At 43.8% G+C, this 288358-nt stretch overlaps 2 protein-coding genes across 5 annotated transcripts; one reads left to right on the top strand and one right to left on the bottom strand.

Annotated features, from left to right (window-relative positions):
- Positions 1-67450: 67450 nt before the first annotated feature.
- fam219aa (family with sequence similarity 219 member Aa) lies at positions 67451-135861 on the bottom strand. 4 transcript variants are annotated; one of them, XM_055632282.1, is made up of 6 exons: positions 135213-135861; positions 107033-107135; positions 93001-93103; positions 80831-80911; positions 78188-78242; positions 67451-72118 (listed from the first exon to the last, which is right to left on the bottom strand). In XM_055632282.1, exons 1-6 carry the CDS (start codon positions 135270-135272, stop codon positions 71963-71965), a joined length of 558 nt encoding a protein of 185 aa, XP_055488257.1. In that variant the 5' UTR covers positions 135273-135861; the 3' UTR covers positions 67451-71962. The 4 variants fall into 4 exon arrangements, with proteins under 4 accessions (XP_055488257.1, XP_055488274.1, XP_055488266.1 ...); XM_055632299.1 differs by having other exon boundaries at positions 67451-72115; XM_055632291.1 differs by having other exon boundaries at positions 107033-107132.
- A 108-nt stretch (positions 135862-135969) lies between these two features.
- On the top strand, positions 135970-275489 carry dnai1.2 (dynein, axonemal, intermediate chain 1, paralog 2). Its single transcript, XM_055632318.1, has 21 exons — positions 135970-136107; positions 149380-149433; positions 153835-153933; positions 155342-155422; positions 164715-164845; positions 167746-167775; positions 175703-175758; positions 176057-176190; positions 185494-185553; positions 191174-191299; positions 192229-192313; positions 195362-195479; positions 198251-198294; positions 219365-219612; positions 230331-230420; positions 241525-241612; positions 244610-244689; positions 247961-248109; positions 250297-250396; positions 261363-261548; positions 275005-275489. Exons 1-21 carry the CDS (start codon positions 136081-136083, stop codon positions 275104-275106), a joined length of 2088 nt encoding a protein of 695 aa, XP_055488293.1. The 5' UTR covers positions 135970-136080; the 3' UTR covers positions 275107-275489.
- The last annotated feature ends 12869 nt before the right edge of the window (positions 275490-288358 follow it).

The following is a 288358-nucleotide window of genomic DNA, read 5'->3' as shown; positions in this document are numbered from 1 at the left end:
CTGGTGGTTGGCTGTCTTCACCAGAATGAACAAACAAACAAATGAACTCAGGCTTATCCCCTGGGCAGAGGATTCTAAACTAGTGCCCCCTCTCCCCCACACCGGGTCCCCCTTTGTTCTCACACCGTCCCTCACGGTAGTCCCCCCAAGCCGGTCCCCATTGTTCTTCATGGCAGTTCCCCCTTACGCTCATCGACCGCTGATGGTGAGGCCCCACCACCACTGATGCTTCCGTTGCTGCCGAGGCCCCCGTTGCCGGCGAGGCCCCACCGACCCGAGGCCCCAACTCCCAAGATGCTCCCGCTGCCGCCAAGGCTTCTACTGCCGCCAAGGCTCCACCATCGCGTACGTTGAGGCTCACGCTCCCGCCGAGTCTCCCGCTGCCTCCGCCGAGACTCCCGCTACTGCCTCTGAGTCTCTCATCGCCGCCGCCACTGATGCTCCTTCAGCCCAAGCAGGCCTTGCCACCCGGCTTCTCCGCAGTCCCCTGGGAGACCTGTGTGGCAAGTGTGGCCTAGCGGTCAGCGGTGTGGTTGTTCTGCAGTTGTTCATTTTTTAATCTAAACTGATTAAAAAGCAGGACCCTGCGGGCAGTAATCTCCAGATTACTCCCCGTGCCATGTGCTAATGAGGGTAGGAATAGGAAGTCAGTACAGATGAATGAGTGGCTCTGGAGTTGGTGTAGGGGCAGGGGCAGGGATTCAGAATTTTAGACCATTGGGATCCTTTCTGGGGCAATGTGACCTGTACAAGAGGGATGTGCTGCAACTCAACTGGAGTTTGACCAATATCGTGGCAAGAAGGTTCACTAATGCTACGCGAGAGTGTTTAAACTAGAGAGTTAGGGAGTGGGAACCAGAGACACAGGTCAGAAATTGGAAAGTGAATGGCGGGTAGAGATTAGGACCAGTAAGTCTCAATGGAAAGACAGGCAAAATGAGGTGAAGGAATATGGTGGCACTCAGAGAGGAGGACATACTGGAGGGTTGATCCACTGAGGTGTTATGGGTAAGGTGTAAAATTTAACAAAGGTGCAAGCTATCTAAAGGGATTGTACTATAGGTTCTCCTAATAGCAAATGGGAGATAGAGAAACAGATATGTAGACAGGTTACCGAAAGATGTCAAAGCAACAGGGTAGCCTTAGTGGGTGACTTTAACTGGAGGTTGCAGGAAGACCTGATGGAAGTATATAAAATTAAGTGAGGCATAGACAGGGCAGACAGTCAGAAACATCTTCACAAGATGGAAAAAATCAAATAGTACTAAGATTACCCTGTTGCTTTGACATCTTTCGATAACCTGTCTACATATATGTGCCTGTCCTGCTGAGAAACTCCAGCACTTCGTGTCTACCTTTGATTTAAACCAGCATCTGCAGTCCTTTCCCCCACCTCCTACATATCTGCTTCTCTATCTCTCACTTGCTGTTGGGTGGGGGGGGCATATAATACAATACTAAAAGAGTGCTTGCATCTTTTTTAAATGTTACACCCTCCCCATTTCATTTCAATGGATCAGACTTCCTTTATATCCTCCTCTCTGAGTGCCGCAATATTCCTTCACCCCATTTTGCCTGTCTTTCCATTGAGACTTGCTGGTCCTAATCTCTACCCACCCTTCACTTTTTCCAATTTCTGACCTATGTCTCTGGTTCCCACTCCCTACCTCTCTAGTTTAAACACTCTCACGTAGCATTAGTGAACCTTCTAGGATATCTATAATCCAAATAATCCATATCTGTTTCTGTACCTCCTGTTGCTATTGGGGGTCCTATTGTACAATCTCATGAGCGTGCTTGCATCTTTTTAACATTTTGAATGTCCCTCTAGGTGATAGTTTAAGGTGGGAGGAGAAAAGTTTAAAGAGATGTACGGGGCATTTTTATTTTACACACAGTCTGATGAGTGCCTGGATCGCACTGCCAGGGTGGTGGTGGTGAAGGCAGATATGATGATAAAATTAAAAGACTTGGATAGGCACATTGATATGCAGGAGTTGGAGGGATATAGGTTATGTGCAGGCAGATACGATTTAGTCTTTGCACTCTTAGGAACATGCATACTATGAGCTCTCACTATCACAATTTTAAAAGCATCCCACTTTCTGGACATCCCTTTGCTTGCAAACAACCTCCTCAATCAATTTCCGTAGGTTCCTATCTAATCCATCAAAGTTGGCCTTGCCCCAAATAGAACTTTCTTAAGCTAGACACAAAAAGCTGGAGTAACTCAGCGGGACAGGCAGCATCTCTAGAGAGGAATGGATAATGTTTCGGGTCGAGACGCTTCTTCAGAGTGGTTCGGAATAAGGGAAATAAGAGATATCGATGGGAGTCCAGAACCAGGGGCCACTGTTTAAGAATAAGGGGTAAGCCATTTAGAATGGAGATGAGGAAACACTTTTTCACACAGAGAGTTGTGAGTCTGTGTAATTCTCTGCCTCAGAGGGCAGTGTAGGCCGGTTGTCTGGATACTTTCAAGAGAGAGCTACTAGATAGGGCTCTTAAAGATAGCAGAGTCAGGGGATATGAGGAGAAGGCAGGAACGGGGTACTGATTGGGGATGATCAGCCATGATCACATTGAATGGTGGTGCTGGCTCGAAGGGCTTAATGGCCTACTCCTGCACTTATTGTCTATTGTCTATGATGTAGAGAGATAAAGAACAATGAATGAAAGATATGCAAAAAAGTAATGATGATTTTTATCTGTTTGTTAGGTGAAATTGAGAAGCTAGTGGGGGAGGGATAGAGAGAGAGGGAGCTACCTGAAGTTAGAGAAATCAAAAGTTCATACAACTGGGCTGAAAACTGCCCAAGCGAAATATAAGATGCTGTTCCTCCAATTTGCATTTAGACAATGCACTCAGGACTCGGAGACCTAGGACACAAAGGTCTGTGCGGAAATGAGAAGGAGAATTAAAGTGTTTAGCCACCGGGAGATCAAGCGGAATGAGCGAAGGTGTTTAACTTGTGGACCAGCTCTGCCCTTATCCATAACGATTTTAAAGCTGATAGAACTGTGTTTGTTGGTCTCAAAAAGCTTGCCCACTGACGCTTTAGTCACTTGACCTGCCCAATTCTTTAAGAGGAGGTGAAACCTTGTCCTTTCCCCTTGCAAGGACATCTATATAATGCCTGTGGAAATTTTCCGCACACTTTATGTATTCCATCCGATTTGGCACTATGACAGTCTGAGTATTGATAAAAATACATCTATTGATGCTCCTGAATTATTCAATCAATCAATCAAGATTTATTCATCACGTACACAATAACAATAAAGTGCAGTGAAATGAACTTGTCAGCAGTGATATAATAAAAAAGAACACACAATACACAATAGAAATTTAACACAAACATCACCCACAGCATTCTTCACTGTGGTGGAAGGCACAAAGAGTATGGTCAGTCCTCCTCCATTTTACCCCGTTGTCATAGAAACATAGAAACATAGAAATTAGGTGCAGGAGTAGGCCATTCGGCCCTTCGAGCCTGCACCGCCATTCAATATGATCATGGCTGATCATCCAACTCAGTATCCCGTACCTGCCTTCTCTCCATACCCTCTGATCCCCTTAGCCACAAGGGCCACATCTAACCCCCTCTTAAATATAGCCAATGAACTGGCCTCAACTACCCTCTGTGGCAGAGAGTTCCAGAGATTCACCACTCTCTGTGTGAAAATCACCATTTTATTATTATGGTCGGGGCCATAATCTCTGCAGTCGCCGCAGCGGGCGGCCAGATAACAGACCCTCCCATCTGGAAGGATTGATGCTTCCCTACCGGAGACCGTGGCTTCAGGATGACTGAGGCCGCAGGCCTATGTCATCCTGAACACATCATCAGTGATGTAACTTGGGGTCATTGGATGTTTTCAGGACTTTCAACATCAGACACCCTCACTCAGGCGACCCAGCCATGGATGATCAGACCACGACTTGTGTTCAGGTGACATTTGCTCCTCCCCATGGACCTCCTCTCCTGATCCAGACCCAACTCCAGGCTTTCTCCGCTGCCTCTGCGGTGTTCCTGATGGCTCTTCTCTCCATTCCATTGGTGCCCAGTGCACTCAAGGCTTTGTAGAGTGATTGCCCTGCATAACCTCTGCAGCCAACCTCGATGGGCATACACCTTGCATTCCAGCCCTGCTTGCGGCAGTCTATGACCAGCTCTTCGTACTTGGTCATCTTCCTCTCGTGGGCCTCCTCCAGACGGTCCTCCCACGGCACTGTCAGTTCCAACAAGACAATGTTTTTGGTCGCCTCTGAGACCAGGAGGATGTCTGGCCTCAGGGTGGTCGTGGCAATGTGCTGTGCGAACTTCAGCTGTTTCATCAGGTCTACAGAAAAATGGCAGACAATGCACAGTTACCAGTATTCCTGATGGATTCCTGGCTGCTGCGGTTCTTGGCAGCTGCACTCCGGCCTTCACGAAGTTGGTCATCTAGGTGGTGGGGCGTTCTCGTCTGCAGCTGCTGATTCCCATGCTGATGGCTTTGCAATGGGTTTAAGAACCTGGTCGTGACGCCATGTGTACCGGCCCTGCCCAAGAGCCTTTGGGCAACAGCTCAGGATGTGGTCCAACGTCCCCTTGCCTGAACATTGCGGGCAATCCAGAGATTCCACTTTGCCCCAGATGAAGAGTTTCGATGGGGTGGGCAAGACATCGTACACTACCTGGACCAGGAACTTGATACGTTGTGGTTCAGGATGACAGAGCTCAGTCCATGTGACTTTTCGGTGTATGAAGAAAATTAAAATCCCTTTCAATGACAACCCTATTGGGTGAGCAGCGGTTTACAATCTCCTGGCATATTTGTTTCTTTAATGCCCATTGACAATTTTTTAATTGTTCACAGATTAAATCAATAGATTATGTACCATTTGCTCTGTAAATCGAATAGTGAAAGGCTTGGGTCGAGTGGATGTGGAGAGGATGTTTCCACTAGTGGGAGAGTGTAGGACCAAAGGCCATAGCCTCGAAATAAAAGGGCGTACCTTTAGAAAGGAGATGAGGAGGAACTTCCTTCGTCAGAGGGTAGTTAATCTGTGGGACACAGAGAGCTGTGGAAGCCTGAAGTCAATGAATATTTTTAAGGTGGAGATCGGTAGATTCTTGAATAGTACCAGTGTCAGGGGTTATGGGGAGAAGGCAGGAGAACGGGGTTGAGAGGGAAAGATAGATCAGCCATGATTGAATGACTTGATGGGCCGAATGGCCTAATTATGCTCTGAATTAGTTCATGAACTTTTGAAATGCTTACATTTCCTTTGCCGTGTTCATTAGCTAATACAATCAACACTTTTTTTATGAGCAAATAGAACAAGAGACAGCACGGTGGCAAACTAGTAGACCTGCTTCCTCACAAATTGAACAACCCAGGTTCAATCCTGACCTCTGGTGTTGCTTGTGGGGATGTTGTAATTCTGCCTGTGACTGGGAGGGTTCCTTCGGATTTTCCTGTTACCTACCACATTGCAAAGATGTGCAGGTCGGTAAGCTATTTGGGCACTGTAAACATTGACTGATGTGTGGTAGAATCCAATGGAGAGTTGGTAGGCATGTGGGGAGAATATAATGATCAAGTGTAGAATTAGTATAAAAATGGATGCTTGATGGTCATTGCAAACTTGACGCACCAAAGGTCTTGTTTCAATGCTCTACCTCTCTCTGTCTTTGCAACTAAAATTCTCCTTCATACATTCTTGGAACACATGCAGATATCTTAAAAGCATTAGGATCTTCAGTGTATTTCTGAATCACATTATACAATTATCGTTCAGTCTTTCCAATATAATAGCTGTCCAAGAAGAAGCAATCAATTCTACCTAACGTCATATTATCCTCTAACCTCTTAACCTTCAGAAGTCATATCAACTTTCTTGTACAATAGCTGAAGAATACATAATTTTTAAGTTTCAGTTTATTTTGTCTGTCTTCAGCAAGCGTCTCTCAGTTAATTATTTATTAATTAATGAATATTCTTCAGTACAGGAAATATCTATTTTATTATATATGCGAGGCGTGGGACTAGTGCACGTCTCAGAGGCTTGCTGCAGATATGTTTTCATCAATCTGCGGAAAAATGTCAGTTGATTGCTCGTTCATGTTAACAACATAAGTCACGAGGGGATTGGAATATAACACAGGTCTGCATCTGCCTTCAAAGCCACCACCTAAATAACAATGGTTAATCTCCCTACCATGCATAAACAATGATGCACTCAGGTGAAATTCGACAAAGAATAATCTTATGAATTTGCTTTCTCATCCAAACCTGTCCCAAATTCACCAGTATAGTATGCTTCCCATGGATTTATCTCAATTAAATAATTAACCACACGCATGTATGCTAGGAATGTAAACTGAAAAATACAGTCTGAAGACAGGTTCTGACCCAAAACGTCACCCACTTCTCTCGAGTGATGCTGCCTGACCCGGTGAGTTACTCCAGCACTTTGTGTCTATCTGCTGGAAATACTCAGCAGATTAGAGATCATCTGTGGAGAGAGGGAGACAGCATTACTGTTACAGGCCAATGATCTTTCATTGGAACTGAAACTAAAAAACAAGGTTTCAGGATCCCAGCCCGAAACAATAGACAATAGACAGGAGTGCAGGAGTAGGCCGTTCGACCCTTCGAGCCAGCACCGCCATTCAATATGATCAGGACTGTAGATCCACAAACGTCACCTATTCTCCAGAGATGCTGCCTGATCCGCTGAGATACTCCAGCATTTTGTGTCTCTCTTCAGTGAAGGGAGATCCATTTAGTACCTCATCTACATCCGCAGTCTCCAAACCCTCTCAAATTCCCTCTTTTATCCTTGAGTGATCCTGTCTTCACACTGGATGCTCAATAGTCTCTAATGTAGGTATAAAAAACAGTGATTTTCCTTAACACGACTCACCATCTGTATATATGTATATATGTATGTAGCGCCGCAGAATTTGTGCACCTATTCCCCCCCCCATCTCCCTTCTGTTTTTTGTTTTTTCTGTTTCTTGTTTTTTGTGCTAAATTGTATGTATGCACTGAGTACGAGCAGCTTTCAGTTTCACTGTACATGTATAGTGACAATAAATGGCATATCTATATCTATATCTACCAGAGCCATTTTGTGTCCCTTTTTGGCCTTCCTAATCGCTCTCTTATTCTCTTTCATCCTCTTTATATTCTTCGAATGCTCTGCCTGATTCCATCCTCTTAAACATTGCGTGCGTTTCCATTTTCTTCTTGACCAAATTTACAACCTTTTTGGTCATCCAAGTCCTCATTTCCCAACACAATATTCCATATATTCCCTTCCTTTTCCACAGTTCAATTTCAGTTTAGTTTATTGTCATGTACAGCAAGGTACAGTGAAAAGCTTTTGTTGCGTTCTATCCAGTCAGAAGAAAGACAATACATGATTACATGATCTCGAGTTGGATTATCCACATACTGTTCCAAGAAACCCTCTAGCAAACAATTCACAAATCCTGCCCTATCAAAGTCTTTGGCACTGAACAAGCCCCAGTCAATATTGGGGAAGTTAAAGTCACTCACTTAGACTACCCTGTTGCATTGGTATCTTTAGATAATCTGTCTGCATATCTGTTCCTCTATCTCCCCCGCTTGTTATTCGGGGAGGCCCAGTGGCAGAAATCCAGGCGGGCAAAGGGGAACACGTCCCCCCTCTGTTTTGAGAGGTGGGGGGCAATCCCCCCCCAATTTTTGTAATCCGGATTTTAAAACCCGTTGAAATCTCCACTTTTCGCGAGAGTGGGGGTGGGACTGCTGATCGAGGGCACCGATTGGACAAGAGAGACGTCAGCCAGCAGGTAATGGGGGCGGGACATGATGATTCAGCGCGATGATTGGAGGAGGGAGGTGTCGGTCAGAGGCAGGGGGGTGGGACTGAGGATAGAGTGCGGTGATTTGAGGAGGGAGACGTGCCCAGGTCATAGGGTCACTACGCCAGCCCTGGACATAGAGCTGTGCCTCATCCGCAGCCAGGATTGATCCCGGCCGGTTCGTCGGCGCTGCAATTGCTGCCGAACTGCCACTGGACCATCCCCGTACCCGATTGCCCCCCCCACACCCCAGGGTGGTCAGAGACATCGGGAGTCAGACGGGCGCCCCTAGGCCCACAGCCAGCACAGAGAAGCAACGCTAAATCCAGCTCAACTCTGCCTCTCCCGTCGGGTTAACCTACAGCCCTGCCTGGACGTAAGGAAAATATGGTCCAGGCTTACAGCCAGTGCGGAGAAGCAGCACTAGCTCCACGGCTCTGGACTGGTATTCCATCAATCCAGGCAGGGTTGTAGGTTAACACGGCGACGCAGGCAGAGTTGAGCTGCATTAAGCACTGGATTGAGCTGTAATTATAGCAACGTTACAAAATTTTGAGATTTAAAAAATCAAGTCTGTAATTTATCCCATCAGATAAAGCATAAAAATAAGTTTAATTTGACACCTAATTCACTTTCATATCTCAAGTATTTAAAACGTTATGGCCATTTTCATACTCGGAAATTAGCATCTTGTTCCCTATTGATTTTCTATGGACATAACAAAAAAGCTGTGATCGTGTGCTGTCAAAAGGCCATAACCTTCTTAAAAATTAAGAGAACTGAATGAAATTTTCAGTTATCGTAGATTGAACCATTCTGAAACAAACATAAAATAATCTAACTTGGATGACCTGAAATTAAAGCATATAATTAGTTAGTTACCCAAGTGTAGCTAATTTCAAACTTCAATTACTAGATCTAAACATCTATCCATTTCTTAATAAATGATTAATGTTTTTAAATAGCCCAAGTGTCCAAATAATATTCATAAATAATTCACAATAAAACATGATTTTAAAATCTCATTTACATTAATTTATAGGCCAAATGGAAGGAATTTAGTGTTCAATTGCAGTAAATTAAAGTCCATTTTAAATCAGCTTTCTAGTGGGTTCCTGTGAACGCGTTGGTTTAGAACGTTCACATTGCGCTGGATTTGTGCCTCAAATGCCCAGTAAAATACTGCGGGGTATAAAGAGCCCAAAATGAACTATTCGCTATAGAAAACTTTGTATACAGGGTTCTTAAGAAGCCCCTTTTAATGTAAAAATAAGGTACATACCTTTAATTGTTTGCTTTATAAAACCCTCGCGGGTTTAGAGAGTGATTTTTAAACTACTATAACTATTATACAAGGCCATAAAAACTAATAATACCTTTTGCAACGGGGTCTTTCAGCGATTTTTCGTTAATGATTTACTAGGCTGAACATTTTCGATTGCAACAGCCTAGTAAAAATCGCGTTTTAAACCCTCTAAACAGTGCCAAAATCGCGCACAAGGGCTGGGGCAGATTCTCAATGACGATTCAGGTAGGTTTTGCAACATACCTAGTAATTACCGTTCACAGGCCCCACGGCAGAAGCCTTCGAACACACTTGTGAGTGTGTGTGAGTGAGTGTGCGCACGCGCACGCAACCGCCAATACATTGTGTTCCACCCTCTCCCCCGGTCCCTCCATATTTTGATAGCGATTTCCGTCACTGGGGGGCCTAGAGTAAAATCCCGTAAAAATACTTGCACCTTTCTTATTTCTAAACTCTACCCATATTGCCAGAAGCTAACAAAACCTCCAGTATATCCCGAAGTTAGACACAAAATGCTGAAGTAACTCAGCGAGACAGGCAGCATCTCTGGAGAGAAGGAATGGGTGACCGTTTGGGTTGAGATCCTTCTTCAGACAGGTATATTCAGAAGGGTCGACCTGAAATGTCATCCATTCCTTCTATCCAGAGATGCTGCCTGTCCCGCTGAGTTACACCAGCATTTTGAGTCTATCTTTGGTTTAAACCAGCGTCTGCAGTTCCTTCCTACACACCTCCAGTAGATCCTCTCTGAGTGCCCCCGTGACTCCCTGGTTAGAAATGGTTCAAAGGCCGCTGGATTTTGTCACTATTTTAAAGTGCACTGTCATTAGAGGATGACCAAAGCTGAACACAATACTCTGAATTTGGCCTCACTAAATCTTGTACATTGTAACATAACATGCCTGTTTCTTTACTCAATACCCTGACTGATGAAGGTCAATGTACCAAAAGCCTTTTTAACCATCCTCTCTACCTGTCACACCACTTTCTGGGGACCATGTCCATGCAGTTCTGGATACCTCTGCTTCCCGTGAACCTGCCATTCATATTACAGTTTTATTTTATTACAATACATCTTCCATGGTCTCATCTATCTATCTATATTACTAAAAGTTTGATCTCGACCACTTCCTGTTGTTCTGTATATTGATTTTAGTAAAAATGCTGCCACTTACGGCTGTGATTTTTGGCCATCTTACTCAGTCCCTCCCCCCCCCCCCCCCCCCCCCCCCAGCTAAGCAGGACAAGAGGATTTTTCCCATCTATTTAAAAATAAAAGGGTTATTTGTGTTTAAAAAATGTTGAGATTCTCTCTCTCCTGAAGGCCACACCCCTTCTTGAGGGACTATAAAACTCGGAAGTGTTGAGAGCCTCAGTCAGTCTCTGCAAGATGGGGGAGCGAGAGGGTCATGTCTCTCAGTCTGAGCTGTGACTAACACTGAACACATGTCTACTAAACTGTGAGTGGTTTTACTGACCTGTCAGTGCCCTTATTGTGGTTTGAAAATATAGTTTGGAAATGCTAAAGCTGTGTTGCCTTTGGTTTGGAAATTCTAAAGCTGTGTTGCCTAATTAAAGTTGCCTTGCCTAATTAAAGTTGCCTTGCCCAATTAAAGTTGCCTTGCCCAATTAAAGTTTCCCTGCCTCCTATATAATTAAAGGTCTAATCTTGACCACTTCCTGTTTGCACTTTATATTGATTTTAGAAAACAAACGCTACCACGTATGGCTGTGATTTTTGTCCATCTTACTCAGAATCCCCCTCCGCTCATCAGGTGCTGAGGATTTTCCGATCGATGAAAAATAAAAGAGTTATTAGTGTTTTAAAAATGTTGAGATTCTCTCTACTGTCAATCATGCCATGAAGGCCACGCCCCTTCTGATGGGAGGGGGGGAGGGACTATAAAACCCAGAAGTGTCTCTGCAAGATGGATGAGGGAGAGGTCACGACGCACTGTCTTTAGTGGCCTTGCACCCTGCTTGAAGTGGTAAGAAACTGCACTTGAATTTAGTGGCCTTGCACCCTGCTTGAAATGGAATTTCAAGGAATAGCCGTAAGTCAACTGCCAACCCATCAGCCGTGAGTGAGTGATCTGCCAGCACAACAGACTTGAGTGACTGAGCCGCCAACCGAATAATCCATTTGGCCCACATTATCCATACTAGCCCTCTGGAAACCAGTGCCTTCAGCCCACAACACCCATACTAGCACTCCTGAAACCCCACTCACCGCCCACTGGCCACTAATATTGGAATTGGTGGAGGTGGAATATTGCGTTGTGGGACCAGCCCTCCTGTGTGATGCTGGGACCCAACGGGTCCCACTTAGTCTAGTATATTACTAAAACTCTCATCTTATTTGTTTGTGAGTCTGCCTGTCTGTTTGTGGCTCATGCCCTGATGCCCTGAATTACACCAAAACGGTACATGATAGCACTATATTTTGTCCACCTTAATCACCCTGTGGTGTGATGTAGCAAGTTTTATTCAGATTGGTGGTATATTTTACAAGTTATTAATATTTTTATCATTGCAAAATCCATTTTGAGAAAAAAATCACTTGCAGTTGCAGTTACAACCGTGACGTCACAATGGATCTCATTTACATAAATTGCCCATCAGCAGTGCTCCACTGTTACAATGCTAACAAAGACAGGACTGTCAGTGCAATGAGATATTTATTACTTTGTTGTAAGGAGAGGGAGCGAGTGGGGGAGGGGACAAGAACAGGATTGTTGTTTAATATAATTTAAACAGATAGAGGGAGAGGAGGAGGGTACGGAGGGGAGATGGGTTATGGAGGGAGGTAGGGGGTGACTGAGGGTAGGGGAAAGGAGAGGGAGGGAGAGGTGAGGGAGGCAGTGGAGGAGGGGATGAGAGGAGGAGAGGAAAACGAAGAAGGAGGGTGAAGAGGAGCGGGAGGGAGTGCTGCGGATGAGGAGAAATGAGTCGCGCCTGCGCAGTTGGGGGTAATGGGTGAGTGGTGGAATATTGCTTTGGGGGAACAGGGCCCAATGGGTACCATTTGGTCTAGTCTCTCTTAAATCCTTGCATGATTATAATAAGACATCTCTGCTTTTGTAACTTAGCGGGTCAGGCAGCATTGCTGGAGAATATGGATAGGTGACGGTTCAGATCAGGACCCTTCTTCAGTCTGAGCCCCACCTGGATTTGCACCCATTTCTCCACTTATCCCACCTCCCACCCCCTTCAACATATATCCCCTCCTTTGGCTTGATGGTTCATGGCTCTTCTATCCTTATTTCACACATTTTGCTTTTTTTTCATCTTTGTCAAGCTTTGTCTGAAGGGTCTTGACCTGAAACGTCACCCATTCCTCCTCTCCGGAAATGCTGCCTGTCCCACTGAGTTACTCCGACTTTTTGTGTCTATCTTTCACCTGCCCCCATGTCTTTTTCAGCCTCCTCCCCCACCATAATCAGTCAGAAGAAGGGTCCTGACCCAATATGTTACCGCTCCATGTTCTGCGGGTATTTTCCAGCATTCTTGTGTCTTTTTATTAAGCGAGCATCTGGAGATTCTTGTGTCTCCCTTCTTTTTATTCCATCTTCCATGTCGATTTCCTCAAGCTGAATAGCCTTTGGACAGCTAAGTTTTAGGTGAATTGTTACACCAGAACAGACAGGAATTCAGGGTTTTTGAACGGTCCCTTAATTTAAACAAAAAGAGAACGTCACGATGTCAGCGTCCACAGGCTAAATCAGAAACCTTGGCACTTTTGATAAGAATAGAAAGCCGTTCAGCTCCTATATTTGTGAGAGCAAACATGTTTTTCAGGGCAAACAATATATTGGAGATTAGTGGTGAAGGACAGATAGTGGCTGAAACAAATAAGGCCGTTTGCGAACGCAAGAAAGCGATTTTGCTCACGGAGTTCGGTCCTAAAGTGTACGGCACACTCGTGAATCTCCTTGCACCCTTAAAGGCAAAATATGTGCCATTCAATGACATTATAAAGAAGTTATAAAGAGTAGCATTCAACCCAAAGCCTCTGGAAATTGCCGAAAGCTATAGATTTGGCACTAGAAACCAAAGCAGAATGAGACAATCAATGAGTACATTGTTGCCTTGAAAAATTTAAGTTTACACTGTAACTTTGGAACCTTTCTTGGACGAGCACTATGTCAGTTCAAAACGGCCAAGTGCTATAACTGCCAGAAGAAAGGCCATATCGCCTCAGCATGTTGGGCCAAGCATAAAACAGGAAACCAACAATCTGCGGGCATCAAGAAACAACACCGGAGAGGAGATCACAACTTGGTGGTGAACCCAGATGTAAATGAACGGGTTGTACACCATTAATGCAACCAACATCGATAAGCCTACAACCAGCCAAGGCAAGGACTTTCAAACTAAACTATTGATTAATGAACAGTTAATCGATATGTGTATTGACACGGCAGCAGATTGTTCGGCCATGAGCAAAGACCTGTATGAAACAAAGTTCCCACAGATACCATTGTTTGAGAGTAAGGTCAAGATGAGAACCTACACGGGTGAAGTTTTGGAAACTTGTGGACAAATGAACTGTAAAATTCAGCATAATGGTCAGTCAGTGACACTGCCCATCATAGTAGCCAGCTACAGAAATAAACCAACCCTCCTTGGAAAGGATTGGCTGAGTAGGATAGAATTAGACTGAAAGAACATTTTCAGCGTCAATTTGTCCAAATCACGTCTTGAAAACGTCATGAGCAAACATGCAAACATTTTTGCTGACAGTTATTGTGGGAAATTTCAATTTTCCACACATAGACTGGGAAACACATTCTGTAAACGGGCTGGATGGGTTGGAGTTTGTAAAATGTGTGCAGGGTAGTTTTTTGCAGCAATATATAGAAGTACCTACTAGAGAAGGGGCAGTGCTGGACCTCCTGTTAGGAAATGAGATGGGTCAGGTGGCAGAGGTATGCGTTGGGGAACAGTTCGGGACCAGTGATCGCAATACCATTAGTTTCAATATAATTATGGAGAGGGTCAGAACTGGACCTAGGGTTGAGATTTTTGATTGGAGAAAGGCTAACTTTGATGTGATGCGAAAGGATTTAAAAGGAGTAAATTGGGACAGTTTGTTTTATGGGAAAGATGTGGAAGAGAAATGGAGGACATTTAAAATGAAATTGTAAGAGTACAGAATCTTTATGTCCCTGTTCGGTTGAAAGGAAATAGTAAAAATTGGAAAGAGCCATGGTTTTCAAGGGAAATTGGACACGGTTCGGAAAAAGAGAGAGATCTACAATAATTATAGGCAGCATGGAGTAAATGAGGTGCTTGAGGAGTATAAAGAATGTAAAAAGAATCTCAAGAAAGAAATAAGAAAAGCTAAAAAAGATATGAGGTTGCTTTGGCAAGTAAGGTGAAAGTAAATCCAAAGGGTTTCTACAGCTATATTAATAGCAAAAGGATAACGAGGGATAAAGTTGGTCCATTAGAGAGTCAGAGTGGACAGCTATCTGCAGAGCCAAAAGAGATGGGCGAGATATTGAACAATTTCTTTTCTTCGGTATTCACCAAGGAGAAGGATATTGAATTATGTGAGGTAAGGGAAACAAGTAGAGTAGCTATGGAAACTATGAGGATCAAAGAAGAGGAAGCACTGACACTTTTGAGAAATATAAAGGTGGATAAGTTTCCAGGTCCGGACAGGATATTCCCTAGGACATTGTGGGAAGTTAGTGTAGAAATAGCAGGGGCTATGACAGAAAAATGTCAAATGTCATTAGAAACGGGAATAGTGCCGGAGGATTGGCGTACTGCGCATGTTGTTCCATTGTTTAAAAACGGGTCTAAGAGTAAACCTAGCAATTATAGACCTGTTAGTTTGACATCAGTGATGGGCAAATTAATGGAAAGGATACTTAGAGATAATATATATAAGCATCTGGATAAACAGGGTCTGATTAGGAACAGTCAACATGGATTTGTGCCTGGAAGGTCATGTTTGACTAATCTTCATGAATTTTTTGAAGAGGTTACTCGGGAAATTGATGAGGGTAAAGCAGTGGATGTTGTATGTATGGACTTCAGTAAGGCCTTTGACAAGGTTCCTCATGGAAGGTTGGTTAAGAAGGTTCAATGGTTGGGGATTAATGGAGGAGTAGCAAGATGGATTCAACAATGGCTGAATGGGAGATGCCAGAGAGTAATGGTGCATGGTTGTTTGTCCGGTTGGAGGCCAGTGACTAGTGGGGTGCCACAGGGATCTGTGTTGGGTCCACGGTTGTTTGTCATGTACATCAATGATCTGGATGATGGTGTGGTAAATTGGATTAGTAAGTATGCAGATGATACTAAGATAGGTGGGGTTGTGGATAATGAAGTAGATTTTCAAAGTCTACAGATAGATTTATGCCAGTTGGAAGAGTGGGCTGAAAGATGGCAGATGGAGTTTAATGCTGATAAGTGTGAGGTGCTACATCTTGGCAGGACAAATCAAAATAGGACGTACATGGTAAATGGTAGGGAATTGAAGAATGCAGGTGAACAGAGGGATCTGGGAATAACTGTGCACAGTTCCCTGAAAGTGGAATCTCATGCAGATAGGGTGGTAAAGAAAGCTTTTGGTGTGCTGGCCTTTATAAATCAGAGCATTGAGTATAGAAGTTGGGATGTAATGTTAAAATTGTACAATGCATTGGTGAGGCCAATTTTGGAGTATGGTGTACAATTTTGGTCGCCTAGTTATAGGAAGGATGTCAACAAAATAGAGAGAGTACAGAGGAGATTTACTAGAATGTTGCCTGGGTTTCAGCAACTAAGTTACAGAGAAAGGTTGAACAAGTTAGTGCTTTATTCCTTGGAGCGCAGAAGGTTAAGGGGGGACTTGATAGAGGTCTTTAAAATGATGAGAGGGATAAACAGAGTTGACGTGGAAAAGCTTTTCCCACTGAGAGTAGGGAAGATTAAAAAAAGGGGACATGACTTGAGAATTAAGGGACAGAAGTTTAGGGGTAACATGAGGGGGAACTTCTTTACTCAGAGAGTGGTGGCTGTGTGGAATGAGCTTCCAGTGAAAGTGGTGGAGGCAGGTTCGTTTTTATCATTTAAAAATAAATTGGATAGTTATATGGACGGGAAGGGAATGGAGGGTTATGGTCTGAACGCAGGTGTATGGGACTAGGGGAGAATACGTGTTCGGCACGGACTAGAAGGGTCGATATGGCCTGATTCCGTGCTGTAATTGTTATATGGTTATATGGTTATATAGTTACACGGGAATTACAGGGTACTCTGCACACATTCGACTTAAGCAAGATGTGTGATCTGTGTATTGTCGACCGAGACCTGTACCATATGCACTAAAGCAACAAGTGAAGGTAGAACTCGACAGATTAGAACGGAATGCAGTACTCGTGAAGATAGACCTGAGTAACTGGGCAACGCCAACTGTGGCCATACCCAAGGCTGACAAAACTGTTCGACTATGTGGTGATTACAAAGTCACAATCAACCAAGCCGTTGATGACGAACAATATCCATTACCATTCTCACAAGGTCTGTACGCAGAACTTAGCGGAGCAAGAGTCTTCACTAAACTGTATTTGTCTCACGCTTATGCCCAACTCAATGTCAATAAGGAAAGTCAGCAGTACTTGACTATCAACACACATAAGGGCTTGTATTCATATACAAAACTGCCCTATGGTGTGAAATCATCCCCGTAAATTTTCCAGTCTGTCGTAGACGAAATATTACAAGGCATTCCGCACTGTGTGTGCAACCAGGATGACCTACTGATATTCACAGAGGGCATGGTAGAACATCTGGAAATCCTAGAGCAAGTTCTCACACTGAACTGCCACAATGTCAAACTGCGTCAAAGTAAATGTGCATTTGCGCAGTCAGAGGTGATCTACCTTGGACTAAAAGTAGACGCCTAAGGACTTCGCTTTGTGAAGGTTAAGGTTGAAGCAATAGTGAATGCTCCAAAACCCAACAGTGTGTCAGAGCTGCAATCATTCCTTGGGATGGTGCCGTTCCATACATGATTCCTTCCAGATTTAGCAACTGTGCTAAAGCTACTTCATCATCTGCTACAAAAAGATGTGAAATGGACGTGGGGAAAGGAACAGCAACATGCATTTGACATCTGCAAGGAAAACTTGACAAGTGACAAACTTCTTGTTCACTATGATACAACACGCGAGATGAAACTTCCTTGTGTTGCTTCAAGTTATGGTGTAGGTGCAGTTATCTCCCACGTAATGACTGACGGACAGGAAAAGCCTATTGCTTTTGCATCCCGCACCCTGTCATCGAATGAACGCAACTATGCGCAGATAGAAAAGGAAGCACTCAGCATTGCGTTCGGAATCAAGAAATTCCATCAGTTTCTTCTCGGCAGACCATTCACCCTAGTGACTGATCACAAGCCACTACTAGTGGTACTTGGTCCCAAGTCAGCTAAACCTTCCATGGCGGCATCGAGGATGCAGCGCTGGGCAATTTTGCTCTCCCAGTATGACTACAAGGTGGAGTATAGAAGCTCCAAGTGCAACGCAGTTGCAGATACGTTGTCCCGGTTGCCCCATGAGAACTCTGACGTGGGAAGTGAGAACTCAATCTACACACTGCAAGTTGTAGATGAAGACTTTCCAGTGACTGCTGCAGAAATTGCAGCAGAAACAAAGAAAAACAATGTGCTGAAGTGGGTTTATGAACAGACATTGAACGGATGGACTGAAATCGATAGCAGATTGAACTCAGTTCTGAACTCAGAGCTGAAGCCTTTCCATAATCGATGCCATGAATTATCATGTGAGCAGGGATGCATTAAGTGGGGTTATAGAGTGGTTGTACCAGAGTCTTTAAGAAACAAAATTATGAACAAACTTCATGCTTAACACCCTGGCATAGTAAGCATGAAGTCAATTGCCAGATGTTTTGTGCAGAATTTGTAATCAGCTGTAAGGGCAGTAATGCTAGCTAGGGCATTGCCCCGGGAGACTTCGTTGTGGCCACTTGTATGGGCATTGTACCTAATAATAGCCAGTTTGACTGGGAGGGCTAAGGCGTACAGTAGCAAGTGGTGTTTTTAAGTTGCGAAAGTCATCTTCTTGTTGGAGTAAGAGAGAATTGCTGCGGTGTCTTGGCAGGGACACCAGGAACAGTAGTTTAATGTATCCACTGCCAGTAGAAATTAACCAAACCCAGAAAAGCCTTCATCTGTATAGGGGTGGTTGGGCTGGTATGGTTCACGATGGGATTGGTCCGATTCCCTGTTATTTAGGGTCTTGTCATACCACACACTTGCCTGGTTACTCACAGACTTTCCCCTCTCTCTCCTTCAGGGAAACATGCTCTGTATTTGCAAACAGGTCAGAGTCTGTTGTTTCAAGTTTGTTTTAAACTGTACTTACTGTTGGCTGCAAAATGTTAAAGTTCTTAGGGCGGTGAGCAGCCTCCATTCCTGCGGGGTAGTTAAGGTACAGTGCCTCGAAAGCCACCAGCTCAACATCCAGCTTTTTCCCTTTTCAGTATTAGAAACATAGAAACATAGAAATTAGGTGCAGGAGTAGGCCATTCGGCCCTTCGAGCCTGCACCGCCATTCAATATGATCATGGCTGATCATCCAACTCAGTATCCCGTACCTGCCTTCTCTCTCCATACCCTCTGATCCCCTTAGCCACAAGGGCCACATCTAACTCCCTCTTAAATATAGCCAATGGACTGGCCTCGACTACCCTCTGCAAAAGAGAGTTCCAGAGATTCACCACTCTGTGAAAAAAGTTCTTCTCATCTCGGTTTTAAAGGATTTCCGCCTTGTCCTTAAGCTGTGACCCCTCGTCCTGGACTTCCCCAACATCGGGAGCAATCTTCCTGCATCTAGCCTGTCCAACCCCTTAAGAATTTTGTAAGTTTCTATAAGATCCCCTCTCAATCTCCTAAATTCTAGAGAGTATAAACCAAGTCTATCCAGTCTTTCTTCATAAGACATTCCTGACATCCCAGGAATCAGTCTGGTGAACCTTCTCTGCACTCCCTCTATGGCAATAATGTCCTTCCTCAGATTTGGAGACCAAAACTCAGATTCAGATTCAGATTCAGATTCAGATTCAATTTTAATTGTCATTGTCAGTGTACAGTATAGAGACAACAAAATGCATTTAGCATCTCCCTTGAAGAGCGACATAGCAAATGATTTGAATAAATAATAATAAGTGTCCGGGGCGGTGGTGATTGGCAGTCACCGAGGTATGTTGTTGAGTAGAGTGACAGCCGCCGGAAAGAAGCTGTTCCTCGACCTGCTGGTTCGGCAACGGAGAGACCTGTAGCGCCTCCCGGATGGTAGGAGGGTAAACAGTCCATGGTTGGGGTGAGAGCAGTCCTTGGCGATGCTGAGCGCCCTCCGCAGACGGCGCTTGCTTTGGACAGACTCAATGGAGGGGAGCGAGGAACCAGTGATGCGTTGGGCAATTTTCACCACCCTCTGCAATGCCTTCCGGTCGGAGACAGAGCAGTTGCCATACCATACTGTGATGCAGTTGGTAAGGATGCTCTCGATGGTGCAGCGGTAGAAGTTCACCAGGATCTGAGGAGACAGATGGACCTTCTTCAGTCTCCTCAGGAAGAAGAGACGCTGATGGGCCTTCTTGATCAGAGTAGAGGTATTGTGGGTCCAAGAGAGGTCATCGGAGATGTTGACTCCCAGGAACCTGAAGCTAGAAACACGTTCCACCTCCGTCCCGTTAATGTGGATGGGGGTGTGCGTGCCGCCTTTGGACTTCCTGAAGTCTACAATGAGCTCCTTGGTCTTCTTGGAGTTAAGGGCCAGGTTGTTGTCAGCGCACCATGCTGCTAAGTGCTGGACCTCCTCCCTGTAGGCCAGCTCATCGTTGTTGCTGATGAGGCCAATCACCGTTGTATCATCTGCATACTTGATGATGGTGTTAGTACCATGTACAGGTGTGCAGTCATAGGTGAAGAGGGAGTAGAGGAGGGGGCTCAGCACACAGCCCTGTGGAACGCCGGTGTTCAGGGTGAGGGTTGAAGAGGTGTGCTTGTCTAACCTCACAGACTGGGGTCTGTTGGTTAGAAAGTCCAGTATCCAGTTGCAGAGGGAGGGGTCGATGCCCAGGTTACCGAGTTTGGTGATCAGTTTTGATGGTATAATGGTGTTGAATGCTGAGCTGTAATCGATGAACAGCATTCTTACGTAGGTGTCTCTGTTGTCGAGGTTGGAGAGGGCGGAGTGAAGTGCCGTTGAGATGGCATCCTCCGTACTCCTGTTCTTGCGGTAGGCAAACTGATAGGGATCCAGTGTGGGGGGTAGGCAGCTTTTGAGGTGTGCCAGGACCAGCCTCTCGAAGCACTTGGTGATGATGGGGGTAAGTGCAACTGGGCAGAAGTCGTTGAGGCTTGCCGCAGTGGAGTGTTTGTACGCAATACTCCAGGTGTGGTCTCACCAAGACCCTGTACAACTGCAGTAGAACCTCCCTGCTCCTATACTCAAATCCTTTTGCTATGAAAGCTATGAAAGCAGGTGCAGCAGGCAGCGCTTTCTTCACTGCCTGCTGCACCTGCATGCCTACCTTCAATGACTGGTGTACCATGACACCCAGGTCTCGCTGCATCTCCCCTTTTCCTAGTCGGCCACCACCTGCTGTTTCTCTTTCTCTGGTGCTCTGTATTGTTTAACTGTCTCACTACTGAATTCATCACTGCTCTTCCTCTTTGGCCATAAACCCTCTCCCTTCTTCTTCCTCATCTTCCTTATCAGTTTTTCATTGTTCTGGGGTTGCCCTTCCGTGTAGGAGCACCGGAGTCCTTTCCTCTTCGCAGGATCTCAGTCGGGTAGCTCCTGCTGTTAGTGACTGGTGGACAGGGCATGGGGGAGGTGATCTACACTATTTCCAATTTAGTTTTTCTTCCCGAATTTGTTCTTTGTCCCCCCTTTCTATTTAAACAGGGTCGCCATGCCAGACAAGGGGTCACCGGGGAAATTTTCCTTAGGTTTCCATTTTTGCATACCAATGGTTTATTATTATGTGGATCAACCATATTCTCTTTTCTAAATCTATTCATTATGTAATCTTTACATTTTCCTGGATCCAAATAACACGTATGCTGTACCGGAGCTCCCACATTACTCTTATCCAGATCCTGTCCCATCATTCGATTCTATAAACGATGATTATCCCACCCATTAATTTCAACAGACCACATGTAGTCTGAACTGATCAATTGAAAATACGGGTCCCGGACCCTCTAATATCTTATCTGCTATCTCGACCCACATGGCATTCCCGGAGCACTAGTTCCCAAGTCTGAGCTGCTTAATCAACAAAAATGTCTTACCTTACCTTACCTGTCAAAGATCTTGGCAGGGAACCAGGTCAACTTCGGATGAATGACCACAGTGTTCTCGGGCACTCTCAGGAGTTCAGACTCAAGGAGTCCAATAGTGCACTTTCTACTCCCTTCGAGATCCCGGCCAAAATGTACCCTCTTACTCTGTTTTCAGAGATTGTTTCGAGCAATATCCTGCCAACTACGCCAATGTTAAGGTCATTTTTACTTCAAACAGATAACACAAAAGTTATCACAGTAAAATCTTTATTTCACCCAGGCGGGTGTGGCAGTCAACTCCCACAGTATGTAAAATACAGACTATAGAGTCACCCTATCCCCACACACAGAGGTAATGTTCAATCAGATATATTTATACCCTAATAATCAGCAATTCAGCTATTCTTTATTTTACAGAGCATTGTACAGCCTCTTGCCTGTTAGGATTGACAGGTTCTTCCAATAGAGGAAAAGGTAGCCAATATATGGTTATGCTGATGAAGCAGTTTCAAGCACTTGTTTTTTGACCGTCTTGATGTACATTGCAATATGTAGAGCAGAAGGAAAGAACCGTTGTCTGAACATTTTTCTGATTGTTTATATCATAGAGCAAAACATTCATGTTATAATGCTGTAATTTTGCTAGTGTTATAGAAGAAGAGTGAAATATTTCTGTTATTGTGCTGTAACCTTGATAGTGTAATAGAAGAAAGGTGAAAACATTTCTGTTATTGTGCTGTACTCTTTTTAGTGTTAATAGGAGAAAGGTTAAGCATCTATTTTATTGTTTCTAAATCTACAGCTGAATCCATTTTGTAACTTTAACATCTTTAAACTTTCTCATTGGCAGCTCAATTCATATACCCAACAGCTTCTAAGTGAAAAGATTGCCCCTCAGAATCCTATTAAATCATTCCCCTCTCACCTTAAACCTACAGTATGCAATCTGGCTCTTGATTGCTTTACTCGGGGACATGATGGCGCAGCAGTAGAGTTGCTACCTTACAGCACTTGCACTGCCGGAGATCCGGGTTTGATCCCGACTATGGGTGCGGTCTGTACGGAGTTTGTACGTTGGGTTTTCGCATGGGTTTTCTCTGAGATCTTCGTTTTCCTCCCACACTCCAAAGATGTAGAGGTATGTAAATTAATTGGCTTGGTGTATGTGTAAAATTATCCCTGGTGTGTGTGTAGGATGGTGTCAATGTGGGGGTCGCTAGATGGCACGGTGGGCTGCATTTCCACACCGTATCTCTAAACTAAATTAAACTACTCTGGGTAAAAGACTATGTGCATCCACTCTTTCATTTACCCTCATGATTTCAGACATTGATGGACATAGTTAGAGAGGAAATTTAAGATGCAATATTTAGTTAAATAAGGAACAATCGACTAAAAAAGGTGCCCTTCTGAACATCAGTAGAAGGAAAGGAAGTTAACCAGGAGATTGATCAGTGAAGTTGTCACAGTATAATTCCAACCCTGTAGTTTTCATGATCTTTTTAATGACAACTGCAGCCTTTATTTCAAGTCAAGAATGGTTAATTGTCATGTGTACCGACAACAGAGCAATGACATTCTTACTTGCAGCAGCATAACACGTCTTTATTTTCCAAGTCAGCACATTCTTGATAGGCAGCAGTAATTTTGCCCATTGGAAGCTTGCCACCTGGAAATCCTGGAGCTGCAGACTGATATAAAGTGTTACATCCTGTAGCATTTAAAGGGTATATCATGCTTCGAACTGTTCATGCAATTGAAAAGTTTTGCAATAAAGAATGTTGTCAAAGACATTAGATAGGAAGTGACAGGAGGTGATCACTAGAACTTGTGATATTTTGACCATAAGGCCATAAGGCACAGGAGCAGAATTAGGCCATTTGGCCCATCGAGTCTGCTCTACCATTTTATCACAGCTTACCAATTTTCCCACTCAAGCCCATTCTCCTGCTTTTTCCCTGTAACCTTTGACACCCTTACTAATCAAGAAGCTATCAATCTCCACTTCAGTCTGAAGAAGTCTCGACCCAAAACGTCTTTTAGTAATTTTAGTAACTAAAGTTTTAGTTACTAAACTTTAGTTTTAGTAAGTATGCAGATGATACTAAGATAGGTGGTGTTGTGGATAATGAAGTAGATTTCCAAAGTCTACAGAGAGATTTAGGCCATTTGGAAGAATGGGCTGAAAGATGGCAGATGGAGTTTAATGCTGATAAGTGTGAGGTGCTACATCTTGGCAGGACAAATCAAAATAGGACGTACATGGTAAATGGTAGCGAATTGAGGAATGCAGTTGAACAGAGGGATCTCGGAATAACTGTGCATAGTTCCCTGAAGGTGGAATCTCATGTAGATAGGATGGTAAAGAAAGCTTTTGGTGTGCTGGCCTTTATAAATCAGAGCATTGAGTATAGAAGTTGGGATGTAATGTTAAAATTGTACAAGGCATTGATGGGGCCAATTCTGGAGTATGGTGTACAATTTTGGTCGCCCAATTATAGGAAGGATGTCAACAAAATAGAGAGAGTACAGAGGAGATTTACTAAAATGTTGCCTGCGTTTCAGCAACTAAGTTATAGAGAAAGGTTGAATAAGTTAGGTCTTTATTCTTTGGAGTGCAGAAGGTTAAGGGGGGACTTGATAGAGGTCTTTAAAATGATGAGAGGGATAGACAGAGTTGTCGTGGACGTAAATTGGATAGGTATATGGATGGGAAAGGAATGGAGGGTTATGGTCTGAGTGCAGGTAGATGGGACTAGGGGAAAATAAGTGTTCGGCACGGACTTGTAGGGCCGAGATGGCCTGTTTCAGTGCTGTAATTGTTATATGGTTATATGGTTATGTGGTCACCCATTCCTCCTTTCCAGAGATGCTGCCTGTCCTGCTGAGTTATTCCAGCATTTTGTGTCTAACCTCAAATTAAACCAGCATCTGTTCTTTCCTACACAATCTACACTTTAAAATACCCAATAACTTCCACAGCCGTCTTTTGCAATGAATTTGACAGATTTACCACCCTCTGGCTAAATATAATTCTCCTACTTTCTCCCCATACCCCTTAATACATGTACTCATCACAAATCTATCTATCTCTGCCTTAAAAATATCCACTGACTTGGCCTCCACAGTTTTCTGTGACAAATAATTCCTCAGATTCACCACTCTCTGATGAACAAAATTCCTCCTCGTCTCTTTCCTAAAGGATCTTAATTCTGAGGCTATGTCCATAGTCCTAGATGCTCCCACAGTGGAAACATCCTCTTCACATTCAATCTATCCAGGCCTTTCACTACAGGGTATGTTTCAATGAGGTCCCCCTTATCCTTCTAAACACGAGCAAGTACAGGCCCAGTGCCATCAAATGCTCATCATAAGAAGGGTCTGAAGAAGGGTTTCGGACTGAAACATTGCCTATGTCCTTCGCTCCATAGATGCTGCCGCACCCGCTGAGTTTCTTCAGTATATTTGTCTACCCTCATCATGAGTTAACCCACTCATTCCTGACATTGTATACCTCCTCTGGACCCTCTCCAGAGCCAGCACATCCTTCCTCAGATATGGTGCCCAAAATAGCTCACAATATTCCAAAATGCAGCCTTCCAGCCCTTCAGCATTACATACCTGTTTTGTATTCTAGCCCTCTTTAAAACAATACTAGCATTGAATTTGCCATTATTTTTCTTGTGTGAGGGGGGGGAATCCTGCAACAGCACTCCCAAGTCCCTTTGAACCTCTGATTTCTGGATTCTCTCCCCATTTAGAAAATAGCCTATGCCTTTATTCCTATTACCAAAATGCATGACTCCATTCTTTTCTACACTATATTCCATCTTCCACTTCTCTACCCACTCTCCCAACCTGTTCAAGTGCTTCTGCAGAGTCCCTGCTTTCTCTACACTACCCACCCCTCCACCTATTTTTGTAACATTTGCAAACTTGGTCACAAAGCCTTCAATCCCATCATCCAAATCATTAATATACAGCGTGAAGAGTAGCGGCCCCAGCACCAACCCCTGCGGAACTCCACTAGTCACAATATATATATATATATATATATATAGTTTATTTTATTAGAAGTTAATACAGTACAAAACAATACAGTGGAACCTAATTTTAGGTGCCAACTATGTCGTACCGTAATCCATTCTATGCACAACCTCTAGTTTTATGTTTTGAAAAGGAAGTAAGCAAGACAAGAAAAAGAAAACAATGGAAAGGGGAAAAAGAGGAAAAATAGATGGTAGAGAATAGAAAAACGTGAAGTGTGTATATAAAAAAAAAAGAAATAGCGGAAAGTAGAAATAGGAGAGAAGGCCCCTTAAAAGAGAAATTTTCAAATCTTTATTCGGAGATGTAGATCTATCCACGGCATGAACTGAAATCAGCAATCTTTACGGTACCGCTGCATCACATGATTCCAAAAAGTCGATGAAAGGAGATCAACTCCTTAAGAATTGGTCATATTTATCTAGTAATCGGAGTCCTAGTCACAATATTAACAATTGACAGCTTACATTATATGCATGCCTAACTAGATATCTAAAACAATATAAGGGGCTGATTTAACCATCTTATGGACAGATAATAGATCCATCTCCTGGAGTTTACCAGACACACTGTTCATTATCTCTGAACCAAAACAATTACCCTGGTATTTAGTAACCTTGTGTATCAAGCCCAAACTGTTTCAGTGCTGAGAAGGGAGGCCTAACTAATCAGTTCTGTCCATGGGATGACCCATTGGCCTCACAATACCGAGTCAGTATTCTATTTTGTAACATGACGCTTGACTGTTCTCTGTTTTGTAACATGTTCACTTGCTATTTGTTATGACTGTTGTGGTTCTGTTTTTACCTTGGTAATTTCTGAAAGGGTCCAACTTATAGTTCCCTGAAAGTAGCAACAAATGGTGAAAAATACATATACTTGCCTGCAAAGGTTGGGGAATTGAAATAGGCAATTGGCTCTCATATTATAATTTCACAAATTATTGAAAGACACAGAATGCTGGAGTAATTCAATGGGCCAGGCAGCATATTTGGAGAACATGGATAGGTGAAGTTTTGGGTTGGGACCCTTCTTCAGACATAGTGGTGGGGGGTGGGGGGTGAAGCTGGTAGAGAGGAGGGGCAGGACAAAGCCTGGAAAGCAGCAGATTGGTACAGGTGAGGGAGGTTTCAATAGGTTGATTGTTAGACAATGGTCAAAGATGAAAAGACAGAAGGTGAGACAAAAGGTTGGAACAGTTGCGATTTTCAGTCAGAGGAAGGATTGTAATGGAAGGGGTTGGGGAGGGGAGAAATAATGTGAGTCCAGGTGAGGCACACAGGGGAGTGAGCGGGGCACAGAAAGATGGGTTGGGGGATTTGGGGGGGGGGGAAGCAACTCATCCTTGTCGACTAAGCTCATTTGCCTGTATTTGGCCCACATCCCCCAAACCTTTCCAGTCCATATACCTGCCCAAGTTTAATTTAAATGCTGTTATAATACATTGCTCAACTACCTCACCTGACAGCTCACTCCATTTACCCACCATCATCTGAGTGAAAAGTTAACATTCAGGTTTGTATTCAATCTTTCCCCTATCACCTACAGTACAGAGACAACTAAATGCATTGTATATGTCCTCTAGATTTGTATCCCCTATCCTGTGTGAAAACCTTTGTGCATTCACCCTATCTATTCCCCTCATGATTTTCTACACCTCCATAAGATCATCTATCGGCTTCCTTCAATCCAAGGAATAAAATCTTAGCTTGCCCAACATCTCCTCATAGCTCAGCTCCTCGAGTCCTGGAAACATCCTCAAATCTTCTCTGCACTCTTTCCAGCTTAATGACTTCCTTCCTATAGCAGAATAACCAAAACTGAATCCAATACTCCAAATGTGGCCTAATCAACGTCCTGTACAACTGGAACAGAACCTCCCATCATCAGTTAATACCTTGACTGAGGAAGGCAAATTTACCAAAAATCTTCTCTACCAACCTATCTACCTGTGATAAACACAAAATGCTGGAGTAACTCAGGCAGCATCTCCGGAATAAAGGTATGGGTGACGTTTCAGGCCGAGTCTTCTTCAGACTGAAAGATAGCGAAGGCCAGAACAAAAGAGGGCCTGAACCAGATAACCTCAGGAATGGTGAATTCATAGTGGCCCTTTGTTGGCTAGGGAAGATGTGCTAATTGTATTGTATATTGTATTGTATATCTTTATTGTCATTTCCTGAGTATTCGCATACCCAGAGGAAACAAAAAAACGTTGCTCAACCAGTGTCCATTCAGTGTGCATGAAAAAAATAAATAGAAATGAAAATAAAAAATACATGTCATGAACAAATTTAACACTCTACTAAACATTCAACAGCCGTTCCGACCGGCAGCGGCACAACAGTGGCTCTGCTGCAGTGTGGGGGTTTGTGCGCGATACTTGGCAGGGGGCAAAGTCCATTTAACAGTCTTATAGCCTGTGGGAAGAAGCTGAGGAGCATCCTGCTGGTTTTGCAGCTAATGCTCCTGTACCTCTTCCCAGATGGGATACAAGCATGTCAACGGTGGTGGAACTGATAGGACAACTGGAGAAGGATGACTAACTCTGAAACCACTTTCAGGGAACTATGTACAAAGGACAAAGCTTGGGAGAACCAAGGAGAACTAAGGGGGACCACAAAGGGAATGTGTTAAAAGTGGTTTGTTTAAAATGAAACACTTTGTAACTTTGTCAGCACCCTTTATGTGGTGACGCTTTGCATACTTTGGGCATGCAAAATGAAGAATATCACAGTGACTTGTCACATAACAATAAAGTATCATTCATTCATTCATCATTCATTTATGTATCGTATTTTATTTGTCTGGATAGCACACAAACAACAATTTTTAGACTGCATGTAGTACCTAGTATAACAGATTTTGAACAGGCTTTGGTATAAACCAGCATATGCAGTTCCTTTCTACACAACCTTCTGGACTCATTGTCAAGTCCTCCAACATTAGGTATCTCTTCCTTCCTGTCTTTATCAGAATGTCATTTCCGTCAGACATCCATCTGTGATATTGATGCTTGGCTCTGGCTTGTGGGTGGGGAAGGAGTGATCAGGGATGCACTGATTTGCTTGTAGAGCAATATGCAATTAGTCTTGATTGTTCTTCCTCTTTTTACTCTTGTTTGTTCCAGCGACAGATTAAATGTGAGGCTGAGGCATAAAATTTGTAGTTATTTTACGAATTAATTTGTAGTTTTCACCATGTATTCACATGGAACAGCTGGATGCACATGAACAAAAACAAAATAACTTCACAAAGCAGCAACTGAATGAGGAAGTAGTTTATAGGATTCAGCAATTCTGTTATGACTTTTTTTTTGCTGTGCATGCCCAGCAAAAATAATGTTGAACATAATGGGGCTGTCCCACTGCGGTGACCTAATCTGCGAGTTTAGAAGAGTTTGCCTTTGACTCAAACTCACAGCATGGTTGATACATGGTCCTAGGAGGTCCTATGTGGTCACTGGAACTCTCTTTCATGCTCGAGGGAAGTTCCCAAATACTCGCGGCCTCAGCTAGGTCCAGGCGAGTTCCCTCGAGCTTGAAGGTCGAAGATGCTCTTCTTAACTCGCGGATTAGATCGCCGCAGTGGGACAGCCCCTTAAGGAGATTCCACCATTTGCACACTTTTGTCTTCTCTTATCACCTTTAGTCTTGGTTACCATCTGCCTTCTCTTCCCCACCTGACAACTGCCTCCCCACATTTTGATATTGATGAAGGGTCCTGATCTGAAACGTCACCTATCCAAGTTCTCTAGGTATGATGCCTGACTCCAGTTACTCCAGCATTTGTGTCTTTTTATATTCATTTGTTCTTGCTCCTTGAGTTTAACCTGGCTTGCTGGGCATGTCCCACAACCTGCTATTAGCAACCTATAACATAGACAATAAGTTGAAGTTTTATAATTTTAGAGATACAGAGCAGAAACAGACCCTTTGGCCCATCAAGTCCATGGCGATCAGTGATCTCCTGCACACACCAGGGACAATTTATAATTTTACCAAGCCAATTAACACACAAAACTCCATACAGACAGCATCCATAGTCAGGATCAAACTCAGGTTATCTGGCGCTGTAAGGCAGCAACTTTACCACTGCGCCACCGTATAAGTATAATATATTTCTAAATGGCCACGTTAATTCCTTTTGTCTCACCCTGTCAGAGATATCGACCCATCCCCGTCCCACCTTCTCTGCTATTGAAAACAAACATGTTTTCTCTCATTTCTAATTCATATGAAGGGTCTAGAACCTTAAAGTAAGTTTAAGTTAGTTTAGAGATACAGCATGGAAACAGGCCCTTTGACCTGCTGAGTCCAAGCTGACCAGAGATCACTCCGTACACTAGCTATTATCCTACACACTAGGGACCATTTACAGAAGCCAATTATCCTACAAATCTGCACATCTTTGTAGTGTGGGAGGAAACCGGAGCAGCTGGACAAAACCCACGCGATCATAGGGAGAATGTCCAAACCTTCACCTGTAGTCAGGATCGATCTTGGGTCTCTAGCGCTGTGAGACAGCATCTTTGCTGCTGCACCACTGTGCAGCCCACAAATGTTAAATGTTAACCCTATTTCTCTTGCAATAAATGTTGCAATACTGAATGGTTCCCATATTTTCTGATTTCATATTTTCCCATATTTTCTGTTAATTTATTTCAGTTTTGTGGAAGCTTTTAAAAAAAATGTCATGCATTTCACTGTACCTCGAAACTAAACTAAAATAGATTTTTTAATATATACGAAGGATAGATCAGCTGGTAACAGACTTCTAAAACCTACCCCCTTATCCAATGCTGGCAGCTGGCAGCTGCTGCTTTGTGAAGATATTGTTTTCCTTCATGTGCATCCAGCTGTTCCGTGTGAATACATGGTGAAAACTTCAAATCAATCTGTATGATAAATGTAAGTTTCACATCAGCCTCACTTGCTGATCTGTCCACTGCCAATGAATGAACAAGAGTTAAACGAGGAAGAACAATCAAGACTAATTGCATATTGCCTGCTGGCAGAACACTGCTTGCACGATCCCTCACTCTATCCTTCCCACTGACCAGACCAGAGCTAAGCATCCTTCGGCAATTAGGAAAGAGTGAGTCCAATGACTTTCAAGCAAATGGAATACAGAAAGACGAAGAAACACATTACAGATTAGAGGTCACGAGACCTGCCCCTTGGGTGAAAAACCAAATGGTTTGATTTTTCAAGACTCCTGCAGAACATCAAGATATTTGCCGGCATTGGAAAATGTGCCAGAATGTGTGTTGCTAATGGCACGTGAGCAAAACCAATCGTATGGTTCCTTTTGTCACCATCTCCAGAGACAGCAGTTCACATTTTCTGTTTGGATGCCTAGAATATCAATGTAGATGTCTGTCATGTTAAATCTCTCTTGTTGTGTCACAATCATAGGAAACATTTATGGTTTAATTTAGCTTAGTTTAGAGATACAGTGCGGAAGTAGGTCCTTCGGCCCACCGAGTCCATGCCGCCCCTGCAATTCCCGTACACCAGCACCATCCTTCACACTATGGACAATTTTCACCAAAGCCAATTGACCTGCAATACAAACCTGTTTTGCTTTGGGATGTGGGAGGAAACTGTAGCACCCGGAGAAAACCCACGCAGTCACGGAGAGAACATACAAACTCCGTACAGATGAGACAGCACCCATAATCAGGATTGAACCTGGGTCCCTGGTGCTGTAAGGCAGCAACTCCACCTTTGTGTCACTGTGTCGCCCTAAACTTCTTGAAGGTTTAGAGAGTTAATCATAGAATATAATCTACTCTATAATGTTGTGTTCAGTATAGTTGCTATTTATTTTAATGTTACCTGATGGGTATTGGAGCATAACTTGAGATACATGAAGATTAGGTTTGGGGATTGAGGTATTCTGTTACTAACTGATTTCAACAACATAGAACAGTACGGCACAGGAATCTGTTCACAGACTTCAGGCTTTACTCACAAGCAAGGGTTGTGTCAAAGGTGGAGTTGAAAATCTACCACAATTCTCAAAAAAAGGATTTGACCACAGACATATACGTATATGTAAAGAATGGCTCTGTATTAGTTAAATTCTGAAATAAAATATTGGCATATCTGACAAGTATTTGTAATGACCAAATATTTTCATTGCTCATAACGAAGAGGTGAAGGTCAGAGGAAACTTGAATGGCTACAGTGTTATTTTGTTTTATGCTATGCAGCATCACATGAAGGACATGTGAAGAAATCAAAAGCATAATTATTCAATGACTCAATAATTCAATGATACTTGATAGTCATATGTGCCTAGGTACAGTGAAAAGCTTTGTTTCATATACAACCCGGTAAAATCTTATGGCAAACCTCACTTAGGCAGTACACAAGTGTCGCCACGCTTTGGTGCCTTAAGGACTTTCTATGCTATCATTCTCCGACATTTGCGGCAACTACAACATGATTCCAACATCACTCACACCGTCCGTCCCCATCCCTTTCTGCTTTCCGAAAAAGACCGCTCTCTCCAGCACTCCTTTGTTTGGTCATCCCTCCACATCCGCGCCCACCTCCTTCCCAGGCACCTTTCCCTGCAACTTCAGGAAATGCAACATCTGTCCCTAAACCTCCCACCTCACCTGCATTCAGGGACCCAACAGTTCTTCGATGAGATGTGACGAGACGAGACAATAGTGCTTTATTATCACTATCACATGAGCAAAACACACTCAAATTCTTTTCATGTCCCCAGATTTCAGTGATACCATTTCAGGCGACATTTCCAAAGATGCTAGATCTTATGTAGCAGAACTCATAAGGTGAGCCCTGGATCGTTCAGCGAACTGACATCCCTCTCCTCGTCTGGACAATTTTGTGCCCCCCCTCCCACAACTGACCTTAAGTGTGGAAGGTAAGATCCTGGTTCACGTTCCTACTGGCCTTGCTCCTCTCGACTGTCATCACTGACTCTCCCTCTTCAGTACTCCGGTCTTCAGATGACGAGCAGGGGCTGGGCTCTGTGGCTTCCTCCTTTCAGGCCGCGGGCAGCTGGGCCTTCCTGGCCTGCCAGGTCTTTCCGGGAGGTTCCTCGGTCCATGACAGGCGAGCTGGGCCTGCTGATGAGATTGGCCGCGGCTTGTCAGGATTCTCCTGCCACGCAGCTTCCTCAACCTTGTCTATTACATTGGTTGATAAGGGAGATTCAGGCCGTAGCGGTGTGGCTGAGCTTGTCAGGAGTGGTGGCGGCAGGTTTGTTTCATTTAAAAATAAATTCCTGCCAGGCAGCTTCCTCAACCTTGTCTATTACATTGGTTGCTCTCAATATGACCTCTGCTACATCAGTGAGACCAGGCTCACGCTTGGTGTGGCTTCGCCAAATACATGCTCTGGATGCCAGTTCAAGACAAGTCAAGTCAAGAGAGTTTATTGTCATGTGTCCCAGGTAGGACAATGAAATTCTTGCTTGTGCAGCACAACAGAATATTGTAAGCATAAATACAAAACAGTTCAGTGTGTCTATATAAGCATAGACCATATATATACACATAAATAAACAGATAAAGTGCAATAGGCTGTTATAGCTCAGAGTTTGTTTGATGGTGAGTTTAATAGCCTGATGGTTGTGGGGAAGAAGCTGTTCCTGAACCTGGACGTACCAGATTTCCGGCTCCTGTACCTTCTACCTGACGGCAGCGGAGAGATGAGTGTGTGGTCAGGATGGTGTGGGTCCTTGATGATGTTGGCAGCCTTTTTGAGGCAGCGACTGTGATAGATCCCTTAGATGGTGGGGAGGTCAGAGCCGATGATGGACTGGGCAGTGGTCACAACTTTCTGTAGTCTTTTCCGCTCCTGGACACTCAAGTTGCCGAACCAAGCCACGATGCAACCAGTCAACATGCTCTCTACTGTGCACCTGTAGAAATTCGAGAGAGTCCTCTATGACATACCGGCTCTCCGTAATCTTCTCAGGAAGTAGAGGTGCTGATGTGCTTTCTTTATAATTGCATCAGTGTGCTGGGACCAGGAAAGATCTTCAGAAATATGGACGCTCAGGAATTTGAAGTTCTTGACCCTTTCTACCATGATATAAACAGGATTGTGGGTACCCATCCTATCCCTTCCACAATCCACAATCAGCTCCTTGGTTCTGTTGGTGTTGAGAGCCAGGTTATTGTGCTGGCACCATGTGTCCAATCGGTTGATCTCACTTCTATACTCCGACTCGTCACCATCAGTGATACGTCCCACAACAGTGGTGTCGTCGGCGAACTTGATGATGGAGTTCGCACTATGTCCGGCTACGCAGTCATGAGTATAGAGTGAGTAAAGCAGAGGGCTGAGCACGCAGCCTTGAGGTGCTCCCATGCTGATTGTTATCGAGGATGAAACATTTCCACCAATACGGACAGTCTGTGGACGAGGAAGTCGAGGATCCAATTGCAGACGGATGTGCAGAGACCCAGATCTGAGAGCTTGGTAACCAGCTTGGAGGGGATGATGGTATTAAACACCGAGCTGTAGTCAATGATTAACAGCCTGACATATGAGTTTTTGTTGTCCAAGTGGTCCAGAGCGGAGTGCAGAGCCAGTGAGATCGCATCCACCGTTGATCTGTTGTGGCAGTAAGCGAACTGCAGTGGGTCCAGGTTCTTGTCGAGGTAGTATTGATTTGCACCATGATCAGCCTCTCAAAGCACTTCATTACCACAGACGTTAGTGCAACTGGTCGATAGTTGTTGAGGCACGTCACCTTGCTCTTCTTCGGCACTGGTATTATTGATGCCCTTTTAAAACAAGTGGGGACCTCATAAGTGAGAGGTTGAAAATGTCCGTAAAATCTCCAGCCAATTGTTCTGCACAGGTTTTTAGAACACGCCCGGGTATACCATCAGGTCCAGGCGCTTTCCGAGGGTTTTCCTCCCTGAAGGATCTTCTGACGTCGGCCTCTGTGACTGTGAGTGAAATACCATCACTGCGAATGGGGGCTCGGGAAGGCACATCAGTGTTCTCCCTATCAAAGCGTGCATAAAACGCATTGAGCTCATCATGGAGTGAAGGTGATGGCATTCAAGCCCTGGTGCGCTCTTCAATTGCTGCCTGTAGGCAGGAAGAAGCAGCACCGCACTATTGTCGGATTTGCCGAAGTGAGGGCGAGGGATAGTGCGATAGGCGTCTTTGATGGTCGTGTAGCAGTGGTCAAGGGTGTGATCCTCTGGTGCTTCAGGAGACATGTTGGTGGAACTTAGGGAGCGATTTCTTCAGGTTGGCTTTGTTAAAGTCCCCGGCTATGGTGGTAAATGCCGCCGTGCTTGTTGACCATGGCATGCAGCTCCCCCAGTACCAGATGGACATCAGCCTGGGGTGGGATGTAGACAGTGGTCAGGATAATGGAGGTGAATTCCCTCGGTAGGTAGAAGGGGCAGCACTTCACAGCCAGGTGTTCCAGGTGTGGAGAGCAGGAGTTGGACAGGACTGCCACGTCTGAGCACCACGCAGAGTTAACCATGAGGCAGACACCCCCTCCTCTCCCTTTCCCAGATGCCAGTGCATGGTCCATGCGATGGATGGGGAACCCTTCAGGCTGGACTGGTGAGTCTGGGGAGCTGGGGGCGAGCCATGTCTCTGTGGAACAGAGCACAGAGCATTCCCTCAGCTCCCTTTGGTAAAGCAGCCTTGCCCTCAAGTCCTCCACTTTATTTTCAAGGGACTGTACATTGGCTAGTAGGATAGTAGGGAGAGGGGGCCGAAGTCCCCTGCGCTTCAGTCTGACCTGAAGTCCTGCCCGCCGGCCACGTTTCTGGACACAATGAAGGCCTCCCCTTTGTTTCCAAGTACTGTGCTTACTGTGCCTGCTGTTTCTGCGAACCTGCGTTGGAACGGGGATTCCCTTGCAGACAGCAGCTCCAGCTCCGTTGCGATCAGGGATTCCCTCACAGTCGGCAGCTCCAGCTCCGTTGCTCCTGGGATATCTTGCCCGTCAGCTCTGGAGGTCTTCCGGATGTTTCCAGGTACAGAACCTGTGATCCTCAGTCGGGTTGGGTGTTCGCCAGCGATGGAGGGGTCACTTACAGTCGGGGGCTCCCGCAGCTGCGGGATATAGCGATATCGCTAGTACCTTCAAGTGCACTAGCAGTTTGTCCGTTATGTCACTGATTTCTGCCGTTTCTCTGATCCAGGTGAATTGAGTGAAGCTATAAATAATTCTCTTCTGTTGAGCTGCTGGCAAAATGTCGCCACAGGCAGGCGCCATCTTTATTAGTCTGACCAGACTAGTCCAGCGGAAGCTCCCAGTTGTTCGCTATTTTATGTCCCTGTCCATTTCCATCCTGACTCATCTGTCCTTGGGCACCTCCACCTCCACTGCCAGAGTGAGGCCACATGGGAACTGCTTAGGGAGCCTACAATCCAACGGAATTTCCGATCAACCACCCTCCACCCCCATCCACCCAGTTTTCCTTCACCTCCACTCACGCACACTCTCGCTATCCCAGATACCCTCCGTTTTTCATCCTGCCCCCCCTCCCCACCCACCCCATTTCCCTTCTACTCGCCATCACTCCATGTTCTCCAAAGATGCTGTCTGACCCACTGAGTTACTCCAGCATTTTGTGTCCCTTTTGTTCATCAGATTTAGTTTAGCTTAGAGATACATTACGGAAACGTGCCCTTCAGCCCACCGAGTCCGCACCAACACTACCCTGCACACTCTGGCGACAATTTAGATTTACACCAAGCCAATTAACCTACCAACTCTGTACATCTTTGGATTGTGGGGGGAAACCCAGGATCTCGGAGAAAACCCACGCAGGTCACGGGAGAACGTACAAACTCCGAACAGACAGCACCCGTAGTCGGGACCGAACCCAGGACTTGGGACTCTAGCGCTGCAATGCAGCAATTCTACCGCTGCGCCACTGTGCTGCCCATTGTTCAGGAAATTAGGCACAGTGCAGGTGGAGTGCAACAGTAAGCATGGAGGAGGTGGGAAGTCATCCCATTGAGGAATGTACAGAATGGCTCATATGTCGAGATGATTTTGATATTACTGCTAAACTGCATTTGGCCCCAGAAAAGAAAAACACTTTGAAATTATTAAATCTAAATGTAAATTAAATTTATCCCTTGGAACGTGTCGATTTAACCTGCAAAATGCAGAAGGTATAGTCACATTATAGTCCTAATGATATTATAGGGCCTGATTTCCATGGGTTATCAGTCCCAACTTTCTCTGGTGTGCATCAGGCTGTCTATTATCAAAGTCACCAGCACATGATTAACAGCAGATATGAGAAGAAGCAGTGTGAGTGTTTTCCTACTATTTACATTGCATTATCGCTCTGTGTCTGCTTAATGAGTAAATGGGGAAGATGAAAGTGAACTTTCATTATTTTATTTAGCATACTTTAATCTGTAATTAAGGTAACAAATAAAATATTCCAAATGATTAATGGTTTGACTTTACCAGCTCAAACAGATGTGGCATTGATCATTAGAGAGTTTTGATTTAATTAAAAGCAGCCTGAAGGAAATAAGGGATTGGGGTGCATCAATATATTTCATTGTTGAACCGATGTTCTTTGAAACTCATTACTGTGTTCACTCACTCAGCAATTCAGGATTAAATCCCATCAGAATCAGGAAATGCTTCAAATTTCACAAATAACACACGGCACAGTAGTTGTGGCGATGTGATTCATTTGTACAGCAGATTGCCAAAACATGCAGCCAGAAAGAAGCAGAATATGATAACAAGCATTTAAAAATCTATCCTTTTGCATAAATCCTCATTCTTCTCTATCTTTGTATCCTTCTCTAGCCTTTGGGAATGCCATGTTCCGACAACCTTGCCTTGTTACTTACATTGCCCTCTTCCAAACACCATCAGTGTCATAGCGGTAGAGTTACTGCCTTACAGCGTCAGAGACCCGGGTTCGATCCTAACCATGGGTGCTGTCTGTACAATGTTTGTACTTTCTCCCTGTGATTGCATGGTTTTTCTCCAGGTGCTCCGGTTTCCTCCCACACTCCAAAGATGAACAGGTTAATTTGCTTTGGTAAGTTGTAAAATTGTCCCTAGTGTGTAGGTCAGTGATTGCTGGTTGGCATGGACCCCCCCCCCCCGGTGGGACAATGGGATTGCATCCATGCTGTATCTGTATCTCTAAAGTCTAAAGAGCAGCCACGCATTAAACTAAACTAAAATCTAAATCACTGCACCCAAGCTCTCTATCAGCATCTTCCTTGTCGTTGAATATCTGAGGCTGTGGCTTCCAGTTGATGCTCAGAGGCCACATCTACTCAGTTAATAAATCATCAGGGCTCTGAATTCCCTGTTAATTAAAGTCAGAAATTTGAGGTAATTTGTTAGTAAAACTCAAGGACTTTCCAATCAATAAAACCATGACTGTGGTTTACCAGTTAATGAAAGTCAAGCTCCTTGCCCACTCACTCAATAAAACCCCGCGGCTGCAACTAGTGAGTTACTGAAACTCAGGTGTGACAGTTTACCAGCTAATAAAACCCCAGGGCTGTGATCTCTCTGCTGCAGAACATTTGCAAATTAATAATGCTCAGAGCTGTAGTCACTTGCTTAATGAAACTCTGAAAATGTGGTAATTTGGTTAATGAACTGTGGGGAAGAGCATACAAAACTGAAAGCAGTGGTTGTAGCCACTTAGTGGGGCAATGGCTTCGTAATTATCGTGACATTGTGAGCAGTTTTGGGCGCCATATCGGAGGAAAGGATTGGTCCAAATCAGCCTGGATTTACGATGGGGAAATCCTGCTTGACTAATCCTCTGGAATTTTTTGAGGATGTGACAAGTAAAATGGATGAAGGCGAGCCAGTGGATGGGGTGTATCTGGACTTTCAGAAAGTATTTGATAAGGTCCCACACAGGAGATCAGTCGGCAAAATTAGAGCACATGGTATTGGGGGTAGGGTATTGACGGATAGAGAATTGGTTGGCAGACAAGAAACAAAGAGTAGGAATAAATGGGTGCCTGTCAGTGGTGAGTGGAGTGCCGCAAGGCTCGGTGCTGGGGCCGCAGCTATTTACAATATATAATGATTTAGATGATGGAATTAAAAGTAACACAAGCAAATTCACAGCTGACACAAAGATGCGTGGCAGTGTGAACTGCGAAGAGGATGCTAGGAGGTTGGAGGATAATTTGGACAGGTTGAATGAGTGGGCAGATGAATGGCAGATGCAGTATAATGTTGATAAATGTGAGACTATCCACTTTGGTGGCAAGAACAAGGAGGCAGATTATTATCTCACTGGTGACAGATTAGGAAAAAGGGAAAGTGCAACGAGATCTGGGTGTCCTTGTACACCAGTCACTGAAACTAAACATGCCGATACAGCAGGCAGTGAAGAAAGCTAATGGCATGTTGGCCTTCATAACGAGATGATTTGAGTAAAGAGGTCCTTCTGCAGTTGTACAGGGCCCTGGTGAGATCACATCTGGATTATTGTGGACTCCTACTTTGAGGAAGGACATCCTTGCTATTGAGGGAGTGCAGCATAGGTTCACAAGGTTAATCCCTGGGATGGCGGGACTGTCATATGACGAAAGGAAATATATCAGGAAACGGAAGGGACGTCACGACCGCGGTGCCACAGGTGCTGTCGCCGAGGGGGAGGACGGACGGAGCCGCGGCTCGAGAGACTAACAGAGACTAACAGAGGCAAAGAGGTTTGCCACGCACTGCAAGGGAGCAGTGGACCAGACAGGAAGAGCGGACGGAATTACCACTAGACAGCCACTACCAGTAGGTAATTTACGGCTGGGGTGAGTACTTTCCCATTATAGGAGGTAGGATTATATAAATAAGGGGTGTATCAATACAGTAGGGGATTCTTAAATAGGACCAGTTAATTACTTATATAAGATGGGCGGTCAGGAGATGTGCCAATACTGCGAGATGTGGGAATTTGTCGACACCATTGATGTAGAAGATCCCTACAGCTGCAGTAAGTGTTTGAGGCTAGAGGAACTCCAGCTCCGCATTTATGAGCTGGAGACCCAACTTCATACGCTGCGGTACATCAGGGAGGGGGAGTATTACCTGGATGTTTTGTGCCAGGGGATGGTCACACCGACCAGTTTAACTAATTCAGTAGGCAGTGAGCAAGGAAAGGAAGGTGTGGCCATAAGCGAGGCAGGTAGGGGGAACCAGGAGGAGATGCGGCAGGAGCCACAGCCCTTGTCCCTGACGAGCATGACCGAGGCTCTTACTCAATGGGATGAGCAACCTGGCTGCAGCACCGTGGATCAGGAGGCCATTCAAGAGGGGGGAGTTAGAAGAAATGCCGTAGTGATAGGGGATAGTATTATTCGGGGGGTAGATAAGGTTCTCTGCGGCCAGCAGAACATGTCCCGAAGGCTGTGTTGCCTACCTGGTGCTAGGGTTAAGGATATTTCTGCGATGCTGGAGAGAAATTTGCAGAGGGAGGGGGAGGATCCAGTGGTCGTGGTCCATGTGGGGACCAATGACATAGGAAGGAGGATCTGCTGAAGGAGTTTGAGCAGTTAGGGAATAAATTAAAAAGCAGAACCTCGAGGGTACTGATCTCCGGATTGCTACCTGAGCCACGGGCCAAATCGGCGAGGGTACGTAAAATTAAAAAGCTAAATGCGTGGCTCAAAGACTGGTGTGGGAAAAATGGGTTTGGTTTCTTGGGCCACTGGCACCAGTACTGGGACAGGGGGGATCTGTTCTGTAAGGACGGACTTCACCTGAACGGTGCTGGGACTGGGGTCCTGGCAAATCATATAACTAGGGCAGTAGAGAGGTCTTTAAACTAAGTAGCGGGGGGGAGGTATCAAGGGGGGTAATAACGGCAGGGGTAGAGGAAATAGAGCAGGGTATCAGTGGGGAAGCGGAAAGTCAAAATGTGACAGGAGACAGAATGTGTGAAGATAAAGCTTTAGATGTAAAAGGGGCAAAAACGGAAAGGAAGGGTAGTAAAAATCATCTGAAAGTGCTTTATCTAAATGCACGGAGTATTCGTAATAAGATAAATGAATTAACGGTGCAATTAAGTATATATAGTTATGATATCGTGGCCATTACGGAGACATGGCTGCAAGGGGATCAGGACTGGGAGTTAAATATAGAGGGGTACTCGACAATTAGGAAAGATAGACAGGAAAGAAAGGGAGGAGGGGTGGCCCTTTTAATAAGGGAGGGAATAACGGCAATAGAGAGGAAGGATATTGCGTTGAAGGATCAGGATAGTGAAACAGCTTGGGTACAGATAGAGAATAATAAGGGGAAAAAAACACTAGTGGGTGTAATTTATAGACCTCCAAATAGCTGTGATGCTGTTAGTCAGAACATAAATCTGCAAATAGTTGACGCATGTAAAAAGGGAACTGCTGTAATCATGGGGGACTTCAATTTTCATATTAATTGGGCAAACCAAACTGGGCAGGGTAGACTAGAGGAAGAGTTTATAGAATGTATTAGAGACGGGTTCCTAGAACAGTATGTCACAGAACCGACAAGGGGGGAGGCAATCTTGGATCTGGTCCTGTGTAATGAAGCAGGATTAATTAAAAATGTCATAGTTAGGGACTCGTTGGGAACAAGTGACCACAATATGGTCGAATTCCATATTCAAATAGAAGGGGAGCAGGTTGAAACTCAGGCTAGGGTGCTTAGTCTAAATAAGGGGGATTATGAAGGTATGAGGACTGAGCTGATCAAAGTTGACTGGGATAGCAGACTCAAGAATAAGACGGTACATGAGCAGTGGTGTACGTTTAAGGGTATACTGTATAATCTTCAAGAAAAATTTATTCCTATGAAGAAAAAAAGGGGTAAGGGTAAGAACAGTCAGCCATGGCTCAGTAAAACTATAAAGGATAGTATTCGGCTGAAAGCAAGGGCATATAAGGTAGCCAGAGATAGTGGGAGGGTAGAGGATTGGGAAGCATTTAAAGGTCAGCAAAAAATAACTAAGAGATTAATTAAGACGGGGAAAATAGACTATGAAAGGAATTTAGCGAACAACATAAAAACTAATAGTAAGAGCTTTTATAGCTATATAAAAAGAAAAAGGGTGGCTAAGGTGAACGTTGGTCCATTGGAGGGTGAGACTGGAGAGTTGTTGGTGGGGAACATGGAAATGGCAAAGGCATTAAACGAGTATTTTGTATCAGTCTTCACCATAGAAGACACAAAAAATATTCCAACGCTGGATAAAAACAGGGGGCGGTAGGAATGGAGGAGCTAAATACTATTAAGATCACCAAGGAGGTGGTATTAGGGAAATTAATGAGACTGAAGGAGGATAAATCCCCTGGGCCTGATGGATTACATCCAAGGGTCTTGAGGGAGATAGCGGTGGGGATTGTGGATGCATTGGTGATAATTTTCCAAAACTCCCTGGAGGCAGGAACGGTCCCAGTGGATTGGAAAATGGCCAATGTAACACCTATATTTAAAAAAAGGAAGTAAACAGAAGGCGGGTAACTATAGACCGGTTAGTCTAACATCGGTGGTGGGTAAAATGTTAGAGACAATTATTAAAGAAACACTAACGGGGCACTTGGATAAACATGACTTCATCGGACAGAACCAGCATGGTTTTGTGAAGGGGAAGTCCTGTTTAACGAATCTGCTCGAATTCTTTGAGGAAGTAACAACCCGGGTGGATAAAGGGGAACCGGTGGATGTGGTATACTTGGACTTCCAAAAGGCTTTTGACAAGGTGCCACATAAGAGACTATTGCTAAAAATAAAAAATTATGGGATTGGGGGTAATATATTAGCATGGGTAGAGGATTGGCTAACAAATAGGAAGCAGAGAGTGGGGATAAATGGTTCATACTCGGGATGGCAACCGGTAACTAGCGGGGTTCCGCAAGGGTCGGTGCTGGGACCCCAGTTGTTCACAATTTATATAAATGATTTGGAGGAGGGAACCAAGTGTAATATATCAAAATTTGCGGACGATACAAAAATGGGAGGAAAAGTAGGGGATGAGGAGGATAGGAAAAGTCTGCAAAAGGATATAGGTAAGCTAGGTGAGTGGGCAACAACTTGGCAGATGAAATTTAATACTAATAAATGTGAAGTCATTCACTTTGGGAGAAAAAATGAAAGGGCAAGTTATTTTCTAAATGAGGAGGAGCTGCGTTGTAATGCAACGCAAAGGGATCTAGGGGTATTAGTACATGAATCACTGAAAGTTAGTATGCAGGTGCAGCAAGCAATCAGGAAGGCCAATGGAGTTTTGGCCTTTATTGCTAGGGGGATTGAGTATAAAAACACGGAGGTCTTGCTGCAGCTGTACACAGTATTAGTGAGACCACATTTGGAATACTGTGTACAGTTCTGGGGTCCATACTTAAGAAAGGATGTACTAGCCCTGGAGGCAGTGCAGCGAAGGTTTACAAGATTAATTCCTGCAATGAGGGGATTGACATATGAGGAAAGGTTAAGTAGGCTGGAACTCTACTCTTTGGAGTTTAGAAGAATGAGAGGCGATCTCATTGAAACATATAAGATCGTGAGGGGCCTTGATCGGGTGGATGCACCGAGGATGTTCCCAATGATCGGGGAAACTAGAACTAGGGGACATAGTTGCAGAATAAGGGGGGGCTCTTTTAAAACTGAGATGAGGAAGAACTTCTTCACCCAGAGGGTGGTTAATTTATGGAATTCACTGCCCCAGGGAGCAGTGGAAGCAGAAACTTTAAATATATTTAAGACTAAAATAGATGGTTTTTTAGCTGCCAAGGGGATAAGGGGCTACGGGGAGAGGGCAGGGATATGGACCTAGGTATGGTTAGTATAGTAAGACCTGAGTGATCTCCTGGACAAGTGTCGATCGCCTGGATTGGGGTCGGAGAGGAATTTCCCGGATTTTTTTCCCGAATTGGACCTGGGTTTTTATCCGTTTTTTTGCCTCCCCCAGGAGATCACGAGGTTCTTGGGGTGGAGAGGGGTGATAGCGGTATAAGGGGGAGGGTAGTGTCTTGTGTTCTGTGTCTTGTGTCTACTGTTTGTGGGTAAGTGTGTCTGTTTAGTGTTCAGCCATGAGCGAATGGCGGTGCGGGCTCGACGGACCTGGTGGTCTACTCTCGCACCTACTTTCTATGAAAGATTGGAAAGACTGGGCTTGTATTCACTGGAATTTAGAAAGATGAGAGGGGATCGTATAGAAACTTATAAAAGGACTGGACAAGCTAGATGTGGGGGAAACTGTTTAATCTCTTCCCTGTACGGGGACCCGACATTTTCCCTGTCGGGTCTCCGGTGTCGATGGGCCTAACATCGAGGAGCCGGCGGCGGCCTCCGTCCGGGACTACTAACCTGAGGGCTCCAGTCGCGGAGCCTGCGGACCTGACATCACGGAGCTGGCCGACTTCGGAGCGGGAAGAGCTGTGGTGGCACTCAGCTGCGACCCGACTTTAGAGCTTCGGAAGCTCCAGCTGCAGGCCTGGTGGACAGGAACATCGGGAGCTCGCAGGTCCCTGGTGGGAGACGGCTTTTCGGAGCTCCCGCAACGGCAGCTTCTCCCGCTGGAATCGCGGGGTTGAAAGGACACGGAGCATGGCCTAACCTCGCCCGGTCCGGGTTAGTGGCCACGGGGACTTCCATCATCACCGGGGCTCTAACATCGGAGCCCCAGTTCGCCTAGACGCTGCAGTTGGACTGCTGGACCGCTGGTTGGCCTGCTTGATCCGCGGTGTTTAAAGGACACGGAGTTGGGGCCTAACATCGCCCGGCGTGTAGCTAAATGGCCACGGAGTCACAGTTTGCTTCGATTTGATAAATATTTATGCTCCGAATTTTGATAACCCCCAATTTTTTGATAAAATTATTGATATAATATCAGAGTTTAATTACCAAAATGTGATAATAGGGGGGGACTTTAATTGTGTTTTAGATTCATATCTAGATAAGTCATCAAAACAAAAGAAGAGTAATTTAAAATCTAAAACTAGCGAACTTCTAAATACATATATAAAAAATACTAATATAATAGATGTATGGAGATCTGCTAATCCAGTTGGAAGGGAATACTCGTTTTACTCTCCGGTGCATAAAACTTATTCAAGAATTGATTATTTTTTAGTGGACATGAAATTAATGCCTTATACAAACAACCCAACATACCACATTAGGAGTATCTCAGATCATTCTCCGTTGACATTCTCAGTAAAATTTGAGGGAATGCCGGGTAAAAATTTTTTTTGGAGGTTTAATACACATATTCTAAATGACGTGCAAGGATATCAATATTTAAAACAACAAATGAAACTTTTTTTCGATACAAATGATATACCAGGTACTTCGCCTTCTTTATTATGGGAAACTTTTAAGGCATTTATGAGAGGAATTATAATTTCATACCAAAGTTTTCAAAATAAAAAGAATAAGACAGAACAATTGTTGTTAGAACAAGAAATCAGACAGTTAGAGTTGGATAATGCCAAAGATTCCACGACAGATAAACACAATAAGATAGTATTACTGAAATTTAAACTTAATCGAATTTTATCGGCAAGAGTAATAAGACTATTCCAAATTACAAAACAGGAACATTTTGAGTTTGGTGACAAGCCACATAAACTTTTAGCTCGCCAATTGAAAAAAAACAAGAAAGGGAAAATACTATAACCAAAATTAAATCAGAGAAAGGCGAATTACTAATATTACCTAAAGATATTAATAATAGATTTGCCCAATTTTACCAAAACTTATATACATCTAAAATTAAAATAGAAGATAGTAAAATAAAAACATTTCTAGATAACTGTAATCTTCCAATACTGGACCCTTTGGAACAAGAGGAACTAGGAGCTCAAATTACAATCAAAGAAATAAGTGAAACAATAAAATCGCTGAAAAATGGTAAGACACCGGGACCAGATGGTTTTAATAATGAATTTTATAAAAAATTTCAGGAGATAACGGCCCCTTATTTATTTAATTTATACTCCCATGCTTTTAAAGAAAACAAACTACCTGAAACACTAACAGAATCAACTATTACGCTTATTCCAAAAAAAGATAAAGATTTAGAAGATCCGGGCTCGTACAGAGCTATATCACTTTTAAATACAGATCAGAAAATTTTAGCAAAGATTTTAGCAAGTAGATTAAGCAAATATATTAGTAAACTGATAAACCCTGATCAAACGGGGTTTATACCTAAAAGATACTCATTTAATAATCTGAGACGTCTGTTTAATATAATGTACTCGCATAAAGTAGAGGAAGAAGATATATCAATTATTTCTTTGGATGCAGAGAAAGCATTTGATCAGGTAGAGTGGCAATATTTATATAAAGTACTACAAAAATTTAACATGGGAGAGAATTTTATAACATGGGTAAAATTATTATATGATAAACCGATGGCAAGAATTTTAACTAATAACATGTTATCTCAAAAATTTCAACTATCAAGGGGTAATAGGCAGGGATGTGCACTATCACCCCTGCTATTTGCCCTTATGATAGAACCTCTGGCTGAAAGTATAAGAATTCATCCGAATATTCAGGGCTATAATACCAGGGACTCAAAGAATAAAATCTCATTATATGCAGACGATATACTTTTATATATTACAAAGTCACAAACGAGCATACCAAATTTATTAAACTTAATAGAGGAATTTGGGTCTTTTTCTGGATATAGAATAAACTGGAACAAAAGCGAAATCATGACATTAAAACCTCAAGAACCTACACACTTACTGAAGTTCCCCTTTAAAATCGCAACAGAAAAATTTAAATATTTGGGTATTCAGATTACTAGAAAATATAAAGCATTATTCAATGCTAATTTCATACCTTTATTAAATAAACTTAATACACAGATTAAATTTTGGAAAACACTTCCCTTATCATTATTAGGTAGAATAAATGCAATAAAAATGATCTTCCTACCACAATTACTATACCTATTTCAGTCTATACCGGTATATATACCAAAATATTTAAAAAAAAAATTAGACTCTAACATTACAAATTATATTTGGGACTATAAATCACATAGAATCACAAAAAAACACTTATGTAAACCAAAAGAGGTCGGGGGACTTTCACTTCCGAATTTTATGTATTATTACTGGGCAGTGCATATTAAGAATATGATTTATTGGTTGGATAGTTCTACACAACAGACAGAATGGATAAAAATGGAGAAGGAGGATTGTCATCCTTGTAATATAGGAACGATCCTCTTTTTCCCCCAAAAAACTGAATAACACAATATATAAGAAGAACCCAATTATATATGGTACAATAAGAATTTGGAAACAAATAAAATTATCTTTAAAATTAAGAAATCTATCACTGTTAATGCCAATTGCGAATAACCCTTTATTTAAACCATCTCTTATTGATAAGACATATAACCAATGGGAAAGTCTCGGAATTAGAAGGATCAGGGATATGTACGAAACAGGAAACCTACTATCATTCCAACAACTACAATTAAAATTTAAATTGAAAAACAATCAATATTTTAAATATCTTCAGATTTGCGACTTTGTGAAAAAATATATACAAGGATATCAAAAAGTAACTCCTGACTTATTGGAAGAAGCAATGAATATTGAAGCTGACTCACAAAAATTAATATCCTATTTATATAATAGTATTCTAAATATAGACCTACCATCGACAGAGGTACTTAGAGAAGAGTGGGAACGGGAATTAATGATAAAAATTACGAAGGTTAAATGGGAAAAATACCTGATATATATTCACAAATGTTCAATTAATGTAAGACATAATCTAATACAATTTAAAATTGTACATAGATTATATTATTCAAAAACAAGATTGAACAAATTTTATCCAAATATATCCGCCACTTGTGATAAATGTCTAGCCCAAAAGGCAACTATAACACACTCCTTAGTTTCCTGCATAAAACTTTATAGATTTTGGAATGATATTTTTGAAATACTTACAAAATTATTCAAGACAAGAATGGAACCTAATACTGAAATGATTATATTTGGTGTAATGGAAGATGGGAATAAAATTGAACACATCTCAAAATCTATTCCTTAATTATGGTTTAATAATAGCAAAAAAATTAATACTTAAATTTTGGAAGGGTACATCAATACCAACGCTTAAAATGTGGATTGCAAGTATGTTGGACACTGCTCATCTTGAGGAAATGCGATTCCTCCTAATGGATAAATCAGACCAATTCATAACGAGTTGGTCTCCATTCGTCGTTTTTTTGGAATCATATGGTGTAACACAATTGTAAAAAATAACTGTTTCAGGACTGGACGAGGGTTGGTCAAGACTATAAATAATGATCTCCTTTTCTTTTCACTATTTTCTCTCTCAACTTTCTTCATTTACTCGTTTTCTTTCTTCACACACTATATATTTCACATTTTTCTATCCTTTACTATCTAACCTCTTTTTCTTATTCTCATCTTTTTTCAATGTAACAAAAAAAAAAAAAGAAGTTGTACATAAAATGTATTATGAAAAATATATATTAGGCACTTTGGTGCCATATGACTGTGCTTACTTCTAATAAAATAAAAAAAAAAAAAAAAAAAAAAAAAAAAAAAAAAAAAAAAAAAAAAAAAGAAACTTATAAAAGGACTGGACAAGCTAGATGTGGGGGAAACTGTTTAATCTCTTCCCTGTACGGGGACCCGACATTTTCCCTGTCGGGTCTCCGGTGTCGATGGGCCTAACATCGAGGAGCCGGCGGCGGCCTCCGTCCGGGACTACTAACCTGAGGGCTCCAGTCGCGGAGCCTGCGGACCTGACATCACGGAGCTGGCCGACTTCGGAGCGGGAAGAGCTGTGGTGGCACTCAGCTGCGACCCGACTTTAGAGCTTCGGAAGCTCCAGCTGCAGGCCTGGTGGACAGGAACATCGGGAGCTCGCAGGTCCCTGGTGGGAGACGGCTTTTCGGAGCTCCCGCAACGGCAGCTTCTCCCGCTGGAATCGCGGGGTTGAAAGGACACGGAGCATGGCCTAACCTCGCCCGGTCCGGGTTAGTGGCCACGGGGACTTCCATCATCACCGGGGCTCTAACATCGGAGCCCCAGTTCGCCTAGACGCTGCAGTTGGACTGCTGGACCGCTGGTTGGCCTGCTTGATCCGCGGTGTTTAAAGGACACGGAGTTGGGGCCTAACATCGCCCGGCGTGTAGCTAAATGGCCACGGAGTCACAGTTTGCTTCGATGCTGCAGTTGGACCGCGGGAGAAGAACAAAGGGAAGAGATAAGACTTTGCCTTCCATCACAGTGAGGAGGTGTTGGAGACTCACTGTTATGGATGTTTATGTAAACTGTGTTAAGTGTGGTCTTGGGTTTTTTTGTAATGTAAAAAACTGTAGTAAATGTAATTTCGTTCAAACCTAGGTTTGAATGACAATAAATAGCATCCCAATTCCAATTCCAAATGCAGGAAAAAAAAATCCTTATGCTGGGGGAGTCCAGAACCAGGGGCCACAGTCTAAGAATAAAGGGGAGGCCATTTAAAACTGAGATGAGAAAAAACCTTTTTACCCAGAGAGTTGTGAATTCATGGAATTCTCTGCCACAGAAGGCAGTGGAGGCCAAATCACTGGATGGATTTAAAAGAGAGTTAGATAGAGCTCTTGAGGCTAGGAGAATCAAGTTGGTATGGGGAGAAGGCAGGCACGGGTTACTGATTGTGGGTGATCAGCCATGATCGCAATAAATGGCAGTGCAATGAAGGATCTTATAGAATCATATAAAATTATAAAAGGACTGGACAAGTTAGATGCAGGAAAATTGTTCCCAATGTTATAATAATAATAATAATAATTTTATTTATAGAGCACTTTAAAACAAACATAGCTGCAACCAAGTGCTGTACATCACTAATCATTGACAAAAAAGTTAATACACACCAAAAATAACAATCAAACGAAATAGTAGGAAAAGACATGTAAAATAAAGAAACAACAAAAACACCACAAACAGAAGCAAAGCCTCAGGCATGGTCAAAAGCCAGGGAGTACAAATGCGTTTTAACACTGGATTTGAAGATGGACAGTGAGGGGGCCTGTCTGATGTGCAGCGGCAGGGTGTTCCAGAGTGCCGGAGCAGCAACAGAGAAGGCTCTATCCCCTCTGAGCCTCCGACTAGACCTCGGTACCTCCAGGAGCAGCTGACCAGCTGACCTGAGGGACCGGGCAGGAGTGTATGGGTGGAGCAGCTCAGAGAGGTAAGGCGGGGCGAGCCCATTCAGAGATTTAAAAACAAATAACAGTAACTTAAAATGAACCCGAAAGTGCACCGGGAGCCAGTGTAGGGAGGCCAGAATTGGCGATATGTGCTCCCTCTTTCGAGTCCCTGTTAAAAGGCGAGCAGCAGCATTCTGAACCAACTGGAGACGAGCCAGTGAAGAACGAGCAACACCAAAATAGAGCGCGTTACAGTAATCCAGCCTAGATGTAATAAAGGCATGGATTACTGTCTCAAAATGCTGCCGCTCGAGAATGGGCTTCACCTTCGCCAGCTTCCTTAGGTGAAAGAAGCTGGACTTAACCACCGCGCATATTTGGCGATCTAATTTAAAGTCACTGTCCATCCTAAAACCCAGGTTCACAACTGTTGGCTTCACGTACCTTGACAATGGACCTAAATCAACAAATGGAGGTTCACGGCAGCCATTGGGATCAAATAAAATCACCTCTGTCTTCTTTTCATTAAATCCAAGAAAGTTTAGGGCCAACCAGGACTTAATGTCATCAAAACAAGACAGAAGCGATTTTACAGAAAAGGCATCTTCCCCCCTCAGCGGCAAATAAAGCTGGGTATCATCTGCATAACAGTGGAAGGAGATGCCATGCTTTCTAAGGATGGAACCCAGAGGAAGTATGTACAGCGAGAAAAGCAGGGGCCCCAGAATCGAACCCTGTGGAACCCCATATGACAGGGGAGCGGAAGAGGATTCAAACCCAGCAAGGTTAACACACATGGTTCTGCCCGCCAGATAGGACCTGAACCATCCCAGGGCACTGTCGCAGATGCCCACTAACTGCTGTAGCCGAGATAATAAGATATTATGGTCCACCGTATCAAAGGCGGCAGACAAGTCCAGCAGGACAAGAACCACACAATCCCCAGAATCATTAGCCAGGAGGATATCGTTAAAAACCCTTAGCAATGCTGACTCCGTGCTGTGCATGGTTTTAAATCCAGACTGGAAGATCTCCCGAATATCATGCTCCTCCAGGAATAGTTTTAGCTGAGCATAAACAACTCTCTCCAGTAATTTAGAAATAAAAGGCAATTTCGAGATGGGTCTAAAATTGGCCAGAACAGATTGATCCAGGCCAGGTTTCTTAAGCAGTGGTTGCACTTAAGATGTTGGGCGAGTCCAGAACCAGGGGCCACAGTCTTAGAATAAAGGGGAGGTCATTTAAGACTGAGGTGAGAAAAAACGTTTTCACCCAGGGAGTTGTGAATTTATGTAAATCCCTGCCACAGAGGGCAGTGGAGGCCAAGTCACTTGATGGATTTAAGAGAGAGTTAGATAGAGCTCTAGGGGCTAGTGGAGTCAAGCGATATGGGGTGAAGGCAGGCACGGGTTTTTGATTGGGGACGATCAGCCATGATCACAATGAATGGCGGTGCTGGCTTGACGGGCTGAACGGCCTCCTCCTGTACCTATTTTCTATGTTTCTATGCTGCCTCGAAGGGCCAAATGACCTCCTCCTGCACCTATTTACTAGGTTTCTATATTTTTAAAGTGCTTGTGTTGGAGAAGGTCGAGAGGAGGTTTACGATAATGATCCTGGGGATGAATGCGTTAACATATGCTGATCATTTGACGCACTGGGCATGTACTCACTGGAGTTTAGAAAGATGAGGAACGGGAACCTCATTGAAATGGACTGAATAGTGAAAGGCCGGATAGAGCGAATGTGGAGAGGATGTTTCTACTAGTGGGATAATCTAGGACAAGAGGGCTTAGGCGCAGAATAAAACATCGTACCTTTAGAAAGGAGATGAGGATGATATTCGGTAGTCAGAGAGTGGTGAATCCGTGGAATTCATTGCCACAGACAGTTGGGGACGCCGTCATTGGGTATTTTTAAGGTGGAGATTGTTAGATTCTTGATTAGTAAGTGTTTCAAAGGTTATGAGAAGAAGGCAGGAGAATGGGGTTGAGAGGGAAAGGTAGATAGCCATGATTGGATGGTGGAGTAGACTCAATGGGCCAAATGGCCTAATTTTGTTATTAGAACTTTTTCAAAATTAAACCTATGAACCCTTAATTATTAACACTTAATTAATTAAGCTTTTGGAACTGACCTGGTTAAACTCAGGTGAGTAGCTTCCAGGTGAATGATAATCTGTATGGATCGGAAGCTGGTATCTGGAGTAATGAAGGGAGAGCTGCTGGAGGAAATCAGAGGCGCAGGCAGGAAAATGGATGTTTTAGGTCGAGACCCATAATTTGCAGTGAAATAGAGGGGAGATAGCCAGTATAAAGAGTTGGGGGAGAAGGGTGGTGCAGCAGCTAGCATGCAATAGGTGGATACAAGTGAGGGGCAGTTGTCACTGATGAGAGTCAGGGTGAGGGGAATGATAGCAACAGAGGCTGTGAGATGATAAGTTGGGATAACAAAAGGCTGCAGATGTGGGAATTTTGTAAGCGGGGAAGGTGGAACCAAATAAGGGGGAGGTGATAACCGTGTGGGTGATGGGCAGATGGGGTAGGTGGGAGCAGTAGAAAGATAAAGGTAAAAGAGAGCTGGGATGTGTAGAAAGAAAGAGGCATGCAAGAGATTCAGGGAAGATAGGAGGAGTGAGACACCATTACCTGTCTGTCCTTCCCCATTGCCAGGATAAGGTCAAACACAAACTGGGGGGACATTGACTCGTATTCCGCCTGGATAGTCTACAACCCAATAGCATGATCATTGAGTTCACCATTTTTCAATTTATTTGCAACCCCTCTAACCATTTCCCACTCTTGCTATAACACCCCCGTAATACTCTCAGACTACCATAATTCTTTCCCCCTCCCCCACCTCAATTACCCACCATGTACATACTCCTCCCAATTAATCACTTCCCAAGCCCCCTACCTTCCCGCTAAGATGGCGGCGCCTCGCGGCAGTGGCGTCTGCAGTCCGTCTGTCTTTTTAAAAATTATTTTTGTCCTGCTGAGTGTATAGTTTGGTTGTAGTTTATATATTGTTTTAGCTGTGTATATGTGGGGGGTGGGGTGGGGGGGGGGGGGGGGGGGGGGGGGGGGGGGGGAGGGTGAGGTAAACTTTGAAATCTCTTCCCTGTACGGGGGACCCGACCTTTTCCCTGTCGGGTCTCCTTTGTCGTTGGGGCCTAGGCCGTGGAGCGGCCACCAACCGGAACGACCTGGGGGCTCCAGTCGCAGAGCCTTTGGACTCACCATCATGGAGCTGACCAGCTTCGGAGCGTGGAGAGCTGTGGTGGTGTGCGGCTGTGACCCGACTTAGGAACTTCAGAGGCTCCAGCTGCAGGCCCGGTGGACGATGATATCGGGAGCTCGCGGGTCCCTGGCTCGCCTTACATCGCCCGGCGCGGTTTTAATGGCCGCAGGACTTGCCATCGCCCGCCGGGGGATACAACATCAAGACCCGGAGCAGGGCCTTACATCGCCCGGCGCGGCCTTAACGGCCGTGGGACTTGCCATCGCCCGCCGGGGGCTTTAACATCGGGAGAAGAATGGAAAACAGGGTAGAGACAATGACATTGCCTTCCATCACAGTGAGGAGAAGATTCACTGTGATGGATGTTTGTGTAAATTGTGTTAATTGTGTGTCTTGGTTTTTTTTTCTTGTCGTATGACTGCAGAAACAAAATTTCGTTTGAACTTCATTTGAGGTTCAAATGACAATAAATGGTATTGTATTGTATTCTATTGTATTCCAATTTGCACACCATCCCTCTCCCTCAGTGGATTCCACTCTTCATCTCCCTGTGCAGAGCACAACGGCAGAGTGTAAGGAAGGAACTGCAGATGCTGATTTAAACCGAAGATAGACACAAAAAGCTGGAGTAACTAAGCGGGACAGGCAGCATCTCTGGAGAGAAGGAATGGGTGACGTTTCGGATAAGGGAGTGGATAAGGGAGAACCAGTGGATGTGGTATATCTGGACTTTCAGATGGCTTTCGACAAGGTCCCACATAAGAGATTAGTATATAAACTTAAAGCACACGGTATTGGGGCTTCAGTATTGATGTGGATAGAGATCTGGCTGGCAGACAGGAAGCAAAGAGTAGGAGTTAACGGGTCCTTTTCAGAATGGCAGGCAGTGACTAGTGGGGTACCGCAAGACTCAGTGCTGGGACCCCAGCTATTTACAATATATATTAATGATTTGGACGAGGGAATTGAATGCAACATCTACAAGTTTGCGGATGACACGAAGCTGGGGGGCATTGTTAGCTGTGAGGAGGATGCTCGGAGGCTGACTTGGATAGGCTGGGTGAGTGGGCAAATGCATGGCAGATGCAGTATAATGTGGATAAATGTGAGGTTATCCACTTTGGTGGCAAAAACAGGAAAGTAGACTATTACCTGAATGGTGGCCGATTAGGAAAAGGGGAGATGCAACGAGACCTGGGTGTCATGGTACACCAGTCATTGAAACATAGAAACATAGAAATTAGGTGCAGGAGTAGTCCATTCGGCCCTTCGAGCCTGCACCGCCATTCAATATGATCATGGCTGATCATCCAACTCGGTATCCCGTACCTGCCTTCTCTCCATACCTTCTGATCCCCTTAGCCACAAGGGCCACATCTAACTTCCTCTTAAATATAGCCAATGAACTGGCCTCGACTACCCTCTCCGGCATAGAGTTCCAGAGATTCACCACTCTCTGTGTGAGAAAAAAAAAAAAAGAAAAAGTAGAGAAAGTAGGCATGCAGGGGCAAGGCAGTGAAGAAAGCGAATGGTATGTTAGTATTCATAGCAAAAGGATTTGAGTATAGGAGTAGGGAGGTTCTACTGCAGTTGTACAGGGTCTTGGTGAGACCACACCTGGAGTATTGCGTACAGGTTTGGTCTCCTAATCTGGGGAAGGACATTCTTGCCATAAAGGGAGTACAGAGAAGGTTCCCAGATTGATTCCTGGGATGGCAGGACTTTCATATGAAGAAACACTGGATAGACTCGGCTTGTACTCGCTAGAATTTAGAAGTTTGAGGGGGGATCTTATAGAAACTTACAAAATTCTTAAGGGGTTGGACAGGCTCGATGCAGGAAGATTGTTCCCGATATTGGAGAAGTCCAGAACAAGGGGTCACAGTTTAAGGATAAAGGGGAAATATTTTAGGACTGAGATGAGAAAAACAATTTTTACACAGAGAGTGGTGAATCTCTGGAATTCTCTGCCACAGAATGTAGTTGAGGCCAGTTCATATGGCTATATTTAAGAGGGAGTTAGATGTGGCCCTTGTGGCTAAAGGGGTCAGGGGGTATGTTTCTATGCTTCGGGTTGAGACCCTTCTAATGTCACCCATTCCTTCTCTCCATAGATGCTGCATGTCCCGCTGAGTTACTCCAGCCTATCTTCTCACAACGGCAGAGTTGATGCCTTACAGCGCTAGAGAACCGGGTTTGATCCTGATCATGGGCGCTGACTATATGGAGTTTGTACATTCTCCCTTTCTCCAGGTGCTCCAATTTCCTCCCACACTCCAAAGACGTACAGGTTTGTAGGTTAATTGCTTCGGTAAGTTTTTTTTTTAAATTGGCCCGAGTGTGTGTAGATTAGTGCATGTGGTGATAACTGGTCGGCGCAGATTTGGTGGGCTGAAAGGCCTGTTTTCATGCTGCATCTCTAAACTAAACTAAATCTCACCAGTTTCCAGAATCCGCAAACTTTTGTTGTCTTATCATCTTCTCACCTCTGTCTCTGAATCCACTCTTCTTTCCCTGGTCTGTTACCTGAAAATCAACCCCTCATCTGTATCCACTCATCTGCTTCATTGTATTGCTCATGCCACTCCTCTCCTGCAACCTATTTACACTGGGTTCTCCCCTCTATCAGTCCAGACGATGGGTCTTAACCTAAAACATCAACAGTTCATTTTTCTCCCCAAGTGCTGTCTGACTCTTTGATCCCCACCTGTAGTTCCAGTGATATATTCTGCATTTAGAGTATTGTGTTCAGTTCTGAGCACTGTGTTATAGGAAAGATATTGTCAAGCTTGAAAGGGTTCAGAGAAGATTTACGAGGACGTTGCCAGGACTAGAGGGTGTAGGCTATAGGGAGAGGTTTAAGCTAGGTCTCTATTCCTTGGAGCACAGGAGGATGAGGGGTGGTCTTATAGGTGTATAAAATCATGAATAGATCGGGTAGATGCACAGAGGGGAATTGAGGACCAGAGGACATAGGTTCAAGGTGAAGGGGAATAGATTTAATAGGAATCTGAGGGGTAACATTTTCACACAAAGGGTGGTGGATGTATGGAACAAGCTGCCAGAAGAGGTAGTTGAGGCTGGGACTATCCCAACATTTAAGAAACAGTTAGACAGGTACATGGATAGCACAGGTTTGGAGGGATATGGACCAAGCACAAGTAGGTGGGACTAGCATAGCAGGGCAAGTTGGACCAAAGGGCCTGTTTCTGCACTGTATCACTCTATGACTCTATGATATTGGAAACTGGATCTTAGAATGCGCTTCACACAATTGTCCATTTCTTCCAGGATTTTATACCACAACTGCAAGGTTTGCTATGTCACCAGGAGCCCAACCTATGGGGAAAATGCTCAGAACCATCCGGTTCTTTATGCCACGATCACAGGGTGCAAGATCCAAGTGTGTCGTTACCAGTAGCAACAACACTTGCTGTAGGTAACACTAATTAAGCCGGTGGGGGTATTGCAAGCCGGCAGCCCTGCTAGCAGCGTCAGATTTTTCAACTTTTAGATTTTTTTTGTGTGTTTAAATATGTTTTAATGTTTCTTTTGTGTGTCTTGTGTGAGGGGGGTGGGGGGGGGGGGGGGGGGGGGGGGGGGGGGGGGGGAAACCGTTTTGGTCGCCTCCTCCACAGAGAGGTGACTTTTTCCATGTCGCCTCCTTCGTGGCCTAACATTGAGGATCGGTGTGGCCTTTCCCGGAGACACGCCCGGGTCTGCAGCAGCGGGCGCATCGTGGACTCTCGGAGTGGAGCAGGCGAGCCCGGAGGAGAGCGCTCCGTTCGCTGGCCCGCGGCAGCCTGAAGCCGCAGTCTGCAGAGCTCCAGCTGGTTCGGCGTCTGCAGCCTGGGACCCGTCGCCGGGGACCCCTGGAGGGAAGCTTCGATTGCCGGCCCTGCAGTCTGCGGTTCTTCTGGCTGCGGCGCGGCGGGAACTTTAAATCTTCGACCGCCGGCCTGTGACCTGCACCAACCTGAAGCCGCGGTCTCCAGTGGGGGAGGCACCGATTCAGGACTTACCTGGACTTTCACTAATCTGGACGCCCGCAGCGGCGGCTACGGAGGGTTGAGGTCCCGACCACGGGGGGAAATGGAGGAGGACTGGCCAACTGTTGTGCCTTCCACCACAGTGATGAATGCTGTGGTGGATGATTGTGTTACATTTTTATTGTGTTTTTGTGTGTTCTTTTTCATTGTACCGCTGCTGGCAAATCCATTTCATTTGCACTTTATCTGCAAGTGACGAATAAAACTGATTGTTGTTGTTGTTGTTATTGTTGTAATTATTGCTGGAAAAGGAGGTGTGATCGGATAAAACATGGCAAGTTATAGTTGGATGCAGGTGAGAGGGCTTTTAATTGACAGATGGGTGAATAAAGGCTCAAGATGAAAAGGAGACAAAGGGTGGCAGATAAGAGAAGAGGAGTGAAATGTAAAGCTGGGAGAGCTTTATAGGCAGGTGATGGGAAGGAAAGAGGGGGAACAGGGGCAGGATAGTGTAGGAAATGGAGGGAACAGTACCTGTGGAGGGAATGGCCTTCAGGTCTTCAGCTGAATGCAATTTGTCGTGTCATAAAAACAATAAGGATGGACTTTGCCGTGTGTGAGCATGCTCATTGGTGTGAAGATGTACACAGAAATAAATAATCTCCTGTACATCGAGGGCTCCAGTGAGAGCCTGAGACACAAAACACAGACCAATACAACAAGGGAACAGGACCTTAGACTTGTGCCGAACATAATGCCGAGACCAACTCTGATCTGCCTGCATATAATCCATATCCCTCTATTTCCTGCACACCATAGCAAGAGGTACTCATGCAAGCAGTTCTGCATAACAACCCCAGTGATTAGGCAGCCTGGAGTCTCCAAATATTAAAAATAGCTATTTTTAAGGCGCAGTGTGACAGATTTTTGATTAGTAAGGGTATCAGGGGTTATGGGGAGAAGGCAGGAAAATGGGGTTGAGAGGGAAAGATAGATCAGCAATGATTGAATGGCAGAGTAGACTTGATGGGCGAATGACCTATTTTTCCTCTTATCATTTCTGAACTTACGAATAAGTGATTACGTTTAAAATTATTAATTCTTTTGGGCTATGGGGAGATGACTAAAGACTAGCCTTTGGCCCATGGAGTCTGCGCCGACCAGCGATCATTTCGTACACTAACTCACACGCATTAGGGATACTTTTACAACATACCAAAGCCAATGAACCTACACACCTTTGGGGTGTGGGAAGAAACCGGAGCACTGCGGAAAACCCAAGTGGTCACAGGGGGGAAAAAGTACAAACTTTGTACAGACAGCATAGTCAGGATTGAACCTGAGTCTCTGGCGCTGTAAGGCAGCAACTCTACCAATGCGTCATTGTGCCGCCCAAATCATTTTTAAACCATTTCACAAATTAAACATCAAATGCCTCTGTATTAGCAATCAGTTAAAGATTTAATTTTATAAAACAATAACCTGTAGAAGTCTATAACAAGATACATAATGTGTTATTTTAATCAAGAGTGCCGTCTTCATTAGTTGCAGTACATTGTGAATAATTGAAAGCCATCTGTTGCTTTCTTAACGCTTTGTGAATTAAGTAACAGATCCTATAATTAGGCTTACAGTTCTCTCCCAATTATAAGGATCATACCATCATGAGATTTTGACAAAGGATCAAAGTTAGATAACACTTGCATTTTGAAATAGCACAACTGATGATATTTTATGACTGGCCATCGCTAACAAGGAAACTGTAAAAATCTTGAAACATAAAAATCCCATTGATGAATATCAAAACCTTCAACATGTTGAAATTTACTTATTGAAAATTAAATCCTCATCAATATCTACATCAGCAGTCCCAAGGCCTAATTAATCTTGTTTCATTAATCTTTCTCTGCTTAGAATCTTTTTGGCATATTTGTGTCTTCCAATGGTTCCATATAATCTAGTGCTCAGACCATCCACCTCATTGGAGACCCTCAAACTATAATTAATGCACTTTATTTGGCACTAAATGCCATTCCCTTTATCCTGTATCTATACACTGTTGACAGTTTGATTGTAATCATGTACAGTCTTTCTGCTGACTAGATGGCACGCGACAAAAAAGCTTTTCACTGTAACTCAGCAGACGTGAAATTAAATTAAACTAAAACCAATCTAAAACTAAACTAAAGAAAACATCAGACGTGGGTTCAAAAACAAGGGAACTCTTTATTGTATCTATCAGCAAACTTGCTAATCTTGCCCTGTATGTTCTCAAAAGAGAAGGTTATTGGCTGCAACCTTCCCTCCATTGATGAACTGTACACTACAAGGGCCAGGTAGTGAGCGGGCAAGATCATTTCCGACCCCTCTCACCCTGGCCACAAACTCTTTGAATCACTTCCCTCTGGAAGGCGACTCCAGATTGTCAAAGTTGCCACAGCCAGACATAAAAACTGTAGCCTCCCTTTGATCTTGTATTTTGTTGTTTCACATGCTTGATCAATAGTGTTTTATCATTAATGTTTTATTGTTATTAATGTTTAGTGTTTTCTGAGTCATTCGTAACTGTCACTGTATGTCATGTTGTTACTTGAGGGTGGAGCACCAAGGCAAATTCCTTGTATGTGAATACTAGGCCAATAAACGTACTTACTTACTCATCCAAATAATCGATAGATGATAAACAGTAACTGACCCAGCACCGAACCCTGAGGCACACCACTAGTCACAAGCCTCTAGTCTGAGAAGCAACCTTCCACCCATCTCTGCTTCCTTCCATGGAGCCAATTTGCTATCCATTCAACTATCTCTCCTTGGATCCCATGCAATCTAACTTTCCAGAGCAGCCGACCATACAGAACTTTGTCGAGCTTTTTACTGAAGTCGACGTACACAACATCTAAAGCTCTGCCCTCATCAACCTTTTTGGTCACGTCTTCAAATAAATCAATCAGATTTGTGACACACGACCTCACATATACAAATCCATGCTGACTATCCCTAACCAGCCCTTGCCCATCCAAATGCCTGTATATCCTATCCCCGAGAATACTCTCCAAGAACTTACCAACTACGTTTGTTAAGCTCACTGGCCTATAGTTCCCAGCATTTTCCCTGCAGCCCTTCATGAAAAGAGGTACAGCATTTGCCACCTTCCAGTTTTCCGGCATCTTTCCTGTATTTAAGGACGACACGTAAATTTCAACCTGGGCTCCCGCAATTTCCTCTCTAGTTTCCCACAATGTCCTCGGATATATCAGATCAGGCGATTTGTCTACATTCAAACATGACAGTACCTTCAGTACTTCTTCGACAGTAGCCCTGACTGCTCTCAAGACATTTGCAATGACTGCTCCAATTTCCTCCGTCCTACTGTCTTTCTCCTCGATAACCCACAGACTATCCTTGATTGAACTTTGCTGGCACTGAATATTATTCCCTTATCATGCACTGTAAATGGATCAATTGTAATCATGTGTTGTCTTTCTGCTGACTGATTAGCAATCAACACTCTGTAGCTCGGCACACGTGACAATAAACTAAACTGAACTCTTTGGTCGCCCCTCATGCCAGGATAGTACCACTGAACATCAGGCCATTATTTCCCAGATAGTCACTGATGCTATTTCCTGGGGATAACTTCCCTCTGCAACTTAGACTTTCTCCCTCAATTCTTTAGATTCTACTTTACCTCATCCTCAAGTTCCAGTCTGCCCTTATCCCAGAATAATTTCTTCTGAACTTAACTTCTATCTCACCTTAACCTAGATCTTCCCACATATATCTATGACACTTGTGATGCCCATTGCCACAAAAGCTGTCCATTGTACCATGGTACAAGTGGCAATAAACTAGACTCAACTTTAATAATTTTGTTTCCTGATCCCCCACTACAACGTGAAGGTAGTGGTTTATACTGAATGGTCTGAGGAAGTGTTCCGTCCTGTAAAGCCACGTTCTTTTTCTCCAGAGATGCTGCCTGACCCGTTGAGTTACTCAAGGATTTAGTGTCTCACTTAGCTTCATTTTCACTATGGTTATCAATTCCCTTTATAACTCCATTCCACTTCAGGATAATCCTCAACGTCTTCTTCGAGCCATGATACCAACAGATCTCCTATGCTACCATTCTCCTTTGCCTGGGTGGACATCTTCCTGCATTGCTCATTTTCCCCTTTCAAGACACAAAGAGCTGGAGTAACTGGGTAGGTCAGGCAATATCTCAGAAGTACACAGATAGGCAATATTTCAGGTTGGGGCCCTTCTTCAATCTGATTGTAGTAGGGGAGAAGAAAGCTAGAAGAGAGGTTGTTAGGCGCTTCCCCCTCCTGGTGAATGCTATGTACTTACCTTTCTCTGTTTCTCTCCCGAGTGCAGGCCTCGTGGCTGTGAGTCTGGAATCAAGGGGTTAAAGGCTCCTGTACCCGATTGGCCAAGCTGCGTCAGGTGACGGGTGACTTATCTGAAGCTTAAATACCAGAGTTTCCCAGGATTCTCTCTCTTCTTCGTCGACCCTGACTGATGAGCAGACTGCTGGTGTGGGCCGAGGGAGGCCTGGCCACATGGCATAGAACTTTGTGTACTTTCACCATTCCTTCGTAACAAATATTGAATTGGGACGGATAAGGGTTGACCTTAGTGTTTTTGTGTATTTTGTTTCAGGGTTATATCTCTTTAGGCAGGTTTTATAGTCTCCGGTTCGACGGTCCATTACGTGGCTGGCTGGAGCACTGTTTGTTTGTCAGCTCATCCATATCCCTAACTGGGTTGTTTAAATCAGGTTTGGGTTTTGTATTCCATTGAGTAATTAAAACAATTTTTGAACTTGAACCTGGTTTTTGCCTTGTGTTACGCGGCTCTTATTGGCTCTGGAGTTACACCTTCTGTTGTATAGTTCCTGCAGAGGGGCGAGTGAAGTGGGAATCACATTTCAATTGTCCATGTCACTCCCACTCCAACCATGAGGAGGAACTGTTGGATTAAATTATATATTTGTTTCAATGGAAGAGGCTTGATTGGAAAGGCAGATTAACTCAGGGCATCGATAGCTATGTGCAACTGGAACATTATAATTGTTATGGAGACCAGGCTAAGGGAGGGACATAAAGTGCTGAAGTAAATCAGCGGGTCAGGATGTATCACTGGAGATGACGCTAGACACCCAGTTACAATCCTCAGCTCGGATGCTGCCCATGTGGAGTTGGCATGCTCTCCATGACCTCGTGGGTTTCCTCTGGGTGCTCCAGTTTCCTCCTAAATCCCAAGGACCTGCAGGTTTGTAGGTTAATTGGCCATCTAAAAATTAACCCAATATGGGTCAATAGAGAGTGGATGCAAAAGTAGAATAACATAGAACTAATGTAAATGGGTGGTTGGTGGTCAGTATGTACTCAGTGGGCCAAGGTGTTTCGTTTAGTTTAGAGATACAGCAAGGAAACAGGCCCTTCGGCCCACTGAGTCCGCGCTGACCAGCGATCCCCACACTAACACAATCCTACATGCACTAGGGACAATGTTTACATTTACCAAGCCAATTAATCTACAAACCGGTACATCTTTGGAATTTGGGAGGAAACCGAAGATCTCGGAGAACACCCGCGGGGAGAACGTACAAATTCCATACAGACAGCACCCATAGTCAGGATCGAGCCCAGGTCTCCGGCGCTGCATTCGCTGTAAGGCAGCAACTCTACTGCTGCGCCACCGTGACTGTTTCTATGCTATATCTGTAAAGTAAAAAAAGGAAATCAGGAGGGCCAAAAAGGGGCAGAAAATAAAACTCTGGCAGAAAAGATGATGGGGGATCAAATGAGATAAAGGAAATTAAGGGGATTCATTCTGCGAAAGGGTAACTAGAGGGGGAATATGGCCCTACAGAAATCAAAGTGGTCATCCATGATTGGAGTGCAAGAGATGAGCACGGCACTCAGTGAGTGTGACTCCTCTGTTTTTTCTGTGGAGAAAGTCATGTAGCCGAGGGAACTGGGGACAGTTAATGGAGATGCCGAGGTCAGTCTGTATTATGGTCAAGGAGGTACTGGATGTCCCAAGGCATATGAAGGTACATAAATCTCCCAAGCCTGATCAGATATCAGAGACTGTGGGTTGCGTCCTCAGCCCCCTACTGTACTCCCTGTACACACTTGACTGTGTCAAGGTTCAGCTCCAACTCCATAATCAAGTTTGTTGATGGCAATGTGCTGGTGGGCCTGATCTCCGATAACAATGAGAAGGCCTACCGAGAGGAGGTGGCTGATCTGGCACTTTGGTGTCAGGACAACAGCCTCCTCTTGAATGCCATAAAAACTAAGGAGCTGATTGCGGACTTTAGAAGGGCACAACATCTGAGGACGTACACGCCACTGGAGAGGATCTGACATGGACATCACATGCTGCCGCACTGGTGAGTAAGGCAAGGCAGCGTCTTTACCAGCACAGGCAGCTGAGGAAATTCAGAGTCTCTCTGAGGATCCTTCAGTGCTTCTACTCTGGGGCTGTAGAAAGCATCTTGTCCGCCAACATCACAATGTGGTTTGGGAACAGCTCTGCCCATGACAAGAAGTCTCTGCAGAGTAGTGCATTCGGCCGAACGCACTATGGGAACTACACCCGCCCCCCCTGCAGGAACTATACATCAGAAGGTGCAGATCCAGAGCCAGCAACATTATGGGGGACCCCTACCACCCCAGCAACGGACTGTTCCAGCTGCTACAGCCAGGCAAACGCCTCCGCTATCATGCTGTGAAAACAGAGAGGATGAGAAGGAGTTTCTTCCCACAGGCCATCATAACTGCAAACTCTAATCTCACCAGGGACTAATTTACTGTACCAATTTACTGTTGTGTTGCATCTTTTTTAAAATTGCTGTTTATTTCTAATATGTAAATACTGATTCTGTTCTATTCTGTTCTGTAGTTTTTTGCACAATCCGCAGGCATTGCCACTTTCATTTCACTGCATATCTTGTATGTGTATGTGACAAATAAACTTGACTTGACTTGGTAAGCTATCAGCGAAATTACAGGAGCCCTGCCTGAGATATACAAATGAATGCAGGGCTCCTAGACATAGTTGAGGTGCTGGATAAATGGAGGGTGGCTAATGTTGTTTCTATTTAAGGAATGTAGGGAAAAGCCTGGGAACTACAGACCAGTGAGGCTATCATCTGTGGCAGGCAAGTTGCTGGGGAGGATTCTGAGGGGAAAGATATACGCATTTGGATAGACGGGTAGATTACGGATAGTCAGTATAGTTTTGTAAGTGGGAGATCACAAATTACAAATCTGATAGGAGCTTGTGAAAGAAATAACCAAGAAAGTAGACAAAAGTAAGGTCATAGGCGTTGTCTATGCTGACTTCAGCATGGCTTTAATATGTTTCTGCATGGTAGGCTATTCTGGAAGGTTAGATTGCATGGGATCCAAGAACTGGATACAAATTGGCTTTATGGAAGGAAGCAGAGGGTGGTGGTGGAAGGGTGTTTTTCCAGACTGGAGACCTGTGACTAATGGCATGCCTTAGGGATTGGTGCTACACCCATTGCTGTTTGCAAATGAGAATGTACAATGAATGATTAGTAATAGTACTGTGGGACAGGGCGAGTTCATTCCAAGAGCTCTCCTGAGTTTGCCCTGATTCGAACTCGGAGATTTACGGTAATGGCCACTTGTCGGTACTCGGGGCTCTCGTGGACATTTTTCAACATGTTGAAAAATCTTCACGAGTCTTCATAGAAATATAGAAAATAGGTGCAGGAGTAGGCCATTCGGCCCTTCGAGCCTGCACCGCCATTTGATATGATCATGGCTGATCATCCAACTCATTATCCCATCCCTGCCTTCTCTCCATACCCCCTGATCCCTTTAGCCACAAGGGCCACATCTAACTCCCTCTTAAATATAGCCAATGAACTGGCCTCAACTACCTTCTGTGGCAGAGAATTCCAGATTCACCACTGTGTAAAAAATGATTTTCTCATCTCGGTCCTAAAAGACTTCCCTCTTAACCTTAAACTGTGACCCCTAGTTCTGGACTTCCCCAACATCGGGAACAATCTTCCTGCATCTAGCCTGTCCAACCCCTTAAGAATTTTGTACGTTTCTATAAGATCCCACCTCAATCTTCTGAATTCCAGCGTGTACAGGCCGAGTCTATCCAGTCTTTCTTCATTTGAAAGTCCTGACATGCCAGGAATCAGTCTGGTGAACCTTCTCTGTACTCCCTCTATGGCAAGAATGTCTTTCCTCACATTAGGAGACCAAAACGGTATGCAATACTCCAGGTGTGGTCTCACCAAGACCCTGTACAACTGCAGTAGAACCTCCCTGCTCTTATACTCAAATCCTTTTGCTATGAATGCTAACATACCATTTGCTTTCTTCACTGCCTGCTGCACCTGCATTCCTACTTTCAATGACTGGTGTACCATGACACCCAGGTCTCGTTGCATCTCCCCTTTTCCTAATCGGCCACCATTCAAATAGTCTACTTTCCTGTTTTTGCCACCAAAGTGGATAACCTCACATTTATCCACATTATACTGCATCTGCCATGCATTTGCCCACTCACCCAACCTATCCGTCACCTTGCAGCCTCCTCACAGCTAACACTGGCCCCCAGCTTTGTGTCATCCACAAACTTGGAGATGTTCCCGTGCTTACCTGCCATTAGCGAGTCTTCCCGAGTACCTGTCGTTAGCGTTACGAGCCGCTAAGAGACGTCCCCGAGCTCTGACGTACCCGCTAGGTTCATTCTCCGTGCTTACCACGACTTTGATTTTTTTTTAAATTCGGGAGAGCTCTTGGAATTAACTCATACCGTGGGACAGGGCTTTAAATTTGCAGATGACACTAAAATCGGTCATCGCCTGTGAAAATGGCAATCAAAATTACAGCAAGATCTTGATTAGCTGAGCAAGTGGGCTGAGTAATGACTAATGTATGTAGATAAGGGTATTGCATTTTGGAAAGTTAAACCTGGGCAGAACCTTCAGTGAATGGTAGATTGTGTACTACACGACTCAGGTAAAGAAATTGCTTCTAAATTTCCTTCATGGTGCCTTCAAACAATGAAACTTTTTATTATTAATAAAAATACCAGCAATACAAGGTTGCACATGTACACCTTTATTGATATGTTACACTACAATGACAATGATCCATGTCAAATACTGCATTGTAAATGTTAAAAAAAGTATAGACATTCCTATTTTCAAAAGTCAAATAAATCTTAGAATACTTGATAATAAATAAAAATTACATTGAACTAAACATTTAAGGCATCATCTAATTGCAAAATAAGTTGAATGCAAATTGCAATTATGAGCTTTCAAAAAGAGCTTGGAAAGCCAAAACCAAATATCCTCCTTTCCAAACAAGTTATTCTGAAGCAAATGTAAACAGATAATGGCCACAATATGTGGGATTCACAGCTTCCACTTGCGATGCTTCAATTAACATTAAACCACATGTCTTTAAACAATGTGTAGTGCAGGGCTATTCAGTCTTGAAAGTCTTTTAAAACTATGGTTATTTAATGTAACAAAGCATTGGACTTGAGTTTAATTCCCACCCATTTTGGAAACCAGAATTTTTTTTGTCATGGCTAGATATCTGGTGGCATGAGATAGGAAATCAATTATATCACAATCAAACACAGGAAGAACAAAATCACACTGCTAATAACAAACACAGACTAATCTTAGCGACATTCTTCAAAATAATATTTTTATATAGACTGCAAATTCAGGAAAATATCTTCTCACAAACTTCCTGTTCAGTCAAAATGTGAGCAATAAAATGTTGCATTTATTTCTATCACATAAGGTGCCAGACAAATAACGGATCAAAAATCTCAGGCTAGTTTACTTGCTCAAATACTGCTCAACTTTGCAAAGCACCATTTGGCCTTTCAAATTGTTGCTTCTTTAAGGATTAATATCAGATAATTTGTTGCCATTTTTAAGAAACAAATAAATACAGACACACAACTTTGGCTGCACTGCGCCACATTTCTGCCTAATAAAGAGAATAAAGAGTTTTTGTTTAAACATACACACACACACACACACACACATATATATATATATATATATATATATATATATATATATATAAACACACGCACACACACTCATATATATATATATATATATATAACAAACAATTGAAAATCTGAAATAAACAGAACACTGGTGACAGACAGAATATTCATCAATTGCTGAAAAGAGAATGAACAGATTGAAAGGCAAATATTGAGACCTCAACAATACCCCCAAAATCTGAAATTGTTGGGTAATGATTTTAATTTTGGCACAGATTAAATTGTCCATTAACTAAATGATATACATATTTTATACATTTTTGGAAAAATTGTGATGTTTTGGAGTTTTAAACAGGTACAAAAAACCAATCATTTTCCATATTGTGGGGAATTCCACTGTTAACTTTTTATTTTATAATATATAAGTCTGTGTAGCATAGTTAACATTAACAAAATTTAATTATTTCAAATTTTCCCATTGTGAATGTATTTAAACCTCAATTTTCCATATGTGGGAATTGCACACTTTTATTTTAAATATATAAGTCTGTGCGTTGAAACAATTTAATTATTTCAAATTTCCCGTTGAACGTTCAACTTAATGTAAACTTCATATTTTAAAGAAAAAAGGGTGGAAACATGCCTAATCCAGGAGACTGGGGGGAGGGGGGGAGAACGGAGATTTCATAGGAGCATGAGGTGTAACCTATTTTATTTTACACATAGGGTGGGAGGTATATAGACCAAGCTGGCAGAGGTGATGGTTGAGGCAAGGACTATCACAACATTAAATAAATATTTGCAGGTGCATGGATAGGATAGGTTTAGACAAATATGGACCAAACACAGGCAGGTGGGACTAGTGTAGATCCATCTGTTGGTCATAAGGGAAGGTTAGGGAGATAAGGACATTTTCCATGCAGGCAGAGTAGCTGAAGGTGCTTTCACTGAGAAGTGGGCAAAAGGACAAAGGTGAAGGATCAAGGCATCAATTCGAGGGCAGAGAGGCCCCAAGGATATGACGTGCCTGGGAATAACTAAATCATAAAATGAGGATTAAGCGGTATATTGGAGAACCCACATAAATCAGTGAATAGGGGATAGGAATGTGACCAAAACCTTTGATGGGGAAATGGACAATACACTTATTTGGGTAAATGAACCTTTTGTAGAGCATGAGAGACAGGAGAACACAGAATTGAACAGGGCTGGATGATGTATTGTTTTGATAGATCTCTTGGAGAATGTTAAAAGTAGCACAGAAGATAACTATGAAATTATCCAAAGTACAGTTCAAATCTGGAATGATAGTTGAGTGGTAGCAACTTAATAAAGGACTGAAGTATAATAAACACAAAACAATATAGAAAAGGAGTAAAGAAAGTAGATTTGGGACTGGAGCATAAAGTTTAAACATGCTGAAGAATAGATAAAGCATGAAACTATGTGAAGCAGTTATAGCCAAGAGTTATAGACCAAGAGTGCTGGTATTAATAAGATGGTGATTTGTTGTCATTAATTCTGTATATCCAGCACATAGGAAGGATGCTTGAAAAGTGAAAGCTTTGCCAGAGGGGAAAAAAGTAGGTTTCCATATATTAAAAAGTTTAGAAAGTGATGTGTTAGCATTATGAACTAGAATGCAGATAATATGACTAATTAATTTTAATGCACTATGTACAAAACGCTTGTTGTGGAAACAATGGGAAAGCAGATTCCAGAACAGGTTTTGAAAATTAAAGATATCTGAAATGTACATAAAAAATAATAAATATAAAAGGGCAACTAAATAATACTAATCAATACCTCGTTGATGTATGTCACATGGATGGCTATAGTTCGCCTTACAGATGGAATATCACAAAGAGAATGATGGCAAAATCAAACTTATACAAAGAATATTGAACTCAAAATGTTTCACTGCAGCATTGATAAGGATAATAGATAAGGAAATGAACATGCAGTTGAAAAGACAATGTAAAAATGGATGTATAAAAAGGGCAACAGGTCTGAAGCCAGGTTCCAACCTAAAACATAATCTGTCCATTCCCTCCACAGCCTGAACATCACAGTGTTTTTCTCAAGATTTTAGCATCTGCAATTCCTTGCATCTCTAACAGCACAAGCTTAGTGTTTTACAAACTTTAATTTTGCACAATAAGACTAATATTCCATTCTGTTGCAATTTTCTATAAATTTTAAAAGAAAAGGAGAGTCTGATAGGGAAAGCCTCTTAATTATGAAATATTAATCTGTTAATAACAAGGCTTGCATTTTCAGAATTTCTGTAATTTCAGATTTTCAATGTACATTTATGTTTTGCAACAAAATAGAACATTTCTTAAAGGTAAGATTAATTTGAAATGGTCAAATTTACATTGCAAAGATAAACAGTGCTCCTCAAATACTAATTGATATTTCAATAAGATCACAAGACTAAACAAAAATCCAACATATAGCGAACATTTATATATTAAAATGAGTGTGTGCAACAGGATCATATTTATTGGAATAAGGTGTTCTGTTAACCTGAAGCTTTAATGAAGAGCAGCAGCTGCCTGGAAGGCATAGATCAAATAATTTAGACAAATCTGTTTGCATGGAAATATTAGCGCAGAACACGTGCATACCAGAACATTTACAATACAACATTGTGATATTGAAACAATTAGCATAATTCATTTCTCAGAAATATCTTGAAAGGGGGAGGTGGGGTGAGGGAAAGACATTTATCAATAATCTCCATTTGATCCACTGGGACAACATCCAAAATATAGATAACTTCTCTAAACTACCTATTAATTTGGACAAATTGTATTGGCTTACATATAATAAAACCTTAGTTTAAATGTATCAAAGTTTCTTTATTCTAGTGTTAACATCAACTCAGAATTTCTCTTTGCACTAGTATCTACCCAAGCTGGGCAGAAGCACATTATTCCTCTAATTCTGGTCCAACTCAAAATACAGAGGCAATATGGATAAAATATATTAACGCTTAGTTTTTTTAAAGTACATATACATAAATATATTAAAGTGGTTAGCAACCATGAGCTTTAAGAAATACTTTAGACTAGATTCACTGCTCAATTATGTAATTCCTTATTCTGATTGAAGTACCTGCACTGAAGAAATGTGAAATGTAAAAATTAGGAATCTTTACCTTTTATGCCAGGGTTCATGAAACTTATACCAGAATAGTTCTAAAGTTTTAACAGCGGGGATGTATGGTCATCTTGTCGGGACAGATTTTAATTTACTTTCATTGCAAACGTTTGGACTTGTTCAGGCTGGTCAAATGAAGTGGGTTGGTAAGGGACCATGTTCCCTTAATAAGTGAATATGACTTCTATCACCCAAACCATGTTGACAGTCCACAAAGCTGCCACAAACCTACATCTGTGCACATCTCATTCTCAAGAGTAGACTGGGAACCTTCAAGTTATACATTTTTCCTCAATAGAGAATTACAGTCATAAAGCACAGGCCCTTTGTTTCAACTCATCCATCTTGAACTTATTCTGCAATGATTAGAACCTAACCAGCCTAGTGCAAGCTTACCTTATTACTGAACTGTTGGTTATAAACAACCGGAATACAAGATCTAAACCACATTCCAGGTAAATATTCCCAGAATTCTAAGAAATAAAAGCTTAAGTAACTGGCAAATAACTATAACCAACCATCCCTGTAATTTTTATTATCTTCTTACATGCAGAAATAAAAAAAAAATACACCCCAGCATGATTTCCCTAATCCTGCATCTACACTGCCTTTTGCACCTTTACCCATTTTTTAAATATTTACAAGTAAACCAGCAATAAATCATTCACTTAACAGATTTTATCAAGACAATTTTAACTGAAAGGCTAAAACTTTTTTTTTAGTTTATTCAATTTTGGGATTTGGGCATTATTGACAAGCCATCATTTACTTCCCATTGCTACCTGCCTGTGAAAAAGTGTTGGGCCACCTTCATGAGCCACTGTAGCCCTTGTGGAGAAGGTAGTTTCACATGCTGCTAGATATGTTGTTCCAGGATTTAGACCTAATGATGAAACAACAGTGATACATTCCACCCCATCCCATTTCGAGTTAGAACGATATGTAATTAGGAGGTAAACATACACATAGTGTTCCCATGCACCTGAATATCTTGTCCTCAGAGGTCATGGCTTGGCAGGTGCTGTTACAACTTGTCACCTCTAAACAGCATTACGCACAACCACCTGCCTTCCACTCCAATTTCCTGCTGACAAATCAAATATGTTCTATAACATTATATGTCCCCTGCACCTAGAAAGTGTTTTGCATGTACCTTCCTTGCATGATATTTTTCTGTGAATGAGTGACCCACCAACAGAAATAAAATCTCCATTATTTCATTATATTTAGAAAAAAAGGTTTAAAAACAAATATGATTTAATGTTTACAGTAGCAGTCAAAAAAATGAGTGCACCATAAAAAAAATAATAATTCTGGTTTTACCCTTGAAAACCCGGGTAAAACATTGTAAAATCTTCAACACATGAGATCTATTGTTTTCGAATTCTGAATGTTAATGTAAAAGTCATAAACCTGAAATAGAGGCAATGTGATTGTTTAAAAAAAAGGTTGGCCAGTTTTCAGTTCAAACTGGCTTCAAATAGAATGGTAAGCATGAAGTAATGCCCTTCAAATAACAAAGTTATTTTAGTAGACACAAGAACAGTTGGATTTTGCTTTCCATTCTTGACAGAGCTTTTAATCATGCTGCAGCATTGTTCCATTTCTTCCCTCCCCCCACCTTTGGCCTGAAGCAGGGACAAAACAAAAATAATCTGGGTTACACGATACAATTACCGCCGAGCATTAGGATTAATTGTTACCTTCTATTACACACAAATTCAACACTGCATTCACGTCCACTTATGAATGCCAAAATGATGGTCTGCTCTTTTTTGAAACACGGACACAAAGTGCATGTCCTACCATAGGAGGAAGCAATGGCTGTTATTTTTACGATTAAAGTGGAACGTGCCAGTCACATTATTGAACATTGCAGGTGGTGGAAGTGGCCTGGCAGCACATGCAGGTAGCGTTCACTGATTTGGGGGGAATAAGATCCAAGTCTTCATCGTCCGGAATCTCATCTAACCGATACCCATCTTTTAGGAGTTGGATATTCAAGTCTTGGTTAATCTGCTGCAGAGACAAAAGAGTCATGAACTTGGTTGGGATTTTCTTGTGTATTCCGAAATACTACAGGTGCACAACCTTTTATCCGAAAGCCTTGGGACCAGACACTTGTCGGATTTCGGACATTTTCGGATTTCAGAATGGAAGATTTTTAGCGTAGATTAGGTAGGTAGCGCGGGCGGCTTGAAAAGTCTGGAGCAGCTACCTCCTCCCCGGAGACCGGGAGAATCATTGCATAAATGTTAGTCAGTTAGTTTGGAGGGATTTTATGTGGTGGTGGTGGTGTAGGGTGAAGGGGGAAACTTTAATTCTTAGTCCCCTACCTACCTGGTCGGCGACTCCCAACCTCGCGGAGCTGGGGGCTCCGTCCGGCCGCGGGCGGCGCCAGTTGTAGCTCCGACGCCGGCAAATCTACCCCTGGCTGGGAGGCGCTCCAAATCCAGTGCGGGCAATGCCTTACCGGGTCGCCGTGCGGCAAGCTCCGGAGCGCTGTGGCCGCCTTCTTCCAACATCGCGGAGCGTCGCTGGATTTGGAGCCGCGGAGCTGGGGGCTCCGTCCGGCCGCGGGCGGCGCCGGTTGGAGCTCCGACCCCGGCAACTCTACCCCTGGCTGCGCGGCTCCAAATCCAGCGACGCTCCGCGATGTTGTGTGTCGGCGGCCACAGCGCTCCGGAGCTTGCCGCACGGCGACCCGGTAAGGCATTGCCCGCACCCCGCTGGTGCGGAGCTGGGGCGTCCGGCCGCGGGCCGCGCTGGATTTGGAGCGCCTCGCAGCCAGGGGTAGAGTTGCCGGGGTCGGAGCTACAACTGGCGCCGCCCGCGGCCCCACCGGCCACAGCGCTGCGGAGCTTACTGCACAGCGACCCGGTAAGGCATTGACCGCTCCCCGCCTCTCCGACCAGGTAGGGGACTAAGAATTAAAGTTTACCCCTTCACCCCCCTTCACATAAAAGCCCTCCGAACTAACTGACTAACATTTAAGCAATGATTTACAGATGTTTAAGCGTCTCCCGGTCTCCAGGGAGGAGGCAGCCGCTACAGTAGTACAGACCTGGGTTGACCGTGGGTCGTTTTGGGTCAGGTTTGGCGCCAAACGCGAGCTTTGGTGCGCAGACGACATCTGGAAAAAATGGCCGGTTTTCGGAGCTTTTCGGTTTCTGGAACACCGGATAAAAGGTTGTGCACCTGTATACCTTTTATGATATGTAACTAAACTAACAAACACTATGTACTAGAAAGCTATTTAGTTAAAACAAAATGATTAATTTATTGTCTACTATGCAGCTAAGGTAGTGATATTGCATTCACAAATAAAATAAACAATGCTTAAAGTATCTTTTCTTCACATAGTGCCTAAACGTGGGAGAGCAATGAAGCTACATAATGAAGAGCAAATCAACAATCTGAAATTGATGCTATGTAAACATGACTGACAAATCAGAAATGTTGCATGTGAAGAAAGATTCCCATGAGAAAACATAAACCCAAACTGTTAGAGAAACTCAGCGGGTCAGACAGTATCCATAGAAGGAAATGGACAGATTAGGACCTTTCTTTAGACTGATGACCCATTTCTTCTCTGTCCACTTCTTTCCAGGGTACTTAAGGAAGTGGCTCTAGAAATTGTGGATGCATTGGTGATCATTTTCCAATGTTCTATAGATTCAGGATCAGTTCCTGTGGATTGTAGGGTAGCTAACGATCTCACACTTTTTAAGAAAGGCGGGAGAGAGAAAACGGAATTATAAACCAGTTAGCCTAACATCGGTGGTGGGGAATATGCTGGAATCAATTATAAAAAATGAAATAGCAGCACATTTGGATAGCAGTAACAGGATCGGTCCGAGTCAGCATGGATTTACGAAGGGGAAATCATGCTTGACTAATCCTCTGGAATCTTTTGAGGATGTAACCAGGAAAATGGACAAGGGAGAGCCAGCGGATGTAGCGTACCCGGACTGTCAGAAAGCCTTTGATAAGGTCCCACGTAGGAGATTAGTGGACAAAATTAGAGCACATGGTATTAGGGATAGGGTATTGACGTGGATAGAAAACTGGTTGGCAGAAATGAAACAATGAGTAGGGATTAACGGATCCCTTTCAGAATGTCAGGCAGTGACAAGTGTGGTACCGCAAGGCTCGGTGCTGGGACTGCAGCTATTTACAATATACATCAATGATTTAGTTGAAGGGATTCAAAGTAACATTAGCAAATGTGCAGATGACACAAAGCTGGGTGGTAGTGTGAACTGTGAGGAAGATGCTAGGAGGATGCAGGTGACTTGGACAGGTTGGGTGGGTGGGCAGATGCATGGCAGATGCAGTTTAATGTGGATGTGAGGTTATCCACTTTGGTGGCAAAAACAGGAATGCAGATTATTATCTGAATGGTATCAAGTTGGGAAAAGGGAAAGTACAAAGAGATATGGGGGTTCTTGTTCACTATTCACTGAAAGTAAGCATGCTGGTACAGCAGGCAGTGAAGGAAGCTAATGGCATGTTGGCCTTCAGAACAAGAGGAGTTGAGAACAGAAGCAAAGAGGTCCTTCTGCAGATGTACAGGGCTCTACTAAGACCACACGTGCAGTATTGTGTGTAGTTGTGGTCTCCAAATGTGAGGAAGCACATTCTTACTATTGAGGGAGTACAACGTAGGTTCACAAGGTTAATTCCCGGGATGGCGGGACTGTCATATGTTGATAGAATGGAGCGGCGGGGCATGTATACTCTGGAATTTAGAAGAATGAGAGGGGATCTTATTGAAACATATAAGATTATTAAGGGTTTGGACACGCTAGACAGGAAACATGTACCCGATGTTGGGGGAGTCCAGAATCGGAGACCACAGTTTAAAAATAAGGGGTAGGCCATTTAGAACGGAGACAAAAAACTTTTTCACCCAGAGAGTTATGAATCTGTGGAATTCTCTGCCTCAGAAGGCTGTGGAGGCCAATTCTCTGGAGAGAGTTAGATCTAAAAGAGTTAGATCTCTTAAAGTTAGCAGTCAGGGGATATGATGAGAAGGCAGGAATGGGGTACTGAATGTGGATGATCAGCCATGATCACAGTGAATGGTGGCGCTGGCTCAAAGGGCCGAATGGCCTACTCCTGCACCTATGTCTATTGTATTTCTAAAGTAAACTAAACTAGTGGAAAATTTATTTTGTGAAAGGAACATTCTGTTTTTCAACGAAATAAATACCCAACACACTATTTCCTATTTGCAAAGGCTACTTTGCAACGTGGAAGGTGGAGCACTTCTGCATTTACATCTATGTCCTGGTATTCCTGACAAATGGACTTCATGTTTTCATAGCCATTCTGAATATTATTTCTCAATTTTGAATGACCAGAGATTCTTTTGAATTTGTGTGAAACTTGCACTTTTCTTGAGGGGGCTTTGAGTGCATGATATTTCAGGAGTCCAGTATCAGACTTGCAAAAATTGTGGCTTGCCCCCCATCAGGGCAACCTGTACTGTGGATAATGGCCTGGGAGACGATGCTGACATTGGTTCACATCATATCAGTGGAAATGGTGGATTTTTCAGAGACCTCTTCAATGCCTTGTGGTGCAGGCTGTAGAAGTCCAAAAGTTAGAAGCATATGAGAAAAGCAGGAATTACTGCTGCCCAATCAGCTTTGTGCTGTGTTTGAGGACACTTGCTGAAGACTATAGAAAATGTCATCATTGATGACTGTCGAGATATGGGACGCAGCCTATGTTTTCTAGTTTCTTCCTGGCTCCATATGTGCCTTCAGGGGCAAATGAAACAGGTTCTAGGCTAGGGCTTTATTATGTGTAGTAGAGAAGGGCGCAGCATAGTGATGCAGCGGTGGAGTTGCTGCATCGGTTGATCACCACCACCTTCTAAGTTAGGAATGCACAATATTGGCTTTCCCAGTGTCCCAAAAACTAAATTAAAAAAAAACTGTGTTGAAGGTAAATGTTTACAATTTCAGAAATAAAACATTTGAAAAATGGTTCCTATTAACAATGCAACACAGCAGCAGAAACCCGGTGCTGTCTGTACGGAGTTTGTAAGTTCTCCCTGTGACTGGGTGGCAGTGTGAACTGTGAGGAGGATGCTATGGGAATGCAGGGTGACTTGGACAGGTTGGGGGAGTGGGCAGATGCATGGCAGATTAAGTTTAATGCAGATAAATATGAGGTTATCCACTTTGGTAGCAAAAACAGGAAGGCAGGTTACTATCTAAATGGCATCAAGTTGGGAAAAGGGGAAGTACAACGAGATCTGGGGGTCCTTGTACATCAGTCTATGAAAGTAAGTATGCAGGTACAGCACGCAGTGAAGAAAGCGAATGGCATGTTGGCCTTTATAACAAGAGGAATCGAATATAGGAGCAAAGAGGTTCTTCTGCAGTTGTACAAAGCCCTAGTGAGACCACACCTGGAGTATTGTGTGCAGTTTTGGTCCCCTAATTTGAGGAAGGACATTCTTGCTATTGAGGGAGTGCAGCGTAGCTTTACAAGGCTAATTCCCGGGATGGCGGGACTGTCATATGCTGAGAGAATGGAGCAGCTGGGCTTGTACACTCTGGAGTTTAGAAGGATGAGAGGGAATCTCATTGAAACATATAAGATTGTTAAGGGCTTGGACATGCTAGAGGCAGGAAACATGTTCCCGATGTTGGGGGATTCCAGAACCAGGGGCCACAGTTTAAGAATAAGGATTAAGCCATTTAGAACGGAGACGAGGAAACACTTTTTCTCACAGAGAGTGGTGATTCTGTGAAATTCTCTGCCTCAGAGGGCGGTGGAGGCAGGTTCTCTGGATGCTTTCAAGAGAGAGCTAGATAGGGCTCTTAAAAATAGCAGTCGGGGGATATGGGGAGAAGGCAGGAACGGGGTACTGATTGGGGATGATCAGCCATGATCACATTGAATGGCGGTGCTGGCTCAAAGGGCCGAATGGCCTACTCCTGCACCTACTGTCTATTGTCTATTGACTGCGTGGTTTATCTTGGAAGTGCTGGTGCAGGATTACTAAAAGTTAATCTACAAGTCGAATCGGTAAAAAAGAAAGCAAACGCAATGCTAGCATTTACTTTGTGAGGGCTTGTATACAAAAGCAGGGATGTAATCCTGAGGCTCCATACGGCACTGGTCAGGCCGTCTTTGGAATATTGTGATCAATTTTGGGCACCATATCTGAGGGAGGATGTGCTGGCTTTGGAGAGGGTCCAGATAAGATTTACAAGAATAATCCCAGGAGTGAGTAGGTTAACATATGATGAGCGTTTGACGGCATTGGGCCTGTACTCACTGGAGTTTAGAAGAATGAGGGGGGGGTCTCATTGAAATGTACAGAATAGTGAAAGGCTTGGATAGAGTGGATGTGGAGAGGATGTTCCCACTAGTGGGAGAGTTTAGGACTAGAGGTCATAGCCTCAGAATTAAAAGACTTTCAGGAAAGGGATGTTGGAATTTCTTTAGAAAAAGAGTGGTGAATCTGTGGAATTCTTTGTCACAGAAGGCTGTTGAGGCCAAGTCAGTGGATATATTTAAGGCAGAGATAGATAGATTATTGATTAGCACGGGTGTCAGATAGTTATGGGTAGAAGGTAGGAAAATGGGGTTAGGAGGAAGAGAAAGATCAGCCATGATTGAATGGCAAAGTAGACTTGATGGGCCGAATGGCCTAATTCTGCTCCTATCACTTATGATCTCTGGGTGCTCTTGTTTCCTCCCACACACCAAAGACAACTGGTTTGTAGGTTAATTGACTTTGATAAGTTTGTAAATTGTCCCTTATCTGTTGGATAGTGCCAGTATACGGGGTAACTGCTGGTTGGCAGACTCGGTGGGCCGAAAAGCCTGTTTCCGTGCTGTATCTCTAAAGTTTAAATCTAAAGCAGGTTTGTTTGAGCCTTTGCTTTGCAGAATTTCACAATTCAGTGAATGAGTTAACAAAGATTACAGCCTGTACAACAACGTAGATAGTCTCAAAGATTAAACTAGAAACACAAGGATGAAATTTAGCAGAATTTATTGGTAATTACTTTTGTTAACATTTACCTTTCAATGAAATGATCGGTCATTACAATAACTCACCTCAGCTGAAGAATAGCCTGACGAAGAATACCGTGACACATCAAAGTCATCATCACTGCAATTACATAGAAATAAGCAAATTTATGTTTTCAAAAAAGTAATTATTTCCTCAATATATATTTTCGTTCAGCAGTTTATCTTTACGGCAAATAGTTACACAAAGACCAGTTTGACTTTTAAAAGCAACATTATATAGACACATAGACAATAGGTGCAGGAGTAGGCCATTCGGCCCTTGGAGCCAGCACCACCATTCAATGTGATCATGGCTGATCATCCACAATTAGTACTCCGTTCCTGCCTTCTCCCCATATCCCTTGATTCCGCTAGCCCCAGAATGCATCCAGTGAAACAGCCTCCACTGCCTTCTGAGGCAGAGAATTCCACAAATTCACAACTCTCTGGATGAAAATGTATTTCCTTATCTCAGTTCTAAATGGCCAACCCCTTATTCTTAAACTGTGGTCCCTGGTTCTGGACTCCCCCAACATCAGGAACACGTTTCCTACATCTAGCGTGTCCAATCCCGTAATAATTTTACATTACATAAAATAAATACAGACAAATACAGCTAGATGTCTTGAAATCTTAGCCAACAGTTTTATGAAGTTAAATTACTTTCATTAAAAAAAACTGAATGCTATGTTCATTTTTATGTGGAAACATTTGAGACACTTCTTTTATTTTTATATTTATTTATTCTAAAAATAGCTTTTCAATTTAGAGCTTGCAAAGATTTTTAGAACTAAAAATTTAGCTATAGATATGAACATGACATTATTCAATTTAGTTTAGCGATACAGGGTGAGAATCGGCCCTTTAGCCCACCAAGTTCACGCTGACCAAAGATCAGCCACAAACTACACATTCGGGGCAATTTTACAGACTGCAACTAACATAGAAATCTGCACACCTTTGGAATGTAGGAGAAGACCTGAGCACCCGGAGAAAACCCACCTGGCCAAAGGGAGAACATGCACATTCCGTACAGAGAGCACCTGGAGTCAGGATGCAACCCGGGTCTCTGGTGCTGTAATCTCTACCGCTCTTCCCACTATGCCGTCCAAATTAAATAGCCATGATCTCAAAACCAAGGAGGACAAGGGGAGGGGGTTCTTGAGAGTAAAATGTAGGTACCTGAAGTCTTACACTACCCTGACTGAAATATAATCACTGGCCATGGTCACTGGGTCTAAATTCTGGAACTTCCTCTCCAACAGGATGGTGAAGGTACTTTCACCAGAAGAAATGCAGTGTTTCAAAACAGCAGATCACCACCACCTTCTAAGTTAGGAATGCACAATTTTGGCCTTCCCAGTGTCCCAAAAACTAAATTAAAAAAAATGTGTTGAAGGTAAATGTTTACAATTTCAGAAATAAACCATTTGATAAATGGTTCCTATTAACAATGCAACACTTTGATAATGCGACCACTTGTACGAGGTAAGAAAAGGTAAAATACAGCCAGTTATATTGAAGGTGCTATAGATAACAATGACAAATGGCAATAACAATAGCAAACCTTTATGTTTGATCAAAATATATTTCCAATAATCAGTCTCTCTGGGGTTGAAACCAATTTATGATTCTTTAAAATAACTAATAAATCTATCCCTGGAATCAAGAAACTTGGCATAGTGGGAAATACCAGCATTGTGACAATGGCAGTGACCTTGGATGATGATTTTAATCTTACCAATGTTAAGTTGGAGAAAGTTGATTTGATGGATAGTTAACAGCTTCAGGTTCCTGGATGTGCATATCTTTGCAGTTCTGTCCTGGCCCCAGCAGATTGATGCACTCACCAATAAAGCTTACCTATGCTTTTATTTCCTTAGAAGACCAAGGAGATTTTGAATGTTGTTGAATACTCTATTGTAGGGAGCAATATATTGTAGGGAGCATACTGATTGCATCACAACCTGGTTCAATAATTCGAACACTCAGGAATGGAGTCTGCAGAAAGTGCTGGACATTGCCTGGTCCATCATGGGTATTGACCTTCCCACCATCTAAGCGGTTTACAGGAAGCAATGCTTCAAAAAGGCAGCTAATATCAAAGACCCACACCACCCTGGCCACACTCTCACACCGTGACCACAAACCTGCTTCAAGAGCAATGTCTTCCCAACCATCATGCTCTTGGACCACACTGCACAACTGCAACCTTATCTCAGCAATGATCTACTATGGACTTTTGGAGCATTACAGAGCATTTATTGTATTCTTGATATATTGTTTATTATTTGTTGCATTATTGCTTAAAAGGGCCTGAAAAGCTGCAGCAAGCAAGAATTTTATTGTTCTGTTCCCAGAATATGATACATTTGATCTCAAGGTTATAGTTTATTCAATACTAGATGTCAGATGAACAGGCAACTAAAGGAATGAGGGATGTGATGGAGCGCAGTACTGGGCATAAGTAGCTCAGTTGGAATCTTGAGGCAGGGTCTCAACTTGAAACATCATCTATCCCTTTGCCTCTCCAAATGCTGCTCGACCCACTGACTTCCTCCAGCAGTTTGTTTTTTTTTACACCAGATTCCAGCAACCACAGTCCAATTAACGAGAATAATAACAATGATTTTTTTCTATTAAAATCTAATTTTAGCAAATGATCAAAAAATAGTGAATACAACATACCTATCGGTGTCCAGAGCAACCAAAGGCTTTTCATCCGGGCTTTGATCTAGGGAGGAATATCCTTTATTTGGTACAACCAACCTGTCAAAAATTACCACAAATTAGTTATTATAAACCTTTTTTTTAAAATATATATAACTGCAAAGAATTCCACATTGTTAACATGTCATCTAAAGTCTGGTATTTATGTAGCTGTTTTCAGCTCTTTCTAATTAATGCAAAACCATTCAATTTTAAATAAATATTTTGGTATTACTTGAAATGTATTTAATTTGCAGAACTATAGAAAAGAACACTTGGACCATATCTGCAAATGTTGAGAAAGATCCATGCAGCTATCCAAATTTCCAATACTTAGTCTTTAACTCAGCCGGCCTTGGCTCTTAAGTCCACAACCAAGAATTGTTTAAATGTGACGATTGCATCTGCCTTTCCTACCCTACCTGGGAACGAGTTACAGGTTGCAAAATACCTTCAGGGTGAACAAAAAAAATTGTAATTTCCTCTTGAATCCTTCTATCATTTTAGAATTATACACACTGCTCTTTGATTCTTCTGCTAATGGATTCTGGTCATAGAGTCACAAGGTTATGTGATAGGAGCTGAATTAGGCCATTCGGCCCATCGTCTACTCTGCCATTCAATCATGGCTGATCTATCTCTCCCTCCTAACCCCATTCTCCTGCCTTCTCCCTATAAACCCTGACACCCGTACTAATCAAGAATCTATCTATCTTTGCCTTAATAAGATCCATTGATTTGGCCTCCACAGCCTTCTGTGGCAAAGAATTCCACAGATTCGCCCAAAGAAATTCCTCCTCATCTCCTTCCAAAAGGAACATCCTTTAATTCTAAGGCTCTGACCTCTGATCCCAGACTCTCCCACTAGTGGAAACATCCGCTCCACATCTACTCTATCCAACCCTTTCACTATTCAGTAAGATTCAATGAGGGTCATCCTTCTAAATGCCAATGAGTACAGGCCCAGTCAAACGCTCATCATATGTTAACCCACTCATTCCTGGAATCATTCTTGTAACCCTCTTCTGGACCCTCTCTGGAGCCAGCAGATCTCATCTTGGCTCCTCAATTTTATGCATTTTAATTAAATTTTGGCACCATCTTTGTAAGTGCAAACATATTTTCTTTGTTACTATGATCAAAACTGTTAGTGATACTTAAGCTGTGATTGAATTACTTTGTAGAAATCCTGGCATTGAACCCCTGCTCTCATATTCTGTGATGGGCTACAAAGGAAAAGCATTCAGAATGCTTTTTATGATTCTTATTCTCCTGCCCTTCTCCTTTAAGAATCTGTGGATGTTATTCCAAGTTTCTTTTGTTCCTTCACACTCTTGACTGCACACTTATTTGGCTTATCACACCTCCCCAAAGGTATGGTCTTCAAGTAATTATAAAAGGTCTGAGGAATTTTCATTGATTTTACTAGTCTGCATGTCTTCACACCTCCATTGCCTTCCGAGTTTCCTTTTTAATTTAAATCGTATACTTTTAAAGGCTTTCTGCTGCATTATAATCTTAGTATCACAAATAAACTTCCCCTTTTCATCTTGTCATCCAAGGTGCTCGAGATTTGGATATCCCTTTTCTTTGTGGGACTGTCCTTAATAGCGCTTTATAGCTATTAACATGCTACTTTTTCTGAACTATTTTAGCCTGGTAAAATTGTCCTTACCCCAATTCAGAACCATTACTCCTAATTTATCGTTCTCTGCAACTATTTTTCTGTAACTGGTTGCATTATGGCCTGGTTTGGTAACTCGAATGCCCGGGAATGAAGGAGTTTACAAAAGATGTGGTGGACACCGCTCGGTCCATGATAGGTATTGACCCCCCCACCATTGAAGGGGAGTGTATCAAAGATGTTGCCTCAAAATGGCAGCCAGCAAAGACCATACCATCCTGGTCACATTCTCATTTCTCTCCTACCATCAGTAATGTATAGGAGTCTGAAAACTGTGATCACTGGTTTCAAGAATAGCTTCATCCCAACAACCATCAGGCTCTTGAACACTACATAACACTAACCAATGAACTCTGGACAGTCATGCATTGCCTTTGTTTTCTTTTAAACACGAGTATTGGGGTTATAAATTTATTTAATTTTTGATTTGTTGTATATTTATTGTGTTGCAGATCTGTTATGCTGCTGCAAATAAGAAGTTAATCGTTCCTTGTTCGTACAAAGAACAAATTCAGATTCAGATCAGATTCAGATTCAATTTTAATTGTCATTGTCAGTGTACAGTACAGAGACAACGAAATGCGAAATACTCGTCTCTTAACTATATTGTAAAACTAATCAAATAATAAACACTATCACAAAATTGTTCTCCAATGACAGCTTCATTTTCTAAAATGTGTGTAAATACTTTTCACCCATGTTATTCCATGAAGTATAAATGGGCCCAATCATTACTGCATTAATTGTATTATGTGAAAGTTACTGGTTGAGGCATAAAACAAGATTTCACTGTTACTTTGGTTTTGGTGAAAATGACAGGGAAAGCAAAGGACAATGTATTGCCATACCATACAGTGATACAGAGAGTGGTAGCTGTGTGGAATGAGCTTCCAGTGAAGGTGGTGGAGGCAGGTTTGTTTTTATCATTTAAAAATAAATTGGATAGTTATCTGGATGGGAAGGGAATGGAGGGGTATGGTCTGAGCGCAGGTATATGGGACTAGGGGAGATTATGTGTTCGGCACGGACTAGAAGGGTCGAGATGGCCTGTTTCCGTGCTGTAATTGTTATATGGTTATATGGACAAAGGTCACAATTTTATTATCCTTGTACAATTGTGCAGTACAAATATTTAGAAATGAAAGGAACTAATGTAATTTGTGATTTTTCATGAACAATCACTCAGGGAGAATCTTAATCTTTGGTATTGCAATCATAATGCCGCACAACAATAACTTAATTCCCACAAACACCAATGTCTGTTGATGTACTAACGTGTGATAATATTTAGCCTAGACGGTGTGACCAAGCTTCAAGCTTTAACCAATTTATGCAATGTTCTTCAGTAAAGATTAGGTGTGATGAAAATTAAAGTTAGAGATTACTGTTTAACAACTGAAGGGGAAGGGGCGGTACAAATACAATTTTGAGTTTGCACTTGGTATGAACAACTGAAGACTAAAAAGTGATTGAGAAATCTGATACAAAACTGAAAAATGTGACATGTAGTTACGATTTGATAAAGGGCCTCGAGGTTAATTCAGATTCAGATTCAACTCAACTTTAATTGTCAGTGTACAGTACAGAGACAACGAAATGCAGTTAGCATCTCCCTGGAGAGCGACATAGAATATGATTTCAATAAATAAATCTATTTACATGCATACAGTCATAGTGTTTTTCCTGTAGGAGGAGTGTGGGGGGGGGTGATTGGCAGTCACCGAGGTACAGTGTTGAGTAGTGTGACAGCCGCAGGGAAGAAGCTGTTCCTCGACCTGCTGGTCCGGCAACGGAGAGACCTGTAGCGCCTCCCGGATGGTAGGAGGGTAAACAGTCCATGGTTGGGGTGAGAGCAGTCCTTGGCGATGCTGAGCGCCCTTCGCAGACAACGCTTGCTTTGGACAGACTCAATGGAGGGGAGCGAGGAACCGGTGATGCGTTGGGCAATTTTCACCACCCTCTGCAGTGCTTTCCGGTCGGAGACAGAGCAGTTGCCATACCATACAGTGATACAGTTGGTAAGGATGCTCTCGATGGTGCAGCGGTAGAAGTTCACCAGAATCTGAGGAGACAGATGGACCTTCTTCAGTCTCCTCAGGAAGAAGAGACGCTGGTGAGCCTTCTTGACCAGAGTTGAGGTATTGTGGGTCCAAGAGAGGTCATCGGAGATGTTGACCCCCAGGAACCTGAAGCTGGAAACACGTTCCACCTCCGTCCCGTTGATGTGGATGGGGGTGTGCGTGCCGCCCCTAGACTTCCTGAAGTCTACAATGAGCTCCTTGGTCTTCTTGGAGTTAAGGGCCAGGTTGTTGTCAGCGCACCATGCTGCTAGGAGCTGGACCTCCTCCCTATAGGCTGACTCATCGTTGTTGCTGATGAGGCCAATCACCGTTGTATCATCTGCATACTTGATGATGGTGTTAGTACCATGTACAAGTGTGCAGTCGTAGGTGAAGAGGGAGTAGAAGAGGGGGCTCAGCACAGAGCCCTGTGGAACGCCGGTGTTCAGGGTGAGGGTTGAAGAGGTGTGCTTGTCTAACCTAACAGACTGGGGTCTGTTGGTTAGAAAGTCCAGTATCCAGTTGCAGAGGGAGGGGTCGATGCCCAGGTTACCGAGTTTGGTGATCAGTTTAGAGGGTATAATGGTGTTGAATGCTGAGCTGTAATCGATGAACAGCATTCTTACATAAGTATCTCCGTTGTCGAGGTGGGAGAGGGCGGAGTGAAGTGCCGTTGAGATGGCATCCTCCATATTCCTGTTCTTGCGGTAGGCAAACTGATAGGGGTCCATTGAGCCCATTAGAAAGTAGTGACCATAACATGGTCAGGTTTAATTGGAGAGGGAGAAGTGTAGATTGGAGGTGTCAGTGTTAAAGTTGAATAAAGGGGACTATGGGGCCATAAGGGAGGAGCTGGCCAAAGTTGACTGGAAAGATACACTTGCAGGGATGACAGTGGACCAAAAATGGCAGGTATTTCTAGGAATAATACAGAAGGTGCAGGATCAGTTCATTCCTAGGAGGAAGAAAGATTCCAAGGGGCGACCGTGGCTGACAAGGGACGTCAGGGACAGTATAAAAATAAAAGAGAAGTGCAACGTAGCAAAGATGAGCGAGAGGATTAGGTAATGTTTAAAGAGCAACAGAAGATAACTAAAAAGACAATACGGGGAGAAAAGATGAGGTACAAAGGTAAGCTAGCCAAGAATATAAAGCAGGATAGTAAAAGCTTCTTTAGGTATGTGAAGAGAAAAAAAAATTAGTTAAGACCAAAGTTGGACCGTTGAAGACTGAAAAAAGTGAATTTATTATGGGGAACAAGGAAATGGCAGATGAGTTGAACAGGAACATTGGATCCATCTTCACAAAGGAGGATACAAACAATCTTCCTGATATAGTAGTGGCCAGAGGTTCTGGTGTGGAACTGAAGGAAATCCACATTAGGCAGGAAATGGTGTTGGGTAGACTGATGGGAATGAAGGCTGATAAATCCCCAGGGCCTGATAGTCTGCATCCCAGGGTACTTAAGGAAGTGGCTCTAGAAATTGTGGATGCATTGGTGATAATTTTCCAATGTTCTATAGACTCAGGATCAGTTCCTGTGGATTGGAGGGTAGCTAATGTTTAAAGAAAAGTGGGAGAGAGAAAACAGGGAATTATAGACCAGTTAGCCTGACATCGGTGGTGGGGAAGATGCTGGCGTCAATTATAAAAGATGAAATAGCCGCATATTTGGATAGCAGTAACGGGATCGGTCCGAGTCAGCATGGATTTATGAAGGGGAAATCATGCTTGACTAATCTTCTGGAATTTTTCAAAGATGGACAATGGACAAGGGAGAGCCAGTGGATGTAGTGTACCTGCACTTTCAGAAAGTATTTGATAAGGTCCCACGTAGGAGATTAGTGGGTAAAATTAGGGTACATGGTATTGGGGGTGGAGTGCTGACATGGATAGAAAATTGGTTGGCAGACAGGAAACAGAGAGTGGGGATTAATGGGTCACTTTCAGAATGACAGGCAGTGACTAGTGGGGTATCGCAAGGCTCGGTGCTGGGACCGCAGCTATTTACAATATACATCAATGATTTGGATGAAGGGATTCAAAGTAAATTTGCAGATGACACAAAGCTAGGCGGCAGTGTGAACTGTGAGGAGGATACTATGATAATTCACGGTGACTTGAACAAGTTGGGGGAGTGGGAGGATGCATGGCAGATGACGTTTAATGTGGAGAAATGTGAGGTTATCCACTTTGGTAGCGAAACAGGAAGGCAGATTACTATCTAAATGGTGTCAAGTTGGGAAAAGGGGAAGTATCTGGGGGTCCTTGTTCATCAGTCTGTGAAAGTAAGCATGCAGGTACAGCAGGCAGTGAAGAAAGCAAATGGCATGTTGGCCTTTATAACAAGAGGAGTCCCGAGTATAACAGGGTGCAAAGAGGTCCGTTCTAGGCAGGTGTTGTAGCCCGAGGGAGCCCTCGGGGCGGCCCGGTCGGGGTGAGAGAAACGACCCCAGTCGGGGCGGCCCTGGAACGCCCAATTGTGTGCCCAGTAGGTTCGGGTCGGGGCGGGGGCCCCCTAAGTACTTGAGGAAGGACGGTGTTTCTTGCTATTGCGGGGCAGTGCAGGAGCGTAGGTTTACCACCCGGGCCGCGGGTTAATTCCATCGCCGGGGGGGGGGGGGGGGGGGGGGGGGGGGGGGGGGGGGGGGGGGGGATGGCAGGACTGACTTTTGCCTATATGTTCACTGTGGTGGAGAATTTAAGCATTGTATTATATGTATGACTGGCTTGGACTAAGTTGAAGACAATAAAAGGATGAGAGTTGGGCAAAGAGGTCCTTCTGCAGTTGTTCTAGTGAAACATATAAGTATTGTTAAGGGGACATTCTTGGACACGCAGGTTTGGCAGGAAACATGTTCCCGATATAGAAGGATGAGGGGAATCCATGGAACCAGGGGCCAGAAAACATGTTCCCGATATTGGGGGAATCCAGAACCAGGGGCCACAGTTTAAGAATAAAGGGTAAGCCATTTAGAACGGAGACGAGGAAACACTTTTTCTTACAGAGAGTTCTGAGTCTGTGGAATTCTCCAACTCAGAGGGCGGTGGAGGCAGGTTCTCTGGATGCTTTCAAGAGAGAGCTGGATAGGGCTCTTAAAGATAGCGGAGTCAGGGGATATGGGTAAAAGGCAGCAACGGGGTACTGATTGGGGATGATCAGCCATGATCACATTGAATGGCGGTGCTGGCTTGAAAGGCCGAATGGCCTACTCCTGCACCTATTGTCTATCGTCTATTGTTTTGGAAACATTAAGTATATGCATGTATAGGCTTATGGGGAAGGGGAAGACAATGGGGTTCCGGCTGGGTGGGACCGCTGTGAGAGACCGTGGGAGAACAAAGGGGGACCTGGTGTGGGGGAGGGTGTTTGGGGGGGCCCTCTAGTTTAGAATCCTCTGACCAGGGAATAAAGGGCCTGTCCCACGAGCATGCAACTCCATGCGGCAAGCGCGACCTAAAGGGCCTGTCGCACGAGCATGCGACTCCATGCGGCAAGCGCAAACTAACGTGGTTGCTTGAGCCCTACGGCCTTGCGGGGCCGGTCCCACTTCGATCGCCGGAGCCGTATGGAGTTGTGCGGAGCTGGTCCCGATATCGCGCGGGGCTCCGAAAAACTGACCGTGTTCAAAAATTCCTTGCTTGCCCGCAGCCGCCTCGACGCTGAACGTCAAGCGCGAACTTCCTGCGGACTTCGCTCGAACTTCATGTCACCCACTCGACCTCAGCGCGGCCCCTGCTTCTGGTTTGGTTGCGCTTTGCCGCATGCAGTCAGCCGCATGGAGTCGCATGCTCGTGGGACAGGCCCTTAAGTCTGTGTTTGTTTGTTCATTTGTTCCGGTGAAGGTGCTGTGCACACGGCAGCCAGACAACAGTCGCTTGTCTTTTTCTTTTTGGTTTCACTTTTAATTTCAAGTTTTTGTGTACCTTGTGTGTTATGGCTGTGGGCAAACCAATTTCCCCACAGATGAATAATGTTATCACATATGTTTGAGTTTGTTTTATGGATTTATATTTCTACATTTATTGTAACTACTGAATGATTTTGCTAGACAAACAAAATAAAACATTTTTGTTTTCACTTTGAGAAATGAGTTGTGGTGAATTTGCAGAAACAGCTGTGGAAAGTAGGGAAAGCCTCAAATAAACGTATTCCTTCTGAACCAAACTCAAATATTCTCAGAGGGTGGAATATTCTCTGGAATAGTATCTGCTAGAGGGTTCAGAAGGGTAGACCATGGCAGATCAAGTCAAGTCAAGTCAAGTTTATTCGTCACATACACATACGAGATGTGCAGTGAAATGAAAGTGGCAATGCTCGTGGACTTTGTGCAAAAAGACAAACAAACAACCAAACAAACTATAAACACAATCATAAACACACACATATTCTTTTACATATTAAATATTGGAAGGAAAAACGTTCAGTAAAGTTAGTCCCTGGTGAGATGGGAGTTTACATTCAGAATGGCCTCTGGGAAGAAACTCCTTCTCAACCTCTTCGTTCTCGCTGCATGGCAACGGAGGCGTTTGCCTGACCGTAGCAGCTGGAACAGTCCGTTGCAGGGGTGGAAGGGGTCTCCCATGATTTTATTTGCTCTGGAGTTGCACCTCCTGTTGTATAGTTCCTGCAGGGGGGCGAGTGAAGTTCCCATAGTGCGTTCGGCCGACCGCACTACTCTCTGCAGAGCCTTCTTGTCCTGGGCAGAGCAATTCCCAAACCAGATGGTAATATTTCCGGACAAGATGCTTTCCACAGCCGCTGAGTAGAAGCACTCGAGGATCCTCGGAGACACTCTGAATTTCCTCAATTGCCTGAGGTGGTAAAGGCGCTGCCTTGACTTACTCACGAGTGCTGCGGCGTGTGATGCCCATGTCATATCCTCAGAGATGTGGACTCCCAGATATTTAAAACAGCTCACCCTATCCACAGTAACCCCATTTATCCTCAATGGAGTGTACGTCCTCGGATGATGTGCCCTCCTAAAGTCCACGATCAGCTCCTTCATTTTTTTGATGTTCAAGAGGAGGCTGTTATCCTGGCACCAGAGTGCTAGATCAGCCACCTCCTCCCGGTAGGCCTTCTCATCGTTGTCTGAGATCAGGCCCACCACCACAGTGTCATCAGCAAACTTAATTATTGAGTTGGAGCTGAACCTAGCCACACAGTCATGTGTGTACAGGGAGTACAATAGGGGGCTGAGGACGCAACCCTGGGGTGATCCTGTGCTCAGGGTGAGGGACTTTGATGGATTCCCTCCCATCATGACTACCTGGGGCCTGGTGGTGAGAAAGTCCAGGGCCCAGGCACACAGGGGGGTGTTGCGCCCTAATTCCAGTAGCTTCCCGGCCAGTCTGGTGGGGACTATCGTGTTGAAGGCTGAACTGAAGTCTATGAACAGCATCCTCACGTAGCCCCCCTTCTGGCTGTCAAGATGAGAGAGAGCGGTGTGCAAAACCTGGGAGACCGCATCATCCGTGGATCTGTTCGGACGGTATGCGAACTGCAATGGGCCCATGTTGCGAGGGATAGTTCAACAGATGAAAGTTTGGAAAATTGAGGCCCATGGTACAGAAGAGGATGCTCTTCCAACCCAGAATCCTTCTTTATAAACTGCAAACTCTTCTACTCTCAGAGGGAATTTTACTATTTTGTCCTCGCTGGAGTTTACCCCCTGGACTCCATGGTCAATGTTTTGGGGGACTTTAACAAAACTAACCTTAGTCGAGACCTTCCAAAGTACAGACTTCCTGTAACCTGGCCCACCAGAGGGGAGGGAGCACTTGACCACTGTTACACTTCAATCAAGAACGTATATCGCTCTGTTCCCCAGGCGGATCTAGGTCTCTCTGATCAATGTTTAGTTCGCTTTATTCAGAAGGTTTCTACAGACAGAAACTAAAATCTGCTAAGCCTGTGGTCAGAACAACGGAACGGTGGACAAGCGAGGGCATTGAAAACCTACAGTCCTGCTTTGACTGCACTGAGTGGAATGTGTTCAGAGAAGCAACCACAAGCCTCGATGTGTATATAGACACTGTATCATCACATGTCAGCTTTTTGTGAGGACAATTGCATTCCAACTAGGACCTGGACCTGATTAAACAACAACAAGCCTCCGCCAGTCGAAAGAGGAGGCCTACAGGAGCAGGGATGCAGACCTGTACAGGTAGGCAAAGTGCAAGCTGAGAAGAAGAATCAGAGCTGCCAAGGAAAGGTACTCTGAGAAGTTGAGGAGCAAGTTCTCAGCTAGTGACTCTTCTTCAATTTGGAAGGGCTTGCAAGAAATCACCAGCTACAAGAGGAAAGCCCCCCACTCTTTGGACAATCGTCAGCTGATCAACGACCTGAACGAGTTCTATTGTAGGTTCGATAATCAGAAATTTGGAAGGACTTGCCCATCCCAACCAAATCATTCACAGCTCCAGTCACAAAGAGGAACACTCCCCCCACTACCTCCACACCTTTAAAGCAATTCAGTCAGACTGATCCCACGACCTCCAATCACCACTTAACACCAAGTTTATGTAGCTTGACTGAAAAGACTGGACTCGTCCACTACGTCACCCCCCCTCCCCAACATCACCAACATTTCTCCATCACCTATTCAAATTGAGGAGGTGGAGAAGCTGTTCAGAAGTCAGAAATCTCCAGAACTGGACAATGTTTCCCCCTCCACTCTCAAGCTCTGAGCCGAACAACTGGCACCGGTCGACACAAACATTTTCAACCAATCCCTGCAAACCTGTACTGTCCCTGCCTGCTTCAAAGCCTCCACTATTGTCCCTGTACCCAAAAAGGCAAGGATTACTGGTCTTAATGACTACAGGCCTGTTGCACTGACCTCTATAGTCAAGAAGACCCTTGAAAGCCTTGTGCTGACCAAGCTGAAAAATATCACGAGCTGGACCCTCTGCAGTTTGCATATCGGCCCAATAGATCTGTGGATGAATCAGTCAACCTGGGCCTGCACTTCATCCTCCAGCACCTAGACCGCCAGGGGACCTATGCGAGGATTTTGTTTGTTGATTTTAGCTCTGCATTCAACACCATTGTGCCAGCTACTACACTCCAAACTCTCCAAGTTGACCGTGCCTGAACCCATCTGTCAGCGGATCACCAGCTTCCTGACAGACAGGAAGCAGCATGTGAGGCTGGGAAAGCACACCTCAGAACCGCAGACCTTCAGCATAGGAGCACCACAGGGCTGTGTGCTCTCCCCTCTCCCCTGTTCTCTCTACACCAATGACTGTACCTCCACTGACTCTTCTGTCAAGCTTCTCAAGTTTGCGGACGACACAACCCCGATTGGATTGATCCAGGATGTGGAGGAATACAGACATGAAGTGACACAGCTGGCATCCTGGTGCCATCGAAACAACCTGGAGCTCAATGCTCTTAAGACAGTGGAATTGATTGTGAACTTTAGGAGAGCTGCCCCTCCCCTCACCCCACTCACCATCAACAACATCAAAGTCACATCTGTGGAGTCTTTTAAGTTCCTGGGAACCATCATGTTCAAGGACCTTAAATGGGGGCCACCATTGACTCCAGTCAAAAAGGCACAAATGAGGATGTACTTTCTGTGGCAGTTGATGAAACACAATCTGCCACAGGCAATGATGGTCCAATTCTATATGTCCATCGTAGAGTCTGGCCTCACCTTCTCCATCATGGTCTGGTTTAGCTCAGCCACCAAGCATGACACCCTGAGGCTGCAGCAAATTGTTCTGATCAGCTGATAAGGTTGTTGGCTGCAACCTTCCCTCCACTGACGAACTGTACACTGCAAGGGCCAGGAAGGGAGCGGGTAAGATCATCTCTGACCCCTCTCACCCTGGCCATAAACTCTTTGAGTCACTTTCCTCTGGAAGGTGACTGACTCAGGGCAAAGCTGCACAGCCAGACATAAAAATAGCTTTTTTTCCACGAGCAGTAGCTCTATTCAATAACCAAAACTCTGTAGCCTCCTTTTGCTCTGGTATTTAATTTAATTTACATGTTTAATCGATAATGTTTTATTATTAATGTTTAATGTTTTATGTGTCATTCTTATTTGTCATTGTATGTCATGTTGTCACTTGCGAGCGGAGCACCAAGGTAAATTCCTAGTATGTGAACATACTTGGCCAATAAAATTAATTAATTCATACATAAACTTGTTCATTCATTAATTTCAACCTGGGCCATGAGCACACTGAATGGCAGGGTAGGTTTGAGACAGAGTCCTGATCCTTATTTATTACGCTCTCTTGCTCCGTACATTACCAAAATCTGCTCAAAAAGCCTTACTTGCACATGAAAATATCATATCTCAACTTATTACAATACTTTAAAAACACGGACGATTCTACATTGAAATATTCCTAAAGTTCTCAACATTACATTAACATATCATACACACCTTGTCCGTGCCATTACATTATTCTTTTTTGGTTGCTGGTTGACAGGACTTCCGACATTGCCATTCTTTAATGACCCCTTCCTGGCCAGCTCTCTTTGTTTCTCTATAAATGGACAAAGCAAACACATTTTTTTGAAAGGCACCACCAATAATACACATTCCTGAATTGGTGAATCCTGAATTGGTTTTCCAGAATTCCTGATGGTTGTGTAGTAAAAGTCCAATAATCCATTGGCCAACTGCTTGAAAGTCCCAAAGGTTCAGCAACCGACTCACACAAACCCATATTCCCAAGCTCCCTTGAAATCTACCAAGTTTTCTGGAAAATTAATCATACTAATATGTGCCATCTGAAGAAAATGAATTTTATATAGGCATATAGCAGCATTGATTGGAATAAAAGCCAAAAGTCAGGTAAATATGCCAGTCCGCACCATCCGAGACCTAAGTGTACCTTATTAACAGCATTATTCTAATACCAAGTGAATTAAGAGAAAGCATGACTTTCTACAATGTGCTCTGACCCCATGGGGAAGTGACTGGAAGAAGCTTTACCCTTTCAAAATATAAATAGTTCTGCCAATCACTTACATTTAAACATACACACACACACACACACGGTTGTTTTTGGATAGAAATGCTCTCGCCTTCCTTTTCCCACTTCTCCTTCGTCCTTTTATCGCTCCTAGTGGCACCCCACCACTCCTACCCCCTCCCTTCCTCTCACAAAGTATCAGTCTATCTGCAGGAAGTACATCCTCTGTTATGCCTTTTTGACTGTGGAGTCAATGGTGCCCCCCCCCATTATATTGCTGCCACAACTGCCCCCTCCAGCCTCTATAGTCCTCCTCATAATCTCACTTATTTACCAGCCCCAACAAGCATCCTTTACATGTCCTTGCTTTCTCCCTCCTCCCCCTTCCCAGCTCTACCACATAGCCAACTGTCTCCGCCTCTTCCTTTCATCCCCCCCGCCATCAGTCTGAAGAAGGGTCTCGACCCGAAACGTCGCCTGCTCCTTTTCTCCATAGATGCTGCCTCACCCGCTGAGTTTCTCCAGCATTTTATGTCTACATGATACGTTATCATATTCCAGTCAGGGTATAAAGTGATGATAGCAATAGTCCTGATTGGTCAGTTGGGTGCAAGCCAATGGACAAAAGGCAGGCAGGCAAGTGGCAAAAGAATGACATGAGTTAAAAAAAAAAGATTTTAGGTTATTATTGGAGATGAATTTTATTGTGGATGAATTCAACCGTAGCATTGCTGGTTATATAGTGAAAGGAAAACAAATCATAACCCTATAGAAAGAGGACCGGGGAGTGGACTAAAGTCCTTTGCTTATCCGTTGAGCTGGTATAAGCTCAATGAACTGAATGGCCTCCATCTGTAGCTTAACCAAGCGATAATGGGAGAAATCAGGAACAGGGTACTGATTTTGGATGATCAGCCTTGATCATATTGAATGGCGGTGCTGGCTTGAAGGGCCGAATGACCTATTCCTGCATCTATTTTCTATGTTTCTAACTCAGAGTCATGCAGGTCCTTCTGCCCAACTTGCCTATGCCGAACAACATGCCCCACCTCCCCTCGTCCCACCTGCCTGCACTTGGCCCAGAACCCTCTAAACCGATCCTATCCATGCAACTGTCCAAATGTCTCATAAATGTTATGATAGTCCCTGCCTCAACAATCTCCTCAGGCAACTCGTTCCATATACCCACAACTCTGTAAAAAAAGGACCCCTCTGGTCATGTTAAATTCCCCCCACTCCTCACCTTAAACCCATGTTCCATAATTCTTGATCCCCCTTTTCAGGGAAAAAATTCTGTGCATTTACCTATTAACTACTGTGAAACTGAATCATGGTTAATTCAAATATTTGAACTGAGCAAACATATAATAGCTCTGGGTGGGGGGGGGGGGGGGGGGGGGGGGGGGGGGGGGGGGGGGGGGAAGAACCAATGCTCGACATAAAAACAAAATGGGAAGCAGAATTAAAAATTCAAATAACAGAAGGAGAATGGTATCAAATGTGTGAAACAGTGTACATCCACAAGCTCACTAGTATAGAGAATTTTGCTGGAAGAATCTAACTCGGTTTTTTATAACACCCAAAATAAAAAGCAGACAACTTGCTGCCAACAACACTGTTGGAGGCTGAGTGGGAGTACGGAGGCAGACCACTCGCATATTTTCTGGAACTGTGTAATGATAAGGCCATATTGGGAAAATGTTAATGCAGTTTTTAAAAATATCTTGGGTTATAAAATCCCAAATCAATCAATCAATCAATCAGTTTTATTCGTCACATTGCACATAAAGTGCAAGTGAAATGAATTTGTCAGCAGCGGTACAATGATAAAGAACACACAAACACAATAAAAATTTAACACAAACATCCACCACAGCATTCATCACTATGGTGGAAGGCACAGAAATTGGCCAGTCCTCCTCCATTTTCCCCCGTGGTCGGGACCTCAACCCTCCGCAGCCGTCGCTGTGGGCGTCCAGATGATAAAGGACAAGGTAAAAGTCAAGGTAAGTCCAGGATCGGCTCTTCCCCACCAGAGACCGTCGAAGATTTAAAATTCGCGCCTCAGCCAGAATCACCACAGACTGCAGGCCGGCGGTCGAAGCTCCCCTCCAGGGGTGATGGTAAGTTCACGCCGGACCCGCAGTAGAAGTTGGCCACAGGCCGGCATTCGGAGCTTCTTCTTCCCCCCGGGTCCGCCACGAGGGATCCCGGGGCTGCAGACGCCGCGTTAGCTGGAGCTCTGCAGACTGCGGCTTCAGGCTGCCGCAGGCCAGCGAAATGGAGCGCTCCCTCTGGCGAGCCCCAGCGAGGGCTCGCCCACTCCACGCCGAGTCCGCACTGCGCCCGCCGCTGAAGCCCTGGGCGCGTCTCTGGGAAAGGCCGTGCCGATCCCTGCTGTTAGGCCACGGGAGAGGCGACCGATGCGGTTTCCCCCTTACCCCCCCACACAAAACACACCGAGAAACATCAAAAACATACTGTAAAACATACTAAAAAAACAAAAAAAGTAGAAAAAAACTGAAACGCTGCTGACAGGGGGCCGGCTTGCAGCGCCCCCCACCGACCTAGATACCTGCCCTGTGATGTATCAGGGGCACATTAAAGATATAGTAAAGATAGAAGATACATATTTGATTAAAGTTTTGTTTGCAGCAAGTAAGAAGGCCATTACCAGGCAGTGGCAATGAAAAAAGTTCAAAACAGGAACAGTGGTTAGAAATTGTGCGAGACATCTTTAATATGGAGAAACTGACATATTCCTTGAGAGTCAAGGATAATTCATTTGATTAGATCTGGGAAAAATGGACCGTTTATTTGAGATACGACACCAACATGTTGGGTACAAGAGCAGAGAGGCAGGGCGGTGTAAAATGAGGGTAGAAGCAATAGGTAGCAAGGTGAAAAGTAAAAGTGGCAGGCAGACAAAACCAGAACAAAAATCAAAAAAGGCCACTTTTCAACATAATTGTATAAGGGGTAAGAGCGTTGTAAAAACAAGCCTGAAGGCTTTGTGTCTCAATGCAAGGAGTATTCGTAATAAGGTGGATGAGTTGAACGTGCAGATAGCCATTAATGATTATGATATAGTTGGGATCACGTAGACATGGATCCAGGGTGACCAAGGCTGGGAGCTGAACATCCAGGGATATTCAATATTCAGGAGGGATAGAGAGAGAGGAAAAGGTGGTGGGGTAGCGTTGCTGGTTAGAGAGGAGATTAACGCAATGGAAAGGAAGGACATTAGTTTGGAGGATGTGGAATCGGTATGGGTAGAGCTGCGAAACACTAAGGGGCAGAAAATGCTGGTGGGTGTTGTGTACAGGCCACCTAACAGTAGTAGTGAAGTTGGAGATGGTATCAAACAGGAAATTAGAAATGCGTGCAACAAAAGCAAAACAGTTATAATGGGTGACTTCAATCTACATATAGATTGGGTGAATCAAATTGGCAGGGGTGCTGAGGAAGAGGATTTCTTGGAATGTATGCGGGATAGTTATCTAAATAAACATGTAGAGGAACCAACGAGAGAGCAAGCTATTTTAGACTGGGTATTGAGTAATGAGGAAGGGTTAGTTAGCAGTCTTGTTGTACGTGCCCCCTTGGGCAAGAGTGACCATAATATGGTTGAGTTCTTCATTAGGATGGAGAGTGACATTGTTAATTCAGAAACAATGGTTCTGAACTTAAAGAAAGGTAACTTTGAGGGTATGAGACGTGAAATGGCCAAGATTGACTAGCAATTAATTCTAAAAAGGTTGACGGTGGATATGCAATGGAAGACATTTAAAGACTGCATGGATGAACTACAAAAATTGTTCATCCCAGTTTGGCAAAAGAATAAATCAGGGAAGGTAGTGCATCCGTGGATAACAAGGGAAATCAGGGATAGTATCAAAGTGAAGGATGATGCGAACAAATTAGCCAGAAAAAGCAGCATACCAGAGGACTGGGATAAATTCAGAGACCACCAGAGGAGGACAAAGGGCTTAATTAGGAAAGGAAGAATAGATTATGAAAGAAAACTGGCAGTCATAAAACCTGACTGCAAAACTTTTTATAGATATGTGAAAAGAAAGAGATTAGTTAAAACAAATGTAGGTCCCTTGCAGTCAGAAACAGGTGAGTTGATCATGGGGAACAAGGATATGGCGGACCAATTGAATAACTACTTTGGTTTACTTTGATTAAATAATCTGCCGGTAATAGCAGGGGACCGCAGGTCAAAGGAGTTGGAGGAATTGAGTGAAATCCAGGTTAGTCGGGAAGTGATGTTGGATAAATTGAATGCATTAAAGGCCGATAAATCCCCAGGGCCAGATAGGCTGCATCCCAGAGTACTTAAGGAAGTAGCTCCAGAAATAGTGGATGCATTAGTAATAATCTTTCAAAACTCTTTAGATTCTGGAGTAGTTCCTGAGAATTGGCGGGTAGCAAACATAACCCCACTTTTTAAGAAGGGAGGGAGAGAGAAAACGGGGAATTACAGACCAGTTAGTCTAACAGTGGGAAAACTGCTAGAGTCAGTTATTAAAGATGGAATAGCAGCACATTTGGAAAGTGGTGAAATCATTGGACAAAGTCAGCATGGATTTACGAAAGGTAAATCATGTCTGACGAATCTTATAGAATTTTTCGAGGATGTAACTAGTAGCGTGGATAGGGGAGAACCAGTGGATGTGGTGTATCTAGACTTCCAGAAGGCTTTCGACAAGGTCCCACATAAGAGATTAGTATACAAACTTAAAGAACACGGCATTGGGGGTTCAGTTTTGATGTGGATAGAGAACTGGCTGGCAAACAGGAAGCAAAGAGTAGGAGTAAACGGGTCCTTTTCACAATGGCAGGCAGTGACTAGTGGGGTACCGCAAGGCTCACTGCTGGGACCCCAGCTATTTACAATATATATCAATGATCTGGATGAGAGAATTGAAGGCAATATCTCCAAGTTTGCAGATGACACTAAGCTGGGGGGCAGTGTTAGCTGTGAGGAGGATGCTAGGAGACTGCAAGGTGACTTGGATAGGCTGGGTGAGTGGGCAAATGTTTGGCAGATACAGTATAATGTGGATAAATGTGAGGTTATCCATTTTGGTGGCAAAAACAGGAAAGCAGACTATTATCTAAATGGTGGCCGATTAGGAAAAGGGGAGATGCAGCGAAACCTGGGTGTCATGGTACACCAGTCATTGAAGGTAGGCATGCAGGTGCAGCAGGCAGTGAAGAAAGCGAATGGTGTGTTGGCTTTCATAGCAAAAGGATTTGAGTATAGGAGCAGGGAGGTTCTACTGCAGTTGCACAGGGTCTTGGCGAGACCACACCTGGAGTATTGCGTACAGTTTTGGTCTCCAAATCTGAGGAAGGACATTATTGCCATTGAGGGAGTGCAGAGACGGTTCACCAGACTGATTCCTGGGATGTCAGGACTGTCTTATGAAGAAAGACTGGATAGACTTGGTTTATACTCTCTAGAATTCAGGAGATTGAGAGGGGAACTTATAGAAACTTACAAAATTCTTAAGGGGTTGGGCAGGCTAGATGCAGGAAGATTGTTCCCGGTGTTGGGGAAGTCTAGGACAAGGGGTCACAGCTTAAGGATAAGGGGGAAATCCTTTAAAACCGAGATGAGAAAATCTTTTTTCACACAGAGAGTGGTGAATCTTTGGAACTCTCAGCCACAGAGGGTAGTTGAGGCCAGTTCATTGGCTATATTTAAGAGGGAGTTAGATGTGGCCCTTGTGGCTAAGTGGATCAGAGGGTATGGAGAGAAGGCAGGTATGGGATACTGAGTTGGATGATCAGCCATGGCGGTGCAGGCTCGAAGGGCCGAATGGCCTACACCTGCACCTGATTTCTACGTTTCTAACTAGATAAATGCCGAGCTAGATATGGGAAAATTGTGTTATAGAACTAGATGGTATGTTTCTGTGAATATTGAAATATCTCCAGTTAACGAATCAATGTAACTTTTTTTTTTAATCTGGTAAGTGAACCACACAGTCTTACTCAATTTTTAAAATTTATTTACATTTTTTTCCCTCCTATCTATTGATTTTTTAATTTTGATTGTTGTTTTTCTTATTTTGTTTTATTTATGGTGATGGTGTCACACTGTTTTGTATATATATTTAAAAAAAGATTAATAAATAAAATAAATATAATTCCTATTATATCTTTCGTGCCTTTTTAACTGGACAGGCTTACATGTACTGCCGGCAAGGTCCCCCAGTCATTAAAGAAAAAGCAAATGAAGGATTAAGGGGATTAAATCAGAATGGGCAACAATACATCTGACAAAACAAGTAAAAATACAATAGTTTTATCCTGTTCTTGTCAATGCAGGCACAGTATTGTGAATGTTTATTGGAGTCGGTAACTGGTGAGACATTGGAACGGTAGTCACCTTTCACTTAAGGGCATCTTTAATTGGATTTCAAAATTAATTGAAGGGAGTGGAAGTATTAGACAATGAGCTTCATGTTTTTTTTTTGTATTACCAACAATGGTTTCTTCCAAGACCTTTTTTGTAGATGTAAAGTTACCCCAAGGCTCAAACAGATACAAAAAAAATTGAAGTTAGTGTCTGGGTTATTCTTCTGATTACAAATCCAGTAAAAATAAGTGTTAAATTGTGAAAGTTTAAGAAGGAACTGCAGATGCTGGAAAATCGAAGGTAAACAAAAATGCTGGAGAAACTCAGCGGGTGAGGCAGCACCCATGGAACAACGGAAATAGGCAATGTTTCGGGTTGAAACCCTTCTTCAGATGTGAAAGTAATTGAATTGTGAAAGTAATTTGAAGCTGATAAAGACCCTGTTCTGTGTGTGGATCTTTGCATCCTGAATTGTTTAAAAAGGGTGGACATTATTTTTTTTCTCTAGACTCTTAAAAAGGAGTTTGTTAGATGGACAAGCACATATAATCACATTACTGTGGATCTGGAATAATTTATATACCATTTGGAGCAAAGAGGAAGGATTTAATACACAAAAGGGATATGGATAAACCAAACAGATTCTGACAATGCAATCGAATCATGGTCAACTTTACTCATTAGTTTATAATTCAGACTTATTCAGACTCAAATAAATTGTATAAATGCCATGGGAGGATTTGAACTCGAGCTTTAAATTTTTTTTTTAACTTAGGTCCCTGAATTACTTATCCAGAATCATTCCACTACAAGATTGCACCCATATGACTGATCTTGCAAACTGAAGAAGGGTTTCGACCCTGAAACGTTGCCTATTTCCTTCGCTCCATAGATGCTGCCTCACCCGCTGAGTTTCTCCAGCATTTTTGTCTACCTTGCAAACTCCACTAATAGTTGTGAACTACCCCTTCACAAAAGTGGCAACATTCATTTGATTACTGGTTATTTAGGTGCAATATCATAAAAGACATCTGGTTCTTGCTGCAATTCGTAAGCTTGGATTACTTTACCACTTCACCCATAATTTGTTTTTCTACACTTGGTAGGGCAGTACAATGGTGCAGCATTACAGCCGTAGCAACTCATATAAATACTGATCTCTGGTGCAGTCCGTGTGGAGATTTGCACATTCTCCACATAGATTTTCCCGCAATGCGCTGGTTTCCATTTGCATCCTGATGGCTTACAAGTTGGGTAGTTAGTTGGCTATTATAAATAGCCCCTCATGTGCCAGTGAGTGACAGAATCTGGGTGGAGTTGATGGGAATGTGGTGAAAACAAAATGGAATCAGCACAGAATTGTGTTTATGGGTTTCCAGGACTCCAGAGAAACAGCACAAACTTTTATTTCCCTGCACTCAAGTGGGAAATTCTGCCCATCAAGCTTGCACCTGTTCCCAGTAAGTCCATTGATTTCAACGGGTCCCAAGTATTATGTAATTTCCCTGATTTAAAAAAAATCATTTAAATATATTGTTTCCCACCATAAGGGACCTGCCGCTATACCTCCTCCCTCGATTTTGTCTAGGGACCCCAACGGTCCTTTCAAGTTAGGCAGAGGTTTGTTTGCACATCCTCCAACCTCATCTACTGTATCCATTGTTCAAGATGTGGACTCTTATACAGGTGCACAACCTTTTATCCGGTGTTCCAGAAACCGAAAAGCTCCGAAAACCGGCCATTTTTTCCAGATGTCGTCTGCGCACCAAAGCTCGCGTTTGGCGCCAAACTTGACCCAAAACGACCCACGGTCAACCCAGGTCTGTACTACTGTAGCGGCTGCCTCCTCCCTGGAGACCGGGAGACGCTTAAACATCTGTAAATCATTGCTTAAATGTTAGTCAGTTAGTTTGGAGGGCTTTTATGTGAAGGGGGGTGAAGGGGTAAACTTTAATTCTTAGTCACCCTACCTGGTCGGAGAGGCGGGGAGCGGTCAATAGCTTCTCCGGGTCACCGTGCAAACAGCTCCGCAGCGCTGTGGCCGTTATCATGCGGGCGGCGCCAGTTGTAGCTCCGACCATTGCAACTCTATCTCCCCACATGCAGGCGCTGCAAATCCAGCGTGGCCCGTGGCCGGAAAAGGGTCAGCTCCGCGAATGTCGGGAGTCCGGCGGCGTCGCAGCGCTGGCCTACCAGCTGGGGAGCGGGCAATGCCTTACCGGGTCGCCGTGCGGCAAGCTCCGCATCGCTGTGGCCGCCGACACACAACAGTCGTTCGAGCGTCGCTGATTTGGAGCCGCGCAGCCAGGGGTAGAGTTGCCGGGGTAGTAGAAACAAACCGGCGCCGCCCGCGGTTAATACACAGCCCCCAACTCCGCTGGCTCCAAATCCAGCGACGTCCGCATCATCTTTGTGTGTCGGCGGCCACAGCGTTTCCGGAGCTTGCCGCACGGCGACCCCGGTAAGGCATTGCCCGCTCCCCGCTGGTATCCAGCGCTGTGATGCTGCCGACTCCCGACATTCCCGGAGCTGGGAGGGCCAGGATTGACGGAATCAATTTGGAGCAGCCTCGCAGGTGGGGTAGAGTTGCCGGGGTCTAGCTCCAAGCGGGTTGCCGCCCGGCTTGGCCGGACGGAGAAGCCCAGCTCCGCGAGGCAGCAGTCGGTGCACCTGGTAGGGGACTAAGAATTAAGTTTCCCCCTTCACTGTATTTTCCAAGTACCACCACCAAAATCCCTCCAACTAACTGACTAAGGTTTATGCAATAGTATCTTCGTATGGGGAGGAGGCAGCAGCTCCAGACTTTTCAAGCCGCCCGCGCTACCTACCTAATCTACGCTAAAAATCTTCCATTCTGAAATCCGAAAATGTCCGAAATCCGACAAGTGTCTGGTCCCAAGGCTTTCGGATAAAAGGTTGTGCACCTGTACATCGTTTCATAGAACACCTTCGCTCAGCCCACGTGAACCAACCTGATCTCCCAGTTGCTGGACACTTTAATTCTCCTTCCCATTCCTACACCTTTCTGTCCTCGGTCTCCTCCACTGTCAGGCTAAACACAAACTGAAGGAACAGCATCTCATATTTAGCTTGGGCAGATTACATCCCAGTGGTATGAATATTGATTTCTCCCACTTCAGGTAGCCCCGCATTCACTCTCTCTCTCTCTATCCCTCCTCCACCTGTCACTAGCTTCTCATTTTCACCCTACAAACAGCTAACAATGGCCTGTTTCCTTTATCATCGTTACATTTTTGTATATCTTTCATTCATTGCTCTTTATCTCTCCACATCACCCTCTATCAATCATCTCCCTTATCCCTAACCAGTCTGAAAAAGGGTCTCGACCCAAAACGTTACCCATTCCTTCTCTCCAGAGATGCTGCCTGTCCCGCTGAGTTACTCCAGCTTTTTGTGTCTATCTTCGGTTTAAACCAGCATCTGCAGTTCCTTCTTACACATGAGAGTGATGTTCGTTATTGCTGATTGTCCGCTATAACCGAGTAAGGAATCATGTATTATTAGTAGAAACAAACAATTGTAATTTCTGGTTAATACACAGGGCACAAAGAGCTGGAGTAACTCAGCAGGTCAGACATCATCTTTGGAGAACATGGATAGATAACGTTTCGGGTTGTGACCCTTCTGCAGACTCTCGGACCAGAACTGGGCCTGGAATCCAGGTGAGTTGACGACCCCAGACTGCTGGCAAAGAGGGCCAGGATCGACGGAATCAATGGTCGCAGCTTGCGGGTGGCTGGAATACAAGGGTCTACAACAGCGGTTGCCGACACGGCTTGGAAGCGGCCGGAGAAGCTGTGCGGTAGTGGCAGCAGTAGGTGCAGCCTGGAAGAGGTCAGTTTTAATGAGGGTTTACTGTATTTTCCAAGTACCTTCACCAGAAGATCTGCAACAAATCAAGGTGGCTGTCCACTACTATCTTCGTATGGGCATTTAGGATAGACAATCATTGCTGGCCTTACCAGTGGTCCACATCCCAGAAAATGAATAATAATTCAAAAAAAGAGGTATGTGAAGGATGATCAAACTCCAATCAACCCGGCTTGGCTCTATGTTGTCTTTCCACATATCCATGCTCTGCTCATTGGGCTTCAGATTCCTTTCCTCTGTCAATACCACATGCAAAACAAAACTGTACTTACTGTTTAAATTTAGGAATAAGTGTAAGCAAGTTATTTAATTATGGTTCACTCAATTGCTAGGGCTAGGAATTTGGGAAGTGCATGAAACCCAAATACATTTTAATTTTACTTTTTATTACTTTTACTTTTTATTTTAAAGATCAGAAAGACAGTAGTTTCCATGAGATTATTCAAAAATATTGTACATCTATTGAGATATAAGGAAACTCGCCCACTGCTGAAAGTCTTAAGTAGAAAATAATGGCAGGTATTTCCTGAGAGAGAACAGATTTAATGATTCTCTGCTGATGAAATGTGTACAACCTCGTTCGCTCGTGTTTCGGACGATGTAGCGCGCTGTTGGTTTCTGTCGTCGTCCAACATGTTGACAGAATTGTCACCCGACAGGTCACAGAGTGCATCGCGTCATCGCTTCCAAGGATCGCCATGAGGAGACTTCTGCCATGATCCAAGGTGTACAACCTGATACCTTATTAATGATGTTCTACTGTTGTTCACATTATGTTTAATATAAAAACATGCAATATAGTATTAGAATAACACAGCACCTCAGTTTCACAACACTTCTTCCATGCCCTCAAAGAAAGCATTAAGAACACATACAATGCATTCTGAAAAAAAAGTTAATGCAGTTATTAAGATTCAAAGATCTAACCAGTTAAACAGAGATATGCCCTATTATTTATGCTGCCAAACACTTTTTGTTCATAAAGTTAATCCCGTCATGTTGGAAGAAAATAGTCACCGATGCTTCAGTGGATAAAGGTAATCTAATGCAGTACTCATGAATTGTACCAATGGTCAAAACTAAATACAGACCTAAATCATAGGTTGATGAACTTCAGTAAACTGTGGCTATGCAGTGGCAATAGCAGGGAAAATTATGGAAAAGTAGCACTTACTTTCTATTATAGTAATCCAATCCACATGATGTCACTATACACCTCCATCCCCCACCAGGAAGGCCTTAAAGCCCTCTGTTTCTTCCTCAACCGCAGAACCATCAAATTTCCCTCTATTAACACTCTACTCCACCTAGTGGAGCTGGACCTCTCAACAACTTTTCCTTTGACTCCTCCCACTTCCTCCAAGTCAAAGGCGTAGCTATGGGCACCCACATGGGACCCAGCTATGCCGCCTACCTCTTTGTTGGGTACGTTGAACAATCCCTGTTACATTGATGACTGCATCGGTGCTACCTCCTGCACCCAAGCAGAACTCATGGACTTCATTAACTTCACCACCAATTTTCACTTGCTCAAATTTACTTGGGACCATCTCTGACACCTCCCTCCCCTTTCTTGATCACAGTCTCCATCACAGGAAATAGGCTATTGACTGAAGTCTATTACAAACCCACTGACTCACACAACCATCTAGACTACACTTCTTCCCACCCGGTTTCCTGCAAAGACTCTATCCCCTACTCCCAATTCCACCGTCTATGCTGCATCTGCGCCCAAGATGAGGTGTTCCTTACTAGGACATCTGAGATGTCCTCATTCTTTATGGAACTGGGGTTCACATCTCCGATCATAGATGAGGCCCTCACTCGTGTCTCCTCGGTACCCCGCAGCTCCGCCCTTGCTCCCCTTCCCCGAATCCTTACCTTCCACCCCACCAGCCGTCTCATACAACACATAATCCTCCAAAATTTCCGCCACCTCCAACGGGATCCCACCACGTCGCATTTTCCCATCTCAATCCCATTCCGCCTTCCGCAGAGACATTCCCTCCGCAACTCCCTGGTTAACTCATCTCTTCCCACCCAAACCACCCTCTCCCCCAGTACCATCCCCTGCAACCGCAGAAGATACGACACCTGTCGCTATACCTCCTCCCTCGACTTTCTCCAGGGACCCTGACAGTCCTTTCAGGTTATGCAGAGGTTCACTTGCACCTCCTCCAACCTCATCTACTGTATCCGTTGTTCAAGATGCGGACTCTTAAACATCGGCGATACCAAACGCAGACTGAGCGATCGTTTCGCAGACCACCTTCGCTCAGTCCGCCTGATCCACCCTGATCTCCCAAGTCACACATGCTTCTCATTTTCACCCTACAAACAGCTAAGAATGGCCTGTTTCCTTTATCATCGTTACTTTTTTGCATCATTGTTCTTTATCTCTCCACATCGCCGTCTATATCTCTCGTTTCCCTTATCCCTAAACAGTCTGAAGAAGGGTCTCGACCCGAAACAACACAGATTCCTTCTCTCCAGAGATGCTGAGAGTAAGTGTTCGGCACGGACTAGAAGGGCCGAGATGGCCTGTTTCCATGCTGTAATTGTTATATGTTATATAGCTTTTTGCGTCTATATTTGGATTAAACCAGCATCTGCAGTTCCTTCTAACACACTTCTTTCTTTAAAAATAGTACAGGATTGGCTGGTCAGAACAATTGAGGTGGAGGCCAGGCTTAAACGACACACTATAATATAATTTAAGTATCACACCTGTCATTGTGAATTTAAACAATTTTAAAAAGATAAGCTAATGTAACAAACCCCTGTATAAATGGCTGCAGGTATTTTATTTGCATTTGAAAAAAACTGCATTGTTTCAATCATTGGCTTTCTCTAGTCCCAGGCGAGAACTGTAATTTAACTGTAACTGAAACATCTAATGTAATACTCTTCAGTTTTAATATGGTCGATAAGTCAAAGAAAACAGAAAAATAAATGTTATCTATCCCCAGTTTTCTGTTGAGCAATTTTCTCAATTCAGTCCATTTTACAGCAATGTGCATTTACAGTGCCCAAGGGAATGAAGCTTTTAGCAACACTGTGCCACATTAAATACACCAAATACGTGGACAATTCAATTTTACATAGCATTGAATGAAAAATGGGCTTGAATGTTAATGTGAAAGTAACCAGCGATTTCCTCATAATAGAACCAGAACAATGAGTATTTTGAGAGAAAAAACAAAACACTGTTGTATTCACACATCGTAACTCACCGATTTTCATCTGCAGAGGGGATGGTTTGTAATTCATTGCCACAGTCTCACCCTCCCGGATGTCACTCTCACCTTCCGAGATGGAGGTAGCTGTGGGATCCTGCTTGGAATAATAAAGTATAGTTTCATTACAAAACAGATTCTAAGATTATTTCCATTGGTACCTCCTATACTGGTATTTACTAATTATCTCAAGTGGTGTTTAAGAAATTGTATCAAGAGCACATTATACCATAGCTAATTATTCAGCTTGCGTGTAGCAAATTTTGTTTTGCAAGTTTACAAGACTGATTTTGTAAAAACACTTTAGAACAGTGGTAACCTCCTTTGAGTAATTCCTGAAACTTGCTTTGCCCTTCAATTAGATTTTTCACAATTTAGATTGATACTCTAATTCTCAATCGGTGTGGGTATAAACCTGGTAAACAGAGATTACTTCACTTCCTGGCCGTCCAATGTTTTTTATTACACTGGGACCCCTTTCTTCAAAAATGAAGTTATTCAGTCTGAGGAATCAGTCCAAAAGTTATGTTGCCTTGCAATTTGTCATGAATGGTTGCCAGTGTTCATTTAAGCAGCAAAAAGAAAGGCAATGAAACATTGTGACTGATGGGATTACTTTCACTGCTAAACTCATTTGCTGTAAGATTGAAAAATTGAGTCACTACTGTGCATTTGAATAAAGCATCCGAGGAAACAATAACATCTATTTGGCCTTAAAAGCAGAGTTCAGGCAAGTCTTCTCTAAATTGTCTAACATAGTGACGGCCAAGACAGCCATTTCCGTGAAATTAGGGCATGTAGATATCAAATGTATAGAACTGCTTTATTGAGCACACTTGCTTGATCACTACAGCTTATGAAGGAATTGTAATCTTGCACAATTTCTATGTTGACCTTTACAGAATCTCTGTCAAAGAGCAGAATAGTTGTTTTGTGGGTATTATTTAATATTGTAAGATTCATCAATGCTCCTTGTAAGAAAATTGTCCGAGGGTTTTCTGAACATTACAATGGCAACATTTTCATTGGAACGTCCTTGTTGCCCTAAACTGCTTTAGGTCAGTCTGAAAGGGCCAAGTAACAATCTATATAAACTTAGACCCTTCTTTCATTTACAATAATCTTAATATGAAACTACTTATCTTTATCTGTTAACTGGCTTGGACAATATACTACCGTCAGAGATGACAAATTACCTTTGGTACAAAACTAAGTGCTACAAAACAATCCAGGGGTCATATGTCTATCTATACGATTACTAAAACTCTCATCTTGACCACTTCTGGTCATCGTTGTTTTTTAATTTGCGTAAAAACTGTACCCTATATTGCTGGAATTTTCTGCCACCTTACTCACCGTTCTCCTCTGTTCCGATCGGTGGAAGATCACAAAAGTTATGAAGTTTTTAAAAATTGTGAGATCAGCAGATTAGTCTTCTCGCCTGTCAGTCACCATGATGGTAACGCCCCATCCGGCACCCACTGGAGAATAAAGCCCCGGTTGCGGGGCTGAGTCGGTGAGCACATCCAGAAGCCACCCGCCCAGAAGCCGCCAAGAATAAAGCTGAAGCAGCGGAGCATGGGCTGTGTTCCTCGGGTGGGGGAGGGCTGTGTCCGTGGATGGGGGCTGCGAGCGTGACAGGCGCTGGGGACGGGAGCAGATGAGCGAGTCTGGAGCTGGGTCCTGGAGCCAGGAGTGCGGTCGGAGTTGGGGCCGGGAACCCGCGAGTCCACACACCCCCCCTCCCCCACTTAGTCTAGTTATTTGTTAAATGGGGAAAAAAAGATTGATGTGCAGCCTTGGAAGTGAAGATTCCAATTTATCTCTTGGAATACCCTGAATACAGCATCATCAACCAGTACATTGTAAAACTTTTTATGGTTACACTGAGGCTACAAAGACTACTGCTGCATTGAAAAACAATAGATGACTCATGACAACCTGATAGAAATGTGAAATGGCTGGGGACTGACAGCGATAATTCATCATGCCATTTTTAAAAAATTGACTTAAAACTATATATGTTTGCATGAACAGGACATACCCACCATTAGGATCTATTGTTTAAATATATATTGGCATGTTATAGTATTAAATATGTTAGGGTTTAAATTAGTCATTGATGAAATAAAATAAATTGACTACAGTAAGAAATGTTACTTCAGAAGGATCAAAATGCCACATGGATAGAAAGAACAAGGAGCTGAATTAAATCCAATGTGCATGAAGGAACCGTAGATACACTGAAGATAGACAAAACATGCTGGAGTAACTCAATGAACCAGGCAACACCTCTGGAGAAACGGAATAGGTGACGTTTCGGGGTCTGAATAAAGTACCGACCCAAAACGTCACCGATTCCTTTTCTTCACAGTTGCTGCCTGACCCCCTGCGTTACTCCAGTATTTTGTGTCTTTCTTCAGAATTAAATTCAAAATTGGTACTTCCTGAAAAGTGGTAATTATTCTAAGGATAATTGTGATATAATCAGTGTAAATGCATTAAAGATAGTTATAAACAAAGACTAATTCACTAAAACCAAGATGCAGTTGACAAAAGTGAACTGAACTTGAGGCATTCAAATCCAGGGAACCCAAATATCGAGCTGCACGCAGGCAAAAACAAAACAAGAAACTAAATTCAGATATTGAGAGCATTACAGAAAATGGAGAGAAAGGATAAGGAAATCGGAAAGTCAAAGAAAGGGCTCGACAAAATGTTAGCAAATTAAACAATGCAATCCGAAGATGTACTGTAAATATGTAAAGAGCATGAGGATAACTAGGCAATGAGTGGGGCCCCATAGAGACTATAAAGGGTGTGTGGAGCCAGAAGGTGCGTTTGATTCATTAATAAATATTTTGTCTCTGGAATACACGGTCTCAGTGTGTGGTTGAAGCATTTAAGAAGTGTCTGGAAGAGCACTTAAATTGCTGAGGCATAGACGTTTATGTACACAGAAAGATACAGCTCTGGACCAGGCCCTTCAGCCTATCACTTCTGCACAAATCTTGATGCCAACCTCACTAATTGCATGTACCAGTCAAGGTCTGCATCCCTCTGCCGCTTCAACCATCGTTCAATGTTGGTTCAATGGTTTCTTTATTGTAATGTCATATTGTCATGTGGAAGGCAAACTTTTTTTCGCCTTCCATCATAGTGAGGAATGTGGAGGAGTCACTGTGGTGGATGTTTATGTTAAAATGTGTTTTGTGTGTTCTGTTGCTTTTATTAGTATGACTGTATGGCAAATCTAATTCCTTTCATGTTGCAACACACACTTGGCTAACAAAGTATGAGTAAAGAGATTGTGAAATACTTGTTCTGCATGCTAGCCATCAAATCATACCATATATTGAACGATAGATCCCTTTCTGAAACACGCGGACGTCATGTTCCGGAGTCATCATGCAACTTCCAAGTCTTTGAAACATCTGATCGAGGCCTAAAGAGATATGTAATTCTTACACATCTCTCTTTAAAGGCCTCATGTCTGGCAGCACTGGATCAAATAAGGGATTGGACTGGTCCAATTCGATGCCGTTCGCTCCTTCCACCGTCACACTGTGCAGCAGCCACAGGCTGTGCGCAAGTAAACTCTGCAGTAGGACGTCCCATGCCAGCTTTCCCCAACACCATGCCTTGAAACCACCATGAGCAGGCCATTCGTAGCCGCCAGCAGCCACCCTTTCACTGCCATAAACAGAGATTCTGCCGCTTAAGTCGACGATGGCACTCTAGGGCACTCTAAATGCAGCTTAAACACAGTGCTTGTATCTGCTTTTATCACCTCCCAGGCAACGCATTCCAACTGAGCAAAAGCAAAATCTGCCTCGCAAATGCCATTATACTTTCCCCCTCTCAAGATCTTTAGATCTAAGCCTTCCAGTATTGACATTTTAACCTGGGGGGGATGGGGAAGCATCTATCTCCTAATTTTACATACTTCTATCAGGTTGTGCCTCAGCCTCCAACCTTCCATCATCTAAAGGAGGTCTGAAACATAGAAATTAGGTGCAGGATTAGGCCATTCGGCCCTGCACCGCCATTTAATATGATCATGGTTGATCATCCAACTCAGTATCCTGTACCTGCCTTCTCTCCATACCCCCTAATCCCTTTAGCCACAAGGGCCACATCTAACTCCCTCTTAAATATAGCCAATGAACTGGCCTCAACTACCTTCTGTGGCAGAGAATTGCAGAGATTCACCACTCTCTGTGTGAAAAATTTTGTTCTCATCTCAGTCCTAAAATATTTCCCCCTTATACTTAAAACTGTGACCCCTTGTTCTGGACTTACCCAACATCGGGAACAATCTTCCTGCATCTAACCTGTCCAACCACTTAAGAATTATGTAAGTTTCTATAAGAATTTTGTAAGTTTCTATAAGAATTTTGTAAGTTTCTATAAGAGAAGGGTCTCGACCCAAAACGTCATTGATTCCATTTCTTTAGAGATACTGCCTGACCTGTTGAGTTACTGCAGCCCATCATCTAAACCCTGGAATACCCTATCCAACAGCACAGTGTGAGTATCTGCGCAAGAAGAACAAGTTCCAATGTGGTAGCTCAATGCCACCCTTTCAAGGGCAACTGGGGATGAGCAGAAAATGCTGGTCTCGCCATTTGACAGCATTGCCAATAAAAAGGGGCACAGTTTATGAAATAGCAAAATATATTGAAGAAATAGATAAGGGGGTAGAGATACACAAAAATGCATCTGCGAAAAGCCGTCAGGAACCAAAGTACAACTTTGGATTTTACATTCTCATCATCAGAGACCTACAGACGATAGATTGTATGTGCAGGACTTCAATTATGCTGTAGAAAGAGTCATGCATGCAAGTTTTAAAACCTCATTGCTCAAAGGATATTGGTTGTCAAAGCAAAAAGGTGCAACATAAATCTATCCAGAATACCTGCAAGAGAGGATATACGATGAGGTGGTTGAACAACTAGAAAACCATTCACCACAGCAGAGAAGCTCACGGGCAGATTTAGAAAACAATTCAATGTTTAAAAAGAGCTTATGAGAATGAATAGAAAGTGACTATTTCCAGCAGTTGCTGCAAATTGGAGGATGATTTAGGATTATTGCTAAAAGGACAGGATTCAAATAAAGAATTACTTAAAACATATAATATGTAAAGCAGTTGAACAACAGCCATTTTCTGAGATTAAGAGACTATTCTGAGCGGTCCAAAATAACATATATTATATAGCATTAGTTACAGAGAGGCTCCGGCTGCACCCATGGTCACAGGACATCAGAGGCTAATTTGTCCTTAGCCCACTCCATTCGCAGATATCTCACGAACACATTGGTTTTGTATTAATGACTAATTAATCATTCCCGTTTTACTCAAAGCCTAAAATTACTACCGATATGAGCAATCCAATGAAGTTGAATTACTTTACAGTTTTAACTGCTGTTAACCCATTTTCTCCCCCAGAGTTAGTCAATCTCTGCTAATCATATTTTATGACTACATAGAAGGAAGCTAATTAAGTGTACTGAATCTCTGGCAGATATCCAAGCATGCCCACTCCCCACTATTTCACATAACCTATTTCCATGAGCATGCTCATTAACTTCCCCTTATTCATTAACCTCCCACCGACATCCAGTTCCATTTGTGACCCAATTTTGACCCAAATTGTCCATACCAACCAAGATGCCCCATCTACCACCACAGAGAGTGGTGAATCTCTGGAACTCTCTGCCACAGAGGGTAGTTTGAGGCCAGTTCATTGGCTATATTTAAGAGGGAGTTAGATGTGGCCCTTGTGGCTAAGGGGATCAGGGGGTATGGAGAGAAGGCAGGTACGGGATACTGAGTTGGATGATCAGCCATGATCATATTGAATGGCGGTGCAGGCTCGAAGGGCCGAATGGCCTACTCCTGCACCTAATTTCTATGTTTCTATGTTTCTACCAAATGCCTTAAACTTTTCTTGCCCATGCATGCCTTTTAAATGTTGTTATGGCACCTTGCTCAGCTACCTAATCTGGCATCCTGTGTGAAAAAATTGCCCCTCAGGTATATATTAAATATTTCCCTCTCATCTTACCTATATCATCTGGTTCTCGATTCTCCGATTCTGGGTAAACGACTGTCCATTCATCATATCTATTCCTCTCTTGATCTTACACAACTCACTACAATCACCCCTCTGCCTCCTGTGCTCCAAGGAATGTCCTAATTTGTCCGTTTTTCACATCACCACTGCACACTTGACAATACTAAACTAAATTCCTGCAGCATTGTGTCTTTTTTTGTGCCTGTCATATGCCTCATTTCTGACGAGACCCACAATTTCTCTTGTCATCCAAGTTTCTTTACTCCCATCTGCCTTGTCCTTCACTCGCAGTTAAGTTTAGTTTATTGTCGCGTGTATCGAGGTGCAGTGAAAAGCTTTTTGTTGCGTGTTAACCTGTCAGCAGAATGACAATACATGACTACAATCAATTCATTTACAGTGTATAGATAGGTAATAACGTTGAGTTCAAAGGTTATTTATTGGTCACATACACCATAGGTGTAGTGAAATGCTTGTTGCCAATACAGCACATATTAAAAAAAAAAAAAACAGACATAACAATAATAAAGAGATTTAAACATAAAAAATATCCCCCCACAATGGTTCCCATTATGAGGGAAGACACAAAGTCCAGTCCCCATCTCATGTCCACCCATAGTTGGGCCTATTGAGGCCTCCGCAGTCACCTTTACGGAGGCCCGATGTTCCAGGCTGTTCTTGCCGGATGATGGTGCTCCGGCGTCGGGAGAACCCTCTCAACAGCATGGGAAACCCGGAACGGCCGCTTCCTTACTGGAGACCGCGGCTTCCGAAGCCGGCAGGCCGCACTGGATGGAGCTCCATCACTGGTGATCTCGGCGAGAGATCCCAGGCTCCCGATGTAAAGTTCAGCGCCGCGGCCCACAGCCCATGTTTCATCGGCAGTCTTCAGCATTCCAGAGTTCCAGCGCAGCGACCCAGGCAAGGCATCGCCCGCTCCGCGATAGTGCTCCAGCGCTGTGCCGCCGCAAAAGCTGAGGTTCTGGGCGGTCCCCTCAGAAAACGCCGCTCCAGACCCGCTGGTAGGCCGCAAGGATGGGTCGAACTGTGAGGACAGTTAAAGTCTGGTCAGAGGAAGCAGACTTCACACTTCAGCAGTGTTTTGGAAACACTGACTGGAAGGCGTTTGCAGCCCAGGCCCACTTGACTCTCACACGGACATTGATTCCTACACATCCTCTGTTCTGGACTTTATAAACTCCACCATCAATAGTGTCACCTCCCTCAAACAGGTGACCATATACCCGAATCAGAAGCCATGGATGAACAGCGAGATCAGGCTACTGCTGAAAGCACGGGACACCGCTTTCAGGTCAGGCGATGCTCGAGCCTACAGTTCATCCAGGGCTAACCTGAAGAGGGGCATCAGGAAGGCCAAGCACTGCCATAAGCTCAGGATTGAGGAGCACTTCAACAACAACTCCGACCCCCGACGCATGTGGCAAGGCATCCAGGCCATCACGGACTACAGACCCTCCAACATCACCCCCACATCCAGCGACGCCTCCTTCCTTGAGGAGCTTAATCACTTCTATGGCCGCTTCGACAGGGACAATCTAGAGACAGCCATCAAGGCTGTGCTACCTGCCGATCACCAACCCCTCACACTCACCCCCTACGATGTGTACGTGCCACTGAGTAGGACTAATGCACGTAAGGCTGCTGGCCCTGACGGCATCCCCGGGCGCGTGCTCAGGGCCTGTGCTGCGCAGCTGACAGACGTCTGGACTGACATCTTCAACCTGTCACTTGCCCAAGCAGTTGTCCCCACTTGCCTTAAAGCCACCTCCCATCGTGCCAGTGCCAAAACACTCCACTGCGGCAAGCCTCAACGACTTCCGCCCAGTTGCACTTACCCCCATCATCACCAAGTGCTTCGAGAGGCTGGTCCTGGCACACCTCAAAAGCTGCCTACCCCCCACACTGGATCCCTATCAGTTTGCCTACCGCAAGAACAGTGCGGAGGATGCCATCTCAACGGCACTTCACTCCGCCCTCTCCCACCTCGACAACAGACACTTACGTAAGAATGCTGTTCATCGATTACAGCTCAGCATTCAACACCATTATACCATCAAAACTGATCACCAAACTCGGTAACCTGGGCATCGACCCCTCCCTCTGCAACTGGATACTGGACTTTCTAACCAACAGACCCCAGTCTGTGAGGTTAGACAAGCACACCTCTTCAACCCTTACCCTGAACACCGGCGTTCCACAGGGCTGTGTGCTGAGCCCCCTCTTCTACTCCCTCTTCACCTATGACTGCACACCTGTACATGGTACTAACACCATCATCAAGTATGCAGATGATACAACGGTGATTGGCCTCATCAGCAACAACGATGAGCTGGCCTACAGAGAGGAGGTCCAGCACTTAGCAGCATGGTGCGCTGACAACAACCTGGCTCTTAACTTCAAGAAGACCAAGGAGCTCATTGTAGACTTCAGGAAGTCCAGAGGCGGCACGCACACCCCCATCCACATTAACGGGATGGAGGTGGAACGTGTTTCTAGCTTCAGGTTCCTGGGAGTCAACATCTCCGATGACCTCTCTTGGACCCACAATACCTCTACTCTGATCAAGAAGGCTCATCAGCGTCTCTTCTTCATGAGGAGACTGAAGAAGGTCCATCTGTCTCCTCAGATCCAGGTGAACTTCTACCGCTGCACCATCGAGAGCATCCTTACCAACTGCATCACAGTATGGTATGGCAACTGCTCTGTCTCCGACCGGAAGGCATTGCAGAGGGTGGTGAAAATTGCCCAACGCATCACCGGTTCCTCGCTCCCCTCCATTGAGTCTGTCCAAAGCAAGCGCTGTCTGCAGAGGGCGCTCAGCATTGCCAAGGACTGCTCTCACCCCAACCATGGACTGTTTACCCTTCTACCATCCGGGAGGCGCTACAGGTCTCTCCGTTGCCGAACCAGCAGGTCGAGGAACAGCTTCTTTCCGGCGGCTGTCACTCTACTCAACAACGTACCTCGGTGACTGCCAATCACCACCCTCCCTACCTGGTTGGAGAGAGAGCTTTTCTCCGGGCTGCAGCTTCGACCCGTCCTCTCGGCCTACCAGCGGGCCTGGAGCGGCGTTTCCTGTCGCGGACCGCCAGAACCTCGTCTTCGGCAGCGGCACAGCGCTGGAGCGCTATCGTGGAGCGGGCGATGCCTTGCCTGGGTCGCCGCGCTGGAGCTCCGGTGAGCTGAGACCGCCGGGAAAAACATCGCGGAGCTGCAGGACTGTGGAGCGGCCAGCTGCGGGCGGCGGCGCTGAACTTTACACCGGGAGCCTGGGATCTCACGACGAGATCGCCAGTTTTGGAGCTCCATCCGGCGCGGCCTTGTCGGCTTCGGAAGCTGCGGCCTCCAGTACGGAGGCGGCCGTTCCAGGGTTCCCATGCCGCTGTGAGGACTCTCCCGACGCCGGAGCACCTCCACCCGGTGGGAATGGCCAGGAACATCGGGCCTCCGTAGAGGCAACTGTGGAGGCCTCAATAGGCCCGACTATGGGTGAACTGGGGTTGGGGACTGGACTTTGTGCCTTCCCTCATAGTTGGAGCCATTGTGGGGGGATGTTATTTGTGTTTAAGACTCTCATTGGTGTTATGTCTGTATTCTTTTGTGTACTGCAAAATGGCAAAAAGCATTTCACTTCATTACACCTCGGTGTATGTGAATGTGACTAATAAAAACCTTTGAATACCTTTGAAATACATCAAAGGTAGACAAAATGCTGGAGGAACTCAGCGGGTGAGGCAGCATCTATGGAGAGAGGAAATAGGTGATGTTTCAGGTCGGTACCCTTCTTCAGACTAAATACATCAGTGACAAATACATCAGTCACTTGCCTTTGCCAATTTCTTAGTAGATCAAGATTTGTCTTTTCCCTTGTAGGGCCCCTAACTATTGCCTAAAGAAACCTTCCTGAACACATTTGACAGATTCCATCCTATCTAATCCCTATATTGGGCAAGTTAAGATTCTCTACTATGACAACCCCATTAATCATACAGTGTTTTTCCGGAGAGAAGAGGAGAACTTCTTCAAGGTAGGCATATCTTGAAGAGATAACTTGAGTCTGAAGAAGGGTTTCGGCCCGAAACGTTGCCTATTTCCTTCGCTCCATAGATGCTGCTGCACCCGCTGAGTTTCTCCAGCTTTTCTGTGTAACCCATTAATCATACAGCTGACTGTAATCTCCTGGCATATTTGGTCTTCTAATTCCCATGACTATTTGGGGGCCTATAATACACTTCCAACAAGATGATCAGTCCTTTTTTATTTCTCAAGATATTTTTTGCAAGATTTACATAATAACTACAACCTCCCAATTGTATCTATCCACACCCAGAGTTCATCTACCATACCAGCCATTCCTTTCACATTAAAATAAATTTGTTTCAATCCACCAGTCCTTCCTCGCTCCCTGCCATGCTCCTGTCTATTCTGTGCACTGAACTTTCTTTTATCACCTTCCATAATGACTTAGAATCAGTGAAACATAGAAAAATAGGTGCAGGAGTAGGCTTTTCGGCCCTTCGAGCCAGCACCGCCATTTAATATGAATTTGTCACTGATGTATTTAGTCTGAACAATGGTACCGACCTGAAACATGGCTGATCATCTAAAATCAGTACCTCGTTCCTGCTTTTTCCCCATATCGCTTGATTCCTTTAGCCCCAAGAGCTAAATCTAACTCCCTCTTGAAAACATCCAGTGACTTGGCCTCCACTGTCTACTGTGGCAGAGAATTCCACAGATTCACAACTCTCTGGGTGAAACCGTTTTATGAAAGGTAAATCATGTCTGACGAATCTTATAGAATTTTTTGAGGATGTAACTAGTAGAGTGGATAAGGGTGAACCAGTGGATGTGTTATATCTGGACTGTCAGAAGGCTTTCGACAAGGTCCCACATAAAAGATTAGTATGCAAACCTAAAGCACACGGTGAGCAAATGCATGGCAGATGCAGTATAATGTGGATAAATGTGAGGTTATCCACTTTGGTGGCAAAAATAGGAAAGTAGACTATTATCTGAATGGTGGCCAATTAGGAAAAGGGGAGATGCAACGAGACCTGGGTGTCATGGTACACCAGTCATTGAAAGTAGGCATGCAAGTGCAGCAAGCAGTGAAGAAAGTGAATGGTATGTTAACATTCATAGCAAAAATTTTGAGTATAAGAGCAGGGAGGTTCTACTGCAGTTGTACAGGATCTTGGTGAGACCACACCTGGAGTATTGCGTGCAGTTTTGGTCTCCTAATCTGAGGAAAGACATTCTTGCCATCGAGGGAGTACAGAGAAGGTTCACCAGACTGATTCCTGGGATGGCAGGACTTTCATACGAAGAAAGACTGGATAGACTCAGTTTGTACTCGCTAGAATTTAGAAGATTGAGGGGGGATCTTATAGAAACTTACAAAATTCTTAAGGGGTTGAACAGGCTAGATGCAGGAAGATTGTTCCCGATGTTGGGGAAGTCCAGAGCGAGGGGTCACAGCTTAAGGATAAGGGGGAAATCTTTTAGGACCGAGATGAGGAAAACATTTTTCACACAGAGAGTGGCGAATCTCTGGAATTCTCTGCCACAGAAAGTAGTTGAGGCCAGTTCATTGGCTATATTTAAGAGGGAGTTAGATGTGGCCCTTGTGGCTAAAGGGATCAGGGGGTATGGAGAGAAGGCAGGTACAGGATATTGAGTTGGATGATCAGCCATGATCATATTAAATGGCGGTGCAGGCTCGAAGGGCCGAATGGCCTACTCCTGCACCCATTTTCTATGTTTCTATGTTTCTAGCCACCAAAGTGGATAACCTTACATTTATCCACATTATTCTGCATCTGCCATGCATCTGCCCACTCACCCAACCTATCCAAGTCACCCTGCAGCCTCATAGCATCCTCCTCGCAGCTCACACTGCCACCCCGCTTTGTGCCATCTGCAAACTTAGAGATGTCACATTTAATTCCCACGTCTAAATTGTTAATATATATTGTAAATAACTGGTGTCCCAGCACCGAGCTTTGTGGCACCCCACTAGTCACTTCCTGCCATTCTGAAAAGGACCCGTTAATACCTACTCTTTGCTTCCTGTCTGGCCAACCAGTCATGCCAATATCAATATCCATGTCAATACGCTACCCCCAATACCATGAGCTCTAATTTTCCACGCTAATCTCTTGTGTGGGACCTTCTAACCACTCACCTGCCTCAGTCCTGCATTAAATCCCACACATCTATCACTCTAGTTTAAAATCACCAGTTTAGTACTAGCAACCCTGACTGCGAGGATAGTGGTTCCGCTCCAATTCAGATGCAATCCATTCCTCCTGTAAAGGTCACCTCTACCTCAGAAGAGATCCCAATGGTCCAAAAATCTGAATCTCTACTTTATAGCCATTTGCCTCACTCCTTGGATTCATTTTGCAGGACTACATCCCTTTTCCAACCTATGTCATATGTGCCAACCTGCATGACGACTTCTGTCTACTGAGAATGTCGTGCAATCGCTCTGATACATCCTGGACCCAGGCACGAGCGAGGCAAAACACATTCATGAAGTCTCGATTGGTGCCCCAGAATCTTCTGCCTGCCCCTCTAGCTAACTACTCACCTACCACTATGGCTCTGCCTAACATTACACTTCTCTGCTGTGCGTGAGAGCCAGGCTTGGTACCACAGACCCAACTGTTACCACAACTCACCACTGATGCGTGATCACCCTCAACAGTATCCCAAAGGGTATATCTATTTTGAAGGTGGATTGCCTCAGGCATCACCTGCACTCTCTGTCTACTCCCTTCCCTCTTGGTCACTCACCAGGGCTCTCGGGTAACTTTTTTCCCCTGTTGACAACCGGGCAACCTTGGCAGCTTTTTAGGTTGCCAAATTACATTTTAGGTGGTCATTTAAGATGGCTTGCATGACGCGTGCTCGGACGAAGTGCGTAGTCACCAGTCGAAATTATGCTCAATGAAGCATTCACATATTATTTCTGCTTCAAATAAAGTCACAAACTAACATATTCACCAATCAAGACATGATATATACCACAATGACATGCAGCAAAATTATAATAGGGTATCTCAACTCTTTTTACACATTGCAATGAATGCAATTTTTATTATTTCTTTACACTTCCAAACAATAATGTGTTTGGAGAATTCAGCGTATGATCAACCTGTGTCAATAAATCCTGGACCTTGATAACATATATACTTAACCATGCACACTACAGATTGATGCAAGCATGTTTTCTGTGAAGGACCGAAAATTATCATGACATGGCCATAGCATGGGTCGTTATTGCTATTGGTACAGAAACACTCTCGCTTCCCACATAATTTATCCACAACAAAATATACAGGTTACAAGGAATTTTCTAAAGGCATTTTATGATAATAGCTGTTAAAACTGACTATACCCATCTGACAGGTTAAACATTACACTAACTAACAAGAGATGGCCAAAGGACATAAATGCAGCAAATGTTTGGTAATATATTTAAAGGTGTCAAGACGCCACATTACCGGACATTCAGATTAGATGTATGTGGCTATGAAGATACCCAGATTGTAAGCACCATTAAAAAAAAAAATGTTGATAAATGCTTTTTCCATCATTCCCACTTCAGAATTAATGTTAACATTTCAACTGAAATATCTCCTGACTAAATTTGTGATGTATATGACTGACTGTAGAAGTAAAACCTGGATAAATCTAACGGATATTTGTGAATGTTGCTCATTAAATAACTACATTACTGATAGTCCATATTAAAAGCATTGATTTGCCATTAAAATGAATTCTGTAATAACGTGTCAGTGACAATCGAACACTGCGGTTTTAATGTTTCACGTGTTCACAATTTAATTAATCCATCTTTATGGATTAATTAAATAGCGGATAGAATATATTGGCAGCTGCCTGCACATGCGCACACTCACCCACGCGCGCGAGGATTCGGAGGCCCCGTGAACGGTAATTACAGCTCAATCCAGCGCTAAATGCAGCTGAACTGCCTGTCTCGCCTACAGCCCTATCTCAATCCAGACAGGGCTCTTGGTTAAGTGTTCAAGAAGGAACTGCAGATGCTGGAAGATCGAAGGTACACAAAATTGCTGGAGAAATTCAGCGGTTGCTGCACCTGCTGAGTTTCTCCTGCAATTTTGTGTACCTTAGGGCTCTTGGTTAACCTGGCGGGACAGGCAGAGTGAGCTGTGATTAGTGCTGGCTGGGGGCGCTGCGCCCGTCTGACTTCCGACGCCTCTGGCCACCCCCGGGCGTGGGGGGGCTCTCGGGTGGGGACGGGGATGGTCTAGTGTCGGTTCGGCAGCGATTTCAGCGCCGGAGACCGGGATCGATCCTGGCTGCGGTGCAGGGCTGCCGAGAGTGTTTTGGCACGTCTCCCTCCTCCAATCACTGTGCTCTATCCTCAGCCTCCCCTTCCGCCTACTCTACTTCCGCCTCTGACCGACACCTCCCTCCTCCAAGGGTCTGTTTTGAAAGCGCCGTTGGCGGAGTGGCAGCAGCGGCCGGACCTGCGGCCGGACCCGCGGAGTTGCTCCAGTTTTTTGTGTCTATGTTCGGTATAAACCAAGTTGCCAAGCCGGGCAAAATGACACGACGTTTAGGTTGCCCGGCGGCACTTTGCGTGGTCTGTGGCACCCGGGCAACCGTATATTTCGAGCCCTGCTCACCTGCTCTCTTCCCATACCCTAGGTATGATCACCTCACTATAACTCCCATCTATGAAGCTCTCATTCTCCCAGTCAATAGTGCCTGAGGACATCCAGCCGCAGCCCCAGTTACCCAACCTGGTCTGTGAGGAACTGCACCGGGACACAATTCCCACGGGAATAGTCATCAGGGACACCAGCAGATTCCCTGACTTCTCACATGCTGCAGGAGCAACACTGCACCATTTTACTTGCCATCCCAGCTGCAGTAAGAAGGGGAAAAAAAGCACAATCATACACAAGAAACCTTTATTTCCGGTAATTGCCTGCTCAGTCTCATCCCCAAAGCCAGCCTCTTGAGCCAAAGCCACATTTTTATCCTTCTTGCAGCCTCTCTCCCAATAGTACACACCGCTATACATTGCCTTACTTTTATTGGCTGCACATGGGCCAATTTTGACATTCACAAATCCAGCATCAGATTTTTTAAATCTCCCACTGCTGAAATCTCTGACAATTAAATAGAATGACTCAACCAATCCAACAACAAGCATTTGAAATCTTCTGCTGCATACTCTAAGGCCTCTAACCTGCAGTGTTACACTGAAATAATAACTACCATTATTCTTGTACATCTCAAAAATCCAAAGTCAATGCAGTACAAGATTAGTCTGAGAGTTGAAAAGCCCGTTTCTTGTAATAAAATTATACCTGTAATTGGGACTACACAAGGTAAATTAGAAACAGGGTGCAATAATTGCTAGCTGCACTAATTCTGTGCATCAGTTGTTAGTATGCCTCCCTCGGGGAGAAGTTGCGAGTTTATGCTGATCTTACATGCTGAGTTGATGAAGCTTGAAGAATACAAAGCACAACGACAAACATCACCCTGTGATTGAAATACTATTCCAAGGTCAAGGCTACATCTCATAATTGTCAGCATGGAATCTAATAAAACAATACTAGTGGCGCTCAACAACACATCCAAGTAAATTTATTTCAGACAAAATTAAAATGTGTTTAATGGGACAATTTACCTCAATTAACGGTGTGTTTATCAATTCAAAATAAAGGCGGGAGAGATAAAACAGGGAACTATAGTCCAGTTAGCCTGACATCGGTGGTGGGGAAGATGCTGGAGTCAATTATAAAAGATGAAATAGCGGCACATTTGGATGGCAGTGACAGGATCAGTCCGAGTCAGCATCGATTTACGATGGGGAAATCATGCATGACTAATCTTCAGGAATTTTTTAAGAATGCAACTAGGAAAATGGACAAGGGAGAGCCAGTGGATGTAATGTACCTGGACTTTCAGGAAGCATTTGATAAGGTGCCACATAGGAGATTAGTGGGCAAAATTAGGGCACATGGTATGGGGGTAGAGTGCTGAAATGGACAGAAAATTGGTTGGCAGACAGGAAACAAAGAGTAGGGATTAACGTGTCTCTTTCAGAATGGCAGGCAGTGACTAGTGGGATATCGCAAGGCTCGGTGATGGGACCACAGCTATTTACAATATGCATCAGTGATTTAGATGAAGGGATCACAAATAACATTAGAAAACTTGCAGATGACACAAAGCTGGGTGGCAGTGTGAACTGTGAGGAGTATGCTATGAGAATGCAGGGCGACTTGGACAGGTTGGGTGAGTGGGCAGATGCAGTTTAATGCAGATAAATGTGAGGTTATCCACTTTGGTAGCAAAAACAGGAAGGCAGATTACTATCTAAATGGTGTCAATTTGGGAAAAGGGGAAATACAACCGGATCTGGGGGGTCCTTGTTCATCAGTCAATGAAAGTAAGCATGCAATAGACCTGTGGTTCTCAAATGGGGGTACGCGTACCCCTGGGGGTACATGAAGGCACTCCAGGGGGTACGTGAGAATTTAAAATATAGGCCTACACTCTTCCTGTTCATCCTCTCTTGCTGCCGCCCGCCGGCTCAGCGGGATGCCGGCTCCCCCGGCGCTGCGCTGCCCCCCCGCCGCCTCCACGGCCATCGCAGCCAGCCCGGGCTCACTGAGGCTCCGCTCCACATCCGCCCACATCGTGCTGCAGCTCACCTTGCAAGTGGACTACGGGAAACTCAGCGCCGGGGAGGCATCACCGCCGAGTGTCTCACCCCAGGGTTGAAACGTTTAGCGGCATTTCCTTTGGTGGCCCGACTGCTGTACTTTCTGTATGTCATTGGAAAGACTCAGCAAGCCAGGCAGCAACCCAATGCAGTACCTCCCCACAAGGTCCAGCCTTCTCCCCGTTTTAAATAATCTAAAAACTTATGGAGTTGTGTTCACTATAACCAACATTTTCTTCCACTGTTATGTCACCTGGTCAAGATCGTTTCTGAGTGCCGATGTGACAGTCTCCCTGTGACTTAACTCCTCAATCTATCGCCCCCCCCCCCCCCCCCCCCCCCCCCCCACCCCCCCCCACCCCCCCTCACCTCACGGTCACATCTAAACTGGAGGGGAACAAATATCCTGGGAGGGAGATTTGCTAGCGCTACTCTTGAGGCAGAGGGTCCCATGCATAAATGAGGCAGAAGAGAAGTTGGGGGGCAGGTATTGTAGTCAAATAAAACAAATTTAGTGGACAGGACAGGCAGGAGAACAGCAAAGTAAGAGACAGGACCAATGGTTTAGAGTCTATCAGTTCCAAAGTTTAATAAATCAGACACTGATGGCACAGTGCTCTGTTTTAAGTCTTTTTTTTTCAACCAAAAATGCTTTGCGCTGGTTAGGGGGTAATTGGCTGAAAAAATATTTCACAGGGGGTACATCACTGAAAAAAGGTTGAGAACCACTGCAATAGACAATAGGTGCAGAAGTAGGCCATTTGGCCCTTCGAGCCAACACCGCCATTCAATGTAATCATGGTTGATCATCCCAGATCAGTACCCCGTTCCTGCCATCTCCCCATATCCCCTAACTCCGCTATTTTTAAGAGCCCTATCTAGCTCTCTCTTGAAAGCATCCAGAGAACCTGCCTCCACCACCCTCTGAGGCAGAGAATGCCACAGACTCACCACTCTCTGTGACAAAAAGTGTTTCCTCATCTCCGTTCTAAATGGCGTACTCCTTATTCTTAAACTGTGGCCCCTGGTTCTGGACTTCCCCAACATCGGGAACATGTTTCCTGCCTCTAGCGTGTCCAAAACATTAACAATCTTATATGTTTCAATGAGATATCCTCTCATCCTTCTAAACTCCAGAGTGTACAAGCCCGGCTGCATATCTCTCAGTATATGACAGTCCCGCCATCCCGGGAATTAACCTTGTAAACCTACGCTGCACTCCCTCAATAGCAAGAATGTCTTTCCTCAAATTGGGTGCAAAACTGCACACAATACGCCAGGTGTGGTCTCACTAGGGCTCTGTACAATTGCAGAAGGGCCTCTTTATATTAGATTACTCTTGTTATAAAGGCCAACAAGCCAAATCACTGGATGGATTTAAGAGAGAGTTAGACAGAGCTCTAGGGGCTAGTGGAATCAAGGGATATGGGGAGAGGGCAGGCACCGTTTATTGATTGGGGATGATCAGCCATGATCACACTGCATGGCGGTGCTGGTTCGAAGGACCGATTGGCCTCCTCCTGCACCTATTTTCTATGTTTGGATGTTAAAAAAAATATTTGGACAGGTACATGAATGGAACACGTTTAGAAGGATATGGGACAAACACAGACAGATGGGACTAATGTAGATGCAGCATGTTGGTTGGCATGAGCAAGTTGGATAAAAGATCTTGTTTCCATGCTGTAGGACTGTAAGTGAGGCTATCAGAGAATGGCATGGGATTCAAGTATCAACGTTAATGGGAGAAACGTGTAGAAAGAGTTCAGGAATTTAATGGGATAGAGGGTACTCACATAGTTGAAGAGTTAAGGCTAATTGATTACATTGAGGCGCGAGCCATGGCTACTGCAGCTTCACACAATAAGGTGCATCAGAAACATGTCTTGAAGATGAAGAGCACGGCAGCACTGCACTAGGATGATGCTGACCTCCATGGATCCTGTGGCATGGTTCCCAGAGCAGACTGCCCAGCCTGGCAAAATAACTCATCACTAGAACCCACCAACAAGCACCGAGTCCTGGCTTGGCTGGCGCTGAGGGGATCCCTCCCAGTCAGATCCTTCCTGCACCGTCGGAACCTCACTACCAGTGCACGCTGCCCTCGGGACAGCTATTATGGAGGCGTCGGTTGCCCACCTCTTTGCACAGTGTGGATTCGCAAAGAGAGTCTGGAGAGGTCTGCAAGGGTCCCTGTCACGGTTTATTCCAAACAGCTCCATCACAGAGGACTCTGTGATTTACGGACTGTTCCCAGGGACACATTCAGAGACTGACATCGAGTGCTGCTGGAAGGTCATCAACTCGGTGAAAGATGCTCTTTGGTCTGCCCAAACTTTGTTGACCACCCTGGTCTGAAGAAATTGTGGGCCTCGACCTCTCGAAACATGGTGCGTAACTCCACTTTTTAAGAAAGGAGGGGGGGGGGGGGGGGAGGGGGGGGGGGGGGGATGCAAAGAGGGGGGAGGGGGGGGGGGATGCATGGGGGGAGGGGGGTGGTCCGTGGGGGTGAGGGGGGTGCATCAGTAAGGGTGATCATGATTCAATAAGGGGGGCCTCCCGTTGGGTCCAAGTTGCGTTGGGGGGGGGGGGGGGGGGGGAGAGAGTCAGAGAAAATACGAGGGTTGTGGGTGTTATCAGGGGAGGGGTACAGGAGCCAGCCGAGTGGGACCAGAGGGGAAGGGGCTGGAGCATGCTCACAGCGGTCGCTGGTCTGATGGGCCGCTGGTCATTCTCCTCCGCAGAGATCAGATTTTCCGCTTTCCGTTTGACGACATTTCCCATGCCGGGCCGTTTCCAGTTCCTCTGAAAATTGTGTCCAGTTGGAAACCTCCCCCGACTATCCACCGCTACAGTAAAGATGCATTGGCGCAGTAAGGGGCGGACCGTCCCGCAGAGTGACACCAATCCATGCGGTGCTGAACGGCAGGAGAGGAGATCGATCCGCGCATGCGCCGTTTTTAAGATTTTTAAACCTCGCTAAAGTTTACATTAGACCACCGATCGGAACAAAACTTGGTGCAATTGCAGCACAGGAGAACGGTGAGAAAGCTGGGGGGAAATCGTAACGCTATCTCGTAACGTTTGTGCGCAAATAGAATGACCGCAGAAGATAACAAGATCAGAGCTTGAGGTATGTATTGCTCCGAAACAGAACAATGACATTCTTTCTTGCAACAGCACATATTCAATAGATAACAAAAAAGTTCAATAATTGATAAAACAATATACTGCAAAAAACAAACCCCAAAGTCCCTACTGCAACTAAAGCAGTTTGTAGTTTAGTATAGTCAGAAATGTAATCCAAGCCAAACTATAAATGAATTACTTTTCTAGAACAGCATGTATTTTGCAAAAACCATGCTCTCCTAGAAATGATTTCCCAACAAAATAATGTACCATTTCCCTTCAAGAAGATCTCATATATATATTAATTCAATTTGTTTGGGCCAGTTTGCATCAATTTTATTGTTAATCCAGAGAGTACCACAAAATGCTCATAGAATCTTATTCATGGAAGGGTGTTGGAAGGTTATAAAGCCCCTGTCCCACTTAGGCAATTTTTTCGGCGACTACAAGCGACTAGGCTGTCGCCACATGGTCGCGGGGCAACGCCTGTATGGTCGTGAGTAGTCTCATCAAATCGCCCAAATAGTCGTAACGTTTTTCTGGTCGCCACTGGATTTTGAAATGTTCAAAACTTTTCGGTGACTGTGGGCTTGACATAGCTTGTCTTTTCCAGTCATAGGTGCTGACTTAGGTTGTCGCCAGGATGATGCTGGTTGTCGCCAGGTGACGTTGTACTGACTTCGGTGAATTCCATTGGCGACTACCTATGTCAACCTACATCAACCGGTGACAGGTACCAGCAACTGAATTGTCTTCAGTTGTCGCCGACAGGGTCGTTGCTTGTCGTGGGTGGATGTAGGTTGACTTTGGTTGTCGTAGCTTGTCGCCTGTGTGGTCGTAGGCGGATGTCCTAATGGGTCGCCGGTTGTCATAGCTTGTCGTAGATATTGTCGTGGGGCGGGGGGGTCCAGTCGCCGGCAGTCACCAAAAAAAAAAAAAAAAAAAATAATCGCCTAAGTCCTTTATTCTGGCTGGAGGTCTTGACCATTGGACTTCTGCAGGAATCTGTGCTGGGACCTTCCTTGCTTGTTTATATACAAATGAATTGGATGCAAATGTAGATAGGTTGGTTAATAGGTTGCAGTGTAAAGAAAGATCTACAGAAATTGGCGGAGAAATGACAGCAGGCATTTAATCCGAGAAAGTGAGAGTTGTTGCATTTTACGAGATCAAATGCAAGGAAATATTTACAGTTAATGGCAAGACCCTTAACAACATCGATGTACAGAGGGATCTTAAGGGTCCTAGTCAATAGCTTCCTCAAAGTAGCAACACAAGTATATAGTGGTAAAGAATGTATACATAAAGAACAGCTGGTTTATACCAAAGATAGACACGGAGTGCTGGAGTAACTCACCGGGTCAGGAAGCATCTCTGGCTCGCTCGAAGGGCCGAATGGCCTACTCCTGCGCCTATTGTCTAAAAAAGATGGGTGACGTTTTGGGTCGGGATCGGGTCTGGACTCTGGGTGTCTGAGGTCGGCTGCGGGAGGTGCCCCAGTGCAGTGGTTGGATGAGACGAGGGATGCAGCACTCCCATGACATGTTGGGACAATGCAATGGTGGAATGGGCCTCTGGAGGTCCCTTAGCAGCCTGGATCGAGCACTCCTCCAAGGGGTAGGTATAAGGAGGCATCCAAGAGCTGGTGCACAGCCTCAGCATTTTAGAGGTCTATTGTCGGCGGGTTTAATAACAATGTTGGGATTGTTGCTGAGTGAGTGGGAGAAGAGGTAGTTACTGTCAGACGAGGACTCCTATCAAAGAAAAAGACCCAGAGACAGAGCTCAATGTCATGGCACACTTGCAACTCATTAAGGTGTCGGCATTGAGCATACAAAGATAAGGGCTCTGCTGGGGACTGACCGTTCTGCATTGGAAAGACGGAGGTCAGGGGAGATGGTGAAACTTTATTACAATTATCCTGATGCCGACATTCCTCCTCCTTCTTGATGGACTCTCCCTGCCAACCTTCTACCCTCTCTAGACCTTTCTGTTTCCAACTGCTGACATGACATCAATTATCATGACTTCTCCACCCCCCTTATTTCAATCTCACCCGCTCTGAATGCACAGCCATCGGCTCACTCAATAGCAATCACAACTTTGTTATTAAACTAGCCGACAATGGAGGTGTCATTGTAGTCTGGCAGGCTGGCCCGTTTGCTTTAGTTTATTATTGTCATGTGTTTTGTTTGCATGCTATCCAGTCAGAGAAAAGACTATACATGAATACAATGAAGCCGTTCACAGATAAAGGATAAAGGGTGCAACATTCAGTGCAAGATATAACATTGAAGTTCAATAAACTGATTTAATATACAGTAAACCCTTGTTATTATGCATATCTTTATAGCGGATTTTGTTTGCGGCATACGGAGTGCCCCCACAGTAATTGAACATCACTGTTCCTTCAAGAACACAGGCTGCTAGTTACACTGTGACGGTCATGGACAAGCCATTGACAAGCCATTGCTTCAATCAACACTTGTGCAATGATGAGGAACACAAAGTGCTGGAGTAACTCAGCAAGTCAGGCAGCATCACTGGAGAGCAAGGGTAGGTGGCGTTTCGGATCAAGACCCACCGCCGGAATGCGCCACGCACCTGATCACCGCGAGGCCAAAACCTGCAGTGGTGCCAGGAGATGCCATCGTTCGCTGCCTCCCCAGTCTCACAGACACTGCCCCTGACCTGCACCACCACCCCAGTCACTCCTAGACCAGTCCTACTGATCTTCACCCCCCTCCCCCACCAGCCTGCACCGCCTCCCTGGCTGCTTCCAGGCCAGGCTGACTGCATCACCGCCAGTCCATACAGCTTCCTCGGCCGCTACCAGGCCACAACTGCCGCCACCATCGCTGACTCTTATCTGCACTCTGGCCGCCTGTGAGCCGCGACCAATGACTCCACTGATCCTCGCCTCTCCCCCAGCCACGAGCAGGCCGGGGACATCAACTCACATGGATTCAAGGCCCAGTTGCAGACTAGGTCTGAGGATGGATCTCGATCCAAATCATCACCTAACCATGTTCTCCAGAGATGCTGCTTGACCTGCTGAGTTACTTCAGTATTTTGTGTCCTATTAACCAGCATCTGCAGTTCTTTGTTTCTGCTACTGGTGCAATAATACTCTATTACTCTGCAATGCTTCACGCGGTTGTAGCAGTCAATCAACACTAACGGAACGGTCAACCTCCACCACACACCCCCCCCACCCCAGTCCATTATAACAAGGGTTTACTATAGTTCAAAGGTTTCCAATGAGGTGGAAGGGAGATGAGGATTGTACTCTGGCTCATGAGAAGACAGCTCAGTTGCCTGATAACAGCTGTGAAGAAACTGGTACTGAATCTGGAGGTAGTAATTTCAAACTTCTATACATCTTGCCTGTTGGGAGAGGGGAGAAGATAGTGTCATGGGATGAGACCCACCACAATCAATCTGAAGAAGGGTCCCAAACTGAAACGTCATCTCTCCATGTTCTCCAAAGATGCTGCCTGGCCCGCTAAGTTACTACTGAACCTAGGAAAGACACAAAAAGCTGGAGTAACTCTGTGGGACAGGCAGCATCTCTGGAGAGAGGGAATGGGTGATGTTTCGGGTCGAGACCCGTCTTCTTCTGAAGACGTCACCCATTCCTTCTCTCCAGAGATGCTGCCTGTCCCGCTGAGTTACTCCAGCTTTTTGGGTCTATCTTCGGTTTAAACTAGCATCTGCAGTCCCTTCTTGCATTCTACTGAACAAAAACTGACTAACAAAATGAAATGATCATATGTGAAGCAAAGTTTAAGGAAGAACTACAGATGCTGGAAAAATCGAAGACAGAAGGAGGGTCTCGACCCGAAACGTCGCCTATTCCTTCGCTCCATAGATACTGCCTCACCCGCTGAGTTTCTCCAGTATTTCTGTCTATATGTGAAGCAAATGTTTGTTGGATAAAAGCATCTAGGCTGTTACTGAAATACAAATACTGTACTATGCCAATAAGTTCAAGTTAAAATAATACTCTTTGGTCAAATTTTGACAGCATTGATATCAGCCCAATTTTAAGCCAGATCCAACCATTACATCATAAAGAATCACTAAAACATTAACCTTAATTATACAGTATACTTTGCACATTTCACAATATTCATTGCTTTCTGAATAAATAACCAAGAATTAAAATATTCACGTAAAAAAATACTTGACAAACTAACTACTTAGAGAATTACATTAAACCAAACTACTCATTCCTTCAATACAAAACCTACATGTATACCTATCTTGTATTTTTAATGACAGAGGTGGAGTGGAGTGACCCTGTTTGTCCCATTCCCCCTTTCCATTGCAATGCGCACTCTTTCACACTTGCCGATTAACTCTCCTTTGCTTGTTTTGTCTTTAACCTAAAAATGACCATTGTCCAATTTACCCAAAACCTGGTCTTTGGGATGTGGAAGCTAGCGCATCTAGAGGAAGCTTAACATGCAAACTTTACACAGAAAGCATTTGTGGTTAGGATCAAATTCCTGTCCCTGTAACATTACGGCAGAGGCACTAAATGCAGTGTTGTTGTTTCACGCTAGGATCATGATACGGTTTACAAAGTTATGTCCTAATTAGGTAATTCGGAGAGCAATCATGAAAGATAAATTCAATACTAGTTTAATGGCAAGATATATAGCTCTGAAACTGGTGTTCTAAATTTTAATAATGAGTTAAAATGGTATAGAGAGAGAGTTGGCTGAGGTGGATTGGGAAAATAGTTTGCAGGGTAAAAGGGTAGATCAGCAGTTGCTGTATATTTAGTAACTTATTTCAGCTATATTCCAGTGCGGAAGAAATGCTCCATGGGAAGGATGAACATGACTATCAAAATAAGGATAGTGCTGAATTGAAAGTTATGCAATGTTGCTACATTGAGTAATGGGCTTTGGCTACTTTAAGAATGCCAAGAAAATGTCAAGAAAAGTAACACGAGCAAATTTGTAAAACAGACATAAGATTGGCTGCTCATGAAAAAGGAACCATCTGAAAAAAAAACATTGGACCCATTGGAGAATGAGAATGGGTTATTACTAATAGGAAGATGGTAATATCCACAAAAATCCTTTGAATTGATCTTCACAGAAGAAACCAAAATCATCCCAAGCATAATGGATAAGCAAAGTGCTACATGGAGGGAAGAACTTAAATAATTAGTAGAAAAATTAATAGGGATAAAGGCTCGGAACTGCTCCTTGACTGTGTTGCCTTCATGGGTTTTCACATGGGTGCAGAGATAAGCTTGGCATGGATTGTAACCTATCAAAAATTCTTTGGGTTCTATAAAGAGATCTACAGGATTGGAAATTTGCGATGCCTCTATTCAAAAGGAAAAATAAAGCAAGAAACTAAGGAAAGTTGGGAAGAGGCTGGAATCCATTATTAAAGTAATAGCAGTAGCTTCAAGTGCAAAGTTGTTAGATGGCATAAAAAAAAGTCAACATGGTTTAGTGAAAAGGAAACCATGTTTCACAAATGTCAAAGTTCTTTGAGGATGCAACAACCAGCAGATATAGTGAACTCGATTTCCAGGTCTTTTAATTAAGTGCAAAACGAAACGTTACTACACCAAATATGAATTCACAACTTTGGGGATAACATACAGGTATCGCTGTTTAAGTCGTTAATCTATTAACGAAAGCTACAGTTGGAATAAATGGGTGATTTTCAGACAGGCAATCAGTTAGCAGTGCGGCGGCCTTTTATAATCTGCATTACTGACTCGGACGATAGGTCTGAGTGTAGTGTAAACAAATTTGCTGATGACAAAATATCTGCAAGCAGAATACAATGCCAAAGGACAGAGCTAGATTAAGTGAATGGGCAAGAAATTGACAGAGGGAGTGTAATGTTGCAAATTATGAGATTATGCATGTTAGGGAAGAAATAATACAAAAGCAAAAGTAACTGAATAAAGTGAGACTACAAAATGTTACCATACAAAGGGATCCAAGAGTTCTACTACAATGAAACAAAATGTTAGCACTTGGATACAGCAAGAAATTAGTGCAGTCAATGGAATGTTGGCCTTTATGACGCAAGGTTAAGGTGCGTACATATAAAAAAGATACTTTACAAAACTTTATTTTGTACTTAAGTGAACTGTGTTCAGTTCTGCTTCCCATGTTTATAGATGAGTCTACTTATATCGGAGAGAGTGCAGAGAAAAAGAACAATTTCTGGGATGAAGGAATTGCAACAAGTAGAAAGGTTAGGCCTTTACTCACTGGAGTTTAGGAGAATGAGATATAATCTTATTGAAACATAAGTGCCCACTTGAATTATAGGGTGAATATCCATTGAACATTTACTCTCATGGGGTATCAATAACTTGGGGCTATAGGTTCTGAATACGGGAGCATGCATTTCAGAGAGAAATGAGGAGTAATTCCTTATTTTCTAGCACAAAAGGACACAATGTGTTGCAGTAATGCATAGGTCAAGCAGCAGCTCTAGAAAACATGGATAGGTGATATTTTGGGATGAGACCCTTTTTCAGACAGTCTCCTATGTGTACGTTTGTGTATTAATCAGCATCTGCAGTTCATTGTTTCTACCTTCATTTCCAGCACTGTGTATGGAAGCCATGCTGAATATTGACAAAATATAAGGTCAACCAGTGCTGCGTCTTATATTTAAAGGAAGATACAAAAACTTTACTGAGAATGCAAAAGAGATTTACAAATAAGATTAGAAGGATGAGGGACTCTAGTAATGTTGATAGTCTGGACAAGCACATATAGTGCAAAACTATTCTTAATGCTTGTCGGGTCAAGAACTAGAAGACATGGGTGGAAGGGGTTTAGTAGAATACATTGGTGGAAGGGGTTTGGTATAACAACAAACTCTTTCTTCCCCCCTCCTCTCCAAACCAAACTTAGAGAACTCTTTATTTTGTACTTAGGTTCACCTGTACCTCCTCCAACCTTATCTACTGCATTCGCTGCTCTAGATGTCAGCTAATTTACATCGGGGAGACTAAGCGGAGGTTAGGCGATCGTTTTGCCGAACACCTCCGCTCAGTCCGCAATAACCTACCTGAACTCCCGGTGGCTCAGCACTTCAACTATCCCTCCCATTCCCAATCCGACCTCTCTGTCCTGGGTCTCCTCCATTGCCAGAGTGAGCAACACCGGAAATTGGAGGAACAGCACCTCGTATTCCGCCTGGGTTGCTTGCGTTCGGTTGGCATGAACATTGAATTCTCCCAATTTTGCTAGCCCTTGCAGTCTCCTCCCCTTCCTTAACCATCGAGCTGTCTCCTCCCATCCCCGCACCCTCGGGCTCCTCCTCCTCCCTTTTCCTTCCTTCTCCCCCCCACCCCCTATCAGTCTGAAGAAGGGTTTTGGCCCGAAACGTCGCCTATTTCCTTCGCTCCATAGATGCTGCTGCACCCGCTGAGTTTCTCCAGCATTTTTGTGTACCTTAGTGAAAGGCTTGGAGTATTCTACCAGGAGAATATAGATATATTCTACATAACCTGCAAAAAGAAACTAAAATAAAAAACAATTGTAGGGTTTTGGGGAAGGAAATAGGAGAGGAAGATCAGATGCATTGCTCTTACACAGAGCCAGTGCCATTGATGATGGAATGAATGACCCTCTTGAGCTGTGACCATCTGTGACTCATTAATTACCTATTTTGTATTTCACTCTAAAACCAAAAAGCAGACACAAGACACACATCATAATCCTATTATATATTATATAATATAATTATATATTACTAGTTTAGCATGACTTGCATCGTCCTTTTGAGATTCAAAAAGAGTAAACATAAAAGCCAGGAGATCTCGCAGTGCAAGTTTGGCTCGCCCCCTTTCTGATGTGAGGCTTGGAAGATAAAACAAAAGCAGTAATAATTTAGAGGCCCAATCACACTGAATATTTTAAAGCTTGGGACCTAACATTAAAATCACACTATATGCCGAAATCTTGAAGCCGCCATTGGATGTAATTATTTTGGGCGCACCGTATCCAAAAGGTCATCGATATTTAAAAACCTAACATGTATTAAAAGACGGCTGAGCTTTACGACCACCTGAGCAGAATCACCAGGCAAGGCCTCGGGCTTGAACGAAGGAAAACCAAAACACTAGCAGCAGCAGCATGACTTATAAATTTACCGCAAAATACAATAAAACAAAAGGAGATAAGTTGTTTTGAGCTGCTTGTCTTACCAGCGGTTGAATTTCGGACCGAGCTGTAGGGACTTGGAATCGATCGATTTCTTCCATCATTTTGAATAACGAAGCGATGTTGAGGCCTTTTGTCTAAGCGATAAAAGGCCCGCCAGTCAGTCAGTCAGTATCTGTGATATTTCCGATGTTTATTTATCTGGCCGGTGTGATTATCTCATCTTATTTCTCACAGAAACGCGAAGACCGTCTCCATCTCACGCAGAGACAGTGACTCAACTCCAGCTTCCGGGTCCGGAAGTCGGAGACACCCCTCCCCACCGGAAAAAAAACACTTTATTTTCCTAAAAATATGAACGGTGTATTAAATAATGCAACAAATAATCGCATTTGTGACCCGTGGTTTCTATTTATTTTTTATTGAGAAGATGCTTCCTTCTAGCTAGGCATCGTCTGAGGGTAATCCCGTTACCCTGGTGACGTCTGGCTTCGGGGAAAGCGATATTCAAAAAGCAAAAAAACCTGCAGTTGCTGTAAATCTGATGCAAAAAACCTGCAGTTCGTGCAAAAACCTGCAGTTGCTGTAAATCTGATGGCAAAACATTAAATGCATCATCGCCAGGCCGGCAACGTTAACCCTGTTCTTCCTTTGCATCGATCGGTGCTGCTGGAGGTTTCCAGAATGTTCTTTGTTTACATTATGTGTGACATGACTCGTACCCTGGGGCAACTTTACAATGTGAGGAAAAGCTTCCTTATTTTTAATATCTTTCCTGAAATGTGGAATTTGTGACTTTAATTCCTGACAAGAGAGGGGATGCGTTGTGGAGCCGGAAGTTGTGGTTGCCAGGGGAGACGGGATTCAACTTCCGGTCGAGAGTCTTGTTGCCGTTGAGCTGCAGCCGTCGAGATGCCGTCGAAACAAAGAACCAAACCGGTAACTTCATACAACTTCGCTTATATATTTAAAACAAAAACCCAATTGAAACGGTATTTCTTTCCAACGGTGAATTTGAAGAAGGGTCTCGACCCGAAACATCACCCATTACATTACTACTCCCCCCCCAGACCAGAGAGATGGGGAACTCTTTGCCACAGATGGCCGTGGAGGCCAAGTCAAGTCAATTGATATTTTAAGTCAGGGACGGATAGATTCTTGATTAGCACGGGGGGTCGTGGGGAGAAGGCAAGAGAATGGGGTTAGGAGGGAGAGGTAGATCAGCCATGATTGAATGGCGGAGTAGACTGGATGGACCGAATGGCCTAATTCAGCTCCTGTCATTTATGACCTAATGAGATGCTGCCTGATCCACTGAGTTACTTGTGTCTATCGTTGGCGTTGTTTTGCACGTTCATTGGCAGCGGAACCCTCATTTGCCCACCAGAAATCAGAAGGGGGGGGGGGGGGGGGGCGATGACAGCAGCTTGTCGTGGTTTATTCCATCCTACATATTTGATCTGTTCTTGTGCACACCGTAAATGTTCTTTGTACCCTTCCATATCTCGTTTCCCTCCCCCGCCCCCGACTCTCAATGTGAAGAAGGGTCTCGACCCAAAACGTCACCCAATCCGTATCTCCAGAGATGCTCCCTGACACTGAGGATCTGGTTCCCAAAGCTACTACACCTCCCCATCTTTCAACTTTCCTTAGCCCGTCCCCAAGAGACACAAGGAAAGCTTGGAAGGTGAAAGGTGGATACAGATGACTGTGGCAAGGTGTGATGGGAGAATTGGTGGAGTAAGTGACAAATACTCAATGTGAACTGGAGACAAAGGGTGATGGAGAATGAAAGAATAGGAGTGAGATGTAAAAGAGGGGAGGGATATGGTTGGAAATGGATGGGGATAGGGGTAGTGATTAATGGTGGTGGGAGATAGTTGCTGAAAAGAGTGTGCACAGGATGGGGCAATAGAGGGGGCGGGGAATTTCGATGCTGAAGAAATCAATGCTCATGCCCTTGGGTTTTAAGGTATGAGATGCTATTCTTCCAAATGCTCCATCTCCAATTGTTTTCGTTCATCGGTTTTTGACAGCCAATAATCATTGTCCACGCAGGCTGCCATTACAACCCTCGGCCATCTTAAAGGCAGTTGTACCAATGAGATTAGTAGTGCGTCTGGACTGGGATATCTATCTCTGCAGGCAAAAGCAGTAGATTTCACTTCAATTAATGAAATTATATTTACATACTAAATTGGTGATTTTATGCAGAAACAAGGAACTGCAGGTACTGGTTTACAAAAAAAAACCAAAGGTAGACAAAAATGCTGGAGAAACTCAGCGGGTGAGGCAGCATTTATGGAGCGAAAGAATAGGTGACGTTTCGGGTCGAGACCCTTGTTCAGGAAAAAAAAAAGCGAAGTGCTGGAGTAACTCAGGGGGTCAGGCAGCATCTCTGGAGAATATGAATGAAGTTTCAGGTTGGGGGCCTTCGGACTGATTGTGCTGGGTGGGGGGGGGTGGAAAGGTAGACAGTTGGACAATGGTCAGAGATGAAAAGGCATGTGACTAGAGGATTCAAGAGCTGTGAATTGTGAAGCTAGAGGATGGAATGTAGGTGGAACAGAAGAGGGAAGGGAGAAATAGGTGCAAGTCCAAGTGGAGAGAGAGGTTGGTAGTTACCTAAAATTGGAGGATTAACGTTCATACTGCTGGGTTGTGAGCTTCCCAAGCAGAATATGAGCTCCTGTTCCTCCAGTTTGTGTGTGGCCTCACTCTGGCAAGGGAGGAGGCCCAGGACAGAAAGGTGGTATGAGAATAGGAAGAGGAATCAAAATGGTTAGTAACTGGGAGATTGAATAGGCCTAGGCAAAGTGAGTGCATGTGTTTAAACTGTGTTAAAAGATTCGATGAATCTACGCTTGCTGTATTTATTTTGTCATCCTATAATTTCAGAATTTATTCAATTGCCGGAATTTAATTTTCCCAATTATCATGGTGCAATTTCAACGTATATTAGCAGATCACTAGTTCAGTGTCATTTTTATTACCATAGCATCCTGCTGCTACCCCCTGCAGTAGATTACAGATCCTTTTCATTTCCTATAAGCACCAAAGTGGGAATTTGCTATATTTGGTAAAAATGCTGTTACAATTATACTCCAATAGAGCACAGGAGGGAGGTTTTATAACTTGTGCCATAAAATGGTACCAATGAAAGTGTAGGATAAATAGCTTGGCAGCAAACAAGAGATGAGGAATAGAAGCAGGAGAAGGCCATTTGGCTCTCACATCTGATGAACCATTACCTCAGCTCCATATTCTCAACTGAATACCATATCCGTTAACTCCTTTATATCTGAAAATCTTTCCATCTTGGTCTTGAAAAACTCAGAGATTGACCCTCAACAATCCAATGGATAGAGGATTCCAAACATCTACTACTGTCTGGGTGAATACATTTATTCTCTTGTCTTGAATGGCTGACAACTTATTTTGATACTTTAATCTGTGGTCTAGCCAGCACCAATGAATAGAGCAAAGGGAATATCTCTGATCGGGTGAGACCAACCGACGTACTGTGATAGTTAGAAACATCTTATTCTTCTTCAGTCTGAAGAAGGGTCTCGACCTGAAATGTCACCTATTCCTTCTCTCTAGAGATGCTGCCTTTCCCGTTGAGTTACTCCAGCATTTTATGTCTATCTTCGGTTTAAACCAGCATCTGCAGTTCCTTCCTACACATCTTAATCTTTTTTTGTCTGTTTTAAGTGTTGCTAATAGCAAGCCAAAGTTTACAAATACAAAGCAAAAAAACCCCAACAATATTGTCAGGCAGAAATGGTCAGTCTGATACAGAAAGAAAAAGTGAGATAACTTAAATTGGATAACTTAAATTCAATATTGAGCCTGATAGAGGAGACTCCTTTGTGACTATTGAATTCAATACACTAGGTTGGAGGAAGTGCAGATGTATGTGTGTTCCTTCTCTCCAGAGATGCTGCCTGACCCGCTGAGTTACTCCAGCATTTTATGTCTTCCAAGTGCAGATGAATTACAGCTTCACATGGAAAGATTGTTTGGGTTCCTATATGGTGGGAAGGGACAGATATTGCATTTTCCCTGGATTGGTTGTGGTTGGCAGGGATGGAAGTGTGGACTAGGGAGTTGCAGAGAAAGCAGTCCTTTTAAATTGCTGAAAGGCGAGGGAGTTCAGTTGAGTTTAGTATATTTAGTGAAATATCCTTCTAGTGGTCAATGTTTGAGATGATGGAAAATACAAAGATTGAGCAGTTGAAAATGGCTCCAATACAAAGATTGAGCAGTTGAAAATGGCTCCAATATGCTGAAAGGTGAGGGCCGGGGGAAAACTTTGTTCCTGCTCTGTCGAGGAGTAGAGGGTTTGAGAGAGCAGAGGTGTATGGAATAGATGCAATGCAATCAAGGGCTCTGTCTACTTTGGTAGAGGGGAAGCTCTTGTTCAGGACGAAAAAACATATTTAAGAAATACTTATGAGGAATTTTACCTGTTTCTTTTCACAAATGAGGCTACATGTGCAGAGTTCCTGCAACATTCTGTTTTTTCTTCCAGATTTCCAGCATCTTCATTTATTTCTCCAAGACATTTGTATCTTTAAATTAAGTCAGATCTCGTTTTTCTAAACTCAGAAGAATATAGGCCCAATCAACTTAACCTCTCTTCATATTAAAAACCTGCTATCCCAGAATTCAATTTGGTGAACCTACATTACACTGCCTCTATCATAAATATGTTCATCCTCAGGTAGAAATTTTGGATAATCCCATATAAGTAGAGCAGGCTTCCTCAAATCTTCTGGCAATATAGAACAATATTCTCTTTGTCTTCATTTAAAAAAAATATTCTGCACTTTTATTTTGTACCAAAGTGGACGATCACAGATTTTTCCATGTTATTTTCCATTTGCCATGTCCTTGTTCATTTGCCTAACCTGCCCATAACTTCCCGAACCACTCACCTTCTCCTTGCATCCAAAACAGTCACATACATCTGTTACAAACTTGGATAATTACATTTCATTCTCTTGTCCAAATTAGTCATATAATTTGTGAACAACCTTTTGTTTTCTGTCCATTAATCAATCCTCAATCTACATTTGTAATATGTTTCTAATATTATGTAATCTGATATTGTCTAATAATTTCTTGTGAGTTACGTGTCCTTTAAAAAATTAAAATGCATCACATTAACTGGTTCATCCCACCTAGACTGCTGGTTGCAATCTCAAAACAAATAGTTCACCCATGATTTTTCTATCATAAATTTATGTTACCTTCACTCAATCCTACTGATATTTTCTATGTGCCTTGAATACTAGATTCCAGCATTTTCCTACTACTGATGTCAGGCCAACTGGTTTACAACACATAATCCTCTGAAATTCCTGCCAGCTACAACGGGATCCCACCACTAATCACATTTTCCCATCTCCACCCCTTTCCACCTTCCGCGGAGACTGGTCCCTCCACAACTCCCTGGTTAATACATCCCTTCCCACCAAAACCACCCCCTCCCCAGGTATTTTCCCCTTCAACCGCAGAAAATACAACACCTGTCCCTATACCTCCAGGGGTCCAAGGGAGGAGCCGGATAGGAGTGAGGTCCCGTCCCCTCAACGCGTGGTTGTGGGGGTGAGGATGCGGCATCACACACCCACTAACCACCCCCCTCCCCCCCACAGGGAAAGGGAGGGGGAGGGAGGAGGGGAGGGAGGGGGGAGGGGGAGGGGAGGAGTGGAGGAGGAGGGGAGTGGGGGAGGGAGGGGTGGAGGGGGGGGAGAGTGGGGGAAGAGGGATAGAAGGAGACAGAGAGACTGGGAGATGGAGAGACGGGGAGAGGGAGTGAGAGAGAGAAGAGGGGAGAGGGAGAGAGGGGGAAGAGAGGAGGAGGGAGGAGGAGAGAGGGGTAGTGGGGGAAATTGGGGGGGGGGGGGGGGAGGTGGAGGCGGATGGGAGTGGCGGGGCGGTGGGGGCTGCAGGGAGGGTGGAGGGCTGCAGAGGGGGAGAGGAGGGTGAGACGGGGAGAGAGAGGGGAAGGGAGGGAAGAGGGGAAGGGGAGAGGTGGAGGGAGGGGCAGAGGGGTGGAGGGAGGGCAGAGGGGTGGAGAGGAAGGGGGGAGAGAGAGGAGGAAACCAGTGGAAAATAGTGCCCAGCAGGCTGCGCGCGCAGCTGGCTGCGAGGAGCAGAGGCAGCTCGTGGATAAGAGTGCCCCTGCGCGTTGAAAATTCTGCGCGGCTTGCCGCAAGGAGCAGAGACATTGTGACATCATCCAGCTTGCTTCAGCACATTAGATCTTAAAAAGATGAACAATTTTAGAAAAAACTCGGGAAATAATGAGTCCAATTTTCAGATGAGGGGATTTTTGAAATCATGAGGTAAATCTCTTCCGGAATATGTAAAAATGTCACCGTAACTGTATCGGGTTTTCGATGAGATGCGATTCACAAGCGAACTAACAAAAGGTCAGATAGGCTGCATCCCAGAGTACTTAAGGAAGTAGCTCCAGAAATAGTGGATGCATTAGTAATAATCTTTCAAAACTCCTTAGATTCTGGAGTAGTTCCAGAGGATTGGCGGGTAGCAAACGTAACCCCACTTTTTAAGAAGGGAGGGAGAGAGAAAACGGGGAATTACAGACCAGTTAGCCTAACATCGGTAGTGGGGAAACTGCTAGAGTCAGTTATTAAAGATGGGATAGCAGCACATTTAGAAAGTGGTGAAATCATTGGACAAAGTCAGCATGGATTTACGAAAGGTAAATCATGTCTGACGAATCTTATAGAATTTTTCGAGGATGGAACTAGTAGCGTGGATAGGGGAGAACCAGTGGATGTGGTGTATCTGGACTTCCAGAAGGCTTTCGACAAGGTCCCACATAAGAGATTAGTATACAAACTTAAAGCACATGGCATTGGGGGTTCAGTATTGATGTGGATAGAGAAATGGCTGGCAAACAGGAAGCAAAGAGTAGTAGTAAACGGGTCCTTTTCACAATAGCAGGCAGTGACTAGTGGGGTACCCCAAGGCTCCGTACTGGGACCCCAGCTATTTTACAATATATATTAATGATCTGGATGAGGGAATTGAAGGCAATATCTCCAAGTTTGCGGATGACACTAAGCTGGGGGGCAGTGTTAGGTGTGAGGAGGATGCTAGGAGACTGCAAGGTGACTTGGATAGGCTGGGTGAGTGGGCAAATGTTTGGCAGATGCAGTTTAATGTGGAGAGAATGTGAGGTTATCCATTTTAGGTGGCAAAAACGTTTAGGGAAAGCAGATTATTATCTAAACGGTGGCCGATTGGGAAATGGGGAGATGCAGCGAGACCTGGGTGTCATGGTACACCAGTCATTGAAGGTAGGCATGCAGGTGCAGCAGGCAGTAAAGAAAGCGAATGGCATGTTGGCTTTCATAGCAAGAGGATTTGAGTATAGGAGCAGGGAGGTTCTACTGCAGTTGTATAGGGTCTTGGTGAGACCACACCTGGAGTATTGCGTGCAGTTTTGGTCTCCAAATCTGAGGAAGGACATTGTTGCCATGGAGGGAGTGCAGAGAAGGTTCACCAGACTAGGATTCCTGGGATGTCAGGACTGTCTTATGAAGAAAGACTGGATAGACTTGGTTTATACTCTCTAGAATTTAGGAGATTGAGAGGGGATCTAAGAGAATCTTACAAAATTCTTAAGGGGTGGGACAGGCTAGATGCAGGAAGATTGTTCCCGATGTTGGGGAAGTCCAGGACAAGGGGTCACAGCTTAAGGATAAGGTGGAAATCCTTTAAAACCGAGATTTGAGGCAGAGGCAACTTTTTTCACACAGAGAGTGGGTGAAATCTCTGGAACTCTCTGCCACAGAGGGTAGTTGAGGCATTGTCATCATTGGCTATAGCTTAAGAGGGAGTTAGATGTGGCCCATGTGGCCAAGGGGATCAGAGGGTATGGAGAAAAGGCAGGTACGGGATACTGAGTTGGATGATCAGCCAGGATCATATTAAATGGCGGTGCAGGCTCGAAGGGCCGAATGGCCTACTCCTGCACCTAATTTCTATGTTTCTATGTTTCTATCAGGGTTTTATAATATACTAGACCAAGTGCAGACCCATTGGGTCTGTTCCCCCAATGTGTGGTTGCGGGGGAGGGGGGGCCTGGGGGGGGGGCATACGGCGTCACACACACTAACTACCTCCCGCCAAACGCTATCTACCCCCCTTGATATTATATTAATATTATTAACCTGCTACCTTTACCCCATAACCGCACTATCCACTGACGCATAGCCCCCAACTCGCAGGCACGTCTAGAGGATTTCAGTATAGGAGTAAAGAGGTTCTTCTGCAGGTGTATAGGGCTCTGGTGAGACCACGTCTGGGGTATTGTGTACAGTTTTGGTCTCCTAATTTGAGGAAGGACATCCTTATGATTGAGGCAGTGCAGCGCAGGTTCACGAGATTGATCCATGGGATTGCGGGATTGTCATATGAGGAAAGATTGAAAAGTCTAGGCTTGTATTCACTGGAGTTTAGCAGAATAAGGGGGGGATCTTATAGAAACATATACAATTATAAAAGGACTGGACAAGCTAGATGCAGGAAACATGTTCCCAATGTTGGGCGAGTCCAGAACCAGGGGCCACAGTCTTAGAATAAAGGGGAGGTCATTTAAGACTGAGGTGAGAAAAAACTTTTCACCCATATTGTGAATTTATGGAATTCCCTGCCACAGAGGGCAGTGGAGTTAGATAAAGCTCTAGGGGCTAGTGGAATCAAGGGATATGGGGAGAAGGCAGGCACGGGTTATTGATTTGGGACGATCAGCCATGATCACAATGAATGGCGGTGCTGGCTCGAAGGGTCGAATGGCCTCATCCTGTACCTATTTTCTATGTTTCTATGTTTAGAGAAGGAGGTGGGGGCTAGAGAATGAGGGTAGAGAGAGAATGGGGAGAGACAGAGAGAAAGGGGCAGAGACCGAAGGGCAAGGGACAGAGGGGGTGGAGGGGAGGAGGAGAGGGAGGGGGGGGTGAGGGTGGGGGGGGGGGGGGGTGGGGGTGGGGAGGAGGGGTGAGAGAGATGGGAGGAGAGGAGAAGGAGGAGAAGGGAGGGGAGGAGGGGGGGGGGGAGGGGTGGTGGGGGGAAGGGAGGGGAGAGGGGGGAGGGGATTTAGGGGGTGGGGGGGGTAGGATAGAGAGTGAGGGCAGAGAGAGATGTTCTCTGGGAGGGGGATCCCAATTTGGGAAGACACTCTGCAAGGACTGAGAGAGAGAGATGGCAAAGACAGAACCAGAGGAGGACACAGAGAGAGAGAGGAGACGGAGGTGGTTGAGGCCCCCGACCGAAGGAGGAGGGAGAGGGAGGGTGGGGGGGGGGGAGGAGGGGGTGGGGGAGGAGGAGAGGAGAGAGGGAGAGAGAGACTGGGGGGGAGAGGGGGAGGGGAGAGGTGGGGAGTGTGTGTGTTAAAAGTTTGTGTTACATGTTCTCTGACAATTACCCTTTGTTTCATGTGGGGGGAGAGGGAGGGGGTCGGGGGAAACTTTTTTCCAGTTTCTTACCTTGTCGGAGATGCAATTATTTTCTGGGTGCCATCTCCGGTCGCTCTGCGGCCTACCATCGATGGAACTGGATACCTCCGCTGGACTGACCTTGTGCCCCACCGTGGGATGTGGACTTAACCTTGCCTGGGATCGCTCCAACCGTGGCCTGCGGATTACCATCGTGAGTTCGCAGTCTTGGGAGAGACCGTGGATGCCGGGAGCTCCAACGACGCAGAGGTTCGACCAGCCCCGATGCGGGGTTCGATAGCCGGCGCGGGGGAACTGAGATCCCCCCTATGGAGGAGATGATCACCCCAATGCAGAGCGCCCGACCGCCGGCTACGGAAGTCAAGATCGTCCCGTCAACGGAGAGCTCGAGGCCCCCGACCGCAGGAGAACAATGAAGGGAAGGGATTTGAACTTTTTTTCGCCTTCCATCACAGTGAGAAATATGGAGGAGTCACTGTGGTGGATGTTCATGTTAAAATGTGTTTTGTGTGTTCCATTGTTTTTATTTGTATGACTGACATGATTTAATTTAGTTTAGTTGAGAAATACAGTGCGGAAATGGGTCCTTCGGCCCACCGAGTCTGCGGCGACCAGCGGTTCCCGCACCCATTAACACTATCATGCACACACTAGGGACAATTTACATATAAAGTAATTTAACCTTCTTACCTTGTGTCTTTGGAGCGTGGGAGGAAACCAAAGATCTCAGAGAAAACCCGCACGTTTGAGGAATGGAATTAATAATTAAGAGTTTGAAAATCATTATATTTGCCTCCAGGTCAGAACTTGTACTAATGCAGTAGTAGCATGGGATCATATCTTGTTCATGCCGACCATAGAATCTTACAGCATGTAAATAGACCCTTTGGCCCAAATCATCAATGTCAACCAAGATGCCTCATCTAAGCCAATTATATTTTCCCACATTTGGCCCATTTCCTTCTAAACCTTTCCCATTCATGTTCCTGTTCAAATGTATTTTAAAGAGTGTTATTGTAATCCAGGTGTATTAATCCTATCTTCCAATACATGGCTTCCTATTCAGAGGCAATTTAATTGTTCATCTGGATACTTTTAAAATTCTATCAGCGACTCAGCTTGTTCATGCCATCTGCGGGGCAATCTTTCCAGTGTTTGTCCAAATGTTGTTTACATTTTGTTATAGTACCTTTCTCAACAATCGGCTGCTCTCCTTGGATCCCATGCGATCTAACCTTCCAGAGCAGTTTACCATGTTGAACCTTATCAAGGTATTCACCACTGTCTGGTGAAAAAAATCCCTGTAGATTCAGTCTAAATTTCTTACCCCTTACCTCTTACCCCTTACTCAAATTTATGTTCTCTCATTTAACTCACCTCGATAAGAATAATAATTTCCTACATTTCCTAATCTATATCCCTAAAGATAGACACAAAAAGTTGGATTAACAGTGGGTCTGGAGAACAGGAATTGGTGTTGTTTCAAGTTGAGACCCTTCTTCAGAACCAAAACGTCACCTATTCCTTTTCTCCAGTGATGCTGTCTGACCCGCTGAGTTACTCCAGCTTTTTGTGTCTATCTTTGGTTTAAACCAGCATCTGCTGTTCCTTCCTACACATTTTATATTTCCCTCATTACTATATGTACATGTACAAGCAGTATCTGTGTTATGACAATTCGGGCTATGGAAATTCACCCTCATAGAATTCACGAATCGCTACCCCAAATTTTAATGATGGAATAAAATTCAGTCTTACACGATTTATCTATCTATCTTCCATCTATCTTCTATATACTATTACTAGCAATGTTACAAAATTTTGAGATTTAAAAAATCAAGCCTGCAATTTATCCCATCAGATAAAGCATAACAATAAGTTTAATTTGACACCTAATTCACTTTCATATCTCAAGTAATAAAAAAGGTATGGCCATTTTCATACTCGGAAATTAGCATCTTGTTCCCTATTGATTTTCTATGGACATAACAAAAAAGCTGTGATCATGGATAGTCAAAAGCCCGTAACCTTTTTAAAAATTAAGAGAACTGAATGAAATTTTCAGTTATCATAGATTGAAGCATTCTGAAACAAATATAAAATAATCTTACTTGGATGACCTGAAATTAAAGCATATAATTAGTTAGTTACCCAATTGTAGCTAATTTCAAACTTCAATTACTAGATCTAAACATCTATCCATTTCTTAATAAATGATTAACATTTTTAAATAGCCTGTGTCCAAATAATATTCACAAATAATTCACAATAAAACATGATTTTTTAATCTCATTTACATCAATTTATAGGCCAAATGGAAGGAATTTAGTGTTCAATTGCTGTAAATTAAAGTCTATTTTAAATCGGCTTTCTAGTGGGTTCCTGTGAACGTGCTGGTTTAGAACGTTCACATTGCAGTGGATTTGTGCCCTCAAATGCCCAGAAAAATACTGCGGGATATAAAGAGCCCAAAATGAGCTACTCGCTATAGAAAACTTTATATACAGGGTTCTTAAGAAGCCCCTTTTAATGTAAAAATAAGGTACATACCTTTAATTGTTTGCTTTATAAAACCCTGGGGCTGCGAGAGGTCGCGGGTTTAGAGAGTGATTTTTAAACTACTATAACTATTATACAAGGCCATAAAACTAATAATACCTTTTGCGACGGGGTCTTTCAGTGATTTTCCGTTAATGATTTACTAGGCTGAACATTTTCGATTGCAACAGCCTAGTAAAAATCGTGTTTTAAACCTGCACCCTCTCAAAATCACGCACAGGCCTGGGGGCAGATTCTCATCGACGATTCAGGTAGGTTTTGTAACATACCTACTATTACTAAAACTCTCATCTTGACCACTGCGTCTGCGTTGTAATTAGGTTTGCGCAAAAACGATTGCCCCATAGCTTTTTCAACACCTTACTCTCCATTCTCCTCTGCTACAAGTCAAATAAGTTTTGTTCCGATCGGTGAAATATTAGAAAAGTTCCCTTCCAGCACCCGCTATCAATCACCGAATGCGAGAATAAAGCTGAAGGAGCATAGTGAGCAAAGTGCGAGCGGGGGCTGTGTTCTGCGAGTGTGGGCTGTTTTCTGCGAGCGGGGACCCACACCACCCCACATACATCCCCTCCCCTACTCCTACCCCCACAAATCCCCACCCCACCTCCCACACACTCTCTCCCTAACACACCCCCCCCACACTCCCCCTCCCCCCACCCCCTCCTTCCCTTACACCCCCCCCCCTCCCCCCTACACCCCCCCCACAATCCCCCCCCCCCCCCTCCTACACACCCCTCCTTCCCCTACACCCCCCCTCACCTACACTCCCCTACAATTCCCCCTCCCCTACACCCCCCTACGCCCCCCTCCCCCTGCACCCCCCTCCGCTACAACTGCCCTCCACTACAACTCCATCCCCTACACAACCCTCCCTCTTACAAAAACCCCCCTCCCACACACCCCCCCTCCTACACCTCCCACTCCCCCTCCATCCTCTCACCCACCCCCCCTCCCCCACACTCCCCCCTACCACACATACCCCTCCACCACACGCAACCTACCCACCACACACCCCACCCCACCACACACCCGCCTCCCCCCACCACACACACCCGTCCCCCCAACCACACACATACCCTCCCTTGCCCCCCCCACAACCACCCCAACATCCCCCCTACACCCACCGCCCCCCCCCCCCATCCCCACCCCCCCCTACCCCCCACCCCCACCCCCCTACCCCCCACCATCCCCAAAACTACTCCCCCCCCCCTCCCCACCCCCCCCCACACCCACCCACCATCCTTCCCACCCCCACCATCATCCCACCCCCATCACACCCCTTACCCCCCACCCACGCCCTCTTCCCCCACCCACCTCCCTCTCCCCCCACACTTCCCGCCTCAACAGGCCCCGCTTGAAGTCGTCCCCGTCCCCTGGCTGCAAGACAATCCCCGCCTGAAACCATCCCCATTCCCTGGCTGCAGAATGCTCCCGCCGTTGTGTTGGGGGAACATGTGAGTGGTGGAGTATTGCTTTGGGTGACCAGGCCCCACTTAGTCTAGTGTGTCATAAATCTGTGTGTCTGTTTCACCTTGGCTTTGCATCGTGTGGTTTTTTTAGATAATGATCACCCCGCTTGTCCTGTCCCCCGCCTGCATAACGGGCTGGCAAAGGAAACAATGTGTTTGTGTGTGTGTGTTCCACTCTGACAGTCGCCATTGCAGTTGCCGGTTTCTCGGGACTGCCGGCAAACTGATTGCCTCTGGCAGTCTGCTGAAAAATCGCATGTGGGGCAGGCCCATAAGATATTCAGTGATATTTCTCCACTACTTACAATATTACAAACTTAGCAACTTTTATTGTATGACTCTTAGCAACTCTTACAGCAACTGCACTCAGAAGTTATATTTTGCCCTGATAATTGTGAAAAATAGAATTTAACTTAATAAATCTAACTGGAAGCTCATATTTATTGTTTACACTTATCAATATGTATTGAATTTAATTTATTGACAACATTTATTTTATGTCTTTATCGTTAGGTTTTTGTTGTAAGCATATTGTACAGACAGTGGTGAATTTCTGCAAATTGAAAAAGTTTGAGAAAAAAATAATTGTATGGCCATTTTTTTAGAATGTTAACCCATTATTGGATATACATTTTGATAAATATTTATACCATTAAATTACTTAATTTTACATTTTCAAATAGATTAACATTGTGCCTCCAATACCAACTGCAAAGATACCAAAAAAATACAAGAAGGTAAGTCGCTTTAATTAATAGCTTTGAAAATGAACTCTCACGTACCATTAGTGTAAATAGCTAATACGTTTACAGAGCTCCCATTATTGGAAACACTGCTGTATGATTGGATGTATCATTAGAAAATAACGATTTAAAATGGGCGTCTTGTTAAAAGTAAAGGTGTAGGAATTTATGTGAATGTATCAGTTTCTCATTCTGATCTCTAAATATCAAATATAATATACTGGAAACACACATTTCTTTTGATTGGAAGGAGATTGCCTTATAGATTTCATGAAACTCAAAAACGGATTTATTGTGTAATAAATAAGAGTCTAACACAGTGAAGGGAACATTTGTAGGGTTGCTTCATTTAATCTTAAATTCAGCTGGGAAACCGTGACACTAACAACAGGAAAGTCCTTTCACCAGGATCATTCAGTATTAGGATATCGACGTATTTTTATAATTTCTGCAGTTTTTAACCTGTTATCTAATTTTCATTTATTTATTTTACACTTCTAGACGTGGATTTCATTGATGTTGAATTCTTGCCAATTAATGTGTTGTGTTTGGTAATAACCCTTGGTCTGGTGGGAGAAGTGTGGGGGTGAGGCAGGGGAGCACCAATGTTGGAGTAAGCAATTTGCAAGGTAAATGGCAAATTCGGTTTCTAGCCAGAGGTTAAAGGAGGAGAGGAAAGAACGCTTGCTAGGAGAATATAAGCTTTTAATGAGACCAGTCGTGATCATGCTGTGGCAATAATATCAAACGTGGTATAGCACTGGTTCATGGTTAAACTCCTGAGATGAAGAGATTATATTACATTGGGAGTATGATTCGCCACTTCAGTTTAGAGAAATGAGAAGGTATCTCACTGAAATATAAAAGGTTTTGAGAGAGGTTAACTGGGAAGGTGATGAAACATTTCATTTGGAGTGTTGGGAATTAGGTCGAAGATAAACATAGGCACAGAAACATAGAAAAATAGGTGCAGGAGTAGGCCTTTCGGCCCTTCGAGCCAGCACTGCCATTCAATATGATCATGGCTGATCATCTAAATCAGTACTGCTTTACTGAATTGTCTCCACATCCCTTGATTCCATTAGCCCCAAGAGCTAAATCTAACTCCTTCTTGAAAACATCCAGCATTGGCCTCCACTGCATTTTGTGGCAGAGAATTTCACAGATTCACAACTCTCTGGGTGAATTTGTGTTTCCTCATCTCAGTCCTAAATGGCCTACCTCTTATTCTCAAACTGTGACCCCTGGTTCTGAACTTCCACAACATGGGGAACACTTTTCCTGCATCTAGCCTGTCCAATTCTTTAAGAATTTCTAAGATAGCCTCTCATCCTTCTAATTTCCAGTGAATACAAGCCCAGTCGACCCATTCTTTCATCATATGTCAACATCTTAACAGATGATCATTTGAGATAAAGATGAGACAAATCTTCTTTATTCAGAGGATTATGCATCTTTGGAATACTGCTTTGCAGCCACACATGGCATATTACGCCCGTACCCAATGACCTAGTACCAGTCACAGGCCCGTACGAAGCAAGGCAACTTTAATTAGGCACGGCAACTGTAATTAGGCAAGCCAAATTTAATTTGGCATGGCAACTTTAATTAGGCAAGGCAACTTTAATTAGGCAACACAGCTTTAGCATTTCCAAACCAAAAGCAACACAGCTTTAGCATTTCCAAAACAAAGGCAACACAGCTTTAGCATTTCCAAGCCAAAGGCAACACAACTTTAGCATTCCCAAACCAAAGGCAACCAGCTTTAGCATTTCCAAACCAAAAGCAACGCAGCTTTAGCATTTCCAAACCAAAGGCAACACAGCTTTAGCATTTCCAAACCAAAGGCAACACAGCTTTAGCATTTCCAAGCCTAAGGCAACCAGCTTTAGCATTTCCAACATGGGTAGCCTGCAAACAATTGTTCACTCACAGAGCTTATGCCGAATGGCATATAACAAAATCTGTACCATCCAAAGGGTGTGCTGAAGGTGGTTAACTTGGAGGAGTTGTGATCCAGGGCAATCTGCCAGAATGAACTCTTGGCATCTAGTACTGTGAATACAGTTGCTTCACCCAGCTGTGCTGTGCGCATGGGATAGTGTGGTCGCTTAATGGCTGTGTTTAAATCTTTAGGATTGATGCAATCCATATTTCATCCTTATTCTTTTTCGGTGCTACACTACAATCCGAGGGCGCAGCGACAGGGACAATCACACCCATAGTCACCATTCTGTCGAATTTACCTTGTACACGGTCCCGCATAGAATGGGGAATCCAGTGTGCTGGACGAACAACTGGGAATACCTCGGGGTCAGTTGTGATTGTGTACTTGACAGGTAACCTGCCCAGCCTGTCGTCGAACATACTTCTGTATTGTGTCAGGATTTGTTGATTGAAGCCATATGTTGTAGATAGTTGATAGACAGATGCACTGAAGGTGACCAGACCCAGGTCATTACAAGCATCAATGCCCAGCAGAGAAGGCACATTTTCTTGGACAATAAAGAAGCTCAGGCTGTGGACAGGTGAATCAAGAAAGCATCGTAGCTCGACTTGACCGATAGGGTGCACTGCACCAGCTGCAAATCGAAGTAGCGTTGCAGCCGTGTGCTTGATGATCTCTTTTTTTCTAATCCTATTGAGCTGTGATAAGGATAAAACATTGCAAAGAGCTCCATGTCTAGTTTAACAAAAACATTCATTCCGTTAAAGAGAAGAGTGACCATGGCATCTTGATGTTTATGAGACAAGTCCTTCAAAGGATGTATGTTGATATCAAGATTGTCGTTAGCAGACAATATGTCCTCATTAGTTTGAACAGCATGCGTGGGAGCCACATGGGAAGGCTCTGGATCCATGCTCCCATGGTGGAGCAATTTGACGATTGCTTGTCTGAACTCGGTTTCCAAATGAACGACAACAACGAATAAAGTGCTTTCTGCGTTTACAGGAGTGACAAAGCTTTCCATAAGCCGGGCAACATTCACGAATTGCCACATGCAAACCTCCACAGTTCACACAATTGTTAATGAACTTAACATCAGATCTGCCGGGCGCCTGTGAAAACTGGCGTTGAGCCTGATAAACTGTACCGGCAACATTAACATCATAGGCAGAATGGGGACTCTGCCCCAAAGATCTGGTGGTAGAATCTGTCATTCCAGAGTGAGTTCAGTATCACGTAGAAGTTCATCACGCACCTTATCATTGAAAATGCCATACACCAGTGTCTTGTATCAGACTATAGCACAAATTGTCGAACTCGCACCTGCTGGCGATGTGTTTCAAAGAACTGGCGTACTCTTCGAGAGGTTCACCGTGGCTCTCCATCACAAGATTAATGCGGAACTCATACAGCTGTTGGAACTTGTTAAGCAGGCACTCAGGGTCTTGAATAGATTCAGCTGGAACAATCTGGATACACCAGCATTGAACTGCGCTGGTTCATAATGAAATCTTCTGGAACGTCGAGTGGCTTCTGTGCCAGCCAGGTTGAGGAGAATTGAGGCATGAACATCTGGAGCGGTGGCAGCATGCGCCGCATGCACACATACAGTGAAATCCTCTTCAAAGATGCGCCAACGCTCCGCGAGGTCGCCATCAAACACTAAAGGCTCTGCCTTGTGAAGTGCTGAGGCCATTGTAAAAACACAAACTGAACAAAAAAAACAAACTAAGATAAACGTAAACTGACTAAGCGAGGAAAGTGTTCGAAATTTCTGACACCATGTTGGAAATGTTCAGACTCACACATAGCAAATAGAATCCCTAGTCTTTTATTAGCAACTCTACAGAGGAAACACAAGGTGCTTTCATCTCTATATGTATACTACTAGTCTGCCAGAGAGAGAGAGAGAGAGATCTCTAATAAGCGTCTGGGCGGAGCCACAGTATGTGACACTAATCTACACACACCCCTCCCGCCCCCACACCCCTCCACCCGCTCACACATGTCTCCCCCTACCCACACACCCCTCCCCCCACCCACACACCCTTCCCCTCCGCCCCCTCACCCCGCCCACACACCCCCTCCTCCACTTATGAAAAGGAGGGGGAGGGAATGCTGGGGGATATGGGGAAATGAACCGCAGTTAGGGGCTATGGGTGAGTGGTGGAATATTGCGTTGGGGAACGGGTTGCGTTGGGGGAATGGATGAGTGGTGGAATATTGCATTGGGGAATGTGTTGCGTTGGGGGAAACAGGCCTCCCGTGTGACTGGGACCCAATGGGTCCCACTTAGTCTAGTTACAGTATAACTTTTAAAATAATGTTGTCATGACTGTTTATTTCATTATTTTTGAGTATGCTGATAAAAAAAACACTCACTGCAAAGCACTTCCAAAAATTATATCAGACTTTCTCAAGAAATTAAAAGTAAGTGATCTGTTTAGGATGACGATGACATGACTGAGGTGGGAGATGGAGATGAATGGAATTTAGGAAAGTCAAATATAACCAGACCCTCTGATCAACTAGAACTTACCGATCAAGTAAGTGATACTTTAATATACATTTCAATAATATTCCATAGATAAATGCAGCATAAGCTGGTCCTTACTGATGCTAAAAAATGTAGATTTCCTTAAAAGATTATTTAAATATTAAATTTATATTTCAAAAACTCTACTGCAATTCTCATCATGCTTATTTTCCTTAAGCTGAAAGATATCCATGTGGAGATCTTTGCAACACCTTCAACTAGGTTTAGGAAGGGCAAGAAAATGGGGAAAGTAGCAACATTGGTAAATTGGTTACACATGAAAATGCAGAACTGCAATCTAGAACAAAGCTGGTGGACAGACACTTTCACTTATTTAGGCTGGTAGATTAGTGGGGCAAAAGCTGGGAAAAAGTGAGTGAGACAAAGTCGGGTAAGTAATAGGTGGAGCGAGTTTATGGGGGTGATTGGCTGATCGGTAGAGTAAGTGACAAGGCAAGAGATGAAAAAGAAGCAAAAAAAATGTCAGATAAGGAAAGAAGAGGAGGAGTGAAATGTGAGGGATTAGGGTGGAAGGAGATAGGATGGAGGGGAAAGATGGAATAAAAGGGAAATATGGGACTCAGGGATGAGAGATGAGCGTACAAAGGAGGGGAAAGGAGTAGGATGATGGGAGAAATGTGGAATACTGAAATATTGGGGGGGGGGGGGGGGGGGGGGAATAGGGGAAAGAAAGAGGGAGGGGCAGGGGTTATCTCTTGAAATTGGAGAATTCAATGTTCATAGCTTTGGGTTGTAATGTAAGCTACATCTTCCCTATCTGCTTCAGTGCAGTACCACATGTTTACCACCAAAAAGCTTCCCACCAAATTGGTAATCTACAGGATTAAAGAAAAAACATTCAACCTTCATGATATCTGTTCCAAGATCACCTTCATTTTTGTCATTAATTTTGTGTACACAGAAGATTCTTGCATATGGAATCCCAGCTCCAATCCTTTGTTTTCTCCTTGTATGAAACATATGATTTACACCATATATCCAAAATGGAAAGTCCTCCACCAATTTGCCTTTGCCACACAACATTGACCTTCCCTAATGTCTGACAATCAGGACTCACAATGAGATCCTGGATGTTGTGGACCATTATTCGCAGCTCGGGATTTGTCTGTCAATGAAGCCAGACACTGTATATTAAATTCACTCTCATCACCATGGGCATCACCAATTTAAGACACAGATGAGTTGAAATGGTGAAATATTTTTCCCTCATGGGTCTGAGTCTTTGCAACTCCTTTTTTAAGGCTGTGGTAGATTGTTCTTGATAAACAACGAAGTGAAATGTAATACAACACGGTATTACTGATTGCGAGACCTGTGCTCCAATTGAGCCCAGCCCTTTATTGGAATATGCAGTCATGGAATTTTGCTATTAACTAAATGGTATGGTTTTTGTTTAGGAACTGAAGGAAGAAATTACTCGTGTTCTTACTGCCAACAATCCACATGCTCCTCTAAACAGTGTGAGATACAGCTTTAAAGTGAGTATTATTTATAAAATTATATATGGGTGGACATTCTTAGGTGTTTAATGAAAATGGACCAATGGATGAGAGCCGCAGGGCAGCTGAAATAAGAAACCACATGCTTAAATATTATTCATTATCACAAAAAAATTAAAATAAAACAGACATCTTGCTTTGCTTTCCATTGTTCATAAATGTGATGGTAATGAAATTGATCTATTTAGCGCCGTGTGCCAATTTTTTCAAATTTCATTAATGAATTAAAGATACTCAGTTTGTACTTATTGCTCTGCATGGTGAATTGAATGCAGTTTGGAAATATGCATGGTTGGCACATGATTATATTAATTGCTGTAACAAAGCTGGTCACCACTTAATTAGCTATATTTAAGAGGGAGTTAGATGTGGCCCTTGTGGCTAAGGGGATCAGGGGGTATGGAGAGAAGGCAGGTACGGGATACTGAGTTGGATGATCAGCCATGATCATATTGAATGGCGGTGCAGGCTCGAAGGGCCGAATGGCCTACTCCTGCACCTAATTTCTATGTTTCTATGTTTCTATGTTTAATGTTGAAATGAAAGGGGTCTGCGGTCTAGGATTTAAGCACAAATCTCACTCATGCTGTTTGGCACTTTCTCATATGCTTTCAGCAGGTCTATCATTGCAAGTGAATCCAATTGTGCATGTCTATCAGTTATAGGATGCCCCATCATAATTGCCATGATGTCTTCATGGCCTCTAAGGAGAGAGAGAAATTCTCAAACCCCGATGTAAAAACTGGTCATTTGATTATTTATTGTTATTATATGAGCACAGAACACAGCAATTACTGGAAAATTCAATGAAAGGGAATACTGGGAATACTGCTAGATCAGATAGCATCTTCGGAGAGATAACGATTTAATTTTACAGGGTGGATGAACTTGCATTAAAGTTATGTCACAAACAGAAAAGGCTAGATAAATAGAATTTAGAGAGCTGGAAAGACATTTAAAAAGCATGCCCTCAAGGTCTAAATTAATCCCAGTGTCACATGTTAGAGTCCAGAAATAGGAAGATATTACAATTGAATACATGACTAAAGATCTCGTGTATGAGGGAGGGATTAAAATATGTGGAATATTGGAATATCTTCCAGAGCAGATGAGACCTGCACAAGACAGCAGATTGCATCAAACTGGAGAGATATGAATATTCCTGCAGGGAGGGTGAAGGAGCCATTTATGTTTAGGCTAGTTGCTGGTGGCATATTATATTATTTTGTCTAGATATATCTTGCAGTATTATTTTGGCCACTTGGGGGCGGTCATTAGATGCAGAGAGGGGCGTACAGTGCATTCAGAAAGTATTCAGACCTCTTCACTTTTTCCACATTTTGTTACGTTACAGCCTTATTTTCAAATGGATTTTTTTTTAAATCATCTATCTGAACACAATACCCTAGAATGAAGAAGCGAAAACAGGTGTTTAGGAATTTTTGTAAAGTAATTGAAAATAACTAACTGAAATATCACATTTACATAAGTATTCAGACCCTTTTCTATGACACTCAAAATTGAGCTTAGGTTCATCCTGATTCCATTGATTATCCTCGAGATGTTTCTACAACTTGATTGGAGTCCACCAGTGGTAAATTAAATTGGACATGATTTAGAAGGCCACACACCTGTCTATATAAGGTCCCACAGTTGACAGTGCATGTCAGAGCAAAAACCAAGCCGTGAAGACGAAGGAATCGTCCGTAGACCTTCGAGACAGGATTGTGTCGAGACACAGATAAAACAATTTCTGTGGCATTGCAGGTCCTGAAGAGCACAGTGGCCTCCATCACTCTTAAATGGAAGAACTTTAGAACCACCAGAACTCTTCATAGAGTTGGTCGCCCGGCCAAACTGAGCAATCCGGGGAGAAGGGCCTTGGTCAGGGAGGTTACCAAGAACTCAATGGTTACTCTGGCTGAGCTCCAGCGTCCCTCTGTGGAGATGGGAGAACCACCCAGAAGGACAACTATATCTGTAGCACTCCACCAATTAGGCCTTTATGGGAGAGTGGCCAGACAGAAGCCACTCCTCAGTGTAAGGCACATGATAGCCCACTTGGAGTTTGCCAAAAGGGTTTTCTCTGGTGCTCTGGTCAGATGAAACCAAGATTGAACTCTTGGCCTGAATGCCAAGCGTAATGTCTGGAGGAAACCAGCCTCCGCTCATCACCTGACCAATACCACATCTACGGTTAAGCGTGGGGTGGCGGCATCGTGCGGTGTGGATGTTTATTAGCGGCAGGAACTGGGAGACTAGTCGGGATCAAGGGATAGATGAACGGAGCAAAGTACAGAGAGATCCTTGATGAAAACCTGCTCCAGAGCGTTCTGGACCTCAAACTGGGGCAGTGGTTCACCTTCCAACAGGACATCGACCCTAAGCACACAGCCAAGACAACGCAGGGGTGGCTTTGTGACAAGTCTGTGAATGTCCTTGAGTGGCCCAGCCAGAGCCCAGACTTGAATCCGATCGAACATCTCTGGAGGGACCTGAAAATAGCTGTGCAAAAATGTTCCCCATCCCACCTGACAGAGCTTGAGAGGATCTGCAGAGAAGAATGGGAGAAATGACCCAAATATAGGTGTGCCAAGCTTGTAGCATCATGCACAAGAAGACTTGAGGCTGTAATCGCTGCCAAAGGTGTCTCTACAAAGTACCGAGTAAAAGGTCTGAAGACATATAAATGTGATATTTCAGTTATTTATTTTAAATTACTTTGAAAAATTGTCTATTTTTCTCTTTTCGCTTGTTTTCTTTTTTTATTTTGGGGTATTTTGTGTAGATTGATGATAAAAAAAAGAATTTAATCTATTTTAGAATAAGGCTATAAAGTAACATTGTAGGGTCCGTGACAACAATCTGTGTGCCCTCTCTGGCCACAGATGAGGTCCCTGAAGGCTGGAGAGTACTCAATTTTATTTATTTGATTAAGAAGGGAAATAAAGTTAATCCAGGAAGCGATCGGCCAATGAGCTTTATGTCAATGGTCGGATAGCTGTTGGTGAGGATTTTATCTATTTAGACATGAACGGGCTAGTTAGGGAGAGTCAGCATGGCCACGTCTTTCTAACTTGATTGTGTTTTTTGAGGAGGTGATGAAGATGATTGATGAGGGTAGGGCAGTGGATGTTGTCTACATTGACATTTAGAGGCATTTGATAAAGTCCCTCATGATAGGCTGAACAAAAGGTTATGATGCACAGGTTGGTCTCAGACCAGGCTTACCCATTGAAGACCAAGGACAGTAGTCAAAGTGTGTAAGGCTGGAGGTCCGTGATCAATAGTGTCCTGTAGGGATTGGTACTGGAACTTCTGTTGTTTATGATACATAGAAAAAACGTTGACATATATATATATAAAAATCGAACTACTGGAGGAATTCAAAGTGCCAGGAAGCATCTGTAGAGGGAATGGACAAAAGAGCCAGGTCAAATCGGGTCAGATTGGCATGTATCAAGGAGCTCAAGATGTCCATGGCAGACTAAGTGCAGATATTCTGCAGAACAGTCGCCTAGTCTGTAGGTATGTTGCAAAACCTACCTGAATCGTCGCTGAGAATCTGCCTCAGCCCGTGTGCGCGATTTTGGCGCTGTTTAGAGGGGGGCGGGTTTAAAACGCGATTTTCACTAGGCTGTTCCAATCGAAGATGTTCAGCCTGGTAAATCATTAACGAAAAATCGCTGAAAGACCCCGTCGCAAAAGGTATTATTAGTTTTATAGGCCTCGAATAATAGTTATAATAGTTTTAAAATCACTCTCTCAACCCGCGACCTCTCGCAGCCCCAGGGTTTTATAAAGCAAACAATTAAAGGTATGTACCTTATTTTTACATTAAAAGGGGCTTCTTAAGACACCTTTATACAAAGTTTACTATAGCGAGTAGTTCATTTTGGGCTCTTTATATCCCGCAGTATTTTTCTGGGCATTTGAGGGCACAAATCCAGCGCAATGTGAACGTTCTAAACCAGCGCGTTCACAGGAACCCACTAGAAAGCTGATTTAAAATGGACTTTAATTCACAGCAATTGAACACAAAATTCCTTCCATTTGGCCTATAAATTAATGTAAATGAGATTTAAAAATCATGTTTTATTGTGAATTATTTATGAATATTATTTGGACACTTAGGCTATTTAAAAATGTTAATCATTTATAAAGAAATGGATAGATGTTTAGATCTTAGTAATTGAAGTTTGAAATTAGCTACAATTGGATAACTAACTAATTATATGCTTTAATTTCAGGTCATCCAAGTAAGATTATTTTATATTTGTTCAGAATGGTTCAATCTATGATAACTGAAAATTTCATTCAGTTCTCTTAATTTTTAAGAAGGTTATGGGCTTTTGAATGTCCATGATCACAGCTTTTTTGTTATGTCCATAGAAAATCAATAGGGAACAAGATGCTAATTTCCGAGTATGAAAATGGCCATAACTTTTTTATTACTTGAGATATGAAAGTGAATTAGGTGTCAAATTAAACTTATTTTTTATGCTTTATCTGATGGGATAAATTGCAGACTTGATTTTTTAAATCTCAAAATTTTGTAACATTGCTATAGTCTGTACATGGTCTCGTAAATATAGATAAGCCAACATCGAGATCATTGATTGCAGTCGATGCGTTTGGAGGATGTGTGTGTAAATCTTAAGCTGACATGTTAGGGCTGTTTCGTGCTGGTGGTGAGGGAGGAGGTGTATTGATAAATATTGCACATCTTATGGTTACAGAGGAAAGTGACAGGGAAGGGTATGTCAGCTATGAAACCAGGGGTCATATTGAGAGAGTAGCAGCTCCTGCGAGAAGCAGGAAAGGGAAGCGAGGGAAAGATGTAATAGGTGGCGAGTTCCTGTTGCAGCTGGTGGAAATGCCAGAAGGTTCAAGTACTGGACACGGGGGCAGGTAGGGTGAAATATGAAATTCCCCCCTCCCGTCCATCCCCAACCCACGTCACCTTTTATGTTGTCTTCACTCCACCTGGCGCATCATAGGCTCTCCTTTTTGTCTTGCTTTTTGTATGCCTTCGCTATCACCACCAGCTGTTGTCTCTCAACTTCACCCCTCTCCCTCTTCCCTACTCATCTGTTTCCATCGATCTCCTGCAATGTTTCGTTTTTCAGTTTAGAGATGAAGTGTGGAAACGGGCCCTTCTCCTACCAAGACCACGTCGACCATTGATCACCCATACCCTATGTTCACTTTTGCATCCAACACACATTAGGGCCATTTACAGAAGCCAATTAATGTGCAATCCTGCACATCTTTGGAATGAGGGAGAAAGCCAGAGCACCCAGAGAAAGCCCATACAGTCACAGGGAGAATGTGCAAATACTGCACAAACAGTCACAAATTAACCTGGCTCTCTGGTGTGATGAGTCAGCAGCTCTATTGCTGTGTCACTGTGTCACTCAATGCTCCCTCATCCCACCCTCTCTCCTCTTTAAATTGACTTCATCCCTCTGCATTCTCAGTCCTGATGGGTTCTCAACCTTAAATTACAGCCATCCCTCTGCCTCTACAGATACTGTCTGAACTACTCCTGCACCTATTGTCTATTGTCTATTACTGCTGAGTTCCTCCAGCAGTTTGTTTATGGTCCAGATTAAAACATCTAAAGTATCTTATCTCTCCTTAAAACTAATGCTCTCCAATCCAGGCAACATCCTTTTGAACCTCTTCTGCACCCTCTCCAAAGCTTCCGCATCCTTCCTGTACTTCATTGATCAGAACTGAGCACAGTATTCCAAATTGTGTCCTGGTTACACAGTGCAATGTGACCTCCTAACATTTATACTCATTGCGCCACCAATAAGGGCAACAGAACTACAAGCCAGTGAGCCTAATATCAGTGGGAAAATTACTGGAAGGGATTCTGAGGGATAAGACCTGGCAGAACAAGATGGCGGACTGCAGGAGTGGGGCGCCATTGTATATGGCTGCTCTGCCTGCAGAACATCCTTTCACCCTTTTTTATTTTTAGTCCTGTTAAAAACAAAATGTTTGTTGGAGGTCTTATTTTATGTGGTGGGTGGGGGAAAGGAAGGGGGAAACTTTATTTCCTAGTCCCTACCTGGTCGGAGAGGCGGCGTCCCTCCGAGCTGCTTCTTCGCGGCCTACCATCGGAATAGAGTGGCGTTTCCTGTCGGGACCGGCCGGGACTACAGCTTTGGCGGCAGCACAGCGCTGGGACACCATCACGGAGCGGGCAATGCCTTACTGGGTCGCTGTGCGGTGACCGCCGACTCCAACATCTGTGGAGCTGTGGCTGCGGGCGGTGCTGGATTTAAAACACCACGGAGCCTGGGATCCAAGATCGGCAGAGTCGGAGCTCCAAACCAGCGCGGCCTGAGGACTTCCGGTGCCGCAGTCTCCGGGGAGGGAGTGGCCGCTCCAGACATTCCAAGCCGCTGAGGAGTGTTTCTCCCGAGTGTAGCTCCATCATCCGGCAAGAGGGCCTGAAAACATCGGACTGGCTGCGGAGGCCACAAATAGGCCCCGACCTCGGGTGATCACAAAGGAAGAGGACAACTTTCTGATGCCTTTTCCCACAGTGGAAAATTTTGATTCCGCTGTGGGGGGATGTTCATGTTGAATTCTATAATGTGTTGTGTCATTTCTCTTATTTTTAATTTTTTCTATGGATGTACGGAAACTTAATTATTTCTTCTATGTAAAGCACTTTGGTTTCAACGCGAGTTGATTTAAACGTGCTATATAAATAAAATGTACTTACTTACTTACTTACAGAATGTGGAAAAGCAACGACTGATAAGTAATAGCATTTGTGTGTGGGTAATTAGGCTAACATATATGAGTGACTTTTTCAAATAGGAGACGAAGAGGATTAATGAAGGCTGGGCAGATATGTTGTCTATGTAAACAAAATTGGCGGTGGAAGGAAGAAGAGGGTAATAGTGGAGGGTTTTTTTCAGATTGAAGACCTATGACCAGTGGTGTGTTGCAGAAATTGGGGTTGATTCCACCATTCTTTGTCAACTATATTAAAGATGAAGATTAGAATGTTTTTAACATGGTTTGTAAGTTTGCTGATGATAATAAAATTGGTGATGTATTGGACTGTGAAGATAAGGGGCAGTTAGAGGGACTGGGAAAATGATGGATGGAATTTAACTCGGGCAAATGCGAGGTGTTGCAAAAAAAAGACACTAAGAGCTGGAGTAACTCAGCAGGTCAGTCAGCATCTCTAGAGAACATCAATGGGCGATGTTTTGAATCGGGAGCCTACTTATATTTTGGTAAGTTAAACCAGAACAGGATTTGTACAGTAAAACATAGGGGACTGGAAAGTGTGCAGAACAAAGAGACCTCGGGTCTGGTGCTATAAGGCATTGGCACTACAGGTGCACAAACGTTTATCCAAAAGCATTGGGACCAGACACTTTTCGTAATTCAGAATTTTTCGGCTTTCGGAATGGAAGATTTTTATCCAGAGTCTGGCTGGCTGGCTCAGTGGTAGAGTGCTCGGCTCATATCCGCAAGATCGTGAGTTTGCGCCTAGATCCCGGCAGTTACTCGATCGCGAGTTTGAGTCTTCAATGTAGTTTTTTCTTGCAGAATAGGAGAGAATAGGGAGGGTTAGTCTGGGATCATTCTCTGCGAGATGATCTTAGTGCGGGAGACAAGTGTAGGGCAGGTGTACTGACTGTGTGTGCAGAACTTTGGAAGTGATGCCCACCATTCTCAAAAGCCGCTGTGTCTCCCTGTCCCTCCAACTCCAGAGGAATCCGCTCCCCGATGGGCCGCTACGGCGACAAGTGGCAGTTCGCCCACCCCAAGAACAAGACGTACCTTGTACACCATCAGCTTCTGCGTGTTCCTCTGGAGTTGGAGCAGGGCTGGGCTGGAGTTGCTGATCTGGGATCTCCGTGCTTGCAGTGGGCCTGGGGGTTGGTGGCCCGATGAGGGGGCGCAGCTCGGGCTGTGGGCGAACTGCCACATCGCCGTAGCGGCCCATCGGGGAGCGGCTTCTGGTGGTCCTGACTTCTCTCAGCTCCTGTCCAGCGGGGTGGCCGGAGACGTCAGGACCAACAGGAACCCGCTCCCGATGCGCCGCTACAGCGACAAGTGGCAGTTCGCCCACAGCCCGAGCTGCGCCCCCTCATCCGCAACCCGGGTTCCTCTGGAGTTGCAGCGGGGCTGGGCTAGAGTTGCTGCTGACTGTGAGTCTTTGGGATCTCCGTGCTTGCAGTCAGTGTCCCGTTGGTCCTGACGTCTCCGGCCACCCCCCGGACTGGAGCTGAGACTGGGAACAGTACCGCCCTTGCCCCCTCCCTCTGCAACTGCAAACAACCCCACAGTTCCCAGTCTCAGCTCCTGTACAGGGGGGTGGCCGGAGACGTCACAGCCCGAGCTGCGCCGCCTCATCCGCAACCCCAAGACCAAGACGTACCTTGCACACCATCAGCTTCTGTCCCTACGGGGAGCGTGTTCCTCTGGAGTTGGAATGGGACTGGGCTGCTGCTGGCTGTGGGTCTCTGGGATCTCCGTGCTTGCAGTGGGCCTGGGGGTCGGTGTCCCGTTGGTCCTGACGTCTCCGGTAACTGGCACTGACCTGCTGGCATCGCCGACCTGAAGACAGTTCAAAGCCCCCGCGCTGGTGCAATGGGCGGGGAGCTGGAGACGGGAGGGAAGGGGTCACACACATGGCCGGGAAGCAGAGGGGTGTAGGTGGGGTGAAACTGAAGGGAGCGACAATCTGCTGCTGCCTGCCCGCTGAGTTTAAAAAGTTCCCACGCAAGACTCACGATACACTGTATATCGTGAGTCTACCGTGGGAACTTTTTCACTCAGCGGGCAGGCAGCAGCAGATTGTCAATTATTAACCCTCCTGCGCAATATACCCTCACCTTCTTTTTTATGAATGGGGATTTAGTTCCCCTTTCTTCGAGGACCGACCGGTGGTTCCGCTGTCACCTCTGCGGGCCGCCCTCGGTGAACGTCTCCAAGGACCTTTCTTCAAGGACCGAAAAAATATCCGCTATTCGGAGCTTCTTGTTATTTGGAACTTCGGATAAAAGGTTGTGCACCTGTACTGCTACACCCCTGTGCCGCCCCCTTTTGGTAGCTATTTTTCGTCCATATTTTGAGTGAAATAATAATTTTTATTATTGATAAAAAGATACAAAACGCTCTAGTAACTCAGCGCATCAGGTAGCAGATTGATTTTACTGGATGAAGGGTTTGCTTGAAATTAGTAAGATTTACCTGAATCTTTAACTTGCCATTTTGTTTTATATTAAAGGAAAGGTCTTACAAACCAGTATCATTAATTAGCCAAATGGCCATTCATTTATCATTGGATGGCAACCTACTACACAAGGATTCAGATGAAGCAAAGCGACAGATGTCTAGATGGGAATTATCTGAAGGTAAGTTGATTTTCCCTCCTTCCCTCCTTCCTTTCTTTCCTTTCTTTCCTTTCTTTCCTTTTTTCCTTCCCTTCATTGTGGACCATGAGGTCTGGCTATTCACATTAAACCAAGAATGATCCGCAGTAATAGTGGCATATGTAAGTCTGGAAAACAACATGCCATCCTGAAATCATGTTTCTGGCTACTTAAATATATCTTCCCAAACTTAATGTTTCCACATTTCCACTGCAAATCCATAGATTTCTTGAATATTCTCAGTTGAAGCTGAGCTAGACAACACTCCTACCTGTGGACATGTAAACTGTGGGAGGATGACATCCTTATATGCTATCCATTCTCATACATGCAGTGTAGATGCTGAAGATCTGAAAACTGGATTTTTTTTTAGAGGAACAGAAAAGCTCCTCAGTCTTATTGAATGTGTGTCCAGACATGAGAAGCATCCTAAAGTTCAAACAAGGCGAGGACACGCATTCAATAAGACTGAGGAGCTTTTCTGTTCCTCTCATTATAGAATAAGGAGTCTGACTGCTTTCATGAAACTTTAAACCACACTGCTTCATTGATTTATTTGATTAAAGTAGTGTTTGATTAATTATGTGATTAAAGAAGACAACAAAAAATAAGTTATAAGTTGTGTTGCATAAAGATAAACACTCGCCGACAATAAACAAAATTATCAAACCATCAAAGGGAGTGCATGAAAATCTTTACTGAACTCGAGAGTCAGCTTTGTCATAGCATTTAAAATAACGTGCATCTGTCCTCACTATGCATGTTCTTTCTGCATTTTGTGGGATCCCAGAAGACTGCAGAGGGGATTTAGCTTCCTTTCTTTGCATACTTCATGAACAAAGATATGCATTTAGAACATAGAACAGTTTTTTCTCAAGGTGGCGCCAGGGAAGGCAACATTTTGCAGGCAGCATGACTGAGAACACTTGTCTACTCATATTCTGGTCTTTTAAAGCTGGAAACTGTAGTCAGCAGGAGGAAACGGGCTTTTAAGACATTTAAATGGAGTAGTGATATCACGATTGCCTAATGAACTCAGCAGTTCCAAATCTCTGGGTCTTCTTTCGCTGGTGTTTAGAAGAATGAGGGGGGACCTCATTGAAACGTACAGAATAGTGAAAGCCCTGGATAGAGTGGATGTGGCGAGGATGTTTCCAAGTCGTGGGCGAGTCTAGGATGAGAGGTCATAGAATTAAAGGACATTTCTTTAGGAAGGAGATGAGGAGGAATTTCTTTTGTCGGTGGTGAATCTGTAGAATTCTTTGCCACAGAAGGCTGTGGAGGCCAAGTCAATGGTTATATTTATGCAGAGGTAGATGGATTCCTGATTAGTGCAGGTGTCAGAGGTTATGGGGAGAAGATAGGAAAAGGGTGTTAGGAGGGAGTGATAGATCAGCAATGATGGAATGACGTAGTAGACTTGATGGGCCGAATTGCCCAATTCTACTCCTATCACTTATGATCTTATGAAACAAATACAAGACTCATGCTCAACTCTCCGGACACTGTGCTCCAGCCCAAGACATTTTCATCCATGCATATGGCGATGTTAGGTCAAGAAAAGGACAAAGCTTGGTGGTGTCTGTTTCATGATCAACTCATATTTACGTATGCACAAAGTGGTTTTGTCCCATTTCTGTTCCCCTGACCTGGATATCTGGTGGATATGCTGACACTTCTTCCCACCGAGGGAATTCTCCAATGTCATCCTGACTGCAATCTGCATCGCTGGATATCAACATCACCTGGCCAGACCGACCCCTGCAAATCTACTATTTCTACACTCTCATACTTAAGTAAGATTGTGATATGTGTAGTGAGATTTTTGTTGAACTGTATACAAAAAAAAATGATTTCACTGACCCTTGGTACACGTGACAATAAAATGCTATTGATCAACAAGCACAACATAATGTACCTCTCTCCTAATCTATGGGGACTTCAACCAAGTTAGCTTGAAGGTGTATCTGACAAACTATATTCAACACATCCAACACTGTGGAATTCTTTGCCACAAAAGGCTCTGGACGCCAAGTCAGTGGATATTTTTAAGGCAGAGATGGATAGATTTTTGATTAGTGCAGGTTAGGTTATGGGAAGGCAGGAGAATGGGGTTAGGAGGGGTCTCATTTCAACAGTGCAGAAGTCCACATGTAAAAAGGTCAGTTTGCAAAGCCTACTGATACACCCCTTACGCTGACTCGGCAAGGCCAGCAACATAATCAAGGACGAGTCGCTCCCTGGCCACTCCCTCCTTCGCCCCTCTCCCATCAGGCAATAGGTATAGAAGAGTAAAAACGCACACCAACAGATACAGGGACAGTTTCTTCCCAGCTGTTATCAGGCAACTGGATCATACTACCACAACCAGAGAGGAGTCCTGAACTACTATCTATCTTGTTGGTGTCCCTCGGACTATCTTTGATCGGACTTTGCTGGCTTTACCTTGCACGAAACGTTATTCCCTTATCATGTATCTTTCTACTGTAAATGGCTCGATTGTAATCATGCATTGTCTTTCCGCTGACTGTATAGCACGCAACAAAAGCTTTTCACTGTATCTTGGTACACGTGACAATAAACTAAAATGTAACTGTAACTACATATGCTGCTGACCTCAGGCCACCGGTCGAAGGTAAGCATGATCCAGCCAATAATTGGCAGAATTTCCTGTTCCATTATCTAGAGGAAGAACCTGAATTTGCCTCTACACCGAATGAAGTTCTTCCGTCTGAAAGTGCAGAAAAGCTTGATACAGAAGAAGATGCCGAAGAACCAGCAGATGCAAAGGTACAAGTATTCAATTCAACAATCACTTTGCACTTCCTAACAATTAAAATGTAATTATGATTACCCACATTCTGTGGTATTGGTGTATTGGATTAGAGCTTTAATAATGAGTGAGCTTGAAATTGGGTACTAACTCACTGTAGACATCAGTCAAAAATAAAGTGCCTGGTTATCTAGTTTCACTTGCAACATGGAATTAGAAAGTCATTGAGCTATGCACCATGGAAACAAGCCTTTGAGCCAACTTGTCTCTGCTGAACAATTTGCTCGTCTGAACTAGTCCCATTTGCCTGTGTTTAGCCCATATCCCTCCAAGACTTTTCTATCCATGTATCTATGCAAATATTGTTTAAATAATGTAATTGTGCCTGACTACTGCTTTCTCTGGCAGCTCTTTCCATATACCCACCACCCTCCGTGTGAATAAAATTGCCCCTCGGGTCACTTTAATTCTTTCCTCTGGCACTGTAAATCAATGCTGGTGTTAAGCCCACGTTCCCTGTAACCACCCCCCTTATATATGTCCCTCGTGATTTTATATACCTTTATATGGTCTCCCTCAATCTCCTATGCTCCAAAGTCCCAGCCTCTCCTTTTAGACAATAGACAAAAGGTGTAGGAGTAGGCCATTTGGCCTTTCGAGCCAGCACCGTCATTCACTGTGATCATGGCTGATCATCCACAATCAATACCTCGTTCCTGCCTTCTGACCATATCCCTTGACTCCGCTATCTTTAAGAGCTCTATCTAAATTTCTCTTGAAAGCATCCAGAGAATCGTCCTCCACTGCCTTCTGTGGCAGAGAATTCCACAGATTCACAACTCTCTGGGTGAAAAAGTTTTTCCTCATCTCCATTCTAAATGGCCTACCCCTTATTCTTAAAAAAAGCCGTACAGTCCTAGTAACATCCTCATTAATCTTTTCTGCATCCTTTTGAGCTTAATGATATCCAAGTGCACTCTCACTAACAATATTGTAAGTACCGTGGCACTTAAAACAATCAAATTTGTATGTTTCTACTTCTAACGCTTTTTTGTTTCACAATGCGTACTTACAATTGTTGTCAGACTTTTAAAGTTTTTTTTAACAAATATTACAATTTTAAGTTGCTCATAATTTCATATTATTATAATTGGTGTAAAAGGTCTATTGGAACCATTTGGAGAGTAACAGGCACATTATGTCCTGATCAACATTTATCCCTCAACCAGTTATAGCTTAATGAATTATTACGTGGGCCTCAGCTGGACACCTGGAAAGATGGAAAGGAAATATAGTATGCCAAGATGTTTTCTGGATTGAGGAACTTTAATCAGAAGAAGTCTTTGAAAATAATTAAGGCAACTTTTGTTGGAATAGAAAATATTAGAAGTAAAAAAAGACTCCATGGAGGTTTTCTAGGTCATGAGGTTTTGAGAGATTAAATGGGGTAAACTATTTGATCAAAGAAAAAATATGAATCTAAAATAAGCATACTGTTCTTTCTGAGAGCTAGCAAAGCCATAACTGACCAAAGTCTACTATGCCATAATTTTCTACTATTCATTGCACCAATTTTGCCAAAACAACGATCCATTTATTTTAATGCTCTGGTTTAGATTTAGATATTACTAGACTAAGTGGGACCCGTTGGGTCCCATGTTCACATGGGAGGGCTGGTCCCCCGACGCAATATTCCACCTCCCCACCAATTCCAATATTGGTGGCCAGTGGGGAGGCTTTCTGGAGTGCTGGTATGGGTTCTTGAGGTGGCAGCTCAGTCCCTCAAGCCTGATCTGCTGGCAGCTCACTCACAGCTGGTGGGCTGGCAGTTGACTCATGTCTATTCCTTGAAATTCCATTTCAAGCAGGGTGCAAGGCCAACAAATTCAAATCCATGTTCCTACCATTTCAAGCAGGGTGCAAGGCCACCAAATTCAAGTGCAGTTTCTTACCACTATGAGCAGGGTGCAAGGCCACCGAATCCAAGTGCAGTTTCCAACCACTTCAAGTAGGGTGCAAGGCCACCGAATTCAAGTGCAGTTTCATACCACTTCAAGCTGGATCCAAGGCCACCAAATTCAAGTGCGGTTTCATTACACTTTCAGCAGGGTGCAAGGCCACCAAATTCAGTGCAGTTTCATACCACTTCAAGCAGGATGCAAGGCCGCCAAATTCAAGTGCAGTTTCATTCCACTTCAAGCAGGGTCCAAGGCCACCAAATTCAAATGCAGCTTCATACCATTTCATGCAGGGTGAAACCACCATAAAACCACACAAAATACCAAACTCACAGTTCAGTAGACATTCAGTGTGTTCAGTTGATTCACAGCTCAGACAGAGTCGTGACCTCTCCCTTTCCCATCATGCAGAGACTGAGCCACAACCACACATTGGGTTTTATAACCCCTCCCCCGGAAAAGGTGTGGCTTTCAGGGCGTGATTGACAGAGAGATTCTCAACATTTTTTAAACACTAATAACACTTTTATTTTTAATTGATGGGAAGAATTCGCTGCACCTGCTCAGCGGAGGGGGGGACTGAGTAAGATGGCCAAAAATCACAGCCGGAAGTGGTAGCATTTTATCTAAAATCAATATACAGTGCAAACAGGAAGTAAGTGCATTTGCAGTTGTGCCTTTTAACTTCAAGCCAAATCACCCAAGCCGCCATTTGCAGAAAGTAGTGCCTTTCAACTTCATGCCACCATTTGCAGTAAGTAGTGCCTTTCAACTTCAAGCCAAAGCACCCAACATTTGCAGAAAGTAATGCCTTTCAACTTCAAACCAAAGCACCCAAGCCACCATTTGCAGTAAGTAGTGCCTATCAACTTCATGCCCCCATTTGCAGTAAGTAGTGCCTTTCATCTTCATGTCACCATTTACAGTAAATAGTGCCTTTCAACTTCAAGCCAAAGCACCCAAGCCACCAAGATTCAAGATTCAAGATTCAATTTATTTGTCAATTGGACCCCTTGAGGTCCAAACGAAATGCCGTTTCTGCAGCCATACATTACAAACAAATAGACCTAGGACACAACATAATTTACATAAACATCCATCACATTGCTGTGATGGAAGGCCAAAAAAACTTATCTCTCCACTGCACTCCCCCCCCCCCCCCTCGATGTCAGAGTCAAAGTCCAATCCCCCGGCTGGCAATGGCGATTGTCCCGCGGCCATTAAAGCCACGCCGGGTAATGCAAGGTCGCACTCCGGGTCTTGATGTTAGAGCCCCCGGCGTGCGCTCGCAGAGTCCCGCGGCCATTCCAAGCCGCGCGGGGCGGTACTGTAAGGCCCTGCTCCAGGAGCTCTTCAACCCCGCAACTCGGGCGGGAGAAGTCCCCGTTGCAGGAGCCCTGAAAAACGGTCTCCCACCAGGGACCCGCGGGCTCCCGGTGCCGCCGTCCGCCAGACCCGCAGCTGCAGCCTCCGAATCTCCGGAGGTCTGGCCGCAGCAGCGCTCCACCACCGCTCCACCTGCTCTGGACTCGGCCAGCTCCGCGACGGTGAGGTGAGTAGTCGGCACCAGAGCCCCCGGTCTTCCTGTTGGAGGCCGCTCCACGTTGCAGCCCCAATGACAACAGAGACCAGACAAAGAAAAGGTCGGGTCTCCCGTGCAGTGAGAGATTTTAAAGTTACCCCTCCCTACCCCCACCCCCCCCCCCCCCCCCCCCCTACCCCCCCCCCCCCCCACACACACATACCCAACAAAAAATAACAAAAAACGACATAAAAACTAGACAAAAAATAATAAAAACGCAGACGGGCTGCAGAGGCCGCTGCTGACGAGAGTCATGCCGCCTACCGGCACCATTTGCAGTAAGTAATGCCTTTCAACTTCATGCCACCATTTGCAGTAAGTAGTGCCTTTCAACTTCAAGCCAAAGCAGCCAAGCCACCATTTGCAGTAAGAAGTGCCTTTCAACTTCAAGCCAAATTACCCGCCACCATTTGCAGTAAGTTGTGCCTTTCAACTTCAAGCCAAAGCTCCCAAGCCACTATTTGCTGTAAGTAGTGCCTTTCAACTTCAAGTCAAAGCACCCAAGCCACCATTTACAGGAAGTAGTGCCTTTCAACTTCAAGCCAAAGTACCCAAACAACTATTTGCAGACAGTGCCTTTTTACTTCAAACAAACCATATTTGCATTTTCAAACCACATTAAGTTGTGTCGACATTTATTCAGTGTTATTCAGAGCTCATAGAGACGTGGCTTCATCCACCTTGCAGAGATTGAGTGAGGCACACCACTTCCTGGTTTTATATTCCCTCCCCCTCCCTCCAGCAGGTGCAGCAGAGAGAATGGTGATTTTTTTTTTTAATTTCAAGCCAAAGCACCCAAGCCACCATTTGCAGTAAGTAGTGCCTTTCAACTTCAAGCCAAAGCACCCAAGCCACCATTGGCAATAAGAAGTGTCTTTCAACTTCAAGCCAAATCTACCCGCCACCATTTGCAGTAAGTAGTGCCTTTCAACTTCAAGCCAAAGCACCAACGCTCAGAGATTTAGTAATATAGATTGTCAGGTATGCCGAGGTACAGTGAAAAGCTTTCCATGCTTTCCAATGAAATTGGATAATACTATACATAAATACAATCAAGCCAAACTCAAGTACATAGGTAGAGCAAAGGGAAATATACTGTGTGCGGATTATGAAAGTATGTAGTCACTCATGTTTTATCCTCCCTGGTTTATCAATTATGGCCCGTATCTCTCCAAAATGTATTTACATTTTATTCAACCTTTCTGTTATAATCTTGTGTCAGTAGCCACCTATTTCAACTTGTACAAACTAAGGCCAAGTAATTTGTTATTTTATCATATCGTCATTTCTTATGTTATTAAAATGTGCTATCCTAATTATGATTTTTCTTTTATTATTTATGTTCTTGAAGATTATAATTTAATTTGAAATTCATTGGCAATTGAATTTTATAGTTTTAGTTTGTTCCTACATTATTTTTGATGTAACTGTTTCATATTCTTATTCATCTCACTTGCTTTACCTTCCCATGCACGGTGGATGATCTATTCATTTTTTTCAGGGATAGTTGCGTTTTATCACCATTTCTTGCCGGTGACGGCCGCAATCATGCGCCCGCTTTTCCACCTGATCACTTGTCATCGCAAGGAGGTTGAGTGGTCCGACGTTCGAGAGTGCTAAGGAGTGGTTGGGGCCACGATCCTCGTTCCACGAGAGGATGCCCCTACCGCCCTGATGGTGGAAGTCCCGGTGGTTTGGGCCCCAATCTGCTCGGGCCATGGCGCATTACGATCGAACTCGGGGTGGTCGGACATAACACCCCGACCGGGGGCCATCATGGCCACGTGAACTGGTCGGCCATGGCACGCCTCCAGGGGGTTCGCCTACATCACACAACGGCGTATCAACCGCAGGCGAATGGACTGGTGGAGCGGTTTCATCGCCAACTCAAGGATGCCCTGAAGGCACGGCTCAATGATCCGGACTGGGTGGATGCTCTGCCGTGGGTTTTGCTGGGGATCCGCACCGCACCCAAAGATGACTTGGCCTCCTCCTCTGCCGAGTTGGTGTATGGGTCCCCGTTGACGGTGCCCGGGGAGTTCATCCCGTCGGCACGGGGCCAGGTGGAGCAGCCTTCGGATGCTCTGCAACGTCTTCGGCAGACGGTGGGCAAGCTGGCGCTGGTAGCCACGTCTCATCATGGGTCCGTACATTCCTTCTGCTCTGGAGGGCTGCCAGTTCGTCTTCCTGTGTAGGGATGCTCATCGGGCACACCAGTGGCCTTACGAGGGTCCCTTCCGAGTCCTGGAACGTGGCTCATCCACTTTCGTCCTGGACATGGCGGGTCGGCATGAGACTGTTTCGGTTGCGCTGCTGAAGCCGGCGCACATTGACATTGATCGGCCGGTGCCGGTAGCGCGGCCCCGTAAGCGAGGGCGCCCTCCGTCTAGGGTACCTCCTCCAGTGGCTACTCCGTCCCTTGCACCTGTTGGTCGGTTGCCCGTTCTTGTGCCGGGCATTGTGTGCACCCGGGCTGGTCGCCGCTAACGTCCTCCTGTCTGTTTTGTGCCTCTGGTTCTTGGGGGGTGGGGATGGTGGGAGATGGTCCTGTGGAGGTCCCTGCGGATTAGGCCACTCCTTGGGTCATCCCCCTCGGCTCTTGAGGGACAGTGACGATTATCTGCCCACGGGGTTTCCTGGGTGCCTGCTCGCGGGCGTTCTGCGTGTTTTGCCATGATTCATTTAACAACTTCGGAACCTGCCTGGCATCTGGCCTTTTCCTGACCTCATCCAGGCCACTACTAGTTGATAACAAAGCCAGGCTGAGCAACATCAACTTTGTGCTATAGGAAGGGAAGCTCCAAAATGTTGACCAAACATTGATAGTTTAACCTAACTTATTAAAATGGAATATAGAGAAGTTGGCCCCCCTCGGTCATGACTGACCATGGGTGATGCATCCTGGTTTGATGCAAGCCTGGGAGATGTCATATGGAGGGCAGGCTGTTGCTCATGCAGCACCTCTCCCCTCTCCACGTCGCTGATCGATCCAAAGGAACAAGAGGGCCGTTACAGTTTAGCACCAGTGCCGTCGCGGGAGCTGCCAGAGCGAGGTTGTAGACAACGACGAACTGCCTTAGGGGCTCTGACTCTGGATTTTCTTGAGGTTTACTCTTGGAGCCTTTTCCATGACTGGATATGGCCACAACGCAGTGGAGGTATTAAATCAGAGTTTTCCCTCTCCTAGATGGACTGCCTTCCCAGGCTGACAAGCCCTATCTGCCCGAGACTCTTGGGTGCGGGAGGGTCTACCTTCCCGTGCAGGTCTATAGCACCTGCCCACTGCCATGAGAAGAGTTTGCAGAAAATTTCTAAGAACTCACTGCCTTTGTCTTTCCACGTGGTAAAATTATGTTCTTAAAGGTATGTTAAAATAAGGTCAAGGGGTGGATGCTTGGTAATGGCACCATCTGCATGGATCCCTCCAATCCCACATACCATCCTGATTTTGAAACATTTCACATATACAATGCTGGAATTGCTTGCCTAAAATCACAGTTGGAAGTACCTTCAACCTGAAGTTCATGAGGGCACCTTACCAAGCCTTTTCCAGTCAATCAATGATTAGAGCACATGGTATTGGGGTTAGGGTGTTGACATAGATAGAAAATTGGTTGGCAGACAGGAAGCAAAGAGTAAGAGTGAACGGGTCCTTTTTAGAGTGGCAGGCAGTGACGAGTGGAGTGCCGCAAGAATCACTGTTGGGGCCGCAACTGTTTACCATTTATATTAATGATTTGGAAGAGGGAATTAGGAGCAACACTAGCAAGTTTGCAGATGACACAAAGCTAGGTGGCAGTGTGAACTGTGAAGAGGATATTAGGAGGTTGCAGAGTAACCTGGACAGGTTGAGTGAGTGGGCAGATGCGTGGCAGATGCAGTATAATATAGATAAATGTGAGGTTATCCACTTAGGTGGCAAAAACAAGGAGGCAGATTATTATCTCAATGGTTAGGTTAGGTAAGGGGGAGGTACAATGAGACCTGGGTGTCCTTTTACACCGGTCACTGAAAGTTGGTGTGCAGGTACAGCAGGTAGTGAAGAAAGCTAATGGAATGTTGGCATTCATAACAAACGGATTTCAGTATAGGAGTAGAGAGGTTCTTCTGCAATTGTATAGGGCTCTGGTAAGACCACATCCGGAGTATTGTGTACAGTTTTGGTCTCCTAATTTGAGGAAGGACATCCTTGTGATTGAGACAGTGCAGCGTAGGTTCACGAGATTGATCCCCGGGACTGTCATATGAGGAAAAATTGAAAAGACTAGGCTTGTATTCACTGGAGTTTAGAAGGATGAGGGGGCATCTTATAGAAACATCTAAAATTATAAAAGGACTGGACAGGCTAGATGCAGGAAATTTGGTCCCAATGTTGTGCGAGTCCAGAACCAGGGGCCACAGTCTTAGAATAAAGTTGAGGCCATTTAAGACTGAGGTGAGAAAAAACATTTTCACCCAGAGAGTTGTAAATTTGTGGAATTCCCTGCCACAGAGGGCAGTGGAGGCCAAACCACTGGAAGGATTTAAGAGAGAGTTAGATAGAGCTCTAGGGGCTGGTGGAATCAAGGGATATGGGGAGAAGGCAGGCACGGGTTATTGATTGTGGACGATCAGCCATGATCAGAATGAATGGCGGTGCTGGCTCGAAGGGCCGAATGGCCTCCTCCTGCACCTATTTTCTATGGTTCTATGTTTCATCTGGGTTGCAATATAATCAGGACGTACTGTATCTCTGGGCTCCTAGTTACAATTATTTTTATTCTTTTTAGAAATTGCTTCCAATAAAAAACGATGTGTTTTGAATTTCAATTATAATTGTTTTTTCAACTGTATAAACATGGCTGAAATACAGTCTATTTATTCGGGTTATTTGTTATTCTGCAGGGAACGGAGAAGAAGAAGAAGAAGAAGAAGAGAAGGAAGAGAAGGAAATAATTAAACCCAGACAAGAGCGGAAAATTCCCAATCAATTCAACTTCAGTGAAAGAGCTTCACAGACTTTCAATAACCCGATGAGGGTAAGCCAGTACAATTTGTTCATGGAACCTTTAACATTAGTTGTATCCCAAATCTTTCAGAAAGCTAAATCTGGTGGAAACCAGAATGTAGGCATGAAGATACCCAGAGTCTCAGTTAATACATTTAACAATGTAATTTTATTTTAACTTATGGGCTAATGGTTGCTCCTTAAGATTCCACAAGGAATCCTCATTTTTTTGTTCAGCTTGCTGCGGAAAACACACTATTATGACTACCTTGGACAAAAAACACATCCTTCTGCTAATGCTGTGACCAGAACTTCATACTGCACTGCAAATGTGGCCTGACCAAAGTTTTATGCAGCTGTAAAATAACGTATACATTTATCCGCAGTGCCCTGTCCAATGAACATAAACTCTTTAATGTCCTGCCATTTATTGCATATTTCCCCTTTCATTTGATCTCCCAATGTGTAACACCTCACTCATCCAGAGTAAATGTCTTATGCCATTTTTCCACCCATTTTTCTAACTGATCTATATTCAGTTTTATCCTTTGATGACCTTCCTCACTTTCCACAACTACACCAATTTTCCTGTCATCTTCAAACTTACTTATACTCCTATCTACATTTATCACAACAACAGAGTTGGGCCAAGGTAACCAACACAGTACCAACAGCGGTGCCCGCTGTTCAGAGATCTGCTGTTGCATAGTAGAGAAAATCAGCAGACAATGAACCTGTAGAGAGTTGTAGCAACAAAATATGGGACCAACTGTTATGTAATCAACAGAGAAGAAATTAGTGGAGAGGGGACCAACTGAAAGAACAGGCAAAAGTGGGATCAGCAGAGAGAGAATCAATAGGGAGACACAGCAGGAAGGTAATTAATAAAGACAAATATTTTTTACAGGAGCCACAACTGCAAAATCTGACTGTACAGATGATAAATCTCAATGAAATTGTTTTAGGAGCCTCACACTGGCACACTAACGAAGTGGGAATATGAGCTTCTCTTTTAATATTTGGGGATAACTGTTTTTTGGTACCAGAAATTCCATACCAATCCCGGATCCTCTAAAGAGGACACAGACAGTGACATGAACTTCTATATAATTAAAAGTCTCATCTTGACCACTTCCTGTCTGCACTGTATATTGATTTTAGCAAAAAAACGCTACCATATATCGCTATGATTTTTGGCCATCTTACTCACAGTCCTGCTCCGCTGAGGCAGCCTGAGGATTTTTTCGATCAATGAAAAATAAAAAAGTTATTAATCTTGAGATGAGCTGATTGGTCCTCTTGCCTGTCCATCACCATGATGAAGGTAATGCCCCTTCTTTAATTTGGTGGCCTGCACTCCGCTTGAAATGGTATGAATTTGAATTTGGTGGCCTGCACTCTGCTTGAAATGGAATTTCAAGGAATAGACGTGAGTGAAATGCTAGCCCACCAACCGTGCGTCAATCAACTGCCAGCCCACCAGCCGCAAGTCAATCAACTGCCAGCCCACCAGCTGTGTGTCAACTGCTAGCCCAACAGCAGTGAGCCAACTGCCAGCCTAACAGCCGTGAGTCAGTCAACTGCCATCCACCAGCCATGAGTGAGTGAACTGCCAGCCCACCAGTTGTGAGTGAGTGAACTGCCAGCACACCTTTGGCCTACCTGAAACCACTCATTTTGGCCCACAAGGCCCCTATTTGCCCATATACCAGTCCCTTTTGCTCAAAATGCCCGTATTAGCCCAGGAGGAGCATTTTGGCCCAAAAGGCCCGTGCCAGGCCAGGAAAAGTCCACAAATAGTGCCTTTCACTGTGATTGCACTCAGATTTGTTTTGTCCCTTCGGCCCATCAGGCATGTACTAGCCCAGGAGGAGTAAGTATTCCCCCTGTAAGTATTAAACCTCACCGCAGTATTTTTCTCCCTCCCTTCTTTGGCTCCCTGTGAGATCCAGGCCAGGATACTTTCCTCCTTCATTGCTGTGATCTGTAGAAAAATATGAAAAATGTATTAAATTAATTCTCCACCCTCTACCCCTTCCCTCTCACAGAGTGTCTCCCCTGTTATGGGCAGCATTTCTGGCAGTTTCTGAGCTGCCAGCCCACCAGCACTGTGACTGATCTGCCAGCCCACTAGCCCTGAGTAACTGAGCTGCCAGCCCACCAGCCCTGAGTGACTGAGCTGCCAGCCCACCAGCCCTGAGTGACTGAGCTGCCAGCCCACCAGCCCTGAGTGACTGAGCTGCCAGCCCACCAGCCCTGAGTGACTGAGCTGCCAGCCCACCAGCCCTGAGTGACTGAGCTGCCAGCCCACCAGCCCTGAGTGACTGAGCTGCCAGCCCACCAGGCCTGAGTGACTGAGCTGACAGTCCACCAGCCTGAGCTGCCCACCAGGCCTGAGTGACTGAGCTGCAAGCCCACCAGGCCTGAGTGACTGAGCTGCCAGTCCACCAGGCCTAAGTGACTGAGCTGCCAGCCCAAGAATCCATTTGGCCCACAATGTCCATACTAGCCCTCTGGAAACCAGTCCCTTTGGCCCACAACTCCCATACTAGCGCTCCAGAAAGTCCCCCCCTCCCCCCATTGGCCACCAATATTGGAATTGGTGGAGAGGTTGAATATTGCATTGGGGAACCAGCCCTCCCATGTGAACATGGGACCCAACGGGTCGCACTCAGTCTAGTAATAAATTAAAAATAAAATCTTGTCTTTTATACTGCTGAAGAACATCAAACTGTCTAACCAAACAAAACAGGACAATAGCTTAGAATCTTTAACAGCAAACTCATCAGTATGCAGTATAACTCAGAGCACCTGCATGTTATGGCAAGAGCAGCTCACAAACTATAAACCATCTAGAAACTTAATTCTAGAAAATCTTCGGAAAAATCTCAGCTGTATTGGAGAACAAATATAATTCCAAACATTGAAAAGGCGATGAAAGAGAATGTATGTCAAATACCAACAAAAACTACTTATGGGCCTGACCCACTTAGGCGACTTTTTAGGCGAGTGCAGAAGACTCTGTGCTCGCCACATGGTTGCCACATGTTCGCTGATGGTTTCTGGTGAGTCTCCTTCATGGTCACGAGGAGTTCCCGCATTGTGGGAACTAGTCGCGGCCTCAGTATGGTCGCCACAAATGTTTCAAGATGTTGAAAATTTTCTGCGACCAAAAATTGATCGCCAAGGAGAAAATCGATAATCCTGTAGTCGTAGGTGCAGTTGTAGTAGGGTTACCATGCAGTTATGGGTAATCGAGGTAGTTGTACGTAGTTTTAGTTAATCTCCTTTGCTGACCGGTCATTGCCATTGGCTCATTGGGGATAAAAAACGTAAGCAGGAGTTTTCAGAACCAAGGATTACCGATTGTAAGGTAATGCCAAATGTCTGCCGAACTTCACAGCTGTGTATCTCTGGCTTATTAAAAGTTGTTTGGCTTCTTAAAAGTTGTCTCCAGTCCTTCTCTCCCCTTCTCCCCCCTTTTAAAGGACCTACCGTACACTGTGCTAGCCTACTCAATTACAGCGCCAACCATCCTGTTCATTGCGGTGTGTGTCTGTATCACCTTGGCTTTGTACCATCTGAATTTCAGGCAGCGGTCCCCCGCTTGCCCGCTTGCCCCTCGCCCCCGCTTGCCCCCGTGTGTGTGTGTGTGTGTGTGTGTGTGTGTGTGTGTGTGTGTGTGTGTGTGTGTGTGTGTGTGTGTGTGTGTGTGTGTGTGTGTGTGTGTGTGTGTGTGTGTGTGTGTGTGTGTGTGTGTGTGTGTGTGTGTGTGTGTGTGTGTGTGTGTGTGTGTGTGTGCCCCTACAGAAAGATTTATGCCAGTTGGAAGAGTGGGCTGAAAGATGGCAGATGGAGTTTAATGCTGATAAGTGTGAGGTGCTACATCTTGGCAGGACAAATCAAAATAGGACATACATGGTAAATGGTAGGGAATTGAGGAATGCAGGTGAACAGAGGGATCTGGGAATAACTGTGCACAGTTCCCTGAAAGTGGAATCTCATGTATATAGGGTGGTAAAGAAAGCTTTTGGTGTGCTGGCCTTTATAAATCAGAGCATTGAGTATAGAAGTGATACAAAGACGGAGGTAATGATCTTTGGTGGCACCTCTGGGCCCCCCCCCCCCTGTTGATCTAGGCTCTTTGTCTGCATATATCAAACCTAACATCATGAACCTGGGGATTAAGGTGGACCCTGAGCTTAAATTTGACTGTCAGGTAAGGGCTGTTGTTAAATCTGTTTTTTTCCATCTGAGGCAGCTGGCCAAAATAAAGCCAATTCTGTCGAGGCAGCACTTTGAGACGGTAATCCACGCCTTTGTTACCACTCGGCTGGATTACTGCAATGCACTGTATATGGGGGTTAGTCGGTCCTCCATCGCCCGTCTCCAGATGGTACAGAATGCAGCTGTTCGTCTCTTGACTGGCACACGAAAACATGATCACGTTTCACACATTTTAGCCTCTCTCCACTGGCTGCCTGTTCAGTATAGGATTCATTTTAAAATTATTTTATTTGCTTTTAAATCCCTAAATGGTCTTGCCCCGTCCTACCTATCTGAGCTTCTTCACCCTTATACACCCTCCCGCTCTCTCAGGTCAGATGATCAGCTGCTCCTGAGTGGGCCAAAAACTAAGCGGAAGCTCAGAGGGGACCGTGCCTTTGCTGTGTCAGCTCCGAGATTATGGAATGAATTGCCTTTACACGTTAAACAGGCCCCTTCTCTAGCTGTTTTTAAATCACTCCTGAAGACACATCTATTCTCCGTGGCCTTTGTAGACCAGTAAGGTGTCGACTTATTTATTTACTTTATTTGCTTGATTTTGCTGCGTAGTTCATACTCGTGTTTTATGTCTTTTGATTTATTGTTGAATTTCGTATGTAATTTATGCGCCTCGTGTTAGCTGTATGTTCTGTTGTTCTGCCTGTTTTATGATGTCTTGCTTATTTTTTTTCTGTACAGCACTTTGGTCAGCTTTGGTTGTTTTTTAAGGTGCTTAACAAATAAAGTTATTATTATTTATTATTATTAGAAGTTGGGATGTAATGTTAAAATTGTACAAGGCATTGGTGAGGCCAATTCTGGAGTATGGTGTACAATTTTGGTCGCCTAATTATAGGAAGGATGTCAACAAAATAGAGAGAGTACAGAGGAGATTTACTAGAATGTTGCCTGGGTTTCAGCAACTAAGTTACAGAGAAAGGGTTGAACAAGTTAGGGCTTTATTCTTTGGAGCGCAGAAGGTTAAGGGGGGACTTGATAGAGGTCTTTAAAATGATGAGAGGGATGGACAGAGTTGATGTGGATATGCTTTTCCCACTGAGAGTAGGGAAGATTCAAACAAGGGGACATGACTTGAGAATTAAGGGACTGAAGTTTAGTGGTAACATGAGGGGGAATTTCTTTACTCGGAGAGTGGTGGCTGTGTGGAATGAGCTTCCAGTGAAGGTGGTGGAGGCAGGTTCGATTTTATCATTTAAAAATAAATTGGATAGTTATATGGACGGGAAAGGAATGGAGGGTTATGGTCTGAGCGCAGGTATATGGGACTAGGGGAGAATACGTGTTCGGCACGGACTAGAAGGGTCGAGATGGCGTGTTTCCATGCTGTAATTGTTATATGGTTATATGAGGATGCATCAATGGCCAGTTTATTTTCTGCATTCTGGTTGCTCAAATTCCAATTGATTCTAAGCATTACAGGAAAATGTTTGTGACAAGTATGAAATAGTGAAACATACAGTCCCAAAATCTTTACACGAGAGACTCTAATAATGCTCTCCCCTTCTATGAACATCTCCCTGTTGTTTAACTGTGGAAGGCCTTGATTTTAACTAACATAGTTATTGAATAATTTTGCCTGGTCTTTGGTTCTCATGATTATTTGAAACTTTTATTTGACTGCAAGACCGACCCACAGCAAAAAATTCACATTTATTGTCACATGCACCAATTAAGGTACAGTGATATTTGAGTTACCATGCAGCCATATGATTAAAAGAACACAACACATTTAAAAGAACAATGGAACTTAACATAAACATCCACCACAGTGATCACTGTGATGGAAGGCAATAAAGTCTTTCTCCTTTTGTTCACCCGTGTTTGGGGTCTTGACCCTCCGCAGTCGCCGCTACGGATGGCCCGATGTACAAGCCCTCTTGTCGGGATGATTGAAGCTCCGACGTCGGGATGGATGATACATACTCGGAGTGCCCGATTCGGCCACTTTCTTACCGGACACCGCGGCTTCTCGATGTTATAGGCCGCAGGCAGGCCAGCGGTCGGAACTCTTCTCTGGCGATCCCCGGCAAGGGATTCCTGGCTCTGGGATGGTAAAGTCCGCTCCATGCCTGCTGCTAGAAGCTCCGCAGACCACGGCTTCATGATGTTAAAGTCAGTAGGCCAGCGGTTGGAGCCTTTCTGGCTCCGCGATGTTAAAGTCCACGCCGCATCTGCTGCTGAGGCTCTGGGCCATGTCCGGGAAAGGCTGTACCAATCTAAGTTGTTAGACCGCGGGGTAGAGCAAAATGCGACTAGGAGAAAAGTCGTATCTCCGCCGAATTAAATGACTGGAAACTGTTTCCCTCTATTCGGGGTGCCGTCCTGCCCAGCCTGCAGCTGTCCGTCTTTTCACTTATTTTTTTTTAGTTGAGTTTTTAGTTAGTTGAGTTTTTGTTTAGCAGCTCTAGTCTTTTTTATGTGGGGGTGGGGGGAGGGGGAAACTGCTTTTCAGGGTCCCTACCTGGTCGGAGAAGTGGCTTTTCTCCGGGCAGCATCTTTGACCCATCCTCGCGGCCTACCAGCGGGCCTGGAGCGACGTTTCCTGAGGGGACCAGCCAGAACCTCGGCTTCGAGCGGCGGCACAGCGCTGGAGCACTATCGCGGAGCAGGCGATGCCTTGCCGGGGTAGCCGCGCTGGAACTCCGGAATGCTGAGACCGCCGATTTGAACATCGCGGAACTGCAGGTCTGTGGAGCGGCCAACCGCTGGCGCAGTGCTGAACTTTAACATCGGGAGCCTGGGATCTCTCACCGAGATCACCAGTGGTGGAGCTCCATGCAGCGCGGATTGTCGGCTTCGGAAGCCGTGGGCTCTGGTAAGGAAGCGGCTGTTCCAGGTAGCCCAAGCCACTGAGAGGATTCTCCTGACGCCGGAGCACCATCATCCGGCGAGAATGGCCTGGAACATCGGGCCCTCCTTGAAAGCATGACTATGGGTGGACATGGGGATGGGGACTGGACTTTGTGCCTTCGCTCATAATGGGACTCATTGTGGGGGGATGTTTTTTTATGTTTAAATTTTAATGTGCTGCAATGGCAATACGCATTTCACTGCACCAATTGGTGTATGTGACCAATGAAGCTTTGAATGAACCCATACCCCACCAGCACCTCCCACATAAAAACATACCGAGAAACACTAACACATACATTCAGACATATTAAAACAACAAAAAAGTCTAACTGACAGACACACTGCTGGCGAGGCTGCCATGCTCGGCACCACCAATGACGATAAGCACGAACACCATTGTTAAATTTGCAGACAATACAACAGTGGCGGGGCTGATCACTGAGAGGATGAATCAGCTTACAGGGAGGAGGTTAATAAGCTGGTGCTCAAGAGAACAACTTAGCACTCAGTACCAAGAAAACAAAAGAGGTCATTATTGACCAGGAAGAAGCAAGGTGACCATCACCCGCTGCACATGAACAGAGAAGGAGTGTACATAGTCTCCGGTTTCAGGTTCCTGGGCATCCACATCTCAGCAGATCTCAGGTGGTCAACTAATACAAACTCCCTGGTAAAGAAGGCACAACAACAGCTTTACTTCCTAATATCACTCAGGAAAGTCAACTTGCCACAACAGCTGCTAGTGTCATTCTACCGCTGCTCCATAGAGAGGGTCTTGACACATGGCATCCTGGTGTGGTATGGCAACAGTTCTGCGGCTGACAAGAAAGCTCTGCAGAGAGTCATCAACACAGCCCAGAAGATCACCAGTACACATCTGCCTGCCCTGGAAGAGATCTATAGCTCTTGTTGCCTGCGAAAGGCATCACGCATCCTAAATGACTCGTCTCATCCTGCACATCATTTGTTTGCCCTTCTGCCCTCAGTAAAGCGTTACAGGTCCATCAAATCATACACCACAAGATTAACAAAGTTTCTACCCCAAGGCCATCGCCACTCTGAACTCCACAGTGAATACACACCCCCCCAGAGCCAATATTTTGTAATGCAATAAAACTATACTGTGAAAAATTGCACATTCTGACGACTTGACGTTTTTCTTGCTGCTATTATTTGTCATTATTATTTATCTGATATGTTGGAGCTCCGCTCGGGCAGTGCGTCTGAAATGTTGTTGTAAGAATTTACAATGACAATAAAATGTATTATTATTATTATCATTATTATTATTACTGAGGCAACAGAAAGTAGATCCATGATCAGGTTCCTACTGATTCTCAGAGGCCAGGTGGAATTTCTATTGAGATTTTATTCAGATTGTGATCTATTACTCAAGAAAATACAAAAATGGCTGTGTGCAATAAATGGACTTAGCATTTCCCTCAACAATATCTATTTTAACCTGGATTGTATATTGTCCTGCTTACATAGCAATATTACCGGAATGATGACTGGATTAGAGGCTATATCTATAGTTGGACAGACTTGGATTGTTTTCTCTGGAACACTGGGGGTTGCCGGGAAACCTGATAGAAGTTATGAGAAGTTACGAATTACAAGAGGCATAGATAAGGTAAACAATCAGAATATTTTCCTAGGAAGCAAAAATCAAATAACAGAGGGTATTTGGTACCTTAGGTTTAAGGTAAGATGGGCAAAGTTTAAAGGAGATGTGTGGAGCACGTTTTTCACACAGTGTGGTGAGACCCTGGAATGTGTTGCTGGGGAAGGTGGTTGAAGCAGAAATGCTAGTGGCGTTCAAAAGACTTTTGGATCGGCATATGGATATGCAAGGAATTGAGGAATAAGGATTATGTGCAGGTAGATAAGCCATGGTCTTGGCATCCATCAAATTCTTGAACACTGCACAGCACTAACCACAATCCTACCTTAGATACTCTGTATAATGGACTTTGTTTTTGGTTGCACGACATACATCAGTTCAGTACTATCATGATTTGGTTAGCTAGTATGACTGATTATTAGTTTATTACATTGCTGGCTATTGAATTCTTATTTGTATGTTAGTGCATTAATGGTCCAGTAAAGCTGTAGCATGTAAGAATTTTATTGTTCCATGGCTGGTACATACTCGATGTAACTGTACTGAAGTTCTACATTTTCTCTGGTGCAGGAAAATGGATGCCAGACGGAACCACCCCCAAGAGCAAGTTTTTCATCAACAGCCAACCAGGTAAAACTGTGCAAGCACGTTCTTTTTTAATGGGTCCTCAGTAACCTGCAAAAGTGCAAAATCTGATAGATTTCACGTATAAAATTGAACATTGTTACAGCCTGAGAAAATACGCTTCTGAATGATATCTATTTATCTGATATTTACCCCTTTGTTGTCAGCGGTGTAGATGTTTTTTGGACTAAATATCTTTTGATTGTTTTATCAGTTCCTAAAAAAAGTTTTCTGGTGTTTTTTGAAGCAATATGTATTCTTTTCTTATATGATTGTTTGAAATTTGTAGTGTGGATAATAGCAATGTTCAATGTTAGAGTACTAAAAATTCCACACAGCTTTTTGAAGTGTGCAAACGTACAGTTAAGTGGGAAAATCTAGGGCAAGGAACTAATAAAACAATAATGTGAGCATTGGATTTTTTACAAAGGTAAACTTTGGCAAATTAAACTAATCTGCATAAAAGTGAAGATGAGTTTCACAAGCAAGATCATAAAATATTTTATAATTATTTAAATTTAATATATCACCTAATATATGGATACTAATAAGGCAAGAAAATTCCAATCTCAATAGATCTACATTGACGACACCAAAGGGCCAAGGGAGGAAAAAAAAACTGATGTGCACATCTATATTCAGCAGATTGTGTTGTTGCAACCTTTCCTGTTGTATGAATGAATGAATAAGTTTATTGGCCAAGTATTCACATACAAGGAATTTGCCTTGGTGCTCCGCCCGCAAGTGACAACATGACACACAGTGACAGTTAGGAATGACACATAAAACATTAAACATTAATAATAAAACATTATCGATTAAACATGTGAATTAAATAAAATACCAGAGCTAAAGGAGGCTACATATTTTTGTTTATTGAGTAGAGCTACTATTCGTGGGAAAAAACAGTTTTTATGTCTGGCTGTGACAGCTTTGACAGTCCGGAGTCGCCTTCCAGATTGGTTCAAAGAGTTTGTGGCCAGGATGAGAGAGGTCAGAGATGATCTTACCCGCTTGCTTCCTGGCCCTTGCTGTGTACAGTTCGACAATGGAGGGAAGGTTGCAGCCAATAACCTTCTCAGATGATTGGACGTTTCGCTGCAGCCTCCGGATGTCATGCTTGGTGGCTGAGCCAAATCATACAATGATGGAGAAGGTGAGGACAGACTCTACGGTGGCCATATAGAATTGTGGCAGATTGTGCTTCCTCAGCTGCCGCAGGACGTACATCCTCTATTGTGCCTTCTGACAGTGGAGTCAATGGTAGCCCCAAAATTAAGGTCCTTGGAGGTGATGGTTCCCAGGAACTTAAAAGACTGCACAGATGTGACTGTGGTGTTGTTGATGGTGAGTGGGGAGAGGGGAGGGGGAGCTCTCCTAAAGTTTACAATAAATTCTACTGTCTTAAGAGCATTGAGCTCCAGGTTGTTGCGATGGCACCAGGATGCCAGCTGTGTCACTTCCTGTCAGTAGGCAGATTCCTCCCCATTCGGGAACAGTCCAATCAGGGTTGTGTCATCCGCAAACTTGAGAAGCTAGACAGAGGCGTCAGTGGAGGTGCAGTCATTGGTGTAGAGAGAGTAGAGGAGAGGGGAGTACGCAGCCTTGCGGTGCTCCTATGCTGAGGGTTTGCGGGTCCGTGATGTGCTTTCCCAGCCTCACATGTTGCTTCCTGTCTGTCGGGAAGCTGGTGATCCACCCACAGAGCAGTTCAGGCACAGTCAACTTGGAAAGTTTGTAGTGTAGTAGCTCTGGTACAATGGTGTTGAATGCAGAGCTAAAATCAACAAGCAAAATCCTTGCATAGGTCCCCTGGTGTTCTAGGTGCTGGAGGATGAAGTGCAGGCCCAGGTTGACTGCGTCATCTACAGATCTATTGGCCTGATATGCAAACTGCAGAGGGTCCAGCAGGGGTTTTGTGATATTTCTCAGCTTGGCCAGCACAATCCTTTCAAGGGTCTTCTTGACTACAGAGGGTAGTGCAACAGGCCTGTAGTCATTAAGACCAGTAATCCTTGCCTTTTTGGGTACAGGGACAATAGTGCAGACTTTAAAGCAGGTAGGAACAGTACAGGTTTGCAGGAACTGTTTGAAAATGTCTGTGTCGACCGGTGCCAGTTGTTCAGCACAGAGCTTGAGAGTAGAGGGGGAAACATTATCCGGTCCTGGAGATTTCTGGCCTTTCTGTCTTTTGAACAGCCTCTCCACATCCTCAATTTCTATTTTTGGTGATGGAGAAGTAGCGAGATTGATGTTGGGCAGCAGGGAGGTGGTGGGTAGTGAACGAGGCCGCAGTCGTTTGCAGTCAAGCTGTAATTGGGTGTTAACTGATTCGTATTGAAAGTCGTATTCTGGGAAGAACATTACTTTATATACAATTTTAATGTAAACAAAAATGACTGTTACATTTTGTGGTGCAATTAAGTTTCTAATGGGACTCCTAAGTCACACATGCTGGGGAATATTGGTCATGAATAGTTTTTCCAGAATTCCATGAACTTTAAACAATGTCAGTGCTTTCCCTGAAATACACTCTTAGCCTTAATTATGTTTATATCCTAGTCTTCATTTTGTTCCTTGTAGAATATAATAGAATACTTCATTGTCACCTGTGACACGGCACAGTAAAATTGCCACGGCATGCAAATAATCACACATAAAAGGAACTTACAAAGTTACAAATTCCCCCTCCCCCCACACGCCAGTACGCCCTTTGTTCTCCCCCCCTCCCCTCCCTCATGGTAGTCCCCCCACGCCATGCCCTCTATTGTCCATTGATCTACTTCGTCAACCCACGAGTCTCCACCTCTGACCTGTGAGGCTCCACCTCTGACCTGTGAGGCTAGGCCTCCGAATGGGAGGCTCCACCTCTAACCTGCGAGGTTCTGACCCGTGAGGTCCGGATATCCAGGGGCTCTGACCCTTGCGGCCCAGCCCTTTGAGGAATCACTGCCGGCCAGTGAGGCCCTATCAACGACTGGCGCAATTCTGGCCCGCGAGGCCCAGGGCGCGAGTCTCCGGCCTCGGCCTCGGCTTCACAGCGGCAGCCACGGCACCTCCGGAAATAGGAGTATTCACGGCACCTCCGGAAATAGGAGGATTAAAGCATCACACTGGTTTGCAGAATTCTTCAATTTGATTTTCCAGCTGTCACTGTCTATGGTAGTTCTACAGAAGGTACCTAATTTCAAATTATTTCAGAAAAGGGAGATTCATGGTATACAATCTCGAAACTTATTTCTTAAACGTTCATGAAGGTAACAGCAATTGTTATCATTTGTTCATGAGAAGAAAATCCTGACCAATAAATTAAATACATAAAATTCTCTCCTGCCTTATCTGCTTTTCTAATTAACATAAATACATGGGCCCAAGGTTATTTCTTTCAAATTCCTGTATTAATGCAATGTTGTTTCCTGACTTCAACAAGAATATGAATTTCAACAACATGATTTCTTGATTCAATATCCGTTATTAATCAAGTAATATGGTTTGGTAAATAAAAAAAGTCCAACATTGGCAGTGTGAAATAAATGATCACAAATGCTGTTTGAGATGATCATCGATATCATCTCACTTTGTTATATGGTTCATGATTGGTTTTCTCAATCCAGAGCTGTTAATGTTTCCTCTGATACTTATTTCTCATCTTCATCCCTTCATATAAATGAATTTAGTATTTTTAACAACTAATGATTTGCCAAATTTTTCACAATTCCATCCAACCATATTATGTAAATGCTATCTTGTCCTACTCCAACATCTGTTTCATTAGCTAACAAGACTGAGTGGGACCCGTTGGGTCTCTGTCACATGGGAGGCCTGGTCCCTCAACACAACCCGTTCCCCAATGCAATATTCCACCACTAACCCGTTCCCCAATGCAATATTCCACCACTAACCCGTTCCCCCAATGCAACCTGTCCCCCCAATGCAATATTGCACCACTCTCGCATAGCCCCTAACTGCGCAGGCACGGCTCATTTTCCCTCATCCCCAGCACTCACTCCCCCTCCTCTTAACCCTCCTTTCCCCTCTCCTCCTCCCCTCCCCAATCACATCCTTACCCCTCCCTGTCTCCTTTGCCCAACCCTCAGTCACTCCCTCTTTCCATAACATCACTCCTCTCCCTACCCCCTTCTGTCCCTCTATCCCCACTCCTCACCTCCCCTATCCCCCCACTATCCTTCCTGACCTCCCCCACTGACCTCCTCTCACTCTATTCCCCACTCCCTACCTCCCTCATTGCCCCACTCCTCTCCCTCTATTTCCCCTCCTTCCCCACTCCTCACCTCCCCCACTTCCCCCCTCTCCCTCCCTAGCCCTTCCTCTCCCTCAATCCCCCCATGCTCTCTCCTCATCTCCCCAGGATCTTTCCCCTCTCAGCCTCCATTATCCCCCCCCAATCCCTCCCTCACCTCTCCTTCCCCCTCCCTTCCCTTCCCCTACCCTCAGCCACTCCCTCCCTCCATCCATAAAAAGCAGCATCTGCAGTTCCGGCCACAGGTCATTCATTGTTAGCTGTGGTTTAGATCCCGTTGACTTGACGATTGTACAAGTTTGCATCGTGTGTGTGTGTGTGTTTTTGTGTGTGTGAGTTACTCAAATTCCGCACAAACTGCTCGGCCATGCTGCAACCTGACTCTCCCTCTGCCCACTCCGGTTCAGCCGCCGCTCAACCCGTCCCCGTCCTGTCCGACCGCCCGCTGTTGCCGCTCGGTCCGTCCCCGCCCTGCTAGCCCGACCACTGCTGCCGCTCAGCCCGTCCCCGCCTGCCCACCCGCCTATCTGCCTGCCTGCCGCCTGCCGCTGCCTGCCGGGCCGCAGGGGTGGGGGGGGGGGGGGGGGGATGGAGTTGGTGTTCGTCACGGTGGGCACCACGAGTTTCGATGAGCTGGAGAAGAAGATCTCCGAGAAGCCCACGAGGGTGAGTTACCGCAACGGCGGTGGCGGATGAGACTGACCCGGGGGGACAGGTAGACAGAACTGCCATTGCTGCAGAGGGCGGGCGGGCGGGGGAGAGTGGTGAGTAATGAGGGAGAGATAGAGACGGGACCAGGTCCTCCACTGTGCCACCACTGAACCCCCCCCCACCCCGTGGCCGCCAGTGGTGGTGGGGGAGACGATTGACAAGTTACTGTGAGGAGGGGAGAGAGGTGTTTGTGAGTGAGGAGGGACAGGCCACAAAGAGTAGGAATTAACGGGTCCTTTTCAGAATAGCAGCCAGTGACTAGTGGGCAGGAAGGGGCATTGCCATCCCGGCCATGGCATTGACTGACAGGAGACGAGACCAATCTGTGTGGCGCTGACTGAAGGAATCTGCACACGTGCGGTTTTTACGATTTCGATAACTTTTACAATATACCACCAATCGGAACGCAACTTGTTGCACTCACAGCACAGGAGAACGGTGAGTAACCTGGCTTAAAATTGTAGCACTATCACGTACCATTTTTGCGCAAATAGAAAAACACCGCAAACCGGAAGAGCACAAGATCAGAGTGTTAGAGATAGATAGAGAGATAGAGAGAGAGAGATAGATAGACAGACAGACCTCTATTTATTTGTTATTATTTCTGTCACTTTTCTTTATTACCATTGTGAAAAATCCCTTTTTTGCTTTTAGTGGGAAATATTTGACGCTTACGAAGAAGAACTAGCAAGACAAATGATCATGAAAGAGAAGCCAAAGACACAGACTTCAAAAAAAGATGCAATATCGAAGAAAAAGTTGTCACCTATTGAAATCACAGTGAGTGTTTTGTCATACAAAATGGTAATCAAAGTTTTACATAAGCTATCCAGTAAGTTTCATTCTAATCTAAACTAAATTTTTGTCTATTAATGAAAGTGTAAATGAGATATAAAATTATTCTAAAAATAAAATCTATTATTTATACATGAATAGTACCAATGATATTCCATCGCTTATTTAGTTCTGTCAATTTTTTTTGTCACGATTTTAGTATGTGCAGTAAAATGTCAATAATCCACTCCCACAATTTGGAAGTGCCAACATTTCAGCATCTAAGGCATCCCTGCAGCTTATTGGGATCCATTCTTACTTGCAAGGCCCAGGATCCTGCAGTCTCTTTAAATTAACTGGGGATCAATTTGACACACCCTTTGGACATACTTAGTTCACTGGAAAATCTATTATAATACTGAAACCACACAAAGGGCAGTAGGTGCATGGAACGAGCTGCCGGAGGAGGTAGTCGAGGCAGGGACTACCATGACATTTAGGAATCTATTAGATAGGTGCATGGATAGGACAGGTTTGGAGGGATATGGGCCAAAAGCAGGTATGTAAGACTTGTGTGGATGGGACATGTTGGTCAGTGTAGGCAAGTTGGGCCATAGAGCCTGTTTCTACAATGTATGACTGAATGATATTTTAAAAAGTAGACATATATTGAGGAGAAAACCTACACATTTTGTCCACTCCACTGCAAAAACCCATTCCTTCTCTCCAGAGATGCTGCTTGTTACTCCAGCATTTTGTGTCTACCTGACCTTTTAAAAAAAGGGTTTGACTTTCATTTAAATTTATGTTTTTTGGATTCAAGCTTCTTATTTTGAAGTTGTATTGAATGTGTTGTTTTCCTAAATATTCATCAAAAACATTCATTTTGATAGTGATTTAATTTTCATTTTACTTCTTTGTACGTAATTGTTCAGGGCGATGATATTTCAAGAGTTGGCAAGGTGTCTAAAATAGTGGAACGAATGGTGAACCAGAACTCTTATGATGACATTGCACAAGGTAAAATAAAAATTAAGGCTTTTGTTAAAACAAGACATAATTAGGATCAAACGTACCTACATTAATATTGATATTTTCTTGTAAATTATTTATCCAAATTACAAAAAATGTTGGAATATGACTTTTAAGTTAAGTTCTTGTACTTCATAGAGTAATAGAGCCATGCAGCAAGGAAGCAGGGTTTTCAGCATAACCAGCCCTTGCTGATCAAATCTAGTCCCATTTGCCTGTATTTGGCCCATATGCCTCTAAACCTTTCCAATTTGTAAACCTGCTCTTTTCAATGTTATTATTGTACCTGCCTCAACTACTTCTTCTGGCAGGTGATTCCATGCACCCACCACTCCCTGAGTGAAAAGGGTGCCCGTCAGGTTCCTATTAAATCTTTCCCCTCTCACATTAAAGCGATGTCCTTTGGTTCTTGATTCCCTTATCTTGGGTAAAGGTTTGTGTGCATTCACCCTATGAATTCCCATCATGATTTTATACACTTTAACAAGATCACCGATATGCAAAATGCATATTTCCAGATTCATGGACAGTTTCTTCCCAGTTGTAATCAGGCAACTGGGCCATCCTCATACCAGCTAGAGTGTGGTCCTGATCTACCTCAATGGAGACCTTTGAACTATCTTTTATCAGATTTGATAATGTTCTAAATGTTGAATCCTTTATTCTTTAACTGTACACTGTGGGCGGCTTGATTGTATAGTATTTTTGCCTGGATAGCACGCAACAAAAAGCTTTTTACTGTACCTCTGTACACATGACAATAACAAACTAATTAACTAAACTAAACCGCTAATGCCCCTGTCCCACTTAGGAAACCTGAACGGAAACTTCTGGGGACTTTGCGCCCCACCCAAGGTTTCCGTGCGGTTCCCGGAGGCTTTTGTTAGTCTCCCTAATGGTCGAAAGTGGTTTCCGCTTATTCTATGTACCGGCGACTATTTAAAAAAATTCAAAACCGGCCACGACTAAAAATAGGTTGCCATTTTAAAAATCGGTAATTTTTTAGTCGAAGCCGGTTGCAATGCTAGTTGAAGGTGCTTGCAGGTGGTTGCCGGCGGTTGCAGGCAGTGGAAGGTAAATAAATGTGAGATTATTCACTTTGGTGGCAAGAACAGGAAGGCAGATTATTATCTGAATATTATTATCAGATTATTATCCTAGTAGGAAAAGGGGAGGTGCAACAAGACCTGGGTGTCCTTGTACATCAGTCACTGAAAGTAAGCATGCAGGTACAGCAAGCAGCGAAGAATGCTAATGTGGTGTTGGCCTTCATTGTGAGAGAATTTGAGTTTAGGAGCAAGGAGGTCCTACTGCTGTTATACAGGACCCTGGTGAGACCACACCTGAAGTATTGTGTGCAATTTTGGCCTCCTAATTTGAGGAAGGACATTCTTGCTATAGAGGGAGTGCAGAGTAGGTTCACCAGGTTAATTCCCAGGATGGCGGGACTGACATATGAGGAAAGAAAGGGTTGACTGGACTTGTAATCACTGGAAATTAGAAGGATGAGAGGGAATCTTATAGAAACATATAACATTTTTAAAGCATTACACAAGTTAGATGCAGGAAAAAATATTCTCCAGAACCGGGGTCACAGTTTAGGAATCAGTGGTAGATCATTTAGGACTGCGATGAGGAAACCCAAATTCACCCAGAGAATTGTGAATCTGTGGAATTTTCTGCCACAGAATGCAGTGGAGGTCAATTCACTGGATGTTTTCATGAGAGAGTTAGATTTGGCTCTTGGGGCTAATGGAATAAAGGGACATGGGGAAAAAGAAAGAAATGGGTACTGATTTTGGATGATCAGCTATGATCATATTGAATGACGGTGCTGGCTCGAAGGGCCAAATGGCCTCCTCCAGCACCTATTTTTCTATGTTCTATGTTTCTATGAAATAGTCTTACTTGGTTTGCTTTTATGTTGTACATATTTTTAACATCTTGAACTGATCTCCTCTCAGCTTTATATATTCTTTGAAAAACATTGGATTCTTGAATATAATGCCACAATGAAAATTATTGTCTTCATTGTCGTCTTAATAACCATTTAATATTTCCTCCATGCCCTAATACACCATAATAATGGGCAGAAGTGAATCCAGAGGAAGAAGTAGTGGTAGTACCAATTACTACGTTTAAAAGACATTTGGACAAGTGTAGTGACAGATTTTTATATCGTTTCAAGGATTAGTCCTTTGGTCACTAATTAAAGACAGGGGATCAGTAGATAATCGATACACACCCACAAGCTCTCCACAAAACCGTTGAAAGATAAATCTTCCAAACAGTTTCTTGATTAATAGTTTATTTATTGTAGTAGTAAAAACAGTAAGATATTCATCCAAACTTCTTCTTGTATAAGTACATTTTAATCTTTCTCATAGTCAAACTCGTGCATGGTCAAAAGCTGTGACCTCTCCCCCATGCTTCTTCAAACTAAACTAACTACTAGGGACTTTACGTGAGATTCCCAGCCGCAAACAAGTGATAATTGAAAATAGGACTTTTTTGCTTCCTGATATGGTACCTGTTAGATTGCTTTAATATAACTGGCTATTCATCCAGTTTGATGATATGTTAGTTTCTTGATGCCAGGTGCTTGATGCTTCTGAACTATTGCATGGCAGCAACAGGTGTCAGAAAAGAAAAGATTCTTGTCATAAAGAGCCCCATACCAGTGTTGAAAATTATCTCTCAGTCTGAAGAAAGGTCTCGACCTGAAACTTCACCTATTTCTTCTCTCCAGAGATGCTGCTTGTCCCACTGAGTTACTCCAGCATTTTGTGTCTATCTTCTACCTATCTTCAAAGTCAGCATCGAGCACCATTGTTTTGCTGCTGACCACAAATTCAAAGTTGCCGATTTTGTAATGACTCCACGTGATGTATTCTCACCTTTAGCTACAAGAAAATCAACAACATTTGTAATTATGAAATAAATATTAATGAAATAAAATAGGATTTATGTTCAGAGCACAGTTCTTAAATGTTATTAACATTAAATATGGAATTTACCTTTTTTTTCTCTCTGCAGACTTTAAGTATTTTGAAGATCCTTCTGATGAATTCCGAGATCAAGAGGGAACTGTTCTACCTCTGTGGAAATATTTTTATGACAAGGTTAAGAAATTGTCAGTTTGTGGGATGTCCTGGTGCGTATCACAATTGTCAAACTAGGTACAAGTTCAATAAGCAATAATAAAAAATAAGTAATCAAGTAGCATCATGTACCATATATTACTGACATCTTTCTATTGCAAATCAAAAATTCCCCAGGTTTGATTGAGGTAAAATATTAATCATTTCCTCCTGTTCCGAGGATAACATAATTTGATATTTAAAATTCATCTGAACCATTGGAACAAGCAGAATGCTTATTGATTTAGGTTTAGGTTTATCATTGTCACATGTCCCAAGGTACAGTGAATGATACTGATACTATTATATTGTTGCATGTGACAAGTCACTGTGATTTTGTGATACTGGGATGAATGAATGAATACTTGAAATGTCACAGTGAAATTCTTTCCTTACATACCTAGTAAGAAGGTATGCAATGGGTGCCCATGAAGGGCGCTTACAAAGCAACAAATTCCCCCCCCCCCCCACCCCAAGCCATGCCAGGTCCCCATTGTTCTGCTCCCCTCATGGTGGTCCCCCCACACTGGGTCCCAATTGCTGTTCCCCCTCCCTTTCGGCAATCCCCTTCATTCTATCCCTTGGCAGTGGCATCCTCACTCCCACGTGTCCGTCCTTGTCTCTCAGACGGTTCCCTCATCGACCGCCGATCTGACTTCTCCACAACGCTGCCGGGTCCTCTCCTGAGGCATCCGTGGCTCCAACCCAGGCCGCGGCCGTAAGCTCCGCCGGCCTCGGGCTCCGTCAGCCACTCCGCCAACCCGGGCTCCGCTCAGACCCGGGCTCCGATGACCTGGGCTCCGACCCACAAGGCTCCTCCGACTCGCGAGGCCCCGGCGGGGTTCCGACTCGGGTTTCTCTGTGGCCATCCGGGAGGCCTCGAGAATAAAGGCCTCCAGCCGCAATCCCAGTCCGTGGTCCGGCAGAAAGTCTTCTGCCCCATGGCCCGGCAGGAAGCATTCTTTGCTTTGACTACCCAAGGTATGCAAAGAGTCGGTAGATGAAGGGTGCTGATGAGCTTTATTTTTGCATGCTTTTCAAACAGATCAGATGTACCATATATAGATATAGATACAATCAGTTCAAAATCAAGTACAATAGATAGAGCAAAGGGGAAGATAATGAGTGCAGAATATAGTTCTAAGCATTGTAACACATAAGTTCCCAACGGAGTAGAGGTGGATCAAACAGTACTCTAGCTTATGGACTATATGGTTGGGTCAGAAATAAACTGGGTAGTGGTGCAGGGAGATGATTGGGGTAATGGTGATAGGACATTGGCAGGTTAAAAGGTGAGACTAAACAAAAAGTAAAAATCTACAAGGAAGAAGATGGATTCTCAGGTAGTGGCTCATGTAGGATTGAGAATTTTAAGTAATCCTGAAGTAGGCCCCAGTTCTTTGATTAAGCTATTTCACAGTTCGAGCTCTGCTTCAAACAGGATAGGTTGGGTGAGTGGGCAGATACATGGCAGAGGTAGTTTAATGTGGATAAATGTGAGGTTATCCACTTTCGTAGCAAAAACAGGAAGGCAGATTATTATTTAAATGGTGTTGTTGGTAAATGGGGAAGTACAACGGGATGTGGGGGTCCTTGTTCATCAGTCAATTAAAGTAAGCATGCAGGTACAGCAGGCAGTGAAGAAAGCGAAGGGCATGTTCGCCTTCATAACAAGAGGAGTTGTATAGGAGCAAATAGGTCCTTCTACGGTTGTACAGGGCCCTAGTGAGCCCCACCTGGAGTATTGTGTGCAGTTTTGTTCCCTAAATTTGAGGAAGGACATTCTTGCTATTGAGGGAGTGCAGTGTAGATTCACAAGGTTAATTCCTGGGATGGCAGGACTGTCATATGCTGAGAGAATGGAGCGGCTGGGCTTGTATACTCTGGAATTTAAAAGGATGAGAGTGGATATTATTGAAACATAAGATTATTAAGGGTTTGGACACTAGAGGCAGGAAACATGTTCCCGATGTTGGGGGAGTTCAGAACCAGGGGCCACAGTTTAAGAATAAGGGGTAAGCCATTTAGAACGGAGATGAGGAAACACTTTTTCACACAGAGAGTTGTGAGTGTGGAATTATCTGCCTCAGAGGGCACTGGAGGCCGGTTTTCTGGATACTTTCAAGAAAGAGCTAGATAGGGCTCTTAACGATAGCCGAGTCAGGGGAAATGGGAGGAAGGCAGAAACGGGATACTGATTGTGGATGATCAGCCATGATCACATTGAATGGTAGTGCTGGCTCGAAGGGCCGAATGGCCTATTCCTGCACCCATTGTCTATTGTCTAATGCTCATTGACTGTTCCATGCTGTTTACTATCACTGTGCATATCCAATATTCTCTATTCAAACTGTCAGCCCATAGATTTTCTGTGTACGTTTAACTGTCATTTTTTAAATGCGACACAATTGACATGCATATCTTATTTAAATTTCAAACTTAGTGATAGACATTGTAATCGAATGTTCTGCTGACATGAATCATGCAGTTAAATGCTTTGAATTTCAATTGTTTTTGATACCAGAGTGATGTGATGCATCTCACACACAAATAAATTGTCAGCAAAAGTCACCTGGTTACTGGGAACTATTTAACAGAAAGGAAAACAATTTGGGCAGCTTTCTGGGCCACTAGAAATGCCAAGAAGAAGGGTAGAAACACCATTTACAGTGGACAGAATGTCTCAATCTCTTTTAATATTAGGAGGTGTTGTGTGTACTAGCACTACAAGAGAGAAAATAAAGAAAATAGTAAGTAATTTAAATTTTCTCTTTCTAATTTTCAGGAATCCTAGATACCATGACCTTTTCGCAGTGGCACATGGCTCCTGTAAGTTGGAATTTAGAAATAACCCATACTGCATTTTGAGCATTATACAAGAGATACACAAAAACTCTATTGTTATTCATTTTAAAGCTGGTTGAGAAGTGTTAAGACATCCATTTAGTTTATTTACATTGATTTTACAAAACATGGCATGTCAACCAAGTCTAGCTTTATTAATTAATCCTCATTGACCTTCAGAAAATCATGCAGAGCACCCATCACCATTTTCTGAAAGTTAATTAGGAACGGTTATTAAGGTGAGGTGATTGGCATCATCACAATCCTGTATGTTTAAATATCTGCTTGTCTTTAATTCTAAAGACTGGGTTTCAGGACAGACAATAAAAAGATGATTCTTTCTACTCCTCAGTATTGGAAGTAAAAGTTAGTACTGACTGTATGAGCACCGTTTTGACAACGAAGAAAGTGTATCCACAGCATGGGTAATTTAACAATCAAGAATGGTATGATTTGAAGGTGTAACAGGAGATTTATGGGCCTGTCCCACTTAGGCGATTTTTCAGCTGCTGGCAGTCGCCTGAAAAAGCGGGAACTGGAACGGCGACTGTCAGAGTGGAACACACACACACACACACAAACACATCGCAAAGGCGGGGACAGGGCAAGCAGGGGAGCGCTGTCTAAAAAATTCCCACGGAGCAAAGCCAAGGTGATACAGACACACACCGCGATGAACAGGAAGGTTGGCGCTGTAATTAAGACAGCTAAAGTACAGTGTAAGTCCTTTAAAAAGAGGGGGTGGGGAGAGGGAGGAGAGGGAGGAGGAGGAGGGAGAAGGAGTGGAGACAACCTTTAAGAAGCCAGAGATACATGGCTGTGAAGTTTGGCGGACATTTAGCACTACCTGTCGGTTCCTTGGTTCTGAAAACTACTGCTTACCTCTATTTTTCCCCCAATGAGCCAATGAAATTCACCAGTCAGCACCGGCTCCAACCTACGAGAACCTCCGAGAACCTTCGACCTCCAGGCATCCCATTAGGACCTCCTTGCGACCCACCTACGGCTCAAGAATTCGCGTTACTCTCCATGGCGACTTCATTCTAGTCGCCTCTAATTTTTCAACATGTTGAAAAATTCTTGGCGACCATAATGAGGCCGCGACGAGTTCCCAAAATGTGGGAACTGCTCACGACCATGAAGGCGACTCCCCGGCAACCACTCGCGAACATGTGGCGACCATGTGGTGACTGCAAAGTCCCCTGCAATCGCCTAAAAAGTTGCCTAAGTGGGACAGGCCCATAACTGGGACTGCGTAGATTGGAAGATTTTGGTATAAAGAGAGATTGGATTAGACTGGTCTATATTTCCTTGGAGCTAAGGAACTGAGGCATGGTATATACAATTAAGAGAAGCATAGATAGAGTAGATAATCAAGCATTTTACTTATTGTAGGGGAATCAAAAGTGAGGGCATAGGTTTAATTTAAGAGGAAGGATTTTTTAAGAGAATCTGAGGGAATTTCTTTTTCACTCAGAGTGGTTGACATCTGGAATACAATGACAAAAGAAGGGGTGGACACAGATATGATCAGAACATTTAAGAGACATTTAGACAAGCATAGAACATTTCCTCTGTTAAATTATTTTCCGATAATAAATAATTTGAACGCCTTTCATTAAATTTAATTTCATGTTTTGGGTACTGCTTCCTTTATGAACAACATGAGTAATAGTTTCCCAATGCTGATTCTTGCCAGTAAGAGAAGAACAAATGGAATGAACAGAATAAAGACATTTCAAACAAGTATACTTTCAATTATTTAGGATTGTATGTCAACAATGGTAATACTCAGGCAATGGAATGGATCATTAAAATTGTGGTATTTGAATCTGTCCCCATTCTGTCCACATTGATCACAAAGTCCTATAATTTGGACTGTGGGTGTATTCCATTTGATTCTGGTTATCTTCATTGAAAGATTACTGCCTAGTTAAATATAAAGGCTGTAAAATAAGAATAAATGCAAGATTTCAGAAATAATATATCATTCCCTAAAAGTGGCATCACAGATAGATAAGGTGATGAAGAAGGCTTTTGGCATATTGGCCTTCTTCAGTCAGGGAACTGAGCACAGAGGTTGAGTTGTTACGTTACAGTTGCACAAAGTGCTGCTGAGGCTGCACATGGAGTATTGGGCTGAGTTTTGAACACCCTACTATAGGTAAGATGCCATTAAGCTGTAAACTATGAGGAGAGGTTTTATGAGAATGTGGTCAGGACACGAGGGACTGAGTTGCAGGGAGTAATTGGACAGGCTAGGACCTTGGAGTGCAGGAGGCTTGAAGGCTGAGGATTAGAAAGGGCACAGAGTCTCTTTCCCAGAGTAGGAAAATTAAGAACTAGAGGACATAGGTTTAAGATGCGAGGAAAAAAAATTAAACTGAGCCTGAGGGGCAGCTTTTTCACAGAGACAGTGGTGGGTATATGGAATGGGCTACCAGAGGAAGTAATTGAAGCAATCAATCAATCCAATCAATCAATCAACCTTTATTGTCATCTTGCAAGCAACAGTTGTACAGTGCAAAATGAAAAGACGTTTCCCAGGGAATACCTGAGCAACGCACATGAAATTTAAAGCAGATACAATAACAATATTTAAAAGGGCAGGTACATGAATAGGAAAGGTTTAGAGGGATGTGGGCCAAATGTGGGGGAATGGGACTAGCTTAGATGGGCATGTTGGTCGGCAGGGACAAGTTAGATTGAATGACCTGTTTATGACTCTATGACAGTTATGCTTCTGTTAACTGCTGAAATCTGTTGTGATTGGATGTGTTATCATTTACATAAATAAATGAGAAACCTATTATGTGGAGAATAGTCTTTTAGGGAATTGATAACAGTGTATATTTTCTTATTCCAATTTTGGAAACAGTTAAATGCTCGTTTATCCTTTACACAATTAAAATACTCTGTGCAATTATTTCACAATGAGATATTTTGTCCTGTCGTTCTACATCAACTGATGCAATAATCTATATCTCATCTACTATTGATGTATTAACTTTCATTTCCATACGTGAATTACCATTTACATTTGAAAATTATGTTTTGTGTCAATCTTGAAAGGAGGAAATCCATAAATTATTGCAATAACATTGAGTAAATATCAGTGCTCAAGAGGTTAATCAATGCAGCTTATATTTAAATACATTCATTGCATAAGGTAATTTTAGCAAAATAAATCTATAAAACTGATATAACAGTGTTAGGAGAGGAACTGCAATATTGATCCAATTCACGGAACATTACATTTTTAAGATAAGCTAGTAAAGAAAGTAGTGCAAAATAAATCATGCACATCATTTATTCTTTGGCACTGTGGGGACTCTGGATGATGTCAGAAGGGTATTGGACAACTAAACAACTGAATTATATATAATAAGTGTCAAGAGGAGTTCTCCAGTGAAAAGGCTAATAAGCATTTCTGTACATGCTGACAGCTTGATGCCAGGCTGTGACCCACTGAAGTTTAAACATCCAAAACTTTCTCTCTGTTGGTAATGAAATCTCCTTCTCCTTACATTTTGAATGCTTTTTTTTGTTTAAAGCAGATCTATAAAAGTTATTTTTGATTCTTATCTTGTATTTTAGTATTTGGAAATGGTATGTGAAATTGATGGGCGTGCAACTTCATTGGTGATACTCTTTCTCTGAAGTACTATGCACACATGGTGAATTTTGGGATAGTAAATAATCTGAAATCCATTCTTAAAGGCTAGTGGTTCAAATTTGCCACAACCCAGTTGGTTTCTTAAAAAGATCAAATTTATTTCAGGGCCATTTGAGGCTCCTGATCTGCTTATGTAAATCAGTGTGTAACTAATGTTAAAGAGGGAACTGCAGATGCTGGAGAATCGAAGGTTACACAGAAAAGCTGGAGAAACTCAGCGGGTGCAGCAGCATCTATGGAGCGAAGGAAATAGGCACACAGAAAAGCTGGAGAAACTCAGCGGGTGCAGCAGCATCTATGGAGCGAAGGAAATAGGCCTGTAACTAATAGGCGTGTAACTAATGCCTGCAAACAACTTTTCTCATTTTACCCAAGCTGCCCTATTTACTACAATAGTGAAGGAAGGCACTGCAGAAAGAAATCTCCAATGTGCTTCCAATATTGAGGAGAACGGTTTCTGCGCGAGAACATAGGGATTACTTTGCAATACCTAAGTCAAACAATAATATTGTTAGAGAAAAGCAAACTGCTGGAGGAACACTTGATTTTCCAGCATCTACGGTCTACTTGCCTCGAAAAATACTTTATTTTTCTCACTTTCATCATGAACCACTTTGCATTTCCACTTCAGGCTTAGAAATTAACCTCTGTGACAGATGAACACCTAAAGAGATCAGCAACAGCATTGCACAAAGTTTATCCACTGTCCTTACATATAATAGTAAGATTAAATGAGAACTTACCAGTTTGAAGTTTGATCTTTATTTTATGAGGAGTTACATTGGTGATTACGTGAAGAAGCCCCGCCAGTGTTCATGCACGTCAATCTTCAAAGCAGCGGTATGAAATCACAGATAACAGAATATTTGAAGTAACATAGTAAGAGCAGCTACCATGAGAACTACCATATGACCTTTATGAGAGAGAGGGTTGGGCATGGTGGGCACGTAATCACCAACGTAACTCCTGATAAAATAAAGATCAAACTTCAAACTGGTAAGTTCTCATTTAATCTTATTATTTTACATCGGAGTCACGTGAGTGATTCCGTGAAGAGTTCAAAGCTCTGTGATTTCATGCCGCGCATCGATTGACTCAGAATGAGTGAATAATCAACAATGCATTAACCATAACATTGATTCAAATGTATTAATGGCTTATGTGAATAAAGCAATCAATAGCAACCCCTCTATGTCAGGGGAGGCTAAAAGTGAATGCAAAATAGAATGGGCAAACAGCCCGGTTTCGGCAATCAGCCTATGGTAAAAAAATGTTGAAAATGCATTCACTTGACCATCCTGCGATCATGAGGATATGATCGATGGGAACGTTAGTTCCGCCCTGATGGAAAAAGATGCAAAATCATCAGTGTCAATACCTGCATAAAACCAGAACCTGCTTCAGCCACCTTGAAATAGTCTGAACTGACTTTTTCTTGTGTGATTGTTTGTGGCTAAAAAACAATGCTGATTCCACACCTCATAGGGTTCTGGTGGCCTCGATATAATATAGCAAACCTGCCCTCACACATAGACGTGAGTCCGTCGGGTATGTCGAAATATGATCTTAAATCCTGCCACCCTTGGTCTGCTCTGCTTGTGTAGATCAGAGTTTAGAATGTAATGGCATCTGCAGCCATTTCCATCCTATCTAGCCGCAGCTTCTGCAATGTCTGCCCTTGTTGTGCTGATCCTAGTGTCATGACTAAGGATGTAGCTGGCTTTGGTGAAGTATTGTTAAACCAATGTCAATATCCCATACTGCGTATATGTGTACTGGGAGAACTTGTGTTAAAGACATCGTTTACAAACTCGATATCCGGGGTTGAAATAAAACCCGACTGGAAGACGTCAGTAATCTGTACCATATTAAATGTAACATTAAGATTAAACAAACCCCCTTCCCATCTCCTGAATAGGAAAGTACTGCTTTTCTGATGCTCTCCCTGCAATCTGCAGTGAGCACATGAATGGCTCGATGTGACAACCTGAGCCGTAAGGCAGTCCATTGAGAATGTGTAAATCAATAATTGTTTTATTATGCAGAGGCTGGTTTCCTGAACCAAAGTTTGAACCAGCAAAGTTTTTGTTTCTTTAGAATAATCTTATATGGTTGTATTATCATGCCCGACGGAAGCGGGAAGCATGTCTGCACAGCCAGTCAGACAGTACGAAAACTAAAGAGAGATCTTGCTGACTTTATTTCAAGACCCTACTGATGAGGCAAAATGGAGAAAGGCATAAAAGAACATTCCTCCTTCTTGTGGCGAGAATGTATCTCTCACCACTGTAATACCACATATTTTTGCAATCAGTGAAAAGGCATGAACCATATTTTCATAAATACTTTGTGATTCAACACTTATTCTGTGTTGTCCTGAATCCTTTACTTGATTGCCATGTGACTAACATCTGCCACCACCGTAGTGTATCAACTTGAAGTTGGGCTTGTAGATTATGTATTCGCTCAATAGCCCTTTACCCATGGGATGCGTCTAGCGTCTATAGCTAGTTGATACCAACAGCTGAAGAATTGGCAACTCATGCAAATATCCTGCACCTCCAACTAGAGATGACATTTGCAATTTTTTCCCCATCTTAGAGCACTTAGCTGGAGCAATGCTGATTACTGTTTGTTCATCATTGTGACTTAGGTAACTTCAGCTGTTCAAAGCATAAGCTTGTAAACAATCACCCACATGTCATTAGTGAGATTGCTACTTTCCTGACTTGCACAGCTGAGTCACAGCTACAATATTGCCAATACTCTAGATGAATAGAATTGAGCTTTAACAGGTTTCTATTAACTCCCATCTCGTGCCGCAAGGCGGAGTCATAACTAATCAATAGTTAAAGATAAATCCCAATGACCAACAAGTCTATTAGGTAACAACTTAAAGTTAGCTGGATGGCTGAGCCCAATTTCTCAAATATAGTTTGAGACTGAACCGGTGATTTTAACCAAAATACAGCGTTAGAATATCATCCAGACAAACATAACAAGTGTTTTCGAACTCCGAGTCAAAACACCGATTTTATAATTTGTTAAATAACCTGGGAATATAGTTTATCCCATTTTGCAATGTTTTACTGTTATTAGTACAGTTAAACGGTATTTTTCGTAATGAACAGGCCACTCCTGCCATCATTCCATGGGTGCTTTGCATGACAACTTTGCCCAATTTTCGAGCCTGTCTGGAAAACCAACAATTCTGGCTCTAATTCCAAACTTGTTTGGAATGCTAGCATTGTGCCCTCTAAGCAGATGACCATGCTTTTATCCTTTGTATGCTGTACAAACAAGTGTAAATATTACCAACTTGTGAGTGGTCCACTTACCCATGTTTTGGAATTGCCAGACCCACCTTGTTGAGTAGGACTGGTAGGTTGCGTGGAACCTGTGCCCAGTTGTCATGCTGCCACCAGCTTCAGTGAACCGCCCACTGCCGATGAAGGCATGGGGCGCGTTGTCGCCAAATGATGAACTGTGCCGTTCATCCGTGGTCCCTCTGCAGAGCGCCAGCTGCGCATCTGCGTCGACGGCAGGCTTGTTCCTGGTCCAAACCCGGAATCTGCACCTCTCTTGTAGGGATACCTTCTCAGATTTGCCGACCACCGGCGGCTTAACCTTGCTGCGTCTCTGACAGCTGCCTTTTCTTGCGAACGCAGTCATTACTGGGCCCAGCAGCATGCTTTGCAGCTTCATTTCCTGGGCATGCATGCCACGCCCATCTGACCCCATATCAGCTGGTTCACTGCCGGCTCCTTAAGGCAACACGCAGTTCCCCGGGGTCTCGTGTTTCTTTGTGGTCTCATCCATCGTGAGCTCCTGTAGCTCATGGGAGACTAAATAATTTATCGTGGCTGTCAACTCATCTCCCAGTGGCTCTCCTGACTCTGACGGGCAGCGAATCATACTGCCAGGGATGGGACATCTGGCAGCTACCGTTCTTCGCCTTGATTGAACTCACCGTCAGAGTCGGGGTCAGAACTTAGCTGACCCATGGCACACGCCTCATCAATGAGGGTGCTATCGAGCAGCCCTTTACTAGGTGCTGCTGGCACGGCCTCTTCTCCAGCCTACCGCCAACACCACTCCTGCTCCTGGAGTGTGCCCTGGGGAAACAACCTCTGCAACCTTTGAAAAAACGGTATCCAGCCCCTGAGAGAAATTCTCTGCTCCTGACTCTGGCTAGTCAGTGGGCCTCACAGACTTGCTGGTGACCTTATGTCTGACTGGCGCTGGCTCTGTGCTTTGCAGCACCCATGTCTGCAGTCATCCCACTCCCGACCGGCGACTGTGCAGGGGTATGAGGCAGCCATTCACAGGCCGCACTCCCGCGGCTGTCTACCGATTTTCTTGCGGCTTGCCTCTTTCCCTTGGTCGTCTTGTCCATGGCATTGTCCTGGAAGAAATACACAGCACAGAATCACAGCAAAACAACCCGAACTTCAGCTAAGTTTGTGGCAATTACCTGGAGATTTAAATCCTCACAGCCTCCGTGCGCCAATGCGACTGGTCAGGCGCTGCTGGCGCGGCTTGTACCATAGGCTCATGCTGACACACTGAGCAGTCCTGTCCCAGGCGCTGCTGGCACGGCCTGAACCACCGGCGCGCGCTCATACACTAAGCAGTCCTGTCCCAGGTGCTGCTGGTGCGGCCTGTGCCCTAGGCCCACGCTGACACACTGAGCAGTCCTGTCCCAGGTGCTGCTGGAGCGGCCTGTACCATAGGCCCGCACTCACACTCTAAACAGCCCTGTCCCAGGTGCTGCTGGTGCGGCCTGTACCCTAGGCCCACGCTGGTGCCTGTGAAGGGTTAAAAAACAACAACAAAAAGTACACAAATACATACTTATTTCCCCAAGGGAATCCTTTCAGCCCAACTCTCCCGAGTTCAATAGGGCTGTTTGACTATCTGTGATCGCACCCCATGCCTGGGGCCCACAGATGGATGATTCTGTGAGTCACTGACCTCACTGTCAGCAACTCTGGCGGTAGCCCCACCCACCTGCATGTTTTACCCGGCCCCGAGAACACAGTAGGTTTGAAACACTGACCGTTTGTCAGTGACTTTAAAAAAGCGAAAAACCCGACCTACCCGACTATCTGCTTCCACGGTCGGAACCAGGGTCTCCCCACAGCCCATAGTCGGTCCACTCGCCGGACTTCGCCAAATCCTGCAGGATACTTCTGAGAAGAGAAGTTCCTGCACGAATATCAATCCTGGTAAGTAATAAAACTCTTACCTTCAGGTTTCATCTTACCGTCGGCAGGGAGCGAAGCCCTGCACGTCCGGTGCCTTGCCATGCGAATGACGTAATGACGTGCATGCGCACTGGCGGGGCTTCTTCACGGAATCACTGACGTGACCGAAGTAAAATCAGCCATCTGTAGGCATTTGTCTTAACCCGAGAGGTAAGTTCTTAAAGAAAGGAGATGAAACCAGGCCTTGGATGGAGGTACGGGTGGTCAGAAGGACTACAACTTTATGCCATCTACTCCTTTCAATGTATCATGAAAATGGAAGCAGTAAGGTGGCACAGTGGTACAGCCAGTAGAGTCGGGTTTGCGTTTGGGTCTGGCTTCTGGTGCTGCCTGTGTGGAGTGTGCATTGCTTTTGCTGTGATTTTAAGTATCTGGGAGTCCACATCTCCGAGGATATGACATGGGCATCAAACGCCTCAGCACTCGTGAGTAAGGCAAGGCAGCGCCTTTACCACCTCAGGCAATTGAGGAAATTCAGAGTGTCTCCGAGGATCCTCCAGTGCTTCTACGCAGCGGCGGTGGAAAACATCTTGTCTGGGAACATTACCATCTGGTTTGGGAATTGCTCTGCCAAGGACAAGAAGGCTCTGCAGAGAGTAGTGCGTTCGGTCGAACGCACTATGGGAACTTCGCTTGCCCCCCTGCAGGAACTATACATCAGGAGGTGCAACTCCAGAGCCAACAATATCATGAGAGACCCCTTCCATCCCTGCAAAGGACTGTTCCAGCTGCTACGGTCAGGCAAACGCCTCCGTTGCCATGCGGTGAGAACAGAGAGGTTGAGAAGGAGTTTCTTCCCAGAGGCCATTCGGACTGTAAACGCCTATCTCACCAGGGACTAGCTCTACTGAACGTTTTTCCTTCCATTATTTATTATGTAAAGGTATATGTGTGTTATGATTGTGTTTATAGTTTGTTTGGTTGTTTGTCTTTTTGCACAAAAGTCCGCGAGCATTGCCACTTTCATTTCACTGCACATCTCGTATGTGTATGTAACAAATAAACTTGACTTGACTTGACTTGATTCCATGATTTACCACAGGGTACGTCAATTTCCTCTCACATGTCAAAGCCAGGTTGGTAGGTTAATTTAGAATCATAGAAACATAGAAAAATAGGTGCAGGAATAGGCCATTCAGCCCTTTGAGCCAGCACCGCCATTCAACATGATCATGATCATGATCAGTACACCGTTCCTGCTTTTTCCACATATCCCTTGATTCCATTAACCCTAAGAGCAAAATCTAACTGTCTCTTAAAAATATCCAATGAATTGGCCTCCACTGCCTTCCGTGGCAGAGAATTCCTCATATTCACAACTCTCTGGATAAAAATGTTTATTCGCATCTCATTGGCGTATCTCAGTGGCGGCGTGGCTCTGGCTGCAGCGGCTTACCGGCGGTCCCGTTGTCTTGTGTTTTTTATGTTGTTTATTTTGTTTGGTTAGTCTAGTTTTTTGGTTTTAGCTTGTGTTTTGGGGGGGGGGGTTGAAACGGGGTTTGCAGTCTCTCCCTGCGGGGGAATACGACCTTTTTGTCGTATTCCCCTTCTCTGCCTCCGTCTGTGCTGAGGCCTAATAGAGCTGACGACCTCGAGGCTCCGGGAGGCAGAGCACCGTCAGGACTCGCCCTGAGCTCGCTCCCGTGAGGCTGGTCCGGCTCAGGGCTGGAAGAGGTTGGGATGCTCCCGTGAGGACGGCCAGCCCGAGGGTGGAACGAGGCTCCCGTCGGAGCGGCCGAGCTCGGGAAGGTGCGGCACTGGCAGCCCGAGGGAGGTTCGGCGCCCAAGTCGGGGCAGCCCAGCCCGGGGAAGAAACGACGCCCAAGTCGGGGCAGCCCAGCCCGGGGAAGAAACGACGCCCAAGTCGGGGCAGCCCAGTCCGGGGGAGGTTCGGCGCCCAAGTCGGGGCGGCCCAGCCCGAGGCTGAAGACGGCGCAGTACTCACGTAAGGGTGGCTGGGATGGTGTTTTGGCGGTGGTGGCCTGAGTCCGGGCTTCGGCCGCGGGCCAGCAGCTGCGTCTGCAGGACTGGTGGGCGGCAGCTTCAACCACCCCGGGCCGCGGTGTTTGAGCCGCGGGACTGTTCTTAACATCGCCCGGGGGGGGGGGGGGGGGGGGGGTATCGCCCCAGCGCAGAGGGAGAAGAGGAGGGAAGAGACTGCGACCTAAGACTTTTGCCTCCATCACAGTCAGGAGATGCTGGGTGGACTCGCTGTGGTGGATGTTAATATGTGTTTATTGTTGTTTTATTGTATGGTATTATATGTATGACTGCTGCAATTTCGTTCAGACTTCGGTCTGAATGACAATAAAAGGCTATCTATCTATATTCCTAAATGGCCGACCACTTATTCTTAAACTGTGACCCCTGGTTCTGGACTCCCCCAACATCGGGTACATTTTTCCTGCATCTAGCCTGTTCAATCCTTTAAGAAATTTATGTCTCTATAAGATCCCCTCTCGTCCTTCTAAATTCCAGTGAATACAAGCCCAGTCGACCCATTCTTTCATCATACGTCAGTGCCGTCATCCCGGGAATTAACCGCTGCACGTTCTCAATAACAAGAATATCCTTCCTCAAATCAGGAGACCAAAATTGAACATGATACTCCAGGGGCAGTCTCACCAGGGCCCTGTACAACTGCAGTAGGACCTCCTTGCTCTTAAACTCAAATCCTCTCGCTATGAAGGTCAACATGCTATTAGGTTTCTTCATTGCCTGCTTACTTTCAGTGACTGATGTACAAGCACAACCAGGTCTCGTTGCACCTCCCCTTTTCCTAATCTGACACCATTCAGATAATAATCTGCTTTCCTGTTCTTGTCACCAAAGTGGATAACCTCACATTTATCCACAATATACTGCATCTGCCATGCATCTGTCCATTCACCCAACTTATTCGTGTCACCCTGCAGCCTCATAGCATCCTCCTCGCAGCTCACACTGTCACCCAGTTTTGTGTCATCCACAAACTTGGAATTTACTGTTGTAATGATAGGAGATAGATTCTAGAGAAAGTTCACAAGAATATGGGGAGAATAAAATGGAAGAGTAGGCACAGACTCAGTGGGCCAAAGTGCTTGTTTCCAAGTAAAAACAAAAAAACAAACTGCTGATGAACTCAGTGGGTCAATTAGTGTATGGGGCAAAGGATAGCTAGATAGATCCTCTAGTCCTGGCAACATCCACGTAAATCTACTCTGTACCTTTTCCAGCTTGACAACATTTTTACTAACACATCGTGCCCAGAACTGAACACAATAGTTCTCTAGTGTTGGACATTTCCACCTTGGAGGAAAAAGATTCTGGCTGTCCACTATATCCATATCTCATAGCTTTATATATTTCTATCAGGTCTTCCCTCAACTTCCGACGTTACAGAACAAGCAATCCAAGTCTATCTTATCTCTCCCTATAGCTGAATCCCTTTAATATAGGATACATTCTGGTAAACCTCCTCTGCACCCTCCCCAAAGCCTCCACATCTTTCCTTTAATGTGGCGATCAGAACGGCACAGATGCAACCTAACCCAAGTCCTATAGAACTGCATCATGACTTCCTGGCTCTTATATTCAATGCCCCTAGCAATTAAGGCAAACATACCATAAGCCTTCTTTTCCACCCTATCTACTTGTGCTGCCACCTTCAGTACACTTTGAACTTGGACTCCAAGATCCTTCTGCACATCAATGTTGTTAATGGTCTTACCATAAACTGTATACTCTCTCCTTACATTCAACCTGCTAAAGTACAACACCTCACATTAGTTTGGGTTTAACTCCACCTGCCATTTCTCTGCCAATTTCTGCAGCTGAACTATATCTCGCTGTATCTTCTGATGGCATTCCTCACTGTCTGTAACTCCTCACGTTGCCACCAAACATTTGTTCAACAATCTGCTGATGTGGAAGTTGAGGATCCAGTTGCAGTCGCAGATGTCTCTCTATATCTATCAGGTATCAACCTCCGACACTCTAGATAAAACAATCAAAGTTTGTCGAACCTCTCCTTATAGCTAATTAATCCAGGCAGCATTCTGGTAAACCTTTTCTGCACCCTCTCCAAAACCTCCACATTCTTCCTGTAAAGGGGTGACCAGTACTGCACACAATACTCTAACTGTGGCCTAACCAAGGTTTACACACCTGGGCCTTCTCCCATACTAATTTCAGGCACTCTTAGCGGATCATTCTTGCATTTTTCAAGATATTGTACTGCTGCACTTCATCCATTGGCGTCACTTTTCATGCTACTAACCCCACAAACTCTGATTACATTAATATCTAGATATCGATCTCTGTCTTGAGTAGAATTAAAGATTGAGCCACAGCAGTCCATTTGCATAATGAATTCCAAAGATTCAACACCTAATAGATGAGGGAATTTTCTCAAATCTATTCTAAACGATCCGTCGCAAACTAACTTGTTAAACTTTCAAACAGATCTCATCCTATTCTTCCTAGGGAAATTGCATGCATAAAAAAGGCTAGTTATTTATAAATTAAAAGATTTATTTAAAGGTGCATCTAAAGCTAAAACATACAATTAAAAATAAGTATCTATTTCATGGTTAAAGACGTAGAATTAGACTATATAAGGCGCTGGTAAGGCCGCTTTTGGAATATTGTGAGTAATTTTGGGCACCATGCCTGAGGAAGGATATGCTGGCAATGGAGAGGGTCTAGAGGAAGTTTACAAGAATGATCACAAGAATGAGTAGGTTAACTTATGATGAGCCGTTTGTCGGCACTGGGCCTGTACTCGCTGGAGTTTAGAAGAATGAGGAGGGGACATTGAAACATACAGAATAGTGAAAGGCTTGGATAGAATGGATGTGGGGAGGATGTTTCCACTAGTGGGAGAACCTAGGACTAGAGGTCATAGCCTCAGAATTAAAGGACGTTCTTGTAGGAAGGATGTGAGGAGAATTTCTTTATGACTAATCGGACGAATCGGTAGAATTATTTGCCACAGAAGGCTGTGTGGGCCAAGTCAGTGGATATTTTTAAGGCAGAGATAGATAGATTCTTGATTAGTCCAGGTGTCAGAGGTTATGGGGAGAAGGCAGGAGAATGGCGTTAGGAGGGAGAGATAGATCAGCCATGATTGAATGGCGGACTTAACTTGATGGGCTGAATGGCCTAATTCTATTCCTATTCCTTATGACATGACATTTTGCTAGGCTCAGAAAGCTGACAAAGAGATCAATCAATATTTTATGGACAAATCTGCTCAATATTTTGAAATTATCACAAGGCATTTTCTAAAGTTGCACTAATGTAACCACCAGTGAAAGCTACCATTCAAGTTCAAGCCAAGCAGAATTTTGCTTGTCCTTGCCTATATGGGGTCATACTTGTGTGAATTTATATTCTGTGATGTCAACCTGAAACAGAGTGAGTCCATTATTGGGCTATTTTCAATTTATTGCTAAAGTTAGATCAGTTTAATAAGTACCAAGCTTTCAGTTAAAGTACTCCCATGGGTTCCTCTGAAGGACATTATTGCCATAGAGGGAGTGCAGAGAAGGTTCACCAGACTGATTCCTGGGATGTCAGGACTGTCTTATGAAGAAAGACTGGATAGACTTGGTTTATACTCTCTAGAGTTTAGGAGATTGAGAGGGGATCTTATAGAAACTTACAAAATTCTTAAGGGGTTGGACAGGCTAGATGCAGGAAGATTGTTTCCGATGTTGGGGAAGTCCAGGACAAGGGGTCACAGCTTAAGGATAAGGGGGAAATCCTTTAAAACCGAGATGAGGAGAACTTTTTTCACACAGAGAGTGGTGAGTCTCTGGAACTCTCTGCCACAGAGGGTAGTTGAGGCCAGTTCATTGGCTATATTTAAGAGGGAGTTAGATGTGGCCCTTGTGGCCAAGGGGATCAGAGGGTATGGAGAAAAGGCAGGTACGGGATACTGAGTTGGATGATCAGCCATGATCATATTAAATGGCGGTGCAGGCTCGAAGGGCCGAATGGCCTACTCCTGCACCTAATTTCTATGTTTCTATGTTTCTATGTTTCTATGAAATCAAATATATTTTTTCACTGTAGAATCAAAGCACCATAGAAAAGAACAGCACAATTTGAGACAAGTTAGTCCATTTCAGCCATTCCAGTTCATTACAGAGCTATCTAATTAATTCCATTCTGTACACTTGTCAACAGTCTGACTATTTTTTGCTCTTCATTTTAATTGTGCAAATCCATTTTAACTGTTAATATTGCACTTGCTTCATCTATTCTTTCAACAGTATATTCCAGTATATAGTACTTTTTGGGGAAAAAGCACTGAAACTGGATTTCACTCATTTTTGGTGTGCTGAATTGGCAGCCATGTGGGGTGTCACCAAAATAAGTCGTAAAGTTGGGACACAGTCACTTTAAGAAATTAATAATTTTCTTATTCACGGTAAACACGAAGTACAAGAAGAATCAGCATTAACAGGAGTCACTGTTGCATAATAAAAAAAACGAGATCCAATACTGATAAAGCTGCTGTGTTGGTGACTGGGTGTGAATCACAGTCCTCTCTGTTGTGCATTCTTGTCCCCCCTCTATGTGGCGCACTCCTATAAATGACAACAGCCCCCCCCCCCCCCCCCCCCCCCCCCCCCCCCCCCCCCCCCCCCAGCCCCATTCCCCCCCCCCCCCCCCCCCCCCCCCCCTGTTTTGTCTAGAGTGTAATGGGGGATTGCGATAGCTGTAAAAATAATAGGGTAGTATTAGTGGGAGATTTTAACACTTATCTTATATTGACTACACGAAGGTAACAGGAAATTATCCCAAACTACTAAAGAAATTACATATTGGAGGCTTTGATGATCATTTTATGATCCACACTGGCATCAGGACTAGTGCCAACAAAGTGTAGTCAGAATGGATTTGTAAATGGATGAGTTCATAAATTATGAGGCTATATTAGGCTATTTGACTCGTCAAGTCTATTCCGTCAATAAATCATGGCTGATCTATCTTTCCCTCTCAATCCCATTCTCCTTCCTTCTCCCCATAACCCCTGACACCCGTACTAATCAAGAATCTGTCAATCTACACCTTAAAAATATCTTGACGGCCTCCACAGCCTTCTATGGCATTGAATTCCACAGATGCACCACCCTCTGACTTAAGAAATCTTTCTAAAGATGCATCCTCTTATTCTGAGGCTTTGGCCTCTGGTTTTAGACTCTCCCACTGGTTCAAGTATCCTCTCCAGGTCCACTTTATCCAGACCTTTCACTATTTGGTAAGTTTCAATGAAGTACCCCCTCATCCTTCTAAACTCCAGCAAGTACAAGTCCAATGCAATCAAACACTCATCATATTTTAACTCAATCATTCCTGGGGTCATTCTCGTCTTTATCTGACTAATTTGATTGCACTTTGCATTGTAAAGGGGATAACAAGGAAGGTCAATGGAAGCATTTGACAAGGTATATGTGATAAGCTGGTCATAAAGTAAATATCCATGAATTCCAAGTGAGAGTAACAAATAAAATCCAAAAATGACAATGGCAAGACGAAAAATGACCTCCTTTTTTTTTCACTGAACTATTGCTTCCATTGGAATTTCACAGGCACACATTATCCTATACACTATAGGATAAATTAATAATTTGGGCTTAAGTATTTGCAGCTTGATGAAAAGAATGTCCAGCTGATTATTAATGAGAAGGAAAATTTGAGACTACAAGAGTATTTCATGGACTGGTCTGTTGGGTAGAAAAATAGCAAATGGTTTTAAATTTGTAAGGTAAGGGAAAGCAAAAAAAAACATTATAAAAGGAAGAATACCGAGTGGTGTGGAGGAACAAGAGGCACATCTGAGTATATGTTAACAAATACTCACAGGATAGGTCATTAAATTTAATTAGAAAAGACAAAGGGGACTGAAGAAGTCTGACCCGAAACGTCACCTATTCCTTCGCTCCACAGATGCTGCCTCACCCGCTGAGTTACTCCAGCATTTTTGTCTACCTTCGATATTTCCAGCATCTGCAGTTCTTTCTTAAGCATCCCGCAGTCAGGATCAAACCTGGGTCTCTATTGCTATAAGGCACCAACACAACTGCCGTGCCACTGTGCCGCCCAAAGGTCTGGCATTGTTTAGTTTGGAATAGTGGAAGATGGTAACATTTCTTCTGACATTGGTCTTAAACATAGAACATGGAACAGTACAGTGCAGGAACAGGTAATTTGGCCCACCATGAACAAAATGCCAAGATAGTTTAACTTGCACTGCACATGATCCATGTCACTCCAGACTGGAGGCCTGTAACTAGTGGTATGCCTCAGGGTTCGTTGCTGGGCCTGTTACTGTTTGTCATCTACATCAATGATTTGGATGAGAACATCCAGGGCAAGATTAGCAAGTTTGCTGATGATACAAAAGTGGGTGGTTTTGCAGATAGTGAAGATGGTTGTGTAAGATTGTAGCAGGATCTGGATCGATTGGCCAGGTGGGCTGAGGAACGGTTAATGGAATTTAATACACAAAATTATGAGGGGTTGCATTTTGGGACGTCTAACAAGGGCAGGAGCCACACAGTGAATGGTTGGCCTCTTGGGAGTGTTGTAGAGCAGAGGGATCTAGGAATGCAGTGCATGGTTACTTGAAGGTCAAGTCGGAGGTATATATGGTGGTCAAAAAGGCTTTTGGCACTTTAGCCTTCATCAGTCAGAATATAGAGTATAGAAGTTGGGAGGTTATGTTGCAGTTGTATAAGATGTTGGTGAGACCACATTTAGAATATTGTGTTCAGTTCTGGGCACCATATTATAGGAAAGATATTGTCAAGTTTGAAAGGGTTCAGAGAAGATTTACGAAGATGTTGCCAGGACTAGAGGGTGTGAGGTATAGGGAGAGGTTGAGCTGGCTGGGACTCTACTCCTTGGAGTGCAGGAGGATGAGGTGGATCTCATAGAGGTGTGTAAAATCATGAGAGGAATAGAATGGGTAGATGCACAGAGTCACTTGCCCAGAGTAGGGGAATCGTGGACTAGACGACATAGGTTCAAGGTGAAGGGGAAAAGATTTAATAGATATCTGAGGGATATGTTTTTCACTCAAACGGTGGTGAGTGTATAGAACATGCTGCCAGATGAGGTAGTTGAGGCTGGTTCTATCCCAACGTTTAAGAAAAAGTTAGACAGGTACATGTATAAGAGGTTTGGAGGGATATGGACCAAGCGCAGGCAGGTGGGAATAGTGTAACTGGGACATGTTGGCCGGTGTGGGCAAATTGGGCCAAAGGGCCTGTTTCCACACTGTATCACTCTATGACTCTATGTTACATGAGTTACAGAGGAGGTTTCAACAACCCATTTAGTCTTTTGCTGTAAATGACAAGACCACGATTTTTGCTAACTCAGAATGCCCAGAATTGAAACTTTTTCGATCTCTAGAATCCACTTCAAATATTTTCAAAACATAGCGCTGCCATCTTTTATCAACATTGCAACTGTGTAGCAGACATGGTAGTAAGCAACACAGGGGCTCCACAATGGACAGTCATCTCTCCCTTTCTGTTCACCATCTACACCTCGGACTTCAGGTACAACTCGGAATCCTGCCATCTGCAGAAGTTTTTGGCTGACTCTGCAATTGTGGGCTGCATCAGCGAGGGGAGGGAAGCTGAATACAGAGGTCAACGACTTTGTTGAGTGGTGTGGGCTGAATCACCTATAACTCAACACCAACAAGAGTAAGGAGGTAATGGTGGACTTTAGTAGGAAAGAAACATCCCTGCAACCTGTCTCCATCAAGGGTCTGGATGTGCAGTTGACCTAGGAATACATGTAGGTTACACAAAAAAGCTGGAGAAACTCAGCGGGTGCAGCAGCATCTATGGAGCGAAGGAAATAGGCAACGTTTCGGGCCGAAACCCTTCTTCAGACTGATCGGGGGCGGGGGTGGGTGGGGACAAGAAAGGGAAAAGGAGGAGTAGCCAGAAGGCTGGGGGATGGGAGGAGACAGCAGGGGGGCTGAGGAAGGGGAGGAGACAGCAAGGACTAACAAAATTGGGAGAATTCGATGTTCATGCCCCCGGGGTGTAGACTCCCCAAACGGAATATGAGGTGCTGTTCCTCCAATTTCCGGTGCTGCTCGCTGTGGCCATGGAGGAGACCCAGGACAGAGAGGTCGGAGGCGGAGTGGGAGGGGGAGTTGAAGTGCTGGGCCACCGGGAGGTCAGCTTGGTTATTGCGGACCGAGCGGAGGTGTTCGGCGAAACGATCGCCCAACCTCCGCTTGGTCTCACCGATATAGATCTGCTGACATCTAGAGCAGCGGACGCAATAGATGAGGTTGGAAGAGATGCAGGTTAGAAGTCTATCACCTGCAATGGAGATAGTGAGGTCAAGGAATGGTAGGGAAGTGTCGGAAATGGTCCAGGTGTATTTGAGTGCCGGATGGAAGTTAGTGGTGAAGTGGATGAAGTCAGTCAGTTGTGTGCGGGTGCAGGAGGTGGCACCAAAGCAGTCGTCGATGTAGCGGAGGTAGAGGTCGGGGATGGGGCCCTGGTATGTATTGAACAAGGATTGCTCGACGTAACCTACAAATAGACGTTTACCTGCATCTCTTCCAACCTCATCTATTGCGTCCGCTGCTCTAGATGTCAGCAGATCTATATCGGTGAGACCAAGCGGAGGTTGGGCGATCGTTTCGCCGAACACCTCCGCTCGGTCCGCAATAACCAAGCTGACCTCCCGGTGGCCCAGCACTTCAACTCCCCCTCCCACTCCGCCTCCGACCTCTCTGTCCTGGGTCTCCTCCATGGCCACAGCGAGCAGCACCGGAAATTGGAGGAACAGCACCTCATATTCCGTTTGGGGAGTCTACACCCCGGGGGCATGAACATCGAATTCTCCCAATTTTGTTAGTCCTTGCTGTCTCCTCCCCTTCCTCAGCCCCCCTGCTGTCTCCTCCCATCCCCCAGCCTTCTGGCTACTCCTCCTTTTCCCTTTCTTGTCCCCACCCACCCCCGCCCCCGATCAGTCTGAAGAAGGGTTTCGGCCCGAAACGTTGCCTATTTACTTCGCTCCATAGATGCTGCTGCACCCGCTGAGTTTCTCCAGCTTTTTTGTGTAACCTTCGATTCTCCAGCATCTGCAGTTCCCTCTTAAACACTAGGAATACATGTACCTTGGAGTTTACCTGGACAGTAAACTGGACTGGTCCAGGAATGCTGAGACACTGTATAAGAAGGATCAGAGCTGTCTATACTTTCTGAGGAAGCTCCGCTCTTTCAATGTCTGCAATAAGATGCTGCAGATGTTCTATCATTTGGTGGTAGCCAGTGCCATCTTCTCTGCTATCATGGGGGTAGCAGGGTGAAGGCCGCGGACGCCAACAGAATCAACAAGCTCATAAGGAAGACTGGCGGCTCCATCCTGGGAGTGGAATGGGATTCATTGGAGGCGGCTCAGAAAGGATGATGCTCCTCAAACTGTGGAGCATCCGGGACAATACACCTCACCTCCTCTTTGTCACACTGGTCACCTTAGGAGCACCTTCAGCAACAGAATGCCACCAGAGATCCATTTTCCCCTATGGCTATCAAACTGTACAACTCCCCCCTCTTCTGTTGTGGGGTAGACTGACTCTCACGCACCTCCCACCCCCTCCCCACCTTTGCACATCCCTCATCCTGGACTTTTCAACTCGATAATGTAATTTCATGTTTGTGCAACAAAATAACTGGTCACAAATTTCACTGCTAGTATAATGCACACAACACTTCCAATGCCTTGTAACTGTATCTTTTGGCTGGTGGCAGAAAAATTTCCCTCCGGGATAAATAAAGTTATATTGTATCGTTTTAATCGGGTGAAGTTTTATTGTGCCAGAATCCGAATGAGAAATTCCAATTTAGTTATTTTTGTTCATTATGCACTTTAGTAAGAGTGTAGTTGTTGCCTTATTTACAAGAATATAATTTCTGATATCTTTTGAAATGACAATTCCAAGTTTATTTTAATTTTAATTTTTTTCTATGGCTATATGATTGTGAAATGAAAATTATTTAAATTGATGTTCTAAAAAAGTCTTCATTTAGCTCCTGCTTCTTTGGTTAATAAAATCTTATTTTTTTCTCTTCTTTGCTCCTAGATGATTTTATGAAGCAGAATAATGGTATGCTTCTGGTTCATTCTCTGAAAAATCCTATCTACCCTGAGTATCAATACAGCACAGAGAGCAGTATCTTGTGCTTAGACTTCCACAGTTCTTATCCGCATTTGATAGCTGTTGGATTTTATGATGGCAACGTTGCTGTCTACAATCTTATGGAACGGACTGATGGGCCCACTTACAAGAGTACAGCTTACACTGGCAAGCATTGTGATCCAGTTTGGCAGGTGTGTCTTATTGTAGCTTTACAGTATGTAGTAAAATTCACAATCTTTGCAGAAGATTAACAATGAATCATTTTGTTCAGTTTCTATTTGTTAAAACATGTCAAAATGTAAATGTTTGCCTTCCTATATTGCCTTCCTATATTGACTACTTAATTGCCATATGGGAACCAAGGTTAAAGGGGCTGTCCCACTGCAGCAACCCAATTTGTAAATTTAGAAGAGTTTAGGAGAGTTTGAAAAAATGTCATGTTGAAGGCCTCCTTCGACTATATAGAAGACCTCCTTCGATCTCCTTCGACTATGTTGAAGACTAGCTTCGACTAGCTACGACTTGCTTCAGGAATATTCAGGAAAGGTAACAATCTCAGGATTACTGCCTGTGCCGTGCGACAGTGAGAGTAGGAATGGAGCGAGGTGGAGGATAAATGAGTGGATGAGGGACTGGTGCAGTGGGTATGGATTCAAATTTCTGGATCATTGGGACCTCTTTTGGGGAAGGTGCGACCTGTACAAAAAGGACGGGTTGCACTTGAACTCGAGGGGGACCAATATCCTGGCGGGGAGATTTGCAAAGGCTACTGGGGAGACTTTAAACTAATATGGTTGGAGGGAGGGACTCAAATTGGGAAAGCTAGCAGTCAGTGTGTGAGGCAGGAGGCAGAGAATGGTAGCACTCTGACCCAAAATGTAGGGGAGAGAGAAGAATAAGACAATAAACAGAGAATAAGAGAGGATGGGTTTCTTAAATGTGTATATTTTAATGCTAGGAGCATTGTAAGAAAGGTGGATGAACTTAGAGCCTGGATTGACACCTGGAAGTATGATGTTGTGGCGATCAGTGAAACATGGTTGCAGGAGGGCTGTGATTGGAAACTAAATATTCCAGGATTTCGTTGCTTCAGGTGTGATAGAATTGGAGGGGCAAGAGGTGGAGGTGTTGCATTGCTTATCAGGGAAGATATTACAGCAGTGCTTTGGCAGAATAGATTAGAGGGCTCGTCTAGGGAGGCTATTTGGGTGGAACTGAGAAATGGGAAAGGGGTAGCAACACTTATAGGGGTGTATTATAGACCGCCAAATGGGGAGCGAGAATTGGAAGAGCAAATATGTAAGGAGATTGCAGATATTAGTAGTAAGCACAAGGTAGTGATTGTGGGAGATTTCAATTTTCCACACATAGACTGGGAAGCACATTCTGTAAATGGGCTGGATGGGTTGGAGTTTGTAAAATGTGTGCAGGATAGTTTTTTGCAGCAATACATAGAAGTACCTACTAGAGAAGGGGCGGTGCTGGACCTCCTGTTAGGAAATGAGACGGGTCAGGTGGCAGAGGTATGCGTTGGGGAACAGTTCGGGACCAGTGATCACAATACCATTAGTTTCAATATAATTATGGAGAGGGTCAGAACTGGACCTAGGGTTGAGATTTTTGATTGGAGAAAGGCTAACTTTGAGGAGATACGAAAGGATTTAAAAGGAGTAAATTGGGACAGTTTGTTTTATGGGAAAGATGTGGAAGTGAAATGGAGTACATTTAAAGGTGAAATTTTAAGAGTACAGAATCTTTATGTCCCTGTTCGGTTGAAAGGAAATAGTAGAAATTGGAAAGAGCCATGGTTTTCAAGGGAAATTGGACACGGTTCGGAAAAAGAGGGAGATCTACAATAATTATAGGCAGCATGGAGTAAATGAGGTGCTTGAGGAGTATAAAGAATGTAAAAAGAATCTTAAGAAATAAATTAGAAAAGCTAAAAGAAGATATGAGGTTGCTCTATTTGGCAAGTAAGGTGAAAGTAAATCCAAAGGGTTTCTAAAGCTATATTAATAGCAAAAGGATAACAAGGGATAAAATTGGTCCATTAGAGAGTCAGTGGACAGCTATCTGCAGAGCCAAAAGAGATGGGGGAGATATTGAACAATTTATTTTCTTCGGTATTCACCAAGGAGAAGGATATTGAATTATGTGAGGTAAGGGAAACAAGTAGAGTAGCTATGGAAACTATGAGATTCAAAGAAGAGGAAGTACTGACACTTTTGAGAAATATAAAAGTGGATAAGTCTGCAGGTCCGGACAGGATATTCCCTAGGAAATTGAGGGAAGTTAGTGTAGAAATAGCAGGGGCTATGACAGAAATATTTCAAATGTCATTAGAAACGGGAATAGTGCCGGAGGATTGGCGTACTGCGCATGTTGTTCCATTGTTTAAAAAGGGGTCTAAGAGTAAACCTAGCAACTATAGACCTGTTAGTTTGACGTCAGTGGTGGGAAAATTAATGGAAAGGATACTTAGAGATAATATATATAAGCATCTGGATAAACAGGGTCTGATTAGGAACAGTCAACATGGATTTGTGCCTGGAAGGTCATGTTTGACTAATCTTCTTGAATTTTTTGAAGAGGTTACTCGGGAAATTGATGAGGGTAAAGCAGTGGATGTTGTATATATGGACTTCAGTAAGGCCTTTGACAAGGTTCCTCATGGAAGGTTGGATAAGAAGGTTCAATGGTTGGGTATTCATGGTGGAGTAGCAAGATGGATTCAACAGTGGCTGAATGGGAGATGCCAGAGAGTAATGGTGGATGGTTGTTTGTCAGGTTGGAGACCAGTGACTAGTGGGGTGCCACAGGGATCTGTGTTGGGTCCACTGTTGTTTGTCATGTACATCAATGATTTGGATAATGGTGTGGTAAATTGGATTAGTAAGTATGCAGATGATACTAAGATAGGTGGGGTTGTGGATAATGAAGTAGATTTTCAAAGTCTACAGAGAAATTTATGCCATTTGGAAGAGTGGGTTGAAAGATGGCAGATGGAGTTTAATGTTGATAAGTGTGAGGTGCTACATCTTGGCAGGACAAATCAAAATAGGACGTACATGGTAAATGGTAGGGAATTGAAGAATGCAGGTGAACAGAGGGATCTGGGAATAACTGTGCACAGTTCCCTGAAAGTGGAATCTCATGTCGATAGGGTGGTAAAGAAAGCTTTTGGGTGTGCTGGCCTTTATAAATCAGTTGGGATGTAATGTTAAAATTGTACAAGGCATTGGTGAGGCCAATTCTGGAGTATGGTGTACAATTTTGGTCGCCTAATTATAGGAAGGATGTCAACAAAATAGTGAGAGTACAGAGGAGATTTACTAGAATGTTGCCTGGGTTTCAGCAACAAAGTTACAGAGAAAGGTTGAACAAGTTAGGGCTTTATTCTTTGGAGCGCAGAAGGTTAAGGGGGGACTTGATAGAGGTCTTTAAAATGATGAGAGGGATAGACAGAGTTGACGTGGATAAGCTTTTCCCACTGAGAGTAGGGAAGATTTAAACAAGGGGACATGACTTGAGAATTAAGGGACTGAAGTTTAGGGGTAACATGAGGGGGAACTTCTTTACTCACAGAGTGGTGGCTGTGTGGAATGAGCTGCCAGTGAAGGTGGTGGAGGCAGGTTCGTTTTTATCATTTAAAAATAGATTGGATAGTTATATGGACGGGAAAGGAAATGGAGGGTTATGGTCTGAGCGCAGGTATAAGGGACTAGGGGAGAATACGTGTTCGGCACGGACTAGAAGGGTCGAGATGGCCTGTTTCCGTGCTGTAATTGTTTTTTTTTTTTTTTTTTTTTTTTTTATTTTTTTTAATTTTATTTTTATTAGAAGTACGGTAAATTACAATCCTACACAACACATATATCTTAATACATTTTTTGTACCGCTTCATTTTTTTTGAGCTTTAAGAAAAAGGTAGAAGTAAGGAAAGTAAAGAAAGTGCAAGAGAGTCGTGCAGTGCAAGAGTGTTGGGAAAAGAAAGCCCCTTAGGAAAGAAGTTAGAGAAGGAAGTAAAGTGAGAAAATAGACCCTAGAAAAGAAAGAGAGAGAAAATAGAAACAATCGCTCTATTATAACATTAAACTCCGCAGAAAGGGGACTACCAACCAAGTCTGTTTTTGTTATTTTACCTCCCGTTACCAGGTCCTGATACCACTTATTTATATATTTGTTTTTTTTTTAATTACTATTGCACCTCATACTTGTAATAGGTCCAGAAACATAGACCACGTCTTTTGGAATTGGTCTGCTTTACCTGCTAGGAGGAATCTCATCTCTTCCAGATGTAATGTTTCAAACATATTTGATATCCACATTTTTATTGTTGGTGTCGGCGCATTTTTCCAGAATTTAAGTATAAGCTTTTTTCCCATTATTAGCCCGTAATTAAATAAATTCCTCTGAAACACGTTTAATTCAGGGTTATCTTCCGATATTCCGAAGATAATCCATTCTGGTTTTGGTACCAGTTTTATTTTGATCAATTTTGAAAAAATATCAAATATTTCATACCAGAATTTTTGGATTTTTATACAAAAAACAAAAGAGTGCGCTATGGTAGCTTCTTGACACAGGCATTTATCACAGATTGGTGAAACATTAGGGAAGATTTTATTTAATTTAGTTTTTGAATAATATAATCTATGTAATGTTTTAAATTGGATGAGCGTATGTCGTACGTTGATCGAACATTTATGCACCTGTAGTAAATGATTATCCCAGGTCTCTTTTGAGATTTTTATAGCTAATTCTTGTTCCCAATCTTTTCTAATTCCATCTGTTGTGGGTGCTGTAATTGTTATATGGTTTTATGGTTAATATGCGACACCGAATATTGGAGAGTGAAGAAAACCTCCTTCGATCTCCTTCGACCTCCCTTCGATCTCCCTTCGACTATGTTGAAGACTATCTCTGACTACCATCGACTACCTTCGACTACCCTCGATTACCTACGAATAACATGCCGACTTACTAAGACCTAATTCGACTAAACCTACGAGTAAAAAAAGTATTGATTTTTTTCATGACGACCATTTTTTACTCGCGGGCATTTTTCAAAATGTTGAAAAATACGCCTCGACCTAGCTGAGGCCTGGAGTGCACGGGGACTTTCATCGAGCATCGCTTTTTTATAACACCCAAATTAAAAAGCAGACAACTTTCTGTCCAATAATACTGTTGGAGGCTGTGTGGGAGTACGGAGGCAGACCACTCGCGTATTTTCTGGAACTGTGTAAAGATAAGGCCATACTGAGAAAATGTTAATGCAGCTGTAAAAAATATCTTGGGTTATAAAATCGTAAATACCTGCCCTGTGATGTATCTGGGGCTTATTAAAGATATTGTAAAAATAGAAGATACATATTTGATTAAAGTTTTGCTTGCAGCAAGTAAGAAGGCCATTACCAGGCAGTGGCTTACTGAAAAAAGTCCAAAACAGGAACAGTGGTTTGAAATTGTGCAAGACATCTTTAATATGCAGAAAGTGACATATTCCTTGAGAGTCAAGGAGAATTAATTTGAGAAGATCTGGGAAAAGTGGACTGTTTATTTGAGACATGACACCAATTAAAAATATATATTTATTTTACAGAACCATGCACATGAGGCATTTTTATGGACGCACCTAGAACTTTTAACTATTACCTGATTTTGGAGAGTAAAATGCAACGAAATTTCGTTCAAGGTGCACTGTGTCTAGGTGTATATCTGAATGACAATAAAGTTTTCATACATTGATTCATTCAATTAGATAAATACCGAGCTAGATATGGGAAGATTATGTTATATAGAACTAGATGGTATGATTGTTTGAATATTGAATTATCTCCAAATAACTAATCAATGTAATGTTTTTTTTTCTTTTTTTAATTTGGTAAGTGAATCACACGTTATTCCAATTTTTTATTTAATTACTTTTTTTTTCCCCTATCTACTTATTTTTTTTATTTTGATTGCTGTTTTTCTTATTTTGTTTTATTTATGGTGATGGTGTTGCACTGTTTTGAATATATCTCTTAAAAATCAATACAAATTTCAGTGAAAAAAAAAAGAAAAAATATCATGTTGAAGGCCTCCGACTATGTAGAAGACCTCCTTCGATCTCCTTCGACTATGTTAAAGACTAGCTTCGACTAGCTATGACTTGCTTCAGGAATATGGGACACCGAATAGTGGAGAGTGAAGAAAACCTCCTTCGACCTCCCTTCGACCTCCCTTCGACTATGAGTAGAGATATCTGACTACCTTCGACTACCTTCGATTACCTTCGACTACCCTCGACTACCTACGAATAACATGCTGACCTACTTCGACTAAACCTACGACTAAAAAAAGTATTGATATTTTCCATGACGACCATTTTTTACTCGCGGGCATTTTTCAACATGTTGAAAAATACGCCTCGACCTAGCTCAGGCCTCGTGTACGCAGGGACTATCATCGAGCATGAAGGAGAATTACAAAGATCTCCTAGGACTTCGTGTCGACCATGCTGCGAATATGTCAAGGTCAAACTCGTCTGAACTCGCGGATTAGGTCGCCGCAGTGGGACAGCCCCTTAACATTGACAGAACAAGTATTTATCCATGTCAATGCCTGTAACACTTAAAGGCACAAAAATAGAGTGATCTGTCATGTTTTTTTTTAAAGTGACTTCAGAGAAATAAAATTAGCAATTTGTTCTGAGCTCTGAAGAGGTAGCTAAAATGGCAAACGTCATTAACCTTAGAAACGTACAATGTCAACATGAGGAATCACACATTTTAAATGGAAATGGTCTTGTTATGTTATGAATTCAGCACTCTATCAACTTAGTTACTGAGTCACATTAAAATATATTTTTGCAGGTTTCAGATTTTCTACTGCTTTCACTGATATATCTGACAAATCAATTGTGTTTGTGCTTATCTAACCGTTCCAAAAAATTGGGAATTTTCATGGAAATCTAGTTGTTACTAGACCAAGTTGGGTCTGTTTCCCCAACGTGCGGTTGTGGAGGGGGGGGAGGCGGCATGCAGTGTCACACACACTAACTATCCCCCCCCTCCCCCCCCCCCCCGCACTCACGCTAAGAGAGGAGGGGGGGGGAGGAGGGGGGGAGAGGAGGAGGGGGGAGAGGAGGGAGAGGGGGGAGGAGGAGGGGAGAGGGGGGGAGGGGAGGAGAGGGGGGGGGGTAGAGGGGGTGGGAGCAGGGGGGGGGAGGAGAGGAGAGGGGGGGGGAGGAGAGGGGGGGGGGGGAGAGGAGAGAGGGGGGGGAGAGAGGAGAGGGGGAGAGAGCAGAGGGGGGGAGAGAGCAGAGAGGGGGAGGAGAGGGGGGAGAGAGGAGAGGGAGGGAGAGGAGGAGGGAGAGAGGAGGGGCAGAGAGGGGAGGGGGGGGGAGGGAGGAGGGGGGGAGCACAGGAGGGAGGGAGAGGGAGGGAGAAGGGGGGGGAGAGAGAGGAGGGGAGAGAGAGAGAAAGGGAGAGACAGGGGAGAGAGAGAGAGAGAAAGAGAGAGGGATAGGGAGAGAGAGAGGTGGGGAGAAAGAGAGAGGAGGGGAGAGAGAGGAGGGGAGAGAGAGAGGGTGCCTTTTTACTTCAACCCAAACAACCATTTGCAGGCAGTGCTTTTTTCCTCAAACTAACCATATTTTCATTTTCAAACCACATTATGGGAACTCACAGCTGTGGAGACATTTGTTCAGTGTTATTCAGAGCTCTGATTGAGGCACACCACTTGCAGAGACTGATTGAGGCACACTACTTCCTGGTTTTATAGTCCCTCCCCCTCCCCCCAGCAGGGGCAGCAGAGAGAATGGGGAATTTTGTAAAAACATTAATATATCTGTCATTTCTCATCGACGGGAAAAATCCTCGGCACATATGCGGAGGAGGGGGGCTCTGCGTGAGGTGGCCAAAAATGACGGCCGTAGGTGGCGGCGTTCTCTCGGAAATCGCAGCACAGAAGACCAAAAGCGGTCATGAACAGAGATTTAGTAATATAGATTACATCCATAAAAATGCAAAGAGTTCAAATCTAAAAGACAGATTCCAATGTCCAAAACAACATAAACATGTAATCCAACACCATATTGGTTCAGGTTCTGCAACTTTAACAGATTTTAAGCTACACTATAGGAAGGATGTGATTCCACTACTGAGAGGTCAGAGGAGATCCATCAGGAGACTAGACTAGGCAATTGTTTCATGGAACATATGTGGTCTGCTTAGGTCTGCTGGATTTTCCAAATACCAACCATTTTAACTCCCCCTCCCATTCTCATACTGACCATTCTGTCCTGACCTCTAGTATTGCCAGAGTGAGGACACAGGCAAACTGGGTGTACAGTATCTCATATTCCACATAGCTAGCTTAAACCTAATGGTTTGAACATTGAATTCTCCAACTACAGGTAACACCCCACCCATTTTATCTTCTTCTTTGTCCCCTCCTCTCTTTTCTGACCCTGATGCACACCCGTTCTCCTACTATCCTATCCCACTCCCACCCTCCCCAAGCTCGTCCCCTTCCCCCTATGTCCCTTCCTCAAGCTTTACGTTTCACTCCTCTTTCACCTCTTCTCTCTGTATCAACACCCTTTTGTCTCCTTGTCTCTTTTTTTGTCTCCTTTTCTCTTTTTTCCCTCAATCCCCTTTTGTCTCATTTTCATCTCTAGCCTTTGTCCACCCATCTGCAAATCAATAAATAAATCCTACACCTGTAACCAACTATCACTTGGCAGGTTTTGTTCATTCACCTCTGTTTTCAGTAATTTCTCCTTCGCTACAACCAGTCGGAGAAAGATCCTGACCTGAAACATCACCTATCCATGCCTCCCAGAGGTGCTGCCTGACCCACGAAATTCCTTCAGCTTTGTGTGTTATTTTCATGATTCAGGCATCTGCAGTTCATTGAGTCTAAAATATATCCGTATTAATTTTAATTATTGTACAAGATGCTGAGTGCTCAGTGGCGAGGTCATGCAGGGTGGCAACCTAGTTGATTTAAATGGAATCACATTGTTAAGGGTTGTGAGGTAGGGTGTTGGTGGAAATGGCTGAAGGAATGGGAGAACGAAGTTGTAAAAGCAATCCCCGCTCATAAAAAATAGTCAATAATTAATTTGAAAACTGATTAAACCATGTTCTCCATGGCTTATATAAAGGACAAAGTGCTGGAGTAACTCAGCGGGTCATCCAGCATCTCTGGAGAACATGAATAGGTAGGATTTTGGGTCAGGACCCTCCGTCAGTCTGTGAAGGGTCCGGCCCGAAATCCTACCTATCCATGTCTCCAGAGATGCTGCCGAACCGCTGAGATACTCCAGCACTTTGTGTTCTATTGCATAAACCAGCATCTACGGTCCCTTGGTTCTACCTTCTTCTTAGCTTAGCTGACTGTGAGATGTTTTTAAAATATTACATTTAAATACAATTAAAAACAAATACATTTGAAAATATTTAACCAAAGTCAATTCATTTTTTTTAAAAATGTCTAAATTTATTTTCATTTTCCTTGCTCCTTCAGAGCTAATCTCTCCATTCAAAGTAAAAGGTCATTGTTCCTGCATCAACTTTAACATTGCAGATGGAGTAGACACATTCCCTCATGTTCCACTGCTGGGTATAATTTCAAAACAAGGCAGTGAAACTGCTGATGGCAAATAACCAGCAAGTTTAGGTCTTCTCTGCTCATGCAAGACACTGGAACCTTTACCACAGAAGGCTGTGGAGGCCAAGTCAAAAGATATTATTAAGGCAGAGATAGATAGCTTTTTGATCAGTACGTGTGTCAGTGGTTATGGAGAGAAGGCCGGAGAATGGGGTTAGGAGGGAGAGATAGATCAGCCATGATTGAATGGCGGAGTAGTCTTGTTGGGCCAAATGACTTAAATATGCTCCTATCACTTATGACCTTATGAACCTGGTGGCACTATTGCCATTTATTCCCTCTTGCCTTCTACATGCTATTTCCTCCAACTTCTCCCCTCTATCTGTACCTTAAAAATGTATCTTTATTTTAAGTTCAAATGTAATTGACCTCATATTCTGTTTCTCTCTTCAATGTTTGACCTGCTGAGTGATTCATGATGTTAGTTATACATAGATCTGTAAATACTTTTTCTTTCCTACATGTTCTTGTCTTTTAACTCAATGGTGTAAGGGTCACCATGACACATTTAGTAAGGCAGCGAGTGACCTGGATTCAGTGTTGCTTGTATGGAGGTTACATTCGTGAAAAGGGGGTTTCTGCTGGATGCTTTGGTTTCCCCCCACCTCCCAAAGAGGTGCAGATTGGTTGTTTGAAGAAGGGTTTCAGCCCGAAACGTTGCCTATTTCCTTCGCTCCATAGATGCTGCTGCACCCGCTGAGTTTCTCCAGCATTTTTGTGTACCTTCGATTTTCCAGCATCTGCAGTTCCTTCTTAAATAGATTGGTTGTTTATTTGACCACTGTAATTTGCTCCTGGTATGCAACAGTATAATCTGCAGGAATGTGTAGGAGAATGACATTGAATTAGTTTATAAGGGTACTTGATGGTCAGCACAAACTAGGTAAATCAAAGGGCCTGTTTCCATCCTGTGTCCCTCTATCAATTTTGACAATACTTCAGTTTATCTTTCCAAATCCAAAGTAGTGAACCCAATTTTGTAGGATATTTCATCTCTCCTGCTCACTCTCTTCTTTGTTCTTTGTTCTGTTTGCAAAAGCTGACACCAGAACAGTTTCATCAGAAGATTGTCAATGCCTTTGGGTATGTTCTCTTCTTTTATCCATCCAAGCAATGCACAAATAAAACAAGAATAATATTATGCCTTTAGCCTAGAAATTGCCCAGACTGATTTTTTTTTTGCATGTCTATTTTCATTTTAGCCTGTTTCAGACTGTTGAGAATGTTTGCATTTACTATTTCACAGGTGAGATGGCTAAAAGATGACCTTGACAACAATATTAACTTCTGCTCGATCTCATCAGATGGACGTTTTGTTTCTTGGGCTTTGATTAAGGTATACATTTTCCTGAATATTTATTTGATAGTGGTCACAATGCTGGTCTTGATACTTTAGGAGGCCGTCTGATTGCATGTAGATCATGTTTACAGAACCGGGATAAACAAAATTCAGAGTTAAGACGGGATTATTCATACAGTCGTACAGTGTGGAAACAGGCCCTTCAGCTCAACTTGCCCACGCTGACCAACATGCCCCATCTACACGAGTCCCACATGCCTGTATTTTGCCCATATTCCTCTGAACCTATCCCATCCATGTTCCTGTCTAAATGTTTTTTAAACTTTGTGATAGTACCTGCCTCAAATGCCTCCATACACCTACCTCCCTTTGCATTAAAAAAACTGCCCCTCAGGTTCTCATTGAATCCCTCCTCTCTTACCTTAAAGGTTTGTCCTCTGGTCTCCATTCCCTTACTCTGCATAAACGACTCTGTGCATTTACCCTATCTATTCCTCTCCTGATCTTGTACACTACTATAAGATCACCCCTCATCCTCCTGCAGTACAAAGAATAAAGTCCTGGCCTACTCAACCTCTCCCTATAACTCAGGCCTATGAGTCCTGGCAGCATCCTCATAAATCTTTTCTGCACACTTTCCAGCTTAACAACATCTTTCCTGTAATGGGATAACCAAAACCGAACCCAATACTCTAAATGGGGCCTCACCGTGTCTTGTATAACTGTAACATGACCTGCCAACTTCTATAATCAGTACTCATGAAGTCCTATGTGCTGAAAACCGTCTTCACCACCCTATCTATTTGTCACACCACTTTTAAGTAACTATATACATCCGTTCTGTGCTTTATAGCTCTATAACTATGTGTAAAACTGGTAGAGAATTTCAAAAACGTCAATTTTTCCTTTCTATTAAATTAAACAATTTGAATTGCTAGATTGTTACTAATGACAGAAATTCAAGAGAAAGTTCAATGCTGCCTATAGGATGTAGAGTCATACAGCACAGAAACAGACACATCGCCCCAACTTGTCCATGCCAACCAAGATGTCCCATCAAGAATTGTCCCACGCCCACATTTGGCCAATATCACTCTTAACATTTTCTATCCATATACCTGTCCAAATGTATTTTAAATGTTGTTGTAGAACCTATCTCAACTACTTCCTCTGGTAGCTCATTCCATATACCTTCAACTACCTATGTGAAAAAATTGCCCTATTAAATTTCCCCCCTCACCTTAAAACTACGTACTCTGGATCTTGATTCCCCCATGCTACTCTGTGTATTCACCCTATCTATTTTATTACACCTCTGCAAGATCACTATTTTTTTACACCTCTGTAAGATCACCCCTCATCCTCCTGCACTGCAAGAATTAAAGTCCTAGCCTGCCCAATCTCTCCCGATAGTTCAGACTCTCAAATCTTGGCTACATCCTCTTAAATCATTTCTGCACTCTTTCCAGCTTTACAACATCCTTCCTGTAGCAGGGTGACCAAAATTAAACACAATACTCCAAATGTGGCCTCACCAATGTATTTTACAACTGCAACATAACATCCCAACTTCTATATTCAATACCCAGGCTAATGAAGGCTAATGTACCGAAAGCCTCTTGACCATTGAATTTACATTTCCCCCCACTTTCAAGGAACTAATTACCTGCGATCCTAGATTCCTCTGCTCTACAACACTCCCCAGGTCCCTGTAATTCGCTGTGAAGGCTGTGCCCTGGTTTGACTTCCCAAAATGCAACACCTCACACTTATCTGGATTAAATTCCATTAAACAAGGCCCACTTGCCACCTTTGCTATACATGATACCATTCATTTAGTGTCATCTGTAAACTTACTAATCATGCCTTCTACATTCAAAGGTTTCAAAGGTTTCTCATCCATGTCGTTGATATAAACCATAAATAACAAAGGGCCCAACACCGATCTCCGAGGCACACCACTAGTCACAAGCCTCCAGTCCGAACAACAACCTTGCACCATCATGAAGGGAATTCTCTAACCAGTGACTAGCTCTCCCTGGATCCCATGCGATGTAACCTTCCAGACCAGTGTACAACGCAAAAAAAAGTATTGAGGGAAGCTGGGGAGAGGGAGGGGGAGGGGGGGGGGGGGGGGGGGGATTCGGAATGATGAAAGCCCAAGCCTTTTCCCCCTCTGCCCAGCATTCTTCTGGCGAATGTCCAGTCCCTGGAAAACAAGCTGGATGACCTCAAGGCGAGGGTCAGATTCCAGTGGGACATAAGGGACTGCAACATCCTCTGCCTGACTGAAACATGGCTGACCTCACTGATTCCGGATCTGGTAATCTGCCCAACTTCACTGTCCACCGTGCTGACAGAACAGAAGCATCTGGGAAATCCAAGGGTGGAGGAGTCTGCTTCATGACCAATAACAACTGGTGCAACCCTGGAAATATCGAGATGCTCTTCCGTTCCTGCTCGCCAGACCTGGAGCATCTGACGATCTCATGCCGCCCATTCTACCTTCCCCGGGAGTTCGGCTCAGTGATCGTCACCGCCGTCTACATTCCACCGCATGCAGACACCGATGTGGCACTATCGGCCCTGCACGATGTGTTATGTCGAAATCAAAACAAATACCCGGATGCGGCTATGGTGGTGGCTGGAGATTTTAATAAATCAAATCTCAAGAAGGTCACGCCAAACTTCTACCAACACATCACGTGTGCCACCAGGGGGGAGAGAACTTTGGACCACTGCTACTCGCAGTTCAGGAAAGGCTACAAGGCCGTTTCACTCCCTCCCCTAGGAAAATCTGACCACGCTGCCATTTTCCTGCTGCCGGAGTATAAACAGAGGATAATTCGGGAAGCGGCAGTGACAAGGGATGTAAAGCGGTGGTCCGACCAGTCAGAGGCCATGCTGCAAGATGCACTGAGCGATGTCGACTGGAATATGTTCCAAGCAAGTTCCAGTAACGTCAGTGAGTTCGCAGAAGCAGTCACGGACTTCATCGCAACAATAACCGATAACATTGTCCCCACGGTAAGGGTAAGCACCTTTCCGAATCAAAAACCCTGGGTGGACAGGTCCGTTCATGTTGCCTTGAATGCTCGCACCTCTGCCTACACCTCGGGCCTGGCATCAGGAAACATGGACGTCTACAAGGTAGAGTCCTACCGACTGTGAAGGGCAGTGAAGGACACAAAAAGGAGGTACAGGGACAAGATGGAGTCACAGATGGAGCAGCAGGACACCAGAAGCCTGTGGCAGGGGCTACGGACTGTAACCAACTACCGGAGCACCCCACCCTCATCCGCAAGTGCCGGCACCTCCCTAGCTGATGTCCTGAACACCTTTTACGCTCGTTTCGAGATGGTGAACACGAGGAACGCTGCAGGCCCCGATGGCATCTCGGGGCGAGTACTCAAGTCCTGTGCTACGCAGCTAGCTCCGGTGCTCACTACAATATTCAACCACTCCCTGGCCAAGTCCTTGGTCCCTGCCTGCTTCAAAAAATCCATCATTGTACCGGTACCAAAAAATGCCTACTAGTGAATTCCCAGATGGCAGAAGATATCTGTAGACACTAAATCCATCTACTGGTCTCCCAAATACTTATTCATACTGTATGTATGTATGGGCTGCACATATATTGGATGTTCATAATCTATGGAAAACCAGTGGTTTAGTCAATTGATTAAATTTAAGAAAATATAGATACTGTTTTGTACATAGCAAGCAAGGAACCATAAGCAAAAAGTATCTAAATGTGTTATTAGTGACTTATCAACAACAAAATAAATTAATTTTCTCATTTACAATCAGGGAGATGTCCTACTTGGATAAAATGTCCTCACTAAACACTGTTGGTCTCAACTAACCTGATAGTGAGGTCTGTGGTTAACTGTCACATAAATCATAAGGATCTTACCTTCACAGTACATGGAGAAAAAAAATAGTGCTTGATTAAGGACGCATTTGAACTTAGTACAGGTGCACAACCTTTTATCCGAAAGCCTTGGGACCAGACACTTGTCGGATTTCGGACATTTTCGGATTTCAGAATGGAAGATTTTTAGCGTAGATTAGGTAGGTAGCGCGGGCGGCTTGAAAAGTCTGGAGCAGCTGCCTCCTCCCCGGAGACCGGGAGAATCATTGCATAAATGTTAGTCAGTTAGTTTGGAGGGATTTTATGTGGTGGTGGTGGTGTAGGGGTGAAGGGGGAAACTTTAATTCTTAGTCCCCTACCTGGTCGGCGACTCCCAACCTCGCGGAGCTGGGGGCTCCGTCCGGCCGCGGGCGGCGCCGGTTGTAGCTCCGACCCCGGCAACTCTACCCCTGGCTGCGAGGCGCTCCAAATCCAGCGCCGCCCGCGGTCGGACGTCCCAGCTCCGGGAATGTCGGGAGTCGGCGTCGTCGCAGCGCTGGGATACCAGCGGGGAGCGGGCAATGCCTTACCGGGTCGCCGTGCGGCAAGCTCCGGAGCGCTGTGGCCGCCGACACACAACATCGCGGAGCGTCGCTGGATTTGGAGCCGCGGAGCTGGGGGCTCCGTCCGGCCGCGGGCGGCGCCGGTTGGAGCTCCAACCCCCGGCAACTCTACCCCTGGCTGCGCGGCTCCAAATCCAGCGACGCTCCGCGAATGTTGGAAGAAGGCGGTCACAGCGCTCCGGAGCTTGCCGCACGGCGACCCGGTAAGGCATTGACCGCACCCAGCGCTGCGACGCTGCCGACTCCCGACATTCACGGAGCTTACGTCATACCGTATGTATGGATTTGGAGGCCTCGCAGCCAGGGGTATATTGCCGGGGTCGGAGCTACAATGGCGCCGCCAGCTGGTTTACCGGCCACATGCGGAATTTACTGAACGGCGACCCTGTAAGGCATTGAGCCGCAAGGAACCTCTCCGACCAGGTAGGGGACTAAAATTAAAGTTTACCCCTTCAACCCCCCTTCACATAAAAGCCCTCCAAACTAACTGACTAACATTTAAGCAATGATTTACAGATGTTTAAGCGTCTCCCGGTCTCCAGGGAGGAGGCAGCCGCTACAGTAGTACAGACCTGGGTTGACCGTGGGTCGTTTTGGGTCAGGTTTGGCGCCAAACGCGAGCTTTGGTGCGCAGACGACATCTGGAAAAAATGGACGGTTTTCGGAGCTTTTCGGTTTCTGGAACAACGGATAAAAGATTGTGCACCTGTACATACATTTATCCAAAATAATGTATTATATGGGCAATCATTTTTAATTTTCACTTTGAAAGGTGCACTAGAATAGTAGAAATCAAGATTGTTTAAACATTTATTTTGTAATGTCCCAATGTATCCAAACATCAATCACATAGTTTCTAACTGACTGTTCATGCATGAGATTTTAATAGCAGTCTTCTAGCATGATGGGCATGGTGCTCCAACTTATTATTCTGTAAACAGAAATTGTATCACACTCAGAGGAATTACATAAATTACAGGGCAAGTATATAAATCAACTTACCAATGATATTCATACCACATTTAAGGTTAATTTATTAAGGTTTTAAGAATGGCGTTGTATCATAGAATGATAGAACGCAGAAAATCTTTCAGCTCATCGCTCAAATGTCAGCCTATTTAGTGGAGCTATCCGATTAATCTCTGTCTTTTTCCTTTTTAGCTGTAGTCTTGAAATTGTTTTTCAGCATGCATACTGTATATCTAATTTACATTTGCATTTTGCCATTGGATCCGCTTCCCCCACCCCTTTAGGCAGTCACATTGTAGATCACAATAATTCTCCATGTAAATAAAAAGTTTCATAGAAACATAGAAAATAGGTGCAGGAGTAGGCCAATTGGCCCTTTTGAGAACACCGCCATTCAATGTGATCATGGCTGATCATTCACAATCAGTACCCCATTCCTGCATTCTCCCTTGAGTCTGCTAGCCCTAAGAGCTCTATCTAATTCTCTTTTGAATGCATCCAGTGAATCGGCCTCCACTGCCTTCTTAAGCAGAGAATTCCACAAATTCACTACTCTCTGGGTGACAAAGTTTTACCTTATCTCAGTTCTAAATAGCCCACCCTTTCTTTATTCTTAAACTGTGGTCCCAGGTTCTGGACTCCCCCCACACCGGGAACATGTTTCCTCAATCTAGCGTGTCTAATCCCTTAATAATTTTATACGTTTCTATAATATACTCTCTCATCCTTCTAAATTCCAGTGCATACAAGCTCCTTCACATCTGGTTCTCTTTTTATTTACCTAAATCTTTGTCTTCTGGTTACCAGCTGTCAGAAATGAAACTAAATGTGAGGAGGTGAGTACATCACAAAATCCACAAAATCTCTTAACATTCACTGTACAGAAGGTGTCATCAAGTCTATATTGGCTCTATGCAAAAACAATCCTGCTTGTCCCACTCTGTCCATCTTCCCACTCTGTCCATTTTGCCCCATAATTATTTCCTTTCAAATACTTATGGGCAGGGTGAAATTTGGTAAAGGTGCAACTGGTAGAGGTGCTTCCTCATCGCTCCAATGACCTGGGATCAATCCTGACCCCTGACGTATTCTGTATGGAGTTTTCATGTTCTTGCTGTAAACAAATGGGTTTCCTCTGGGTGCCTGATTTCCTCCCACATTATTACAAAGACTTGCATGTTAGAGGGTTAATTGGTTACTATAAATTGTCCCTAATGCGTCAATAAATGTTTTAATCTGGAACAAGTTAATGAGTCTGGAGAAAATAAAGTGGGAGCAGTCTATAATGGGCACGATAATTTACAAAGGCTCTGCGGGCCAAAGGATCTGAGATATAACACTATGACTTATCCAGCTCTTTTTTTTTTTAACTCGACCCAAGAATTTGTCTGCACAGGTACAACTATGACAAAACTCCACACCCTAAGAACTTCTTGTGTAAAGAGGTTTGACTTCATGTCACAACTGGAAACCATTAATTTTACCCACATTTAATGCCAGAAACCAAAGACAAATTTCTCCTCCATCTTCGCCATGGCTATCTGATCAAACCACTTTGCCTTTTAATTTAAAGATTACTACTCGATCATCCGTCAGAAAAAAGGGCCTCAAAATATTTAGTCTGGCACGCAAGTGTTCTGTTCGCATCAATATTTTGTAAATTCCCCAAAGACTCCAACATTTAAAAAAAATATTTAGATCGAAGCATCCACAGTGTTCGAAATTGGATCTAATCAAAGTCCCTTATGTGTTTAATGTAAATTCCTACATTTTCAATTGTATTCCTTGGAATACTTTTACCTAGATATACATCTCTTTTCTGTCTTTTAAGCCTTGCCTAACTACGAGTTACTTTAATTCTCACCCTTCTTTCAATCTAATCTTTCAGCCTTTTGTTCTAATGAATCTTATTGTAAGTGCAAGGAACAATATCAAGATACAAGATACATTTAATTGTCATTTGGTCCCCTTGAGGTCCAAACGAAATGCCGTTTCTGCAGCCATACATTACAAACAAATAGACCCAAGACACAACAACACAACATAATTTACATAAACATCCATCACATCATTGTGATGGAAGGCCAAAAACACTTATCTCTCCACTGCACTCTCGCCCCCCACGATGTCAGAGTCAAAGTCAAAGCCCCCGGCTGGCGATGGCGATTGTCCCGCGGCCATTAAAGCCACGCCGGGTGATGCGAGGTCGCACACCGGGTCTTGGTGTTAGAGCCCCTGGCGTGCGCTCGCAGAGTCCCGAGGCCATTCCAAGCCTCGCGGGGTGGTGCTGTAAAGGCCCCTCTCCAGGAGCTCTTCGACCCCGCAACTCGGACGGGGGAAGTCGCCGTTGCGAGAGCCCTGAAAAGCGGTCTCCCTCCAGGGAGCCGCGGGCTCCCGGTGCCACCGTCCACAGACCTGCCGTTGGAGCCTCCGACTCTCCGGTAGCAGCAGCAGCAGCAGCAGCAGCAGCAGCGCTCCTCCACCGCTCCACCCGCTCCGGACTCAGCCAGCCCCGCGACGGCGACGGTGAGTCGTAGCACCAGAGTCCCCGGCTTCTTCCTGTTGGAGGCCGCTCCTCGTTGCGGCCCCAACGACAACGGAAACCCGACGAAAAAAGGTTGGGTCTCCAGTGCAGGGAGAGATTTAAAAAGTTTCCCCCTCCCTCCCCCCCACCCCCCCACACACACACACCCCAACAAAAAATAACAAAAACTACATTAAAACACAGACAAAAAATAATAAACCGCGGACAGACTGCAGAGGCCGCTGCTGACGAGAGTCGCGCCGCCCACCGGATATCTATATCACCATCGATATCACCAATATCTAATTTTCAAATGGGCACATGATAACCTTCCAGATTCATCATTAGTTCAAAGTTTTCATATAAAGATTTTGCAATTTATATTTACCATATACCTGTCCAAATGCTTTTTAAATATACCGGCATCTACCTCCCTCTGGCAGCTTATATACCCACCACCCTCTGTGTGAAAAACTTGCCCCTCTAAATTTTTCTCCTCTCATCTTAAAACTATCTCCTCTAGTTTAAGACTGTCCTACTGTGTGAAAAAGGCTATGACTATACCCTACCCATGTCCTGCCTAATTTTATAAACCTCTGTAAAATCATTCCTCAGCCTTCTTCGCTCCAAAGAAAGCAGATCCAGTCAAACTCTCCTTATAAATCAAGCTCTCTAATCCAGGCAATATTCATGTGGAAGGTTTTCTGCACCCTCTCTAACTTAATCACATAGTTGTTACAGTAAGTTGATGAGAACTGCATACAATACAAGTGCAATCTGACAAATGAGATGTACAACTGTCATGTGACTTCCCAACTCCTATACGCATTGCCTCGGCACAATGACGCCAAGCATAACATTCACTTCTTCACTACTCTGTCTACCAGTGTCGCACTTTAAGGGATCTGTACTCCAAAGTTACGCTGTTCAAGAACACTCATTGGGTCCCTACCATTTGTTGTGTATGTCTTGGTCTTGTTTATCTTCCAAAAATGCATTACTTTTACTGAGCATTACTGAGTTAAATTATATCAGCCATTTCCTTGACCACTTACCCAGTTAATTTGTTGTAAAATTGACACAGTCTTTTTCACTGTCCACTATACAACAAATTTTGGTGGAATCTGCAAATATGTAAATGTCATTACATTTTCTTCCAAATCATTAATATGTATGACAAACAATAAAGGGCATCGCTATCAAGCCATTTTGTACCCAATCTGCTATCTTCCCCCGTCCATCACCCCACCATTTTCATTCACCTCACCTCCTCAAAATAAATGCAATGAAATTTGTGAGTTACGATTTCTCACAAACAATGTCACACTGACTATTCCTAATCAACCCTTTCCTTTCCAAATGCAAAGAAACTCTGTCCTTCAAAATCGCTTCCAGTAACTTTCCCACTGCTGGTTCAAGATTCACAGGCAAAGTTCAGTGGCTTGTCTTTGCAGCACTTCTTAAATGAAGGCACAAAAGTAGTCATCTTCGAATCTTCAAGTACCTCACTCATGGCTGACAAAGTTAAAACAAGTTTGGGAGAACCCCAGCAATCTCCTCCCTTGCTTCCCAGGGTACAACTGGTCAAGCAGCATTTCTTGAACCAATAACCATTCCTTTTCCTTCACAGATGCTGCTTAAGTTTCTCCAACAGTTTTTTTTAAACCCAAGATTGTAACTTCTGCAATATCTTGTATTTCCATTAAATCCGTCGAAGCTGCGCAACCTAATTCTGTCCCAGAAGATAACTCAATTTTCCAAAAAAAAAGAATCTCTTCTGCCTGCAACAGCTATTCACCCACACATTCATTTGTTATACCCTATTCCTAATTGCTCGAGCGTGTGCATATGTTCTACACAAACGTCCTGCTTTTTAAACTTCTACCTAACTTATATTCACTTTGTAGAAGCTCATCCCTTTTTCTACCTATGTACAATGTGCACAATAATGTCTGTCTTCAGAAAGTTCTGCAACTGCTTTGACTCTGGCATCAGGGAGGCCATCACCATCCTGTGTTCTCGTCCATGGACAAAGAATCTTCCTTGTAGGAAGGAACTGCAAATGCTGCTTTACACCAAAGATAGACACAAAACACTGGAGTAACTCAGCGGGATGGGCAGTATCTCTGGAGAGAAGGAATGGGTGACATTTCGGGTCGAGACTGAGTCAGCAGTAGGGTCGAGACCCGAAACGTCACCCATTCCTTCTCTCCAGAGATGCAGCCTATCCTGCTGAGTTACTCCAGCTTTTTGTGGCTATTTTCAAATAATCTTTTGTCTATCCCTCTATCGAATCTCTTGTCATTCCTGCTCTCCTAGGCTCCACCCTCCAATGTTGTGCATCATGGCCATGGTGCTAAGGCCACCCCACTTAACAGTATTAAACATACATTACTGAGGGGAAGTCCACATAACAATCCAGCACTCCGTCTACCCCTTCTGTCTTTCTTGGTGGTCACCTAACTACCTGTTGCCTGAACCACAGCTAGACCACCTCCCATAAGGCTCATATATATGATGCTCTCAGCATCACAAGTCTAACAGTAGCTTCACCTGTTCGATGCAGTCAGTCATGAGCTGTAACTGGACACATTTCCTGTAGACATAGTCATAAGGGACATTGGAAGTTTTCATAGTTTCCCACATTCTACAGGACAAACACATGATTGCCCTTACTTCCATCTTACTTCCATCTGTAAACCCCCAAATGCAAAGGAAAGTAAAATATGTCATTCTGATTGTCACTTAATCCCTCCTACCTTCAGACCTTTCACAACCTCAGAACCTTCCCCTTTATTTATTCTTCTTTGTTCATTTCCATTGCATCTTAAAATGTGTTACACCTCAGACTCTCAACATTTCTGATGAAAGGACAATGACTTAAATCTTCAACACCTTCACTATCCACTGCTGCACCCTGACCTGGCAAATAATTCTAGTTATTTCTGTTTTTAAAAATAGGAGATAATGGTGGCTCCACCCAATTTATCTTTCACCTATAGTGCATGTATTTAAAAGAGTGCAAACAAATATCACTTTGGTTATGCAGCATAGCTAATTATTGGGATATGACTGAGGCAAAAATTAAAAATTAGCATCAATATTAATGATGTATTCATTTTGGAAAATGCAACCTCTAAATTAACTGGAATATATTATTTTTATTCCCAGAATGAAATTATTCACACAGATATCATCAAACTTACACTTGATGGGATTTGTAAAGATGCATTAGAAAATTTGCAGCTGCAAATTATGGGTAAGCCATAATATTTAATCATATCATCTGTCAGAACAAGCAATTATTTTTCCCCTTCAAGAATCTTCAACCAGAACTAATGCGGAATCCTATCCACAGTTTTCTGATTCAAATAAATTATAGGCCTTATGGCAATGAGCCACATTTTTTACATGTTAAAACTGGTTTTAGTAGCTAAGGAATGCTTCAAAAATTTCAATTTGCAAATTATGTTTTACATCCTCTTAAATGTTAATTGCCGATTATGTTTAACCCAAGATACTGTACGTGTTTAAAAATGTTCTTGTTGAGGGAAATTACAGTCAATGGGTTAGGGGCTATACATTATTTTGAGCATGGCAGATTTTTAAAGAAAGAAAAGGGAATTTTACAGCTAATAATTGAGTCAGTTTAAGGTATGGATCTGTGCTTTTTTTTGCACAGCAAGTTTCCTTAAACTGCAATGAAATAATGATTGAAGCAGGTTATCTTTTTGGATAGTTGAAGAAGATAGGCTAACCAGAACATACAGGTCTTTAAACTTATGTTTAGGTGTGTTATTATTGTCATGTGTACTGAGGTACAGTGAAAAGCTTTGCTCTGCATGCTATCCAATCAGATCAAATATATCATACATGAATACAATCAAGTCAAACTCAAGTACAATGGATAGAGCAAAGGGAAAGATACAGATTACAGAATATAATTCTCAGTATTGTACCGCATCAGTTCCAAAGTCAAAGTCTAATATTCAGATGGAGGTTGAGTTGGACAGTACCCAAGCTTATTCCTCCCATCAAAAGATGTATCATAGTTTTATATCTCATTAGAAAGATGTACCTCCACCAGTGCCAGTCTGGACAAATGCTCATTGATATAAAAAAAAGGGTCATGGATCCACAATCTCATCTTTTATCCAAGAAGTAAAACAAGAAACTGTGAAATTTACCGAAACATGCTGTTGCAGAATCCATCTAATTCTGACCTATAATTACAGTTCTGTGGAACTCTTGAATCTGTGAAGGCCATTCCAAGAAGAACATGAACATTGAAGCAGAAATAGTACATCTGGCACTTATGCTATACAATAGTATAATGGATGTTCTCTACTCAGACCCATTATCCATTATGCTGAATCTTTAAAAGACGCTGGTCAGGCTATATTTGGAATGTTGTGAGTCATTTTGGGAACCATTTCTGAGGAAGGATTTGCTGGCTCTGGAGAGCGTCCAGATGAGGTTTACAAGAATGATCCCAGGAATGAGTAGATTAACATTTGATGAGCGTTTGACGGCACTTAGCTTATATTCGCTGGAGTTTAGACGAATGAGGATGGACATTGAAACATAAAAAATAGTGAAAGATTTGGATACAGTTGATGTGGAGAGGATGTTTCCACTAGTGGTAGAGTCCAGGACAAGAGGTAAAGGACGTTCTTTAAGGAAGATTAGGAGGAATTTCTCTATTCAGAGGGTGGTGAATATGTGGAATTCTTTGCCACAGAAGGTTGTGGAGGCAAAGTCAGTGGATAATGCAGAGATAGACAGATTATTGAGTAAGGGTGTCAGATTTTATGGTTAGAAGACAGGAGAATGTGGTTAGGATGGAGTGATAGATCAGCCATGATCGAATGGCGGAGTAGACTTGATGGGCTGAATGGCTTAATTCTACTCCTATCACATGACATGATACAATCTCTTATTCTTTTGATTTTTTTAAATGTCGAAAGCTATCAATCTCTTTCTTGAACATATTGATTGACTGAGTCTTCGTGGATAGTAAATTCAAAAGGTTTATCACCCCAGATGAAGAAAGTTCTTCCCTTCCCCATCCTGTATTGGTTTACCTCTTTTTGTCAGAATAGTTAGTTGGCTCTTCATTAAAACAAATTCAACCTTTAAACTGATCCTGTCTATCTGTCCTCTGCTGAGAAAATAGGGAAAATGTTCCATGAGTTGCTTTGTTTGAAATACAGGTGAGTACGTGGCATGGTAGTTTTGAGGTGTGGTTGCGGCCAAAGGATAGAGAATAATTAGGAGAGAATACTTTACAGATAAAATCAAATTTTAATCCCACTGTATTATCTGAAGTTTAATTGTCTTGAGAGTGACCAATATGTTAGGTCCCAAGATAACTTGGACTACTTTCTTCTGCAATACTTCCAAAGCAAAAAACGGAATAGGGAAATGGCATTCACCTGTTATGTGACTCAAATGAAAACTATATCAGTGTTTGGTTCAATGTTCAGAGTTTCACAAAATAGCCAGGAAACATTTGCCATCATATCTTACTCGGGGAAAATATGATTTGTTAAGCACTTAAGTATGAAAACAAAAGCATTGCATGATTATATTTCCATGCAAATGCTTTAAAAAAAACGTGTCCTCCTGTAAAAGCATTAAAATAGGACATTTCCAGTTCAAGGCAATTTTTCAAGATATCTGTTTTCTGAATTGAAATGTAGAGAATGCTTACCATCTCTATACTTTGTCAAATATCTTATAATTGTCCCTCAACAACGCCACCTACATTAATGATGTGACCCTCATTATTTTGTCAAACTCCATTTTGCTAATATTCCATGCCATGGAGACGTAGAACCTATAAACATTCTTGCCTCAGCCTTATTTCATTAAGAAGAACCTTACCGCATGGAAACAGGCCTTTTAGCCCTCCACAGAGAGGGCCAGTTTTGTGCCTCCTCTTTATCTATTATCTTGCAACATGGGATAATCATTCATCATGCCATCTAAATGCTTCTTAATAATTATTGATTTTGTGACAAGTAATAGACCTACGTTTTCAGAACTTCACAGATTGAATATAATGCAATGTGAACCGGAATTGTGAAATCAAGAGCATTTGCTGTGAACTATTCGACAGGCCAGTTGCATTCTTTGAAACTCAATTTGTATTCATATTAATTGAATGAAATAATGGAAGAATATGACATTTAGTATGGCAAAAATCTTATAATTTGTAAAACTTATTCCTTCACATTTTGTGTATTTAAACTAGGCTGTGGAACCTCATTTGACTTCCATAAAAAGAAACCCAATTTGTTTCTTGTTGGCACAGAAGAAGGAAAAATACACAAGGTAATAAGACCAAAAAAATCAATGTGACTAAATGCTCAAGAAAGCAGGCGTAGTGTCAGAATACAGTACATAACATAGTGTAATCTATCAATCAAAGATAGCATTTGAGCTAACACTTGCACTCAGTCTGCCTAGGCCTGCTAGATCTCCCGGTTGCTCACCATCAAACCTCCATTTCCCATACTGATCTCTCTGTCCTGCATTGCCTGAATTAGACCACATGGAACTGGAGGCAAAGTGGCTTATATTCTGCATGGGTGGTTTACAACCTAATAGTATGATCATTGGATTCTCCAATTTTAGGTAATACTCCATACCATTTTTTTCTCTCCACTCCTGCCTCTCCCCCCCCCCCCCTTTCCAGGCACTGCTGCACACCCATTCTCCCACTCTCCAACACTGTCCACTTATATCCCTCTCTCTTTCCATTCACTTCTCTTTCTTTCATATTCTCTCCTGACAAACACCCTTTTGTCTCATTTAGATGCATTTCTATCTCCCGTTTGACCCCTTTTCATCTCTACGCTTTGTCTACAGTTCTGCCAATCAAATCAAATTCCCCACCTGTATCACTTGCCAGGCTTTGTCCCGCCTCCACCTCTTTTCCAGCATGCTCTCCTCCACTACAATTGATGTGAAATAGGGTCCTGACCCGAAACGTCATCTAACCATGTCCTCCAGAGATGCTGCCTGTCCTGCTGAGTTACTCCAGCACTTTGTGTTCAACACAAGATTCCAGCATCTGACTTTTCTTGAGTCCACATCTGAACCTTGGTGTTCCTTATTTCATAAATGCTTATTTTGTTACTAGTGAGAGTACAGCAAAAAATTGCATGATTGACCCAAGTAGTTAACTGAAAAGTGTGGCTCTATTGAAGGACTTGATAGATTTGCTTAAAACAATGAACGGTTTGGATAATGGAGACTCATAGCTGGTTGAATATGATCAGCAATAATAGCCATGGCCTTACTGTAAAGCACTAGTCTTTGCCATTATTGGGAGTGGGAATATTTTTGGAGCCTCCTCCTCTGGCATGACATTCATGTTATTTAACTGATGGTCAATATTATTTTTGATATCCGGGCTACAAAGCTTTGATCTCATATTCATAATCATACTTTATTAGCCAAGTATATTTTGCCACATACGAGGAATTTGATTTGCAATACAGTCATACCAATAAAAAGCAATAAAACACACAAAATCCATTTTAACATAAACATCCACCACAGTGACTCCTCCACATTCCTTACTGTGATGGAAGGCAAGAAAAAAGTTCAATCTCTTCCCTTCTTTGTCCTCCCGCGGTCGGAGACCTTGAGCCTTCCATTGACTGGACGATCTTGGCTCCCGTAGCCAGTGGTCAGGCCCTTGGCATCGGAGGTGATCAAGCTCCCGCATCAGGAGGATCTCAGCTCCCCCCGCGCCAGGCGATTGGACCCTGTGACTTTGGAGTTTTCTGACATCAGTCTCTACCCGAGACTGTGCGCTCCTCGATGGTGAAATCCGCAGGAGCATCGGTCCCAGGCAAGGGATCACAGGATCCAATTGTAAGTCTACAACTCCGCGGTGGGGGCTCAAAGTCAGTGTCGAGCAAGGCTGCCAACTCCTTGATATTAGGCTGCAGAGCGACCGGAGACACGATCCAGAAAACAATCGCATCTCCAGCAAGGTAAGAGATTGAAAAAAGTTTCCCCTGACACCCACCCCCACCCCACATAAAACAAACCAGAGAACATTAACACATACTTTTTTAAACACATTAAAAATGACAAAAAATACAAAAAGACAGACAGACCGTTGGTGAGGCTGCCACTGCCTAGTCTGTTGGTTATGAGATTTAGACTTTAGAGATATCTTAGTTCAGTTTCAAGATGGGACCACTTTAGGTTTGTCCAGTGCTTCTCCTAACTTGCCTTGCCATGCCCGTCACCAAACAAATGTTGATTGCCTGACATGATAGTAATAGTAAAGTGAGGCTCATTCTGGTTCATAAATGCCTCTACCCCATACAGGTTCACATATTTCTCTCTGGAGGATTTGAGTAAAGTAAATGGAGGTGATTCAATGTGTATTCAATGTATATCACACATTAAACATGTACAACCCAAAATGTCAAAAAGCATTTCTGTATTACACAAAGCTAAGCAGGTTCTGGATCACAAATCACACTGCATTCTCTACTGTTCACTAATCTTACCCTATTAAAATTACTGTGCAGAAGTCTGGGGCAATAACTATAAAAGTTTGCTACATTCATTAACTATTCTGCAAAAAGGAGCAATACGTATTATTCACAATGTCAGGTATCTGGGTCACACTAATCCATTATTCTTACAGTCAAAATTATTTAAATTAGAAGATTTGGTTGCATTTAAAACAGCACAGATAATTTTTAGGGTCAAAAATAAAAACTTACCTGGAAATATACAAAAATTATTCAATGAGCGAGTGGGGGGTTATAATTTAAGAAGAATATTTAATTTTAAGGTACAAAGAGTCCGCACGACCAGAAAAACATTTTGTATTTCGGTCTGTGGAGTAGGATTGTGAAACAGTTTGAATGTGGAGTTAAAGCAATGTCCAAATATGAACCAGTTCAAAATGACATACAAAATCCTTTTTTTCACAAGGTACAGGGATGAAGGGGATGGTTGACAAACAGGGGTTAATGTTTATTTATTATTTTATTTATTATTTATTTATGTTTTTTGGTTACTTCATACATATTACTTGTATGTGTATATCAGTTGTATGTATATATATATATATGTCTGTATGCATCTCTAAAAATTGTCTAGGGTATTATTATTATTATTAATTAATTAATTATTAAATATGGAAGAAGGGTTTAGGGAGAAGGGGTGAGATTAAATAAGTTATTCTTCTTCTCATTCCTTTTCGAGCTTGTAAAGAAAAGTGTTGGACATTTAAATTTTGCTTTATGCTTTTCATTGCTTTGCAAATATTGCCTGGAATGTCCAATTGTTTGACTACTTCGATTTTGTTGTTGTTATTTACTTGTTCGGAACAAATAAACAAATAAATAAATAAATAAATAGATATATAGCCACAAAATGGTGGAGTAACAGCAGTTCTGCCAGCATCTTCCCATTTCTTCTATTCAGAGTTGCTGCCTGAGAGGTCCTGCTGAGTTACTCCAGCAATTTGTGTATATCTTCGATGTAAACAAGCATCTGCAATTCCTTCCTACACATATATTCAATGTATCATCAATAAAAAACAATTTCTCATTATTTTAATTTTTAGTGTTCCAAAGCCTATTCCAGTGAATTTCTGGCTACATATGATGCCCATCATATGGCTGTGGATGCATTAAACTGGAATGCCTTTCATCCAGATATCTTCATTTCCTGCAGTTCAGATTGGACAGTGAAGATTTGGGACCACAATTTAAAGTAGGTGAAAATTGAGAATGAAGATGTTTTGAATAGTTTTACAATGCACGATATAAGAGACAGATCTGTCTAGTTTCACATATTGGCTTTCACAGGTAATTTTTATGTAGGATTTTACTTTGTCCCCTTTCATATCATTATTTTTATTCATCAAATTTCTTATCCTTTAATACCACTAAAGTAAGAATAATACAGTCAATCAATTTCCAAAGATTCACTTCTGATTTTTGTTGAATTAACATATTTCAAGTGAGTAACACTGGGAGAGCGTTTGGAATGAGACCTGAAAAAAAATTGCCAGGATTTCTAATCTACTCACATTTTGTTAAATATTAGCAAAGAGATTTGAGAATGTAAACTTATGTTTTGCAATTGGTTCTCTTATTACCATGAGGACATATTTGCATAAATCTTTCTTTGAAACTATATTCTGACGAAAAAGGTGTGGGAGCCCAGGTTGAAATTTACGAATCGTCTGTAAATACAGGAGAGGTGCCGGAAGACTGGAGGGTGGCAAATGTGCCTTTATTCAAGAAGGGCTGCAGGGAAAATGCTTTAACTATAGGCCAGTGAGCTTAACATCTGTAGTTGGAAAGAAACTAGAGGGTATTCTGGAGGATAGGTTATACAGGCATTTAGACGGACAAGGGCTGATTACGGATAGTCAGCAAAATTTTGTACATAGGAGGTCGTGTCTCACAAATCTGATTACGTTTTTTGAAGACGTGACACGAAAAGGTCAATGAGGGCAGAACTGTAGCTGTTGTGTACATAGATTTATGTAAGGCATTTGACAAGGTTCCGCATGGTAGGCTGCTCTGGAAGGTTAGATCGCATGGGATCCACGGAGAGTTAGCTGAATGGATAGCAAATTGGCTCCATGGAAGGAAGCAGAGTGTGATGGTGGAAGATTACTTCTTGGATTGGAGGCCTGTGACTAGTAGTGTGCCTCTGGATTCAATGCTGGGCCCATTATTGTGTGTCATCTATATCAATGATATGAATAAGAACATACACGGCATTAGCAAGTTTGCAGATGATATAAAAGCAAGTGCTTTTGCTGCATGTGGCTCATAGCCCTCCAAACCCTTCCCATCCATTTATCTCAAGAAACTCAAGAAAATATTAAGTCTACGTAAGCCTGTTTCAGTTTCCTGGGTCCAACTCAGAGAGAAGTCCCCCCCCCCCCCCCCCCTTTCCCTCCCAACTCCAGTCCAGTCCCGACCCCCTGGGAAACTGAAGGGAGCGACAATCAACTGCCACGGATACAAATAATGTCATACACAAGAAAGGGCAGATGCTGGTTGACAAAAAGTGAACACACAGTGCTGGAGTAACACAAAGACGCAGCAGAAGTTTGGAAACGCCATCCCGTCACCCATTCACTCTCTCCAGAGATGCTGCCTGTCCCGCTGAGTTAAGGAGTGCCCACGGTAGACTCCCGAGCCACTACGGTAAACTCACGGGCTACTACGTTCTTACCACGAGCTTAACATTTTTACTTCAAGAGTAAATTTGACTCGTGGAAATTTTTCATCATGTTGAAAGGTTTTCACGCGTTAACAAGTTTCCCGAGTACCTGCCGTTAGCGTTACGAGTCACTAAGTTACGTCCACGAGTTCCGACGTTCCCGCTACATTAATTCTACGTGATTACCACCAGTTTTATTTATTTTATACTCGGGATCACTCGTGGGTGGACTCGCAGCGTGAGACAGGGGTTTAACTTTCTCTTGAAAGACATTGGCTGAAATACATAGTATCATTGGCAATTCTTTAGCAGGAATAATCTGATTACGCTTTTTTTCTCATCTTCAGTATGGATGGCTAGCAGCTCTTGTGGAACTCATCCAACCTTTGAGAAGATTTGTTTTCAGGGTTGCTGGTTCTCCATACATTCTCTTCAGTCGACAAACCAGTTGCAAATTTTGTTTAATCACCAATACATTAGTATGAAACATCGACATTGTTCCAGTGGAAGGCAACAACTAACTTGAACAATACAGAAAAAAAAATCCCATGTAAAAAGTCAGTGTTCCATTAAAAGTTGAGTACATTAATATACTGCGACAGATACAATTCCATTTAAAATGAACACTTGGCTTTTTTCTAGCACAATAAATTAGTTTATCCTAGACGCCAATATGTTTAACTACAATAATCACAATTAGTGTATCTTCTCTTCTAGGAATCCAATGTTCACCTATGATCTTAACTCGCCAGTTGGAGATGTTGCTTGGTCACCTTACTCTTCAACTGTGTTTGCAGCAGTAACAACATCTGGAAAGGTAATATATTTTATTGTACTGCATAAGATATTTCTCAGAGCTGTGCCAACTTTTAAAATTATTAGATTTATTAATTATGGTATTTGAGATAGTCATTGTTAGGAGTTGATAGCAGACTTCATTTAGTGCAGTTTCAAAATGGGTTGCATTAGGCTGCTGTTTTTTGGCTGTGCTACATATTCTACAAATATGCTTGGAAATATAAGGATATTGCTGGTACTGCCAATAAGGCTGCCACACTGGGACAGCATCACCACTAGCAAGGAGACACAAGAGTAGGCAGATACTGGAATTCTGAAGTAGGGTTCTGATCGAAACATTCCCCGTCCCTCTTCAGGTCCTGCCTGGTCTTCTGAGTCATACCAGCACTTTGTTTTTTGATCAACAGTAGCAAGCCTGACGTCTCTGTACTCCTCGTCTCTGAACTTCTCGGATGTGGTTCATTTGTTGCTGGAACTTCAGAAAGCTACTGATCACCGTTTTGGTCTGCTTGAGAATGATCTCAACTCTAGCCCATGGAGGCTGATCTACAGTTTGTAGTATTTTAATCCCCACCAACCCAAATCACTGGATGTTTGAATAAGAAGGAACTGCACATGCTCGTTTAAACTGAAGATAGACACAAAAAGCTGGAATAGCTCAGCGGGACAGGCAGCAATTCTGAGAAGGAATGGGTGACATTTTGGGTCGAGACCATTCTTTTGTCTGAAGAAGTGTCTCGACCCGAAACATCACCCATTCATTCTCTCCAGAGATGCTATCTGTCCCGCTGAGTTACTCCAGCATTTTGTGTCTATCTTCACTGGATTGGTCCAGCTTCTGGATTACTAGTTCATTATTTTAAACAGAGCACCCTTACCATAACCCATGCAACCGGAATAAGGGTGTGCAATGGAAACCATTTAAAATTAAGCTTAGTTCCAGATGCACCCAAAAAATGTGAATATGGAGTATTTTACATTCAATGAATCCTTTGGATGCTTTTTTCTTAACAGTCTTGACTGTTCTTACAAATGTTTCTTTTCAAACTATAAAAATGACTGGAAGGAATAATTGGAACAAATATGGAACATTAAAGCATGCTGGGGATTTCTCTGTAACTTAGTTTTTTTCATAAAGTATTTAATGCTTTTTTTCTTGGCTGATCATGCATTCAGTATATCTAAAATGAGATTATGTAGTAATTTATTATAATGTATAGGAGTAAATTTTTCCTTCATTTTTTGCCTCTCCTAAAAAATATGATTAAACTGCAGAAAGTGTCCCTCAGTCCTATGTATGCAGGATAATTTATTTTGTGATCGGGTAATAAAGTGATCTCATATAATCTCCCTCTTATAAATTGTTATTCGTCTTGCACTTAATGAAGCAAATTTTGATTTTCCCTTGGCTCAATTGTATTTCATAAATTGTTGATCCATAAGCGCATACAAATTAGTAATAAGAGCCCATTTAGCCCTTCTGATCTGCTCAACAATTCATTAACATCATGACCGGGTCTATCTCAGCTGTGGTTTCCAGCTCTATTCCCATATCCCCTGATACCTTTTATATCTAGAAATGTATTGACTGCTTTTCTTTGGGACTGGTTTTATTGATTGGGAGAGGGAAGCTACATAATAGTCCTTAGTAAGATGGGGGGGGATGGGGGGGGGGGGGGGGGGGGGGGGGGGGGGGGGGGAGAGAGAGATGAAAGAGTACGGGGGAGGTGGCTGAGAGATGCCAAAACAAGAGATTGTAGGACGTAGTCTGAGCATGGAGAGGATTTGGGTGTAGGGAAATGAGAGAAGTGGCTCTTGGCAGAGAGACATCAGCCACTGCGTAAATTTGCTTTAAGCGTGTTAATAAAATCTTTTATTTCTCCATGACGTCACATCATAAAATATATAAAATGTGTCAAATATATCAAACTGTAGATAATGGGTTTGATTCATAGCCCGCAGCCTTATTTTGGTATCAATTGTTTGGCTTTGAAGATCCAAACAGAAGATGTTGGAAACACTCAGCTGATCATCGAGCATGTGAGGAAAGATAAATAGTTATATTATAAGTATGGGAGGACCCTTCAAATATTTCATAATGGTGTCCTTACAAGAGGCAGAGTGAAAAGATATACAACCAAAATAGTTAAAAGATGCCTGTGGGCTTGTAATAAATATTTATGGCGACCTTTTTTAGGCAACTGTCATAGTCATAGCAGGTTGCCGAGAAACCGGCGACTGGACCACCCACGACAATGTCTCCGACAACCTACCACCTAGTCGACGTCAAGCTACGGCAAGCTACCGACAACCGGCTACCCAATCGTAGCGCCTTAGGACGTCCACCTACGGCCACACCTACAACAACCTGCATCCACCCGCGACAAGCTACAACCCTGTCGACGGTAACTGAAGAGAATTCAGTCACCGGTACCTGACGTAGGTAGACGTAGGTAGTCGCCAATGGTATTCACCAAAGTCAGCACCAGCAACAACCTACGTCACCAGGTGAAAACCTAAGATAGCACGTATGTCAGGAGAAGTCTAGCTACGCTCATTGGCATCAACCCACTGTCACTGAAAATCTTTGAACGTTGAAAATCCAGCAGCAACCAGAAAGACGCTCCGACTCTTTGGGCAACTGAGGAAACGACTCATGACCATACAGGCGACACCCCAGCGACCATGTGGAGACAGCCTAGTCGACTATGGTCGCCTAAAAAATAGCCTGAGTAAGACAGGCCCTTAACTGGAAAACCCCATATTGTGAATTTGCTGTTTTTTTGTGATGGATACAAAATCGAGTATTTCCTGCTGCTTTTTTCTGATTTTAAAATCTCAATCACATCCAGGATAGGAGAGGATTATTACTCTGATGGCTCTAAAATTGAGATTAGGTTTCTTGAACAAAAACAATTAGCCTCCTAAAGACCTCAATACATAGCTAATGATACCATTTCTCCAAAGAGAAAAGATGGGCAGACAGAAAATCAGATTCAAGTTCTGATCTATTTAATGGACGGGCCACTAACTAATTTTTTATGTTGGCAACAGCCTGCCGTTTCACGACACACATCAACTAGAGACAAGCGGACCAGGAGGATATAATGTTGTTAAGACAGTTATCAGAATTTCTCTCTGCTCAAGTGAAGATAAAAAACTAAATGTTATGATTAAAAGCAGCCTTTCGGGAGTTTAAATATGTAGAAAATGTAGGAATAATTAGATTTATTTAATTGTCTGGGTAGATGTCAGAGATGACAATATGGGAGTCAATCAGATTTGTAGGAGCATTGATGAAGGGCTAAATTTGGCAGGACTGTGGATCAGTCTGGAATTCAGGATTATTGGGAGACATGGTTGGGAGAGTCGGGGTAAGAGGGAGTTGATGGAGTGGGGCAGAGTTTAAATTCTGAGAAGCCTGTTGCTTATTTACAAAGTAGAGATGGATGCCAGAAGAGTTTCTCAAAATGATCATTGTCTGGCCAGTTGGGAGAGTCGGGGTAAGAGGGAGTTGATGGAGTGGGGCAGAGTTTAAATTCTGAGAAGCCTGTTGCTTATTTACAAAGTAGAGATGGATGCCAGAAGAGTTTCTCAAAATGATCATTGTCTGGCCAGCTATTCATCCAAAAGGTGGATTCAAATAAGGTAATTTAGAGGTTGCTAATCTTTGCTCACAGCCTTTCTATCTTTACTGTCAATGCATCCCTTAACAACAGTTGGATCTCATACAAGAAGGTGAATCAGAGGGAACGGAGATTTAAAAAGAGCACCAAAGACCAGGTTTGAGTGTTTACCATGAAGGTAGGAGAGAAGCAGCAGCCAGAAGCAGTGAGAACGAGTATTGGCTGTAAGAAGGTGAGAAAGAGGGAACGGAGATTTAAAAAGAGCGGCATTTAGTTGATTAGGTAGCAGATAAAAAATAAGCCCAGCTATAGCGGAGCGGCCTTGTGTGGTGAAGTGCCTTTGGAGGTAAAGTGTGAGTCTTTGGCTCAAGAGTCTTCGGCGAGGAGGCTGAGGGCAAGGAGGCTACACTTGATTCAAAATTTGTGATTTTTTGTCCATTGAAGAAATGGCAGGCAAGTTGGTACAGTGTGTTTCCTGCAGGATGTGGGAAGTCAGGGATGCCGCTGGTGCTTCTGACAACAACACCTGCAGAAATTGTGTCCAAATGCATCTCTTGAATGAACATGTTGCGGAATTGGAGAAGCAGCTGGATGACCTCAGGGCCAGTTGGGAAAATGAGAGTTTCCTGGACAAGACCTTCAGTGAGGTTGTCACACCAAGGATACAGGAAGAGCGAAGGTGGGTGACTATGAGAAAGAGGAGCAAACGTGGAGTGCAGGAGACCCCGGTGGCTGTACCTACTGAAAACAGGCTTGCCCTCTTGGGAACGGACGACACCACAAGATTGAATGGTAGTCAGGGCTGTGATTCCAACACTGGTGCTGAGGCTCAATGAGGAAGAGTGACGTCAGGCAGAGCCATAGTGGTGGGAGACTCCATCAACAGAGGTGTGGACAGGAGATCCTACGGCAGCAGGAGAGACTCCAGGATGGTGTGTTGTTTCCCTGGTGCCAGGGTCCAGCACGTCTCGGAGCAGCTGCACGGCATCCTCAAGAGTGAGGGGGAGCAGCAGGAAGTTGTTGTGCATGTTGGCACAAATGATATAGGTCGGAAGAGGAAGGAGGTTCTACAACAAGAATTTATGGAATTGGGTAGGAGACCGAAAAGCAGGACCTGCAGGGTAATGATCTCAGGATTGCTTCCAGTACATCGTGCTAGTGAAGGTAAGAATAGGAAAATAGGGGAAATGAATGTGTGGCTGAGGAGTTGGTGCAGGGGGCAGGGATTCAGATTTCAGGATCATTGGGATCTCTTCCGGGGCAGGGGTGACCTGTATAAAAGGGACGGGTTGCACCTAAACTGGAGGGGGACAAACATCCTAGCGGGAAGGTTTGCTAATGCAACACGTTAAGGTTTAACCTAGATTGGCAGGGGGCTGGAAGCTCATGCAGTACAGAGGCACATGAGAGGCTAAAAGTTGGTATGGAGAGTGGTGTGGGAATGGTTAGTGGACAGAATAGGAAGGTGAAAGGCGGAGAGCGAGGAAGGGGGGTTGGTTTAAACTGCACGTATTTTAATGCAAGGGGTCTGACGGGTAAGGCAGATGAGCTTAGGGCATTGATGGGAATGAGCGACTGGGACGTTGTAGCCATGACTAAAACCTGGTTAAGGGAGGGGCAGGACTGTCAGCTCAATGTTCCGGGGTACAAGGGATTCAGGAGAGACAGAGGTGAGGGGAAAAAGAGGAGGGGGTTGCATTGTTGGTTAAGGAGGATGTCACGTCTGTGTTCAGTGGTGACATTACAGACGGTTCATCTAGAGAGCCTATATGGGTGGAGCTGAGGAACAAGAAAGGGATGATCATCTTGTTGGGGGTGTACTACAGACCCCCGTATGGTGAACGGGAATTAGAAGAACAAATATGCCAGGAGATTGCAGACAGCTGCAGGTCAAATAAGGTTGTCGTAGTAGAGGATTTTAACTTTCCCAATATAGACTGGGAAAAATCATAGCGTGAAGGGTTTAGATGGGGGTGCAATTCCTCAAATGTGTTCAAGAGTGTTTTCTTAAACAGTATGTGGATGCCCATACACGTGAGAGGGCAACGCTGGATCTAGTATTGGGAGAGGCAATTTAATGAAGTGTGTGTGGAGGAGCCTTTTGGAACCAGTGACCACAGTTCGATTAAGTTTAAGATAGTTATGGATAGGGACGGAGAGGGTCCACATGTTAAAATGCTCAACTGGGGTAAGACCAACTTTGAGGGTATGAGCGAAGCTCAAGTTGATTGGAGCAGGTTATTTGAGGGGAAAGGAACATCAGCCTAGTTACTAGAGAGTATTCTGAGGGATAGGTTAGACAGGCATTTGGATGGGCAAGGGCTGATTAGGGATAGTCAGCATGGTTTTGTACGTGGGAGGTGGTGTCTCACAAATCTGATTGATATTTTTGAAGACGTAACCAAAAAGGTTTATGAGGGCAGAGCTGTAGATGTTGTGTACATGGACTTCATTAAGGCGTTCGACAAGGTTCCACATGGTAGGCTGCTCTGCAAGGTTAGAATGCATGGAATCCAAGGGGAGATAGCTGAATGAATAGGAAAGTGGCTCCATGGAAGGAAGCAGAGGGTGATGGTGGAAGGTTACTTCTCAGACTGGAGGCCCGTGACTAGTGGAGTGCCTCAGGGTTCAGTGTTGGGCCCGTTACTGTTTGTCATCTACATTAATGATTTGGATGAGAACATACAGGGCAAGATTAGCAAGTTTGCTGATGATACAAAAGTTAGTGGTTTTGCAGATTGTGAAGATGGTTGTGAAAGATTGCAGCAGGATCTGGATCTATTGGCCAGGTGGGCAGAGGAATGGTTGATAGAATTTAATATAGAAAAGTGTGAGGTGTTGCATTTTGGGATGTCGAACAAGGGCAGGACCTACACAGTAATTCTCTGGGTAGTGTTGTCGAGCGGAGGGATCTAGGAGTGCAGGTGCATGGTTACTTGAAGGTCGAGTCGCAGATAGATAATGTGGTCCAAAAGGCTTTTGGCACTTTGGTCTTCATCAGTCAAAGTATTGTATAGAAGTTGGGAGATCATGTTGCAGTTGTATAAGACGTTGGTGAGACTGCATTTAGAATATTTTGTTCAGTTCTGGGCACCATGTTATAGTAAAGATATTGTCAAGCTTGATAGGGTTGAGAAAAGATTTACAAGGATGTTGCCAGGACTAGAGGGTGTGAGCTATTGGGTGCAGGAGGATGTGGAGATCTTATAGAGGTATACAAAATCATGAGAGGAATAGGTTGGATAGATGCACAGAGTAGGGGAAACGAGAACCAAAGGACATAGGTTCAAGGTGAAGGGGAAAAGATTTAATAGAAATCCGAGGGGTAACTTTTTCATACAAATGGTGGCGGGTGTATGGAACAAGCTGCCAGAGGAGGTAGTTGAGGCTGGTTCTATCCCAACGTTTAAAAAACAATTACATGGATAGGACAGGTTTGGAGAGATATGGACCAAGCGCAGGCAAGTGGGACCTGTGTAGCTAGGACATTGTTGACCGGTGTGGGCGAGTTGGGCTGTAGGGCCCGTTTCCACACTGCATCACTCTATGACTCTATGACTATGACTAAAGTACTGACATCGTGAACCAAAGTGGATCTTGCACTTAATACAATTGGCTTTGTTGAAAAATTATTTTCACTGCCTCACATCACATGTACGGTAGCATGTTATGAATTATAATTCATAATATATTATAACATTTTATTATGGATCAGAAATTTTTAATTTGAAAAGCTAATAGGGAGATTTTTAAAATTTCTTCTTTCCTTAATAAGGGTTATTAAGGAACGTATTTCTGATGCACTGCAGTTACTCATCTAGGCTGCTTTGAAAGTACTTCCTAAACTTTGGTATCTCAATCACCAGGAAGTGCAAAGGCAGCAGGTGTATGGGAATACCACAACCTGCATTTTTACCTCCAACTTGCACATTGTCCTGACTTGGTAATACATTGTCATTCCTGTGTCAGGCATCGATTCTCAGGGTGAAATATGGTTTTTTTTGGTAAGTTGTGGCTTTAACTCTGACAATCATATGAGACCCAGGTGTGTCTCGTGTAGATCCGACACTAAAGGTCCACCTTTAGCAGGTGGGACTAGTGTAGCTGGGACATGTTGGACCAAAGGGCTGTTTCCATACTGTATCACTCGATAACTCATTGACAGTCATATGGTCTGCTGTGTGCAGTGGTGAGACAGTGAAACATTGCATTCATCAGTAGAGACTGACAAACTGTCATCAAATAGCATACATTACTGTCACTTCTCTAAGGTTTGTAGCCAACAAATGGATATTCCAGCCCTCTATGTTACTGTCTTATCTGACTGCCTCGTCTGTCCTTGAATCGTTAGCAAACTCAAATACATTGCACATGGTCCATTTATCCATCATACATATATATTGAAAATAGGTGGGGCCACAGTTCTGATCTCAGTGGCACTTTACTCATTCCAGCTTTCCAATCTGACCTGCTCATCCATACCCTCTATTCTGTGTACTAATCAGAATATATGAGCACTATATATTGCTTTGAACACTTATTTTTTGTAGAAACATGAAACCTTAGAAGATAGAGCATTACAGCACAGTAACAGGCTCTTTAGCCCATAGTGCCTGAACCGACCGTAAAGCCAATGTAAACTGCATTTCTGCTTGAATGTGGTTTGATATACCTTTCAATGAACATCTTTCAAAAATGTAAACATGCTATTTCCAATGGATAGCCTCTATATCAATGGCAAATGACAATATATTAGCAAATCAGGACGATATGCAAGTTGGTGGGCTGGTGGTGGTGTTCCCAGGCACCTGCTGCCCTTGTAATAATAATAATATATTTTATTGTCATTGCACGTCAGTGCAACGAGGTTTAGTATGCAGCTTCCAACCGATGTAAAAGAAAAGTAAAATAAATAAATAAGCTGTGTGTCATGACCATCCGAGGGAGACAGTCCAGGGGGGGTGGAGGGCACTCAGCAGGGCCGGTTCAGAGCAGCTATAGCTCTGGGAATAAAGCTGTTTCTGAGTCTGGAGGTTGGGGCGTAGAAGGTCTTGTAACGTCTGCCGGAGGGAAGTAGTTCAAACAGTCCGTTACAAGGGTGTGAGGAGTCTTTATGGATGCTGACGGCCTTCCTGAGGCACCGTGTGTGGTAGATGCCCTCCAAGGCTGGTAGCTGTGTCCCAATGATCCTCTGCGCTCTGTGGACGACACGCTGAAGAGCTCTCCTCTCCGCCTCCGTGCAGATGAGATACCACACAGAGATGCCATACATTAATATGCTCTCTGTGTTGCAGCGGTAGAACGTTGTCAGCAGCTGTTGGGGCAGACCAGTCTTTTTAAATGTCCTCAGGAAGAACAGTCGTTGCTGTGCCTTCTTGACCAGCGCAGCGGTGTTGGTGGACCATGTGAGGTCGTCTGAAATGTGTGCCCAGAAACTTAAAGCTGGACACTCTCTCCACACTTTCCCTGTAAATGGAGATTGGGGTGTATTCTCCATTATGGGACCTCCTGAAGTCAATAATCAGCTCCTTGGTCTTGGAGGTGTTTAGTGACAAGTTGCACCAGTCCACCAGGTTCTGCACCTCCGCTTTGTATTTTGTTTCATCACCGTTGGTGATCAGCCCAATCACTGTTGTGTCGTCTGCAAACTTCACGATGGAGTTGGTGTCGAATGCAGGAACAGTCTTGAGTGAAGAGGGAGTAGAGCATGGGGCTTAGTACACAGCCCTGTGGTGTGCCGGTGCTCAAGGTGATAGTGGAGGACAGGTGTGGGCCCAGTCTCACTGCCTGCGGTCGCTCTGTCAGAAAGTTCAGGATCCAATCGCATATCGGCGAGTTGAGGCCTAGCTGGTGGAGTTTGGTGGTGAGCTTGGTGGGGATGACCGTATTGAATGCAGAGCTATAGTCAATGAAGAGCATCCTCACGTACGTGCCCTGTCTGCCCAGGTGAGTCAGGACAGTGTGAAGAGCCAGAGAGATGACATCCTCTGTTGATCTATTTGCCCTGTATGCAAATTGATGAGAATCCAGTGAGGCAGGGATGCTGGATTTGATGTGGGAGAGGACCAGCCTTTCGAAGCACTTCATTGGGATTGGAGTTAGGGCAACCGGGCGGTAGTCATTCAGGTTGGTGACTTTAGACTTTTTCGTCACCGGCACTATGGTGGCTGTTTTCAGGCACTTGGGGACCGTTGCCAGAGATCGAGACAGATTGAAGATTCTCGTGAATACCTCCGCCAGCTGTACAGCACAGTATCTTTAGTACCCTTCCCTATACTCCATCCGAGCCTGCAGCCTTGCGTGGGTTGATCCTACGCAGAGCGCACTGTACCTCCTGAGTGCTCAGTGTTAAGGCCTGTCCCTCTGCCATGGCCGGGGTTATTCCACTCCTGGTGGTGTTGCCAGTTTCGAAGCGGGCAAAGAAGGTGTTTAGTTCGTTGGCCAGTGTGATATCACCGTGGGGGCAGGCGGCTGCTCTTTCAGGGTCTCTACCTGGTCGGAGGCAGCTTTTCTCTGGGCTGCAGCTTCGACCCGTCCTCGCGGCCTACCAGTGGGCCTGGAGCGGCGATTCCTGTCGCGGACCGCCAGAACCTCGGTTTAGGCGGCGGCACTGCGCTGGAGCGCTATTGTGGAGCGGGCGATGCCTTGCCTGGGTCGCCGCGCCGCGCTGGGTCGCCGCGCTAGACCGCCGGGAACAACATCGTGGAGTTGCGGGACTGTGGAGCGGCCAGCTGCGGGCGGAGGCACCGAACTTTACACTGGGAGCCTGGGATCTCGTGACGAGATTGCCAGTTGTGGAGCTCCATCCGGCGCGGCCTGGTCGGCTTCGGAAGCCGTGGCCTCCAGTACGGAGGCGGCCGTTCCAGGGTTCCCATGCCGCTGTGAGGACTCTCCCGACGCCGGAGCACCACCACCCAGCGAGAACGGCCTGGAACATCGGGCCTCCATAGAGGCAACTGTGGAGGCCTCAATAGGCCCGACTATGGGTGAACTGGGGTTGGGGACTGGACTTTGTGCCTTCCCTCATGGTGGGAGCCATTGTGGGGGGATGTTCTTTGTGTGTAAGACTCTCATTGGTGTTATGTCTGTATTCTTTTGTGTGCTGCAAAATGGCAAAAAGCATTTCACTTCATTACACCTCGGTGTATGTGTGTGACTAATAAAAACCTTTGAATACTTTGATATTTCTTAATCTTTCCTTAAATTCAGCCACAGGACACATTAAAGGCATCCAAGCATGTAAAGGTTTTGACAGTTCAGCTTATTGTATTACCTCGTCTTCTCTTTACACTTGATACACAATTCTTTAGCCAAAATGAAAAGTTCACTTGACCACTTTGAACATTTTTTTCTAACCAGGTTTTCGTTTATGATTTAAATGTTAATAAATACGAACCTATCTGCGAGCAAGCTGTTGTGAACAAGAAGAGAAACAAGCTCACACATATTGCATTCAATCCAACCTACCCCATTATAATGGTAGGCGATGAACGTGGAGGTGTGATTATTTTGAAATTGTCTCCAAACCTTCGAAAACAGCCAAAGGTAAGATTGCATTTTTAATTTCCAATGTAGTTTGCAATTGTTCCACAATTTTTACTCCAAAGATTTTTTTAACTCCCTTAACACTAAAATACTTTGAATTAAAAACAAAATACACATGATTTTTTTTAAATATAGTCTCATGACCATTTTGTTGAATGAAGAGTGTGCAGGTGATAATATGACAAGCTTTGTTCATTAGTGCTAGGAGCAAAATTAGGCTATTTGGCCCATCAAATCTACTTTGCCATTCATTCATGGCTGATCTATCTATTATTTTCAACCCCATTCTCCTGCCTTCTCCCTATAACCCCTGACCCCCTTACCAATCAAGATTTTGCAATCTGCGCGTAAAACTATCCATTAACGGTCTCCATAGCTGTCTGTGGCAATGATTTCCACAGATTCACCACCCTCTGACTACATAAATTCATCCTATCTCCTTTCTAAAGCTACGTCCTTTTATTTTGAGGCTATGGCCTCTGGTCCTAGAAGTACAAGGCTAGTGTTTTTAAACACTCATCATATCTAAATCTAATTATTCCTGGGATCATTCTCGTTAATGTCCTCTGGACCTTCTCCATCCTTCCTCAGATATAGGGCCCCAAACTGATTTGTACCTTGTAAAGCCTCAGCATTGCAACCCTGTTATTGTATTCCAGCCCTCTCGAAGTTAATTGCAGTCATCTTCTTTTACTATCGTTTTGACTTGTAAATTCACTTTTTGGGAATCCTGCATCAGCACTCCCAAGTCCCTTTGCACCTCCGATTTCTCAATATTCTCCCCATTTAGAAAATAGTCTACTCTAGAAAATTGTTACGTGAAGCCGCTATGCATTGGAGGTGAGATTAATTATGTAACGAACAGTAACCTCCATACAGAATGACACAAAATGAAGAGAAGTCTTCATCAGATGAGAAAAGGGTATGAAAAGTAGACCCAGATGGCACTTCTTTAGTAAGCCTTTTTCCAAACACATGGCTACACTAATCCTCTGCGGCTACAATGTTCCCAATGACGAGGCATCATCACCATTGATAGAACCATATAACCATATAACCATATAACAATTACAGCACGGAAACAGGCCATCTCAGCCCTACAAGTCCGTGCCGAACAATTTTTTTTTTTCCCCTTAGTCCCACCTGCCTGCACTCATACCATAACCCTCCATTCCCTTCTCATCCAAATGCCTATCCAATTTATTTTTAAATGATACCAATGAACCTGCCTCCACCACTTCCACTGGAAGCTCATTCCACACCGCTACCACTCTCTGAGTAAAGAAGTTCCCCCTCATGTTACCCCTAAACTTCTGTCCCTTAATTCTGAAGTCATGTCCATGATAAGGATGTATTGCTGAGGCTTTATAAGGCACTGGTCAGACCGCATTTGGAGTATTGGAGTTTTGGGCCATATATCTGAGAAAAAACCTATATGATGTTTCCTTATAGATAAACTGCCCAACCTGGCAACAAATATATAGAGTGCTAAAGAATAAGTATTGGGAAGTCATGTTGCAGGTTGATAAGACTTTGGTTAGGCTGCATTTACAATATTGTGTGTGGTTCAGCTTGCCACAATACTGGAAGGATGTAAAGGCTTTGGACAGGATGCAGAAGAGGTTCACCAGAATGCTTCCCAGATTAGAGGGTATTAGCTACAAGGAGAGTTTGGACAAACTTGGGTTGTTTTTTTCTAGAAGTAGAAAACAAGTTGGGGGAGTTAGAAGTAGATAAAATTATGAGTCTACAGTCAGAACTTTTTTTTCCCCATAGTTGAATGACTAGAAGGGATAACTTTAAGGTGAGAGAGGTGAAATTTAAAGGAGATTTGAAGGGCAAGTTTTGAACACAGGGTGGGTATCTGAAACATGCTGCCAGGGGTGATAGTGGAGACAAATAAGATAGTGCCATTTATAATGCTTTTAGGTTGGGACATAGATTTGCAGAGCTTGGAGGAATATGGACTATGTGGAGGCAGAGATTAGCTTAACTTTGCATCATGTTCAGCATGAATATTGTGGGCCAAAAGGCCTTATTCCCTTCCATTCAAAGTGTTACTCTTATAAATCTTTTCTCATAGAAACATAGAAAATAGGTGCAGGAGTAGGCCATTTGGCCCTTCAAGCCAGCATCAACATTTAATATGATCATGACTGATCATCCAAAACCATTACCCCATTCCTGCTTTCTCCCATTATTTAATCTGATCTGCTTGTAACACATTAGCTTACTTCCTTAAATAGGAAACCACAATACTGTATATCAAACTACAAATGCCATCTCCTGAATGCTTTGTAAATGAAGTATATTTTTATTTCTATTTTTATTCTATTCTCCATGAATAAGCATTGACATTCTGTTACGTTTCGTTATAGTCACTGCACTTGCACACAAATCTTTTAAAAGTTTTGCACTAGCACACCAGGCCCTTCTGCACCTTAGAACTCTATGTAATTGGACACAGACACTGATGCCTGGGACCTAAAATGGAAATTCACAACTCTCAGTGTGAAAACATTTTGCCTCATATCAATTCTAAATGGCCTACCCCTTATTCTTAAACTGTGGCCCCTGGTTCCGGATTCCTCAAACATCGGGAACATGTTTCCTGTATCTAGCGTGTTCAATCCTTTAATCTATATTACTAAAAGTCTGATCTTGACCGCTTTTGGCTCACTGCACTGTGATTTCCGAGAGACGCCGCCACCTATGGCCGTCATTTTTGGCCACCATGCTCAGAGCCCCCCTCCGCCTTCCTGGACCAGAGGATTTTTCCCATTGATGAAAAATCAGAGAGATATTAATGTTTTTAAGGAATTTCCCATTCTCTCTGCTGCTCCTGCTAGTGGGAGGGGGAGGGACTATAAACCCCGGAAGTGGTGTGCCTCACTCAGTCTCTGCAAGATGGAGGAAGCTAGAGCGTCACGTGTCTCTGGGCTCTGAATAACACTGAACACATGTCTACTCGACTGTGAGTGCCCTTAATGTGGTTTGAAAATGAAAATATGGTTGCTTTGAAGGAAACAGGCACTGCATGCAAATGGTTGTTCGGAGGGTTTGGGTTGAAGTAAAAAGGCACTGCATGCAAATGGTTGTTTGGGGGGTTTGGGTTGAAGTGAAAAGGCACTGCATGCAAATGGGTGTTTGGGGGGTTTGGGTTGAAGTGAAAAGGCACTGCATGCAATTGGTTATTTGTCTAAACTTGACAACTTCCTATTTGCACTATATTAACCATATAACCATATCACAATTACAGCACGGAAACAGGCCATCTCGGCCCTACAAGTCCATGCCGCGAACAATTATTTTCCCTTAGCCCCACCTGCCTGCACTCATGCCATAACCCTCCATTCCCTTCTCATCCATATGCCTATCCAATTTATTTTTAAATGACACCAACGAACGAACCTGCCTCCACCACTTCCACTGGAAGCTCATTCCACACCGCTACCACTCTCTGAGTAAAGAAGTTCCCCCTCATGTTACCCCTAAACTTCTGTCCCTTAATTCTGAAGTCATGTCCTCTTGTTTGAATCTTCCCTATTCTCAAAGGGAAAAGCTTGTCCACATCAACTCTGTCTATCCCTCTCATCATTTTAAAGACCTCTATCAAGTCCCCCCTTAACCTACTGTGCTCCAGAGAACAAAGACCTAACTTATTCAACCTTTCTCTGTAACTTAGTTGTTGAAACCCAGGCAACATTCAAAATATTGATTTTAGATAAAACGCTACCACTTATGGATGTGATTTTGGCCATCTTATTCAGTCCCCCTCTGCTCATCAGGTGCAGAGGATTCTTCCCATCAATGAAAAACAAAAGTGTCTTTAGTGTTTAAAAAATTGTTGGGAATCTCTCTCTCCTGTCAATCATGCCTTGACGACCACACCTTTCCCGGTGGGAGGGGGAGGGATTATAAAACCCAGAAGTGTGGGTGTGGCTCAGTCTCTGCATGATGAGGGAGAGAGAGGTCACGACTCTGTCTGAGCTATGAATCAACTGAACACACTGAATGTCTACTGATCTGTGTTTTGTGTGGTTTTATGGTGGTTTCACCCTGCTTGAAATAGTATGAAACTGCATTTGAGTGTGGTGGCCTTGCATGAAATGGTATAAAACCGCATTTGAATGTGGTGTCGTTGCACCCTGCATGAAATGGTATGAAACTGCATTTGAATTTGGTGGCCTTGCACCCTCGTTGAAATGGTATGAAACTGCACTTAAATTTGGTGGCCTTGCACCCTGCTTGAATTGTTTGGAACTGCACTTGAATTCGGTGGCCTTGCACCCTGCTTGAATTGTTTGGAACTGCACTTGAATTCGGTGGCCTTGCACCCTGCTTGAAGTGGTATAAAACTGCACTTGAATTTTGTGGTCTTGCACCCTTGCTCGAAGAGGTAAGAAACTGCACTTGAATTTGGTGGCCTTGCACCCCACTTGAAATGGTAGGAAGCTGAGCTGCCAACACATCAGGCTTGAGGGACTGAGTTGTCACCCCAAGAATCCATTTGGCCCACAATGTCCATATTCTGGAGACCAGTAGTCCCTGCAGTCAACAACACCCATACCAGTGCTTCAGAAAGCCCCCCCCCCTCCCTCCACTGACCACATTATACATTTTCCACATTATACTGCATCTGCCATGCATCTTCCCACTCACCCAACCTGTCCAAGTCACCCTGCATCCTCAAAGTATCCTCTTCACAGCTCACACTGCCACCCAGCTTTGTGTTATCTGCAAATTGCTAATGTTACTTTTAAATTCTTCATCTAAATCATTAATGTATATTGTAAATAGCTGTGGTCCCAGCAACGAGCCTTGCGGCATCCCACTAGTCACTGCCTGCCATTCTGAAAGGGACCCGTTAAGCCCTACTCTTTATTTCCTGTCTGCCAACCAATTTTCTATCCATGTTAATATCCCCCAATACAATGTGCTCTAATATTGCCCATGAATCTCCCGTGTGGGACCTTATCAAAGGGTTTATGAAAGACCAGGTACACTAGATCCACTTGCTCTCCCTTGTCCATTTTACTTGTTACATCCTCAAAAAATTCTAGAGGATTTTTCAAGCATGATTTCCCCTTCGTAAATCCATGCTGACTTGGACTGAGCCTGTTACTGTTATCCAAATGTGCCGCTATTACATATTTTATAGTCGACTCCAGCACCTTTTCCACCACCGATGTCAGGCTAACTGGTCTATAAATCCCTGCTTTCTCTCTACCTCCCTTCTTGAAAAGTGGGATAACATTAGCTACCCTCCAATCCACAGGAACTGATCCAGAATCTATAGAACATTGGAAAATGATCACCGATGTGTCCACAATTTCTAGAGCCACCTCCTTGGTACCCTGGGATGCAGACCATTAGGCCCTGGGGATTTATCAGCCTTCAGTCCCATCAGTCTACCCAACACCATTTCCTGGCTAATGTGAATTTCCTTCAGTTTCTCCATGACCCTAGGTCCTCTGTCTCCTAGTACACTTGGGAGATTGTTTGTGTCTTTCTTTGTGAAGACAGAACCAAAGCATCTGTTCAACTCGTCTGCCATTTCCTTGTTCCCCATAATAAATTCACCTGTTACTGTCTTCAAGGGACCCACATTTGTCTTAAATAATTTTTTTCTCTTCACACACCTAAAAAAGCTTTTACTATCCTCCTTTATATTCTTGGCTAGCTTACCTTTGTACTTCATCTTTTCACCCTGTATTGCCTTTTTAGATACCTTCTGTTGATCTTTAAAAGTTTCACAATCCTCTGGCTTGCCGTTCATCTTTGCTATGTTATACGTCTTCTCTTTGGACAGATTGGCGGAGTGGGCAGATGCATGGCAGATGAAGTTTAATGTGGATAAATGTGAGGTTATCCACTGGTATCCAAAAACAGGAAGGCAGATTACCATCTAAATGGTGTTAAGTTGGGAAAAGGGGAAGTACAACGGGATCTGGGGGTCCTTGTTCATCAGTCTATGAAAGTAAGTATGCAGGTACAGCAGGCAGTGAACAAAAACGAATGGCATGTTAGCCTTTATAACAAGAGGAGTCGAGTATAGGAGGAAAGAGGTCCTTCTGCAATTGTACAGAGCTCTAGTGAGACCACACCTGGAGTATTGTGTGCAGTTTTAGTCCCCTAATTTGAGAAAAGACATTCTTGCTATTGAGGAAGTGCAGCGTAGGTTTACAAGGTTAATTCCCGGGATGGCGGGACTGTCATATGCTGAGAGAATGGAGCGGATCTTATTGAAACATATAAGATTGTTAAGGGTTTGGACACGCTAGAGGCAGGAAACATGTCCCGATGTTGGGGGAGTCCAGAACCAGGGGCCACAGTTTAAGAATAAGGGGTAAGCTATTTAGAACGGAGACATTTTTCTCACAGAGAGTTGTGAGTCTGGAATTCTCTGCCTCAGAGTGTGGTTGGAGGCAGGTTCTCTGGATGCTTTCAAGAGGCTGCTAGATAGGGCTCTTAAAGATAGCGGTCAAGGGATATGGTGAGAAGACAGGAACGGGGTACTGATTGGGGATGATCAGCCATGATCACATTGAATGGCGGTTCTGGCTCAAAGGGCCAAATGGCCTACTCCTGCACCTATTGTCTATTGTCTATTGTCTTTAATTTTTATACTGTCCTCGACTTTCCTTGTCAGCCATGAAATGATCCTGCATCTTCTGGATTATTCCTAGAAATACCTGCCATTGCTGTTCCACCGTCATCCCTGCTCGGGTCCCCTTCCAGTTCCCCTTAGCCTGCTCCTCCCGCATGCCTCCATAGTCCCCTTTGTTCAACTTCAATACTGACACTTCCGATTTTACCTTCTCCCTTTGAAATTGCAGATTAAAACTTATCATAGTATGGTCACTACCTCCTTTACCTTGAGTTCCCATATTAAATTTGGTTCATTACACCATACTAAATCCAGAATTGCCTTCTCCCTGGTAGGCTCCAGTGCAAGCTGCTGTCTTTTCGAGAGGACGTATGCCCATGAATATTCAGTTCCCAGCACTGATCCTCATCCAGCCATGTCTCTGTATTTCCCACAACATTATACTTACCAATTTCGAACTGAGCCTCAAGCTCATCCACTTTATTTCTTATACTTCGCGCATTCATATAAAACACTTTTAATTCGGTACTCACCTCCCCTCTCACACTGGTTCCTATAGCACTTGACCTTACTCTCCTATCTCTTCTTGAACTTTTCATCCTATTAATTCGGGTGTCTTTCGTAACTTTTCCTGTACTCTCTTCCCCTTTAACTCCATCCTTATACTCCCAATTTGTAAACCTCTTGCCCCCGCTATTTAGTTTAAACCCACTCGTATAGCAATAGCAAACCTGCCTGCCAGAATGTCGGTCCCCGTCCAGTTAGGGTGTAACCCATCCCTTTTGTACAGATCACTCGTACTCCAGAAGAGATTCCAGTATATAAATCTAAATCCCTGCTCCTTGCACCAGCCCCTCAGTCACACATTCAGATCCCCTATCTCTCTATTCCTGCCCTCACCATCACGAGGTACTGGAAGCAATCCAGAGATAACCACCCTAGAAGTCCTGCTTTTCAGTCTTCTTCCTAACTCTTTAAACTCACATTGCAGAACCTCCTTCCTCTACTTCCCTACAACTGCAACATGACCACCCAACTTCCCTAGGTCAGATGGGATACATACAAGGTCACCAAGTAATAGTAAGTAGTAGAAATGTTGTGTTTTGAGCTGAAGTGAATACAGTGGAATTCCCTCAGGATATGCACAAGATCCATTGCTTTTCTTATTAACAATTAAGATTTGATGTAACACAATTCCAAAATCGAGATGCGAAAATTTGAATGTTTATGAACTGTGAGGTGGATAACAGAAGAATTGCGAGCAGTAGATGGCAGGAGAATAGTGAATGTGTGATAACAAGAGTCAAGGGCACGTTCCAGTTAGAGTGAAGAGCAAGGCAGGTGGGAATAAGGAAAGGGAGATGATGAGAAAAGCTGAGGCCCGGGTCAGGAAAAGGATGGAACTCTGGTTAGGAAAAGGATGGAACTCTGGTCAGGAAAAGAAGGAGGCAAAGGAAAGTTATAGGCAGCTTGGATCAAGTAGAAGAGTTTCGGGTAGTGAGGAGCATACTTAAGAAGGAAACCAGGAGGGCAAAAAGGAGGCAGGAGATAGCTCTGGGAAATAATGTTAAGGAATATCCAAAGACATGATATGTACATCAAGGGATAGAGAATAACTAGAGAGAGAATAGGGTTCCTCAGAAACCAAAGTAGTCACCTCTGTGTGGAGCTGCAGGAGATGGACAAGGGCCTAAATAAGTATTTCTCCTCTGTTTTTACCATGGTGAAAGACATGACGACTGGTTAATGCATATCTCTTGAAAACAGTCCATATTTGGGTTGAAGACATCCTAAAGCATTTGAAGGTAGATAAATATCCTAGGCCTGAACGGATATAACTGACACAGTGAGAACCTAGAGAAGAGATTGCAGAAATCCTGGCTGAGATAAATGAATTATCGTTAGAAATGGGTGAGGTGCTGGTTGTCTGGAAGGTGGCTAATGTTATGCCTCTATGTAAGAAGGGCGACAGATGGCGCAATGGGCTATGTGTTCGGCCGGCAACCGGAAGGTAGCCGGTTCGAATCCCGCTTGGAGTGCATACTGTCGTTGTGTTCTTGGGCAAGACACTTCACCCACCTTTGCCTGCGTGTGAATGTGTATGAATGTGTGTGAGTGATTGGTGGTGGTCGGAGGGGCCGTAGGCGCAGATTAGCAGCCACGCTTCCGTCAGTCTGCCCCAGGGCAGCTGTGGCTACAGAAGTAGCTCACCACCACCGAGTGTGACTGAATGAATAATGCGATGTAAAGCGCCTTGAGTAAATAGAAAGGTGCTATATAAATCCCATCCATTATTATTTTAGTAAGAAGGGCGACAAGGAAAAGACAGGGGACGAGAGACTAGTGTGCTGTGGTACACTGTGCAACATCTGTGGCAGGCAAGTTATTGGAGAGGATTCTGAGAGGCATGTGCATGCATTTGGATAAACAAGGGCTAATTAGGGATAGTCAGAATGGTTTTGTAATGTGGGAGATTATGCCTTACTAATCTGATTACATTGTTGAGGAAGTAACCAAAAAGGTTGGCGAGGGCAAAGCCATACATACATGTTCTCTATATTGACTTCAGCAAGGCATTTGATAAGAGACTGCTTTGGAAGGTTAGATCGCATGGGTTCCAGGGAGAGATAGTCGACTTTATAGATAATTGGCTGAGGGGGATGGTGGAAGGTTGTTTTTTGGATTGGAGGCCTGTGACTAGTGGCATTTTCAGAAATTGATGCTGGGCCCATTGCTATTTGTGGTTTATATCAATGATTTGGCTGACGATGTAGAAGGCATAATTAGTCAGTTTGTGGATAATAGTAAAGTGGGTGGAATCATAGATTGCAAAGATAATTGTCAAAAATGATAGCAGGATCTTGATCAGCTGGGCGAGCGGGCTGAGGAATGGTTAATGGAAGTTAATGCAGATGTGTTGTATTTTGGGAAATCAAAGTAGGGCAGGACCATCACGTTGAATGGCAGGGCCCTCGGAGTGTTATAGAGCAAAGATCTAGAAGTACATGTACACAGTTCCCTGAAACGGTTGTCACATGTAGAAAAGGTGGTCAATAAACATTGTTACATTGGCCTTCATTAGTCAGTGTATTGAGTATAGAAGTTTGGACGTTCTGTTACAGTTGTACAAGACATTGGTGAGACAGTATTTGAGCAGTGTGTTCAGTTTTGATAACCCTGCTATAGGATGATGTTAAGCAGGAAAGAGTGCAGAGAAGATTTATGAGGATGCTGTCAGGACTCGAGAGACTGAGCTATAGGGAGAGGTTGAGCAGGCTAGGACTTTATTCCTTGGAGTACATGAGGCTGAGGGGTGATGTCATTGAGGCATATAAAATTATGAGGAGAATAGATAGGATGAATGTACAGTCCTTTACCCAGAGTAGCAGAATCTAGACCTGAGAACATAAGTTTATGGTAAGAGAAGAAAGATTTGGGAAGTCGAGGGGCAACCTTTTCACACAGAGGGTGGTGGGTATACGGAACAAGCTGCCAGAGAAGATAGTTGAGAGAGGTACAACAGCAACATTTAAAATAACTTTGGACAGGTACATGGGTAGAAAAGGTTGAGAGGGATATGGGCCAAATGCGGAAGTCATGAAGAATCTTTGATGAAAAATAAGTCATGATAAACCACATGATGAACATCGCTTCAGCCACATGTGGGGTATTTTGTTCTGTTTTGGACAACACATTTTTGGAATGATGTAAAGCATTTTAGAGAGAATGTAGATGAAATTTACTAAAGTTATTTTGAGGTAATTGACTTTATTACTGAGTGGATTGATTAGGCAGCTGGTTTATTCTTTGAAGCTTGCAAGGAGATATGATGTAGATATATTAAATCATGTACACTATAGACAGAGCAGATAGAGTACTATTCACATTGATCATGAAATCTAGATAATTGACAGAAGAACCAAACGTGCAATTCAAAAGAGCTTTTGTGTAATCAATGACAGTTCAGCGAAGGGGGACTCTGAGTAAGATGGCCAAACATCACAGCTGTAAGTGGTAGCGTTTTTTCTAAAATCAATATACAGTACAACAGGAAGTGGTCAAGATCAAATTTTAGTAATATAGATAATCCTGCAATTCTGCATTCATGACTCTCACCGGACAACACTGGTCGATAAATGTAATCATGTAGTACCATTTATTAGGTACAAATGGCTTATTAATCTTCCACTGTTAATAACCAAGAAACATACTCGTATATATGTCTGGAATTACAACTACTATATTGTGTAAAGACATCCAAGGGACATCCATCACACATGCCAGAAGCAGTCTCTAAGCTCGTTAGAAGTCCAAATAAGTCCAAACACTTGTTTGGAGATCCCCCTTCTATGAATGGCGTGCTCTGAGATACCCTTTAGAGATTCCATCCCCAGGAAGTGGGAAAAGATAAATGATGAAGAGCTATAAAGGATCAATCACTGGTCCCCCTTATCCATGCTTCACACCACTTACCACAACCCTCTGCCCAAAGTGGAACCGCCTCTTCCAACACCCAATTGCCCTCCCCTTTGGAATCCATTGTTAATCTCCAATTTCGCTGCAGCATTATCAGTGGCCTTATTTCCTACTAACCTTCTCCATTCTTCACCCATGTGCTGTGTCCCGAACAGGGTATGTTATGATTGTTTGAAATAGTTACATTTGGAAATTATTTTTGTTTTATTTCTCTAGTTTTCATTTTCATAATTTAAAAAAATATTTCAAGTTACTTTATTTACCAACTTTTTGTATTCCATTAGAACAAATATAAACTGAACTTGCATTACTCAACCAGTATTTATTTGCATTACTCAACCAATGTTTATTGTGTCAAGTGTTCACATTTTTGTCTCTGTTTTACCTTATTTTCCATTTGCCTCCATTATTTAATAAAACTAGGTTATTATTCAGAAACTACTTTAGGTTGGCAAACCTGTTGCCCCATCTAAGAAGAATGTGATTTGTCTAAAGTTATTTATATTTCAGATGATTTGATTTTATACACACATGCTTCGATATTGCAGCTTTACTGCTTAATTATGGCCGGATTGGTACAAATATATTTCCGTTTCCAAATGAATATTTAAAATTTCCCAAAATATATGCTCACTAATTGGTGTGACTACATTCAAGTTAACTTTTCAGGAAGTACAGCAGTACTGAGACTATTCACTGTCTATTCATTTGATGTTCCTCATCAGCTTTAACTGATGAACCATTATTCAGTATTAAATTGGGTAGGATAAAGTAACTGAGGATAAGGAGAACAGCACTCAGTTATACTTTACCATGCCAAATTATAAAAGTAGAACATCAATAATTGTACTATTTAAAGGAAAAAAGCACTGCTTTCATTTTATATATTTAACTGATGTCCAGAAACCAGGGCCATTGATCGAGAGGCATGTTACTGAAAGGCACCTAGACATCTGTATAATTTCAATGCATGTGATTAAATTAAAAAAGTTTGGAATAAAATACAAATATTAGTAATTGTACTGCTAGAAAATACCAGATTGATGTAATAAAACATCTGATTTATTGATGTTCTTCAGGAAATAAAATATTTTCCTAGTCTGAACTGGAAGTGATTCCAGGCTCACCAATGTGGTTGACATTAAATTATCCTCAGAAATGACAGACACAATCAGGAAACTGGCAATATTCAAACAAATAAGTAAACAAATAGATATTGTCATGGTCATTACAATGTTTAGTTGGTGTAGCAGCATGGTCTTCCTTCAAATGTATTTATTTGACTGTGATGGATCTGTTCTGACCAGGTACAGGTTATGCAGAGTTCTTTGACATCAGACCAATAGTTTTCTGGAATATTAACAGTTTAAGTTTTAGTTTTTAGTTTTTACTTTTAGAACAACAGAGTGAAAACAGGCCCTTCGGCCCACCGAGTCCACTCCGACCAGCGATCCCTGCACATTAACATTATCCTACACACACTCGGGTCAATTTACATTGATACCAGGCCAATTAACCTACAAACCTGTACGTCTTTGGAGTGTGAGAGGAAACCAAAGATCACGGGGAGAACGTACAAACTCTGTACGGACAGAGCACCAGGTTCGGCATCAAACCGGTGTGTCTCTGATGCTGAAAACATTGTAAGGCTGCAACTCTACGGCAGCACAACCGTGCAGCTCTAAATTAGATCTCCAGATTACTGAATCAACAAATCATAAATTTGAGTCTGTATCACTGAATTTGAATTTAAAATGAAGACTGTTGCAAAACACAATCTGGGTCACAAATGTCCTTCAGAGGAGGAAATCTGCTATCCTGCCTGTCCCAATCTGGTCGAAATGACACTCCAAATCCCTCAGTGTCATTGGCTCTTAAATAGCCAAACAAGAGCAATTAGGTAGAGGCTCTGCCAGTTGCGCCCAGATCCCGAAAAAACAAAACAAGTTTTGTTGGTGCAGTGGTAGAGTTGCTGCCTTACAGCGAATGCAGCACCGGAGATCCGGGTTCGATCCCAAATACGGGTGCTGTCTGTACGGCGTTTGTACGTTCTCCCCGTGGTCTGCGTGTGTTTTCTCCGAGATCCTCAGTTTTCTCCCACACTCCAAAGACGTACAGGTGTGTAGGTTAATTGGTAAATGTAAAAATTGTCCCTAGTGGGTGTAGGATAGTGTTAATGTGCGGGGATAGATGGTCGGTGTGGACCCGGTGGGTGAAGGGCCTGTTTCAGTGCTGTATCTCTAATTTAAACTAAACTAAAAAATTCCTGGAAATAAATGGCAGTTTATGATTGATTTGACATCATTGAGTATGTATGTTTGTTTCCCTAATACTATAACTGCTCTTATGTGCTGTGCTACTTAATTTTAGGCAAAGAAAGGACAAGAAGTGCAGAAAGGACCTGAAGTTGAAATAGCTAAATTGGACAAGCTACTGGCCCTGGTTAGAGACCCGGATGTCAAGGAGAACTAAGTAACCCTTGCTGTGAGGATATTTAATCAATGTTTCCAAGCATATCAGTAGTCATGTATAGATTTTATACATTTCCATCTTCATCTACTAACCAGTCTAATGTGACATCCTATATATTCCATTTATAAGTACAGCACAAAATCCTAATAGCATTTAAAGGTTTTACATTTATGTATTAAGATTAACCTGTCAGACATAATACATTTATAATTACATGTTTTATTTCTCCTGATAATTATAAATTTTCACATGATGATCCAGGAAATGAAAAAGATTTATAAAATTGGTAGATTTCTTTATTTGTGTTCATCCTACAAATAAAGTCCTGTATTTTGTTTCAGTATGGATAAATAAATACTAAATAAAATCCCAAACAAATTGTCAAGAGGGTCTTTCTTAATTTTCTGTGCTGATAATTATTTTTGAATTAATTAATGTATCAAAGTATTGATTCCGGATTATTGGTGAAACTAAGGCTTTTTACTCCACTTCCATCAGTTGTATTTCCAGCCTTTTTGATTTAACTCAGATTTCCATCACATGCAAAATTTTGCATTTGGATTTGCCAATAGTTTATTTTCAATATAAATTAAATATGCCTCTATGAGTAATTTCCTTTTTTGATCTGGAATCAGCTCCACTTATTCTCTTACAATCTTTTTCCTATCGGTCATAGATTCACTTTTATATTTGCCACCAGTTTTTTCAAGCTCTTGCTTTGACAAAATGTGCTTTCAATTTTTGCTTCCATTCTAAGCTTTTTGTAATCAGACCAGTGTTTACATGTATTAAGAACCTCATATCTGTTGTACACTCTTTTTGATCATCCGTGGAACTCTGGCTATAATCTTGCTATATTTGTTCCCTTATTGGATGAGCTAAAAAGTCTCACAGTAAAGGTACCTGATTGTTTGGTATTTTCTGGCAAACCTTTATCCCAAATTATCCTGACCCATGCCTAATCTCATTCCATTGATAATACTAGCCCTTAAACAAAGCTCACTCAATCGAGTGTTTTTGCACAAGCTTGAGAAATTTCTCTGCTCTTTGTTCTATTATTGCTCATTGCTACATCTGAAAACTCCTGACATGTTTTTACAGTATATCCCAGAAAAATGTAGCTGCAGAATATATGACTTTCAAGTCTTCAGCAGATCAGACTATTAAGGACCAATTAATTATTTCCCTGGATCTGCGTTACCTACTGAATATTTCCCATTGTTTTCACTTTTATTAGAGTTGGAAAATAATATTGTTTTCATTACTTACAATTATTCACTGAGGTTACATTGTTTTTGATTGTATGAAGTAACTGAGCATATCTGTGTATATTTATTAGCGGTGGGGGAGAAAAGAAGCCTACTGATTTATAGCAGGTAATTTTATACCCGACATCTTTTTGATCCAACTTCAATAACATTAAATAAACAATTGTGGGGATATTTTCATAAGATACAATGACCAGGTTGCATGCCGAATTGTATATATTGTTACATTCCCAATGGTTCATCAGACAGATGAGTGATAGATGGTATAGATCATTAAATTATACCTAATTATACCTAATAATAATAAATTATACCTCATTGAAACATATAAGATTGTTAATAGCCCTGTCTCACGGTGCGAGCTGACCCACGAGGTGCCCCGAGTGAAAGACTCGTGGTTGTGTACGAGATTCCAAGTGCATAATCAAGAGTTTAACCGAGTTCCCACGGGTTTGACTAAATTTGCTGTTTTCTTGTCATTTCTGCGATGTTCCAAGTTCGTCTCCCGAGTTACTAAGTTCCTCTCCCGAGTTACTCTTGAGCCAACCGCTCATGAAGGTTGAATGAAGGTTTGTTTTAATAAGCAACAGTGTTAAAGAAGACATCTCCATCATGCGGCTTTGAGTTGGGGAAAGGAAAACGAGAGATGTAGAGTGAAAGGTATGCACAAAAGTAACGATGATTAAGGGAACAGGCCATTCATTGTTAGCTGCTCCAGTTTTGTGTCCGTCTTCGGTTTAAATCAGCATCTGCTGTTCCTTCCAACACATTTCAAAGTGATTGAGGTTTTTTTTTCGTAAGAGATTTTTTTTCACTCCCTGTTGTAAAAGGCTGCACGGATTCGTACATGGTGACTGGTACTCTGAGGGCAACGCGTTATGATGTGGTTTTGTTGAAGAGCTGGGAGAACAATGTTGACAGGTTGCATACAGTCAGTGTAACCACCAAGGTCATTAGATTAAGTTACGAAATATGTCTGTGTACTAACACATAAAATACTCCAAAACAGAGCTAATGCATAAAAAGTGCGGGCGGCGTTTTATTGAGTGAAGCTGAATCAATAATGATCTTATCTCGATTTACTTTTGAACGAGTTCATTTTAAGCTGCTGCCTCATTTTTTCAGTGGCTGCCCGGTAAGAAAAATGGGTTTAACCGGAGATACATTTTAATATGTTGTCAACCTCCCGTGTTTATCTGAGTAATATGTTTTCGGCAATCTTCCTTCAACCAGTTCGGCTGCGGAGTAAAGATTACTGTACACTTTCCTGGGATTTCCGAAATAGTGGGTCTTCTCCTGCCGCCGTGTTATTTTTTATGTGTAGGAAGGAACTGCAGATACTGGTTTAAACCGAAGATAGATATAAGAAACTGGAGTAACTCGGCGGATCAGACAGCATCTCTGGAGAAAAGGAACATGTGACGCTTCGGGTCGAGACCTTTCTTCAGATCCTTGTTTAATGCCTGACGATTAAATGTTCTGAAATGGAAAAGCGGAGATTTTGGATATTCCAAAGACGCAATAAATCCTTTGCAGTCTAAAATCAAAATTAACCCAGCAGCCAAATGCAGGGTGGTAGGAGAGGTTTAGAGGGATAAGGCCAAATGTGAGACAAGGTCATCCCTCAGCCTCCTGCGCTGCAAAGAAAAAAAACATCAAACCTATCCACCTTCTTCTTGCAACCCAAGCCCTCCAGGAAGGACCTAGCTTGGCATGAACAAGTTGGACCGAGGGGGCTTTTTCCTTGCTGTAACACTCTATGACCCCCCCATAACCAAACCATGTAAATCTCTGAGCGGGTGCTATTCTTGACGCGCACGGACGGAGATTGTGACAGAATCCCTGGTCTACAGGCAGGACACAAAGTTGGCGATGTATCGGATTCACAGGGACATTGGCCACCCCCTCGCCTCTCAGAGTATTTTTTCCCCCTACATTCTTCCTCTATTTGCGAGGCCTCCCTTTAACTGAAACACTCCACTTGATCGCTCTCTACCGCAGGGATTTGCTCCCACATTATGTAATTGTTTAGAATTTACAGCATGGGAACAGGACCTTTGGCCCACCGAGTCCATGCCAACCATCGATCACCCGTACCCAATTTCTCGTTTATCCCACTTTCGCATCCCACACACTAGTGGCAATTTACATAAGTCAATGAACCCACAAACCTGTACATTTTTGGAGGTTTGCTCCTCCGTTCTGCTGGTCACAATAATTATGAAATATATGTCAGATAATTTATTAACCTGGGGGCTGTAAGTGGAAACTAATGGAAGGTATATTTAGAACATAAACACAGAAAAATAATTGCTTTACCCAAAGAGTGACAAATGTTTGGAATAATCCTGAAGGCAGAGAAGAGTCCAAATGAAATCATGATAGATGTAGACTCACGAGTCACTAAGGTAAGTGCATGGGCCACTGCATTCTTACAACATGTTTAAATGTTAACATTTTTAACTTCAAGAGTACATTTTACTCGTGGAAAACTTTAAACATGTTTGAGTTTTTTCAAGAGTTAACAAGTTTCATGGGTACCTGCCGTTAGCGCCACGAGTCGCTAAGTTGCGTCCACGAGTTCCAACGTTCCCGCTACGTTAATTGTACATGATTGGCACGAGTTAAATTTGTAGAACATTTCAGGGGTCTCTGGGTTTGGACACGCTAGAGGCAGGAAACATGTTCCCGATGTTGGGGGAGTCCAGAACCAGGGGACATAGTTTAAGAATAAGGAGTAAGCCATTTAGAACTGAGACGAGGAAACACTTTTTCTCACAGAGAGTTCCAGTGGGCGCGACTAACGTCGCAGCGGCCTCTGCAGTCCGTCTGTCTTTTTGTTATTTTTTTGTCCCGTTTTAATGTAGTTTTTAGTTGTTTTTGGTGTGTGTGTGTGTGTGTGTGTGTGTGTGTGTGTGTGTGTGTGTGTGTGTGTGTGTGTGTGTGTGTGTGTGTGTGTGTGTGTGTGTGTGTGTGTGTGTGTGTGTGTGTGTGTGTGTGTGTGTGTGTGTGTGTGTGTGTGTGTGTGTGTGGGTGTGGGGGTGGGGGTGTGGGTGTGGGCTTTTAAAATTTTTCCCCTGCACGGAGAACCCGACCTTTCCCTGTCGGGTCTCCGTTGTCGTTGGGGCTGCAACGTGGAGCGGCCTCCAGCAGGAACGTCCTGGGGCTCCAGTCACGGAGCTGCGGAGCTACTCACCATCATGGAGCTGGCCGAGACCGGAGCGGTGGTGGCGCGCTGCTGCGACCCGAGATTCGGAGGCTTACCGCAGGCCTGGTGGACAGTGACACCGGGAGCTCGCGGGTCCCTGCTGGGAAACCGCTTTTCGGGGCTTCCGCAACGGCGACTTCTCCCGCCCGAGTGGCGGGGTCGAGGATGACCTGGAGCGGGGCCTTACATCATCGCCCAGCGTGGCTTCAACAGCTGCAGGACTTTGCCAGCGCCCGCCCGGGGCTCCAACAACAAGACCCGGAGCAGGGCCTTGCATCACCCGGCGCGGCGTTAATGGCCGCGGGACAATTGTTATCGCCCGCCGGGGGCTCTGGCTCTGCCTTTGACTCTGACATCGGGGGGAGAGGGAGGTGCAGGGGAGAGATACGTTTTTTTTTGCCTTCCATCACAGCGAGGTGGAGATGCACTGTGATGGATGTCTGTGTAAATTGTGTTGTGTCTTGGGTCTCTTTTTTCTTGTATGTATGACTGCAGAAACAACATTTCACTTGAGCCTCTATGAGGTTCAAGTGACAAATAAATTGTATTGTATTGTAATTCTCTGCCTCAGAGGGCGGTGGAGGCAGGTTCTCTGGATGTTTTTTCAAGGGAGAGCTTGATAGGGCTCTTAAAAACAGCGGAGTTAGGGGATATGGGGAGAAGGCAGCAACGGGTTACTGATTGGGGATGATCAGCCATGATCACATTGAATGGCGGTGCTGGCTCGAAGCGCCGAATGGCCTACTCCTGCACCTATTGTCTATTGTCTATTGTCTAATGTGGAGGCTGTAAATCCAAAAGTCCAAGTATTTCTAACAATCTTAGGATGTATGTATTGGCTGCCACAGAACCCAATCATTCTATGCCATCATATTCCAAAATATTCCCAAACCGTTAACTCCCACTTCTATTTCCTCTGATGGTAAGCATTATGAAACTCCTGTGCGATAGCTTCCTGCACTCTCATCCTCGTAGATGCTGCCTGCCACTGCGCTGCATGCCCGAAACATTGAGACATGTATAAAGGAATGTATGTAAGAGTAACAAAAACATTGCAAACATCTGAAGGCTTTGACAAATTTACACAGTAAGATATTAAACGATGAAAGAAATGATACACACATATGAGAACATTCCATAGAGCCATAACATGTACAGTATGGTTTCTTAGTTCTTAATTCCCCTACCTTGGAAAAAAGATATGTATATCCATCCTAACTATCCACTCATGATTTTGTACACTTCTATTAGATCACACCACACCCTCTTGTGCTCCAAGGAATATACTTGCACAACCTTTCCCCGTAACCCAGGTCTTTGAGTCCTGGCAAGACCCTCAAAAATCTTCTCTGGACTCTTTCCAGCTAAATATTATCAGTCCTGCAGCAGGGTGACTAAGAAATAACACCGTACCTCAAATGCAGCCGCAGCAAAGTCTCGTACAATTGATGCATGACGTACTATCTTCATTACTCAGTGCCCTAACTGATGAAGGCCAATATACCAAAATCCTCATTCACCGCCCTCTCTACCTGTACCATCACTTTCACGGAACTACATACTTGTATATCTCTGCTCTACAACATTCCCCAGTGCCCCACCATACATTGTGAAGGTCCTGGCCTTATTTGACTTCCCAAAATGCAACTTATCTGAATTAAACTCCATTAGTGATGCCTCGGCCCACTTACTAAGATGATCCATGATCCTGCTGTAATTCTTGACAATCCTCTCCACTGTATCTGATACCACATATTTTAGTGTAATCTGCAGATTTACTAAACATGCCTTGTACATTCTCATCCAAATCCTTGATATAGATGTGAAGTAGCAACGAGCCCAGCAACAATCCTTGAAGCACACCACTAATCAATGGCCTCCAGATGGAAAAAACACCTTCCACCTTCTACCACCACCTTCAACTTTCTACCGTGAATTCAATTCCACGTGCTGTTTCATTCTCTCCCTACATCCCATATGATCTTCCAGAGCTATTTACCAGTGGAATCTTATAAAAGGCCTTGCTAAAGTCCACATAGACTATATTTATGAGTCTGCCCACATCAACCTTCTTGCTTACTCCCAATTAAATTTGTAAGACATGACTTTCCATGCATGAAATCACACTGACTATCCTTAATCAATCCTGTTTTCCAAATACATGTATATCTTATCCCTCAGAATCCTCTTCAGTAATTTATCTACCATAGATGTTAGGCTTATCTATAGGTCCTATGTTTTTCGTTCTAGCCTTTCCAAATATGGGCACATGATCCATCCTCCAGTCTTCCAACATTTCACTTGGGTTGCAGATACTCTCATCCATGTTTTGTTATCTCTGAACTTGAACACTCTAACAAAATGCTTGTCCAGTCTTCCATGTTATGTGTAGAAACAAGGAACACCAGATGCTGGTTTACATGGAATATATATAAAAAAGACACAACTCTCATCCATATTTTGTTATCTCTCAACTTGAATACTCTAAAACCAGCTTAGCCAATTTTCCTTGCCAAATTGTAGAAACAAGGAACTGCAGATTCTGTTTTAAAAGAAAAAAATGAAAAAGACACAAAGTGCTGGGGGTAACAGTGGATCAGGCAGCACCTCTGTAGAACATTTCAGGGTTGGGACCCTCTTCAGACATTTTTGTCTTCCTTGTTATACGATACGATACGATAAAACTTTATTCATTCCCGGAAGGAAATTGGTGTGCCGACAGTCACAACACAAAAGGTACACAAAAACTTGAAATTAAAAGTGAAAAGGAAAAGAAAAAGATGAGATTGTTGTCTGGCTGCCGTGTGCACAGCGCCTTCACTGGAACAAGTGAACAAACAAACAAACTGACTAATCCCCTGGGCAGAGGATTCTAAACTAGAGTCCCACACCTGGTCCCCGTTTGTTCTCCCACCGTCTCTCACAGTGGTCCCCCCATGCCGGTTCCCCATTGTCTTCTCCTGCCCCCTCATACTCATCAACTGCAAAGCCTCACCTTCACAGAGTCTCCCGCTGCCGCTGAGGCACCCGGTTACTGCCGCCGAGCCTCCCACAGCCACCGCTGAGGCTCCCATCACCGCCACCGCTGAGGCTCCTTCGACCCAGACGGGCCTCGCCACCTGGCTTCACTTGGGAGGCCTGTGGGGCTAGTTGGGCCCACTGGGGCACGTTCTGGTCTTCAGTCGTCGTTCTGGTAGTCAGCGCGGTTGTTCGGCGGGTGGACAATGCACCGCTCTCCGGGAGACTTTCACCATGCGCGCAGCTCCCCAGGACATTCTTTGAAGGTCAATGTAGCAATGTTACAAAATTTTGAGATTTAAAAAATCAAGTCTGTAATTTATCCTATCAGATAAAGCATAAAAATAAGTTTAATTTGACACCTAATTCACTTTCATATCTCAAGTATTTAAAACGTTATGGCCATTTTCATACTCGGAAATAAGTATCTTGTTCCCTATTGATTTTCTATGGACATAACAAAAAAGCTGTGATCGTGTGCAGTTAAAAGCCCATAACCTTCTTAAAAATTAAGAGAACTGAATGAAATTTTCAGTTATCGTAGATTGAACCATTCTGAAACAAATATAAAATAATCTTACTTGGATGACCTGAAATTAAAGCATATAATTAGTTAGTTACCCAAGTGTAGCTAATTTCAAACATCTATCCATTTCTTAATAAATGATTAACAAATAATATTCATAAATAATTCACAATAAAACATGATTTTTAAATCTCATTTACAATAATTTATAGGCCAGATGGAAGGAATTTTGTGTTCAATTGCTGTAAATTAAAGTCCATTTTAAATCAGCTTTCTAGTGGGTTCCTGTGAACGCACTGGTTTAGAACATTGCGCTAGATTTGTGCCCTCAAATGCCCAGAAAAATAATGCGGGATATAATGGGGCCAAAACGAGCTACTCGCAATATCAAACTTTGTATAAAGGGATCTTAAGAAGCCCTTTTTAATGTAAAAATAAACAGCCTACCTTCTGTTGTCTGCTCTATGCGACCCTGACGGCTGCCGGTGGTCGCGGGTTTAGAGATTGATTTTTAAACTACTATAACTATTATACAAGGCCTTTAAAACTAATAATAGCTTTTGCGACGGGGTCTTCCAGCGGTTTTTCGTTAATAATTAACTAGGTTGAACATCTTCGATTGGAACAGCCTAGAGAAAATCTCGTTTTAAACCCGCCCCCCTCTAAACATCACCAAAATCGCGCACACGGGCTGGGACAGATTTTCAGCGACGCTTCAGGTAGGCTTTGCAACATACCTAGTCAATGGTTCATTATTATCACATGTACCATGATACTGTGAAATTATTTTTTGTGCATACAGTTCAGTAGAATTATTGCCATAAATAAACACAATCCCAGATTAAGTACATAATGTATAAAAACAGCCCACTGAGACCATACGCAAATCGCCAGATTTTTATGCCGTTTTTAAAGTCACGTTTCAGCCGTCACCTTGATCCAGATCATCCAGCTTGTGGTGCTGGTCTTCCCCCGGTCACCTTCAGTTTTGTGCCCTGGGGGGCACTTCCCGCAGCCGACCTTGAGGGCGCTGAAAGTAAGACCGTGGTTCTTCATACCGGCCCTTTGTTCTAGCGTCCGCCGCTGTCGCTGACTCCCTCCATCCTCCAGTCCAGTTCTCCAGTCTTCAGGGAAGAGCAGGGGTCAGGCTCGGTGGCTTCCCCCTCATGGTTGGTTCCTGGTTCTGCAGCGGGCGAGCCTGGTCTACTGCCGGGGTATGCCCGTGGCCAAACAGATCTTTTTGCCGCTTATTTCATTGCAAATATATTTAATTGCAAATAATCCACCCAAGTTCTATATGTATTATCCTTCAGTGTGCATTCCAGCTAACCAATGTTTCAATTTTAGACAATAGACAATAGGTGGAGGAGTGGACCATTTGGCCCTTCGAGCCAGCACCGCCATTCAATGTGATCATAGCTGATCATCCCCAATCAGTACCCCGTTCCTGCCTTCTCCCCATATCCCCCGACTGCTATTTTTAAGAGCCCTAACTAGCTCTCTCTTGAAAGCATCCAGAGAACCTGCCTCCACCGCCCTCTGAGGCAGAGAATTCCACAGACTCACCACTCTCTGTGAGAAAAAGTGTTTCCTCGTCTCCGTTCAAAATGGCTTACTCCTTATTCTTAAACTGTGGCCCCTGGTTCTGGACTCCCCCAACATCGTGAACATGTTTCCTGTCTCTAGCGTGTCCAAGTCCTTAACAATCTGATATGTTTCAAAGAGATACCCTCTCATCCTTCTAAACTCCAGAGTGTACAAGCCCAGCTGATCCATTCTCTCAGCATATGACAGTCCCGCCATCCTGGGAATTAACCTTGTAAACCTATGCTGCACGCCCTCAATAAAAAGAATGTCCTTCCTCAAATTAGGGGAACAAAACTGCACACAATACTCCAGGTGTGGTCTCACTAGGGATCTGTACAACTGCAGAAGGACCTCTTTGCTCCTATACTTGACACCTCTTGTTATAAAGGCCAACATGCCATTTGCTTTCTTCGCTTCCTGCTGTACCTGCATGCTTACTTTCATAGACTGATGAACAAGGACCCCCAGATCCCGTTGTACTTCCCCTTTTCCCAACGACGCCATTTAGATAGTAACCTTACTCTATCCTAGTCCTATCTACCTGCACTCAGACCATAACCCTCCATTCCTTTCCCGTCCATATACCTATCCAATTTATATTTAAATGATAAAATCGAACCTGCCTCCACCACTTCCTCTGGAAACTCATTCCACACAGCTACCACTCTCTGAGTAAAGAAGTTCCCCCTCATGTTACCCCTAAACATTTGTCCCTTAATTCTCAAATCATGTCCTCTTGTTTGAATCTTCCCTACTCTCAATGGAAAAAGCTTATCCACGTCAACTCTGTCTATTCCTCTCATAATTTTAAAGACCTCTATCAAGTCCCCCCTTAACCTTCTGCGCTCCAAAGAATAAGTCCAACTTTTCTCTGTAACTTAGTTGCTGAAACCCAGGCAACATTCTAGTAAATCTCCTCTGTACTCTCTCTATTTTGTTGACATCTTTCCTATAATTTGGACACCAAAATTGTACACCATACTCCAGAATTGGCCTCACCAATGCCTTGCACAATTTTAACATTACATCCCAAATTCTACACTCAATGCTCTGATGTATAAAGGCCAGCACACCAAAAGCTTTCTTTACCACCCTATCTACACGAGATTCCACCTTCAGGGAACTATGCACAGTTATTCCTAGATCCCTCTGTTCAACTGCATTCCTCAATTCGCTACCATTTACCATGTACATCCTATTTTGATTTGTCCTGCCAAGATGTAGCACCTCACACTTATCAGCATTAATCTCCATCTGCCATCTTTCAGCTCACTCTTCCAAATGGCCTAAATTTGTCTGTAGACTTTGAAAATCTACTTCATTATCCACAACACCACCTATCTTAGTATCATCTGCATACTTACTAATCCAATTTACCACACCATCATCCAGATCATTGATGTACATGACAAACAACAGTGGACCCAACACAGATCCCTGAGGCACCCCACTAGTCACCGGCCTCCAACCTGACAATCAGTTATCCACCATTACTCTCTGGTATCTCCCATTCAGCCACTGTTGAATCCATCTTGCTACTCCGCTATTAATCCCTACTCTTTGTGATCTTTTTTGTTTCCATATGCTTCCATGCCCCCTTTCCATTTGTTTCTCCATCAACAGAGATATCTGTCCTCCACCCATTCTCTCTACCCCTGAATTGAATTGGTTGCCAAGGCCAGAAGCTGGGAAATTACTTGGTAAACCTTCATTAGTTCCTCTACCTCTCTTTCGTTGAAACCTAATTCTTTGACCAACTTAATTTAAACAAAGAAACATAAAAAATAGTTGCAGGAGGAGGCCATTTTGCCCTTCGAGCCAGCATTGTGATCATGGCTGATCATCCATAGTCAGTAACTCATGCTTGCCTTCTCCACATATCCTTTGATTCCGCTAGTCCCTGGAGCTCTATTTAAATTAACTCTCCATTAAATTAATCCGGTGAATTGGCCTCTACTGTCTTCTGTAGCAGAGAATTTCACAAATTCACAACTCTCTGGGTGAAAAAGTTCTTTCACATCTCAGTTTTAAATGGCCTTCCCTTCATTATTAGACTGCCCCCTGGTTCTGGACTCCCCTATCATTGGGAACATTTTTCCTGCATCTAGCTTGTCCAGTCCTTTTATAATTCTATGCATTTCTATAAGATACCCTCTCATCCTTCTAAATTCCAGTGAATTCAAGCCTAGTCTTTCCAATCTTTCCTCATATGACAACTTTGCCATCCCGGGGATCAATCTCATGAACCAAATGCCTCAATAGCAAGGATGTCCTTCCTCAAATTAGGAGACCAAAACTGCACACAATACTCCAGATGTGGTCTCACTAGGGCCCTGTACAACTGCAAAAGTCTTTACTCCTATACCCAAATCCTCTCGTTATGAAGACCAACATGCCATCAACTTTCTTCACTGCCTGCTGTACCTGCATGTTTACTTTCAGTGACTGGTGTACAAGGTCACCCAGGTCTCATTGCATTTCTCTTTTTCCTGATCTGACATAATTCAGATAATAGTCTGCCTCCTTGTTCTTGCCGCCAAAGTGGATAACCTCACATTTATCTACATTATACTGCATCTGCCATGCATCTGCCCACTCACCCAACCTGTCCAAATCACCCAACAACCTCCTAGTATCCTCTTTGCAGTTCACACAGCCAACCAGCTTTATGTCATCTGAAAATTTGTGTGTGTTACTTTTAATCCCACCGTCTAAATAATTAATATATATTGTAAATAGTTGCTGCCCCAGCACCGAGCCTTGCGGCACTCCATTCTGACATGGACCTGTTTTTTCTACTCTTTGTTTCCTGACTGCCAACTAATTCTCTACACATGTCAATACCCTACCCTAATACCATGTTCTCTAATTGTACCCACTAATCTCCTCCATGGGACCTTATCAAAGGCTTTCTGAAAGTCCAGATACACTACATTCACTGGCTCTCCTTCGTCCATTTAACTTGTCACATCCTCAAAAAATTCCAGAAGATTAGTCAAGCAGGATTTCCCCTTCATAAATCCATGCTGACTTGGACAAATCGTTTTCCTATTATCCAAAATCTCCGTTATTACTTCTTTAATAATTGACCAGCATCTTCCCCAACACCGATGACAGGCTAACTGGTCTATATTTCTCCGAAAAGTGGGATAACATAGGCTACCCTCCAATCCACATAAACTGATCCTGAATCTATAGAACACTAGACTAAGTGGGACCCATTGGGTCCCATGTTCATACGGGAGGGCTGGTCCCCGAATGCAATATTCCACCTCTCCACCATTTCCAATATTGGTGGCCAGTGGGGGGGGGGGGGGGGGGGGGGGGGGTCTGGAGCACTGGTATGGGTATTGTGGGCTGAAGGGACTGGTTTCCGGAGGGCTAGTATGCACATTGTGGGCCAAATGGATTCTTGGGATGACAGCTCAGTCACTCAAGCCTGATGTGCTGGCAGTTCACTCACGTCTGGTGGGCTGGCAGTTGACTCACGGCTATTCCTTAAAATTCCATTTCAAGCAGGGTAATTGCAGTTTCTTACCTCTTCAAGCAGGGTGCGAGGCCGCCAAATTCAGGTGCAGTTTCCTACCACTTCAAGCAGGGTGCAAGGCCACCGAATTCAAGTGCAGTTTCCTACCACTTCCAGCA

The sequence above is a fragment of the Leucoraja erinacea genome, chromosome 1, assembly GCF_028641065.1.
Source record: "Leucoraja erinacea ecotype New England chromosome 1, Leri_hhj_1, whole genome shotgun sequence".
Lineage (NCBI taxonomy): Eukaryota > Metazoa > Chordata > Chondrichthyes > Rajiformes > Rajidae > Leucoraja > Leucoraja erinaceus.
This window is presented reverse-complemented; position numbering and strand designations above follow the sequence as displayed.

Excerpts from the sequence above, each read along its gene's own strand:
- fam219aa (XM_055632282.1), bottom strand. The coding sequence starts at position 135,272 with ATGATGGAAGAAATCGATCGATTCCAAGTCCCTACAGCTCGGTCCGAA. Across the intron at positions 107,136-135,212 it reads GGTCCGAAATTCAACCGCTG|CAGGATCCCACAGCTACCTC; the intron begins GTAAGACAAGCA and ends TATTATTCCAAG. Across the intron at positions 72,119-78,187 it reads CAGGCTATTCTTCAGCTGAG|CAGATTAACCAAGACTTGAA; the intron begins GTGAGTTATTGT and ends TTGTCTCTGCAG.
- dnai1.2 (XM_055632318.1), top strand. The coding sequence starts at position 136,081 with ATGCCGTCGAAACAAAGAACCAAACCG. Across the intron at positions 192,314-195,361 it reads TTATGATGACATTGCACAAG|ACTTTAAGTATTTTGAAGAT; the intron begins GTAAAATAAAAA and ends TTCTCTCTGCAG. Across the intron at positions 261,549-275,004 it reads ACCTTCGAAAACAGCCAAAG|GCAAAGAAAGGACAAGAAGT; the intron begins GTAAGATTGCAT and ends ACTTAATTTTAG.